This window comes from Tachypleus tridentatus, chromosome 6 (assembly GCF_004210375.1).
Source record: "Tachypleus tridentatus isolate NWPU-2018 chromosome 6, ASM421037v1, whole genome shotgun sequence".
NCBI classification, from domain to species: Eukaryota; Metazoa; Arthropoda; class Merostomata; order Xiphosura; family Limulidae; genus Tachypleus; species Tachypleus tridentatus.
Genome location: NC_134830.1, coordinates 162,437,735 through 162,726,092, shown reverse-complemented (window position 1 = coordinate 162,726,092; position 288,358 = coordinate 162,437,735). Strand labels below are relative to the sequence as shown.

The following is a 288,358-nucleotide window of genomic DNA, read 5'->3' as shown; positions in this document are numbered from 1 at the left end:
AAACGAAAACACGTTTTAGCTCTATCGATAAAGCACCTGAATCAAAAATAAAACGTTTGAAAGGTCTCTGCCCCACCAGGTGGGTTGAGAGGCATGACTCAGTCATTGTCTTGCTATAATTAACGCATGCATTTGCAGATGTCCTGAAGACCATATCAGGTTGGCAAGACAGAGATTCTGCAACGCAAGCCAATCAACTGTTGTGTTCTATAACACAGCCAGAATTCATCATCACTCTACTTACCATTGTTAAATTATTTTCCTTTAGTTTACCTCTGAGTAACTTACTGCAGCAACAGAACATTGATTTAGGTGCTGCGATGCATCACGCAGAAATAGTGGAAGATTTAATCCGTTCACTCAGAAATAATACTGTGAATGAATTTAACAACATTTTCTGTGAGGCTCAAACATCATAATGCCAAGTCAGGCTAAAAGACAGATGTACCGTGCTAACCCACAAACCACTAGCCCTGAGAAGTACTTTCGTGTTGTTGTATTTGCACCATTTGTTGATCACTTTCTTTCACAAATATGTGACCGTCTTTCCAGACACAAAACTCTCCTTACAAACTTCATGTGTCTACTACCATCAGGATCTACCACAGAACGGTCAGAACCTACAGCACAATAATATGACCAAATTAAAGCGTTGGTCAATATATACAAGGCTGACATTGACAGCACTTCACGAGCTGCAATAGGTGAACTTAGGGTTTGGTACAAATCACTTGAGAACAACAGACCAAAAAAATGTCATAGATGCATATGCAATGTGCAATGCAGAAATGTTCCCAGTCATTTCTTGACTGTTGAAAGTATTTGTCACGCTGCCTGTGTCAACGAGCTCAGTGGAGCGTTCGTTTTCAACTCTCAGAAGACTCAAAACGTATTTGAGAAATACCACCACTGAAAATCGATTGAATGGCCTGGTTCATTATACATTCACCGTGATATTAAACTTGAACCAAACTCTGTTGTAGATGTCCTGGCAAGAACGAACAGGCTTTTGAGCCTTTCATAGATATTCGATTGTTTGTCTCCAGTTCTGACAAAACTTGCTATATTAAAAGAGTGTTCAATCAGAAATTTGCATTTGACCATTTGTTGTGTGTGAAATTATCTGCCATGCAATCACGGATCTTTATGAAACTTCACAGGTGGCAACTGAACTTGTCTATAAAGTTTAGGTCCATGGGGGGGTTAACCTCCAAAACCCCTTCCTTGGCTACGCCCCTGTTCAAGATGTTGATATTGTTGGAAATTTCTATCTGTGCACAGGTTAATATAAAATTGTAAACGTTTTGTCTGTATTTTACATGTTACATAACTGACTGTGGACCTGTATCCTTGTCCATTATTAATTTTATAATAAAAATCAAACAAGGAATTGCCATATATTACCTGAGAATTTTCCCACTGCTTATGTGTCAACGTGAGGCTATTTTGAACACTGTTCAAATTAACCCCAGCGTTTCTAAGCCTGTCTGTAAATCTCACATTCTGATAAACGATGACAGTTTGTACAATCTAAAGGGAAAGACAGCACTAGTCAAGGACATTATGTTTTAAAAACGGTCAAATTTTATTGAGATTTTTACACAAGTGAAATGAGTTTCATGCGGAATTCCCATACGATTCCATCAAAATTCCTCTTCCCCACAGTGCCTAATGAGGGATCCATTGCATTAAATCAGTTACTGAAGGACCTGAGTTCGGTAAATGAGATACCAGAAGGAGGTGCAGTGTTTGCAGAAACAGAAGCTGAGCTTTTTGCAAAAACATTGATGCAAACTGTGTTTAAGACATTCAAGTGTACTGGTCAATCCGTTAGGAAAGTTTCTAGTTAATTGAAAGATAAAGGTAACACAGGATCTTTAATTTTTGCTTGCCATGATATACCATTGTTGTAAACTGATTCTATTTGAATAATATATCATAAATGAACCAATCCTACTGTAGTTATTACACCTCAGCATACTGGTATGGTATCGAAATTGCCATGAACAAATTTTATGCCACATTAAAGAAGGTTTAAAAAACCTCCAAAGAAGGATATTGTTTAACAGAAGTGGAAAGGAATGGGTTGTTAAAAGTAGTCCCATGAAGAGCTATTTTGAAAGTATATTATATAAATTTGAAAAAATAAATAAATACATCATAGTTGAAGTATTATCAAAGGTACAGAGAGGACCAATTGATTCCCATATCTGGATACCTTAGTAAAGGCTGTACACCTAAAAATATATTCAGAATCATATGTTGATGACAAAATATATTCCAAGTAGCACATTACGTAGCTTTGAGAGAATATAGATAATAAAACAGGAAAATATATATATATATAGAAAACTATTCACAGTTTACTTTAAAGGTTTGCGAATAGTAACATAGATTCCTGGCCATTCGCGCGTCACCACAGAAAAACAATGTACACCTGAACTGTACGGAATTATACTACACAATCTCTATGGAATATATATATATATAAACTGAATACATAAAAGCTTTTCTGAAGAGAAAACTTCATTGAATTTATTTATGCTATCTTTTAACAAATGACTGAATCTCATACTTAAGTATTAATATGGTAACTCCACAAACAATAAGTTATGGAAAACAACAAAAATATATACGAAGTACAGAATTGTTTCACATTAGTAAGGTGCTGTTGACTAGGTTTCATCCCTCTGGTTTGTATTTGAAAATTAAGGACGGCGACAGAAAGCCTTCTTACATTTGCTATACATATAAAATACAAATACTGGATATATCATAAGAAAATAAATATAATAATTCAAACATCTAATAGCTACAATATTGCCCCCCGTTAGTACAGCGGTATGTCTCCGGATTTACAACGCTAAAATCAGGGGTTCGATTCCCCTCGGTGGATCTGAGCAGATAGCCTTTGTGCTTTGCTAAAAGAAAACACACACAAACACACACGCTACAATATCAATATATATTTACGGCAAATGGAGAAATTATACTATTTTGAGTGGAAATATTTAAACTAGATAACATAATAATAAATAAAATATAAGACATGTTTTGGAGAGACAAAAAGGTTTATACTGTCTTTACGTCTACGTTTCTTTTTTTTCTAATTGGTAGTTTTCTTTTTATTAATCACTGCACTAAAGTAAATAAATTATAAATAAAAAAATAAAATTATCACAAATCTATAGATGGCAGAACGATCCACACATCCTTCTTTCATTTCGTTCTAAACCTCCATTAAGTTTAGGGTTAAGATTTAGCACAACTTACGTATTGTAAAGTTAATATCATTTGACATTGTTATTACCCTTGGAGTTCTCCAGCAGGAAAAGTCTCATAACGTTTTTTTCGCTAATAGATACTAAGATAGTTAAGAGTCACGTCAGTTAAGAATAGTTTCGTTTTGAGTTTCTTACTGATTAAAATATATTTTATTACAAATTACTCTGACTTACACATTACAGTTTTACGGTGGTTTGTAAGAGACTTCGGAATAATATTTTAAAAACCAATACGATATTTTTAAAATATGATTCCTTACTTTAAACTTAGTTTAATTAGTAAAACTAAAACCAATAGCTTGTAATAAGATAAGCCTAAGAGTGTTTGAATTCTCGTTTCTTGTATGATTTAAATTAGTAATATCATAGTTTTCCATGAAATACTTTGTATTATTTTATTCTGTTAATCGTGGAATTGGCATTAGTTATGATTATTGTAGACTTGCAATACTTGATTTCTCTTTTATGAAATACAATGAAATTTGCTAAAGTAGTTATATTTGTTATCATTTAACCTATGGAGAAAAATTAAAGCTTAATGTTAATTTTAACTCGATTGGAATTGTTTCTTTGGTACATCCGGCACATTTTCCCCATGATTTGGCATTTACCTATCATCTTTTAGTGTGCTGTTATTTGTACCTGCCTTTAACATTTAGCATACTTAGTGGATTTTATCCAGGATTTGAAGACTAGGTATTTTCTTATTTACAAAGAATAAAACTTAGGGATGGGTTAATATGATAATAAACCATGTTAAATCTATAAATCAATCAAAATATGTGGTTACTCCCTTAAATGAAATCAACTACCTCATTAAAACAAACTTATGTCCTCTCTCTACACTTTCTTTTTGAAAATGGAGACCTTCCAATCACCAGAAATTTCTCCATTACTCAGCAACTTCTGAGAAAAATAACAAAAGTTTTCCCTAGTTCTGTGCTAAGCATTTTCAAGATTTTAAAATTTATCATATTAGGAGCTTTATTCTTGAGAAATTACTCTTTGTTTTTTGAAAAGCATATATTTATTAAACACGAGTAACATTCGAGGAAACTTCCACGTTTTTAAAGAACTTGTTTGGTTTGGGACTTTTTCATTTACCAGATATATTTTTTAACACATTAGCCTTGAAACTATCTTAAAGTATTATCATTTATCCTCTGTTTTTGTTTTGTTTTCTGCAGTTAACAGATAAACATTCTTCATGTCTACTACTGTACCAAGACCCTAGAACTTTTCACGGTTTCTCTTAGCCTTAAGAACAGATTTTTTGTAAACTTCAACAGCTTCCATTTTCCAGGTGAGTTTCATGTTTATTTAAGCTTTAATTCATTCATATTTTTGCTAAAAAGATGAATGGGCACAGAAGATTCTGGGTGGTAATCAGGGCTGCTCATTTAGAAAGCGAAGGAGCAGCCCCATTTAGTTAAAAGGTTTTATATCACCATTCTAGTTTTTAAAAATACTGTTATTATTTGAGCTTAATTCATTTCTAGTGAACAAATATTTTCATCAGAGCAACTAAGGCACTTGAATAAGAAATTAACTTGTAATTTACACTACAGTATAAATTTTGTGTGTGATAGGTTACTTTTCGAATGAGAAAGCTGAGTGAGAAATAATTTACATAGTGAATATAACTCCTTTTCCATTAAAAGATTAGAGAAAAAAGACTGTTAAACTCCAAAAAAATATAAAAACACTTTATTTAAACCAATATTTTTCCTTTATGACTTTGTCAGTGTTAATATATACAACTGAATGATGTATTCTAATAACTCGAAGTTGTATGTATTAGCCCTGATGAAGCCACAAAGGAAAATATTGGTTTAAATAAAAAGTGCTCTAATAACTATCTGGAGTTTAAAGGTCATTTTTATCTCGCCTTTTAATGAAAATGTGTAAATATCTTCAGTGTGCATTACAAATTTTGAAAGACTGTAATTCCTGTTAAATGAAATAAAAGATCTTATAAGTCTTTACAAATTAACCTAGTTTCAAAGCTTATAAATAATTTGTATATGTTATGCTTAAGAAACATGAAAAACTCGCGTTTGATATGAAAGCATGTTAGATAGTTATCAGTAAAACATAACGTGGCTCATGGAGTTGGTAAAATCATGAGCTTTTGGGAAAACAATTTCCTTTGAACTTAAATGTTGTTTATCAAGAAATCTAACCTTTTACAAATCACTAAATTGTAATACAATGTATAATAAAAGGTGAACTTAATGTCTTATTTTAGTAAAACAAATGTTACATTTCACTGTTTGTAGATCTGTGTATTTCTGAAGAGAGCCTGCTCTTAGTTGCCTGATGGGAGACCTGTTTATCATGTACCATTTCCAGTTTTAATGGAGTGCAAATTAGAGAAAAGTTCTTTAACTTTATTGCCAAATCAGAAGCCGTGAACCTTAATTAAAAACTGATTCTGCATGAAAAGAATTGGAAGAGTGAATACCTCAAGTTCATGTCAAATATTGCTCAGTTATGCAAATTTGTGAAAACAAGTTCTCAATTTTTTTTGACAACACAATAACAGTAACAGAACATTCAAAATATGTGATATAAATAACCAGCTTCAGTTCCCAAGGCTTGTCTTAAATATCTTAAAATAACTACAAAGTTAGAATGTATAAGCTTCTAATATACTACCATGATTTTGTATTGTTTCAGTGAAGTCTAAGGTATCACAAGGAGTCAGCTGTTCATAAGCCAAGTCCCTTGAAATGAAAACATGAGTTATGTTTCTTTGTGCTCAGTACAACCGTATCAAAATACTTAAGTCCAACAAATTGTGTTCTTCATTTTAAAGAAACAAATTATATAATTACTGATGGCAACATTCGGCAATACAAAAAATGAAAAGCCAAACAAACACTATAAGAGGGTTAAAAATAAGTTTCTCTTGAAAGCATGGAGAAAACACTGAACCTGGTGAAAATGAAGGGGCTTCTAGGTCCTGAAGTAATGGCAAACTTTGAACCTGTTATAGTAATTAAACAAGAATCAAATGAAAACCTTGCAAGTTTTTATGATGTAGAAGATTTAATGGAGAGTCCCAGTAATCCAACAGATTTTATTTCTCATGTGGAACCAGAAGTTCATTCCAATTCAGGCATTGGGAATTTGGTTAGTGTAAATAATGTGCCATATGAAAGACCTAAAAACAATTTTGGAAAGTTCACTCAAGTAGAATGCAACATGGACACTTCTGTTAGTGTCACACATTCTGAACAAGTTAATCAAGTTGTATGCAATTCTGCTTGGTATCCCAATCTGGAATTTCAGCTGGATTGTGACTTAGATCCAATATACGATGAGCTCATGAATTCCAAGGTTGCTAAAAGTTCTGTAGATTATGAATCGGTGAAATTGCAATTTTTAAGTGAGCCATCAGATGTAAATAAAATAATCCATGAAGATCTAGTTAAACAAGAACCACTAGAAATTTGTTTTCCTAATTCAGAAACTAATAAAGTAGATTATTGTGCAGTAAAGGGTTCAGATGTTGAAAATGTAAGGACAGAAATATCAGACTGTTGTCTTACAGAAGTTTCAAAAACATGTTATGTGGGAAAGGGTAGACCTTCAAAAACCAACTGCCTGACCATCAAAGTGAACACACGCAGAAACCTGAGTAGAGACAGGTTATATTCTCAAGTTTCAGACTTTGAAAAAAGAGAAGCTATCCAGACGTTGCTTACGAACATATACTAGAAAGAGAAAGGCTGAACCTCAATCCAAAATTTTACCTGCCATTTCAAAAACACACAGTTTAGACATGACAGACCCTTTCCAGTTGCCACATACTGATCTACAAGATACACATAAAATAAAATTACCTTTTGAGGAGGGGGAATTAGATGTCTCTGATACTGAAGAAAATAAACCAATTCAAAGTTGCAACGCTGGATCTCCAGAAAAAGCCCTCATTCGACGTCCGAGGGTGAGACAATGTGAATACTGTGGGAAAGTATTCTCTGCCAGCATGTTCATACAGTTCAAGCGGCACCTTAGTAATCATACTGGAGAGAAACCATTTCAGTGTACAAAGTGTGGGAAAAAATATTGTACTGAAGGAGATTTGAGAAGGCACATAAAGAATGCAACTCATGACAACCCATCTCAGAAAAAGCCCTGTGGTACTTGTGGTAAACTTATTACAAATGTAAACCATCACTACAGAAGAGTTCACTTAGACATCAGAAATTATCCATGCATTATATGTGGGAAAAGGTTCAAAACTGGTACAAAACTTCAAGATCATCTCGGAAGTATACATGATGGTGAGGCTCAGTATTGGTGCCACTTCTGCGGTAAACGATACACCCAAGCTTGTAACCTCCAGTATCACCTACGGACACATTCAAAGAATCAGAAACCCTTTAAATGTACTGAGTGTGAAAAAAATTTCACATCAAAATACACATTGATCAATCATATGAAGATTCATGCAGATTGCATACCAGCTGTATGTAATAAGTGTGGTTGGGGTTTTGTCAGTTCACAAGAGCTAAATAAACACAGTTGCAACTCAACTTTATTGTTGCTGGACAGAGTTATAAAAAAGATGGAACTATGATCATATAAACTTGTGTGTGGACATATAAACACTGTTTGTTTTTCTGTAAAAAGTTAAAAGTAGTTATGAAAAATTATGTGCCATCAAAACTTGAAATAATGGTGGATGATTGTAAACATTTTTTCATTGTACAGGTTTTTAAAGAAACTAACTATAAGTTCTCAGGTGAATTATTTGTTGATTAGAATGGTAGTGAGAGAACTGAAACTAAATATAGTTTTAAGCTCATTACAAGTATTAGTATAATCAAGTGAACATTTCTCAAATTAACACTTCACATATAGATTGAGGTTCAAAGAAACTACAAACTTTCAAAAGACTTTTTTCACATGGTATTCTACTTGATAAAGACTTCTTAAAAGTGCTTGTGGTATTACATTTGATAAAGATTAAAGTTTTAACTAAAAATAAAAGAAGTACTTATGTTCTAACTTACATTCATTGAGCTGTTGAATGACTCCAACATATTTCCATCATCAAAGAATCTTTTCACTTTTCCACTTCTTGTTCAAATTTTCTGAATCATGATATCCATTATAACCAGATTTATGTCCCAAGCTTGGAATGTCCTGTTTCTCATATTTATGATCACAAATGAAGAAATTTCCCTCTTTCCTTCTCTGTTCTCACTTTTTATATTTCTAGTCTTCAAGAGTTTGATTATATTGATAGTGCTTTTACATTTCAATGCAGTCCATCTCATTGTCATCTTTTCTGTTGAAAATGAAGATGATGGAATTTTGTTTGTTTTTTAATTTTTTTGATTGCAGGAAATGAAAATGAATTTCATACCACTGTTTTTTTTGTGAAGATGCACACCTGAGAGCTTACATTCATTGGAATTTTTCCCATGACCCTGTACAGAAATAAGAATCATGAAGGTCCTTTCTAGTAAAATTTAAAATATCTGTTTATTAAATACAGATGTGTGTGAAAATCACAATTAACAAAACAAATATCCCCTCACAGTTATAAATAAAACTTTATAATAATTAGAAAATTAAACCCAACCAGTTTTATTTTACTGTATTATTACTATATAATCCTAGACTTTTAGATCATCCAAGACTAGTTAAAAACAAAGAATACAACAAGAATTTCAGTATTTTTATATCAAACTACACATGATGACTGTGTTATGTTTTATGTTAGAAAACCCTACCAACAAGTGTCTGCAAAATACATTTGAAAGCCTGTTCCTCTATGTTTGAACACATGGCTTAAAATAGTCGTTATTTGAGGGTGGGGTGTTAAAAAGATTGACAGAAAAAATAATATAAATTGAACAAAAATCAAAGAACCTCTATTACAAAAAACCAAAAACTTAGAATTAATCAGTATTCAGAGGTAAAATTATTTCAACTTTTCCTTATTTAACAATTGTGTACAACTTGCTTTAATTTTGTTGCTTAGCAATGTAGTATTACCATTGTGCTGAAACAGAGAACAGTTTTGTACTCTTATTTAAATATATTCACTTGACAGTGTTAAGCAACATTAGCAAAATTTAGCATTTTAAAAATACAAATTTTAAGAATGTAATTACTTATCTATTGGGTTGAGGAATAATTCGTGAGCGTTTTTTCAAGTTAAAAAAATATATTCATAAATGAAACGCTTTCACAAAATATTTCATGTCAATTGGTAGATAATTTTTTGCTCTAATAGAAGGTGTGTTTGATTTTCATATGTCTAATTTTTGCTTTCATTTTCAGCTCATTAAATGGAATGTCAAGTGGACAAAATCGAGCATTTTCGACACCATCTGCTTTTCGCATTTAATTTCTTGCAATTTCGTTTAAAACAATGCATACTATATACCTAGGTATTACATGAAATAAAGTATCATAATAAATGTTTTGGGTGTTATGTGTTCATGCATTGAAGTATTGTATAGTCTTGCATGTAATGCTTGAATGAAAGTATTTAAAAATGCTCACGAATTATTCCTCAACCTAATATAAATAAAGCTTTAATTTTTGTATTACAAGTCACTGCTTTAATTCCATGTGTTTGATAAAGAGCTTTTAAAAGTGACTGAGAGTTTATGGTTTCAAATACACTTTAATGGTGAGTGAAGTATGAATCAGATTTCTTCTTCAGTGTGTTCCTCCCATCGAAATGTGGTTTATATACTTTTGATGCAGCGTTTAAATAAGCTACTTCTGATATTTCATTTCACAGTAGTATTGTACAATTTTTCCTACGAACTGTACAACTTTGTTCAATTCACGTCTTACTTACAAAATTAACTTGTATTTTAACATCATGTTTCATGATATCTGTGTATAAGCTATGAACTAGAAATATCTTCCTATCTCTGATCCTAATTACGCTTGTTTATATCATTAACTGGCAGTTTGCTGCCATTGCACAGATCTGACAGGATTATTTTGTGTGGATTTTATTCGTTACAAGTTTGTAGTACCTACAGGATTATTTTGTGTGGATTTTATTCGTTACAAGTTTGTAGTACCTACAGGATTATTTTGTGTGGATTTTATTCGTTACAAGTTTGTAGTACCTACAGGATTATTTTGTGTGGATTTTATTCGTTACAAGTTTGTAGTACCTACAGGATTATTTTGTGTGGATTTTATTCGTTACAAGTTTGTAGTACCTACAGGATTATTTTGTGTGGATTTTATTCGTTACAAGTTTGTAGTACCTATTATGTTTTTCAGTATTTGCATTCCAATATATATCTTCCCTTTCTCTTATTGCTCATTTAATTGTCCTAATTTGCTTGGAAACTAATGAATTATTTGTTTTTAAGTGGAAACCTGTGCAAAGCTGATCTGCACTGGGGATATTGTACCCTTATCTTAAGCATTATAAGCTGTTAAGCTCACTTACAAACCACCAGGGGGCAAACATCAGATATTCACGTTGAATTATGCCCATGAAAAATAAAAATAGTTTATTTCTTGTCATGTATCTATTTTCCAGAACCAATTATTTATCAAAGTAGTTGAATCTTATAAGAATACAGAGGCTCAAATTAGTTGAACTTGTTCCCTGTTCTTGAAGTTTTAACAATGAAGCTGATTTTGTTTAAGTGAAATAACTATACAGCAACTTCTGAAGCTTTATATAAACCTTTGCCTAATATGAAATAATACTAACAAATTATTATTACCCTCTTTATAGCAACCTGGATAAGAAACATTTTTCTTTTATGATGCCTTACATGTGTGATTCCCAGTTTGAAACCTCCTGAAGAAAGACCTGTATTTTAGGTTATAGGATATCTAACTTTTGTCTTTAATTAATTTTTAAACCTTTGTGTTTTCATAATAAATACATAAAATGTAATCAGGAGACCATTAAATTCGCAAGTTTTTTATATAAAAATATTTCACTATCTTATCATATATACAGGGTAGCCCGTAAGTCCCTACCCATCCATATATCTTATGTATCCAGTGTATCTGTGTGCTGACCCTCATTCTCGCTGCATAATATTATGCAATGCCATGTTCTGTAAGACATTTTCCTCAACATAGCAGGGGTTATTATTCCAAATGCCACGGTAGCAGCTGCCTTCAACTCATCATTAGTATTATAACATTGTTTAGACACAATATATGGATGGGTAGGGACTTACGGGCCACCCTGTACATTACATTAAAAAAATACCAACAACCATGGACTCTTTAAATACAGAAACAGGTGAACTGTAAATAAATCTGAACATTAACATTGTAATAGTAATTTTGTCACATATTGTTTCCTATGTGTATGTATTTTAAAACACTTCTAGAATGTTTCTGGAAACTTCTTTTTTTTAATAAGCTTCTTTATTATGATCTGTTTATCTTGATTGTAAATTTTTTACATACACACACATATATATATAAACATGAATTAGGGTTAAGTATTTGGCAAGAGAAATTGGTGTACTTTTTATGAAATTACAAACCAAATAGTGTTCTAAAAAAATTTAAATGGTTTCAAATAAATTTATCAGTGATAATTAGAGTTATATGAATTTATTTGGAATAAACATTATATTATTTGTTTGAATATTACAAAATATTTCATCCATGTAAATTTCTGTGCCTAACTAAAGAGATTCTAATTCAAACAAAGACATGTATGCTCGAATAGTTGGATGAATTTTGACATGAAATAAACCTTAGTTTCCTGATGTTATAATTAGATGCTTATAAGAAAGGGATGCAGCTGTAAAGTATATTAGATACTGTACATTAGAATTCAAGTAGCAAAGGGTGTGTGTGTATCTGTACATCAATCCCTTGATAAAGGTGTACAACTGAAACATTGGGAAATCAAGCTTCAGTTCTTCTGAAGTTAAAGGTCATTTGCCTACTCAGGTGTGTGAAAAGTATTTCAGTTCATATCACTTCTGCAATACACTGGAGAAAGATGCATGTTTATATCAACGAAAAATGTTTTAGGCCATTTTTAAATTACATCATTGGTCGCAATGCATATTTGTGATAACTCTTTCTAATTATCACATGTGGGCCATCAATGGTCAGTGATGTGTATAGTCATGCAGGTATAGGACCAATATGTACATTATTACCATTAGTAAAATTGAACAGGTACAGTACTTACAACTATAATTACTGTAGGGCTGTATTCTTCTGATTTCTAAGTTTAAAGTTGTATTAATCTTTTAAAAAAGTAGCACTACGTTGAAACCAAGGGTATAATATTTTATTTTTAAGGATGTGTGGTAAATAGATTTTTGGGTAGAGTGGTATAAGTACATATTTGAGCAAAAACTGTTGAACAGTTTGTTACTGAAAGTAAAAGAACAGACAGTTATATTAAGCTTGAGCTTCAGATCAGTTGGGTACAAGTAAGGAACTGTTGTTTTCTAGATAGTAAAAGTTTATCTTCATTATTCAAATAATTATATTTGTTCACACACAACTGCAATATGTTTTTATTTTTGAAAGTGTTAATAATTTCATGACTTTCATAGCCCACGTCAAATGATTAACTTTTGTTTAGAGATACTATATATTCCTTGCAATAGTAGGCTATTTAACTCAATGCCTACATCATTACTGAAATTTTTTCTACTAACTCAAATTTTAACTACAACTGAGTACGAGCATTAATAGTTGTAGTTGCACTGTATTAGTCATAGCAGTAATCAGTTATTCACAAGTTTATTTAACTTAAAGCTTACACCTCTCCTGATTGATTGTATCATGTTATTGTTACTATTAGTTTTCAGTGCATTTACGTTTTAGGTATCGCCTTAACATTTAAGGTAAGTATGTGTTATTCTTGTAATTACAAGCCCAAAAATTCTGCGTTAAGCATACGTGTTTTCAAATCTCATAACTTTGTTTTCAAGTTCAAATGAAGTTTTAACAGATTTATATATTAAATACTTTGTCACTGCATTTATGAAAATCATGTGCAGTTTTGAAATGTATAATCAGTTTAAATGGAATACTAAATATGGAAAACGAAGAACAAGAAAAATAGGTGTATGTTATTAGTAAGTTTTCCCCAATGAAGTAATGCTGCCGTCAACACTGGGATAATGAAAATAATATCACTGTTAATCAGTGAAAGGGTAGTATAGTTTATATTGCATTTTTGGAAACAAAAAATCATAATAATATTATTGTTAATTTACTTTTTTATGCAAGATAAAGCATTCAGTGCAAAGTTTTCTAAATGTGTTTTGTGTTGCTATCATGAGAAGAAAAAGAAACAGTGGATTTCCTTTCCCAATATACACAAAGGTGGAGAGTCATGTACAATGCTACCAGAAGGATGTTCTTTGTATTGACAGACACTCAATCAGTATTGACATGAGTATCAGACATATGAAAGAGCATAAATTTTAAACAACTTCTGTTAATCTGGCAGTAGTTTTGAGTAAGGAAAACATGAAAGTTTATATACTAAATTATTATATAATTAGAATTAAACCCTTCATTTTTTTTTGCCAAGTTACAAGTAATGTATTGTAGAACCCGCAGACCATATAAAAACCCTATTTGTTTTGAACACTTTTTTTTCTGTAAATTTTTTAATGTAATTATACAACTTTTTATTATTATTAGTTAGGCCTAAACACGTCATTCATAAAAGCATTGCAAATGCTTTTGTTGTTTTTTTTAAATTGGATGTTCATTTATCCTGGGTTAAAGCTCAGCAAATTAAAACACAAAAGTTTCTTAAAGAAACTTAAGATTAAGGTTACTTTTTGAAAGGTAAATTATTTTTAAAACATACATCCTAATGTCTGCAATGAAAATGCAGTGCTTTTTTAAAATTATCTTTGGCATTGTTACAGCGCAATACTAAGAGTATAATCATACAGAAACATTAATAAAGATAAATACGACAATATTAATTATTCACTAAATTGTTCATTTAGTATCAAAGATAGATAGTGAATGCTCTTCATTAACTGAAGGTCTTATATATGGCCACAATTTAACTTCATAAAATATCACTCGTCCTCTTCTATCTTCCTTCATAACATTCAAGGCTAACTATTATCTCTAATTTTAAACTTTTCTCATCATATATATTGGGTCATACAAATTTGAATGGTACTTTTGTTGATGATATCATGATGACCATTTTATAGTGATTGGGATTTGAATCCTACAGTGGTACTCTTCTCACATGATGCTTCACAGTGTTCAACTTTTAAGCTTATTACTGTCCTGTTAACGAGGGTATCTCAACCATATTGTTAACACCATCTCTGTTTACTTCATAGTCGTTCCTCTTGATTACCAAATACTACATTTTTATCCAATTCCTTTACTGATATATATATATATATATGTGTGTGTGTGTGTGTGTGTGCCCTGCATGCCTTTAAAGCTAATGTGTGCTTTGTTCTGCTGTTGTCTTCTTCCTTTTTGTCCCTGTGGGAGTCTGGTCTCCAATCCCATGCATGATATGCAACAAGTCTGCTACTGCAACCTAGGACAGAATTCAGAAGTTTGATAGTGATAAAACTTGAGCATGTTCAGTTAGCTTTCAAGTACAAGTCTTACAGTGAGGCAAGAAATGAACACGAAATTTATGTAGAAGGTTTGTTTGTTGTTTAATTTTGTGCAAAGCTATACGAGGGCTATCTGCACTAGCAGTCCCTAATTTAGCAGTGTAAGACTAGAGAGAAGGCAGCTGGTCATCACCATCCACTGTCAACTTTTGGGCTACTCTTTTTACCAATGAATAGTGGGATTGGCTGTAACATTATAATACCCCCACAGCTGAAAGGGCAAGCACCTTTGGTGTAACAGGGATTCAAACCTCCAACCCTCGGATTACGAGTTGAGTGCCTTAACCACCTGGCCATGCCAGACCAACATGTGGGAGGTGTAGGAGGGATTCTCATCAAGCATCTGCATAAAGTTATCTTACAGTTGGAAGCATAGTAAGACTACAACCTGGTTGCCAAGTACTAAAGTAGTGAACACTGTAGAGCATGTTGACAAACTGTTAGTATTAAGGGACATTTTATAGTGAGTATAAAAGAAACAGATGTTGGAAATCTGAAGACTTGCATAACAAATATAGAGAATTCCTTCAGAGATTTAGGGATGAAAAAAGACATGTACACTTTCAAGTGTGTTCCCTGAAACTTAATGAGTATCATGGATATGTTCAGAGTTACAGACAGGGCCATATTTAAGTCTAAATGCCTAGTCAGCTAAAAAAAAGTGGGGCCTAGCAGGCTGTATTCATACTAATATATATATATATAAGGAACCCGGCCTAACAAAGGGCCTGGTAAGCATCACCTGACCATTTAATCCACCCTTGGTTACAGATGGTCTGATTGAACCTGCAGCTGTCTTTGTTAACCTGAAGATGACCTAAGAAGGTGGAAACATTGTTCTGTACTTCAATTAAAGTTTTAATACACATACCAGACCTCTGGAGAATAAAAACATAAAGACTACAAACTGTACAAAGATACATTTAGTAATACTGCCAAGGTTTTATCACAATACTTACAGCCATTTTTGCTGTAAGCACAGAACAAAAATAATAAAGAACAGCAAATGGGCAATGCCAATTATGAATCATTAACATTGTTTGTGATAGATGCATGGATAACACCATTAGAAATGGAAAATAACTGTAGGTGACTTAATTTATGTTTAAACTTACCCAAGGGTTTAGATAACCTGCTAAAGTTGTGGGTTTTCTAGAAATGTGTATCTGCATTATTAGGCCTAATGTTGCCACTTTAAGCCAGCTGTGTACCCAGTAGTAATAAGTTTGGAAATGTAAGAATATGAAATCCTAATTAATCTTGATAAAGAAACTGTGAAATAATTATTCCAGATAAAAAGACAAATAAATAAAATGTTTTCTCCACATCAAATTACATACTTTGTGAATTACTTATGGTACCCTAAGATTAATAGTACTAAAACACATAACAAAAAATGCATACTTATAATATTCCTTTGGTGGAAACTTGCATTTTCAAAATTTACCCATAATGTCATAAAAGCTAAACGCTAAGCCTATGTTCACAAGAATTCTGAGTTTCAGGCCTACTGGGTGGTATTAAAAAGAATATAAGCCTAAAATATTTGAATTTAGAATATGCTCAATTTGGATTAAAACATAATAATAATGAAATAAAATGATCCAAAATTTAACTTAGTTTAGAATATACTGAGACTGAATAGATACCTTGTTTTCTTTTTTTTTCTTTGAAGTTCTGTTTGAGAGATGTGTATTGGCTGAGTTCTCTTATAGCTAATCACCAAATATGTTTACAACTTGTTCATAGTACATCCTTTGCAGTTTGATCTACGTAGAAAATAAAATAACATTTTCGTGTAAGATATCAGCTGTAGTCCAGTTGTTTTGTATCTTATCTTGCAAGGAATTATTTAACCCTAATTAACTGATGATGTTCTACGTTAACTATTAACTTGCATGAGTATTTGTGAATATGTTCATGGAACGTCTCTTATTTCTGGCATAAATGAAAAATTAATAATCACTTGAATCACATATGTGGTACTACAAACTCTACTAAATGTATTTTTAATCTGTATTGTTTGTATTATTTAGTTCACTATTTCCTGTGACTTGAAATATTTAATTTCTATGGTAATTAGTTAATTTGCCCATAAAAAAGATTACAAACTATTTCAGTGACTAATATCATTCTAAATGTGATACTGGCATTATTTGGAAGATATACTGAACAGTTTTATAAAAGATAAGTGATCAAAGCACAGGTTATTTTGTCAGTGTAAAAAGTATTGATACTATATTCTTAGGCCTATCCTACAGGTACAGGGTGGCTTGTAAGTCCCTACCCATCCATATGTTGTGTCTAAACAATGTTATGATGCTAATGATGAGTTGAAGGCAGCTGTTATTGCAGCATTTGGGACAATAACCCCTGCTATGTTGAGGAAAATGTCTCGCAGAATATGGAGTCACATAATATTATGCAGCAAGAATGAGTGACAGCACACAGATACACTGGATACGTAAGATATATGGATGGGTAGGGACTTACGGGTCACCCTGTATGTACTCTTTAAGTCATTATATGATTAGAACCAACTCAGCACAAAAATATATTACGGGTTAAGGTAAGATAAATCAAATTTAATTCATATAAATGACGTTCATAATTCCACTTTCCTTCTCCTTTAAAGAAAAAAAACATATATTACGTGTCATTTAGGGAATGTATCCTTTACACTTTGTGCATGTTTCTTTGGTATAGTGTATGGCGCATGCTTGTTTAATAACGAAGCATGAACTATTGCTGATTTGATATTATTTCACTGGCATTTTTCTTTTTTGTTATGAATAAATAATAAATTTTGGTTAGTCTTTAAAAGTATGACATCTAATATCTTTCCTTTTTGTCCCAAATTCTGTTACTTACAACATTATTCAAAGAGAAATTTGAAATTTTGTTTATGATGTTATGTTAGTATTTAGCAATTTTAAAGTTGTTTAAATAAAGATATATATCTTTGCAGATGCTGTAAGGAAACCATAAGACTACTCATATGATTTATGTGGAAAGGAAAGAATGCTATACACTATCCTGAATCAACTGTTTTAATGTACTGTTTCTCTTTTCACAACTACTAGTTTTGGCAACTCTTAAAATTGAGTAGTTAATATAAAACAGATATAACTGTTGAAACGGTTTTTTTTTGGTTTTTTTTAGTCTTAAAGTTCAGGGTTTAATATTAGCATGACTACAAATTTTTCTACAGCAGAATATTCACAACACTATTAAAAACGTTTATTGTGTATGAATTAACCCAGAAGCCATGATGTGTGCATGTACTAATACAACTGCACTATAGAAAAGATATATACATAACTTGTTATAAGACTTGTGGTGGTGACACTGAAGTACACAATCCTTGTCCTAGTGCATGAGTAGGATATCACATTGGTAAGTATTAAGACATTTACCAACAGGAAGTAAATTAACACATCTGAGTATGGAAGAACGAAAAATAATACCATGGTAAAAGATATCGACCTAACAGAAATTATTTAAAAACTGTGCAAATTTTCAGTGCACGTTACAAGATAATTTTCAGCCTCCTGGAGCAATTAAAAAACAACCTGGAGAAAATTTGGTCAGTTATCAATGTGAGAGTGATATAAATGAAACTCCAAACGAGTCATTAGATTTCATTTCAAACATGGACCCAGATGTTACCTGGTTTTGTGGAATCTCTTTTCTATGCAGACACCAACAAGAATTCTGAAACTGGAAGCATAATATAGAGCAATTGCCACATAATATTCAAATCTGTTAAGAACACAAATGATTGTATATCAGTGAAATCACATGTGATCCAACAAGATTAAATGAAGTTATCCAAGATTCTTTGTGTCTTCTAAAAACTGTAAAAATGAGCATTTTCTCTGAAAGCTCAGAATCACAAAAAGAAAAATCACTTATTTGTTCTTGAACATATACCTGAAAACAAAAGATTGAACCACCAACATGTGTATCTAACTTTCAAACAGCAACTGTTCCTACTTGTTTGGAAGATTATAATTTAAATATGGTAGATCTTTTCAAGCTACCGTCTACAGCTTTGGAAGACGCTCACAAAATAAAATTACATTTCGAAGGTTCGAAGGAGAAGACTTCAGTTTTCCTGCCACAGAAAAAGCGGAGATTTAAACAGAAACACAAAAGTCGATATTCAAAAATGGTTTCTAACTAATCATCAAAGGTTTTGAAATGGTGAAACTGTAAACAAGTATATTTATATCATAATGTTTACAAAACTCAAGTGAAACTTTAGTGTCAATATAGAAAATGGTTTATTTATTGTATTGTTGGAAAAGGTATTCTCATGAATGCAGTTTAAGAAACTGAATGAAAATGATCTATGACATTCAACTTTTTAAGAGATTACTAGTTTTATTCTTCTGGAAATTTTTTTATATGTTGATCAACACCATACATACAGTTTTTACTTGCATGGTAAATGGGAAAAAAAAATTATGAATGTGGTACTAAGATTTCCAAGGTAAAATAACTTTCCATACCGAAAAAAAAAAAAAACATGCCTGTTATTGCATTTTGTATTATCTATTGCTACAACCAAACATATAAAAAAATATGGCTCAAAAGGATTTTATATCAAATTACACAATAAATTAGTATCAGGGATGATACAACTAGATTTTGATGTTTCCTTAGTTATATTGTAATTGTAAATAATTATCAAATACATGCACACAAAAAAACAAACTTTGATCACTTGAGTTTTCATAATTTTTTCTTTATATTGTTTATAGTTTTAAAATTTAAAATCCTAATGAAAGAGATGATTATATCTTTGCATTCATGGGAGGAAGAGTGAACATTTTACTTTATGAAAAAGTAATATTACACCAATAAAACAATCCAATATCACGTAAATAGAAAACCTTAAATGTTATGTACATTTATTATACTTTGTTTGTACTACTCAAAGATAACTTTAAAGAAAATTTTTACAGTATCATTAATTAGGCATTTCACACTATAGTTACCATATTTTGTTTTCCATTAACAATTTCTTCCAAGTGATCTACCAGTTAGTTATTATGTTTCACATTACATAACAGTATGTCAAAATGTTTGAAGCAAGCTACATCATAAGTATTTGTTGAATTTTACTGCCTTATCATAGTAGTAATGTGAATCCGACAAAATATAGTTTGCTGGTTTTATCGCTGTAATGCATGCTTTTAAAGGGTATGGAGTGTGTACTAAAATTCATGCTGAATACACAATGCCATAAAAATCTTACAAAATAGAAAACCCCCATATAAAAATGCTGGTCCTCTGGTGGGATGGCAGTAAGTCTGTAGAATTGCTATGCTAAAATCTGAGAGTCCATTTCCTGTGGTGGACAAGGAGATAGCCCAGTGTGGCCTTGCTCTGAAACAAAATAAGAATGCTGATTAGGGATACACATAATTCTATCAGTAGTGTTTTGGAGCTTTTATATATATATATATATATATACACACTTTCAAGTATTGCCATTGGATGCGAAAGAAGACCATTGTGTGTACAGTTACAGAAGAGGAACGTAAAATATTTATGAAGTGGAAAATGCAGTGTCACAATAAATAATACAACCACAGACGTGAGGAACAAAATATCCTAAATGCTTTCTTACACTGAATAAATTAATGACATTAATTATATATACTTTGTGACAAAGGGTTAAAACAAGCTTAACATAAGTTGGCATAGAGAAATTTCAAGTCTGCAGACTAGCTAAAATTTTAAGTCAGTTGAAAAAGTTTAATATCCCATGGTTTGGCTATGTACATGTGGGTAGAAGAGGTGAAGAGAATTTCTAGAAGAATCCCCTTGTATTAATGGATATTTACCATTAAATGGTTTGATTGGCTCTAAAAGAGGGATTTTTTTTTATAATTCTGATCATGTTTTATTTATTAGCTATCTGTTCTTAAGTTATTGCCCATACCCTCAGCAGCCACACAGTAAGTTATTTTAACAAAGGCACATTGTCTTGAATAAATACTGTATTCATTTGTTATTCTGTGTTTTCTTCACACCTAAATGAAGACAACAAAGAAAAAAGTAGTAACAGTTGAGGAAAAGAGGCAACTCAAAATATTAGAGGAAATAATATATTTTCTTTTCTTCATTTCATGCTAAGCTTTACACTGTGTTCTGTCCACCATGGCGAGTTAAACCCAGATTTTAGCATTGTAAGCCCATAAATGTATTGCTGACTGTCTAGAGAGAGAAAATAATACATAGAGCTAGAATAAAACAAAATGAAACTATGTATCATAATACAGAATTTCAATTTGTAGTTTAAAAAATAATAATAAAATTGTAGCATCTGCTCTGTATTGATAATAACTTATAATACAATTACAAATGGAAAAACCACACAAAACAGTTTAATCATATTTTATTCAAAAGTATAAAATACGTTAAATACAATATATATATACGTGTGTGTATGTGCACGTTATTTACAGTATGTTGATCCTGCAGAAGAAATGGGCATATTCAAGTGTATGGATTGGAAACTCATCAGCTTTCATCTCCTGGGAATCAAACATTGGTTTCTGTTACTCCTCCTGTCTGTTGTAGGTGCATCACAAACCACCTGTTGGTAAGGCAGACAATGAAAATGTGCATCATTAGTTGTTATCTATGATATTGATACATGTCAGCTGAGTGCTCATGATACGTTCAGCTGAAATCTTGAGGGTGTATGGGACAATTCATAGTATACTTTCTTGAACATAATATACTATGGCAGTTCATAAGTCTTATGGCTCTATTAACACATCAAGTTCTATAAATGTTTAGGGTGTTTGGCTGTAGGGAGGTCAAGAGTTCATTGGATTGAAAGAACCACATAGTTGCAGATAGAAATTAAGCACAGATGCAGGCATGCACCTTGCTCAATGGATGCTGACCTGTGGGTGTACAATCCAGCAGGCTTTATAGGTCCAGCACCACAAACTGCTCTGCTCAAAACAATCCCTCCTGCTCTGGCTAGCTGTATCCAAGGAACATAATGCCTCCCATCAGTTCTGTTACCATAGCAGAACCTGGGTCTGCTGGAGAAGTGAAGATTGAACAATGATTCCCTGAAACTACCCCTAATCCAGTGGTCAAACATAAGCTTGATTCCTGATACAAGTTCAACATGATGCAAATAAAGTGGTAAAATCATGTATAACTTTCCAAATAAGTCCAGAATTATATTTGTATTAGCAACATAAAAAGTATGTCGTAAAAATATAAATGGATGTAGTTTTCACAAAATCCACGTATAATGGCAACCTTATTCAGAAACATTATCAAAACAAAGTATTCAGTTTGAAAAGTTAGAAAATTATATCACCATAAAAATCAAACTTTTAAATAGAAATTGCTCAAAAGGATGGACATGCTATGTTTTCTAATGAACAAGAAATTATGATTCAACTTGATAAAGAGTGAGCCATATAACATACAAATATTCCAGTTTCCTCAATTGAAAGTTATTTTGCTACCAATATAAACGATAGTAATGAATCCATCACGTTTAGTATGACATGGTGTAGATACTATATTAACTTCATATTTTTCTCCCAGTCACACTCCAAAATATCTTAATCTAGGACCATAAGCATTACAAAAACAAGGAACACGCAATGCTTATATTTAAAATTGATTTAAGCTAACCACTGCAATATTTACCAAATATCTCAATATTCCAAATGAAAGGTGTTCTCTTATGTATGTCACATTAATGTGCATATATATAAGTATACTGAAACTGATTCCAATATAAAATGGAAAATGCCTTAGAATGCACATATGCTTGTAATAGGTAATGTCATGGTTTAACAGATATCATGGTTCTCATGGCAACGAATACGTTAGATCACTCAAATACAATGTCGCGAAAATGAATGAAATCGCGAATGCAAATAACAAGAAATTGCTGATTTCTGCCAGTACATTTATCAGTGTCACATTTGATAAAGTAGACTACAGAAAATGAAAGGCATGTACACACATCTCTGTACCCCACTGGTACAGCGGTAAGTCTACGGACTTATAACGCTAAAATCAGAGGTTCGGTGGACTCGGCAGATAGCCCCATGTGGCTTCGCTATAAGAAAACAAACAAACACACATCTCAATGTTGTAAAATGACGAGAAATAACAATAAAATTACTTTAGCCATCATAATGTAACAATCAACCTGAATAATTAGGTTTATCCCAGTAGTAATACTGTGTAAGAAGTCACGAAAACACCTCTATTCGTTAAAACTGCCCTTTGCTTTTAGTTTACCTTGTATGCAAACAAACGGGGCCTGGCATGGCTAAGCGCGTAAGGCGTACGACTCATAATTCGCGGGTTCGCGCCAAACATGCTCGCCCTCCCAGCCGTCGGGGCGTTATAATGTTACAGTCAATCCCACTATTCGTTGGTAAAAGAGTAGCCCAAGAGTTGGCGGTGGGTGGTGATGACTAGACTAGCTGCCTTCCTCTAGTCTTACACTGCTAAATTAGAGACGGCTAGCACAGATAGCCCTCGAGTAGCTTTGTGAGAAGTTCCAAAACAAACAAGCAAACAAACCTCTTAAAGTAGTTTCCCTAAATTAAAAAAAATTACCACGTTTTATACATTTATTTATTCTTTTTTGGATTTTCAGCAGTTTCAAGTGTTTTACAACCCGGTAAACAATCTTTGGATTATTTATAATAAACAGCAGCAAATAACTTGATGAATAGGCCTTTACTACGTATTCAGTTTAGCTCTCAAATTCTACTGGACAAGAAACGGGCCAAAAATGTCGATTTTGCAGTTATAAAGTGTAATGAACTGAGACAGTAGAATGTGTGAAGAAATCAACAGCCATGAATGACAAATGTTTCTCATAATTATTTAATTTACTTAATACATTGCATGTTTTGTTCGAATTTCGCGCAAAGCTACTCAAGGGCTACATGCGCTTGCCGTCCCTAATTTAGCAGTGTAAGACTAGATGGAAGGCAGCTAGTCATCACCACCTACCCCCAACTCTTGGGCTACTCTTTTACCAACGAAAAGTGGGATTGACTGTCACAATATAACGCTCCCACGGCTGAAAGGCGAGCATGTTTGGTGCGACCGGGATTCGAACCCGCGACCCTCCAATTACGAGTCGAACGCCTTAACCCACCTAGCCATGCTGGGCCTAAATACATTGTAATTAAGCATTATCTTCGATGTCATCCTAACTGCACTGTGGGTAGAGGGGCGTTTTGCACTTTGTTGCTGATGCGTTTTGTTTGTTTTCATCAGTGTACGTGTTTTAAATATATATAAAGTTACATACAGAGAAACTTTCTGTATTGTATAAACAATATACAATTACATAAACTATATGTACGATACTGTTAAAGAATAGCAAGATAAACCGAATGTAGTTCTGTTACGTATATCTAGGTGAACCTGTTGACCTATTGTATATTGTGTACTTTAGCCACCAAATAACTCTATTATCGTGACAGCTACAAAGTTCGATCACTTGTCAAAGTACAAGACACTTGATGAAACGATTTATTGCTATTGATTTGTGATTAAACAAATTACCAATATTTAAACAGATTAGATTTACAAATTAACACAGCCAATTTAATATAATGGTCTAATTTACTGTACGCCAATCCATAAAACAAAATATTTTACAGACTGCAACTGATTCATCAGTCGGGAAATTTTTATTCAGTGAACAAGGTTAGTAGACACAAATGATTCATTGACCACGTGTGTATGTGTATGTTTCTTATAGCAAAGCCACATCGGGATATTTGCTGAGTCACGCTGATGGGATCATTGACCACGATATGTGGTATTATGTGTGTATGTACGGATAGATGACGTCTTGTTGTTAAACGCTATATTGTAGGGCGTGGTTGAAAATTATTATAATAACGATAATAAAAATGTCCTCGGGCAAATCAGCAGTTAGTTTACGGACTTACAATTCTAAAATCCGAGGTTCAATATCACGCAGTGAACAGTGTTTGTTTGTTTTAATTTCGCGCAAAGCTTCATGAGGGCTATCTGTCTAGCCGTCCCTAATTTTGCGGTGTAAGTCTAAAGGGAAGGCCACCCACCACCAACTCTTGAGCTATTTTTTTACCAGCTAATAGTGGGATTGAACGTTACTTTATAACGCCCCGATAGCTGAAAGAGCGAGCATGTTTGGTGGGAGGGGGATTCGAACCCGCGACCCTCAGATTAGAAGCCAAGTCCCTTAACCACCTGGCCACATGAACAGAGAGTGATAATAATTCATTGTGTGTAGCTTCGAATTACGAAAACATCGACCATACAGTGGAAACTTGTGAATTTATTCAATGGATGTTTTAGGATAAACAAGTCTTGTGGTTCACAGGGTCAGACAGAATATCTGAGTTAAATTTAGCTTGCAGATGTAAGAATAAGAACTGAAATAATTTTAGTCTGTGCACGAAAGCAGTACAAAATGAGTTTTTTTTTCAAGAAAAACAGGTGAGCGTTCTATAAAGCTAACGAAAATTTTGAAACACATCAAAGGTGAATGTTATAGCATGTTTCATAATAAAGTAGAAATAATAGCAAACAGAAACAGTGAGATATTCTGTGTAAAATTTCTATGATGTGTTAAATACAACAGGCTTTAAACGCCTTATTAAGATATAACATAAAAAGTAACAAAAATATCCTCATCGAAACGCCCCTTATACGCCCGCCGTAATAAGGACACCTGTTTCACATAGAATAAAAAGATCAAATATCAATAAGTGTGATAGACCACATAAAAAAAAAAAGAGTAAAAAAACAAACTAAACGAGATTCTTAAATATTCATAGAAGACACAAAGGGAAATATTTAACAAGCGACGGTGGTATAGTGGTTAGCATAGCTGCCTTCCAAGCAGTTGACCCGGGTTCGATTCCCGGCCGTCGCAAATTCTTTGTTTGTCACTTTCATTTTTCTTTCACCACGCAAAGCATGTTAAAATTTATCACGAAATATAAAAAAGAAAATTTTGTTCTTTTCTGAAACCGTGAGATTACACAAACAATTTTCTATTGGTTTATATGAAAGAGTACTTCAGTGTATTCAGTTGTATGGTCTCCATTAAACTGTACCTCGTCAACCAAGTTTTCTTTGTCGTGTTCCATTAGTCGAGACTCATTTCGTGGAATAGCAGTAAGTATACGTATTCCAATGCTAAAATCTGATGTTCAATATCTTGGTGGATAGAGTAAACACCCTAACTTGGCTTTATTCTATGTAAGAACATAAATCAAATTTTGTTTTTTTACTGCTGAGCACAAGTTATGTTTATTTATAAAACTACGTATGAATATTACGTAATATATATACTCAATCGTCCTTCTTGTTACTGCTACGTTCATGACCCTAACTTCATAGATATATTTATGCTTGTTCATCGTGTTTTACTCAAACACTGACTATACTGATGTCTGCCACCACGAAAACGATTTCTTTTTTTTTTGTTCTGAATTTCGTGCAAAGCTACAAGAGGGCTATCTGCGCTAGCCGTCCCTAATTTAGCAGTATAAGACCAGAGGGAAGGCAGCTAGTCATCACCACCCACCGCCAACTGTTGGTAAAAGAGTAACCCAAGAGTTGGCGGTGGGTGGTGATGACTAGCTGCCTTCCCTCTAGTCTTACACTGCTAAATTAGGGACGGATAGCGCAGATGGCGCTCTTGTAGCTTTGCGCGAAATTCAAAACAAACCGTAAGAGCTGAGTAAATCTAACAATTTGAAGAAAACCACTATCGTCAGTCATCAATCTTTACGTTTATTTACTTATCTATGGGTAAGAAAAGGAAACAAAGTGCCAATACCTACTGGCATTATAAACATTAATTAATATATTCTCATCCGTGATGACGAGAAAGCCCACTTGTAGAGAAAAATATATATGTAAAAACGGCTGGTATGGGCTGAGAAAATTCTATGTAAAGGAGCGAACACCTTTTCGACCTACTATTATCTGTCTTTGTATTAAAACACCACCACCAACAACAATAGCTTTGAAAACAAAGTCCTCTCTGTTTGTTTGTTGTTCGCTCCTCTACATAGAATTTTCTCAGCCCATACCAGCCGTTTTTACATATATAATATATTCTCAAGTATAATGTTACTTACCTATTATAAAATATTTTTTATATTAATATCTTCTCTATATTAGTATAATACCTTCTTACTACCATCTCCTCTTCAAGCAACATGATACATCACCTTAATGTCATAATATCCTCAAAAAACCTCCTACAACTGGGATTTCCTAATATAATTTAATACCTTAAGAATTTACCGTACACAGTCGTTTGCTTATTATATAAAAATGTGCAATATTTCTGGCGGTATTAGCATTTGGCATAATAAATATATTCATCCACTATATAATTTGTAAGTTTAACGAAGTGATGATTTGTAAGAGTATCCAAATCATAATATGTATGTGTATCCTAATTATAATATGTACGTGTATCCAAATCACAATCTGTATCGAAATCGAAACAGTCTTACACTGCTAAATTAGGGACGGTTAGCACAGATAGCCCTCGAGTTGCTTTGTGCGAAATTCCAAAAACAACAACAACCGCTGTACCAGCAGGGGACATCATTTCACGAGGTCCTCAACCGGTAGTAACATTTGTTATTATTAACTTTGTTTTACGCAAGCTGGAGTTTATTACGATACAATTTATAAAAATAAATAAAATACCGATCTGTATCTCGAGACTTTTCTTTTAATTCTTGTAGTTCAATAAACTGGTGCATTAACGTGCAAAGTACTTGTTATTTTTTGTTATTTTCATCACAAATTGAAACAATCAACAATGAAGAATACAGAAAATGTCTCTCTAAATCAAAACAGATGTACTGTTTTTTGAATCGGTTATCGCGCAATGCGGTGTCAATTTACTATTATAAATGAAATTGCATAATAGTAAACGAAGTTCTGATTGGCCAAGCTAACATTCTTATAAATAAGAATCTTTGATATTCTGTCTGGCAAAACCAGATGATCAGGGAATTCGACTCGTGATGTGCGGATTCGAATCCCAGTTTTATTAAACACGCTCGCCTTTCTGCTGTGGGAGCGTTATAATGTTACGATCAATCCCACTGTTCGTCAGTAAAAGACTGGCCCAAGATTTGGCGGTCGGTGGTGATGACTAGTTGCCTTCCTTCTTGTATTTCACTGCTAAATTAGGGACGGCTGGCGCAGATAACACTAATGTACCTTTGAGCTAAACTCCACACAAACGAAACCAAATCAGTTTCATTTAAAACACATCATCTTCACGGAACAAATAAAAACAAAAAAAAACTTGGACCATTAGGTAACTGACAACGGTGCCGTTTGAACTACTCAAAGCTATTTTTTGTCTGTTATAAAGCCACACTTTTCAGCTTTCCATGGAATGATTGCTGGAGCAATCACCTTTCAAAATATTGACACCAATTCCTCCATAAGATTCTACCACACTGACATGGAATTCCTAGTTTTCGATCTACAGCACTGTCATATCTCTGGGGGTTTTCCCAGTTGATAGAATGTTGAATTTCAAACCAAGAGTCCGTGATTCCGTTATTACAAAACCGCGCTAAATACACACTTCGGGGCTACGCGTTATAAAAGTGACACCCAAATTCCACGTATCAAAATTATAAACAGGTAGCGCAAATATTTTTTGCGTTTATGTGTGTAGTTTTGAGCAAATATTCCCTCTAAAAAAAAAGACTTTGGCATTGTTATTTTTTAATTCTGTTAGTCTTAGATGATTACTGTGTTTTTGTTCTTCCAAGCTGTTATCCAATGTCAATATTCATATTTCAAATACTTCACAACTGTCAATTTCTTAATTAATGTCTTTATCATAAACACGTATCTTCTCTTTTAGAAAAACAAGAACAAAAAACTAAAAACAAAATCAGATAAAAACGACCACGTTGTTATTGCTCTAATCACATAATAAATTTAGGACGAACTGTTTTGGTTTGGTTTTGCCCCCTGCTGGTACAGCGGTATTTCTTCGGATTTACAACGCAAAATCAGGGGTTCGATTCCCCTCGGTGGGTTCAGCAGATACCCCGACGTGGCTTTGCTATAAGAAAACACATACATAAATTGGTTTGGTTTAAACTTCGCGCAAAGCTGCACGAGGGCTATCTGCACTAGCCGTCCCTAACTTAGCAGTGTAAGACTAGAGGAAAGGCAGCTAATCATCAACAACCACCTCCAACTCCTGGGATACTCTTTAATCAACGAAAAGTGGGATTGACCGTCACATTATAACGCCCCCAAGACTGAAATTTGGTGCGACGAGGATTCGAACCTGCGACCCTTGGATTACGAGTCGAGACGAACAGTTAATCAACATTACTCAGCTTGAAACTAGAATCCTTGATACAATATGAAGAATTTTTTATCACAAGTAATCTATGCAGATTATTTTAAAAGTAAATGATTATGTGTTTGTTTTTTAAGCATACACTTACAAAATGGGCTATCTGTGCTCTGCCCAAAGTGGGAATCAAAACCTGAATTATAGTGTACTCGTAACCTGAGGATCGCGGGTTCGAATCCCCATCACACTAAACATGCTCGCCCTTTCAGCCGTGGGAGCGTTATATGTGTCAGTCAATCCCACTTTTCGTTAGTAAAAGAGTAACCCATGAGTTGGCAGTGGGTGTTTAGGAATAGCTGTCTTCCCTCTAGTCTGCCACCACTAAATTAAATTGAGGGCAGATAACCCTCGTGTAGCTTTGCGAGAAATTCAGAAAATAAAAAACAAATCATTCTTTCCAGATAATGGCCGGCTACTAAAATATTATGTCAACTAATTCTAGTACAGTGTGTCGTTCTCTTTGAAGACATACAGTAATACAACTAATAAACTAGAAAATTGAAAAACTATGTTGTGTTGTTAATAGCAACGTGTAAAATAATATAATAATCGTTTTCGTTTTGCGAATACGGTTTAAAACTTCAACGACTATAGAACTTATTATAGCTATAGAACATATTAAGAAACACTGCCCAATAACAGTCTCTAAACGGCACTTAAATCATACTTTAACAATGTATGTAGTGCATACAAAAAAAAAAAAAATTTCATAAATAGCGTAGTAGAAACTTGCACTCTATTTTCCATTTACCAAGGCAGTTATGATACAATTAAATACCAAAACTGCAACACGTAACGAACGGGTTTTAAGTGTTTTTATAGATATACATATATATATCGCCAGTTGGTCAGTGTCCTCCACCGATAAAACAACGAGTAATCTCCTTCCATATCCACACATGCTGAAAAGAAAAAAAAGCGCTCCCGCGCATTAACGTAGATTACCTCTTATGATATTGGATTAATCTACCTTACCTTGAAGGTCGCCAGCGTTCGTTTGCCCCTGCTCACTCATCTGTCAGTGCAAACGTGGCGTACGATCCGGGTTTTCTTTATCCCTTGTTTGTTATTGCTAGGTTTAGAGGCGTTCAACGACACCAGCGTAGAAAACTGTGGAAATAAACAACAGTGCAAGTTTTATTGTACTCTTAAGTGCTGGAAAGCCATGGAAGTAATATTTAGTAACGCCACCGACTGTCCAAACAACGAAGTAGCAACTACAGTCAAAGGTAAAGTTCGGTCGTTAAAGTTTGTCTTTGCAATTTTGCCTTAATTTCGAAAGTATTTCAATATACTTTAAAACTCATTTCTTTTGCTTTTGTTTAAAATTAATGTCGTATCAACCTTATTTCGATAACTTTTGAAAATAATATGAAAGATTTACCTACTACATTATTAGGTGACAATAAAGTTAAATATTTAAAGGTTTGTTGGGTGTTTTTTTTTTAAGATAGTGCTAAGTACTGCCAAAAGAAAAACTACTGTCCTTATTTGGAAGTAATGAGTACGTTATGTTAAAATTACTGTAGAATGTATAGCTTTAAAAAAAAACAGCATGATGCATTTTACATAGAAGTTAATACTATCAACTAGGACTATTCAAAACTCGTAGTGATGGGAAGACCTAACCTTCCCTATTACCATTATTATTAATTCAAAATAATTGTATATCAGTAATTAACTCAGTAAGTTACTGTTAGGGTTAGTAACAGCTTGTTAGTGCTAGTGTTAAAGTAGTTTTTATTCGAATAATAGTTCAGGAAACACAGCCACAATATCAAACGAAAAAATAATATAATTTTAACAACGAGTGAAAGAAGGAGTTGCAGTAAAATATTTTAAAATATATAATAACGAGGGTTACAAACCTGGAAACTAAATTGTGGTTTAGCCATATATCTCGGTTATTCAAGTTTCTCAGTTTTTAGTCTCGTATACAAGGGAATCGATACTAAATGATGTATTTTATTAGTTTTAAATTACTCAATATTTCTTTGTTCGCATAGAAATACTTTTCGTAAAAAGTATTGGTTAATATACATATTTTGTATAACTACATATATTTGTAAATTGACATTATATTTATTATGTTTTTAATCGAATAGCTATATTCAAAAATTAAAGATTATCACAGATTTGATTATTTATTTGAATGATTAAAATAAAGTCATAGCATATTTTATATGGTTGTCTCACCATATATGTATTAGATCAGTTTAAGTTACTTGTTTGCATAATTTATAAACTTAATAAGAGTTATTTTGCATCTATGTTTAAAATAGTTTTATTTCTAGCGGTGTTTTTTTTTTTTTTTTTCTCTTAAAATTAAGTGTTTTACCGATATCAAAACTCTACTGGATATACTCTTTCGACGGCGGCTTCTTTCATATTATATTTCGAAAATATTTCAATCCAACATTCAGTCGACGTAAATATACTAAATTTACTTATATTTTCTTTTTAACGTTTGAACAAACTTTAACATCTGTGCTACCATAAATTTGCTGTGACGTTACCTGGCGTAAAATGAATGAACTTGAACAAAGTAGCTGCGATAGTTAACACACTGACTGGTAAAACTTTCTATTTCGAATTCATTAACTCTCACTACAAACTTATTTCACTATCTCTTTGATTATCTTTCAGGTCATACTACTTTCGAAACATCCTTCAAACAACTCGCTTTTAATGAACCTGATGACTCTAAATTTGATTTAGATAATCCTAGGACTTGCTTGATATACCATCTCGTTAACGTCTAAATTAAAGAAAATAAATAAAATACTACAAATTTATTACACTGTCTCTTCCGGGATTGTAAAGTCCCTGATGAATCCTAATACAAAAAAATAAAAACCAAAGGAATTACTTCACCAAGTTCTACATTTACTAATCTTTTTGGTGTTCTTTTCTTCCGATGTTTATAGCGTGCAAATGGAATAGCGTTTTGTTCCTTATTTTCACTAACTGTCCTATTTTAGAGTAACTTTTTCTTGGATAGATGGTTAAAAGAAGCCACTAGCTTATTGATCCTCTGGAAGCAATATTGTCAGGAACTCCAGGTTCTTCCGCAGCTTAAGATTCCACTGACATGTTCTTGTCTGGAATCAGTTGGCCATTCTCTGACTGCTTTTCTTCCAAATACGATCGTGATGGATGACATTTAGCTTGGATCACATTTTATCTGAACATCCACTTAACTTTGTAGTGTCTCTTTTGCGATAAAAACTGTTCATCTACACCCTCAGTGGAATTCAGTTTTATTAACATTTCAAATATAGCTACCTGTTGATTAATCACAAGCCAATTTTAATCATTCCTGGCTTTACCCTTTATTTCTTCACATCTATGAGAGCTCGTCCAACCACCAATCCTTCGTGATATTCTGAAGTATCTGGTTTCCGCTACGTCCTAGTGACTAGATGAAGAATTTTTACTGTTGACATTTAATATGATTACATCACTTCTTGGTGGTAGAGTAACTACAATTCCCGTTTCCACCAGACACTAAACCTACAGTGCAGTAATTCACAAATAGTACACAAGGATTTCCTAGTCAAAGATAATGACCACTTTCACGTCTATATGAAATCTGTTCACAGATTTCTTGTTCTTCTTCTTTGTCAATTATCCATACATCATGAAATGCAAAGAAGCTTTCTACACTAGAGATAACTTCAAATTTCCCTTCTGCTGAAACTTTACTTCTACCTGCTGCTGCATCAGTCCCTCTTCCTTCTTCATTTCTGAAATGTTCGCCGGTGGCACAGTGATATGTTTGAGACTTACGCTGCTAGAAATCGGGTTTCAATACCTGTAGTGAGCAGAGTATAGATAACCAATTGTGTAGCTTTGTGCTTAACTACAAACATTAAGATTAATTTTAAAACCTTTTTGAAGGTAATTTCCTATATTTCATTAGCAAATTGGGATAAACAGAATAAACCAAACCTTCGCCTCATAAGTCCAACTAATTCCTGTTTTCTTGAAATATCAGCTGTGTTTTGTTACTTCTGTCTCGTTGGCTTGATAACAGCTGTTGCTTACTTAAGAGTAATGGCTGTAATGACCAATTATAAGTTACCTCCTTTTAGTGTCGTTTGAGAGCTCTTATTCCTTGTAGGCCTTTGCTTATAGCCAGATGGTTAGGACGCTAGACTCGTAACCTGAGAGTCGCGTGTTCGAATCCTCGTCACACCAAACATACTCGCCATTTCAACCGTGGGGGCTTTATAATGTGAGGGCCAATCCCACTGTTTGTTGGTTAAAGAGTAGCTCAAGAGTTGGCGGTGGGTGGTAATGGCTAGTTGCCTTTTCTCTAGTCTTACTCTGCTAAATTAAGGACGGCTAGCGGAGATAGCCCTCGTGTAGCTTTGCACGAAATTCAAAACAAACCAAATATTTGAACGTTTTTTTGTTTATCGTCACACGATGGGACAGCGATGAGTTCACATACTTACAATGCTAAAATTCGGGGTTTGGTTCCCTCTGACGGACACAAATAGCCCACTTTGGCTTTGCCAAAATTAAAAACAGAAAAAAGCTTTGTTCATGCACTTGCATTCTCAGCTCAGTAACGTGGAAGAATCTGAATACATCTACTGGCTATTAAGCAGCAAAAATGGGCGTGGGTTAGCGGCCATAGGTCAAAATGTCTAATTAAGACGTTAATCAAGTATTGATATTATTAGATTTCTTTTGCGTAACTTTTAGGTTTCAAATCATAATTAGAAAAAAAAATTCTGTATTTTTTTGTTCTATTTTACAAAATCTATCATTTTACTGAGGGTTATTGAAATCTGGTTGATGAAAGGAATCTAATAAATTAATCCCTGGTGGTAATAAACACTATAATTCTAACTCCACGTGATGAAGGAGAGTAACTGTTTAATCACAAGTTTTATGTTTAAGCATGTTCGTAGTTTACGTTTGTTTATGTTCTTATAACTGAATATAAGGCGTACAATGGATTATCTGTGCTCCGCCCATCACGGATATCGAAACCCGATTTTATAGCGTTGTAAGTGTGTGTTTTCTTATAGCAAAGCCACAGCGGGCTATCTGCTGAGTCCACCGAGGGGAATCGAACCCCTGATTTTAGCGCTGTAAGACCATAGACTTACCGCTGTACCAGCGAGAGACTAGCGTTGTAAGTCTGCAGACGTTTCACTGTACCATTGAGGAGCTTTTTTGTTTACGTAGACATTTCGAAGTTCTTGGAGAATTTTAAAAATGTCTGAGTCAGAGATTTCTGACCAAATGTTTTTATTAGATTTTCGGAAAGTTTTCAGTTTCTCACAGAAAAACACACACAAAAGAAATCATTATACCAAGGATGATCCGTTTGTAGTTTCCTTCTTATTTCGAAGTACATTACATCTGAATAGTTAATGAATATCTAAGAAAACACGGTATAAAATGTTGGGTCAAAAGTCGTGCAGTTCTTTTGCCTTTGTTCAGTTAAAACATCTTAATGAACAGCAGTAGCTTAACGGAAAAGTAACAGGACTTTAACAGCTATAAAAACCTCTATAAATGTTTACGAACTTTATAACTTATAGTAGGTATATCATATGTATAAAATAAAGAATTTCATAAAGAGGTCAATGCGTGTAACTTGTCATGTTCTAAAGCAGAAGATTGTTTACATCACTTCTGCTTTCAGTTTTCTTTTGTTTTTTTCTTTTAGCTTTAGTTTTTCTGTTGCCCCAAGATCGAATCTGATAGACCACAGGAACACAACGTATAATGGTGATACACGCCTTAACTAATCAATGAATTAACTGTTAATTAATTAAAAAAAGACTTGAATATGTGTTAATCTGTAAAACTGTAAACCAATACCAGTTACAAACTACATTTAGCTAGAGATTTTAAGTTCACTGGTTTGCACAAAGTCAATAAGATTTTATGATATGTAGTTGTACATATCGTGAACGTTAAAGACACTATACTGTATGTATGTCTAATATATAAATATCAACCAGTTGAGTTTTCGTGACACTCCATTCGTCTGAATCGCTTAGCAACAAAACTGTGACCTGATATCTGCTGTTTTACGAAACTAGTTTGAAATACATATTTTACTTCTTATCGTCTTACGTTTCACTTTAAATATATTCATAACTTATGCTGACATTGCGAAGTGTTTGGTCAATTTTAAAAATATCAAAGTGAGAAGTAACCAGATATTTTTCTTAGGTCTTCATGGAGTTTTTCAGTTTTACTGTTATTTTCTTGAATAAAACATTTCTTTGCAATTTAATTTTCATTATGAACCTTAGTGCCTATTGGTTTTGGGTGCTTCAGTTTCTTTCGGGATTAGGACTTGAAGCAGCTAATTAATTATTATGATCACCAGATGGAGATAACTCATCAATACGACTTTCTTTTATAACTTGTGATTTTGTTTGTTTGTTTAGAATTAAGCACAAAACTACACAACAGGCTATCTATACTCTGCTAACCACGGGCATCGAAACCTGATGCGAGTCCGCAGACATCCCGCTGTGCCGCTAGGGGGCTTGCTTATGGTGAAATACTTCTATTCGCTATTAAGCAGCAAAAATGGGCATGGCTTAGTGATCATAAGCCAATATGTTCAACTATGACGTTATTTGGGCAGTGAAATGAAGTTTTCTGTGTCGTAATTTTTAACTTACATGTCGTAATTACAAAAGTAATTTTTTTAAACAAAACTCCAATCTGTCATTTATTAATGGATTAGGCAAGATTAGTTATTACAAAAAACTCTGGCTACCTCTGATTGGTTGCTACAAGACTTAAACTTTATAGTAGTAGTAGTAGTATGTTTAGTCTGTTGTTTTAAACTCTCCTGTCCTGTGATAATGGCTTTTCTCGGCGTACTCTAGTTACCCGTCCCTCACATAATTTGTTTTTGCATAGGATTTCTAGGTCCTCGCCAACCCTAAATTTAACAGGGTCGTTGAAGCTTACACATAGATTTAGGCTCATGTTTGCTTTCTTTTACCTTTCACCAATATCAAAAATATTTGGTGTTATTTATCCTGTTTCTGTGTGCACGTAAGAATGTGTCTTGGTCCACCGCGGGGAATGAAACCCCTGATTTTAGCGTTGTAAATTCATAGACTTACCGCTGTACCAGCGGAGGACAGATGCGTATGTATACGCATTTATAAATGCATATGCGCACTCGCCTAGATGTTTGGCTTTTCGGACACCGAATACTGACTGTAATTTTCCCCTCTTCGCATCATTTTGTCATCTCTTTGCCTCGGGCGCACATTTCTGAAACCGGATGTATAAAAGGAAACCATATATTTAAAAACAGCTCGTTTGGGTTGAGAAATTTTTTTTTTACGTAGAGGAGTGAACAACGTTTCGACCTTCTTCGGTCATCGTCAGGTCACCTCTCTCTCTTTCTTTGTGAACCTAACCATGACCGAAGAAGGTCGAAACGTTGTTCACTCCTCTACGAAAAAATTTTCTCAACCCAAACGAGCCATTTTTACATATATATTTCTCTACAAGTGAGTTTTCTCGACATCACTGAAAAAGAAACCATCTAAACTTGCAGTAAGGAAACAACCCCAGTATTCCATGATAACCTAATACTGATCTTCCCCAGTGGGGCGAAGGATTATGAAACATTGTCGAACACCCAATTGGGTAGGACGACTGTGGCGCCCCTTCTAAACGGAACACCTGCAGCGGTTTTTGTTCTGTTTTGAGCTTTGCGGGTGATTTTCAACAAATTGTATCATCTTTGTATTGTAACTTATAGAACAACTTAAACCCAAAATAAACCAATACAAAGGAACACCTTTATACCTATACTAAAAATAATAAAATAAATAATATAAAATTATATATTCAAGCATCTAACACCGCCCTCTATATTCCGACACTCGGTTACACAACCTCTTTCAAACATGTGGTCAGCTTCCGGTCAGTTACCTCTTTCTTTGTGAACCTGACGATGACCAAAGAAAGTCGAAACGTTGTTCGCTCCTCTACGTAAAATATCTTCTCAACCCAAACGAGCCGTTTTTACATATAAATTGTATCATCTTTTTAAATCACACAAGTTATGTAGCTGTGGTTTTGTCGACTTATGAGTTTGGTTTTATTTTTCTCCTTGCACATTATAAAAGGTTTGAAATGGTATCTCTATTATTTCTGGCTCATGCACATAGTTCTTCTGTATTTTGGTGCATCCAGAAATAGATCCACCTTAAAGTTAGTAAAAGTAACGTTTAAAACACGCATTCATTAGACACAGCTTAAATTTGAAATGTATTTTAAATGGCATTATTATATTATAGTGAAATCAAAACATGGAATATTAAAAAGCTCCTACTGACCACCAATGTTCCCCTCCCTCTAACTACAGCGTATATTTAATCAGTGATGACGAAAAAACCCACGTGTAGAGAAATATATATGTAAAAACGACTGGTTTGGGTTGAGGATTTTTTTTTTTTTTTATGTAAAGGAGCGAACAACATTTTGACCTTCTTTGGTTATCGTCAGATTCACAAAGAAAGAAAGAGGTAACTGACCGATAGCTGACCACATGTTTGAACGGGGTTGTGTAACTGAGTATAGGAATGTAGAGGGCGTGCTTAGATGTTGGATATATATATTTTAGAATGGGTATAAAGGTGTTCCTTTGTATTGGTTTATTTTGGGCTTGAATTATTGCAAAGTAAAGTGTTTGTTTATGTTTATTTCTTTATTTAGTATTTGGGTGTTTTATATAGTTATGTTGTAGTTATTTGACTTGCAGTGTACGAAAACGTGTGAAGGTGACTTTTTATGTTCTTTGAATCTGGTTTCCATTTTTCTACTTGTTTCTCCAGTATAGAAGTCGTGGCAGTTATCACATTGTGTTTTATAAATAATGTTGGTGTGGTGTTTGTCAGTGTAGTTTTTACATAGTATAGACCCCAGTTTTGTGCCTGGTTTTTGAATAAATTTGGTATTAACTGGAATGTCATATTTTGTTACTAGTTTTTGCTGAATGTTGGTTATTTTCTGCTGATGTTGGGAAGTTATGGTATCCAGCAGTAGATGGTTTCGTTACTTTTTAATTCGGGGGATATATTTACTTTTGTTAGTTGATTTTGCTTTATGTCTAGGTGTGTGCGTATAATGTTTTCTACTGTTTGTGGAGGAAACTTATTGATGTTGATGAAGTATTGTTTTATTTTGTCTAATTCATTGTTAATTTTATCTGGTGAGCATAGTTTTATGGCTGTGTTTATTTGGTTTCTTAGTATGTTGAGTTTTTGTTTTGTTTCATGTGCTGAGTTACTAGGAATGTATAGTCCAGTATGGGTGATTTTTCAGTGGATTTCTGTTTTAATTTGTGTATCGGTTCTTGTAATTTTGAGGTTAATAAATGATATTTGATTGCTTTCTTTCTGTTCACATGTGAAGTTAATGTTGGGATTATAGAGTTAATTGAAAAAATTAAGTATGTGTTCTGTAGATTTGAATCTCGCAATCGTGTCGTCCACATATTTGTACCAGTATAGTGGTGGATGTAATGCTGTGTTAATTGCTTGTGTTTCAACTTGTGTCATAAAAATATTGGCTAGAACTGGTGATACTGGGTTGCCCATGCTTAGGCCTTTTGTTTGTATATAGTTGTGGTTGTTGAATATGAAGTTTGTCTTTATCGTGGTGAAATATTATATTAATAAATATATTCAAACATCTAAGCACGCCCTCTATATTCCTATACTCAGTTATACAACCCCCTTCAAACATGTGGTCAGCTATCGGTCAGTTACCTCTTTCTTTCTTTGTGAACCTGACGATGACCAAAGGTCGAAACGTTGTTCCTCCTTTACATGAAAAAAATTCCTCAACCCAAACCAGCCGTTTTTACATATATATAGCGTATATTTTTTTGTTATTTAACTGTTGGTCGTAGTTAAGAGATCTCTTTTCTTATCAAAGAGACGACTAAAACAACACGAGATGTCAAAGCTGTTCTGTATTTATCTATCTATGCAATAGTTTCTTTTACCATCAGTTCTACCAAAGCTGTTCATTTATTTGTATGTAATTTAATGCCATTTTATATTATGAGTTTCTGCTTTGATTTTGATGTATTCGTCATATTTTTCATATCCGTTTCTTGGGGACATATCTGTATTACAGACGTGTCACATTTCTGTGGGTTCCGAGATCCGGAACTGTAGTTTTAAGGGCGAGTTGCCTCTTATCTTTGGGAATTAATATTTGACTTAGTGACTTAATTATATAAGTCCCCTGCAGTCACATTCCAAATAGGATGAGTGTGTGCGCAAGCGCACACATCTCGTTTTATAAATATGAAATTTGAATACCTTAGTGTCATACCCCGGTGGGATAGCGGTAAGTCTTCGGATTTACGGACACGATTCCACGCGGTAGACATAGCAGATAGTCCGATATGGCTTTGCTATACGAAAACACACACTTTGTTGTCAGGAATTTTATTTATTTCACGTGTGCGTGACTATAGGTATTGTATTATCACGTTTGGCGACTTGATAAAGGACACCAGTAACTTCATTTGCTGTCAAGGGTGCTAATCTGTTTGTACACCACCGAACTGTGTTGACTTGATCGAAATGACTGAGAACCTTGTTCATATTCCAAAGTACCTAAGCAAGCTGCCCGTACAACTAAATTAAGGTGGTAACTGAAACTATAATATTAATATCAAGTTATAGCAGAAACTATAAAGTCAATCCTAAGTAACAGTACTTGGATAATATTGCCATTTTTTAATATGAAAAAAGAATTAAAAAGGAAAATAATTTTATAACGGGAGAGTGGAAAGTGTTCCGGTTGTTAGAGAAACTTCTGGCTGTATTCACTGTTAATCATACGCTCTACTTGAAGTTTCTTTGTTTATAAGTACGTGTTCGAATTCTCGATTTGGATTCACTGGATTCCTTGCGATGTTGTTGTTGTTTTTTGAAATGTTGTATTTTGCAAATAACCCTGATTATTAAAATAAATAATATAAATTAATAAAATGTTGGCGTTCTGTCTAGCATAACTTTACAAATGTTTCAGATCAATATAGTTTTTTATTATCTGTTACAAATAAAATTCGTGACCTCAATTCTGGTTTTACATGTAAGTTACTTTTATAAATACTTATTTACCGAGAATAAAACAATATTTTATATTGTAAATTCATTTTATCAGATATACCTTTTAGTTGTCGTGAATAATTGAACTTCTGTATTCATGAGAAAGCTCTTAAAAATACTTGTTGCCTTCCCTGATTTTGAACTATTGACCAGAAGAAGGATAGATAATCTGTTTGTTTGTTTTTTAATTTCGCGCAAAGCTCTTCTAATTTAGCAGTGTAAGGCTAGAGGGAAGGTAGCTAGTCATCACCACTTACCGCCAACTCTTGGGATACTCTTTTACCAACGAATAGTGAAATTGACCGTCACATTATAACGACCCCACAGCTGAAAGGGCGAGCATGTTTAGAGTGACGTGGATTCGAACCCGCGACCCTCGAATTATGAGTCGATCACCTGACCATGCTAGGCCGATAGATAGTCAGTAACACAGTGCCTCTCACCATCTTTTGTAATGGATTAACTCTTATAACACCCTCACTGTTCAAAATATGAGAAATATCTTATGGTATTGTACAGAATTGAACACGCCTCTTTAGCTCATTAATCCAAATCTCAATCATAGGGTCAATCCGCGCCCTTGGCGTTAGGAGTAACCGTATTATTAATTGGTTGAAAATTTTTATTTTAAAAGTAGTTTATTACACCATCATTGGAATGTCTTATTTCTATAGGTGAAATACCGAAGTGGTTGAATGGGCAACTTTATCGGATAGGACCCGGGAAATTCGATCTGGCTGAAGATTTCTGTGTTAACCATTGGTTTGATGGAGCTGGAATCTTGTATCGATACACCATAAAGGACGGAAAGGTTAGAATGGGTATAGTTAAAAGATGGACAAATTCAGAACCAGACAGATTAATGTTCTTTAACAACTTATGGTATGTTTCCAGTCTCGTATTTTAAGCATTAATGAAACTCACGCCATTTTATTACGTAAACTTGGATTTCCGGGTCATCTTCGAAATAATTCACATGGTACTTTTAATAACTGTGAGATAAATAGTTTTCCAGTCTTGAAGTAATAAAATCGAGACCTTGGTTTTTCGATCTCTTAAGTACCATATTTTGGAGAAATAAGAAAGAACACAGTTTGTTACTTTACATTAATATAACTACTATGTTATATTTTTATCCTATCTGTAACTTAGTGTACCAAACAAAAGATGGCGCTAGATGTCATGGCAACACCTTGGGTAATTATATACACCGTTTCTTTACCAACGAAAGACAGTGCCTAACATGTATGACAAAAAGAAATCTAGATTATTTGATGCTATGATTGTAAGAACTGTGATTGGAACTGAAACAACAATCATATTTGTTTGCTTCGTAAATCTTTTCTAGGAACGATTGAAATAATACAGCAGGCCTACTTATTTGAATAACATATGAATGTTTTTCTTCAGTCATCTACCCGTTGACTGAGCGTAAACTTGAGGGTTTATAGCGCTAAAAATTCGGGTTCTATTCTTACAGGAGATACAGAATGCCCAAGATGTGTGCTGTTAAAGTGTTTATAATGCTCCTTTCTCTACAGGTTACATTCAAGTCTAGGTTTCTTGAGACTGAGGCTTATGAGAAGATGTGTATCGTTAAAAGACCTGTGTTTACAGAATTCGGAACCAGGTCATATCCAGATCCTTGCAAAAGCATGTTTTCCAGGTAAACGTTGAAATTTATCATTTTCTTACTATTCTGAAATTAAAATTTGAATCTGAGAAAAATAATCATTAATCGCTGGAAAAACAAAGAAACTTGGCTTAAAATTCATCCTAATTATTTTGACATCAGCAGTTGCATTGCCTGCCACCTTTCGGAGAAGTGTTATAAAAAATAAAATAAAAATGGTATCTGTGTAAGTACAAAATAAAATAAAATGATGACTGTGCAAGTGCAAAATAAAATAAAATAATGACTGTGTAAGTACAAAATAAAATGAAAAGGTCAATTTAAATAAAATAACGGCCTATCCTTCAGAATATTAGCTCAAAATGTAGTTATTAGAGCTTTGTTGGGATATATCTATTTCCCACCAGCCCACTAATCTGGAGATACAGGCATAGGCGGCCGCAAGAAGAAGCAAAAGTGAGCATTTTGCCCTCTTACATTTCACACACAAAAAAATGCACGTATTACGATGTAAGCTTAACATCCTAGTTAAACCAAATATTTTTTGTCATTTTTTATTAAAATTAAATTTGTGTTGCATTTAAGCGCACCTAAGAACATGTTATTTTAATATATTGATTTACACTGTAAATTCTGATTTCCTAAATACGTGTTTCGTACGAAAATGTTTGTGAGGGCGTCCGTAAATATAGGTATTTATTTTTTTTATTAAAAAAATGCCTCGTAATAAATTCCACTTTGCGTTAAACAAAGTTTAGAATAATAAGATCGATTTTATTTTCAAAACTAATAATTTGTAATGCAGACTTAAGAAGACAGTGTTTGTGAAACAGTAACGAACTAAGCTGTTATATATAGAGAGATAATGTATATCAACAATATATCACGATATTTTCTTTCAATGAGCCTCCAGTTCTTGGCATTAACTCTTTAAGTTTTGCGTTACAAAAAGTAACGCGAAACTAGATTCGCGTTAATTATACGTAACGCAGAGTGATACTGTGCTGTGCTTTTTCGGGAAATTTTTGAACAGGTTTTGGTCCAAACTGATCCCTGGAGATATGACGGATAACACTATTGGTAACGTGTTCACAATGTCTGATGAGCTGTACTGTGTGACTGAAACCTGTTACCTGTGGAGAGTGGACCCAGAAACTCTCAAAACCATGGATAAGGTTCGGACATTCAGAATACACGTTTGTAAATTTAAATTTATCAACGTCGAGTTTTATACGTATAAACTAAAGTTAACCGTTTTTCTTAATTTCGCGTAAAACTACACGAAGTCGATTGTGCTAGCCGTCCTTTATGCCATGTGTAAGACTAGAAGGAAGACAGCTAGCCACCACCACCCACTGCCAACTTTTGGGCTACTCTTTTACCAACAAATAAGTGGGATTGACATTATAACGCCCCTGCGACTGAACGTGTTTGATGTAACGGGATTCGAACCCGCGACCCTCAGATTATGAGCCGAACGCCCTAATCACCTTGCCGTCTAGTATTTTTTATTTTGGTGTAGTTGTTCTGAGATAAAATTTCAGAATATTTTTCTAGTAAGGAATCTTCTATAAACGGGAAAGTACTCGACGTGTTGTTGTTGGCTTGCGAAAAGTTTTTCTGTGCTGAGGCCTTTTTTGTTCATAGAATATTTTCAAGATGCCCAACACCTTACATAAACCTACATTGAAGGAAGTTTTGTACTCTTCTCAGGAATAAATGAAACGTTAAGTCAGTTTGTTTGTTTTAGAACAAGACAACCTTGAACTACCTGCTTTGTTCCTCAATGGGAATCGAACACCGGATTTTTGCGTTGTAAGACCATAGGTTTACCTCAGTCCTACCAGTGGGTCATTAAATGACAATGGGAGAATAAAATATAAGGGTTAATGAGTAAAACGGGTGGAATTTACAGAAACAAGTAAAACGTTCCACGAACCAGTCACAAATAACTTTTTTACATGGTTCTAGTGGGCCCAACATGGCCAAATGTGTTCGACTTGTAATCTGAGAGGTCGCGGGTTCGAATCCCCATCACACCAAACATGCTTCCCTTTCAGCCGTGGGGACGTTATAATGTGACGGTCAATCCCACTATTTGTTGGTAAAAGAGTAGCCCAACAGTTGGCGGTGGGTGGTGATGACTAGCTGCCTTCCCTCTAGTCTCACACTGCTAAATTAGGGACGGCTAACGCAGATAGCCCTCGTGTAACTTTGCGCGAAATTGAAAACCAAACAAACATTAAAACTAGTTTACCCGTTCTTCAGTACACCAGACAAGGAGACAGATTGTTTTATACACACATGAAACACGAAATTTGAACTGTAATACTGTATTACATATGAAAGTGTTGTGTTGTTTCTTTATATAGTTAAATGACACCTACTCGTACCAAAAGCCGTCGTTTCTTCTGCATCAAACATGCTCGCCCTTTCAGCCGTAGGGCGTTATAATTTACGGTCAATCCCACTATTCGTCGGTAAAAGAGTAGCCCAAGAGTTAGCTTTGCGCGAAATTCAAAACAAACAAACAAAACATGGTTCTTAACTGATTTTGCACTCAAACTGTTATATATTTAATTGCATCACGTTAACCTATTTTAAAAAGAAAACGGAGTACATAAATTCAAAATTTAATCAATTACAAATCGTGGGATCCATCTGTTACTGAGTATTTTATGGTATTATAATGAATTCGTAATTGGAAACAGAAAATTATATATAAAACATTGTTGTCGTATCGCAAGGTACTCGCACAGCAGTTTGGACTAACGGTCAACAAGGCAGTTTTTTTTTTTATGAAATGGTGACGCAAATTTCGGTAAAAAGTCGCGAATCAGTAAAAAGTCGCGAAGTTCGTCTTACAAGAAATATAGTCCACGCCAAGATAGATATTTTGAAGTGTTAAAGTTCATCCTGCAGTTTAAAAACATGAAGTTCAAACAAGGATATGTTTTCTTTACATTTCGACAGGTGCAATTAACAGAATAAAAAACAAGTGGTCATTATTAAAAATAATTATGATAAAGATGTAAAAAACGAGAAAAATTAACATTTTTACCTTTATTTTTTTAGTTTTATTACAGACGTTTTAAAGCCCTTGTAGAAAGGAAACGTATTTGGAAAAAACAACAACAAACAAACAAGTGTAATTGTTAATTTTTTTGTCCTGCAACTGTTATTGAGGTTAAATCAGTATTATTAATACTTTGTTTCTATGCGCTGTAAGAATACAAAAGATATTACAGAAATCTGATGTTGGAAGCTTTGTTTGATACAGGTTAACTTGGAGAAACTCATCTCGATCAACCTGGCCAGTGCCCACCCACACGTGGATCATGATGGCACGAGCTACAACTTAGCATGCAGTTTTCATAAGGGCCTGAAATACCATATTGTAAAAATCCCCTCCACAACTGCCTCTCAAGGAGGAAGATGAAAATAATGGTACATATTTACTCATTGTCCAGAAACTAGGTTTTGGTTGTTGCAGCTGAAGCTTAAACGTGATAATGGTTAAAGTTTATAATTACAAGAATTCAAATACTTTAGTTATTTTATTTCCTACTCACTTTTATCACAAATGTATTTTGTTATACTTTTACTTACGTATCCCAGGACCCAGGGCTTTTCTGAAGGCGTCCATCATCACCACGATCTCCTCCAGTTGGACAACGTGCTTCAGTTATTATCATAGTTTCGTTATATCAGATAACTTCATCGTATTTCTTGAACAACCTCAGCTGTTAAACACTTTGAAACTTGCTACTTCTGTCGTCAAAGGACTAGCCTTAATCGAGTGCATGGATTGGATGCCTAAAGAAAAGGTTAACAGAATAATACGATTTTTAAAACAAACAATATATTGGACGAATAACTAAATATGTTAAGAACTAAAGAAGGTACAAATTATCTTATTTTGCTGATTATGAATTCCTATAAATAAATTCATAATTTGGTGAAATAAATGGATTCAGTTTTTATTCATTGTGGATTCTAAATGAACTGAATTAATTTAGTTTCGCCCAAAACACGAAGTTTTTGCCCATGTAGTTTTACACTTAAAAATATTTTTAAACTTGTGCCGATTCTTTTGAAATTTCAGGTTTAAAATATTTTCCTCTGTGTATGTGTGTGTAATTGGAAATATAAAACATCTGGATTTACTTTTTACAGACGAGATTTTACGTCATCGAGAAATCAACTGGGAAAGTTTTGAAAACCGTTTACAAATCCGAAGCTTTTTTCGTTTTCCATCACGTTAATGCCTACGAGGAGAATAACCACATAGTAGTTGATTTAATAGGCTACGAAGATCCCAGTTTCCTCCAAAAGTATAAGTTAGAAAAACTTCGAGCTGGTCTCTTCGAAGAAATATGTCCTCCGCAGCTTCGCAGATTCGTGCTTCCTTTAGGCAAGGTCTGTTTCTTAATGAATATTTATGTTTTTAGTTTAAGCAAAAAGGCTATTGTTCTTCAAAACAGGCCCGGCATGGCCAGGTGGTTAAGGCACTCGACTCGTAGTCTGAGGGTCGCGGGTTCGAATTCCCTTCACGCCAAACATGCTCGCCCTTTTAACTGTGGGGGCGTTATAAATTTACGGTCAATCCCGCTACTCGTTGGTAAAAGAGTAGCCCAAGAGTTGGTGGTGGATGGCGATGACTAGCTGCTTTCCCTCTAGTCTTATACTGATAAATTAGGCAAATAGCCCTCGTGTAGCTTTGGGCGAAATTAAAGAAACAAACAAACCTTTAAAACAATTAACTTACGTTATTAAAAATATATATATATTATAAGGCAACAGAAAATGCCACCAGACGTTTTTCAAGCATCTATTGAAAATGTAAAGGTAAGAATATAAATTATTACTTTCACAGCTTAATGGTTTACGTCATTAACTATTCTTTATTATAATAGTTCCAAAACTAAATGTATCGAGATTCCTGGAGAAGAACCCGGAAGAATTTATCATGATAACAATAAAATAATATACGTATTAAACTTTGAATATATCATATTAATAACGAAAACAGAAATAAACAATTTGAATCATAAATAGATACTCAAGAGCTGTCTGAAAAGGCGAGAAACTGCATTGAACTCTTGGATTATTAGTTAAAAACCATAGCAAAGGGGTTCATAATTTAACTTGGGGTTTAACCTGTTCAGTGCCGTATACAAGATAACTCGTCCAAGCCGATCGGTAACACAGTGCCACGGACGAGTTAATTCGTTCGCAATGATACCTAACTTCAACGCTAGATGTCAGCACCATACATGCATTTGACCTACTTACAAATTGTTTCACTTTCAATCCAAAATGGCATCACGAAAAAAGTTACAAAACGAAGAATCATTAGAGTTGTATTGTAGCAGCTGAAATACTTGGTAGTCAACAAGTTAAAAGATATGGTGACCCATTGTCGATTTTATCAGCAAACAAAACAAGCTGTATGTTTTTTTTTCTTCACTTTCTTGGCAGCGATAGTCTGAAATACACAAGTTTAGCATTTTTTATTACTGCTTGATTCTACATTATCCACGATGTATATTAATATTTGGAGCACTTATTCCTGTAGGACTTGAAAAAAGGTGAAAATCTGGTAACCCTTCCTAACACCAAAGCAAGAGCCGTGAAACAAGAAAATGGTGTAATTTGGTTGACAGATGAAAAACTAGCCAAACCAGGTACGAGACAAGTTACTTGGCTTGCAACGCCACTTGAGGGCGCTGCAAGTCTTACATAATTTTACCTGCATCTTTTCTTGTATTTTAATCAGACTTTAAGTTACTTTGAAAGATGCAAATGATGTAAATTTTCTCACCACTGTAACGAAGAAAACGTTAAAGTACGTATTATGTAAAATCATGTCTGTAAACATTCTAGAACAATTGTAACTTTTTTTAGACGTTGTTCAGCCATTAATTTTGTGAATTTTTCAATTTGAGAATCGATGACAAATATGGAATACGTACAGGGTGGCCCGTAAGTCCCTACCCATCCATATGTTGTGTCTAAACAACGTTATAATACTAATGATGAGTTGAAAGCAGATGTTACCGCGGCATTTGGAACAATAACCCATGTTATGTTGAGGAAAATGTCTCACAGAACATGGCGTCGCATAATATTATGCAGCGAGAATGAGGGACAGCACACAGATACACTGGATACATAAGATATATGGATGGGTAGGGACTTACGGGCCACCCTGTATAATATGTAGGAAAATTATAAATTTTTAAGGTGGGTTATGCTTTTGACTTTTGTTATAAAACTACACTACCTAAAGTTTTATTCTGTTTGAGCTTCTATAATGAACACTATTTAAATATCCTTTTGACACTTGTGTACAATTATGGTTTTTGATATCGAAATAAAGTCAAAGTGTATTAATACCATTTTTTCCCCCTAGGTTTTGAAATGCCCACAATAAACTACAAGATGTATAACGGGAAGAAATATCGTTACGTTTACGGATCAGGAGCATTTGAACAAGGTTACTTCAAAAATGCGGTAAAATATAAATCTGTTGTATTTTAGACTTTTATCAAAAAAAAAAAAAACAGCCTACGAAGTGAGATTTTCAGATGTATTATGCATTCGTAAAAAAAGAAGTAAACGCGACAAATTATATAGAGAATTGTGTACCGGTAAGTCATATTCGAACGTATAGAAAACTAGGCTTAGTATAAGTAACTGAACAGTCACCAATTCTTCTGTATTTTTGTGGTATTTATAATTATAAAAAAATAACAAAATATAATTCATTTAAGGTTCTGTAATTTTTCTCCCATCGCCAGGATCACGAGTTTCAAAAACAAAGAAACGTGATACTCAACTTTTTTATTTCTTCAGCCCACAAAAAAAAAATAATAGAAATAAACAATCACTTGAAAACGAATCAAAATGCTGACGATAAATATATCCGTCCCTCTCGCTAGTACAGCGGTATGTCTACGGATTTACAACGCTAAAATAAGGGGTTCGATTCCCCTCAGTGGGCTCAGCAGATAGCCCGATGTGGCTTTGCTATAAGAAAACACACACACACAAATATATCCGAAATACGTAGGTCATACTTGTTTCAGAACGTGGATACGCTTTTTATTATTTGTCCGATAATAGTCGCTATCTGTACATTAAACATCGGTTTGAAAAATTATTCAAGTGATAGTCATATGAGAGCAGTGTTATAACAATCTCAGTTTCAACAGTTATATGGTATTTCATTCCAATTTGTGAATTTTGTGATTATTTGTGTTTGGTTGTTTTTAGTTTGTATGCCCCGGCATGACCAGGTGGTCAAGGCGCTCGACTTGTAATCTAAGGGTCGCGGGTTCGAATCCCCGTTACACCAAACTTGCTTGCCTTTCAGCCGTGGGGCATTATAATGTGACGGTCAATCCCACTATGTGTTAGTAAAAGAGTACACCAAAAGTTGGCGGTGGGTGGTGATGACTAGCTGCTTTCCCACTAGTATTACAGAGGGATAGCTAGCGCAGATAGCCCTCGAGTAGCTTTGCGCGAAATTCAAAACAAACCAAACCCAAGAATTCCAGGTAAGTTATGAAAGATTGCCACAACTAGCCACTTCCTCGCCTACCCCTGAACATCGATTCTGAGGGACTTCTTTCATCATTAAGAATCTGGTTAAAACTCAAACATGATAAGACGTGAACTTCTTATAATGGTGGTCAGTAAGTTCTGTGTATGGTGTTTGAATCCTTTACTCTTCACGTGTTCTTCAAATATATGTATGTGTTCAGTGTTGTGTATAAAAAATAACTCTGATACCAAATGACAACCGTTATTACTGTAAGCCCCGGGATGGTATTGTAATCATTCTGGTACGGTGAAAAGTTACGAATATAATGATAAACTGATTTCTTCGTCACCGAAATTCATCAGTTTGGTGACAAGAGAAAAATTACATAATGTTAAATATTTATTGAACAATTTGAAATAATATGTTTGTATTATTAATGGTAAATATAAATTCATCATTATGGATTAAAGGAAAGGTCTAACCATATACACTAAGCCTAGTTTATATTATTATATATATTAAAGAAAGTTACGGACCATATATTTAAATATTAGTTACGCTTTTAATTCATCATAAGAAACAAAACAGAAAGATGAGGGATGTTTAATAATTTAGTGTGTTGTTTCTTCCTTACCACTTCAGGTTTGTAAATTTGACTTTGAGACCAATGAGCTGAAGCTATGGAGGGAAAATGAGAATGTATACGCAGGAGAACTGACGTTTGTGGCCAGTCCTGATGCAAAGGAAGAAGACGATGGTAAGATGCGCGCATACTGTTTATCATTACAACAAATATCGTTGGCCTTTGTAAAGAAATACTTCTGGTGAAAGTAACAAATAAGATGAAGTTACAAAATGCATGCAAATTAAATGTCTTTCTTCACTCCCTTAAAACCTAAGAGAGTGAATGTTTATATATTTGACATTCAGAAAATAAAAAATATATTTCCTAATTTTGTAACAACTAAATAGTATTGTGTTGGCATGCTTTTTTTTTCTTTTATACTTTGTAGACTTAATGGGTGAACAGTCACTTGCGAATTAGCTCTCTGTTCTAATATTTTTGTTGTTGTTTGTTTGTTTTCTGTAGGTGTCTTGCTGTGCGTTGCAATTGATGTTAGGCCTAATCGGCCAAATATGATGATCGTACTTGATGCCAAAACCTTCACAGAGATTGGACGAGCCGAGATCGACCCAGAAGTGACAATCAGAGCTGGTGTACACAGCCATTTCGTAAAGAGCAAGAACTAAAAACACTTTTTCCCCTTAGTTATTGTGCTTCACCTGGTGTATTTTTACAAAATGGTAAATCGCGATACGAAATGTCAAAACGGTTATTTCTCCGTAGAATATATTTTATACCTTTCATAAAGTCTAATGTTCAGGTAATTTAATTGGAATCCTAATAATATGTTGTAGACTAAATGTGAATTCCATTTCTTCACTGGAAGACGTTACGAATATTTGTTATGGTTTATATTACAACGATAATCTAACTTTTAAGTAATTTAATTCGTCTTCTGATTTTCAAGTATTTCAAATCAATATATAATTTGGGAATATTCGAAATATAGTTTGTAATTATTTATTCGCACTGACGTTTCTTTAAAAGGTGTCTGAAGATTCGATGTGCATTTGTTACATTACAGACCTATTTTAATATTTCGTTTTATATTGCACAAGTTCTCTTTTAAAAGGGCCCTCCTTTTAGGCCCGTGTTTACGAAACTGTACTTCATTCACTCTACCTATGAGATGTAACACATATGGTTTTGTTTCTGGATTACTTCATGCATAACGAAACAGAATTATGTATTAAAAACCGTGTATCTTTTGCATCATGCCCAAAGTGCTTTAGGGCTTTTACGGTAGGTGGCAAAATATCACTGTCAATTGCAACGAGGAATATAATTCAGTGCCCATCTTCTGTGTGAATACAATCCAATAAATTTAACTAAATCATCGTCTTAATTAAAATAGAGACATCTGTTCCGTGATATAATTTATATATATATAAGTGAAATTAAATAATTATATCTAAATTAAGTTAAAAGAATAAACACAATCATGAGGAAGGACTGCGTTAAAAACGGCAAATCCCAACCTCTGATTATTATAACCATAAAATTTTTAAGCCATATATACACACACGTGGAGGTATGTTTGTATCGTGTGTGTGTTTCTTAAAGTTTATTTTGACAGAAATTGAGGTATATATATATTTTAGAATAATCCTCAATAATTATATATTGCTATGTAATAGGTGCCTAAGATTGTACATTAAACAGTTCCATAAACTTTGTATCGCTACTGGTTCCCTATTCGTTTAGAAACGGGCTCGGCATGGCCAAGTGTGTTAAGGCGTTCGACTCGAAATCCGAGGGTCGCTGGTTCGAATCCCCGTCGCACCTTTTAGCCTTGGGGTGTTATAATGTTACGATCAATCCCACTATTCGTTGGTAAAAGAGTAGCCCAAGAGTTGGCGGTGGGTGGTGATGACTAGCTGCATTCCCTCTAGTCTTACACTGCTAACTTAGGGAAAGTGAGCGCAGGTAGGCTTCATATAGCTTTGCGCGAAATTAAAAAACAAACAAACAAGCAATCGTACCGTTTGTGAAATTATTGTCAAAATGGCAACCCTAAACCAAAACATTACATTATGTATGGTCCTTGTATACCTTCTTCAAGCTCAGAAATACAGACTTCTGCCACTGTATTAGCCCGCTTCTTTCTCAGGATCGGGATTTAGGTCATTAACGACCTGGGAAGGCCAGTTTCTTGGTTGACCTATTACTCCTTCCTCCACTGTAGTTACAAATTATTCTGGGCTTTAGAGCAGGTAAGCTGGTTTGGTGAGCGATTATTTATTGCTATTTATATTTTCAGAGCTATATGCATTTCATGTTGTCAGGTTTACACACGTTTTCTTCTGTTTACTAAGTATTTGTATACTGTGTCTTTGGTAACATTTGAGTTAGGTGTTCAATAGCTATTTTGTTTATTAATGCAATTCCTTGCCTGACTGATACATCGTAACAAGCCATATAATCTAATTATCAGTTTTATTTTTTCTTATTCTCATGAAGCTACTTCCAAATAATCGTTTCTTTCGTATGGGGTGAAGAGAAGCGTATTTCTGAGCATCCCCGCTTGCAATTGATCCCGAATTTTGAGGTTAGGATCAAATGATTTAAATCGAATAAGTATCAGGACTTTGCAAGTTTGCTTACAGACATTCAGAGACGTTGTCGCGATGAACCAAAATTTACTATTATTTAGTATATATAACTGCAAGTCTTTTGTATGACTTAAAAGTAACCTTACAAACTCTAAACCCATCAAATCATACTGTGGGAGCTTGCCTATTCTTCTGATTATAATAACAAAAACTTTGAATCGCTCCTTGATTTTTATTTTGCTCTTCCCTGTAAAAAATTTTGTGGATCCCCATGCTTCCAATCTGATAGTTTAGTAGGGTGGATAATACGAAATGTAAGGTACATGTAGTTAAGTTTGTAAATTATTTCTAAACTGACTGGGACGACAATTTTTTCCCGTGTCATGATGTAACTGGATACATTTTTTTTATTTCCTTTTTGTCAGTATTAGTTCTCTTTTTTTCAAAGTTTCTATTTAAATAATTGGGTTTGGCCTGTTTTTAATTTCGTAGTAGTAGTGCAATACTACACGAGGGTCATCTGTACTAGTTGTCCATAATTTAGCAGTGTAAAACTAGAGGGAAGACAGCTAGCCATCACCACCCACCGTCAACTCCTGGGCTACTCTTTTACCAAATAGTGGGGTTGACCATCACATTATTATATTCTCATGGCTGAAAGGCCGAGCATATTTAGTACGACAGGTATACGAACCCGCGATCCTTGGATTTGGAGTCGAGTGCCTTAACCACCTGGCCATGGTGTACTAAGTAATTGGGAATTTTCACTTGCTAAAAACTGTGCGCCATAAACAGCAACATGTCAACTGAAGATTGTGCTGATAGTGTCAAAAATAATTAACAGTTTTCTTAACTTGTAGGTTATGAAGAACATTGTTGAGAAGGAAATGCTTTAAGGAAAGTTTTACTTTGTCTTAATTTTCTAAAATATATTAAGCAAGTTATTCACCTCTTAAAATTTGAGTTTTATATTTAAACATTACATTATTTACACATTATGAATACAAAAGTTTAGCATACTCTAGCATCAGGTGCTGATCTTGGCAGGACAGGTCTTGGATCTTTAGCAGTGAGGGATGATACATATATGATTACACTTTTACAAACAATAACATGCAATAAAAATTGCTGTCAAGATATGTATTATTATACTAAACTATATGAAACACCTCCCTCTACTGGTCATTATCAGTTTCGTTGTTTTCTTTTATAATTGATGACATCATGTAATGCTTTTCTTAAACATACATCTTTCAGTCCAGATCAATGTGCACGAACCTTAGTATATTAACTTTTAAATGTTGTAAAATCAATGAAATTTTTACTATTTCATGTAGTCAATAATCATTTAAAAATAATATTGCACAATTTATGTCAAAGAAATATAAGCTAGTCATACATTGTACAAAATGCATAATTGACAACACGTGTTACAACACAAACTAGTGTAAGAAAAATACCTTAAATTATTCTCGAAATGAAATTCCAGTGTAGAATGCATTAATAACAAATTTTTGTTCAATTTACTTCAAAATTCATTAACAGTAAATACCACTGACTCATAATGTTTGCTATCTAATTTTTGAATTTCAAGAATGTAAAAAAGTTCCAAAGTTGTAGATCTGGTATTGCCATATGTTTCACATGGTTCAATTAGCTTTAAAGACTATCAATCATCATGCAAATTCAACCACATTTTATAGCATCAAAACAATGGACCACAAAATATTGAGTTTCAACCAACTGCTGTTTCAATCTTTAGAATAAACAACAAAGATTCTTCCAAAAAATAACATTTATTATAATGAACGTCGCAGAAATTTGCACAAAAAATATCTATTTTGTTTGATATAAAATAATATCAAAAAGGTTTCAAAAGAGCTGTTTTTTTCTTTATAAAATCTAAACTTTCAAGACTACTTATATTCATAGAAATAAACTTATAAAAGCTTGATTGATGTTTTTCTTGAGTAATACTGCACATTGACCCTTCAGTTTTTCTATAGTCTGATGAATGCAACCCTAATTAAGCACATGGATTAGAACAAAACAAAGTATTCAATAGTAGTGAAAGTTCAACAGGCAAGGTCTCACAGCAACATCATCAGTTTCATCAACCTGTTTACAGGAACATAAGTCGCATATCTTAAAAAAGGTCGAGCCATTTGCCATATACTATAGTTCATGAACTTGAAGACTGAACACGTTCACCATTGCAGTTTTGACACAAGATGCGATCACCCAAAGGATGACAACTATATGTACGATCCTCAAATTCTGATGACAGCAGCAAATTGCAGTCCTTAAAAATATACACGTTTTCAGTTTAGTCTCAATACAGCTGGTAAACTGAAAATCCAAAGTTTTTAATACATAACTTTATTTTTACATTTATTTCCTAGAAAATTATCATTTTTATGTATAAATAAATATTGTGCTTTTATCATATATTCTTCCAAAATAAATACTAATTTCTTAAATGTATGGCTTTAAAGAATAGTATAATATCCAGATAAAATTACAACACAGCTTACCTCACATCTGTAGCAATTTACATGAAAACTTTTATCTAGAGCAACAACTCTAACGATTTCTTGATGGCCTTGTTCAGGCATTATAGGTTGCTTACAAACATAGCATCGAGGAGCAAACTTTCTATAGTAATATAGATAATAAACAAAGTACAAGTATAAACATTAGTAGAAACACAACTATCATATCAGTGAGTTATTAATACAGACAATATGTCTTCCAACAGTACTAAAAAACCATAAAACACATTTTTTTTATTCAGCAACTGTAATTAAAAAGAAAACACAAACTAGTGAATGTCTTTCAAATTGTCAATAAAGTACATAAACCCTTGAACAATACTAGTATCATCCAAAACACCATAGGGTTTAACATAAGATAATGGATATGTGTAATTAATTGTTAATAAAGTACATAAACCCTTGAACAATACTTGTCTCCTCCAAAAAATTGCAGGGTTTAATACAAGATAATTAATATGTATAATGGAATAGCTAAAATATGGGTTTATGTTTGGTTGAAGTACCATTAGAGTTTCAAGAACACAAGCTGAAGATGTTTGTAAACTCAATATTTTCTGAGATTTGTTTTAAGTGTGATGATAACTTTGTAAACAACTATTTGGAGTTAATACATTTAGTGATGCTCACATGTAGCTTCAAGTGTCTCATATGAAGCTAAATTACTAAATAAGTAGTGAATCATTTACATACTTTTGTTTTTCAACTATTTTCCAAAATATTCAGTTTTTGGTTTTTTGATGCTATAACTACAGAAGAAATTTAAACAAACTTTCAGGTATATAAACAGTTTTTACTGTGAACATTTTACTCCATATAATACATCACAAAATTAGTACTTCTTTATTATTCAATAGACTTTATAGTAGTTCTTGAAAATTATCCAAAATATTGCCTAATCATGAATTCATCTAGAAAGTTGTGCATCTTAATAACTCAGTTTTACTGTAGTGTTAACTTTAGAAGTAAAGAAGTAAAAATGAAGACTGTCTTAGGACCTATATATAACAGAACTGACAAAGATAAGGGACAGGCGTAACTGAAAAAAAGATATGGTCTTATTATATAACACAAGAAGTCAAACCCTGCACATTTGAAATATTGATGTTATTACTTATTTATAAAAGTCATGAAATTACTTTATTATGGAGGTCATGCATGACATTATTTATGAATGAAAGTACAATATTCTTTACTCTGAAATTATGAAATTACTTACTTGTAAAAGTCATAAATGCAATGAATTTGATTTGTGGCATCAACTGTGAATGGAATGCCATCTAGACATTTCCAACATACAATACATTTGAAACATCCGGGATGGTAAGGTTTTCCCATAGCTCGTAAGATCTATACAAATTTAATACAAATACGATTAGAAAAGTTCGGATAAATAAACACAGTGCAAGTATATACCTCTCAAATATTTTGTCTGTCGAAGTATAGCTTTACTGGTTGTAGGCTTTACATTCTTTTATAATGCAATTACTCAAAATAGTTTATGAAATTTAGTATAAACAGGAAACTAGTACAACTTTCAGAACTATTAGGAGAAAAGTTTACATTGTCTATATCAGAAAAATTTATGTTTAGTCATTATGACAAATATGAAAACATTACGTTTGAAAAATAATTAATTTAATATTCCAAAAACAAACAAAGATTTGGAAAAATAATATTGCAAAGTACAAAACCAATGTACATCATTAATATTTTAACTTGCATCACAGAAAATGTTTATGGTAGTATTAATTTCCAAATGAAGAGAAAAAGACAACAAACCTTGTGAAGAATATGGTTTTGGCAAACACAACATTTTTCAAGAGAATTCTTCAGAAAAAGAGGAAAATATATTAATGTTCTAACTGAAATATTATTAGAATATAAAATGCTGTTAATTCAGTAAATAATTTTACATGTATAGTAATGTAATTTAAATCGAACTGTAATGCAAATAGCAAGGATTACTTGAATAATAGAATAAAAATGAGCCTGTCAAAAAGTCTTTAATTTTCTACTTAATACAAATCACCTTTTATACATTTAATATCTGGCAGAAAATAAAGAAGATCACACAATATACTGGGCATGGTTCTTAAATTATCTAAACTTACTAAATAGTCTGCTTCACAATACTGTTTATCGTCCATTGCATAAAATGATTTTCCTTGTAATTCTTGACCTGTAAAAGATGCAAATAACTATACTTATAAATGTAAAAATGTTTGATACAATTATAGAAGTTTTGTTAAATAATTCATATTAATTTATTAGAAATAAATTGTCATAAGAATACAATAAATAACACATTGTGTTCATGTTTTAGGGTATTCAGGGCCTAGTTTCCTGAAAAATGACCGAGTACCAAATTGTACTAGAAAGTGTACAAATCATGCATACTCGTATATTACACAAACTAAATATTTTTAACTTGCTCTAATTAACTGGTATCTATACAAAGGAAACTTAGAACTTCACAAATATTGAATGGAATCCAGGACTGTTTGCTTCATAGTAGTATTATAAATATTGCTGTCTCTTTTATATTTATTGTATAGTCTATAAAATACGTAAATTTTTAAAATCTTAAAAGCTTCACTTTGCTTACACTAGACATCGTTAATCATAATAGGAGAGAAAAAAACTTTCTGTTAGAAACAATGAAACAGTGTGTTTATTTTATATTAATTATATATTTTAATATAAAAAGTAAATTTTACAAAATAGATTAACATTCCTTTTATTTTCAAACCAAAACTACTGTTTGCTAAATATTTACACACAAGTTGTTTTTATTTTCAAAATCTATGGTTAAAAGTACAAGTTGCTGTTAGATGGCAAAGTTTAATATAGTGTCCATTGATGCTTATGTGACATCTTTGAAAAAAAATAGTCCAACTTTAAATAAACAAAAAAGTAAGCTCAACTTAGATAGAAGATTAAGCGAATCATATACACTTCATACCTGCATACTGTAAAAGTAATACCTACCACAAACATAACAGGTGAAACAACTTATATGATAAATTTTGTCCATAGCAGTACAACCATTTCCTTCACCCATTACTTTATCACCACATTTGTAACACATACCTAGAAGGAAATAATTAAAATATGTATGCAAAACTCAAAAATCATTAAATACAAATATATACGTTTCCAAAATCAAGTACTTAAAAAATAATGTCAGAAACTGTTGGCATAAATCTAGTTGAAGGTTAATTTTAGGATAAACATGTTCACTTCATCCCTTTAGAGTTACATTGAAAAATATTTTTGTTCTGTCTATATATTTAGCTTCCATTTGATCAGATTTAAAATTAGTTCAATATCAACAACATTATTCAGGAGCTGCCATAAGATAATTACAAGAACTGCAAAAAGAAAGTTATTTACTCTTTTTGGAAATGAGTACTGTAATTATACTACTACTGAAAAACGTATTATTCTATGAAATTAAACTTTATCTGCTTTCCTTGATTCTTAACATGGATCAGAAGTAGCATATCCATGAGATAAGACTTCTTCTGAGAACAGTTAATTCAGTGTTCCACCTTTCTCTTATGCAGCTTTCTCTAAGCAGATGAACGTTTTAGATTTAAGATTTCCATGTGCACACTTAAGTATATCAAAAACATAAAAGGCTATTACGTCCATACAGCCATTAATTCTGAAGTGTAACTGGAAGTTATGAACTTTTGGACTGTATTAACTTTAACTCCTTGTTTATTACTTGTTAACAGTGCAATGACATATGCTAATTTTCAATGCAGTGGCTTTTCTCTTTGAAAGTTTATTTTTTTACTTATAGCCTTCCTTTAATGATGAGGGAGGGCAGTGGTCTTGATTGACTTGAGATGTGATAAAAATGAACACCATGCTGAAAGGTTTTCTTTATTTTTGTCAGAATACATTTCAGTACATGTTCATGGATCTTCTTCAATCCTGTGGATTTGAAAACCTCCTGGATACAGTTACTTTGATTGGGAGTGGTTTCTGATTGGTTTTGTGAAGAACGTTTGTGATTTACTGATTTTTTTTAAAGTTGTAAATAATTCGCACATTGTTTATCGCCCTACCCAAGTTTCTGTTTTGACGTGTAAACTTTTTTCTTTCTTTTTTTTTTGTCGAATATTTTGCTTTTGTGCCATTCTTTGCTATGATCAATCTTCATAACGCATTTAGGGATACCACAAGAATTAGGCTTCGTCAATTTCAGGATGGTTTATGAGCCCATTACTATTTTAAATACTGTTGTGTGAGTTTTTTCTGCTTCTCTTAAGAATAATGAAAGCTTACTTTCCTTTGAAATATTGTATCTGTTGAACCTTCATCATTTAACATTCTGCTTTACGCTCTGATGGTACATACCAAGTCTTGAAGCCATTTTACAACCGTCGTTAAGTAAAGCTTAGTTTTACATGCAGAATACATGAACATAGTTCTTCAATCGTCTCAAAATTTGCAAAGTATTTAATTTATATCTTCTTAAACAATAAAACAGCTAACAATGCATGCACACATAATTTATAAAATACAATGCAACTACTGCCACGATTTCTATATTAGAGAAACAAGCAGAAAAATGGAAACCAGATTCAAAGAACACAAAAAATACCTTCACACGTTTTTTGAACACTGCAAGTCAAATACATACAACAGAACCATAGAAAACACCCAGATATTAAGTAGGGAAACAAATATAAACAAACGCAAAATCAAAGAAGTCCCACTTATACAACAATTAAAACCAAAATTAAACCACTATAAAGGAACACCTTTATACCTAAACTAATTAATAACCTAACATCCCACAGCAAAGTCCCCTACAATCCCGTAACCGTTTATACTCTCGTCCCTAAGACATGCCCGGCAACGGTCAGTTGCAAACTCTCTCTTTGTTAACCTGAAGATGACCTAGGAAGGTTGAACGTTGTTCTCTTCTTATCAATAAAAGTGTTAATACCCATACCAGCCATTTTGAGATACATTTTTTATTTCAAGTGGGTTTCATCAAAAATTATCCATAGACTTCCAAACAACAGGGCCATTCCTTTGTAATCTTATCTACCACTCACGGAAGAGTTCGATTGAATCCTCTATTATTGTAATGCAAAAAATTCTGCTCATTTACTTATAGTATAGCTGCTTATATTAATTAACGTACAATTAGTAGGCTGGATTCTTTATATTTGTGTCTCTGCTTTGTTAGCTATAAATTTCAACAATAAACAACTATCAACACAGTCATTCAGTTTAAAATAGTATATTAAAACAAGTCAAATGTTCGTTACACTGTTGGTTATCACAGTTGTATCCACAACTTTAAATAAGTGTTTATTTTTTACCAAAGTTCACACAGACCGGTTCCATAACTTTGATAAGAATAATTATTCTTCTATGCTCTGTCATTATGATACAGTCTGTGATCGTTTCACTTTAAAAATAGCTTTGCACACTCATTGCTCCTAGCACAATATGTGTCGACTTTTGATTTCATAAATTAGTACCTTCATTTCAATCATTCTGCATACCAGCCTGAATTTATTTTATAACTATATTATGTCATGATATCCAGAATGAACCCTTAGATTTGTAAGGTGGTTTAAAGTTAAGTACGAAGCTTCACAATGAGTTGACCCAGTATAGCCAGGTGGTTAAGGCACTCGACTCATAATCTGAGGATCGCGGGTTCGCATCCCTGTCACACCAAACATGCTTGTCCTTTCAGCCATGAGGGTATCATAATGTAACAGTCAATCTCACTATTCATTGATAAAAAAAGTAGCCCAAGAGTCGACGGTGGGTGGCCATGACTAGTTGCCTTCTCTCTTGTCTTACACTGCTAAATTAGGGAAGGCTAGAGCAGATAGCCCTCGTGTATTTTTGCGCGAAATTCAAACCAAACAAACAAACACAATGAACCATCTGTGATCTGCGCACAACGGCTGTCGAAACCCGATTTCCAGCATTTTAGGTCTACAGACATACGATTGTACTGCTACTTGGAGGCTGATCTGTACGGAATAAACTTATACTGCACAAAGTTTATTAGTTATCACACGAAATAAAGTAAGAAACCTCAAATAATTTTACAAACTGACCAAAAAATTCGGGATCTCCTGAGTTTTCCATACTCTGTACTAAGAGCTCTGTTAAGTGGTCAACTTCAGCCTCTTGTGCAGAAAAAATTCTTCCTCCCACGGGATAAGTCATTATTTTGGAGTTTAACTCATCTAGTATACCTTCAGGATAGTAATTAGAATAAAGCAAAGAGTCTGTATTTGAACCTGATAAAGAAGACATTTGTGTGATTGGTTGAGGATTGGTGGGCTCACAACTTGAGACACTGTTGTAAGTAGCCTGAAAAATGATAAACATGTGATCCTGCATGAATTATTTTGTACACTTTATATGCAGGTGGAACAAATTAATTTTCATATATATTATAAGACAGGTTGGTAAGATACAACAATTAAATAAAGTTAAAACTGTGAGGAATCTCAAAAGAAAAGAAAATAGATACGTAAACACTTCATGTGCAATATATTTTTATTCTGTCATTTCTTTTATTCAAATTAACCCTAAAATATTTAAAATTACACTAAAAAGTAAAAGTTACATCACGATGACATATGGCAAAAAACTTTAATAATTCTTGTATTTTGAAGTCATGTTAAAAATATTATAATATTATTATTATTATTACAGATAATCCGGTGAAAACTGTTCTTGAATTTTTTTTTTTTACGGTTCATTTAATATGCCAAATTGGTACTATATGCACGCGACTAGTTGACTTGCATATAAATGCACACACTGAACTCTGTAAATACATATACATTAGATAAAACCTATACCTTAACTTTGTTTATTTTTGAATTTCGCGCAAAGCTACTCCAGGGCTATTTCGCTAGCTGTCCCTATTTAGCAGTGTAAGACCAAAGGGAAGGCAGCTAGTCATCACGACCCACCGCCAGCTCATGGGCTACTCTTTTACCAACGAACAGTCTCACTAAACATGCTCGCTGAAAGCCGGTGGGGCGTTATAATGTCACGGTCAATCCCACTACTTGTTGGTAAAAGAGTAGCCCAAGAGTTGGCGGTGGGTGGTGATCACTAGCTGCTTTCCCTGTAATCTTACACTGCTAAATTAGGGATGGATAGCACAGATAGCCCTCTCGTAGGTTTGCACGAAATTCTAAACAAACAAACAAACAAATCTTGCATGCCTTCAATAAGCCATCTAATGTACAAAGACGATGGGTTTCAAATGCTCATTTCATGTTATGTAGCTGTAATTACGTGACAACAAAATGAAATATATTTATGTAGATATGAAACGCCAAACACAAGGCAAATAAACTAAACATCATAGTTTCCCAAACGTTTGTTTTCCACATCCCGTTGGGGCCCGGCATGGCCAAGCGTGTTAAGGCGTGCGACTCGTAATCTGAGGATCGCGGGTTCGCATCCCCGTCGCGCCAAACATGCTCGCCCTTTCAGCCGTGGGGGCGTTATTATGTGACGGTCAATCCTACTATTCGTTGGTAAAAGAGTACCCCAAGAGTTGGTGGTGGGTGGTGATGACTAGCTGCCTTCCCTCTAGTCTTACGCTGCTAAATTAGGGACGGCTAGCACAGATAGCCCTCGAGTAGCTTTGTGCGAAATTCATAAAACAAACAAACATCCCGTTGAGAAGTATGGCATTTTTTGTACCCCTTCATTTATTTAAGTGTGTGAACGTGGTGAGTTAAGTGACACGGACACACATTAAAATGTTATATCTCTGGTAGTAATTACTTGCTATTTTCATTAATAAAAATATATTAAAGCGGTTAATTTTGCATTGTTGCACTATTAACTCTACCCTAATCGCTACCCCCTCCTCCTTCAAGAGACCATTTCTCCCCACACTTTGGGAAACGCTACTGTACATAAAACAAAATGTATTCACATTCAATGCGTCTACTATTAAATCTGATTTGAAAATACAGTCCCTTGGATATAATTTATTATGCATTATAGACACGTGTATTCATATACGCCAGAACGTGTGTCAAGAGTTACTTTCATTTTGTAGACACAGAGCGTGGGCAGTTGCTAATCATTCCTAATCAATGTACAGAATTATACAATAGACGCAGGGAACAACTTACAATATATAAACCTCCCACGAATCAGCCCACAATATTTATACAACCTACACAAGAAATTAACAACAAATATTCATCACAAGCCTATACGCTAAACCTGTTTTTCGCTGACGGACTTGTTCTATATTACTGTCTAATTTTATGAGCAGGTAGACATTTCTTTTTTCCCTTCTTTGATTTATATATTCTAAGAGTTAAAACTGATATCATGTATAATAAATAGTTCGAGAAAATTTTCGAGTAAAACTGCTAAGAACGTGTTTCATGCCTCTCTCTCGCTGAACGTAAATTAATTACATAAACCATTGCTCCAGCTTCTTTACTAAATAATTCATTTAAAAAAAAAAAAACACCAATGCTACATTTTCTTCAAATTTTGTACAAGTAAAATTTCACAGTGGTGAGTAAAAACAAACTGAAATTATCATTCACGTAGTCGATCGATATTTTTATTACGTCAGAAAGACACGAAGAACACCGCCCACGTGATAACGTGTGAGAAAATCCTTCGTATAACTTGATGTAATATCCTGTTAAAAACTAACGTGTGTGAAAGTATATACCCGTGGGGACTTACAACTTAGACGACCTTCTCTGTGTTTGAATAGCTTTTGTCTTTCAGAAGCTGTACCATACGTTAAAATTACTTTTAAATGTCTAGGGCTAGTTGTTGTTGGTTTTTTTTCTCAATGGCCTCAAGTCTACCGAATGAATAACAACCATCAACCTGTTCTTTGTAACACTAATGAACTAAACAAAGTGTTTCATTAGTGACCTAGTACAATACCGTTTGGCTCAAAAGAATAATTTGTGTTCTACTTTCAAAAATCACTCGGTTTATCCGATCTCTTTAGTTCTTTTTAACGACTATTTTGTTTTCGTTGAAAGCTCTAAAGACTGAAAAACCAAATAGTTCTATATATTCTTTAAAACTTTTAGCTATCGTGCTCTGAAACACATTTTAACCGGATCTAGAGATATGAGAGACCGGAAATGTCTTTTCATTAAGAAAGCAAAACAATAACAAAATTGTATTTTTTCCTGCAATATATTATTACCGGTACCATTTATTTTTACCACCCTGATCTGTTGCTGCCACCATTTTTACCAGACATATGACAATCAGTTGCCTCCCAGAAGTACAGTGGTAGACTTAATAATGCACAAACAAAGACAATCAGTTTCCTCCTGCTCGGTATTCTCAAGAACTCCAACTAAAGTAGCCTTAAGCACTACACCGTACGTTTAACCACAAACAAACCTAACGAATCGCTCTAATGACTCCCTACCGTTCATGTCCTCTTACCGCTTGCGACCAAGGACGAAAAGTTGTGGAAATTGATTCAGAAGCACATAACGAACCCAGAGACGAAGGAAAAACACGTGGTTCTTCTGAGGGTGGAAGGCAGAAGGTACGGCTGTCGTCGAGTGGACATGACATCTGTGGAAGGTGAAGAGGTGGCAAAGAAAGATAATCTCCAGGTTGGGGAAAGTTAGAACAGCAGGAATAATCTCGTTCGCCTACAATAACATATCAAACATTAATTAGTAACAGATAACAATATCTTTTTATAGGTCTGTATGACGTGATAAAAAAATATCGTTTCTGCGGCTCATAATCACCCAAACTTCTACTTATAGAGGAATAATAAGGTTTTAAAATTTGTATCTGTAGTTTAAGATGTCGCTTGTAACTATTACAGCGGTTACAATCCATCATTGAGATTTCACAGTTACGTAAAAAATAGTCACTAATGTCACATAGGGATATTGATGCTTGATATTATTGAGTTTTATTTAACTACTATAAATAAAGTGTAGAGAGTCCTAGAATAATATTTATGTAAAATGGTGGGGCTGAATACCAGTTGTTATCATGGTTAAGTTAGGTTCAACATACTTTGCCTAACAAAAGTATTCACCACATACCAATGATGTCACATTTTGATGAAATACATATAACGTACACCATATTTAACGAACTCTAATTATAAAACGTAAAGTTGTTATGAGTGAAGGAAGTTGACTGTCACCAAAACCTGCAAAAAAAAAACATAAATAGAAATTTGATGATTATATAAGTATTCAGTCCTATAAGTCAGTACTTGGTGGAAGAACCTTTAGTAGTAATTACTGTTATGAGTTTTTATGTACAGATCTTTACTAGTTTTGCACAATAGTGTGGCAAAGTATTTGTCCGTTCTTCCTGGTAAAATTGTTCCAATTTTGAGAAGTTCATTGGGAACCTTTAAGTCTCACCATACATTTTTCATTGAATTCAGGACTTTGAATGGACCACTCCAGGAAATTCACGCTCTTTTTCTTGAACCACTACAGTGTGCCTTTGGTCTTGTGCTTTGGGTCATTGTTCTCCTGAAATGTGAAATTTCGACCTAGTTTTATATTCTTGGTTGACTCAAGCTGGTTTTCTTCTGGGATTTTTCTGTACTTTATACTATCCATCTTCTCCTTAGTCCTGATGAACTTCCCAGTCCCTCCTGATGAGAATCATCCAGACAACTTGATATTGCGACCTCCATGCTGGACAGTTGGGATGTGTTGTGTTGTGCTTGCGCCAGACCTAATGCTTTGAATTTAGTCCAAAAAGCTCAATTTTTGTGTTGTCTGACCACAAAACCTTCTGTCACGTGTCTGCAGTATTATTTGCATACTTGTCCACAAACTTCATACGAGACCTAAAATTATTTTTTCTCAGTCATGGCTTCTTTCTTGCCACTCGCTGTGTGGATCTACTTTGTGTAAGGGCTGGTTTATTTTTGATGTATGAACACTGACTTACACCTGCAAATCTTTTAAAGTCACTATTGGTTTTATGCGTGTGTTTTCTCATAGCAAAGCCACATCGGACTACCTGCTGAGTCCACCGAGTTAGTTTCATAGTGGCATCCCTAACCAGTATCCCACTTCTGACATAGGAACTAACAAGTTGGCGGTGGGTGGTGATGACTAGCTGCCTTCCCTCTAGTCTTACACCAATAAATTAGGGACGGCTAGCGCAGATAGCCCTCGAGTAGTTTTGTGCGAAATTCAAAAAACAAAAACAACCTAACCAGTTTCCTCCTTGGTTTGGAAGGACGGCCTGATCAAGGTACTGAATATGTGCTATGAAGCACGTTCCACTTCTTTCTAATGGACTTCTCATACTGAGAGGCCTAAGGTTGCCGTAGGAAAGAGGCTGAATACTTATGTAATTGAGAATATTCTAATTCGCTTTGAAAATCTAACTTACATCATATTAGCGTGTTTTTTCGTTTTGTTTTTCTCGCTTTCTCAGTTTGGAGTAGATTTTGTAGATACTAAATTTAAAGTCACATTTGAAAGTTTTATAATTGCAATCTTAGATGGCAACAAAATGTGGAAACTTTCAGGGAAGTAAATACTTTTCCAAGTTACTGTACTTACGATAAGGCTGCGGTGACCAGTTGTTATCATGGTTAGTAAGATCACTCAAATGTGAGCCTTAGTTATGAAGCACACACTCGTACATATATTATATAAATAAATGAACCTTCATTAGCTTTTCAGTTAATACCATTCTCTGTGAAATAGACAGTCTAATTTATCTTCCGTTTGACTAGGTTCTTCGTCCATTAGAACTTACATCAACTAACTTTTTAAGTGCTTTTAAGAGGGGTACCCGGGTTTTGTTGGTTTCTATTCCAGGTTGGGTTTGACACCATCTGGTTGTTAGGGCGCTCAATTCATTATCTGCGAGTCGCAGGTTTGATTCCCAGTCGCAGAACATGGTAGGCTTTTTCAGCCATGGGGGCGTTATGAGTTACGGTGAATCCCACTATTCGTTGATAAAATAGTTGGCACTAGGTGGTGTTGATTAACCACCTACCCTCTACTTTTTACTGCTAAATTAGGAAAGGCTACCTGAATAGGAGACGAACGGCATCAGATAAATCTATCCAAGAATCTTTGATGGTGCATTAGCAACTAAGAAGCCTTAATAATTGTATGTTATCAGTCTTGTACGTATAATATGCACTTGAATATTAATTTCTACTGACCGTTTTCTTTCTTTCTAATGTATCAGATTCCTAATTCAGCTAGTATGTTATAATTGATGTTTTCCTTCTCTAATGTATTTATTGCGATGGTATTGCACTATGACTTCTGAATACTGTTTTGACTGTATTTTGTTTACAGAATCTCTATACCTTTTTAGAAGGACATCTGATATCAGGCATCAGGCCCGGTATGGCCAAGTGGGTTAAGGTGGGTTAAGGTGTGGCCAGGTGGGTTAAGGTGTGTGACTCGTAACCTGAGGGTCGCGGGTTCACATCCCCATCGCGCCAAACATGCTTGCCCTTTCAGCTGTTGGGAGCGTTATAATGTGATGGCTAATCCCACTATTCGTTGGTAAAAGAGTAGCCCAAGAGTTGACGGTGGGTGGTGATGACTAGCTGCCTTCCCTCTAGTCTTACACTGCTAAATTAGGGACGGCTAGCACAGATAGCCCTCGAGTAGCTTTGTGCGAAATTCAAACAAACAAAATCAGGCAGCATGACTGTATGTCAGCATATTTTTCATCATGCTTATTTTTGGCTCTTTCTTTCCCATAATTCACTGTTGAGAACAGTTGCAATGATGTCTTTTTCCTTTTCGTTAGTTTGTTAAATTTTGCGCAAAGCTTCTCGATGGCTTGTTACCGTCCAAGCCGATCGGTAACACAGTGCCACGGACGAGTTAATTCGTTTTCAATAATACCTAACTTCAACGCTAGATATCAGCACCAAAAATGTATTTGACCTACTTACAAATTGTTTCACTTTCGATCCAAAATGACGTCATGAAAAAAGATACAAAATGAAGAAGCATTAGAGTTGTATTGTAGCAGCTGAAATACTTGGCAGTCAATAGGTTAACTTGGTACACTGTGTACAGACTTGGCGTACGTAGCTAAGAATAATATTGACTTACTGGAAACAGTCTGAGACGGAATACCAAGATAATCCTGAGAATGGAAAAATTATCTTAAAGAGGTACGATTAAGATTCTTTGTTCTTTTCTCTCGAGAAAAAAAGATATGAGATGATTTTTACCTATGCTTACAATATTATCTGAATATTGATTAGATCAAGATCTATGATTCCTTTGTTTTGCATTCTGAAGAAATTAACCCGAGAGGACTCAAGTTTAAGGTTTGAAACGGATAGTCTAGACTCCGTTTAAGATGTCTTTGTTTTCTAACAGGGTGGTTAACTTATGGTATAAGTTACTGCAGATACTAGTGACGGCCAGCACTTTAAATATGAATTTAAGATGTTTTTTTTTCTTTCTCTTTTCAACGGTAGGTGCGTTTTGCTTGTTTAGAATTAAGATAAAAAGTACACATTGGGCTGCCTGTTGTTTTCCCACCACGGTTATCGAAACCCGGTTTCTAGCGTCGTAAGTCCGCAAACATACCGCTGTACTACTGGGGAACGATAGGTTTGCAATAACAGCCTTTACAAACCAGGTTGTCCATTGTTGTTCGTATTTTACTTACCAGATAATTTGTGTTGAACTTCAGTTTTCTTCCGTTTCCATCTCTCAATGTTCCCGGACAAGGTTGCCATAGCAATTCTGTTTCAAACGAAGTAGTGTACGCCTACTGTACTTGAGTTGGTCGAAGTTACACACTGGAAACAATATTGAATACACTTGTAATTTACTTCGTTCAGAAGTAAAACACTTAAAAAAAATTCGCGAATAAGAGCATCTGAGCTCCTCAGTTAATAAAAGTACACGCTATAGTCTGGATAAACAAACAGCAGCTGTCACACAGATTCATACACGTGCCAAAATCAATAACAAAACAAACCTAAAATTTAATAGTATCAGCCTCGAAACGTTGTTCTAATATTTAAAACATGTAACAGCTGTAAATCGTTTCGCTATCCAAATAATAAAGTATGTTATGATTTCGCTTCTAGCAACCGCGCTAAAAAGCACGTGTGTCCTCACATAGAACTGGGTGTGGGTTTCGTGTTCCAACCCACGTTTATACCGCTGATTAGGCTTACCTACACACATACAGGAGGGATATCACATCACGCATTCAATGATGCTAGATGCGAACATCTATAGACACCTATATTTTTAATATCTATAGCTATGGGTGCTTTTAATTATGTTTATATAAATTATGCTCAATTTTTCTCGTAAACCACAACGAAAAGGGTATGACGTAACAGAGAAAAATCGAATACTCTTTCGTCTTTTCCCTTTATTTTTCCGTTTGTGTTTAGCGTACAAATATGTACATATTTTCACGAACCGACACAATGTCTGAGTAAATTTTGTACAATAATAAATTTCTTAATGTTTGTGTTTTTTTTTTTTTATTACAGCAAAATCACATCGAACTATCTGCCGTGTCTACCCAGAGGAATCATCCCTAGCTTTTAGCGTTGTAAATCCGTAGCGTTACCGCTGTCCTAGCGGGTTGGAGGAACATTTCTTGATATACAAGCACATCTATTAACCAGCTTTCACAACTCTTTAAAATAACTATCGAGTCCCTATTGCGATAAATCCAGAGTACATAGAAATATGGTTTTGGACATTAATTAAGGTATCCAGTTTACACAATAGCTTTAAGAAGCGACATGATTTCATCTACTTGCTTGTGTCACAAGTCTTAAAAAGCGAAATAGGTTTTAAAACAGAGGGCTAAACAAACAGGTACAGAGAAACATGGTTAACTTCATATTCTAATACGTGAATCACAACGACGTGTTTAATTGCTGGTGTGTTTTGTTTGTTTTGGAATTTCGCGTAAAGTTACACAAAGGCTGTCTGCGCTAGCCGTCCCTAATTTAGTAGTGTAAGATTAGGGAGAAGGCAGCTGGTCATCAATACCCACCGTCAACCCTTGGGCTACTCTTTTACTAACGAATAGTGAGATTGACCGTAACATTATTACGCCCCTATGGCTGAAAGGGCAAGCATGTTTAGTGCGACGGGGATTCGAACCCGCAACCCTCAGATTACGAGTCGAACGCCTTAATTCACCTGGCCATACCGGGCCTGGTGTGTTTTAAATTAAGCACGAAGATACACAGTGGTCTATCTGTGCTCTGTTCCTTACGGGTATCGAAACCCGGGTTTTAGCAGTGTGAGTCCGCAGGCATGTTGCTCTGTCACTGGAGAGCAACACATTTATTTAAGTGATACGTATACTACCTGTTTCTAATAGTGTATATATAACTATATAAACAAGAAGTTCGAAAATGTATTTTTAGAAATGTTTCTATAGTGAGTGCAGTTTTAAATGTTACTACTGGCGACTTATTTTTGAGCTGCCTGATAACTAAATAAACAAAAACGAATTACAATTGAAAGTTCCCCAGTGGAATAATGGTACTTTAAGAGACTTGCATCTTAGAATCAGGGGTTCAGTTCCCCACCGTGTACAATGCGGCTTTGCTTCTAAACAAATAAACACATTGATCTGGCACTTACGATGCGAGAGTTCAGTTTAACTGCTCCAGATATTCCAAAGCCACGTGCTTGTGGGTGATGTGTAATACACACACGGTAAACTGTCTGTGAAAACCTATACACATATAATGAGTTCACTCCAACCGTTTGTTTAATACAGAGGTGTGATATACACACAGTAAACAGTTTGTGAAAACCTAGACCAAAATTGTGAGTTCGGTCCAAGTGCATATTTGGGACTTTTCTGATTTTCAGGCCCGGCATGGCCGAGTGGTTAGGGAGTTCGACTCGTTATTTGAGGGTCGCGGGTTCGAATTCCCGTTCCACCAAACATGCTCGTCCTTTCAACCGCGTGGGCGTTATTATGTTATTCGTTGATAACAGAGTAGCCCAAGAACTTGCGGTTGGTGGCAATGACTAGCTGTCCTTCATCTTGCCTTACACTTCTAAATTAGAAATGGCTAGCGCAGATAGCCCTCGTGTAGCTCTGCGCGAAATTCAAAACAAACAAATTCTCATTCTCAGACCGATGTTTTTACGAACTAGTTTTCTCAGAGGTAGCAAATATATTCAAATAAATAGTAAAAAAAAAAAAAGTATTTCACCATGTTACACGAAAGTTTCAAAGTGACTAATACGTTCGTCTAGGAGAATTCGTGATTAAGATCACATATCGGTCCATTTATGCGTGGGTTAAAAGTGTGTCTAGAATATATTCGTGGGCTGCAAAGTAAGGCTATCAGTTTTTGGTGCGTGAAAGATGCAGTAGCGAATGAGTAGGCAGTTAATATAAATATTGTAGCCACACCTAACAGCTATATAATTATGACAAAGCTGTTATCATAGGCTTCTTATCACTATGTTTCTAAAAGTATTTTGAGTTATGATAGATTCGAAAGTTTGTGCATTTCCTTTTAGCGAGACAAGATTTGTGAACTGATATGCACGAATATATTGTAGGTGCGTTTGTTTAATTTGTTACTTTCATAATATGCGTCCCTTCTTTTTTTATGCAACAGCGTATTTTATTAAATAAAGATATGCCAGTTATAATGATTCAATATGTGGTTGTTTATTTTCGTTCATTTTATACGTGGGTCATGACGTAGTCAGAAAATGTTAATTAATTTAGTACTTGTGATCAGGCAAAGCTACTGAGGCTGTATGCAACCATCCCTACTACTGAGCAGAGCAGTCAGCAATACCCTATTACCCAAGCTAAGGGACTGACTGTCGTTTTTATAACTCACACACAACTAAAGTCCGAATAATATTTTGTGGTGTTGTACGAATTCAAACTCATCTTGCCAGTTCATAGAACTAGGCTACACCACATCTAGGTAGTTGTATCTTATAAATACAGAAACGGTAACATAACGGAAATACTTTAATTCTGTAAAAGGGTAAACACAACGAAGGGTTTAAAGGGAAGGGGGCAAGATGGGGCTGTCGTCCAGGGGCCCCGAAGCAAATGGGGATCTAAAAACTTTGAGACTAGGATAATATATGTAAAAAAATGTAGTTGAAAAATGAAGAATTATTAGAAAGCAAACAGTTTGTAATTTTTTTTTTTTAAATCTGAAATTTTAAATTTTGTACGGATATAAATAAAGACCTTTTGGACCAAGATTCACCTTGTTAAAGTAGGGTTAGTAATTTAAAATATACAATAACTTTAAAGAAAATTGTATAAAAATATACATACATCTACAGACCAAATGACGTTTGTCTTGTTCGAGAAAAATAATATGCATGCAGGGGGCCCATATTATTCACTGTCCCGGGGTGTCTTAATTCGTTACTGGATATACAACACTGTCAAAGTAAAATATTCAGTGACTTACACATACAGTGCAACATTCTGAATGATGTGATAGGGAAAAAAGCCCTTTAATTCATGTCTGACTAATCTTTAACTAGTTCATTACCGAAGCCATTTTGTGTCACAACTACCTATATTTATATTCCTTATTCCAACATCTTTTCAGATGCACAGTGCTTGGGGACAGGTAACCAAATTAGACGTTTTGCAACTAACTCTAAAATCAGAGATGGGAGTCCGTGGGTGTCACTGGTTTTTTAAACTTGCTTTTCTAACTCGCTCGGAGCTCGTGACCAAGGCCCGGCATGGCCAAGCGTGTTAAGGCGTGCGACTCGTAATCTGAGGGTCGCGGGTTCGAATCCCCGTCGCGCCAAACATGCTCGCCCTTTCAGCCGTGGGAGCGTTATAATGTTACGATCAATCCCACTATTCGTTGGTAAAAGAGTAGCCCAAGAGTCGGTGGTGGGTGGTGATGACTAGCTGTCTTCCCTCTAGTCTTACACTGCTAAATTAGGGACGGCTAGCACAGATAGCCCTCGAGTAGCTTTGTGCGAAATTCAAAAACAAACAAAACAAACAAGCTCGTGACTTAGTTGGCTAAGGAATGTATAATAACATACGAATGATAAATGCGAAAACAAAACCAAAACACCGTCAGTATCGTTGTTACTCCTTCTGATTAATGGTGGGGGCTATACTACGTCATTTATATACAAAGCGATTGATTTTTTTTTTGTTAGGGGAGGGGTATTTTCCTCATATACAGAGCGTTGTAACAGACAAAAACATAAACTTATTTAATAAGAAACAATATATATATAATCCACCGCTAGTTAATGTTATATGAAGAGGTCGTTAATTCTAAGTTTAAAAATCAAACAAGCCTCGTCACAAACATTTTGGCCACCTAGTTAAAGCATTCGACTCGTAATCTGAAGGTCGCGGGTTCGAATCCCCGTCCTACCAGCCGTGGGTGCGTTATAAAGTAACGGTCAATCCCACTATTCGTTGGTAAAAGAGTAGCCCAAGAGTTGGCGGTGGGTGGTGGTGACTAGCTGCTTTCCTTCTAGTCTTACAATGATAAATTATTGATGGCTAGCGCAGATAGCTTTGCGCAAAATTCAAGAACAAACTTTTTCTCCGAGGGATTATTTTTTGCTTAATCCACCGTGGGTATCGAAAACCGGTTTTTAGTGAAAGTCAAACTTACCGCTGAGACACCGAGAGGACTTTGAGGGTATAGAAAAGCTCTTGGTAATGAAAGTGAATAAGAGATCAAACTATACTTGATTAGAAACTGTTTTTTTTTTTCCACATATAACACTTCTAATTAAAAACAGGGAAAACATTAAACCTGTTCATAAATATTGTGCAATTTTTGACGCCAGAATTAAGAAGATATGAAACACGTACAATCACTGCTGTTACATTGTAACAAAAAATAGTTAACCCTATTCAACGTATCCATTCGATTAGCATGTTGCTTTTATTTTTTAATAAGTAACTGGCGCCAAGCACGAAAGTATTATTCCTCTTTGCTTGAATAAATTATTTCATTCAGTTAATTATATTATTTGTATGTACTAGCAGTATATTCATTTATTTCTGAACATATATATTTATACTTGGAACTTATAAATTAGATTAGAACGTTCCGTGCTTTCCGTCATATTTTTGTTGAACTGATGTAATACATTTACTGTCTGCCAACTTGTCTGACAGTAAAGTTTTCTTTTTTCGACACCGTTATAATGATATTCTTAAAATAGAGTTCAATGAACCGATGTGGTTCAGTCGTAAGTCTGAGGGTTCACACCTCTAAAATGCCTGATTTCGATACCGGCAGTGGGCATAGCATAGGTAACCCATTGTACAAACTGGCACTTCGCTACAGACAAAGAAACAACGGAATCAATGTCCCATTGTACATTTACAATTCATTCGCTGATGTTAAGAAAAAGAAAAAAATATTTCAAATTATAATTATTAATTACTTGCTTGGATAGATCGAATTATTTTGTGCAGTAATGATATAAAGTAAAAAAAAGGTGAATTAGTTCGGTTATTTGAATAATCAGAAAGCCTAAAATCAAGAGCTAAAATCATATCAATTTTTTTTCCCCATTTCAGATGTTCTACTGTGTCTACCGAGGAGAATCGAAACCTTGATTTTGGCGTTTTAAGTCCGAAAGCTTACCGCTCTCCCACCGGTAGATGACTGTCACTAAAACCTCATCTGAGAAACATTAAGTGTAGCAAGTTGAGCAACTTTTTACTTCATTGTCAAGGTCAGAAAGAGGTCACAGAAAATTTCTGTCAGAAAAACGCTAATTATGTCACAGCTGAGGTTGGGGGGCCTACCAGAAACCAGCTTTCTTTGCCTCTTGAACAAATAACGTTCCTGTCATCTTTCTTCCTCGATAAATGAGACACGTTAGGTTTCATAGGAAGCAGTCAACTTTGGCACTTGTTTGTTTTGAATTTCGCGCAAAGCTACACGAGGGCTATCTGCGTTAGCCGTCCCTAATTTAGCAGTGTAAGCCTAGAGGGAAGGCAGCTAGTCATTACCATTCACCGCCAACTCTTGGGCTACTTTTTATCAACGAATAGTGAGATTGACTGTTACATTATAACGCCCTCATGGCTGAAAGGACGAGCATGTTTGGTGTTACGGGGATTCGAACCCGCAACCCTCGGATTACGAATTGAGTGCCTTAACCACCTGGCCATGCCAGACATGCTTTCTTTTGGAAGTACAACAAATATACAAGAAAGACTGCTGAAATTCTGTGTCGACAACAAATAATAAAAAAAAAATTTCAAAGACTAACCTGCCAGTGGAATGTACAACCAGCACACAGGTAGTAACGCGTAGACACTTTGAAGCTAAGTTAGCCGTGGAGATGCTTGGTGTTTTCACCCAGAATGGCACCATACAAAACACGTGGGCTAGACAGCCTTGTTTGAAACCCCAAGGCTCAAAGCATAACATTTCCTCCAAAATATACGTTTAGTAATTGTACGAATTACTGTTTGATTCTTTATTCAGCGTGAAGAAAGACTGTAACGTGTTCTTGAGCACAGATAGCCCATTGTGTAGCTTTGTGCTTAATTTTGAACAAACAAACAAACAAACAAATCTTACAAATTTAAGGAAGCAAAACAAATCTCTTATAACACTTTTGCCCCCCAGTGGCTCAGCGGTATGTCTGCGGACTATCAACGCTAAAAACCGGGTTTCGATGCCCGTGGTGGGCAGAGCACATATAGCCCATTGTGCAGCTTTGTGCTTAATTCAAAACAACAACATAACACTTTTACTAAATTTATCCTTCAAACTCCATTCCCGGATTTGCCCAGAATTCATAAACAGAATTTCTCATTCATCTCCATCCTTTCTAATATCTTGAGGCCTGAGGCAGAATTCGGTATTGGAGTTTCTTATATCAACCTCAATATGATCAAACCTTTACCTACATAAATATATATTTTACAATTACTGCACAAGGATGACGTCATCATGCCTTGTGTTGACGTTCTGTGGCTTAAAAGGTTAAAAACTTATATTTCCATTAATGTAATACGCTGTTAACGTGCATATCTCTTCAGCTCTGGCCTACATGTACAGAGATATGTTTCGTGTGGCCCCGGATCAAACTGATTTATGTTTGTGATGGTTCCATGTTCTATATGTAAATAAATATATACATATCTGTCAAATGATCTGTTAGATTAAGCGAGTAATATCGCCACCGCTGTTCTTTAATAATTAGTCAAATTAACGAAATACAAAAAAACTGAAAATGAAAGTTTGCACACTATCTTACTTCAACACTTATTGAAAAACAATTATTTACCTTACAAAATCATTGCCTTAAACACTTAATTTTTATTTTTGAATTAGCTTATTTTACTTATCGCCAAGAGGAAAGTTTCATAATTTCTCAGTAGTTTTCAGTGTGGACTTCCTCAAGACTATCATTTAGCACCTATACGAAAGATTTACTCACGCGATGTCCAAGTGGAATTTGTTATTTCTATGCCAACAGCATTATTATTATTGGGCCACATAATCTTACAGAATGTTTTAGAATTGGGAACAAGGTATTGATGCTTTTTAAAGCTTGGTTTATTGACAATTGCCTGGCTTTAAATAATAGTTAATAACAATATATGACCACATCTAACGAACCGATAAACGAGGATGTGATTTTTGATGACTCACTAAAGAACGTTGAGGTGATTGTTCAAAGACACCTTAGATGGAATGAACAAGTTTTAATGATTTCAATGAAACTTGAGAGAACTATTTATATCATACGGAGATGTAAGAAAATATTTCATGAACGGGTGGTTTATGAGATTTGTTACTCCATCTTTAATAGACAAATGACTTACAATGTTTAAGAGTATGGAGTACAAATACTGGATGTTACAAAAACGGATTTTAAGGTTCGTACTGGGACTTCTTTATCGTGCAACTGTTCTAAACAAATTTGGAGAACGTGATATTTTCACCGTTTACCAGGTTTAAGTCTACCATATCCTCTATTGTCAAAGATATCAGTACTATTAACCCTAAACCAAACTATTAATTCCTTCTATAGAAAACCCTTACTCTATATGTCAGAACGACATACTTTTCTGCCTCAAGAAGTGAATGGGGTCTAAGTTCAAAGTACTTTTACTACTTGACTCCTGTTATTTTAAGTCGAATAAACCTAACATTTAGACTAACACTAATTTCAGGTTATTCAAATTAAAGGTTTCAAATTATTTTTCCAAATATTCTTCTACCTTTGGATTAATGATTATCTAAACATTTTTACGTGTGTGTGTGTGTGTATGTTTTTGGCTACTTATCCTACATGGCTGTAACTTTGTAAAATGAATAAAGAATAAAATAATTAATAAATATTGATCAGCTTGTATGCCATACAATAATATTAGAGGATAGATCGATTGCTTTTGAAGCAATGGGTCATAAACTTGGAAAACTCGGATTCACAGTTCGAGCACCAATAATCGAGTACCTCTGGTCCCTAAACACGCGTGTTTAACGAACAGTGCAGCTCTGTACTCCATTATTATTCGTAGTATGTTTGTTGACTAAAAAACTGCTTTACACGGTGATTAATACCTTTTTTTCGTCACTTAACTACGTAGCATCACTTGTCATTTGCGTAAAACTACAGAACGGTTACAACAGGGGTGGCCAAACCGTGGCTCGCGAGCCACATGCAGCTCGCGAAAATATGTTGGCCAAGCTCCTTTTTCCATAACAATTAATATAAAAAGCAAATAAAAATTTTTCAAGCTTTGCAATTATTTACCGGGTGTAGACTGAGAGTCCACTGGATTAAAACGTAAGTTTAATGTTCATGGTGAGTAAATATATTTGAGAATTTATATTCTAATTTTAATGCGAGATTTGATTCAGAGATTAAAGAAATTTCGGATTAACAAGGATTACAGAGGAATTGTGCTGGAGAATCAGTAATCGTACAAGTCGGCGCCGACAATGCTAGTTTTAGTGGGCGTGGCTTGCGATCGCGTGATTGTGGCGCGTGTGGTTGTGTTGCGGGTAGTGAAATTAGCAGAGTGTTAGTGTGATACTGGACGCTGTCGAGTTTGGTTGCGTTGCGTGTATTGGAGCTTACTGTTTCTTTTCACTTTAAATTTTTAGAAGTGTCTATGAAATTTTTGTGAAGGAAGATGGTGCTATCAAATTGTAAGAAGCGAAAGTATGAAGATGAAAACAGAAATTTTAAGCCAGAGTCGGAGGAAAATTTTGCATTCACCATTAAAGGAGGTAAACCTTTGTGTCTTATCTGCAATGTGTTACTCAAGTCATTACAAAACCAGTTGCTTTAAATGCCACTATGAAACAAATCACAAAAAATCTTTTCGTCTGATCGTCCACCTAAATCAGAATTACGGAGAAACAAGTTAACTGTGTTAAAATCATCACTAAATAGCCAGCAGGCACTGTTGACAACGTTCGGACTGAAGCTAGTTTTGTTATATCAAGGAATATTGCTCGTGCCAAACGTCCATATTCTGATGGTGAATTTGTTAAGAAGAATATAGCTGAAGTTGTTGCAGTGTTAGATCCAAATAACACAAAATGCAATAATAGTACAAACACCAGCTTCAACCCATACTACAGAGAGACGTATCTTCCAAGTCAGTGCTAATGTTGCAAACAAAATGCAAAACGATTTAAAGAATTCCCTTGCATTCAGCTTAGCCCTTGACGAATCTACAGATATACAAGACAACCCACAACTTGCAGTAGTTGTTCGCTATGTATCCCCTGATGTAACTGTGAAAGAAGAGGTGGACTAAATGGCACTAAAAGAAACAACTTGTGGTGTTGACATGAAAAATGCGCTTGACAGAGCCTTAACAAATGCTGATATTCCACTGGATAAACCCGTCAGTGTTGCAACAGATGGAGCACCTGCAATGATGGGAAAACAGGGCTGCTTGATAGTTTCCTAGATAGGTTTGAGGACTTGCAGAAGCTGAATCCCTGCTTCACCTTTCTTGTAAATCCATTCATGGTTGATGTGATCAATGATGGTTGTCCAATTCTCGAACCTCTGATTACAGAATCATTTCCTGTGGAAATGGAACTAACAGAACTACAGGAGGGCCTGGGTCTAAAGATGATCCATAAATCCCATCCTACAATTAAGTTCTGGAAGCAAATTCCAGAAATAACATATCCTGTACTGAAAAAAACCAGTGTGCGACTCATCTCAATTTTCAGCACAACATACTGCTGTGAATCACTGCATTCTGTAATAAAGTTTGTGAAATTGAAGCAACATGCAATCCTTACAAATCAACATTTGACGGAGCTAATTCGTTCAGCCTTAGCAACATATCAGCCGAAATTTCAATGACCCACAACCAAAATGGAAACTCGCAAGACTTCTACTAGTAGTAAATAGCCTGATAATAGTATCAATATCTCTAATTTTATTGTTTTACATATTTTCCTCCATGTTTTGACCAGATAGTTACTAAGACAAATAAATATAATTAAAATATCTGTTTTTACCACTTTTATTTTTATTTTCGGTTGTCTCATTTAATGCTAATGAAATGCAAATTTGCATATTTTTCTTGGATGTTTTCGTTGTTCATTACTGTGTTAAATATGCTCAATATAGTTAAAACAATAATCAGTCAGGATTTTGAAAACATTTTATATATATTTGTACTTTATGATTATTGAAATCAATACAAATTAACAGTTTAAAAACTATATACATGAATAAATATTATTACGTACATGTATTTAATATTTATATAAAACTTATGTGACAAAATGTACATATAACAATAAAAATGTGTGTGTAATATTTATTCGTGTCTTGCGGCTCTCAAGTATCTGAAGTTTATCGTATGTGGCTCTTACGTTAGCCCCCCAGTGGCTCAGCGGACTATCAACGCTAAAATTCGGGTTTCTATATCCGTGGTGGGCAGAGCACAGATAGCTCATTGTGTAGCTTTGTACTTAATTCAAAACAAAAACAATAACTCTTACGTTAAGAAAGTTTCGCCAGCCCTAGGCTATAAGCACCCCTAACTTTATACCGATAGATTACGGTGAAGGCAGTTAGTCAACAGTACCTACCACCAACTCTTGGATTATTCCAATCAAAGAGTATGGTTTGAAGTCACTCTTATAACTCGGCTATAGCTTCAAAGTGCGAGGCACGATATGTTTTATTTTCTCTTTTCTTACGGTAACGAGATGTAACATTTGTGGGCTCTTGAAGGCTGCATATTTCAAAAGCCAGCCATCTTGTTTGAAAAGTAATACTGTCTAAACTGCAGACAACCACTATGCTGCCAAAAATAGAATTTATGATCCCTTGTCCTATTGTTTTCACTGATAAATACACAAGAAAATCGATGAATCTATTTTATTAATACCATAAATAACCCCAATAACCTTATAACTCTAAACCTTCTCCTCTCCAGCAAAAACAAGTTTAGAGAATTTAGTTTCTCCATATAGGACAATCTCATCATCCCAGGTATAACCCTAGTGTCTTTTCTTTGAACCCTCTTCAGCAATTCAATGCCTTTCTTGAGGAATGGAGCATAAATTGAACACAATACTTTAATTAAAGCCTTACAAGTTATCTATAAAGAAAACAATAATGCCCATTGTCTTGTATTCAGTTTTTCTATATATGCTACCCAAAATCTTATTAGCCGAATTGTTAGCTACAATAAGCTGTTTGACTTCAATTGATTTTTCTATCACAACACCACGATTTTTTCCTTCAACCACATTTTTTAATGTATTCCTATTCAAATTGTAACAATAATATGAACTATATATACAAAAACGGCTCGTTTGGGTTGAGAAATTTTTTTATGTAAAAGGTCAAAACGTTGTTCGCTCCTCTACGAAAAAATTTTCTCAACCCAAACGAGCCATTTTTACATATATATTTCTCTACAAGTGAGTTTTCTCGACATCACTGAATTATAATATGAACTGTGAAAACCTACAACCATCACCTTACATTTTAGATAATTAAACATCATCTGCTACATATTGGCCCAATGCTTTAAATTATTTATAAGACTGCAGCATCTTTGAGGCATAATACCAGGTATTTTCCTTCATGAGACTGATAACATATAATTTAATAAGTTTGTCATCTCATAATCTTCCGAGGTCAGCTCCCCACTATTAGTTTTACGAGACCCAATCCCCATCCTAACATTTTGCTTACCCATCATATGCCTAAAGAAATACTTAACTTTTTCAGCCAACCCTCTTTCATGCAGTTTATGTCCCTTTAACTTTCTTTTCAAATAGTTCTCTTTATTTCCAATAGTCCTCCAAGCTTTTATTATTTTCAATAATTTAAAATTTTTTGATTTATTATATTTATCCTTAATACGATTTCTTAAACCTTTATTAAAGCAACAAACTTACTTCACTGTGTTACCCCCCTCCTCCCTATGGGGAACATGTATGTTTTACACGTACACAAATTTTTTTCTAAATGCATTACTTGCATACCTTACAAAAGGAAGCACATACATGTGTATAAGTAATAATACACCTTAGGGTCTATTTAGTATCGGTGGAAAGGTTTAGGTTCTCTCCTCTTGGAGTCATGGCAGTCACACATACACTCACAAAAGGGGCCCTTTTATTAGAATAATAATTATTAAAGCACTTGGTGATAAAAAAAGAAACGTTTGTATGATGCATAAAAGTTGAGATATAATCTTGTATATTTATAAGCTCCCTCTATATAGACAAATTCATATTAGATAGTTTGAAATAGAATGTGTTTTGGTTGTAAGGTTTAGTTTTATTCTGCATACAGCTCTCGATTTATTTTTGAAATGCACAGATGATGTATACTCAGTGTTACAGCTCATGCATTTTAGTTTTTTGTAAATGAGATTTTATCCTTGTTTCTTCAACAACTCTCTTTTAATTACGTGTATGAAGTAGAACTGGGTGATTACATTGATTTAGGGCAAAAACTAATAAATTAGTCAAATACGATTGAACTAATTGATCAAAATTAGTGTTTCTACTTAATACTATTTTAGATTAGTCCAACAGTTCATTAATAAAAATTACAATTAAATCACAAAAGTAATCAACTAATCACAGTTAGGGTTTCTGATTACTGCTCTTTTTTATTATTTTAACTATCCAAGTATTCAAATATATTTCCATTATATTTGCTCACCCTATCTTTTTTACGATAATTTGTTTGTTTGTTTTGAATTTTGTACAAAGCTACTCAAGGGCTATCTGTGCTAGCCGTTCCTAATTTCGCAGTGTAAGACTAGAGACAAGGCAGCTAGTCATCACCACCCACCATCAACTCTTGATCTCCCCTTTTACCAATGAATAGTGGGATTGACCATAACATTATAATGCCCCCACGGCTGAAAGGATGAGCATGTTTGGTGCGACTGGGATGCGAACCCATGACCCTCAGATTACGAGTCACACACCTTAACCCACCTGGCCATGCTGGGCTTTTCACGATAAAACAACTCTGTCACTGTTACTAATTTTCAACTGGTGATTAGAAGGAAGGCAAACTACTAGTAGCAACTGCTGTCAATCATTTTTGTTGCTGTTCTTGTTAATAAACTCTTTGCCAGCAAATAGGAAACTAACTAGTAGCACCAGCTGCCAACAAAGTTTGTTGTTCTTGTTTGCCCATCATCAACTGTTTCTGTTGGTGAATTGTTGATAAGATGATGATAAACTAGCTGGTAGAATCTTCCTCCCATCTAAAAAAAAGGCCACTTTCTGACAACATTTGCCACCAATGGTTTATTTTTTATGCTGTTGAATGAATTGCTGGCTAAGAGAGAAGGCAATTGGCTGGCATCACCTGGCACCAACTTTTGTGTTTTTGAACTACTGACCCAAAGAACGAAACTGCATGCATTACGAACTTTAAACTTTTTTTTTAGTCTGTATGTATTATGAATGAAGCACCACCATTATAGTACTCAATTAATGAGAAAATTAATTAACTGGTTATCAAATTACAAATAAATGCCCAGCTTTAATATATTTCTTGTTTATTACCGAAACAATTTACTAAAATATCACTGAGCTGATAATGAAAAGTACAGGTATACATTTATGACAGAAAACTTAAGCATTTTTAAAACTAGTTTATTCTTTTCTATAATGATCCATAAAATAACTAAAAAAATCAATATTTAGTCCTCAAAGGTAAGTTTCAAAAATGTGATACAATTTCATTAAACTTTATGACTAGTTAGGCTTGCATTTCCTGTTACAATGTGCGTAATCAAATAACCAAAAAACTCCTCATAGCCACTTTGGCTTACATAACAAAACCAAAACATTGTTTTTAAAAAGTAATAATGTATATTTTCACTTCAAAAGTGAGAACCTTTCCCACGTTTAAAAAGTTTAACATAAAAACAACATACAATATGTGACAGAAGCACTCATAATTGCAGTTAAATATCTTCAAAAAAGTTGTGAAATTAAAACTTCACATATATTTCAGAACACTATGGAAAAAAAAATGCACAGAAGTGCACTGTATTTAATGTGAATTTAAAACATGCTGAAAGAGCAACAGGCACCTTAACAATACATGTATAACAATATATATTCATATATTATATATAATTAATCTTTTCTTTCATCATAACACATAACTTGGCGCACACAACGACTGAAAGCTTTTGTCATTATCACAAAAACCTGGTAGTGAATTTTAAGAACAATAACTCATATACTGTACCTATATGTATTCATAATTCTACATTAATACTAGAACGTGGACAAATGGGAAAATTCTCCATGGAAGATCAACAAATACACATGTGTACAACTGCAGAATGGATGTCTTTATCAGAACAATTCTATCAACAATGGGTGCTTGATATAACAGTAACAGACTGTGACATAAACATAAATTTAGACAACTTATAATATATGGAGGGTTTCAGGACAGTTATAACAAAAATTAGCAATACATTTCAACAATACATCAAAATACTCTGAAACAAAGTTTATACAGCATAAATATGAAAATTTTAAAAAAATTATAAATACACCAAGAAGCACTGTGCTTTAGGATTCATTCAGACTTTTAACTTGAGCCATTTTTGTTATGAAAATGTACAATGCAATATTATGTGTAACACTTATATAATATTTTAATATATTTTTAATGTAAAAGATATTGGCACTTAAAAATTACAAGTCAATATTTTTCAGTTAAAATTCACATATATGTATAATTTTTTTAGATTAAATTTTAAATGAACTCCCAGGAGCAAATGTTAATGAAAAAAACATTCCAAATTCAGATATGGTATAAAAGATTTACCTTTTATTACTCAGCTGTTTTTTAAGAACAATTTTCATGTTTTTTGCAGTGTTTTTTTTTTACTCAGATTGAAAACTATCACTTAACCTTTTTTGAAGCTTGGATGAAATAAAAAGCAGGTTTTCACTTTTTTTGAGATGAATTATTTGGCCCAAGTTATTTTTGAAATAGAGAAGTTTATTCTCCTAGGAGTAATTATCCAGTGTAAAAATAGTAATTTCAATCCCATGTAAGAAGTAACAATTTTACTTTCTTTAGGAGGGATATTTGGTAAGAAATGAATTTTTTCAAACCTGAAAACAAAAGCTTATTTGAAGATGATTTACTGATATTAAAAGTCACTCTCAATTAGGAATCCGTTCAGTACATTTAAATAAAATCTTTAGAAAACATTACCACAGTTATCATATTTTTAACCACTGATAAGTCCCATACTACCAGTTAATACGTTATTCTCAGTTCTATAAAATGTTTGATTAACAATTTACCTACTGCTAGAATTTCAAATGGTCCAGCTGCACAAGGCCTAAACCACTAGCCTAACTATGATTTCAACATTTTATCATAGATTAAAAATTAACACTAAGGTAGAGAAACACACTGATGGTCCTGATCAAATTGTATCTTTGCTGTTAATCATAATATTTGATCATTTCATTTAATACAACAGTGTTCTCAAAATTGTAGCAGTTTTAACTTGCATTGAAAAAATACATTTTTACAACTTAACATACTATAGCTTTATTACATCACTTAGATAATATAAAAGTTGAACTGCATTTTCTGAAATTATTATTTTGTAGACCACTTAATCATTACATATTATGCACGCACCACATTATAAATATTGCATACAGAATTTGCTTTCTACACTTACTACCTGGTAGGTGTAGTTTTCAAATGTTAACTTACAATATATTCACACTGAGTTCATGTCACCATGTTATATTCATGTTGAGTTGCAAGTTCGTGGCACCATCTTTTGACTATGCAACTTTTTATGGTCAAATTATACGCTTACATTAAAAATTTTCTCAATAACATGTCTTTTTTATGATGAAATATTGTATCCTTGGGTTGAATTTTATAGTTTTTAAACCTCTATTATGCAAAACAATTAATACATTACATCCAAGTGTAAAAGAGAGAGAATTTACAAATCTGTATTTTACTGTGTTAATTCCACACACAAATAACTGTGGCTTTTCTATTTTTACCTCAAAGGCAAAGGAAAGAAATAGTAACATTTTTACCACATTACAGTTTTTTGTTCTTCTTTGCATAAAATGTTTATTATAATATTTTAAGTGTTTTTGATGAACATCAAACTAAGTTTTCTTTGTAGTAATAATAATAAAATCCTCCCAAAGGTTTCTTGGTAGTTGCTATGATTGTTTTTAGTACCATGCTATTTTACTATAATGCCCTTTGAATACCATTATATTAACTGTGTTAGAAAGAGAAATTTTAAGAAATAAAATTAGTTAGATATCTGTACAGTCTGAACTTAAATAAATTTGCATAATGTGGAAGAATAATAATGAAAAAAGTAGAATATTTTTTAAAATTAATTTATAACTAAAAGTGTTATGCTGGCATTAAAATAAGGTATAACAGTAAATGAAAAAAATGGTCACAGTATTTATAGGACAACATTTAAATAACATTAACATATTATATAGAGAAACAAAATAAATCTTTTGTCAGAATTCATGTTGCATATTAATGTGAAACAGCTTTTATAGTGAATACAATATATTCATATAATAAATATATCGATCTATACATCATAAACATGTAACATCAAGTACCAAAACATAACTGAAGGATAACCCAAACCCTTCACCACTTGAATGTACTACAGTATACAATATAAAGTGTGTGTTTGGTTTATAGCAAAGCCACTTTGAGCTATCTGCTGAGTCTATCGAACGGAACTGAACCCCTGATTTTAGTGTTGTAAATCCGTAGACCTACTGCTGTACCAGGGGACATATAATACAAAAAAGACGTTAAAATACCACCAATCCAGGCATATCTGACATCAAAAAATACTTCCTGTGGTTAACAAGATATAACCAAGACATTTTTTAACCTAGTGTGATTACATGAATTCAAATATACATTTGATTTTTTTTTTATACATGTGTACATAAATAAGATACACATTCACTTCTGTGAGCAATTAGATGATTAAAGAAAAACATTTGGAAGTTAAAAATATTTTTTAAAATTCTCTCCCTAATAATTTTTGTTGCAGTATAATTAAAAAAAAAATTAAAACCTGTTTCATTAACATAAGCAAGATTTTTGTTTTTGATTAATTCATTCTTTTAACATTTAAACATCACAACATAAATATACAAATCAAAATAAAACAAGTATTCAAAGATTCAAATATACTTCCATTCAAACTATATACACACACACACACACCTTTAAAACTCATCATAAACGTGTCCAAATACAATTCACTATATGTATAACTAACTCTTCTCTATTTAAAGCCAACAGAAAGTGGTATCTAGTTGTATACATTTAAAATGGGCAACATCCTATTAGTAACCTTTCAATAACGGTCAGAAAAAGGTATTTTTATCTTAAGCTTTCACTAAGTCAGGCCTCGACAAATCTTGAACAGCAAGTTGCCATGACAGTTAGCAATTTCATCATGGTGCCAATTATTTTCTCCTCTTTTAATTGTGAATAGAGCTGTGCTAAATAGAGCCTGAATCTAGAACAGTTCTAGACTTTTGGAAGTCAAGAATAAATTCACATTTCTTGAGTTTTAAGTTGAACTTTGATCCTATGATTTTAATTGTGGATTCAGAACTTCTCCTTCAGGTTTTTCCAGAAATGAAGTGCTGTTGTTGCCCAGAACATTACTAATTTTGAACCATTTTGTTTTTCTTTTTTCCCTCAACTCAACCAATTAGTGAGCATGTTTAGATTTACACAGGATCAAAGGGAGTTAGTTAGTTCAAGGAATACTATGGATATTGTGTGATCATTAGCATGCACTCTTTAATGTGAAACTAAACAAGTGTACGTAGCTCCCATTTTCTGGTCAAACAGTAGTGAATTTAGATTAGGCACGCCTGGGTCTTGGGTTTTTGAGTTGGATCCTAGTTCTGAAAATATTCGTCAAGACCTGCACTAAGCACACTTGGCTGGCAGTAGTATACATCAACTCATTAAGTTTAAATTAAATGGAAAATTTTCAATGTTATTAACTATAATTACCCTTAATTGTTCACTATAATTAATCTGTAAAATTAGGCTATACATCTTGGAAAATTGTAGACATTATATCATCTTAAATACCCTTAAATGCTTAGTTTGTAACAATAATTTATTGAAATATTGCACATTTGTATGCATTGAAGATGGAGGGAAAGAAAAAAGCCAAAAAGCAGGACCAGTACCTGATAAACATATACAGATTAGTTGTGTGTCATTAACAAACAGGTTTATTTCTGGCCCTAAATGTCACCAAGAAAAAAAATAAAACATCCAGGTTTATTTGTTATTTCTTTCCAAAAACCTGAGTTTTTTTTTTTTTATCACCTTTGCATATATTTCTGTTTGTTTTTCATTAGATGTATGTTCACATATTTTTATATCACTTGTAACATCCAGAACTGATGTAGCTTGCACATACACTGTACTTAACATCATCACTGATTGATAATACATGCTACACAGCTCAAAGTTTACTAAACAAATGGTATTCTTAATTAAATGGATTGGACAATACAAGAAACTCATTTATCAAACAAATACTGTTTCAAATTTCACTATATTCCATTTTAAACAGTACACCATCATCACTTTTTTGAAGAATAAATAAGACATACGAGGATAAACTTAACATGCTCAGGACATTCCTTCTGTATTGTTGAATCCTCTCATTCAAGATAGGTGATTAGTGGATTTTAGTAATGTGAGTAATCAAAAATGGTAATACTGGTTAGTTGATAATTTTCATGACATTAATGAACTTAATTGTAACTCCAATTAATTTATTATTTTATGCAATAATAATGGGTTTAATCAAGTGTTCATAGGTAATTGACTAATCGAGTTGACCATCCACCTCTACCTCTTAATGCAAATAAATATTACAGGTTTTAAACTGAGGTATCAGCGTAATGAGATTCTTTTTGTAAAAAGAACAAAAACTAAATACGTTGCCCAAGAGGGTTGAAGAAAAGAAAGGAGACTAAACACATTATGAATATATATTTTCATTCTGTTATGAGAATCATGATTATAAACCGACTTTATTCTGAAAAACATGCAAAAAAAAAGTGTAAATAAAGAAAACAGGCTAAACCTGATCACAAGTGAGCAATTATTACTACACCACTGGCTACACAACAGTGAATGTCAGAGTTACTAGACAGTAGTTCTTTGAGTCACCACATTTTAATAGCTGTGATCAGATTGAGTGGAAGCAGATGTGAAATCAACATTACAACTTCCTAAAAAGTAAAGCAAATGATGCTCTTATAGTCTTAAAACAAAAATAGTACAACAGAGACCTTGTAAAAATACAATATTAAAATAACTGTTCTTAAAGCTAGGAATTCCGTGCGGTACATCTGCATTTCAAGTTTCACGATGTAATCTGTCACAAAACTGTTCTGGGCGAAAAAAAGACTGGTTAGGAACAAAAGCAAAAATAATAATAAACTGGTACTGTCTTTTACACATTGCCAGTTGAAGCACTTTTCAATTTAAAACCAAGTTATCAGTACTGCTGCAACATTGCAAAGAGCATTTTGCACACTGTACATGTTTTGTCTATTTTATATCTAGCTCCAACAGTGATTAATAAGCAAATTATTGAAGTAGAACAAAGAATAAAAGTCTGGTGTAAATACAGTGAAATGAATAAACAAACTGGGTAATCTACTGTTAATTTATTAATTACTAATGAAAGAAAACATTTTAAGGCCTAATGTATGTTTTATTTCTCCCCTATTCCTCCTGGTTAGGGTAATTTTGGTGAATATTATGCTTAGCTCTTGACCAGCAAGTAATGACTGGGCCAAATCAAAGGATTTTTTTTTTTATCAAGATATAAAACTTATATAAAAACCAAGACATATTTATGGTAGATCAGAAATTAATTATATAAACAGGGTGGCCCAAAAATAGGCATACAGTTGATAATTACTTTAAGTACATTATCAGTTAAGTTAAAATTAAGGTATCCTGTTGATAACCGATAATGTATTTAATAGCATTTTACACACGACATCTTGAAAGCATTCAAATTGAAACCCATTGCTGTTCACACAATCCTAGAGTTTGCCTGCCAAACTTCTGCAAACTTTCTGACACAAGACTATCTGTTCATCAAGCTTCTGTGGTTCAGCACGTGCAACTCCAAAGATTCAGTATATGTACGGCATACCTACTTTTGGCCTCCTATGTGTGTGTATGTAAGTGTACATATATACTGTAAAATTTGCAATAAATTACAATATTTTACCATTAATGCTGAAATACTGATACAAGAATTAATAGTTAATGGATTTCATAAAGAAACCTTAAATAAAATTATTAAACTATTCTGTAACAAATATAAGAATGTATTACATCAATATAAAGAAATAAAAATTAGAGAAATGTACTAAAATTTTCTAATAACTATTTTTAGTTATGAATAAGAGCATTTAACAACTTGGCACTACTTTATGCGGATGTATACCTTGCTGCATATAAAGGCTTGTTTAGAGCATGACAGTCACAGTAGACATAATAAATGGGTGGTGGGTGAGTGCTATACTAGTTTAATTTGTTTACTGGGCTACTAATTCATGCCTTTCTTCCATAATGAGGGGTGGAATGTTAACTTCAGGAAGTAAATTTTCAGCTTACTTACCCCAAAGTGGTAGTACCTTAGTTTCTTATTTTTCAATTATTTTTTTTTTCCTTACTTTGGAGAACAGTCACCTTCCCACCACTGTCTGAGGCAGTGAAGGGTGATATAGATGTGGGGTGTTATGGGCTGAGCACCCACATCTTGCTCTCCTAATTTCTATTTCTATATCTATTGCTACTCTTTTATTTCTTATGCAAGACTGATGAATGGAGGTTAAGAATGATAGATGGTGTATCCCCACTGCAATGTGGGTCCTACTTATTCAGTTACATCCAAAACCTAGGGTACCTTTTATAATCCCACATTACAGATTGTACCCTGGGATCTTATCAATTAGTGCAACGTTTTTTGAGTTATAACAAACTAACATACATATGCGTGTGCACGGGTGTGCATAAATTGCATTACTGAAAAGATATTCATCATTCTATAGTTTGGAAACCTTAATATTATAGTGATGGTGTAGCAGTGAAGAAATTTTACCATGCCAGAATTATTCAATAGGAGGAACAAAATATCCATATTTGGCACAGGTTTGAATGTTTGTTTTGAGACCAGAGCAACAATATCAGAAATACAAGGTTCCTTAAAAAATAATTTTAAATACAGGATTGAGAATAAAACTGGATACAATTTTCTTCAACAGGCATAGCTTTGGCACACCAGTACTCCAGTCTTTTCTGTGACAAAAACAAAAGGTAATTGTAACCTATCCACTAGTAACATTACATTTTTTACTTCCTTTTCTTCTGTTACAGATGGTTTATGATTTATTGAGGGAATGTAACTAAAAACGAATGTTTTAAAAGTCACCAAAATGACTAAACATCATTCTGCACAGCAGTAGAAAGCAAAACAATGACATTTTTTTTAGATTAAGTTAGCTATTTTCAGTAAAAATCATAGTAAGATACTTATTAGAAAATACTGTTACTAAAAGGACTTTCTGGTGCCAGAATAGGCTGTTTAGCAAGACATTTAATGGTGCACATATACAGTCTCTAAAAATATGGTTTTTGACAAAAATATATTTTCAGTGCACAAAATTAAATGATCAGCCAATGTTTGAAATAGTTTTACAACAATACTGTCATCTGGAAGATGTATGGTGTAACCTCCTGTGTTATTTCCATTCACATTTATTATAATACCTTGTAATACTTAATACTGATTTAAAAGACATGTACAGTGACTGCACAATTTATATGTTTGACAGAAATGACCATCAAGACTGACTTTCTTGTCAAATAGAGAGATATAACTTGCAATCTGTACATTATCACATACATTTGCTAAATTAGAGATGGCTAGTCTAGATAGCCCTCGTGTAGCTATGTGCGAATTTCAAAAGCCAAACCAGACATTCCTTGTTTGGATGCCAAGCCAGCAAGATATGCTGAGCTTCTTCTGCCATCATGTTGTTCAAGATGCCAGAACCAACCACACCAGTTATTTCACTGGTCTTGCCGGTAATCATCGACAGTTTACCACCATGACTTACTCCGTTACCAGTCACCACACCAGTTATTTCACTGGTCTTGCGGTAATCATCGACAGTTTACCACCATGACTTACTCCGTTACCAGTCACCACACCAGTTATTTCACTGGTCTTGTCGGTAATCATCGACAGTTTACCACCATGACTTACTCCGTTACCAGTCACCACACCAGTTATTTCACTGGTCTTGCGGTAATCATCAACAGTAATTATCGACAGTTTACCACCATGACTTACTCCGTTACCAGTCACCACACCAGTTATTTCACTGGTCTTGGCGGTAATCATCGACAGTTTACCACCATGACTTACTCCGTTACCAGTCACCACACCAGTTATTTCACTGGTCTTGCCACCATGACTAATTATCGACAGTTTACCACCATGACTTACTCCGTTACCAGTCACCACACCAGTTATTTCACTGGTCTTGCCGGTAATTATCGACAGTTTACCACCATGACTTACTCAGTCACCACACCAGTTACACTGGTTTCACCACCATGACTTACTCCGTTACCAGTCACCACACCAGTTATTTCACTGGTCTTGCCGGTAATCATCGACAGTTTACCACCATGACTTACTCCGTTACCAGTCACCACACCAGTTATTTCACTGGTCTTGCCGGTAATCATCGACAGTTTACCACCATGACAGTTATTTCACTGGTACCACCATGACTTACTCACTGGTCTTGGCGGTAATCATCGACACCATGACTTACACACCACACCAGTTATTTCACTGGTCTTGCGGTAATCATCGTTTACCACCATGACACTCGACAGTCACCACACCAGTTATTTCACTGGTCTTGGCGGTAATCATCGACAGTTTACCACCATGACTTACTCCGTTACCAGTCACCACACCAGTTATTTCACTGGTCTTGCCGGTAATCATCGACAGTTTACCACCATGACTTACTCCGTTACCAGTCACCACACCAGTTATTTCACTGGTCTTGGCGGTAATCATCGACAGTTTACCACCATGACTTACTCCGTTACCAGTCACCACACCAGTTATTTCACTGGTCTTGCGGTAATCATCGACAGTTTACCACCATGACTTACTCCGTTACCAGTCACCACACCAGTTATTTCACTGGTCTTGCCGGTAATCATCGACAGTTTACCACCATGACTTACTCCGTTACCAGTCACCACACCAGTTATTTCACTGGTCTTGCCGGTAATCATCGACAGTTTACCACCATGACTTACTCCGTTACCAGTCACCACACCAGTTATTTCACTGGTCTTGCCGGTAATTATCGACAGTTTACCACCATGACTTACTCCGTTACCAGTCAGTTATTTCACTGGTCTTGCCGGTAATTATCGACAGTTTACCACCATGACTTCACCAGTCACCACACCAGTTATTTCACTGGTCTTGGCGGTAATCATCGACAGTTTACCACCATGACTTACTCCGTTACCAGTCACCACACCAGTTATTTCACTGGTCTTGTCGGTAATCATCGACAGTGATGATACAAACTGGAAAAATTTATTTTTGTTATAGTAGCAACATTTTGATCTTAAAGACACGGATATAAACCATTAATGAGCCTGTTTAATGTAGTTGTTAAAACCTGTTTAACCTATTGTTAACATTTAAATTTTGCAATAAAAAAACGTTTTCAATTATTTACCAAATATTTTAAACCTGGCAAATAGAACTTTTATAAATTATTTTCCATTTTTGAACAATAAAAGATGTTCAATCAGGGAAAAAACCCCAAAAAACACAGTAAGTCCTGACATGAAATTGGGTAAGACAAAGGAAACCATTCACAGGAATAGCAATTACGGTTCAAAATAATGAAATGCAAAATATTTCTAAGTTTTATCACAGAAAAAAGCTTATTTTAAAGAAATTTTGATTTCAGAACAGGTGAAAAAAAAAGACAAAAGATCCATTTATGTACTATAAAACCAATAGGCATTGTGTAAGGCAAGTGAAACGAAAAACCTAGGAGGTATGTGCTGATAAAACGCATTTCAAAATTCATGTATGTAAATACTTATTGCAGTTAATTATAAACTGTTAAAAAAATTAACATAAATTTACATAACTGTTGATTCATTTAAACAAATCTACATTTGTGCTGCATATATCAAGTTTCAAGACTGTTAGTTCTATGTTCCTGTATCAACTAATTATGTTTAACACTGATAACTTTTAGTATAATTATATTATTTTTTGATTAACCTGAATGGACGTGCAGTTTTTTTTTTTAAAACAGTAAACTTCAAACATAATACACAATGGACAGGTATAAAAAATATTAAGTGAAAAATTAAATCATATGCAAACCTAGGTCAAAAGTACGATAGTTACTGGCAAGTACCACATTGTGATTTATGTTATAAATCAGTTAAACATTGCTAAAAAGGAACGTACCAAAGTATTCAATTCAAGATCTTTATATTTTACCAGGATAACATCTGGAGACAAAGATATGTCATTCAGTTAGGTTTGGTTTGAATTTCGTGCAAAGCTACACAAAAGCTATCTGCACTAGCCATCTCTAATTTTGCAGTGTAAGACTACAGGAAAGGCAGCTAGTCATCACCACCCACTGCTGACTCTTGGGCTACTCTTTTACCAATGAATAGTAGGATTGCCTATCACCTTATAACTCCCCATGGCTGAAAGAGCAAGCACGATTGTTGTAAAGAGGATTCAAACCCATGACCCTCAGATTACAAGTCGAGTGCCTTAGCCACCTGGCCATGTCAGGCCTATTCAGTTAGGAAGTGACACAAGATAAGTGATTAATTTATACAGTGTTAAGAAGTGTTTCATAATACAGATGCATGAAGGGTATTTTGCCTCAGTAAACGTGTACATGTTTCACTCATTCACTTTTATAATAAAAGGTACTATGCAAAATCTCTCAAATACTCTTTTCAGCAGCTCTATATCACTCGTGTTTGTTAAAAATGGAATACTGTTAGTAGTATTGTATAGCAAAGCCACATTTGATTATCTGCTGAGTCCACCAAGGGGGCACGAACCCCTGATTTTAGCACTGTAAATCCATAGACTTACTGCTGTACCAGAGTGGAACGGTTACTAATTAAGGACTCTTAAGTTCATTTACATTCTTAAAGAGTTGCCTAATAAAAACATACATCAAAATAATGTTATTCCAATTTATTATTGGAATTGAAAGTGGATATGTCATACACAACCTTTAGGAGGATATAATTACCTCATTCAGCCTTATGAAAGCGTAAGAGTATAATGTGATATGTAGTGACTTACAGTGTATGTTTTCTTTTTCCTTTGTTTTTTCTCAACTGTATGTGCATGGTAAAGTGAAATCAAATGATTTTGCTAACAAAAACTGAAGTTTGCTCTTAACACTTAGTGCTGATTTTTATAACAGTATATCTAACACATAACACTATACCTCCCATTTATTTCTGCTCTGCCAATATAAAACTTGCCTTAAAACCTGGCATACCACTACCCAAAAAAACATGCAACTTTTTTTTTTTTTTATAAAAAATAATGGAAGAGAGCTTATTTTTAACAAAATTTCTTAGCCACAGTTTACTTTTATTAATATGTTGGATTTAATATAATTTTAAAAAAATATTCTTATCTAACTAGTTTATACACGTCTTTCGTTACAATTAACCAATAAAATCACAATTATTTATTAATACAAAACAAGGATAAGTTTGAATATTTTTTATCTCATTTCCTTGATAATGACTCAAACAAGTTTGCTGAAAATGTTCTGAGAAAACGTTTGTTTTACAATAATAAATAACTGTGGTTTAAAAGGTGTGCATTTCTATTGAAGTCCTTATGTTTTGCTTTTTGTTAAGTTTTGTAAGATCTCATATATAGGCATCTTACTGGAATTTCTGACTGACAAAAATGCAAGAAAGGTTACTTGGCATATCAGTGCGGGAGGAAATTTCACCATATCTGTAATGCCTACAGCTGCAATTTACACAAAATAAACCAAAGCTTCACATTTACAACCTAGCAGTTGGACAGTCTCAAGGAATTTAGGAAGGTGATATCTTTGCAACTTGCAAAACACTTAACATTTTATATTTTCCAATTACTAGCAACACCATAGTAGAAACAGATAAAGCATGAACAGCTTAAAATGCTACAAAAAAAAACAAACCCTTAAACAACAAAATAATTTGCTTAGCAGTTAGGCAATATGAAGGTTATTTACCACAAATGTTGATAAAAAGACTTTTCTTTCTCATTATTTTCCTAAACTATATTTTATCAGTGTCCTGGCTGTGAGTAAATCTTACAAGTTGAAGTGTGTTGACTTGCATTACAATTTGCTGCTTAACAAAACGAACTTAAGCATACATTAAAAATTAACAACTAAAAATCTAAAGTAATTTACAGGTCTACACTTTATACAACTAATACTGATGTAATATATACACTTAGGTGAAGTCAATATGCACATTGCATATGTAGAGATGGAACAAACTTGCAGTTCTGTCCTACTTTAATCTCAGAATTACCAATGGGGCAGGTGGGGGGATCCTTTGTCCATTTTTTTACCATATTCTTGTGAACTGTATATACATCAAATTTCTTACAACTCCGTGATTTTTTCAGTAACAGGGCCACTTGTAACATTTGAGTCACTTAAAAATGTAAAACATTCACTGTAATAATTATTCCTTCCAAGTTATTGCTTCATGATTATTCCATCTATTTTTTGTTCAATTCCTTATGATGGAGTGTTGCAAAAGGCAAACATATAAAGATGTTGCAATACGAGAACTGTATTGTTAGTGAACTGCATAAAAAAACAAGCAGATAGCTTGGGGGGGTTAAATATATTTGCATATTTTTCTTTGAGACCTTATTAACTGCAACATACACTTGCAAGTAGACAAATCAAATAGTGCAAGTTCTTATTACTGGTAATGTTTTCATCTACTATAACTGTATTTCTCTTCCCATACCAGCAACACTCATTCTGCCACATGAAGTACAAGGATGAACAGCTGTGGGATTATTTGCAATACTGATTGTATTTTTGTTAATTTTTTTTAAGTGTGTGTAACTCATATTAATAGGGACCCTATAGCCAAATAATGCATGGGCCCACAAGCATTTGAGATATAAATAGTTAAAAATTAATGTATTTAAAAAAGTGATGGGTTCCATATGAGCTTCTAAGGCTGAAAAAGATTGCTATTAATCTTATACCTTTCTTATCGCTGTCCCATTTAATGCTGTTTTGTTATAGCTCACATGTGCCAATACTAGGTAATTCCTGAGAGAAGTCGTTACTGCATCATTGCCAACGATCATTTAGTCATCCAGTGCACTTCATACAGAATATATGTGCTCATCTGTTGTGTATGTACATTGTTTGGCAAGTATTTTCTAGTGCTTTCCACAAATCATGTCTGGAAAAAAGCCTGCAAGTGATGTTAGTGCATCTAAGATGAAATGAAAAAGCCTTTGCATGGATTTCAAACTGCAAGTGTTAAAGCAGTCGGAAGCTAGTGAGCATCAAGTTGATGTGGGTGCTTCTTTAAACTTGGCAACATCCACAATAAGAACAACTACAAAAAATTCAGATAAGAGCTTCTGCAACTATGACCTCAAAATTCACAGCAACAAAGGTAACTCTTTCAAGAAGCCACTTGCTTGAAAAAATGGAAAGAAGGCTTAGTATTTGGGTGCATGATCAAATGCACTGGAACATGCCCTTTAGCCAACTGATTATAATGGAAAACTCAAGAAGCATCTTCACATTTATTCAAGAAGAAAAAAAAGATACATCAGAAACATTTACAGCTAGCAGAAGTTGATTTGATAGATTCAAAAAATACATTAAGCTCTATAGTATGCATGTCACTAGTGAAGCAGCTAGTGCAGATACAAAAGCAGCATAGGAATTTCCTGCAACTCTGAAAATCATCAATGAGCGAGGCAAGTATCCACCTGAACTTGTCTTTAAAGTGGATGAAATGGGTCTTTTTTGGAAAAGGATATCTTCTTGTACTTTTATCTCCTGCAAAGAAAAACGTCATTCTGGGTTTAAAGGTGAAAAGGACCAGTTATCTCTCTTGTTATGGGGCAATGTTAAAGGTGAATTTAAGTAAAAGCCGATGCTTGTATATCATTCTTAGACACCATGAGCAATGAAAGGGATTTTCAAATCAACTCTACCAGTGATTTGGGAATCAAACAAGAAGACTTGGGTGACGATTGATATTTTTTAAAATTAGTTTGTTTCACATTTTTGCCCATCTGTGAACTGCTATTGTAAGGAGTGCAACACTGAATCTAAACCATTGTTGTTGCTTGATTATGCTCCAGGCCACCTTGATAATCTAGACACTTCAAATCTGCATTCCTGTAGAAGTGGTTTACATTCCACCTAATACTACTTCATTAAAACATTACTACATTATGAATGTCATAGCTAATATCAGAGGAGCCTGGAATGAAGTGACTCCAAACTGCATGATAGAAACACTACTACATTATGAAGGCCATAGCTGATATCAGAGCAGCCTGGAATGAAGTGACTCCAAACTGCATGATAGAAATACTATTACATTATGAATGCCACAGCTGATATCAGAGCAGCCTAGAATGAAGTGACTCCAAACTGCAAGATGAAATGACTACAACATTATCAATGCCACAGCTGATATTACAGCAGCCTGGAATGAAGTGACTCCAAACTGCATGATAGAAACACTATTACATTATGAATGCCACAGCTGATATCAGAGCAGCCTAGAATGAAGTGACTCCAAACTGTAAGATAGAAACACTACTACATTATGAAGGCCACAGCTGATATCAGAGCAGCCTGGAATGAAGCAACTCCAAACTGCATGATAGAAATACTATTACATTATGAATGCCACAGCTGATATCAGAGCAGCCTAGAATGAAGTGACTCCAAACTGCATGATAGAAACACTACTACATTATGAATGCCACAGCTGATATCAGAGCAGCCTGGAATGAAGTGACTCCAAACTGCATGATAGAAATACTATTACATTATGAATGCCATAGCTGATATCAGAGCAGCCTGGAATAAAGTAACTCCAAACTGCATGAATGGAGTGTGAAAGAAGCAACAGCATAAAGCATGAAACAACTTGGAGAAAGATGAATATGAATTTGTCATCCAAAACACTGTCAAACTGGTCAGTGAAGTGGGACTGGAGGGTGTTAATGAAGACAATGATGAGGAATGGCTGCAGACTCGTGGCAAGAGTCGTAGCAATGACGAACTCAAGAATTAGCCAAGCAACGCATCCAGAGTGAATTTACAGCCTCTGATGCAGAAGAGAAAATACCAGTGAGAAACTTTACTACAAAATTTCTCAGCAACAGCATCACAGCAATCATGCAAATCATGGACTAGTTCATAAATAACAACCCCTACTGTGAGCTGAGCTCTAAGGCAAAGTGAGGTGTTCTTGAAATAATATCCTGCTACTGAAAACTGCTTCATGAAAGAAAACTCAAGAAAAGACAATCAACTCTTAATGCCTACATCAACAAGGTTTGTGGAAGATCCGCAGCCTGGTCCTTCTTCTAAAATATAATTAGTGGCTTTCATTAAAAAAAAAAAGTTTAATAAAAGTCCATTAATGTTCTATTTGTATTTTCACTATCTAAAGTATGCATAATGTTATAATGGCCCTGTTTAGTGCTATTTCAGTTACTGCTCCATGTTCTGGGAATGTATCCTGAGCACTAACTGGGATTACTGTACATGTAAATAAATTCACTTCTATTTTCTAGATTTTGTGGCAGATTTCTTTATACTAGCAAAATATTCTAAGGTTATATAATGAAGACAGAATTAAGAGTTACAAAGCAGTATAAAAACATCCAGTGTCAATTAAGTTCATCTAGAACTTATTCTTTTGACGTACGTCAGTTCTTTACATCCACATGTAAGTTTTGCTACAAAGAGAGGATTGTTACTACTGAAATTATGATCAGTTGTTTTTCAATAGTAAATCAGTCAGTTGCACATTTGGAAGGCTTACTCCAAGTGACTATTTTCCTTCAACAATTGTCAAACAGGGCAAACTAAAGCTTGAAAATGAACAACAATGAATAACAATATTTATAGTATCCTGTGTGTTATTAATTTCTGATTAGAGAAAGTTACCTGCTACTCAGGTCAAAACTAAAGGTTGTATCAGTAATGAGTACAACTAACTGAATATGCTATTCGTACATTTATACCGTAAAAGATAAGAATGTATTGTGTTATCAATCGAGTATCTTGCTGTAAATTATGTTTCTGGCTATAAAGCCAATAATATCTCACCAAGTTCAAATGAAAGCTGCATTCATATCTCAAACTTTAGATGATATATTACAGTATAACTATATCTACTATTTATATGTACTGGAAAAACAAATAGAACCAATATTCCAGTCCTCAAAACACCAACATCAAGTTGCATTATCTCATAAAATCAATTTGTGAAATGTACTCAGTACATGAAATCAATAATGAAAACAGATGAAAAGAAGTTAAAACTGATAATAATTAATTTCCTGAATAACTTGTATTAGATACTTTTATAAAAACTCTTATCAAGAAATAAGCTCAATTACATACATAGAACATTACATGAATGACACACCACAATCTAACTGCACAAGCATTAATCAGACCAATGGACAACATCTAAATATATTCAAGTTTTCAAATACTGCATCATTCTTATATGATTTATTTTTAGTGATAATTCTTAATTAATGGTTCTAAAATCATGAGTTTTTCCTGGGCAGGACAGTCAAGAATATAAGGAAAATAAATATTTACAAGGGAATAGTTGGAGAGGAGGAACTGTGTAACACATTTTAACAATCATAAATTTCTTGATTTTGTACTAAGTACATTTACATTACTTTAAAATGATAAAAACTATAGGATTATAATTCTGATGGAGTGAAAAAGACAAAGCATGGGATTTTTTGTCAATTCAGTAAATGGGATTCAATAGCCCGACTGTAAGACGGACTAAATGCACTCATGATGAATGAAATTGAATTTAAGTCTTACTACAAAGTGTTCTAGAAAAATCATTGTGTATCAGTTACTTTACAATAAATATTCAAGCAGAATATATTAAAAGTTAATTAACTCTAAACTTTCAGCTATGGTGTAGAGACGAATTTCAACTAACACGTGTAATTTTGCAAGTAAATATATGTCAAGTTTCAAGTGCTAAATGTAATGCTATATGTAGGTACAAGTCAAGGTCCAGCTATCAAGTGTAATACTGTCACCAAGTTTAAGTCAAGCTTCAACTGTCAAGTGCAATACTGTCACATAGTTCATGAGGAAGAAAGACCCACTTGAAGCAAAAGTGTATTCTTAATATGGCTGGTATGGGTATTAAAACTTTAATTAAAATAAAGTACAGAACAATATTTCAACCTTCTTGAGTCATCTTAAGGTTAACCTAAATGTTGTTCTGCACTTTATTTAAATAATACTGTCACCAATTACAAGTCACTCTCCAGCTGTCAAGTGTAATACAGTCATCAAGTACAAGTCAAAGTTCAACAGTCAAGTGTTTAACTGCATGTAAGTATACAAGAAGTTCCAACTAAAAATTATGTATGTATTTGGCATATGTAATAATTATTTTATTTATTAGGCCAAAAGAACTTTAATAAATAAAAAAACGTTTTCCACACTTGTTTGATTATGGGGAAAACCCCAAAAAAACAACAAAACTATCAAGGTCTAATAACAATATGGTAAAACTTTAGTCAAGTTGCAATATTTAAACACATAACAAATATTAATGATGAATAATATGACAGTCATATAATTATACAAACTATAGATGCACTTGCATTAATTTCTATATTATATACAATGCACAAATATATTAATTTCCAACAATATCTAGAATATACTACAAAAGGTGTTATTTTTTAATGATGCTACTAACAAAAACATTAAAGCCTTAATACGTATTTGAAAGTTCATGTGAACCAAACAGAATGACTTAATGCTTCTATTGGCAGTAACCCTCCAGTCCTAAGGTTCTTCTCCAAGAATCTGAATTTGACCAAGGCAAGGGAAGACTATAATTAGGATGCCCCAAAGTTCCCCATTAAAATGCATGGATTGTATGTGCGACCTAGCTTTCAACATTCAACATGCTATAAAAAAATAGATAAATAAAAAAATAAGGTGTCATTACAAGTTCGTGCCAATAGTAAAGCCGAGGTCAAAAGCGCAGAAGTATGCCCACAGTTCGAAAAAGTTGGAAATCCCTTTTAACTTCTAAACATCTAATACCATATGCTACTTTAAAGTCATGCCTATAGTATAACTAATATTTTCTTAACTGTAAATTGACACAAATTAGTTTTTTTTGCAGCAAGCCTGAAGCCTACTTTTGTTTCTTTAATTAATGACTCTGGATTTACACATTTTCAAAACTCTCCTTACAAGACATACATCTTCTGCAAGCTGTATTAACCCATTTAAACAACATTATCAAAGCAAAGCATGATGGGAAGGCATGGGGAATCCTCGTGTCATGGCAGTGTTCATATAAAATGTGAATGTGAAATGCACATTTCTGGCTAAAGAATGCCAAGATGTATTTTCGCATTAAGTTGAAAAGTCCCTGAAGTGTTTAAACAAATTCTCTACATACTTTTTTCCAGCATGTCACAGGAACCAACAATCTGATACATTCAAGATTCTCCCAAGCCTTCTTGAACAAGTACATAACTGTGATCCCTAATAAGATATTCCGTGTATCTAGCGTTCTTGTTTTCACACATACTGAAAATAATCTAGATCATTAACGTGCATCTGGCAGTGACTGGCACATTAGTTCAAGGTATTTTCAGGACTGAACTCTTACATTCACCTCACTTGCATGTCCAGTCTGAAATATTGCTTTATTGTAGGTCTTTTTTTTTCATCTTTTACTGATACAGTATCTTTAATCTTAAAACTAAAATTATACGTAAAATATTTGAACTACTGTAAACATAACGGTTGTGGATTAAATTTAAACAACCATGTAATAAAGTACATTTTACTCGACAAACAATACAAAGGGTAAAAAAAATATTCTGTAACACTTGTGATAAATTTTCAGATAACTAAAGACCAGTGAAATGTATACACAAAAAGTCAGATGTCTAAAATGTTAAACCTATAAAAACAAAAACAAATGCATCTCATTATTTAAATTTCTTTTCAAAAACCTTTAAAGTCAGTTGAAGCTTCCAAAAACCTTCTTTCTGTTGATGGTGATTACCAAGCAACAGTCTAATAATTGCTTTAAACACTTCCATAAACTATAGAATAACAAACTATTGTATTATGAGCATCTTCAAAGTTAAGAAATAAGCACCATATTGCACCTCAGGGACAAAACCCATAAAACCTTATTGAAAAAATTTGCTACATCTAAACCTATTAATGATATCCATCAAAAGTACCTTGGATGTTCCATTATCCCATAGTACTGTCCATTGTAAATCACTCCAATCTCCCGAAGCACTTCTCCCCTAATGATGGCCTTGATTGTCCAGTTATGTACTTCAGCACTTTCCTTTTCCCTTTCAAGCTTCTGAACTTCCACTATTTTTGAACTTAAACAATCTAATATCACACCAATGTCTTTTATATTAAGATGCCTATTTTGTTCTAGAGATAACTGATCAGTTAAGAGGAGGTAGTGTTCAGATAACTGTTCATCTTCATTAGCTGTATTCTCAGTATCTGATTCAGACTGATCTTGTCCAGGACTTCTAAACTCTTGGGCTTCATCTAGAAAACGCACATGCCCTTTGACACCACTTTTCTTGAGTATACTTACATTACTTGGACCAGCAGCAGCAGCAGTGACTCCCTCTGACGTTTCCTGAATAGGCGAGGTAGCAATGGACTTATTTAATATAATTTGAGCACCCTCTTCATGAAGGGTAGAACAATGGAAGTCACAAAGTGAATGATCATGATCAGGACTACTTTCATCATCTCCTTCCTGTTTTATCTTTGGCAACACCTGCAAGGCAGAACTCAGCCTTAAGTCTTCTAATGAAAATCTAGCGTAAGGTCCAACTGAACTTGGCATATCTTTAAAATTGGCAGTGCTTTGATCCACAGTCTGAACCTCTTGAGACACGACTTCTACCCTCCATACTGGTTCCCGTGTGCTGTAGTTGCGACCCCTTCTCTTTGGTGGACTGCGGAAGTCTCGCTGATCCCAGTGAAGCACCACAGTGACATGTCCTTTGTTGTCCATGATCTTCCAAGAAGGTTGTTGATCAACCAACTCGAGGCTGTTGATGGCATCACAAACTATCTGAGGAATGGCTCTGATGGCTGGACACGAGATATACAATTAAGAATAATGTGTCATTTAACAAAGAACTATTTCTCTATGTGCAAAATAACTGAACTTCCACAGAATAAGACTTTACAATGCAATTTAATTTCCAATGAATAAACTTTTCTTGGAGAAGTTTAATTGTTAGCTTCTAAGAACAAATGTTTACGTATTTTAACTTGTACAAAGCAAACAAAATCATCACATATGTTATATTCATGAGAACTAAAAATACACTTATACACTTTTACCTGTTAAAAATAAAATTCTTTTTCATATTGTTATATCTCTATAGAACAAGTCCTTATTCATGCAGTTAAGCATCTACAGAACTAGTTCTTCTTAGAGTAAAACCGTTAAAAAAAACACTTCATACAAGTTCATTTGTTTAAATATTTTTAAAACATGTAGTCGAGTGTTTTTTTTATGAGTTTTATACACTCGAAAAAGAAAACCATTGAAGTGTGATTTTAGCAGGTTTATGTGTGAAGAAAAACAGTGTGTATTTGAAGTATAATATTAACAAACCATTCTTTATGCATTTAAAACTCAAAAAAGTTATTCATTCATTTTAACGTGTATACAAATGAAAGTTTTCTACAGTAAAAGATTTATTTTAAGCACGTAGAAACATTTTATCAGAAAAATAATTAGTTTAACTTCCTAACACTGACTGAGGAATGTGTAAACACTCCTACACCCAGGGCAACGAAATCAACTCTCATGACTTTTTGGATGAATATTCTACAGTATTTGTGAGACCAGGTGATCAAATGAGTAAAAAAAAACGATGATTCACCCAAACATAGATACAGACGATGTATGTTCAACAAGAATTTGCTGTGCTGGGTTTTCTGGAGCACTAGGGCTGTCATCAATATTGAAATATGGCAAATGTTGAAAAACACTTGTAAAACCTTCAGGTACTGCTTTGTTAATGTCTAATAGTGATTGTCAAGAAGAAAGAAGGTAAGGCAAGGCTTTGTGTTGAAACCATTCATTCACCTTAAACAGTTGAATGTGTAAATTGGTTGGCAGATTGTCTTGATTCAACACTTTGAATGTGGCATGCACATATTGAGAAGTCAAGCTGAACAACAATAATAAATGTAATACTACTATTATCACACCAGATGGCTTTTATGAATTCAGAGCCATGCAGACACCACATTCAAAAAGCTTACGTAATTCATATTCAAGTGAATGCAGTGGGAGAAATAACTGGTCTACGCTGACAATACATTTTATGTCTGGTTGCAAATACAAGTTTATGGCTGAGAATCAGAGAATGGTATTCTACTGAATAAATAAAGTAAGCAATAAACTAAAGGTACAGTTTCTCAGTCACATTTTAAAAAAAGGTGGAGTCTCTTTGGACCTAGCTAGGGTAGTAGCAGAGAGAGACTGGCTTCAACCACTGATCCAGTCTGAAAGTCTGGCAGATTGGATAATACAGACTACAAATAATACTTACTAAATTTAATATTACTCAAACTGATTGCATTAAACACAGACAATACATTATTATGGCACACAGAACAACTAAGCAGTGACACCTAGAAGCTGTTTGTCCAATACACTCATGTTCAAGCAGAAAAAAAAACAACTTACTGTTGATATAATAATGTCCTCATATGAATCATTTAATTACAATCTTGGTAAATACATAGCATGGACATTCTCCAAATATGTAACATCAGTTAGCTCATTTATCAAAGACTCTTTTAGTTTCAAGTCTAATCTTAATCAACTTAACCATAAAGCCTTAATGGCCAGTTTTGATGTTATATCCCCTTTACAGACGTCCCAACTGCCAAAGCCTGCAAGATAGCCTTAGAACTCTATACCCGAGACCCTAACCCATCGATAGACATTCCCAGCAACCAATTAGCAACCCTCATAGAATTCACCACGATGAAGACAAACTTCATGTTGAACAACCACAAGTATATACAAACAAATGGCCTAAGCATGGGAAACCCAGTATCACCAGTTCTGGCAAATATTTTAATGACACAAGTTGAAACACAAGCAATTAACACAGCATTACATCCACTACTATACTGGTACAGATACGTAGATGACACGGTTGTGGGATTCAGTTCTACAGAACACACAATTTTTTCAATTAACTCTATAATCCCAACATTAACTTCACATGTGAACAGAAAAAAAGCAATCAAATGTCATTTCTTAACCTCAAAATTACAAGAACCAATACACAATTTAAAACAGGAATCCACCAAAAAATCACCCATACTGGACATAAAATTCCTTGGGACTCAGCACATGAAATAAAACAAAAACTCAACATACTAAGAAACCAAATAAACACAGCCATAAAACTATGCTCACCAGATGAAATTAATGACGAATTGGACAAAATAAAACAATACTTCATCAATATCAATAAGTTTCCTCCACAAACCGTAGAAAACATTATACGCACACACCTACACAGAAAGCAAAATCAACCAACAAAAGTAAATATATTACTTGAATTAAAAAATCACAAAACCATATACTGCTGCATACCATATATTCCCGGCATCAGCAGACAAATAACCAACATTCGGCAAAAACTAGTAACAAAATATGACATTCCAGTTAATACCAAATTTATTCAAAAACCAGGCACAAAACTGAGGTCTATACTATGTAAAAACTACACTGACAAACACCACACCAACATTATTTATAAAATACAATGTGATAACTGCCACGACTTCTACACTGGAGAAACAAGTAGAAAAATGGAAACCAGATTCAAAGAACATAAAAAGTCACTTTCATATGTTTTTGAACACTGCAAGTCAAATAAAGACAACATAACCACATAACAACACTCAAATACTAAATAAAGAAACAAACATAAACAAACGCAAAATTAAAGAAGCCTTATTTATAAAACAACTCAAGCCCAGAATAAACCAATACAAAGGAACACTTCTATACCTATATTAATAAATATAATCAAACATCTAAGCACACCCTCTACATTCCCACACTTAATTACATAACCGCTTTCAAACATGTGGTCAGCTGTCGATCAGTTACCTCTTTCTTTCTTTGTGAACCTGACGATGAACGGAAGAAGGTCGAAATGTTGTTTGCTCCTTTACATAGAATTTTCTCAACCCATACCAGCCGTTTTTACATATAAATTTGACTGGAAAGATGTTTTGACCCTCACTTTCCAAACCATCAAGTGGTATAATAGAATATGATGTACATAGTATATTGTGAGATTGTTGCTTGATTTTCACCAGCTATGAAAGTCATATGATCAAAAAGTTAGTGACAGAAAGGGTATTGTGACTTTTAAATGGAAACATAAAATACCACATAAGCACATACTAAATGTTTACTATTCAGTCAGCATATACTAATATATCTCAAGTGGATAGATATACCTTATACCTCAACTGTTTGCATGACTGATGATGATAGCTAGAAGTTTAAAAACACAGTTGAAAAGGCTTTACAACCCTTGATTTCTGAGCTATCAAGCAGTATTTCACAGTAATACCTAAGCATTACATTTGATGATTGCCACTTGATTTACCGTATTTTCCGCCTAAAAAGCCGAATTTCTGGCCCTAAATTTTGGACCTGATTTTTGGGGGTCGGATTATTGGCCGATCACTCCTTTCGGAAATTTCTTATTCTTAGGAAATGTTTTTCTTTTGAAAATTACCATAGGCGGTAATTTTGTCCCATCAGCAAAGCACGTTAAGACTACAGTGAAACGTTGTTTCTGGAATCTCATTGGTTACCTAATTACAGTGAGTGGAGCCAATAACGAATGACATATTGATTCCATCTCTGTCTCAATACGACACGTTCTGCTTTACTACAGAACGTCAATGATCACACACAACATGCATGCTGACACTGAAATGAGACTAAGAAATCATTTTGAAGAAACTTGTCACTTCTTAAAATGGCTTCGCTTATTAACCGAGCAAAACCCTCATTTTCAGAGCTGAAAATTGGCCTCGGCTTATTAACCGGAAAATAGGGTACTTTATAAACTAGAACGGGCAAGAGACCGAAAGAATTCTGTAATCCTTGCTTACTGAGCCACCAAATGAATTTGTAGTTGTGAAATGTCATTTGACATTTCAAGAGAACCATGCCTGTGATCAAGTGGTGAGAAATCTGCAGAATACACCATCCTGTGCTTGTTAGATTCTCAGCTATGTACCTGAGAAGTATACTTTCTCTATACATTCAGCAAAGGAGTTGCGTTTCCTCTGAATATATCAGCAAAAGGATAAATATTGATCCCAATTGATTAGACTTTTAGCTAAAAGACTTGTATATAAATTTTTCCAGGGGTTATTTATTTTATGACGAAAGAAATAAAAGTCAAGTTGAGTTTTACAGCCCCTAAATGGAAATGTTGTTATGCAGATACAGCTTTGAAAGGTAATCCAAAAACGTTTTTGAAGTAATTCACACATAAGCCAAAGGTAGTCTTTTATAAACTACCAAAATATTTAATGTGTAATGGTAATGTATGTATATGAATAAATGTACAGTCTTACATGTATGAACCTCATACAAGGTCATTGATGAGCAATATATAAAACAAATGAACCAATTATACAATGGAACACAACACTTGTTCATCAGGAATAAGAGAGATCAACACAAGTACAAGTGGTTAGTCAATCAGAAACTCAGAGAAGCCTGAGGATCAGGAAGTTCCTAGGTCTGTGGGTTATGTGTTATATGGACAATTTTGTGCATGATTACAAGTAAAGCCCATAGAAATGTCAATTTACCAATACCCAGTGTCATAGTTCATGTTTATAACACAACTTAACGAGGACATTTTCTAATCAATGTTTGTCAAGGAAATTAATATCATAATTTAAATATAATGAAAAGTTTTAATTGATCCACATTTTAAAAAAAGGCACTTTAAAGAAGATTAGTCAATTTCACCTTTACTGTCACGTGACAACACACAGGTTGACAACACCTTAATTTTAATTTCTGTAACTGAATATGTCTTCACAAACACATCTACTCAGGCAGATGTGTTACATCTCACTGGTGCACTATATCCTTAAGTCAAAGAAAATCTTCCCAGAGATTGGATCTATATATCCTATATATACACACACACCAAGCACATGAATGAAGCCAAGAAGCACAGATGTGCTTGATTTAGTATTTCTAACTCACTCATAATGATATCAGTAGTGGTACAGATAAGTCTGCTGCCTTATAGGTCTTTTCCATCACCATCACCACCATGCAAGGAATTCAAAACGAACTAGGAAGCCTCTGGATCAATGATAAGATTACCTATCTTAACAAGGACAGGAACTTACCAAGTGACCCCAGAAGCAGTCCAGACAATGCTGAATATTGTATAAGAATGACCAGACAGATGGTCAGTATTAGATATTATGAGGAAATAATTTTATCATTGAGCACTGATTTTTAATGCGAGTCAGTTAACAGAAAGACATCTCGAAAGACAAAAGCTAATAACCAATTCACTGATGTTGTGAGGAGTGAAAATCCACCATTTACACAAATATACACATTGTGCTCTAGCTCTGAATAAATGATAAAGATTGATTACCATGTGTTTATCTGTTAATTCCTTAGCTTAAAACTCAGTTGTTTTTTTTCCAGCTAAACTTAGTGTTACATTGTAATTATTATGCATAAAAATCCCATTACACAATGGATCTAAATACTCATGCAGTTATCAGTTTGACATGAGAATACCACACTAGATTTTCTGATTAAAACTGTCAAATAAAAAAAAAGACTTAATGACTGATTTTAAATTACACTAAAGTTCTACAAATGAAAATACTTCAAACTAAATTTATTTCAGGAAATGTGACACTAAATGAGCAGAAATATAATAATACAAATACATATATACGTATCAATAAAGATTCAAGTGAATAGTTTGTGTTATTACAGCAATATACAAATGTATTCTTTCCTAACAATTTTTTATACATACACATGTTTAAAAAAAATAATATATCTTACCAACTCTGAGAGTTTCAACACTAGGAGGTAGCCAACGTTCGCTCGGACGGAGCAGTAAAAAGACCGTGTCCTTATCCACCGTCTGGAAATAGCTTTCATCCTCTATTTCAGTACCATCACACTCTAATAACACTCTTATATGTGTATCGGGGGGATATCCAAGTTTATCTCCACCTTAGTAAGAATCAGAGAAAAAAAAGTTACTAAACAGATCACAATTAAATACTTAAAGAATAATAATAATATAACCATGATACGAGCATTTGCTAATTAATTAGATAACTTTGATTTAAATAGTAGCTTAAACGTGATAATTAAATGAAGGCAATTAATTTCTTGTTCAGTTAGTCAAAAATATTGTGGAATCATACACCTAATGATATGTTTGATACGTAAATAGACGTAAATGTATGGTGTTTTTTCAAAGCTTAGCTTGATGGACTGGGATTCTCTCACTTTGATTTTCCTTAAATCATGAACAAGCACAATGCAAAATATAAATGCTCACTAATTTCCACTGCATTATAAATCTTTTACAATATAACATATTTATTAAACAGAATATGACATTCGTGAATCTTAGTATATGGTCTGAATGACTTATTCTGCACTTCTGGCTTAAATATTAATTCATACAATACAAAAACCACCTATCTGACAAAATGTAACAACAAAAAAAAGATATGCTAACAATACTAAAATAAAACTTAATATGAAGCAAGTGAAATGTTATGTTTTATGAAGGTGTTTAGTTAACTAACAAAACACACATAAACTAGGTATTCCAAACACAATCACTGACTACAATACAAGTCAAATTTGTTTCAAATGATGAAAGCTAAAAATCAAGAGTCTGGAGCAAAGAGTCCAAGTTAGATTGGAGTGAAAAGAACTCTAGTTTCTAAAGACAGGAGGAAGGGCAGCTAAACCAAACAGAGGAAGGGCAGCTAAACCAAATAATGATACTTACCCAACATCTCACTCAAGTAAGTACAGACTAGATTACTATACTGACTTAATACAAATTTTAAAGTATTTGAAGGTAAATTGTTATTTATATCATAAAACTGGTAACACACAAATCATATAGGATGAGACCTGCTAGTATATGGATTTCCACATAGGCTCAGTGCTACATATTTTATGATAAGACCAATAGTTTTAATACTTCTCTTTACCTCAGAATACCAACAACACAAATTGATACAACAAAAATCTCAAACAGAAAAACATGTCTACTGGGTAGAGACCAACTTTTGGCAGATCAATGGGGTACCTTGTCTTTCCAATAAAATGTCTAGACAAAAAGTAAGTTAACAGAGTAGATTTATTACAACTACAAATAAGGAGAAACTTAAGACGTTTATGACTATATGATCTAATAAAAGGACAGAGAAAAATATACGTAAATAACTGAGAAAAAGAGTCCAATTTAAGGAAAGTTTAAAATGCAGATATTATCCAATTCAGAGTATTTAGTACTTATTTTGATGTTTATATTGAATAATCGATTCAAATCGATTCTTCCAAATCAGCTTCTGTGGAAAAACGATAACTTTATTACATATTTGTGAACAAAAACATTTCCATGACAAAAGAAACAAATATAAAATCAAGGAAGTTATGAGAACGTACCACAAAATGACTATTGAGTTCTGTTTCTATTATCATTGTTTGTTTTGAATTTCATGTAAAGCTACTCGAGGGCTATCTGCACTAGCTGTCCCTAATTTAGCAATGTAAGACTAGAGGGAAGGCAGCTAGTCATCACTACCCACTGCCAACTCTTGGGCTACTCTTTTACCAACGAATACTGGGATTGACCGATACATTATAATGCCCCCACGGCTGAAAGGGTGAGCATGTTTGGTGCAACCGGGATTCAAACCCGCGACCCTTGGATTACGAGTTGAACACCTTAACACACTTGGCCATGCTGGGCATGTTTCTATTATCAAATAGAAGTACAATGAAAATGTGCGTTATGAATTACAACCTTTGGAACTAGTAAAATAATATAATTCACTTAAAGATTTGTGTATTACAAGGGCTACCTGCAAAATTAATTTTTTGTTTAGAGGTATTTCCGTACAGGAAAATATGTTTTATATCCTAATCAGCTGCTGTGTACAAGCTAAACTAATTTAAATAACATAAATACACTCTTATTATCTGTTTCATCTATCATAAATATTTGTGACTCACCTTTTTCTCGAAGTTCCACTAGTGATGTTGCGACAACAGCTTTTCTTGTTTGTCGGTCACAGCTCCAAATTTTATATGGGCGATGCTTAAAGTCCTAATATGTTTTAAACAAATGTCAGTGGTGAATTTGACATGATACTTAATTTAGTTACATATACACATAATTAGCTTAAACATTCACAAAATATACTATTTACTTATGGATGATAAACATTTTTTGACATTTTCTCTGTTAAGATAACTTATGATGAAAAACAAGAGTAAAACCTCTTGAATATGTTGTGGCTTAAACACATGAAAGATATTCAATCAATCAATGTCCAAAAACTGACAACTACATTCTCCAATCTCCATGGTTGAATATTTCTCTCTGCCTTCACCAACTCCTCTAATTCAAGCTTTTCATTCTCAAAGCAGTTTCTAAAATCAATAAGCCAAGCCAGTCTCTCCTGCCTGTTGTTTTTTATTCCTCAGTTTAACCTATCAAAATCTCTGCCATCCTTCTCTAAGATTTAATTATATGCTTAAGGCAACAAAGCAACACAAGTTTTGTTTCCTACAAACTATCCAGCAGTTGTTTTTTCTTCTTGTTTTTTTCTCATGCAAATACTTTATCTTTTTAACTTTATAATAAGGTATTAAAAGTTAAGAAACTAGAATGATTCATGGTTTGAGTAATTTAAATTAAATATAGAGGCCTATAACATTGGGCTTGCTTTTGTGAAGTGAAGAATAACCATTCAAATGTTCAAAATGGTATATAGACAGTGTTTCACCAGACAGTCTTACTTGGTAATGTCTCACCCAAATATTTTTTTTATATGGTCTAACTTTTGGTTTTTTACTTTTTTTAAGATATTGTAAAAGTTTGTTTGTTTTAAAGTGAGAACATAATTAGTAATTAACATAACTAACATAACAAGTAATTATAGCTTGTATATTTCAAGATGAGAAATTATACATTGTTGCAAAACATTTATCACTTTGTTGCATAAAATTGGCATCTCATTAGAGAAAAATTGTTTTCTTTCAATAAAACAGTCGTCAAACACATTCTTCAGTCGAATACAAGACTAAAAATTTTTGAAAAATGATTTAACAATAAAAAAGAGATACGAAAAAAACAATTTTGTTTTAACACAAAACAAACACTATGATGATTCAATTCGTATAAAGAAAACATAGAACAATTGACAATAATTGAAACATCAATAAAATCTTCTTGAATAATTAGAAAAATTTTGATGGTCGACTTCATTTGATTACCACATCCAAGTGTTATAATTTTCACAAAGTATGCAACGTATGCTTTACCAAAGTAACACCAAAATTTTTTCAAAACTCTGTATTTATGAATAGAAATGCAACATCAAAAGTTAGTTTCTTTTCAAGCGACAATCAGTAATCGTGGAGATGAGACATTGTTTGGTGAGACTTTGCCATGGACCTGTTGAAAACAACCAAGGATTTGGACAATCTTCCTACAGGTTATTTAAATGAGTAAAATGAGAACCTTTTGTTTTCTCTCAATTTTTGTATTTGGTTAAAAAAAAGTTTTTATAATTATCTGTAGTCTAAAGGTCTTTTTTTTTCTCTAACTTTTCCATCAAAAGGTGTGTAATGAAGAGTCTGATAACACAAACTTGAATATTAGCAGTAACAACGACATGCGAAAATGTACCAAATAAATTGCTTAGTTTAAAGATAGGCATGTTCCTAATGAGAGGCAAAGGATAATAGAGAAGATTAAGCCTAATTAGTTTAGAGTTACTGAAAACATAAATGCCAAAATCTGAGACAAAAGCCATGAATTTAAGAATTTTAAATCAATAGAAAGGTAAAAAAAAAATTATAAATTTGGTTCAAAAATAAAAAAAGAGCTAATATGAAACAGATGGTTGATACTGTTAATACTGATAGCAAGGTTTGTTTAATATGTTAAAACTAAGCAGAATGTTAGAAACAGGATTAAACCATTAAAGTATGCTGATGGCAAGATTGTTGTTGAAGGTTAAGATATAGCTGAGGTTTTAACTGTTCTCTTTTCTTCTTTGTCGACAAGAGAAAACATCAAAAATATTCCTTACCCTGAGAATTCTGTGTGAAATACTGGAGTTGACATGAATCATGAAAGTCATGGTGGTAAGTAATATGATTGAGAGATTAATAGCATGTAAAGGAGGCTTACCAGAGGGTTTTAAAGGAGGTTACAAACCAATTATATGAACCTCTCTCATTTATGTTTAGTAAGTCACAGAGAGAGAGAAGGTCAAAGCTTGAACATTGGCAAGTTGCTTACAGTGTAAGTTACACTAAAAGTCAATGGGATGATAAAAGCTGCCCTAGAAATTATAAACCAATTAGACTTATTTCTGAAGGAAAAAATTCTAGGGTCTTATAAAAGAAGCTTTTCAAATTAATATAGTAAATTTCTTTCTTTGTTAACCTGATGATGACCAAAGAAGGTCAAAATGTTGTTTGCCCCTCTACACAGAGTTTTCTCTATCCATACCAGCCGTTTTTATATACGTAGTTAAATATTATATAATGAATGAAAACCAACACAGATTCACCAAAGGGTAACCTTGCTCTGTTCACAGGTAATATCTTTTTCTCAAAGATGGTTTTGTTACCCAGCTGAAGAAAAGGGTGTGGAATTGGTATACTGATCCTAGAATTTTTTAAATAAGCTTTTGATTATGTGCTGTGAAAAAAGGTAAGCTAAATAAATCACATCAGTAGCAGATAAGAAAAGAATGGTTAATTAGATTGTCAGATCGTTTAATGTGAGGAAGCAAAAGGAATTGTTATTTGTGGATTCCACTCAAATTAGTCCATTTACCCTAGTAAAGTGGTGTCAATGCTTGGGACTTGGTTTTACTTATATTAATAATACTGATATAGGCAACACAATTGATAACTCACTTAAGTTTGTTGACAACATGAAAACCTTTGATATTTCTAGTTATATTAAAGATACTGAAGTACTTGTATTAATTTTTAATTTGGAAAAATGTTTAACAAATGATCTGTAGTTAATTGAATTTGTGAGTTAAAGCACTTGAGTAATCATAATTGGAATCAAATTTATATAGAATGGAAGCCATAAAATAACCTAACCAAAGAAAATTAATCTCAGTAGGGTTGTAGATAAATCACTCACACTAACAAAACATTGCTCTTTTGCTACTTGCAAAGCTAATAAAGTTTTAGGGTGCATTTATAGTATTATTAATTATAAATAACAATAGCTAAATATAACTCTTAAACAAATCCCTAGTTATGATGACTAAGGAAGAACAATGTTGTGTAGGAAAAGTCTTATAAGAGCATTATTACGATAAGTCTAGCAATAGAAGGAAAAAATATACAAGTTAAAGATGTCTCAATTTATTTTCTCTTAAGATAATAAAGGGTGATCTAACCAATATAATATTATTTAGTGGACCAACAGGTTTAAAGCCTCTGATTTTTATGTTTTATGTTCTGAAAATAATAGGACGATAGAGTTTAAGATTAAAAAAGAACAGCCTAGTCTCCAGTTAAAACAGTATTATTTTTATAACAAAGTGATTGACTTGATGGAGTTAGTTTTATTGGTAGTATCAACACTTTACAATTTTTAAGAGGAAAATTGCAAACTTCCCAAAGGGTAAAGGGTTATTTTTAAAGGTTTTACTTTTCTTAAGGATAGATGTACAAGGATAATCATGAAAGCCCAAGTACCTTTTTTTTTTAAGTTTCCATACACGTTTTAATCAAACTAAGAATTATTTGCAATTTTTACCACAGTTTAAGGCTTGATAGAAAATTGCCCCATAATTAGTGCTTCTTCCAAACAGTTTTTATCTTCCAAATTTTCATAACCTAAGTGCAAAATTACATGTCTCAATATCAAAATTCATCTTCCACACTGTCATCCATTCAATAAGACTATCAAGCTTGTTTTGGATAAAGTAAGCATTTTCACTAGGACAACTGATAAACAAAAGCCCAACTCATAAGAAACCTATATGATAATTATTCATGATATACAAATTAATAAATTACAATGAAATACCAAAATTATCATAAACATCATAAGCTGTCAGTATACAAGGTTTCAATGAACTATAAACATTAAAAAAATCAGGTGTGAAAGCCCCCTTCCTAATTTTGACTTAGTAGCAAAAGCTCCCCAATAGGGAGTGTGGACTATCATGAAAAGTTACTTCTCTTGTTTTTGAATCCCATGGTTAACAGCTCCAATCATCAGTGCTCACTCAAATTCAAGTATATGTTCTGAACAACTTGATCATTTCTAGAATAGCCACATGTAAATTATTGCAAAATTTATAAATAAAATAATCTAAATCAACATCACTAATTATTTCTTATATAAATTCATTACATTACTTTAGTCAGGTCATGTAATTATATTCATTTTTGTATTTTCTTTAATTATATCAGTAATAGAGAAATTTTATTTTTACAAGAACAACCATTACTACTTCAAATAACACTGTTAACACAACAGTCAGATTGAATGAACGTACGTACACAACCCATGTTTCACTGCCGACACAAGATACACACGTTTACCATAAAGCACAACTTAAAACATTCTCTAACTTGTAACATGCATACAAATATTTTACATCAATGAAAGCGCGCTCTACAACGCATAATTTTGTTTTTACTCGAGTTTCACAGTTGCTATACGTTATTTAATGAATCTTAACTCAAAGATAAATATTAATAATGACATATTTTACTGTATTTTATAGTTCAAGAGGACAAATTGTACAATCAAGTGAAATTAATGTTAATTAGACGTGGTAACACTACTACAACCAGTTCATGTTCCAATATTCGTTTACCACCTACACCTCACTTCAGTTTCCATTGAACGTTTTTCATTTAACTTGCACTAAAGTCGAGCTGCACATAACCTTCCGACACAAAACTATATCACTTTTAAACAGCTAAGCCTAATTCAACATTGAAATATATATAATAAAATAATACCTACGTTTATTTTAGTCTGTCTTACCGCCGTTGACATCATTTCATCTTCATTTTTCTATATTAAACGACTGCAATTTATAAACGACAAAAATCAGATTATTATTCACACATACACCACTCTCCGAGTTAATCCGACCGAGTACAGAATGTTCCTCCCACCCAAATGCCCTCTGTTATACTTCATTGCAGTGTTAATAAAAAATCTTACAACTCCCACGTGCTGCTTCACCAGTTGAAATCTATTGAAGGAACTGGCATGCGTGGTGATTATCAGGATCTCGAATAGTATTTTGTACTTGAAACAAAAACACACGGATCATTTAATAAAGTTTAGTTTCCAAGTGTTTTGATAACTTACGACTGAAACTACAGATTTCAATACTAGCGTATAATGATATTTCAAATTCATTTTCATGTTAAAATTCCTGCTTCATTTACGTAATAATCCTCATCGTTTTTATATGTGATTAAATATGGGATGAACATTTTATCCAATTATATTGGTAATCGTCTTCCTTAAAAACAAAAGCTTGTATTTCGTCGAAGTTTTCATGCAATGTGTATATATTTTTCTTATGAGTGGGTAGGATGTGGAGTAACTACTAGGTTTTAGATATTTAAAATATATTAAGATTACAAAAAGAAATTAATTGAAAATGATAAATTCTGTTTAAAACGTTATTTATATATACGCTTGTTTACGATTCCTTTGTAACCAAAATTTAATTTTAAGTCCAAATGGCTTTTTTATTTTAAATGTACTCCGTATTCTGTCAGATTTTATGTTCACCTATAGTGAATAATGCAGAGGACGATGATTTTTATGTTAAAAGATAGCAATAAAGAGAAGTATAATAATTCGATAAAGCATTATTCAAACTTTAAGTTCTGATTTCATCACATTGGGGAAGGTAACCATGACTTCTGCAGTGTAATAAATACTCTAGAAATAAAAGATCTCGTAACATCTTATATATATATATACATGCGTTTATGTATATAACATTGTAACGCGTTCTTTCTTTCTGTTGATTCTTTTAAACTATTTTATGAAAATAAAGTCATTGTACATTAACTGGAGAACCGAAAGAACTTTATACACAAGGGTAAAAGAGTACCTTTACAAACTACAACATGAGAAAACCACAGTTACAAATCATATTTCAAATAATTGTGGCCAAGTAACGCTTAGCATGAATCCACTTTTCTTTCTATATATTATTACCAAATACATAGGTAGAAAATTAAAAAAAAATCAACAGTTCTTTTCACCTACAGATGAAAAGGGACAAACGATGGCACTTATATTTTTCTATCCTAACTTGTTTTCGAACTACCTTTATTTTCAATAGGTATATTTGTTGCTATGATGAACAAAATAAATTCCCAACAATAAACTATACGTATAAATATAATATCCGATACGTGTTATACTAGTAATAAACGACGATCTAACACCAAATTTGTTATGTTATTTAACTGGATACAACGTTTCGTTTGTGTGTGTTTTCTTATAGCAAAGCCACATCAGTCTATCTGCTGATCCCACCGAGGGGAATCCTACCCCTGGTTTGAGTGTTGTAAATCCGTAGATATGCCGCTGCACTAGCGGAAGGCGTTCCGTTTAACCACGTCTTTAGTAACGTTTCGCCAGTAATAAAGTACCAACCGCAACTGCCAATACAAAGCTTCCACTGATTTCAATGCTAAATAAGAAAGGTTGTTTATTACTAGTATTAATATGTTTTGAGTATACAACAGAAATTAAATAACGAGGTTTCAAAATCTGATGCTATAACGTCATTCATTTCTAAAACTAAGATGTATTTTAAACTGCAGTCTGCCCTACAAAAATTAAATGTGATGAATTCCTTTGTTTCGAGAATATAGATGTATGGTTTGAGATTAAACTTGCAAAATAGCGAAGACTGGTAGTTATGGAGGAAAAAGAGAAGGAAACAGTAAATGTAAGATTTTACTTTGTTAAATATTGGATCCGGTTTTTAATTCTCTCTGTAAATGAGATGTTACTATTTATTCAATTGAAATTTCTTTATTTTCTTCCTGAATAATGCATTTTAATTCATCTTAAACTTTTAAACAAAAAGTAACTAAGATTACTGGAATTGAAAGTTAGAAGTTTGAGGAAAATACTACTAGTAGTGCTAAGGTAGAATGGAATAAGAAAGATAGTTTCGTAGTTTATAGGCTTTATTATATTTATTAGTTATAGAACTTGTACTGATGTTCATGCAGGAGTTGATTGATAATAATAATAATAGTACAGTGGTAAGGCTTAAATTTGTTAAAGTTACTAGTATTTATTGTCTTATTAACATTTCACAACTCGAAACAAAGTTTGCATGATTATATGATTGTTATTGGTTTTCATAAAGTAATTGGATATATTTAATCAAATGTGTATGTTTGTATTGGGAGGATGGTTACGTATTGAATAGTAAAGAACTATATAATACAGTGAGACATAGAACTTGTTTATATGTCAACATCATAGTTGTTAATTCACCCAATATGTTGTGAAAGTAATATTTGTAAACGAATATACAGGTAAGTCAATAAAAGGATAATAGTAAAGGTGTACGAATTTGATTTTAGTTCGAATAAGAATATAAGTGCAAAGAAAATGTGTCTGACTTTAGTTTAAGCCTTATAGTTTAACAAAAACATATATTTCAGGAGACTTTTTTCATTTAATGCTTTGAGAATCTGTTTAGTTTGTTTGCTTTATTTCGAATGGTAAATGAGCAATTTTCACATAAAAAAAGAAGGTAATGACTCGGTAATTTTAAAGATTGGACATTAAAAAGCATCTGTTATTTCACAATTACTTTATTTATTTTTCATGGAATATGAAATGTTATGAATTGAAAAAGGCTTTTTTTAATCAGAAAATTCTGTCTTTCACTTTGGCAATCCATGGAGCCTCACACCTAACTTTATATAAATGTTATACTACAAGTCCCAAAAATTTGTTTCAAAGAAACTATTATTCTTTAAATTGTGATTTGAAAAATACTATCTTCCCTAACTAGTATAATTATCACTCATCTTGAAGTGGGTATATATATTCATATACAGAACTTTATGAATGTCTGTAGCAAATAGTACATTTAATATTCAATTATTTCTAACCTGTGTTTTTCATCATTCAAACAAAACTACTTATAACGGAATTAAACTTTTATATAATGGTACAAACTAATACTTTCAGAAGGTGCTGAAGAGAGCTGCAAAAATAAGTTACAATATGATGCATTCTGTTGAGACATAAAATACTTGTAACTGTGGTTTTGGTCCAGCATAACCAAGTGGGTTAAGGCATTTAACTCATCATCTGAGGATTGCAGGTTTGAATCTTCATCACACCAAACATGCTCCTCCTTTGACCCACGGGACATTGTAATGTGACAATCAATACCACTATTCGTTGGTAAAAGAGTAGCTAAAGAGTTGGCAGTTGGTGGTGATGACTAGTTGCTTTCCCTCTACTCTTACATTGCTAAATTAAGGATGGCTAGTGCAGATAGCCCTTATGTAGCTTTGTGCAAAATTCCAAAACAAACATTGTTTTTCAAACTTGAATAATTATGAGAGAAATTTGATTTAAATGTTAAGATTATTGAGAAAATAAAAAAATATCCTCAGTGATGTCGAGAAACCCACTTGTTGAGAAATTTATATGCAAAAATGGCTCGTTTGGGTTGAGAAAATATTTTACATAGAAGAGCGAACAACGTTTCGACCTTCTTCGGTCATCATCAGGTTCACAAAGGTTCCTTTGTCGAAACATTGTTCGCTCTTCTATGTAAAATATTTTCTCAACCCAAACGAGCCGTTTTTGCATATAAAAAAAAAATATCCTGTTTTATGTCTGGAAAAGTAATATTAAAAACAGAGATTAATATTAATTTCCCACTAGAGTAGGCTGTGAACAGTTTTCCTTTAGAATATTCAAAATCTAAGGTTTATGAAGGCACAAAATAACAAATAAAAAAGTAAAAATAACACCTGACAATCTTTGAAAATATAACAATGGTGAATGTAATACAAAGAAGACAGTATACTATTAAACATTCTGTGTGAAGTGTCTGGTACTATCATTATTACTTCAGCTAATCTTCAATACTTAATAAACATTGGAAGTGGTTATAGGAAGTGTTACCTAATTATAAATCTTTTCTGAAAGCTGAAATGGAAGTTCATAGCTGTTTCTCTTGATGATGAGAAATCCACTTGAAATAAAATGTACCTCAGAATGACTGAAAACTTGAAGATGACCTAGGAAGGTCAAAACGTTGTTCTCTCCTTATTGGTAAAAGTGTTAATACCCATACCAGCCATTCTGACATACATTTTCATTGCTGTTGTAGTATTAGTTGTATAGATGCTGAACTTTTAAAAGTTTTTTTTCCCCCTAAGACAAATGAATTTTGATTTGGTGACCTCACTGGGGTGAGCAGGACCTTCATCATGAACTTTACTTTTTCATTCCTAAACTTAGCATCAGTTTTGTCTGTATTATGAAACATATAGTAAATTTTCTGTTTTGTGTTTCTCAGGAGGTAGTAGATGTCAATGATGCCAAATCCAGTAACCAAAATGAAGAAATTAATAAAGATGGAAGTCAAGAAGCTAAAGCACCACGAGAAAATCTTGTAATAAATTTATTTTCTCCATAGCTAATGATTTATACAAGTGTAATATATATAGTTAATGATTTATACAAGTGTAATATATATATAGTTAATGATTTATACAAGTGTAATATATATATAGTTAATGATTTATACAAGTGTAATATATATACAGTTAATGATTTATACAAGTGTAATACACTATCCAGAATTAAATCTTGACTAAAGAAGATATATTTTTCCCACTCCACATCAATCCAATAACCATCTGTTGTTGTTGTTTTACTCTAGAAATATCTTTACTGAAGGGTTTTTAAAAAAAATTGCAGAATTTTGATGTTCTGAGTGATTCAGCATTCAAAACTTATACATAAATGTGTACTTAGATGTGATGATGTGTAAGTTTTCGAGTTTGAATGCACGTTCTGATTGTGAGATGCACATTATCTAGATACTATTCTGCCTTAATTTACAACTGTTATAATTACTTTTGTTTTCCAAGACATACTTTACACACACCATTTGAATATTTCTTACGTTTAGTAGGGAAGAATTTGAGTAGGACAAAAGCATTTCCACGAGTTATACAGAGTTGGATCAGTTTTAGCATTTACAAAAAGTAACATTTTAGGACAGCTTAACTTTACTGTGGCTGCTGTGTGTGTCACTTAGTAAAAGCTGTTGAGTGACAAAGATGAAAGGACAGAATTTTATTTGGGAAAATACACATACATCACTGATGTATGCTGCCATCTATGTGCAGGCCATGGAACTTCAGTTGTATACTGTTTTAAGTTATTTGAAGGAGCTGGAAAGTGAAATGGCTCCATCACAAAATATTTTAACACAATTTAAGATGGACTGGAGATAAATAAATTTATATTTGCAAGGGCAAAAGTAAATAATTTTTAGAAATAAGCTACATTGTAGTTATCTGTATTAAAACAAAAATGTTTATTAAGGTTCTGACACTGAAGCCATAAATTTTTATTAACATAAAATTAGTTACCCAGGCATGATGATTTTGCAGAGAGTGAATATTATTTAATTCAGTTTTGTTTTTTCCCACTTTCTCTGGAATGTTTACAGTAAACAAATCTCTCATACTAGGTTTATTTTTAGATACACAATGAAAGAACAAAATACATGATTTAAGATTTCAGCATTTATCCAAAACTGGAAACTGATGAACTTGGGAGAATATGAAGAGGGTTATTACTATTTCTTGGTTGAGCAAAATTAAAACTGTCATTAAAATCACTGTTTTCAAGTCCTAAACAAAAGTTATATTAGTGTGTCCACTGTATGTATTTATATGCTTGTGGAACGTGGAAATATGAAATATACGGGTAGTTAGTTTTTTTTTAGCATGAGGTTATTAAAATATTGACATATTACCAGTCCATGCCTGTATGTAAATGGCATTATTAGTTTAGTCATGGTTTTTTTTTCTTTTATTACAATTTGAAATGCCTAAGACATTTACTAATAAAATTATTAATAAATCAGTATCCATTATAGGGTGTCTTTAAGATATTTTTTGTATTGAGTAGGCCAGTCTCTATGGGTGTGGTATATATATCTCCAAACTTCTGTTGTATAACTGTACAAGCATGATATGTTATTTTCTGTGTTTCAGATAGCAACAGCTATTCACTTCCTTCGAAGTCCTAAAGTTAAAGCAAGTCCTTTATCACAGAAAAGAGCTTTTTTGATTAAAAAGGTGTGTGCGTGTGTGTATGAATAATAACCATTTGTATAAATGTTGGAAGATTTAAAACAACAACAAATTGTTTTATACAAGTTATGTAACTTAATTGGAAGTTCTTTTGTGATAACACTATGTAACACAGATTTTGTTCCTGGATAGTATGTGTTATGTCTTAATTGCTTATATTGTAAAAGTACAGAAAATGGCCATTATTCCCTTCAAACTTTGCTTTTGTGACCTGGATGATGAAATTTATAAACCAACCTATTTTCCATGTAAAAATCAGACATATTTGCACATTTTTATTTACACAAGGTCTGACTAAAACAACATATGAATCAGGATTTACATGTATTTATACTGAAGTTATACAAAATGAACAAAAATGTTTAGAAGTGAGTAGTTTTTCGAGATTTGCGACTGTAATGTAAATCTCTTTTACATATCAGCCCCCAAATATATTCTCTATCATGTTTTCATTATACACTCCCAGGTCACAAAAGCAAAGTTTGAAGAGAAAAATAGGTGTTTTTCCATTCACTTTAGGCATAAGGAATTGGGAAATAACACTTTCTGCCCAGGAACAAGAAAAAGTAAAAATGTTGTTACATAGTGTAATTTAATCATATTTTGAACGTGTTTACCATGTGGATGTTTATCTTCAAAAATAATTTTTTTTATAGGTTAATATATTTGGTCTTTTAAGATAACAATCTCTAAAATTCTTCTAGACTGTACTGATTGGAGGTTATTAATGTGATTTTGATTGGCTCTAGGACTTACAGATGAAGAAATTGACTTTGCCATTGAACGAGCTGGTATTGATAGAAATGATGCCTTTGCTTACAATAGACCAGGTGAAGACCCATTGTCACTTCAACCAAAGACTGTTATGCCACTTAAGCAAGGTAAACGAATAATTTTTTTGAAAGTTAATGGTACTTGTAAAGAGATTCGGTTATCTAATTTCTTCTTGGTTGTATCTGGTTGTCTTGGGTGAATAATGCCATATTTTTATAAGACCTAATTTACTTTGTTTGTTCTCTGTTTTTATTTCATTATTTTGAATAATAAACCAAAAACTTATAAGAAGCATAATTACATCATGTTGGTCATACTTTTGGTATCTTATACAAAAATAGATTAATAGGCCTAACAAAAATTGTGATTAAAATCACATTAGCCTTGCATATCTTGTTTTTTTCCCCTACACCTTATAGTTAATCCATTATAGATTATACCCATGTAAAATATTAAATCTCATATTTCTCTGTCAACTGTCAATGCACAAAGGGTTTTTTAGTTAACAAGAACTTACCAACTAGGCTGGACATGTTATTCAAAATGCTATTTTTGTATGATCTTATATTGGTATGATTTTTATCGCTACCCATGTGTGTACAACTGAATATCAAATTTCATATTGTAAGTTAAAAGAAATGATTCTGATGCTGCTTCAACAACTTTTCACTAAATTATTTTCCAACATTTATTTAGCAAAGTCAACAGAATGGTTTACTCTGATCATTCTTCTTTGTAAACGATGGAATTATTTACTTTTTAGAATTTTTCTGATCATTATAAAACACAGGTTTATGTTTGTTAAAAAAACTATAATTCTTTTAGATTCTCATGTGATTTGGTTTTTTTCTTGTCCTTCTTTGGTTTTGTTACCATAGGGTATAGTTTTTTCTGAATGACTTTTAACAAAGTTGTACTTTGAAAGTAGTTAACAGGAAGAGTTTAAATGGAATCGGATACAATATGTCCTGTTCACATCATTGTGGAGTGAAGAATAATTTATGCTTTAAAAGGAAAGTCCAAGCATATGTAGGTATGAAAAACTGACGTTGATGGAAAGTTTTAAAAGAGTAAGGAACAAACCTGGGAATTATTTTATGTTTCATCAGATGGCCTTTTCATTTCTGAAAGTGATTTAAATTATATTTATTTGAAAGCTACAGACTTTCACATCTATGAGGAGACATCAAGTCAACAGGGTTAGGCTTAGTGAGAATGATAGGTGGTGACAAAATATTCAAGTGATTCAAATTTTTATGTACTGAATATTATCAGTAAGATAAAAAAGAAGTAACTATTCACTGATAAACTCATATCTACAAGATAATTTCTTATTTGGACCAACAATATTGTTAGCAAAGGTACTTTTGTCTGATCTTCTGTCATTTTGAAAGGTCAGGTTCCTTGGTCATTGATAATTTTGTATTTTATGACTTATAGTTGGTAGTGGTGACTACTGCAGTCAGCGATATAGAATATTAAAAACATATCTATAAAGTGTAACTTTCTGATCAACAGTTAAAAAATGTTTGGAAAGTTCACAACTTAAAACATGATAGAAATATTAAATCTATTTATATGAATTTCTAAGACAAAATTAGATACTATGTAGTAAGTTCATATACTAGGTTTCATTAAGTTTTTCCACTGTGAGAAAGAAGAAAGCAAGAATCATTAGTGACATCCTTCTGGCATGTAAAAGGTTAAATGTCAAAGTCAATTGAAGCAATAAAATGAATGGGGCCAATAATAATTGTGATAAAATTTACAATAGACTGTAAATATGTTTTAATCCATTAATATTTTGTATTATACAGTAATGTGTAAAAGTGTTAGGATAAGAGAATATTTTGCCATTCTTTCCATTTAATGGTTATTTCTTTCGTGCCGTTACAGAATGTAGTTTAAACACTGTGGTAATACTTCACTGATTCATGTTGACAACTGGATGAGCCTGTATGAGAATACTTACTGTACTTGTATCAAGGCATGCCATAAGGATTATGCTTGAATGAACATACTGATCAAATGTAAGGTTTCAAATAACTGTCATGGCACCTCATGCAGTGTCTTTACTACACAGCAAGAAGCTAGCAAGGATGTAGCATGTGGTACCAGTATATTTTACAAGAAATCAATTTAATATCTCTTCACAAATAAACCTTGATGATAGCTGTTTAATATTATACATTAAGTTTCATTGTCATGCCATGGTTCATAGAGAATTGTCAGTGGAGTAGAGAGTTCATGTTAGGGTTTTACGTGATGCTGACTGGACTGTCTGACAAATTGCTGCGTATATATGCAAAAACGGCTCGTTTGGGTTGAGAAAATATTTTGCGTAGAAGAGCGAACAACATTTTGACCTTCTGACCGAAGAAATATTTTCTCAACCCAAACGAGCCGTTTTTGCATATATATTTCTCTACAAGTGGGGTTTCTCGACATCACAAATTGCTGCATACTTGAAATGCTCCCAAATACAAGTACACCATATATTGTGAAACTGAGAGGTATATATAAAAATAGGAAAGGAAGACAAATCAGCAGTTAGTTCCAAATAAAGTTAGTGTATTATAGATATTTAGAGTAAAATCCCAAAGGACACTTTGATTACATGTGTTGTAACAATGCCTGAATGACTCTCTGTAGTTATTAAAGAACACACTGATGCTAAGCAGTTCCATCTGTGATTTACCACCTGTTGTTCTTTGAAAGTAGCCACAAATCAAAATTTTGATTTTGCCCTAATCTTTCTGTCTGGTACTGTGGGAATGTAAAAATTTTTTAAATATTTTTTTGTTTGATTCTAAACCTAATCAGTTCAGCTTTAAAAAATTCCATTTAAAAGTGTAATATTAAGTTGTTTTTTTTCTGCATTCAAAATTGGTATCTATAAGAGATATTTGCCAGTCTCTAGGAGGCTTTTTCTTAATGCTGAAAGTCATTAGGCTGGCTATACATCAACAAAATCTTGGGTAAGATACTATTTTTTTATTGTAAGACACATTACTACTTTAATGGTTTATTGTGTTAAGGCTTCTTCCTTTTAAGTTTCATAGCAATAAGGCTTTTCAATAAGACTCATTTTTTTAAGTGACTCAGTAGAAGTGGTTTGTAAGAAGAGTTCAAAATAAAACTACAATTGTAGTTTCTTTTTGCATTTTCTTTAATGACTTGTATAACATTTGCTTTTCTGCTAAACATCAGAGTTCATCAGGATAGTATCTTCTTCAAAACCATGATTTCAGCTGCTTGTTTTAATTGCAACGTTAACAGAGGTTTATGTTTTTGTTATTAGTTAAATACCTTTAAATTTATATGTGGTGAAATTCTTTATTCTGTTGTTTTTTTATTCTTCAGGTAATTTTCAACCTGACTTATCAGTGTGGCAGAAGTGGCAAACATTTTATTCAGGTGCAGTTTTAATTGGAATTACATGCTATGGAGTTTATTACATATACAAGGTTGGTTTTAAACACTTTAAAAAAGATTTATAAAACATTTGTTCTATTCATGATATCTTGATTATAACGAGTGATGAGGAACAAAATGTAGAGAAAAGTATAATGATTAAACAAAGTGCAAAATCAGTTTTATTGGTGGGCTAAACTTTTATTGTTATATTAAAGTTATAATAAAGCAAATGGATGGTTTTATGGTACTGGTTGGAACAGAGGATTTTGATTTATGAAACTTTGTAGAATGGACTACAACTGTCTGTTGTGGAGACAGAAGTGTAGGGGACGACATTTCGAAAGTCGTCCTGTGCACTTGTGTCTCTACAACGGGCAGTTGCCGTCCATTCTACAAAGTTTCATTGTGAATACTCTGCCTAAACAATCTATCAAAGATTTTGATGTAATAAAAGTAACAGAAGCTTTGGTTAAATTTCAGCATTTTTGGTGATGGGAATTTTTTGAAATACACAAATTTTTAACAGGAATAGAGTACTAGAAAGAGGGAAGGAATGGTTTTGTATATAAAGTCTGAGTTACATCCTGTTGAAGTTGAGTTGAATCTTGGTTTTTGTTTCTGTTTATGAGGGTGAATGCTTTTAGTTGGAAATTGTTACAGATGAAACTAATGAAGGTAATGATAAACACTGCAATAAGATAAAGAAATTGGCTGTTAATAAGGCAATAATTATGGAAAATATTAATTTTGAGCATATAAATTGAGAAATGTTGGACTATATCATGAGGGAGAAAGTTTTTTATTAGAAAGTGTTCAAGATGATTTGTCTTTGACTGTTTTCAGGGAACCTGCTGGAAGAATGCATTTTAGCTTTACTATTAACCTTTCTCACAGAAATAGTTGACAAGTTGGAGATTGAAGAGTATGTGGGTGTGAGTTATTGTAACTAAACCAAATCTGATATTTTGCATATGGAGATAAGAAATAGTGAGATTTTTAGTTCCAAATTGTAAAAAAAAAAAATTGAAGGCATGAGACAAGAATTATTTGCTGTAAATTGGCTAACTACATTGTTTGGAGATACTGATTAAATGTGGAAGAGATTTCTTAAGATAAATTCTTTAATGTTCAAGATAGGAATGTTTGTTATCATAAAAAGGGGGGGTACCTGCAAGTATAAATCTGATTGGCTCACAAAGGGCATAAAGGATAAAAACATTATGAGTTTAATGTTTAATTTGAATGCAATGATGGGAGATTCAGAGGACTTTAGAAAATAAAGAGAGTTGGTCAAATGGACAATTAGGAAATCAAAAACTGTATGAGAAAAAAGTTTATTGAAAGTATATAAATATGTAATCATAGGCCTATTAATTTTAAAATCTGGTAAAAAATGCTTTATATAGGTTATTGGTTATATATTTACAAACGGCTGGTATGGGTAGAGAAAGCACTAGTAGAACGAACAACATTTCGACCTTCTTTGGTCATAGTCAGGTTCACAAAGAAAGAAAGGGTTACTGACCAGTAGCTGACCACATGTTTGAAGGCAGTTGTATAATTGAGTGTAGGAATGTAGAAGGCGAGCATAGATGTTGGATTATATTTATTAATATTAAGCATGCCCTCTACATTCCTACACTCAATTACACAACTGCCTTCAAACATGTGGTCAGCTACTGGTCAGTAACCCTTTCTTTTTTTGTGAACCTGACGATGACCGAAGAAGGTCGAAACGTTGTTTGCTTCTCTACTGGTGCTTTCTCTATCCATACCAACCATTTGTAAATATATTCTCTACAAGTTGGTTTTCTCGTCATCACAGGCCATTGGCTAGGCCACATTGAGAACATTGTGCTCAGCCGTGGGATCTTTATTTTGAAAAACCATTAAATTGTTGGGAAGAGTTTCAAAGGAGGGTTACTAGTATGATATCTGCAATAGAAGGGCTGTTATTTGAGGATAAATTAAGATTCTGAATTTGTTTGTCCTTGAAAAAAGATGTTAGAGGGGATCTGGCTTAGGTGTTTAAGATTGTAAGAGGAACTTTTGGTGTCGACGCATCATCTATATTCATACTTAATGGCCAGAATGGTAGGACTCTGGGGGGTACAAATATAAATTTCGACAAGATTGGAGTTATCTTATGCTAAAACAGTTTTCTTTTGCTAACAGCAGAAGTTGGTCCTTGAAATGGGTTGCCTTTACTTTGACGGGCAGTAAGTTTAAGTGTATTTAAAGGAAACCTCGATAAATGTTTCAGTGATAAAGCTGGCTTTGAGTGCTTTTGTTTTTTAGTTCATTATGATAGATGGGATGACCTAGATAGACCAATAGGTCCATTGTTGTCTTTAAATTATAAGTGTTAGACTGACATCTAGTTTCTCAGACAAGTGTAGTGGTGGATGCTGTTTTGTCACACCAATTTCCTTTCTTTTAGTTTGTAAATTCAGAATGAGGGTTGAAGGCCATCTGTATGTACGTAACCATTTTGTATCTTCTGTGTGTGAAAAATTTTAAGCCATCAATGACAGCAATTATAATAAAACATTGCAAATAAATCACAGACAAAATTGCAGTCCTGGTTGCTTACATTATGGCCATGTGGAATGAACTAGTCATAAATTTTGTGTAAATTCTGAATTATTCCTTCTTTCTTTCTTTCTTTTTTTAATTACTTTTAAGGGCATGAACACACACACTCGCGTATATATGTGTAGGTTTTCAGGAATTCTCTGCTTTGTAAAACTATATGATACGAACAATGCATTTTATGAATACATTAGCACTGGAAAATGTTTGAAACTTTTCAACTTGGCCTAAAGTTTATTATGATCTGTTATAATTTTAAGTGCCATTTAGTACACTTTTGGGTTATTCATATTCATTCTATTAATATATTATGTGTCTACACGTGAAAAATGTAATTTTTTTTTGAAATAATATAAAACCTTAGATTATGAGAAATCTAGATTTAATGCCCTAGAACAATTATGAGATATAACTGTTTAAAAAACATTTTATTTAGAACATCAGTGGAAACTAATTATGAAATACAAAAACAATTTTGCTTTTATGTCTGTCTTACTGTTGTTTTTGTGTTACATTTGTGAATTCTGGCCTACGTATTTTAATATTTCTTAAAATTCTTTTGTTTAAATAGACATACGTAAGGCCATGGCTCCTTGGAATCAAAGAAGAAGACAGAATTTCCAGAGTTGAGCAACAACTCTGTGATATGAATGACTCTTTGTCACAACTTCGACATTCTTTATTGAGTGTTGAAACGCATCTCTCCCAGCAAGTAAAAAAACTGTCTTCTCTTGAAGAGGTTTGTGAAAGAAGATTACATGTGTACCATTAAAGTTCTTACCACATGTAATTTATTTAGCAATGTGCTACCAAACAAAATTAGTGTTAATATTGAAATATTGAATATTCATTGGAAATATGAAACTATTTTGAAAATTTATTGAAAGGAAAAAATAAAGAAACAGGTATGAACTCGTTACTAATTTTGACTACGTACTTTCCTGGTAAATAAGTGACTTGTAATTTTTAGTTTTAGTTTTAATTTTGAAATAGTCATTTTTTGAATGGTATAGAGATAACTTATTTCCAAAATGATATACAAACAAAAAGGCATTATTTGTAGGCTTTTGTTACTACGTAACATGGTATCAAGAACAAACATTACCTAAAGATGAGCAGTTAACTCATTTACATGATTACCTGTGAGCATGGGTTACAGTGATAAATGTTTTCATGTAAAGTAATCAGTTTTAAAAAAGTGATTTGATTAATTTGATGTATGCTACAAAAATGACATTAATTTGACTTGCTGTTTCCAGTTGTTCCAGTTATCCAAATGACATCAATATTGTCATTATGATTTCATTATTATTTTAAATAATTTCAACATTGTTTAGCTTGGTTCACAAGTGTCACAACTCATGAAAATAGTCAACTAATCAGTTTATCAAATTATCATGTGAGAGTGATTGGTTGAGTGTAATCGAATAATAAAACTATTGATTGATTATCAGGTTCAACTGATTGCCAAGCTTCTAGTGTTAATGTGTGGTAAAAAAACAATAAAAAAAACAATAATTTTATGAAATCCATAAAGGTAGGGTGAAAAATTGTGAAATTTGTAGATTTTCTGCTTTTCATAAAACTGTTGTATTGTCGTAATATGTTTTTGCTTCATCCTCTATAGTTTAACTAATTTTGTACAGTTTTTTCATTCACAAAGATGTTTTTTTGAGATTTATAATAGTTCACACAGTGCTCATTTGTAAACAACTTTATGAGGAAGATATAAATATGTTCTTCTTTTAGTAATGAAGTGTTAGGGACGTGTTTCCAGAATGTTATTCATAACAAGTGTAATACTGGTCTACCAACAAACAATTATTATACATTTTTCTGTTTGCTTTTGTTCTAGTTTTTCAAATACCATGAAGTAGCTTTAATCATTCACATGTTATTTTAATCCTTTATTTTATTTCGTTTTCAACTACTGTGCTTATATAATTTATTTCAAACAGTATAAACTTTGTAAATATAGTGATATATGAAGTGTGTAATTCAATGTTGTTTTTTCTTGTTAGTTTCTGCCTGCTGTAAAAAAAAACAAACATGGAAGATGATACTTTGAAAGTATTCCTTTAACGTTGTGTTTTTCACAACAGGCAATTACTGTCCATTCCATGAATATTGTGTCGAAACAATCAAAGTGTTAGCTTGTTTATTGCATTTGAACTGTCACTTATTGAGCTCAGGTCTGTCTTTCTGATTACAGATTTAAGTTTCAATTAGTTTTGTTCACTGAATATTGACGTTTGTTAAAACATTTCTAAAGTAAACCAAAGCTCAAAGTAAAAGCATGTAACAAGCGTTGTGAACCAGTGATTTTTATTAAGCACGTTAATACCGTTTTTTATCTTATTTTTTAAAATACTATTTTTGTCTTTCCTTTAGCAAAAAGAAGATGCATCAGTTAAAAATATTTTAACCTTGAATGAAATAAAATCGGAAGTAACGTCACTGAAAGCATTATTATTAAGCAGGTAAAAAAAAAAAAATATTGTTTGATATAAGGTATTAGTGATATAAGTTTCATAAAACAGCTCTGTAAAGAACTGGAAAAACCTAACGCCAAAATAGAAACTACCAAAGAACGTATTGGAGAGGGTTATTTTTGTTTACCTCCAGTTCTTGACTTTCATATGAATTTTTTATTTTTCATCACATTAATTCTAAATCTGGTATAACTTACTCAAGCTTTTAGTGTGTAAGATACTCTTGTCTGGCATTGCAAGTAATTATTCCTGTAAGATTTCGTCAAAGTGTGCATGTAACGATCTTATGTAGAGTTACTTCTAAAATTGAGTTAAGAAACTGTTATTGATGTTTGCTAATAAACAATTACAGTTCAAAGTTTTATGTTATCTGAGATTTGATTCGTTAATTTTAAAAGGATTGTTTAAATTTTCTTCCATGTGTCGTGTGACACACTTCCTACTTTCAGTTCTCCCTGTGTTTAATTGGTTATTTTGTATTCCTTTTTATGTTTTGGAGTGTCCAACCAATTACAAAAATAAAAACTATCAAACTACAGGTACTGAGAGGCCAGAATATAAAATTAAAATCTTCAACCTTCTTAATTTTCTGAGGTATTAATAAATTTATCATGCTTTCCATTGAAGCTTTTCTCATCTTTTGATGCACATGAAGTCATTTATTTACTCATGCTAACTTCTCATGTTTATAAGCAGTAGAAAGAGCATTTTGTGAACTACATAAATAATTTGGTTATTTTTCATGGGCAAAGCCAATATTTTACAAGGAAATATTAATGTATATAGACTACAGTTGGTGATCTGAACAACAGTAGAATATTTATAACTTAGTGAAAAAGTTCAGGTAAACTATTGTTATTTTGGGACATTTGATTATTGTACCTAATTATTTTCGTGTTCTAAAGTACATATTTGAAAGCTATGTGAACTGTTTTTTCGATTCAAATGCAACATGTAGCCTTGGGCTATGGTAAGTACTAAATATTTTGTTGTTTTTTTGTGTGTGTAATTTTTAATTATTCAAGAAGTATATGGAATATGTAAAAACTAAAATCTTGTCAGTTTAGGTCAGAGCTCAACTGAATACACAAAAGCGGAGTTTCATATTTGGCCCAAACACTCTGCTCTACTGTTGTGTGACATATTACTTGTCACAGTGTTGAGAAAGCTTGAAGAACAAACAAACAAAACACAACTAAAAAATGTTAGAAATCTAAGTTATTAAAACAAATAATTTTAATTATTTGTTACAAATTGAAATCGTTATGGGAAAAAGTATTCTTAATTTTATTTCATATTTTTCAAGTTTTAATTTCACTTTGTTTCTATAAGTTTGCTAAGCCTAACGTTAGGGTACAGACAAGAAGAGTCAAATAGGTCGTACTGAATGAAAACCTTTTGATATTGATGTAGGAGGCTCAAGAAACTAAACAAATAGAATTTGATATTTTAAGATAAAAAGAAGTTATTTTATTTCAGCAGAAAAGTCGTTAATAGAAATACTTAATAAAAAATTCTGATTTCTGTTGTTTATAATAAACTTATTTACTAAATTTTGTGAAGATGCGTGCATAGACGTAGTAAGTTCAAAAGTATAGCTTCAAAAATACTGAGTCAATCCAATGGATCAATGCACATGAGGTTAAGCAGCTTTTTTTAATATTTTTAATTCAAAAGTGAGACATTTTTATATGAAAAATCAATGTCATGTGAATTCTTTGAAGTTATATTTCGTGTACTGATTTTGATGTTTTCTATTTGTTCATAAGTCAGGATCAGTAATATCATGTTGTATGCTTTGATATACAGGGGTCAGTTTCCTACAGCTCCCGTTACAAAACCTGGCATTCCTTCATGGCAGTTGGACAGGACAAAGGGTGAGGAACTTAACAAAGAAGCTGCTCTGAATGGACCTCCAAAAAATGATAAAGAACTGGAGTCTTCCATGGAAATAGTTAATGGTGGTGTAGTTGAGGTATGTGATATCTTTAGTAATTGGTGGTATCGTAGTTATGGTGTGTAAGATGTAGGTATGCGATATCTTTAGTAATTGGTGGTATAGTAGTTATGGTGTGTAAGATGTAGGTATGGGATATCTTTAGTAATTGGTCGTATCGTAGTTATGGTGTGTAAGATGTAGGTATGTGATATCTTTAGTAATTGGTCGTATTGTAGTTATGGTGTGTAAGATGTGGAATATTTTTGTGTTTGAATCATGTTTCAATGTGCAAAAAACATTGTATTAATAATCCCCCCCTTCATATTGTGACGTTGATGAAATGCACTGCAATTTCAGCAATGAGGTGTTATTAAAGTAAAAGTCAGTCTTACAATTCAGTTTGTCTGTTCAGAAATTTTTTTTTTATGTATCTGTAATTTGAAGTTCTGGTTCACAGTTCAAGTTTAATTTCTATTCTGTATTGCAATTAAAGATTTCTTTCCTAAAAAATTTTTTCACGAAAGCAGAACGAGTCACGAGTCATGTTAAACTTAGTTTGTTGTTCTGAGGTATAAGCTCACTGGTGCAACCTGAGATCAGTTCTGAAAGTGATTGAAATTTATTCCATCTTAGCTTATGACACACCAGTAATTTAACATTTTTATTGTAATTCAACAGCATCATACAAACTACCTGTGGATAAAAGTATTTCTCTTACCTCATGTCTGTGGGTAGGCATGCATTCATAATATACAATGTTTTGTCTTTGCAAGAAATCTGAATAGTTTTTCAAACATTTTTATTTGTTGTGTCATAAGGACTGAAATATTGCACCTTTAATCTAGTTTCTAAACATAAACTAACCCTAACTTCCACAATACTGTTCGTTAGGTAAGTTTTAATGTATTTTTTTCCTGCTCGTCAGAATGTGACAAGTGTCGAGAGTGCCGATTGTTCACCAGACTCAGTTAGCAATAAAATCAGTGGAGACTGTTAATGAGGATAAAGCATCTTGAAAAGGACAAATGAGATATCGTTGTCACCTGATGTAATGTATTGTGCAAGTCTGTCGCTTCCATTTTAATGATAACACCACAGCTTTACGATATATAATTTTTTGTTTGCATATTATATGGGGCAAAAATGTTAGATATACTTGTAACTGATTAATAAGAAAATATATTCGCAATCTTTACCATGGCTGGAGCTGTTTTTCTCAACCCCATCCCCCTTTTTTGCAGTATATTTAGTGAAAAGAACTACTGAAAGTTGCTCTAATATTTTTTTAGACAAGGATCAGTTCTTTTGATCTTGAATAAATATTTTTTTGCCTTTATATATTACATTCAATACCCCCCCACCCAAAAAAAAAACGACTACTTTTCTGGTTCAATTTGATTTTCTAAGAATACAGGTTTTTATGGTCCAGTTAATGCCTTCAGATTTTAATTAATTAACAAAAACATTGTTTCTTATTAAATGAATTGTGATGAAACTAGGAGGATGTACGTTTACAGACAAGACAGTTTCAATTAAATGAGATTAAAAACATGCTTTTGTAAAAAAGTAAAATAATGCTACTGCTCCAATGTTAAAATGATATGGGCTTAGAACTTTGTTTGATTTCAATTAAAGAATTTATGATTGATTGTTTGTATATTTTATAAGAAACATATAGTTTGTAAATAAATATTAGCATTTGTAATTTTGTGTCTTTTGAATTAATAAGCAAAAGAAAGCCACAAAAAACTTGCATTTATTAAATAAAAAAAATTCATCTTATATTTAAAATTTGTTTACTACCAATGTTTTTTTTTTCTGTTGTTGTTGTTGGCAGAAAGTTTAAGAAAAAATAATGTTCCAGTTGAATGCAACTTTCATATCTGATAAAGTTCATTATATATTTTATTGTACATGTTTTCTTGTAGACACTATTATTTGTTCTAAATTTTTTCTAAAGGTGGTATTTGAAGTTTATTGGTACAACAAAAGTATTGGTGTTGTACAAGTAACACATGAATGGTAGTTACATAATCGTACTAAGAATTGATGAAAACAAGTCGTCTGGAATTTGAAATTATTCTAGCTTTGTAAATGTCATTTATGTTCCAATCATCAATATTTGAACTAAAGAATTTGTCTAAGTGAAAAAAAAACAAGTTTATTGAGTAATCATGAAGACCTTTCTGTCATACAGTAACATACATACAATGTTTTAATATTACACTAAAATTTCCTTCCTGTATTTTAATTACCAAATGTTACCTTCATCTAAAACTTTACTAGTGAGAATATTTTTATTCCAAACCTATTTACTGTGGTTGGGATGCACATTTCTTAGGGTTCTCACACAGTGATTTGGACAAATGTTTCCTATTATTGTTGCTGTTCATGATTTTGTTTGCTAGATCTGGGTTTATCATCTTAACTGTCATCACTAGATGACATTCTGTTGCCTCTTCACTGTCATGCATTTTAACACCACCTGACTCATGATGATGATAAACCCACTTGAAGTAAAAATGTATTTTCAAATTAACAGTTTGTTAACCTGAAGATGACCTAAGAAGGTTGAAATATTCTTCTGTACTAATTACTAATTGTTCACAAAAGTTTAATGTGTTTAAATATTATTGTGGAACATTACAACTCAATTTTCATATAAACCTGAAGAGTACACCAGAAAAATTGAAAGGTTTAAGAAATTATGAAAAATGAAAATTTATTTTAGTGCACAATATTCCATTTAACCTTAAAAAAAAAAAAGCCTTGTAATGCGCAGATTAATTAACCTTGTAAAATGATGTAGTTGTGTTTTTTTAAATTAACTGTTGTATTAGTTAAGTGCATCTTGTCAGCATGTATTAGTTATTAACCTGGATGGTTAAACATGGACACATTAAAGTCTTTACAGAAAATTGCATGTTTGAAGCAAACAAGTGCGCTTCTACTGGCAGTGTAACTTATATCAATAACCTCTAAGTTTTTTTTTTTAAGTTATGGCATAGAAATTCTGTTTACAATATTATCATTTGTTTTATGTAAGGGGGGTTTTAAGGGGGAAAAACTGCAATGAAAGTACATTTGTTTTAGTTTCAGAATATTTAAATGGAAAACAAAATGTGTATTGTGATACAGCCATCACGTCTTCCATAAACAAAGTAAAAAAAAAAATTATTGAGAGAAAGATAGACAGCAGCTGGTTCATGATTTTATTAATACTTTCAGAGAATCTGCTGGTGAAACGTGAAAAGGAAGACATTTTACGAATCAGTGTATGCCACTGAGGGGGCATGGTGTGGCCAGGTGGGTTAAAGCGTTATACTTGTAATCCGAGGGTCGCGGTTTGAATCTCCGTCGCACAAAACATGCTCACCCTTTCAGCCGTGGGGGGGGGGTTATAATGTGACGGTCAATTCCACTATTTGTTGATAAAAGAGTAGCCCAAGAATTGACTGTGGGTGGTGATGACTAGCTGCCTTCCCTCTAGTCTTACACTGCTAAATTAGGGATGGTTAGCGCAGATAGCCCTCAAGTTGTTTTGCACAAAATTCAAAAACAAACAAACGAACGTCATCACTGAGGACTTTGTTTATATGGTGATTATAAACCTGTAAACCAAATAAATAAGTAATGACAATAAATACAAGACTGATATTAATGAATTGAACGTTTTTTTTAACATTGTGGAAGTTTGCCTACAGTCTCCTTATTAGAAAAACAACACAGGCATTAGGTACATTCCTTAACATTTTATGCATCCAAAATATCCGTATTTTCTTAAAAATAAAAAGATAAGGAAAGAGTACATTAAAAATGTTTCCACTCGAGCAGTTAATATAATTTACTTAAATGTATAAATAATTTGAAGAGTGAAACAGTTTTGTGTTGTAAGTCACTCTGCTACAATTATTTAAAGCTTTAAAACTCCTGATTGTTTTGAGGAAGTAAAGCTCTTTAAAGATTATTTAGATGAGGTGAAATTTAAAGCTTGCAACTGATTATGCGGATGAGATTGAACCAATGCATGATTTGTAAGTTGTGGATCTGGTCCAGTATTTGAATTTGTGTGTGTATGTACGTGTATATTAACTGTTTTATGATTTGATTTCATTGTCATACTGCAATATTTGCAGTTTTTAAAAGTTTATATAATTCAAACTAACTGATAACTGAGTGTGATGAATTTTCTTGGAAACTAAGCCTTTTTCAGCTGTAAGTTTTTAGTAGTAAATAAACTATCAAGCATCATTTGTCACAAACATACAAGCTGGCAACTTCCTCATTGGTAGAGAAGCAACCAAAATAGTCATCAATTCTGTGTTTTGGCACATTTTGTAACATCAAAATTTCATAACTTACAGTTTTATCTGCTGTGTTTTATCTCGTAAAATACATTTTAAATTAATATAATAATAGTGTATCTGTGTTAGCTGAATAAAGAGAGAAGGCAGCTAGTTATCACCACCAACTACCAACTCATGGACTATTATTTTACCAATGAATAGTGGGATTGATCATTACGTTATCATGCTCCCACAGCAAAAAGGGTGAACAAGTTTGGTGTGATGGGGATTTGAACCTGTGACTCTCAGATTGTGAGACGAGTGCCTTAACCACCTGGTCATGCTGGACCTCCACTGAAGGTTAATAATTACGTACAGTTTTTGAATTTTGTGCAAAGCTACACGAGGGCTATCTTCACTAGCTGTCCCTAATTTAGAAGTGGGCTACCCTTTTACCAACAAATAGTGGGATTGACCATCACATATAACACCTCCACAGCTGCAAGAGCAAGCATATTTGGTGTGACAGGAATTTGAACCCGCATCTCTCAGATTATGAGTATAGTGCCTTAACTACCTTGCCATGCCAAGCTGAACTTAGAATTAAACAGCAGAGTAAAGAAATTCATTTAACTTTTAGCATTTTGTAACCAGCTTTCTCTCCACAAGAAGTTTTAATCTTACAATTTTTTTTTAAAACTGTGTTACTTCCAGGTCTGTATTTAACAGCTTTTCGCTTGAAGCACAACTGTAGGTGACAACGTAAGATTCTGTTTTAATTTGAAAAGTTTTTGATTTTACCTTTATGAATGTCCTGCTGATTATAGTACCCTTTATGTCTAAGTCTGGTGCACAAAGTTTGAAATTTAACTGGATCTTATTAACAGCCATACAGAATATTATGTAGGATTATTTCAGTTAACTGGTTTATAATTATATGATATGCATTCAGTGTGTAAAAATTCACTTGCATTAGAATTCCCCTTTTCTGTGTTTTATGATAGCAGCATCTAACAAGGACAACAATTCTCTGATACCTACAAATCAAACTCTGGTACTATAACAATGTTTTTTTCAAAGAATTTTAATACTAAAATTACATCTTCATGTATGCTGTAAAACTAGAGGTCATTATCTACTGGACACAGAGCAAGGTTCAACTTCTTCCACAGACTATTATATATGGAAGAAAATACTCAACAACAGGAAGTTTATGCTACTAGTTATGAAACAAGCATTTGTTAAAATGTAGGATAACCTAAAACACTGCACATGCAATTTATAAAAGTAGCTATAAATTTGTTGCAAAGAGAGAGAGATATATAAAGTATAGTAAAGATGTTTTCAAACCATGACATACCTGATCCAATTTAAGTATGAATTTGACATTTTGACTCAAACTAACCTAACAAAAAATAGTTACGAAACTGAAGTACTATACAAAATATCTCAAGATGCTTTCTTGCAATTTTGTGTGTACTTTTGGGTAAATGTATTTGAGGTTGGACAAGATTGAACTTGCTGCTGTTGGATGACTACCATGAATTTAATCATTTGTACTGAAATATCCAACCAATGCAAAGAATAAACTTCAATTTCTTTAATACATACAAATCCATGATGATGAGAAAACCCACTTGTAGAGAAAAGTATGTATTTAAAAATGGCGGGTATGAGTAGAGAAAGCACTAGAGGAGCTTCACCTAGGTTCAAAGGGTTACTGACTGGTAGCTGACCACATGCTTCAAGCCTAAAATAAACCAATACAAAGGAACACTTTTATACCTATATTAATAAACACATCCAACATTTAAGCATGCCCTCTACATTCTTACACTCAATTACAGAACAACATGTGGCCAGCTACCAGTTAGTAACCCTTTCTTTCTTTGTGAACCTGATGGTGACTGAAGAAGGTCAAAACGTTGTTTGCTCCTCTATTAGTGTTTTATCTACCCATACCACCTGTTTTTAAATATATAATTTAATACATACTTTTGTTTTTTAATGGAGAAACTAGTGTTTTCAGTTAAACTAGTTTCCTTATCATTGGAGAGAACTTTATCGACAGCTCTGTGATTTATTAAGCAATTTACTATCTGAAACTTAATGTTATATGGCTGTACTTATACTTTAAGAAAAGAAGGTATTTTTTTCAGATATTGGAAACTTAAATTCAAACTTTTAAATATTACCTAAACATTTCATGAACTATATTTTTCTGACAGAATTACACAACAATATATTCTCACATTTAAATTTTTGTCAATGCTACAGCTAAATGTATAAAGTATTTGGCTTTATTGTAAATCAACAATCACTTTCAGGACTAACAGATAATTCTCTCAATGTCCCTCTCATTTTGATATGAAACAAACCTATTGATAAATATTTAGTCTGATAAAATTCAGTTTTATTTTAATGAAACAGAGAAACTTTATGTCTTGCATTGAGAATGATGGTTCTTAATTTTTCTCAAACATTTGCATTTGAAATATTGCATTTTTTGTAAAGTTTATCTCAGTGTTCTTGATTAAAGACAAAGATAAGTAAAAATCAGTCTTTACCTGAAGAATATTTAGTAGTTTTTATCAAGTGCATTACATGCTCATAGCCAAGTAAAATACAAGTTTATGTAAACATTTACAAAATGGAACTTTTTTTTTTTTTAACATTCAGCACAAAGATCTTTCGAGATGTATATATTAAGCAGTCCTTGATAAAATAGAAACATACAGGAAAATGTGGAATACCTGGAAGTTTAAATGGGCTTTATTACAATTCTGACTATTTATAACTTGTTTGACAACATGTCTCTTAATGTTGTGACTACTCGTTTTCACTTGACAATGTTTTATTACTGTCTTAATTTAAACACATACATGCTGAATGATGCGCTATGTATTTGTTTGGTTTTTTCTGTGATTTTAAAACATGGGAAGCTAAAATATAACCTCAAAAGAATTTATGTAGTGAAATAGTAAAAAAAAAACAAAACACTTTCCTTTATACATTAATGGAAGATCTCGATTTTACAACAGTGGCAATATTTTGAACAACACAATAGACTGTTTTGATATTAAGTCAATGTCCTCCTTCAGGAAATAAATCTAATAGTAAGAAGAGGTTTAAAATAGTTGTTGAAATACATACTGACAGTAGATCAATTTTAATCTATAATAATATCTGTAATAATACATTTAATCCTTTTAGAGGTTAAAAATTATATTAACTGGATAGAAAATTCAGCAGTGTTCTACTGTAAGGTAAGAAAAAATCTATTTTAAAAATTGTTACAGTTGAAAAGTTAGGCAATGAGAAACAGTAAGGTTAATATATTAGATTCTGATTACATAATCTGTTTGAAAGAAAAAACACCGATATACTTTTGTAAAACTGTGATAAATATCAATATAACACCACGACCACATTGAATATGAAGATATTATTTCATAATTATTACATGACCTTTCTGAAGTTTTAAAATTTCTTGATATAAATTATCTACACCAAATATTAACACTTAAATAACTAAATAAAATATGTCTCAATATTTCTGTATAATAGGCGCTTCTGAATATTGTTACCGAATGAAGATGAAATAGTTACAGAGAAATGTTTTTACTATGTAAGTAGTTACTTAATATTACTTTTATTGCAAAATAACTACATAGCATAATTAGAGATAAATACAAACACCCATATTTTAAGGGTGAAAAACTACAGAGGTATATTCTCTATTATTATTATAACATTGGTATATAACTCAATCAAAATGGAGTTTCATCTTTTTTATCAGAAGTGGCAGGGGATACTATTTGAACCTTCCTACCCATAGAGCTTTTGGAATTACTACTGCTACCATTTGTGGGTTCTAATTCTGCTTCTTTAATACTTTCAAAAATTGCTTCAAGGTTGTCTTCTGTCATGGTATCTCTGCTGCCTGAAACTGCATGTTGTCGTCGTAGGTGTGGACCGTGGTCTTTTGATGTTGTTGATGGGATACCAGTGGTTGCAGATCTTACAAGCCTATGCCTTGGTTCCCCACTCATGATTGAACGTCGTCTTTTTGCTTGTTCCAGAAATATATTTGTGGCGCTGTCATACAGAAAATCTTCTGGAAGTGATGGAGCACTAAGTGGTCGCTGTTGAGGACTGCTTGAGTGGATGTTTACTGGATCATTGCTGCAATGATAATTTACATCATCCAATGATGAAGCATTACTGTTGTGTCCTCTGCTCATGGCAGATAGAGTGAGACGTCTGGCTCGCAATCGTCGTGCATGAAGGTGAGATGATATCTCCTGCTGATCATCTCCTACTAGGTCAGGATTATACTTTTGGTGATACTGTAACCCAAGTGAAAAATACATGTTTATTTTCAAAAGATAAATTCTTTAATTTATGCTCATTGTTTAAATAAACAACAAACTTGAACAAATAAGAATTTGAGTTATTGAAATATTTTGCCATTTTCTATCACACTTGTTTAAGTTAACTAGGCTTATCTGAGGTCTTGTCATACAAGAACATTTATGTAGCTTTGAAACTTGAAAACATTTTAAGGAATGAAAATAATGTGTAAAGAAACTTTCAACTGGGCTTACCTGAACATTTATGTAGCTATCAAACTTGGAAACATTTTTAAGGAATGAAAATAATGTGTAAAGAAACTTTCAACTAGGCTTACCTGAACATTTATGTAGCTTTCAAACTTGGAAACATTTTAAGGAATGAAAATAATGTGTAAAGAAACTTTCAACTAGGCTTACCTGAACACTTATGTAGCTTTCAAACTTGGAAACATTTTAAGGAATGAAAATAATGTGTAAAGAAACTTTCAACTAGGCTTACCTGAACGTTTATGTAGCTTTCAAACTTGGAAACATTTTGAGGAATGAAAATAATGTGTAAAGAAACTTTCAACTAGGCTTACCTGAACATTTATGTAGCTATCAAACTTGGAAACATTTTTAAGGAATGAAAATAATGTGTAAAGAAACTTTCAACTAGGCTTACCTGAACACTTATGTAGCTTTCAAACATGGAACATTTTAAGGAATGAAAATAATGTGTAAAGAAACTTTCAACTAGGCTTACCTGAACACTTATGTAGCTTTCAAACTTGGAAACATTTTAAGGAATGAAAATAATGTGTAAAGAAACTTTCAACTAGGCTTACCTGAACACTTATGTAGCTTTCAAACTTGGAAACATTTTAAGGAATGAAAATAATGTGTAAAGAAACTTTCAACTAGGCTTACCTGAACGTTTATGTAGCTTTCAAACTTGGAAACATTTTAAGGAATGAAAATAATGTGTAAAGAAACTTTCAACTAGGCTTACCCGAGGTCTTGTCATACAAGAAAATTTCTGTAGTTTTTAAACATGAAAACATTTTAAGGAATGAAAAGAATGTCTGAAGAAACTTCCATATCTTTGTTCACAAGTCTTATTATGTCACTTTATTCACTCTAACTTGATGTTAATAGTTTATAATCAGCTTTAATCAAATAGTATTTAAACAATGCCCTCATCTATTTTTAAAGTAGAACTTCACTAGTAGTTGTTTGTATCATATGTTGTGACATCATAAATGGTTAGAAACAAAGAGGCTGTAATAATAAAACCATTAACAGAGAAGAAACATCCTGTAAGAAATATGACATGGATAATTAGTTTCTTTGCAAACATAAATCTATGTTTTGGGATAGGTAAAATAATTGAAAGGGAAATTCATAAGTGGATTATTTACAGGGAAGACTCAGAGTTACACATAAATGAAAGATTGTACATTTGTTTTCATTTTTCTTTGTGAATTACCAGAAATGTTAAAATGACAGATATCATCTCTTAAGTATTTTTAAAGTTGAAAAATTGCAAAATTGTTATTAAAATTATTTTTATTTAAAGTTTGAAATCTGATATGCAGGTGTTTTTTGATACCTGAAAATTGTTCTGTAATTTAGTTTTAAAAAGTGCTTGCTGACAACAAAAATGGATTGTAAAGGAAACAGACCATTCTTTCTCATCTGGACTGAATTTTTATCAGTAAACTTTCAATTAATTGAGTTATTTTGTTTATTGATGAGTTGTATATTCAAAGTTACTCCACCTTGTAAAATGGATTATTTTGAAATGCTCGCTGTAAAACTTTCGAAGCGTCTTCTTTTTCCGATTCTTCTGTTCCTGGTCTGGATAATACCCGAGGTGAAGGTTGTTGCAAAGTTTGTTCCTCATTTGGAGAGAATCTTGACTTTCCTGTTAAAATACAATAATTCAACAATGTAATTTCACTTTTTCATAGCTCATTTTGGATAGTTGTTTAAACTTTCACATGTTAAACTGTTATTGTAACAAATATATTTTAAAGTATTCATTTTCACACAAAATAATTCAACAGAATGGCCTTTTTTGTGAAAATATGTAATTTGAGAAATGAAATAATATTCTAAACCATAGAAGTATTTAAAGAAATACAGTGGACTACTTAAAAAATAAAAAGATGAAAGTACATGAACTGATGTTTTTGTTTATACAGTAATGTCAAGGAAGTATTGTAATAATTATAAACATGATTCTGGATACTCAAACAGATACAACTGGACTCCTTTCAAGTATCTATAGAGTCATTTATTTAATTGGTGTAATCATTCTTTAGCAATCTAGGGATGAGGCACTGAAGCAGTCTCAGTTTATCTAAATTAACTGTAAATGTAGACCCTCCTTCATTAAAAATAGCAGAAAATTCACAACAAAAATACTGGAGCCAACATTTTCCTATAATGTCACAAATAAAATATCTGATGTTCCTAAAAACTTCATTCTATACCAAATTGAATATTTAATCAAGGATTTAGCTGGAGATGGAGGCTTAAGTGATTCATGTAAACTTTGCCTTTTGGCCTCTAAAACAAACTTTTAGTTGATTATTAATTTAAACCGTTTCATGATAATAAAATAATTTTCTTATTTTTTTAAAAGAAGAAAACTATTTACAGACATTCATTAATTCACTCTCTTTCAGAAAATTAAAAATAAATTTGAAAGAGGACCCCAAGCATCCATTTTTGAATTTAGAAACTACAGTTAAACTCCTTTTTGGAAAAAAACACCTCTCTCTGGTCTTGTTGAATAAGCGAGTAAGCATACATACCATAGAGTTCTCCAAATACTAACTCAAATACTTGTTTATAAAAGTAACAGATTCTGATGGGGTGATCTTTAACGAATCAGAAGATAAGAAAAACAAATTATACTGTAGTGAAATGAAACAGTTTTTTTAATTGTTTGCTTTAAAAAGAAGTATTATTAAAACAGTACTTATACTTTTATAAATTAAAAAGGTTATATTTTACTGAAGTTATTTAAACAAGTATATTTTAGTGGCATGGATAGCTAGTGAAATAATACTGACCCACATAATACAACTCAAGCACTTAGTCATTTCTCAGTAAAAGGGACTTTGAGGATTGACTCACCTAATGAAAAGGCTTGAAAATGTCTCAGAGCTTTAAAAATAAAAGGGTAAAATCATAAGTGAGGAAACAGAAAATTAAGCAAAAGAAGTGGCACCTATATGAATCTGTAATCAAACAAAATGAAAACATTTAAATTATACAACAATAAAATAATCTACATGGCCATATAAGTTAAAAATTTAAAAGCACTGCTTAAAGAAGTCAAACAAATCTTTGATCAGCTAAATAAAACTTATGAGTGCAGAAACTGTTTGTGCACAAAATTAATGCTACATAAAGAAAAACATTGAACTGAAATGTATGTATAATCTTTATCCAAACTGTTTGTTTTAAGACAAAAAAGCAAGAACTATGCTTTATATTTTGCAGTGGCAAAAATTTCTTGATATACTGTCAGTTTTTTGAATAGTTAACAGTGGAATTTTGAGCACTAAAATAGAACATACGGTACAAAAACAGAACAGGGAAAATACTTAAGTGTTTTAATATTTTTTTAGACATAAATACTCAAACTTCTATGATCATTTGAAAAGTGTAATTTTGGCTACACTTTCCAGAAAAGCACATCCCTTTTTGCTCTTTTCTCTCTATTTTTGTTCTTTTGTTTTTTTCTTCTTACTCTTATGAAAATAAGTGCAATAAATGATGATTCCTTTACAATTTCATTGTTTTTTTAAGGTATGAATACTGATGTTGACCTTTCAACAAGAACAAAATTAATAAGGAAACACCTCCTTCAACAGCTTCCCTTTTCTTCTTTTTTTGTTTGATTTGGCCAATCTCGGTTTTTTTCTTCTCATGAGGGAACTCTTCAATGGTGTCATTGGTGCAATGCTTTTATTTACATCAAAAATATCATTGATGATATTTGAAATCACATCTGGAAAACTTAGAGTTGAAAGTCGACCACTTGCTGCTCTGTTTTCTTTTTGCAATGAAGGAAGTGAGTGCCAAATGAAGCTCTCTCACAGATGGTAAATCCAATGCATAGTGGTATTTCACTTCCAATTTCAAGTATGTGATCAGGATCCCCCACCCCTCTTTGTATGTATCACTTACATTTCCATCATCATACATTTACTTCCCATCATCAAAATAATGATGCATACACTTTTTGCCTTCAACAGGCATATTGCCCAACCTTTCTGAAAAGATTTGGTTTTTAGGTTCAAGAACAAAATTACTACTTAAATTATCATCAATACATTGAATAAATTCAATACATCCTCCTTCTAGTAGTATCTTTGCCTCTAACACTGGAAATGATATGGTATCACATTTATCCAGTGGTTCTTTGCATTATGACTTTCCCAAAATGCCATTGAGGAAAATTTCCTGCTGTGAACTGTACAAATGGTATTGTCAGTGGATGCTGCATCATCCATAGAAGACAATGGCACCATACTTCAGTTGATGGAACCTATTGTAATCTTTGTATAAGGAGTAATAACTTCCTGGGGTGACAACATATCCTCTTCATCACTTCCTTTACTAATTTCATTGTCAATGACATCACCTTCATCAAAAACCTCATTGTCAGTATCATCCATAAAACTCATGCCATCAGTAAATTCAATTCAAGGTCTTCATCTTCAATTTTTCCACAGATTCCCTGCATATCAAGAAACAAGTCATCTCCATGGATACATTACCAATTACCAATTGTTATACTGTGAGCTTCAGTTATCTAACTTCAGGTTAAATTTGATCTTGATGTTCATCCACTTTGGTTTCGTGTTGAACTTACATTTTGGATCTGTTTTCTGTTGGACACTTTATGTTTCCACCACATATGGTTACAACTGATGTGAAGCTGGAATATTCTTTGACAAGAGCCTTTCCATCTGCATCAAAAATATCATTATGCCTAGTAAAAGATGTCCTGAAGGACTTGTCACTTCTTTTTTCCTTTCAGCTTTCTTTAAAACTTCTAGCTGTTAACAGTTAAGTGTATACAACACTAGAAACATCATTTCCTAAACCATTTTATTTCTGTACTCATCCCATATATCTGAATCAACTGTATCAATGATATAAACAAAACAATCAAATTAATCATTCACCAAAATTCCAGTTGCATAGTCCAGAGCAGTCAAAGCTTTTATATCATTGAATGTCAAAGCATTTACTAATTTGAAAAAATGTTCTCCTACAAATTATTTCAGTAAAATATTCCACATATGATTTGTGCATCAATTCTGGAATCCTTTTCCTGGCAATTTCTGGCAGAATGATCAATGCATTTCCACTTTCAATATTATGTCCACCCATGAAAGTAATTGTGTATTTGATGAGGACAAGATAAATCTGACTGTAGCTGACATGAAGTATCATATTTCACAAATGAACTTTTTACTTTTTCAAATATTGCCCAGATACCAACTGGTTGCAATGCTTCTGCATAGTTGTATAGATTTTTCTCCCTGGAGGTTTCTCATCTGGCAATGTGTCTTTGAATAAGGCCTCTATTTGTCTTAGTTGGAAATGGTAATATAACAAAGCCATCAACACATTTTTAGAACCTCAACTCAACATCTTTTGTATTTTGCAAATGTCATGACAAAAGTTTAACCGGTCATCAACAGTGCATCTTTTGGTAACTGATCAGCACTATGTCTGTAAGTTGATTTGGATATGCTGGGAAAAAAAAAATGCATTTTTTTTTCAAACACTACTGACACAAAGGAAACCATTTGCATGTAATATGGAATATCTTTTTTGATATTCCGTCACCAGGTGTTTGTTGTCAAACTTCTCTGCTTGGAAAATGGGAATAATATGAAGAATTCATGAAAACGATGTCCATATCTCACTCAATTTTTGAATCTTGTACTTCTGTGGCTTGCATAAGCAAGTCTTGGTTCTCTCAATCACAGAATCTAGAAACTCAACATAATTGTGATGTATTGTTAACCTTCTTTTGTTCTGTACCTTTGAACCAGACTGATGACCCATTTTGTTTCATTTTACCTTCTATGCTTTTGTCACACCTGCAGCATTTTTCACATACTCTACACTAGGCATGTTTATATTTACATTGTGCCATTTTGGCAATCTTTTTCTCTGAAACAAATGAATGGAATATCTAAATTTTTTCAGAATATCGTAGAATTTGATAGAATTTAAGTAGGTTTGGAAAAACTCCAAATTAGCTCTGTTACATTATGAGAAAAGCATTTACCCAATTATCTTTTTTCCCTCTGGCTTAAATAGGCCTGTGGGACTGAGAACAAATTTGTACGTTGGGTACATGCATTATGTGATAATAAAAAATACAATTATTATTGCTTTTTTTTTATAACTTAGATATCAAAATTTATCTTTTAGAATCTTTAAAAACATAAACAAATTTATATTACAGTATTTGATATCAATTAAAGTTATCTCTTATCTTAAATGTTTCATTGGTTAAAATTCGCTAGATGTTAGTTTTAAGAATATAAAAAATATCTGTAAATTGCATGCATGCATGATAATTAAAAGAAACGTGAATAGAGTTTCACATAACAAAAGACAGAATGGTCAATGCAATTAAACCACATGCTAAACTTGATGGTTATCCGTGCCATGCAGTGAAGATCCGATTCATAACTACTGATACAGTTCATTGATATTAGTTAAGACAAGTGTTAAGAAATGTGAAACAGACTAGTGACTGAAGCCTGAAGAAAGATAGAGGAGAACAAAGATTATAAAAGAAAAAACAGACAATGTCCAAGAACAGATGACAATATTTACTGAGAACTTATACTTACCTCCAAGTTTAACTTTTGCTCTTTTCAAGGCTAAAATAAAGGTAAATTGCTTACAGACTTAGGTGATAAACTGGGTTTTAAAGGGTTTTCAAAATGTGTTACCATAATTTTTCTTTTTAATATTTAGATATCTAATGAAGACATATATTATTTTGCAATTAAAAGTAAACTAAGGTTCATATCAGTGTTTGATAGAAAACAAAATGGTTTTACTATTATTAAATTTGATTTACATTGTTACAGTATGTGTATTGAAGTAAGAATTATTTAAAAAATAGTGTAACAAAAAATAACAACTATAAAATGGTATTACTCAAAAATGAACCACGTTCTCTAGTTAGAGCTATAAAGATTTCGATATCCTAATGTTTCAAAATTAATTATATAATTTTAAGATAATCATAAGTTTTATTATGTATTATGATAAAAATGCTGTAACAGTTATATGATACATTATAGCAATTAATATCTGAAGTACCTACAAAATACTCATTGAAACAGCAACAAAAAATATGAAAAAGAGATCCTAAATTATCTCACATTAATTAAACAAAGCACTAGTAAATTCTTCATTAATAACAGTTATTTATGTATACTTATGTATGCTTTTTTAAACTCTACTTTAATAACAAGTAACAGTGTTGTGTCTTTCTCCAAAATGATTTGCTTTGGACAGAGTTAAAACTTCTTTACCATTTAACCAAAATTCAAATAAAATAATATTTATTGAACATTTTTACAAAACTAACAACAGCACAAAAAGTCAAACTATTCCTGATTGGCTGCTGAATACACATCACATGACCATGTTAATTGAGGAACACAGCAAAAATTCACACTCATATTGTAACCAAAACCACTTTCACGCTGTTATGCACATCAACATTTTTTTTCCTGTACATTTGCATTCAATTACTTTAAAACATTTTGTACGTTTAAAACAGCAGTTCCTCCTAACAAAGAACTGGAAAACTCGTAGGTTAATAATTCCTTCGTATTTTAACATGACATCCTGCCTGTAAGATTTTTTTTTGGCACATTATCACATGTTCATGTTTAAATAATTAATAGTTTTGTTATCAAGGGTATTTTCATGTATATTTGTGTCATCCAGGGGTGTAGATTTTTTACACCCGATGGGGGGGGGATGATTTTTGCAACCACTTATGTGGACTGTTCAATTTGCAAATTGGTAATCTCTGATTACGTGAACCTGAAAGCTGTAAACATGCAGTCACAGAGTAATCTTGTTGCCACGATACTTGCATGTATACTTAGGCCTACTGACTGATACTTACGAACTATCACTTAGAATGAAAAGCTTAGAAGCACGGCTATATTAAAGATGTACATTTCGGCTACTGAAAAAGCCTACATCTAGGCCTAATTATGTAATTCGATTGGTAAGAACACAAGAATCACAAGAACAAACACACAATTTGTAGGCCTGTGATGCAATAAAACAATTCAACAGACCAAACTGTAGGGGGGGATGATTGTATGCACCATACCCCCCACAAGAATGAAGGGAGATGTATACCCCCATCCCCCCAGGATCTATGCCCCTGGTGTCACCACAGGATACAATTATTAGAAGTAAAATCATGAACAAATTTAAGAATTATTTGTTTAACATCAGAGAGCAAAAACTAACAAGAACACAAAGAAAAAATTGCATACATAACAAGTCCTGATTAGAAGACTGTTTCACAAATAATCACATGTGAGGTTCAAAATGCCACTCAAAACATCCTGGTCTATATTTATTGCTCTACAAAAATGAAATGCTGGGAATAATCTTATGAGCTTTCTTCAATGGTAAAGTTTGACTGTTTCATACACAGTAGTTAGGTTTATGACACTCACTATTATATAGCTATTGGTTACATTTCTCTCTTTTTGTTACAGAACTTTAGACAATAATTGATTAAAATCTTAGGCTAATGTTTATACTGAAGATGGAATTTGGACAAATTTGAAATGTATGTGTTCTTTATCTTCCTCCAAATGAATTTGAGCTTACTTTATGATGATAATATCATTTTAACAATATAGTTATATGATACGTGGTCAACAAGTTTCCAATTTTATGAGTCACATTTTCTACAAATATATATTTTTTTCAAAACTGAAATAAATATAATGGTACATCTCATCAGCAATGAAAACTCCTGGATGTGGGAGTGACTGGATTTAGCTTGTAAGAACTGTTATAGCATATGCTAATAAAAACCATCGATTTTCAAGCACTTCCAGTAGTGGACTTTGTATTTAAAAAATCATATGACTTTCCAGGATTTTAATGACCTGTGTGAATCCTGTTGATAGTCACTAGACTGGTCCATATCTCATACAGTCATAATTAGACTGTATACGAAAATTGTTTCACACACAACACTCACAACTAGACTGTACATGATAATTGTTTTACACATGACACAGTCACAACCAGACTGTACACGATAGTCACAACTAGACTGTCACAATAATTGTGTACACGATAATTGTGTTGCACACGACACAGTCACAACTAGACTGTACACGATAATTGTGTTGCACACGACACAGTCACAACTAGACTGTACACGATAATTGTGTTGCACACGACACAGTCACAACTAGACTGTACACGATAATTGTGTTGCACAGGACACAGTCACAACTAGACTGTACACGATAATTGTGTTAGACACGACACAGTCACAACTAGACTGTACACGATAATTGGTTTGCACAGGACACAGTGACAACTAGATTTACACAATAATTGTTTTACACATGATGCAGTTCTAGCTAGATTGTACTTGATAATAGTAACTCTTTATATACGATAGTCATAACTAGACTGTACTACACAAGTTAGCTGAAATCTATAACCTTATACTTTCATGTACTGAGTGAAAATCTTCACTGAAAAGCAGTTATTCAAAAGTAATACACTTACCTTCCCTACTTCTGTTTTCTGATGACGTGTCACTTACGCCGATGTTTTCTTTCTCTGTATGTATTATACCATCATCTAATGGCATGTCCATGTCTCCTGCACTCCTGAAATTCAAATATGCCTGTATAAACAAAGCTTTTAATAAAGCAAAACACAATATTTTTTTTCCTATGAAATTCATGCAACCATGACAGATTGTGTTCTAAAGTGAACTTTAACATAATTTACTTTCTTTTGTCATAATCACTTAATATAACCCTTATAAAAAACACAAACAAAATATATTTGTGTCTAAATGAAGGTATTTTAACAGCAGAAAACACATATAGCTCACTTAGGCTTCCTATCTTTGCAAGCCACTGAAAGTGAGTTAACATTTTGCAACATCCTTAATTTTTCAGGACCTGAAGGTTACACAAAGGAAGACTATTGACTGCCAAAATATGCAAGAAGCTATAGAGTAATACCTCAGAACATTTCATGTAATGTCTCAGGTGAGCAATTAATCTATTCATCACTGGATCCATTCCTTCAAAAATCAAGATTGCAGAAGAGTTTTGATTGTCAGAAATGGGGCTGATGTGCCAAAAACACTAAATATAGTTTGTTTGAATTTAAAGTCATTAATGAGGGGTAGTATTCTAATAGCTCTTTGTTAATATTATTTGAATTTAAAAGTGTCTTCAGTTTTTTTTTTATGTATCTTACTGTTTGTGGTGATTGAAACTCGTTACATTTAACGATGTTGATTAGAAAACACCTGTACACTACTGCTCCAATGGTCAAGTCAGTGAATTTAAAAGAAAAGAGTCGTACTCAAGCCCTTTCACAATAACAATAGCTAGACTGGTTATTGTACCATGTTACACTATTTAACATCAAAATATATTAAATAATGATATCCAAATTTCACTGATTTCATATTCATAGCCTTCTGGTGCAACAAGTGGATTTACCCCATGGTGTCACAAAAACGTTTGTCCCTAGTGTGATAATTGTGACACTTATGAGTTACAGTGAAACTCACTACCTTTACTGATGTTGATTAGACAATATCTGTACATTGCTACTCTAACACTTAGGCCAATGAAAAAAGAGGCAAAACTCGAGCATTTTCAAATCTATTACTCTTCTTCTTCATTATTCCCCTGAAGAAGAAAGATCCACCTTTTGAAAGCACTCGGTTTATGTGGGCTTTATTAATTTCTATCAAGACTTCTTGAACGTACGTGTTTTTCTAACATCATGAACTTCTTCATTACTACTGAACATAAGACTAAATATTTTATGACACAAAAAAAATTCCTTATTTTTTTTTTTACAGTGCTCTGCTCTAGTCCTTACGTAAGAGCAAACAAACTTACTGGTTTAACAAAAAAGGTTGGTTGTCTTCTAAGACAGCAGCTGGCCCATACAAGTGTGCATAGTGGTCACTAGAGGGCAGAAAGGTGAAACAAACTGTAAATACGTTCAAAAGTTAGATTCTGAAATAATGCCATAAAATATCAAACCTTTTCTAAATACAAAAAATCCTTTAATGGGTACGTGATCAATCCACTAGAATATATAGTAGTGGGTATGTGATTAATACACTAGAATATATAGTAGTGAGTATGTGATTAATACACTAGAATATATAGCAGTGGGTATGTGATAAATACACTAGAATATATTGTAGTGTATGTGATAAATACACTAGGATATATAGTAGTGAGTATGTGATTAATACACTAGAATATATAGCAGTGGGTACATGATTAATACAATAGAATATATAGTAGTGGGTATGTGATTAATACACTAGAATATATAGTAGTGGGTACATGATTAATACAATAGAATATATAGTAGTGGGTATGTGATTAATACACTAGAATATATAGCAGTGGGTATGTGATTAATACACTAGAATATATAGTAGTGGGTATGTGATTAATACACTAGAATATTTTGCAGTTGGTACGTGATTAATACACTAGAATATATAGTAGTGGGTATGTGATTAATACACTAGAATATATAGTAGTGGGTACGTGATTAATACACTAGAATATATAGTAGTGGGTATGTGATTAATACACTAGAATATATAGTAGTGGGTATGTGATTAATACACTAGAATATATATCAGTGGGTACATGATTAATACACTAGAATATATAGTAGTGGGTATGTGATTAATATACTAGAATACATAGTAGTGGGTATGTGATTAATACACTAGAATACATAGTAGTGGGTATGTGATTAATACACTAGAATATATAGTAGTGGGTATGTGATTAATACACTAGAATACATAGTAGTGGGTATGTGATTAATACACTAGAATACATAGTAGTGGGTATGTGATTAATACACTAGAATATATAGTAGTGGGTATGTGATTAATACACTAGAATACATAGTAGTGGGTATGTGATTAATACACTAGAATACATAGTAGTGGGTATGTGATTAATACACTAGAATACATAGTAGTGGGTATGTGATTAATACACTAGAATACATAGTAGTGGGTATGTGATTAATACACTAGAATACATAGTAGTGTGTATGTGATTAATACACTAGAATACATAGTAGTGGGTATGTGATTAATACACTAGAATATATAGTAGTGGGTATGTGATTAATACACTAGAATATATAGCAGTGGGTACATGATTAATACATTAGAATATATAGTAGTGGGTATATGATTAATACAATAGAATATATAGTAGTGGGTATGTGATTAATACACTAGAATACATAGTAGTGGGTATGTGATTAATACACTAGAATACATAGTAGTGTGTATGTGATTAATACACTAGAATACATAGTAGTGTGTATGTGATTAATACACTAGAATACATAGTAGTGGGTACATGATTAATACACTAGAATATATTAATACATTAGAATATATAGTAGTGGGTACATGATTAATACACTAGAATAGTGGGTATGTGATTATAGTAGTGGGTACATGATTAATATACACTAGAATACATAGTAGTGGGTATGTGATTAATACACTAGAATATATAGTAGTGGGTATGTGATTAATACACTAGAATATATAGTAGTGGGTATGTGATTAATACACTAGAATACATAGTAGTGGGTATGTGATTAATACACTAGAATATATAGTAGTGGGTATGTGATTAATACACTAGAATATATAGTAGTGGGTACATGATTAACACATATTATATTATTATAGAATGTGAATTAAAGATTAATAGCTTATTAAAATGTGTTAATCAGGTATTATTATGATGATATAAATCTATTATCAATCGATTTCAGTAATGTATTCTTACACATGTTATAACTATTCCATAATAGAGACTGGGTAAAATACAATAAGTGTACTTGGAACAGCCTGTACAGTAAAACGATAGCCATATGTGCAGAATATGTCATGGGAAGTGTATTCCACTGGCTTTTTGAAATAAAACTCAAAGATCACCATAGTAATCAACCAATGCTTATACACCACAATGTTTTATTACTGTAGAAATCACAATAAATGTACTGGATACTGTAGTAAAAACAAAACAAAAACTGTCTGAACTGCTATAGTATAAGACATCTTTAGTTTGAACAAAGAATACTGAACTCTGGTAATAAATCTCCATAATCCATAGCCAGCAAGAGTGAGATAAGAAAGTGTGGTGGATAAGCATAATGGAAATTATGGTTAAAAAATTTGGATGCTATCGTCAGATTTCTCCAATTTGACATTTATAGCTGTCTGGTGTGACAAGTGGATCCACCCCATGGTGTCTCAAAGTTTTTTCTCAAAGTGCGATAATTGAGACATTCACTCTTCCTTAAATTTCCTGCCTTAGTATTGTGCATACATAATGAGCAAAAGTGTAACTAATGCATTTTGATATTGAAAATGTTCCTTAAAAGGTCAAATTCTTAATTTGATTTTTAGTGGATGATTAACACTTTTTTGAGAACTGATCCAAAATTTAATTACAGTGGAAACCCTCCAAAGCAGCCACCTTTGGGACTGAGACAAACTGGCCTGATTAGAGGGTTTTCACTGTACATAATTAGGGATTATGTAAACAAAAAAGGAACTGTGATTGAATGACCGCTTTCAAGGGGTGACTGCTTAAATGGGTTCCACTGTATGCACTAAAAGAATTAAAAGTCTGAATGAGCAATGCATTTACCAGACAGTGGATTAGGGGCAGGGCTGCAGGGTACTGTCCTTAGTGTGCATTATACCCCAGACATAATTACAATGTTGGAGTTCTGATATAGCATGTGTAATAATGTTACCAGTCAGATAATATTAATGTCTCTTAGAAGTTACTAACAACTCTACTGACAACAGGCTGTTCATGGCGTGCATCTTGTGTAAGCCCTGTAGCCGAGCGTGCTGCCCCAGTATTAAACCTATTTTGGTGATACAGTTCTACCAACATGGGCTGTGGTTCCAAATATAAAATTGTTGTATGCCAATAACAAAAAAACAGTTATTTATCAGCTTAGTATACATATAACCATATGCAAAATCTTTTGTGCTAATAATAGAACCAGCAAAATAAAAGTTCCACCATTTCTTATGCATGACATCCATATGGTACACAGCTTGCCTCACAGGCAGTTCCAAGTATCCATTATAATCACCCTTATATTCTTAGAATATTCCAGAATATATGTCAGTGTGCGAAAACTATTTTCAGTAATATTGCATTTTCTCACAAAAACAGAAAATTACACATTTGAAACATAAATTTGTATTTCAGCACATCCTATAGGACATTACCAAGTTAATCTATAGTTTGAACAAGTTATTTCCAAAAATTGGTAAAATATTAAGAATACAAATATATGGAATCACACGCAATCATGAGTTCTGTATCTTAAAATGAGAATTTACTTACGCCAGAACCATCTTTGTGTATACTCGTGTTAAATTGTTTTCAGATGTGCTGAGCTGAAGCCATTTCTTAAAGTATTGCTCATCATAATAGTGGAGAAAAAGCTGGAAATTTCCATAATACCTCAGTATTTTTCTTTTTTTTTATCTCTCTATTAGAAAACTAAACACACTTCTCAGCCTACTTTGTCAATTGCAAGCTTCTAAACATTCGATGCTGTTTGAATATAATAACTCTTAAAATATTGTATTGAATAAAGTTTTATGTATCAAACATTTCAAAATTTCAAAAATAATCAAAGATAATTAGGTTTAAGTTAAGGGATCGAACATAATATTTGGAGCTTGTGCTAAATAAAGAAGGTTGTTCACAATCCATAGTAATTATTTGCATGTCCAATCACTTTATCTCATTTTGCATCTAAAATTAGCCACTCCTGGGAGAGTTACATCACAGAACTTTCCAATGCAAAGTTCTCCTGTCCTGATTGTTAAAGCACACAATACACTGAATTTTAGCACTTCCAAAAAAAGAAGAAAGGTTTTGTTTACAGTGTGAAAGAACAATATTGTTAATGGTGAAGGAAAGCATTATTCCATCAAGGAATAAAGGCTACTCCATGTTCAGCTACCAGTTACAACTTCTTACCAGAGGTGAGTCAATAACACTGAAGGATCATTTAACTAATATAAGAATATTATTAAAAATATAAACAAGATAATTCACATGAAGTTAGGTCTACAAGATGAAGGTGTGAGACCTAGACACCCATCCTTGTGCTGTTGTCATAAATTGTGAAAGACCCTCTATGTTACATAAAAAAATTATATAAATGGCTGGAAATTGGATTATAGAAACAGAACAAACTGGTAAACACAATATCTGGAGCTGACCCAGACGTCATTATAAATTATGACCTGATATTTTACTCTTCTTATTAAAAATACAGCCCCCACTAGTACAGCGGTACGTCTATGGATTTACAACGCTAAAATCAGGGGTTCGATTCCCCTCGGTGGGCTAAGCAGATAGCTTACGTGGCTTTGCTATAAGAAAAAAAACACAAACACATAAATTAAAAATACATACTGACCAACTATGTTAAGTTATGTATTTAAGATAATATTTTTACTATCTTCTGCTGGATTTATTTCTTTAAAATGGAGTGTTATTTAAGACTACAATTAATATATATATATATATAAACAAAATAACCTCAGTTATTTCTAGTTAACTTTTGCAATTCTACAAATCTAGAACAAATACTGATGACTTCTAAATTTATTTTAAAAAATGACACATAAAACGTTGAGGAAAGTGAAGTATATTACTCAATTGAAGTATAGAGTTTGATAAAACTTAAGATAATTCATGATGTTAGGAAAACAAATATATTCAAATAATTTAATTACAGACAAACAATCCTATGACCAAAGTGCTTTCAAAAGGTGTTCCTTTCTTCAAACTAATACCATTTACCAATAATTACAACCAGGGGCGTAGATTTTTTACACCCAATGGAGGGGGATGATTTTTTCAACCACTTATGTGGACTGTTCAACTTGCAAATTGGTAATCTCTGATTATCCAAACCTGAAAGTTGTAAACATGCAGTCACAGAGTAATCTTGTTGCCATGATACATACATGTATACTTAGGCCTACTGACTGATACTTACGAACTATCGCTTAGATTGAAGAGCTTAGAAGCACGCCTATATTAAAGATGTGCATTTTGGCTACTGAAAAAGCCTGCATCTAGGCCTAATTATGTAATTCGATTGGTAAGAACATGAGAATGACAAGAACAAACACACAATTTGTAGGTCTGTGATGCAATAAAACAATTCAACAGACCAAACTGAAGGGGGGGATGATTGTATGCACCATACCCCCCACCTAAAATAAAGGGGGGATGTATACCCCATTCCCCCAGGATCTATGCCCCTGTTACAACATATATGAACTAAAATAAATTTATAATAAGAAGTTCACTTTTTTTACTTAAAAAAGAAATGCCACACACACATACATAATTTTAAAAAAAGGGAACAAAGCAAAGATGCCAAGGATGTAAAAGATAAAAGAATAAAAAGTAGAATGAATGCAAGTATTAATAATGTAATATTAAAGAACATTAGAAAAAACAATGGTTACTAAATCACCTTCATTGTTGAGTACAGACATTGTGACACGGACACGTTTAGTATTTATTTACATGCAATCACAAGGCATATTCAAGCTAAAAATACAAATATTTTATGTTTTAGCTTCGTTATTATTGCTGTTGTTTAAACTAAAACCACAAAAATATTGCACTTAAATCCCCATCAGCACTTGCCATAGATGGTGCCAGGCATTGCAGCATTTAACATGTCAAAAAGACAAACCAATTTATTAATACAGACAGGAAAGCCCCAATATTACAGGTCCCTGATGAAATAGGCATCACCTGTGGAAAGTGTTTGGGTTATATATTTTAAATGGAAACCTTAATAAAAAACTGTTGTTCTTATTGTATGAACAAGATGTTGCTCTTGGTGTAATAACAGATCACTTAAAGATGTTACCTTCCAATAGTTTTCACTGTGGTCACCCGTCACCTCTTCTATTCCTGCCATAATACTGTCTACTACCTAAAATGTGGTGATTTACAAGTGTTAATACTTGTTATAACACAAGATCAGGACTTGAATTAACTTATCATACTAAGAAATAAATAAGTGTGGTAGAAATTAACTAAGTATGTACATATATTGTAACAATTAACAAAGAAACAAATATCTTAACAAGGACAAGTTAATTATGAAGAATTTCTGCTAACAACACTGAACTATACTAGTATGCAGTACCTATACCACATGCAGTCAACAACCTTAAGGTCATATAAATTATAAATTATCACATGAATTTTCAAAGCAAGAAAGACTTTTAAACAAGCTGGCAATTTTGAAAAATAATTCTGACCACCAAATAATTTCAAAGAATTCAAAAATGCTTAGTGATGTTAAAGTATTGGTGTACCATTAAATTATACATAGTATTAAATCAGACAACATCACAGAGTGTTGTCAGTATTTTATGTTTCAATTATTATGATGGGTTTGGAAATTTTGGTTCATTATATCATGTAATACACAAACCAGTTTGGGGATATAAGGAACAGTAGTGTGGCAGTGGTTGTTATTGTATTTTAGAATTAGTTATTCACTTCAATGGGTTCCTCATAAGCTTTTGTTGTGAATCCCCACAAGCTTCTAGGGTGTGAAAGGCTTTCCAAATACATATACAAAGGAAAGGATAGGAACGACCATATAACTGTGAAGTAAGATAAAAAGTTCCTAGTGCACTATCACATTATCTTTAAACTACCTAAGCCAATAACTGTTCCAAAGAGATATACAAGAAGGAGAATCCCTAATTTATACCAATTGGACAAGTATCTGTACCATTACTTGCGATAGCTTGCCCTGTCCTAGGGAGCAGGCAGACAGTTTCAAACTGGTGAAAGTTCCTATGTTTGAGCCATTGTAATCTGTAACCTTTCTCTTAGGAAAAATATCAGTTAATGTTTTCAACATTTCAATATTCACTTTACAAAGATGTAATTATGTGCAAACCACCTAAACAGAAATCTACAAAAAAGTTTTTGTTTTGTTTTTGAATATCGCACAAAGCTACTCGAGGGCTATCTGAGCTAGCTGTCCCTAATTTAGTAGTGTAAGACTAGAGGGAAGGCAGCTAGTCATCGCCACCCACCACCAACTCTTGGGCTACTCTTTTACCAATGAATAGTGGGATTGACCGACACATTTTAATGCCCCCACGGCTGAAAGGGCGAGCATGTTTGCGACCCTCAGATTACGAGTCGCATGCCTTACCACGCTTGACCATGCCGGGCTACAAAAAAGTTAGCTGAACATACATTACTAAAAATAGTCATAGCTAGTTATGTATAAGGGGAAATAAATAGTTATTCCAACTACATATGATATAGACAGAGTCAGATATAAAATAAAAACAGATAGAGCTCTTTACTATACAAATATTGTAGCAGTGAGCTCAGAGAATTTATTGTTACAGATTTCTTCTACTCATTAGTTAAGGCTGATTTCCATAGATGGCACCAGCCTCCTCCTAGTAAGGGGGCGAATGTGGACTACACAAAAAACTTGTGAACACACATACTATAGTGCTTGAGAAATGAATCAGCTTTGACAGAAGTCACTTTTTGTTGGTGCAAGGGCTACAGGGATGACTGTGGTACATTTAGGGGTAACTTCAGCCATAGCAAACCTCCCTTACCAATGCCCCTGCTAATTTCACTGAGCATCTAATGTTCTGGAAATTCAGTTACTTTTGGTACAGTTCTACAGATTATAGAAGTATTGATGAGCGGTATATTTTCAATTATCAAAGTAAATATAACAAAAACAGTGTGTGTGTGTATTTGTTTAGAGCAAAGTCACAATGGGCTATCCATTGTGTTCACCATTAGGAATCAAACCCTGTTGTTTGGCATTATTGGTCTGTAAACTTACTGCTCTCCACTAGAGGCCATGGAAACAGCACTTGGAATTCACTTATATAAGTTAACAGCCAAATAATTAAACAAAATTACTACCTTTGGAGAGAAAAATTACAATTAGGACTTGCAATGTAATAATGTTGTTTTAAATTAATTAATTATTAATTCTGATGTTGAGATGATAATTATTTGGTAAAAGAAACATTCCACCATAATAAAATATTAAACAGTTATGAGCTGTATTTATTCTTCTAATAATTCTATGGGCATTTTAATATTTATTTAATATTTACTGTGTGTTTATTGGGAATACTAAAAGAAAATTAGATACCAATGATAATGTTCCATAAAGTGTATGTTAAATGAAAATAAAATTACAGTATTTTTTAATATGCAGCTGGATGTCAGAAATCTATTGATAGATTGTGACAGTGTTAATTAACTTTAGGATAGTGACTCCTGATTTTTGAAACACCAGTTAGTTATTCTGTTAAGTCAAATTTTAAAGACAGCTACAGCCAATATATAAAATCAGTAAATCGAGAAGTAATATTTATAACCTGAATAAAAATAGTTTGGGTATGAAAAGAGATTATGATAAACAGTCCTTGTTTGAGCACAGATCTTTTATATTTTTTCATTTAAATATTTCTCTGAGGTTCAGTTAAGATTCTGAATATCTCAGAAACAAAATATTAAACTGTACCTTGGCATGAACTTCCTCAAACAGACTGTGGTCACTTTTATCTTGTGTTCTAATTTTTAGCAAGTTGACAAGTGGTTTCACAGTGCTACCCTTCAAAAAGAAAAACAGTTTGCCTTGTTAAAAACACAGTAGTACTTATTTAAACTACAGAAATATAGGAAAGAGAATGAGGTAGCAACTGACTGAACAATGAGTGTAGTTAGTTATGACACATATGCTAGGAGATTGTTATAATTCTAGAAAAAATCACATAGATACACAAACTTACTTATCATTATAACATCCTACAATTTTAAACTGACAGACAAAGAGGAAGCTAGCTGGTTAACAGCATCTACTACCAACTCTCAAACTATACTAACCAAATACTCTAATTTCACCATTATTCTTTTAATGTATCAACAGCCTTAAAGTGTAGAATGTAATTTTCCAGCAAAGGGATATAAGCTATGGATCAATGGATATACAGTCCAGCATACTAATATTTAGTTAGACCAATGGAAAATAGAAGGTGTTCTTGTACCACTTGGTGCTTTTAAAAAAAAACTTTCACTCTTACCAATTATTTTTATAAATCATTTTTAGAGTTTCCATGGTAAAAAGTTGTTTTCAAATAGTTTAAAATTTCCAGTTACTGATAAGAACAGTTCATCACACAATTCTGTTTTAGATAAAAGACACAGTTAAGCACAGATTATTCAAAAATATGGTAGAACCAAGAAATAATTTAATGCTAAAATGAACAATACTATAAAGAATCATTAATCTGTACATTTTTATAATGTTAGTACTTACCTGAATAAAAACTGTAAATACAATAATAAAAAGTGTAGTTGTCACAAACATACGCTTGTTAGGGATAGTGTGTGTATGATTAATCTGTACATTTTTCTAATGTTAGTACTTACCTGAATAAAAACTGTAAATAGAATAATAAAAAGTGTAGTCGTCACAAACATACGCTTGTTAGGGATAGTGTGTGTATGATTAATCTGTACATTTTTCTAATGTTAGTACTTACCTGAATAAAAACTGTAAATAGAATAATAAAAAGTGTAGTCGTCACAAACATACGCTTGTTAGGGATAGTGTGTGTATCCAGCATAATCACCAGAGAAAATGCTACAGCCCCACGCAGTCCACCATAAGCCTAATACATTCATGAGATTCTTTATTGTGAGTGAATAATAAAAAAAATAAAAAATAAAAGAAATATGGAGAAAACTGTGTAAAACAGATCAACCAAAACTATTACCACCTGGTATAAATACTTTATGAAACTATACATTAGTAACAGAGTTGTATCAGTTTTTATTTATAAACAAAATTATCACATTTAATAGATTCACTTATAATGTGAAACATCTGAAGGGAAAAGTTAGTACAATAGGAAGTTTATCTTTAATAAGCAAACAAAGTCATTGTACGAATATTACGTGCAAAGGTTCAGTAATAACATCCTTATTGTAAGTGTTGTGAAAACATAATAAAAGGATTATTGTATTTGTCTTCAAAAACAAAAAAAGGTCTAATGTAGAGCATCAAACCAACTACTATTAATTTGCAATAAAACCATATTTACCTCCAAGTTAGTCTCGCAAAGGTCATTGCACAGAAGAAACCGAGAATACATCCAAAATCCTTTAAACAATCTCAATTTATAATCATAAGATTTCAACTATTATGAAGCCCTGAATTGTAATGTAAAACACAAAAATATTAAGGTTTTATCACGTGAGTCAACAAGATGTATGCACGAGATAGTATTCACAAGTTTTTCACAATAAAGTTCTGAGTATTGTATTTATGACTTTCCTTACTAAATCTCTGATGTGTGTTTGTGTATTAATACTAACACTAAAAGCTTCATGGAATTTGGAAATTGATATTCAATGTTGATATACCAAGGAATCTTGATATTTCATACATACAAGTTAGTATCTCATATGTATGAGTTATTTATTACCTCATACACATTAGATAACATCTCATATGTACGACTTATTATCTCATATGTATGAGATAAGACCTTAACATTTCTGTTTTTCATGTTGCATTCGATACAAGTCAAATGTTTAGCCTTAATTTTGATAAAAACTTAACCCATTTGAAACAATAATAAAACATTTGATAAAGTTCATCATAATCACAACTGTACTGTAATTTATTTCAACACAATTAGCCAAAAACGTTTTCTCTTACCATTATAAACTGTTCTGTCATTTGAATGGTATGAAGTCTTTCAAAATAGTTGGCAAGAAATGTTAAGAAATAAACACCTGTAAAAATAAGTGATGAAAGAATTGATATTGAATAAAAAGCACAAATGCACAATGAAAAAAAAAAGACACTATTTTAAATTACCTAAAATCTGATACATAAATATAGTCTTTAGGAGGAATTTTACATCAAATACGATATTTATATAAAACATACACCAGATTGGTTTGTTTGAAAAATATTTACTTTGGTTTCAACAGGATAAATGAACAATAAATGTAAGAAAATATTTCAACTGATATCAGAGCTGACATAAACTAGAAAACCTGCAATTCATCCTACAGTAGTCACGTTTTATAAAGTCTTCATTTTTAACTTTTAGACATTTTCATAAACAAGGTCAAAATATTAAAAGTTAAGATTAGCAATAAAAAATTGTTTATTTTAAATTCTGTTTAACCCACAAATAAACAAGTGATCTCAAGTTTGTGTGATGTATCCTACTTTATATGTAAACTGAGCAATAAATGGAGATTAAACAGAGTACCTGAATAAACAATGAATAAAACACTTACTACAGAATCTGGCAATTAAACACATAGCTGTTGCCCAAAAGACAAATCCTGTCTGCCAGATGTGGTCATCACTAACCAAAACCATTCCCAGAAAGAGAAATATTATTGTATCACAGACGGCACTGCATGGGGGAAGAAAAAAAACAACAGAAATTTGTCACTTCACTTTTCTAAGTGTAAAAGTGAATTTTAGAAGTTTTACTGTTGTAAACACATTTAGCGATGGAAACTTGTAGAATAGCTTTTTTTGTTTTATGATATAGCTTCACTGTGAAATTAGAAAAAATATCAGTTCTGCAAAGGACAGTTCACTTTTAACACCAGAAACTGGAATACTTCTTTGCGACCTTTGATGAGCATAAATACAAGCTAATTAACTGGCTCTAATCACGGTACATGCTACATAGGGCATAGGGTGTTAACATTCTTATTGTTTAATTACTTTTACTTACCGTATTGAAACTAATAAAGTAAATTACAAAAAGTATCAAACATATTCCAAGATTAATTATATACACACACTTGGCACAATGGTTTGACCTTGAAATTGAACCTGACATTTAATCCATAACTTCTTTTTTTAATTGGTAGAATGCATCTGATTAAAATCAAATATATACAGGAAAGAATAAGTGATGAAAAGCTGTTATGATAAACATAAGATCTGTCATAATGTATACTTCAAGCTTCCTAACAGATATAATTAAGAGTCTACTGTGCTCACTCACAGATATTAACAAATGTTTAACTAAACTCAATACAGTCCAGGCACAAGTATACATGCACACATATATATATCATATGTTCTACAAATCAAAAGCAAGATTTAAAATTTCTTTTCGACTTACCTTAGCATTTTAATAAAATATTTAACAGTAATGTAAGATTTCTTAGAAATGTTGAACTGAGCATACTGGGCTTGAACAAGACCACAGGCTATTATACTGAAACAGACAAAAGATAATCTGTAACTAATGTGGATCACATGAATATTCCATAAGAAAAGCAACAATGAGAAACAGTAATACACAAAAGAGATATAGTGTTCCTCAATAATACTAACAAAAAGCAACAGAAGTCTCTGATTATATGTTTAACTGTGAAGAAAATTAATGTTTTTAAATGAGACCCAAAACTCGAGTGTTTTCAAGTAGATGACTGTTCTTCATGAGAACAGTCAACTATTCGAAAGTGCTCAAGTTTTGGGTCTCCTTTTGTAAATATTACAACTTTTGTAAGTGATCCTGTGTGACAACTACATATTGTGAAAGAAATTTTTCAATCTATCTTTAAACTCTTATTACACTTTGTTTTTCATTTAAAGAGGAAAAAAAATTTTTTTTTGATTAACAATAACAGACATACCGATATTTCATACATTCAATGACTTACCTAATAATTCCGGAAAAGTGAACCATCTCAGCTAACAAGTATGACAAATAAGCTATTCCCAACATTGCCAATGGCTCAACAACTAGGAGAAAAATAAATATTAAAAAAATTTGTAAAGAAACACATGTAATTCATCAATAAGTTTAGAAACATATCTGGTCTGTACAGCAGCAGGAAAACAAAATAACTGAACAATACAGGAAGCAGCAACTAATACAGTATGAAAATCATATCCTGATATACAACATGTTTATAATGAAAAACCAATTGTGATGCACTGGTATTTTTTTACTAAAAACCCCACAAAAAACTATAATGTGCTTTAAAACAATGAATTTAGGAACAAAACCCTCTATTAAATAATGTTATTACAAAGTTGGATTTTGCTCTGAAACAAATTAAAAGAAAAATATTCCTACCACAAGAAATAAACACATTATTTATGTATTAATCACTGATTAGTAAACTGGCTATAATAACATGAAACATTTAATAATTCTAACATTGTTAATTTAAGTATAAAATTAATGATGAATTAGACAAAATAAAACAATACTTCATCAACATCAATAAGTTTCCTCCACAAACCGTAGAAAACATTAAATGCACACACCTAGACAGAAAGCAAAATCAACCAACAAATGTAAATATATCTCATGAATCAAAAATCACGAAACCATATACTGCTGCATACCATATATTCCTGACATCAGCAGACAAATAACCAACATTTGCAAAAACTAGCAAAAAAATATGACATTCCAGCTAATACCAAATTTATTCAAAAACCAGGCACAAAACTGAGGTCTATACCATGTAAAAACTACACTGACAAACACCACACCAACATTATTTTTAAAATACAATGTGATAACTGCCACAACTTCTATATTGGAGAAACAAGTAGAAAAATGGAAACTAGATTCAAAGAACACAAATGTCACCTTCACACGTTTTTGAACACTGCAAGTCAAACAACCACAACATAACCACATAAAACACCCAAATACTAAATAAAGAAACAAACATAAACAAACATAAAATTAAAGAAGCCTTATTTATACAACAATTCAAGCCCAAAATAAACTAATACAAAGGAACACCTTTATACCTATATTAATAAATAAATCCAACATCTAACCTGGCAATGACCAAAAAAGGTCAAAACGTTGTTCACTCCTCTACATAAAAAAAAATTTTCTCAACCCAAACCAGCCATTTTTACATATATATATATTCTCTACAAGTGGGTTATCTCATCATCACTGAACTTAGATACGTTCATGCAAAGAAAACAAAATATATATAGTGTACTTTTCCAATTATGCTGGCAGTTGCTTTGGTCCTACTTAGTATGCTATTTACATTTATATCTAAGTTCATTAACTTATAGTAGCTTGATACAAATTAACTATGATTGGTTGGTTGGTTTGGCATTTTATGGAGCAGAGCAACTAGGCTATCTATGCCAAACATCTGGTAAACAGTTAAAATGAAAGTAAAATTCTTGAAAAGAAATTATGGTAAACCAAGTAAAAGTTTAATTTTTGAATTAAAAACTTAAATAGAGTTAAATCCAATTTTTACATCTAGTTTACAGCAATAAGAGAGAAAGTACAGTAATGTAAGTTTTAAAGGGCTTTCTGTAGCATAATTTTAATTATCATAACTTACCAGGAAGACTAACAGGTAAGTTCAAACATCAGCATTAGTCACCTGAAGTTGGTCTTTCCAGTCCTGGTTTTAAGTTATTTGACGTTACAACCATTTTCTTATTTCATATCGAACTAGTTGTACTTTAATTCATAATAAGGAATCATATTGAAAAAATGTCTAATTCACAAATTAAAAACTTAAATAGCATTATAAAGGTCAATGGCCTTTAAAAAACTAAAAAACATTTGTAAGATGGACAGTGCAATCATCGCCAATGACACTGTCCAACGTTATAGATAAACCTTGGGACAAAAAAACTATGTGGAAGAAAGAAAATTACACAACAGTTGATTTGTTTTCTTTAACATTCAAATCTCACCTCTATTCACTGTGGACATTTTTATATATTTTCTGACATGCCAACAACCAAAAACAATATTTACGTGTAAAACGTAAAAGAAAGAAGAGTGCTTCCTCCTTTCTTAATTCGTTATTTGACCACCAAAGGTTTCCAACAATAAGTCTTACCTCTTACATGCTGTGTTTGTTTAGTAACCAAAGCTGTGATGACCCCCATCACTATTCCAATTAATAAACCTCCTAAACTAACACACAAGAATGATGCTCCACCTAAAGCTATCTGAAAATATGCATAAAAAAATATAACAATACAATAATATATATGAACAAAATAGGAAATACGCTATACAACTTATATTCAGTTACCATTGCCATGAGATTTTTTATAATTTCATCAAACATTTGACTCCAATACCATATACTTTATCAAATACATGATGGAACTTGGTTCTAAACTTAAGCCTAGATTTAAATTTGGCATGGAATAACTGTTTAATATTAACTTGGTTTTAAACTTAAGCCTAAATTTAAATTTGGCATGGAATAACTGTTTAATATTAAACCATGAAACCAACCAGCTTATCAATATTTCCTATAAGCATTTTACCCTAATTTATCATTATTTTCTTACAAGTATATCAACCTAATTTATGAGCACTTCCCTACGAATGTTACTCTCTATCACTGTACCAGTAGGTTATTTGATTCAATTTTGTTTACCTATTGAAAACTGTAAACCTTTAAGAAAAAAAAAAATAAAATGACAGTTAATTTTATTCATACTTTGATTTAAATTTTTAGGGTAAATAATCTTTCACTATACCTGTTCTGCTGTTATGTAGGGAGTGGAGGATAGTCCTACCATCAATGTATATAAAACAACAGTCACAGCATCTGAGAAACAACAACAGAAAATTCATTTGATAGATTGTTTAGGCAGAGTATTCACGATGAAACTTTGTAGAATGGACGGTAACTGTTGAAGACGAAAGGCGGAAGACTTTCGAAACGTCGTCCTCTACACTTGTGTCTCCACAACAGACAGTTGCCGTCCATTCTACAAAGTTTCATCAAAAAATTAATTGTTCAAAATAAACTGTAATAATTATTTAAGAGGCAAAATCTATTACAAAAAGTATGGTTTTCACTTAGATAACCCATATCTGCCAACTTAAGGAAACTTCAATGGGGAATTTTTTATGCAGAGTTTTCTAAGTGTACTCAGTGAAACGTTAGCAATGTGAAAATGACCATTATGATGTAGATAAATTTATAAAAAAATTGATTTATGATATTGATAAATTGTTTGTTTTGTTTTCAAATTTCGTCCAAAGCTACTCAAGGGCTATCTGCACTAACTGTCCCTAATTTAGCAGTGTAAGACTAGAGGGAAGGCAGCTAGTTATCACCACCCTCTGCCAACTCTTGGGCTACTCTTTTACTAATGAATAGTGGGATTAACCATCACATTATAATGCTCCCACGGTTGAAAGGGTGAGCATATTTGGTGCAACTGGGAATCAAACCTGTGACCCTCAGATTACAAGTTGAACGCCTTAACCCACCATGCCAGGCCTTACTAATAAATACACTTTAAAAACTACAATCACTGTTATTTCAAATAGTTATAGGAAGTAAATCAAATACTCATTAACAAAAAGGGTAGAAAATAATTGTTTTCATGTTGGAGGAGTATTTTATAAATGTTTGTCATAATAACAAGATGCTTACAAAAATGAGTTAACAGGTAGGAAAAAAGCAGCATTTTGGTTTTCAATCTGAATTGATGTGTTCCTGAAGAAATAATTCTGACAATGTTTAACCTTTTCTAGTGTACATATATTACCATCTAGCACCAACAGTAAGATAATTTATGGAAAGTTACTACATCAAGGTAAACAGTGATGCCAAACATAAACAGTAACAAATATCATCGGAACACTGCAAGAAACATTCATGCATGTTTCTGAAATGTGGAAAACAAATGGTTTACTATATGACGTTTTGCATGTGTTCATGAATACATTTTAAACAGACAAACTTTACGTCACTAACACTACAAGAACTACATGTCACGAAGTCTAACAACTAAAATATTATAAAGGCAAATTTTCTGCATTTAATTTTTTTTTTTTTTAATTTCCTGGCAAGCAGATAAGTATTAAAGTAATATTAATTCCAAATCACTATTTTCACTTGTCTTTAACTGCTATTCTGACCAAGATATTGTAAAGACTAATCTATTATTAATTATTATTACAATTTTAATTATGGGTATGACTGAAATTAAATAGGACAGTAGCATGCATTTAACTTTACTAGCCCTATCTGTGCACTGTTCTCATACTTTTTAAATATTCAAACTAATGAGATTTTAAAAGCAAGGGGTACAGTATTATGGGTAAGAAGTAATGTAACTTGGCTGAAATAATTTATAAAACATTAATGACAAACATCCTATTAATATTAGTGATTTAGAAAGTTTAACACCTGTCCCAAGTCAGCTCAACATCTTGACATGGAAGAAAGAAAGAGAGAAAAGAGTTGTTCAGGAAAGGTTTTGGTTGCTTAAACTAGACAGAAAGAAGGCATTCGGCACTATTTGAGGTTTAGGTCAATGGACAAGATCTGTGACTGGATATGCAACCTAACTCAAGACCATGAGAGCCAGTACGGAGATGTTAATTTGTAAATGTAAAGCAAAACGATGTAAGCGTTGTAACATGCTTGGGATGCCCTAGATTTTGGTTCTGAATATGATGGTTTAAGTGTAGCAATTAAGCTAAAATGGATCCAGGTTGGATGAAGGAAGAACTTATTCAAAGACATCCCAGCAGTCTTGCATTTTAATTGAACTTGAGATTTGCTATCTGATTGCTGCACTGATAGTAAAACATAACAAAAAATGGGCACAATTTTATCATGATCTTCAAGAACGGGGATTAGAATCCTATATAAGAAATCATTAGTTTCAATATTTTGTGAAAACAGTGATAGTTTCTTTTGACATTCTTTTTGCTCCTGAAAAACAATTTTGTGTTAAAATACGTTTGAAAACTATTGAAATATCTTATATGACCCAAAAACACATCAATCAGGTTTAGCAAGTTAGTAAGTGTTGATAAAATATATTCTGATGACACAGATTTGAGTATAGTGTGACAAATTTCAGGTATTTGAGAAAATTATCATTCTTTATATTCCAATAGGCATCCGAGGGTTGTGGGTTAGAATCCCGGTCACACCAAACATGCTCGCCCTTTTAGCCATGGTGGCATTATAATGTGATGGTCAATTCCACTATTTGTTGGTAAAAGAGTAGCCCAAGAGTTGGTGGTGAGTGGTGATGACTAGCTGCCTTCCCCCTAGTCTTACACTGCTAAATTAAGGACGGCTAGCGCAGATAGCCCTCGAGTAGTATTGTGTGAAATTCAAAAACAAACAATCAAACAATACTAAGTCCTTTATAAATATACATGTGCATTTGAGCGATGTGTTCCCACACTTAAAAAATAATAGCTGTTTTTCTAACGTAATGAATCCACATGCTACAATGTGGTGTGAGATAAACAGTTACTTACAGTATAGCACAACATAACGTTTAGGGACAACAAGTGACCTATTAATTCTTCTGGGCTGAAATTGAAAACGAATCAAACCATTCCAATTTAGAATCACAGGAACAAAAAAACAATCTGGAGAAACTGGAAAGCATGCAAACCACTAAATACCACTTTTTTTTTAATACAAAACATGACATATAGGCTTAATTTACATTAGGGCTAATTTACTCTTTCTAATTAAGTAATATAAAAATTTTACAGTCACATTTAACTATATATTTATAATAAAATCACTGTGATGTAATTTAGGAAATTTAACTGACAATTTATTAACTGAATAAACATTACTGTATTAATAATGAGTGTATAATACTAAATACTTGATGAAATGTACAATTGTCTTTGTTGTTTTCTTCAATTCTGTAGTCACAAAGTTTCACCAAGTACAAGTGGTTTGAAGCATCAATTATACATAACTAAATGACTTAAAAATACCAAAGATTAATTAGTTCCAAAGAATCTAAAACTCCTTTCAGTTTTAGGCTTACGTGGATCTTTAAATTCTTTGTAACTAATTAATCTTTGGTATTTTCCATGATTAAAATGAAATTTTGTGTCCTTCCCACGTGAAACAAAGTATTTTATATCACCTGAAACACCTATCAACTGACAGCATACAATATTTCACTTTAATTGTGGAAAACACAAAATTATAAGCCTAGTACTTACCATTTAAAAGAGATTCTCCAAAAACAAGAAAGTACAACACTTTGTTTATACCAATTTCTTGAAATATTGCTAAGACCTGAAAAAAAAGAAAAATATTAACATTACAAATCAAATGCTTTCATACTCAGTTTTATAAATTAACTATCTATTGAACATTTGGTAAATGTGTGCTAGGACACATGAATATTTGTTATATCTGCATAAATGATACTTTAAGTTACATAAAAGTTTTTATTTTGAGCACTTACGGCAACTGGATCCACAGCAGAAATCAATGCACTAAAGACAAGGCACTCTATAATCCCAATGTTAACTGGCCCCATTACTCCAGCCTCAGAAAGACCATAAAGACTTGGTCCTAAATCAAAAATGAACAACTAAATCTAGAGTAAGGGTATGTTTATAACATCATTATGTTATGAACATATACAGAGAGAGAGCTGACAAACAGTAAAAATAAGGAGAGAAAACAGCAGAGAAAGTCAAGAGGCAGAAAGACAACAGACAGAAAGGAAAAAAAAAACAGTACAAAGACAGAGAGAGAGCAGACAAACAGTAAAAATAACAAGAGAAAACAGCAGAGAAAGTCAAGAGGCAGAAAGACAACAGACAGAAAAAAAAAAAACAGTACAAAGAGAGAGAGCGAACACAAGACAGTTAAAAAAAACAGAGAAGAGAGAATGTGCTAAGTAATAGAAAGACAAGGAGAAGGCAGCAGAAAGAATGATAAGAACAGAAATACAGCTAACGAAATGACTGTAAAAATGCAGAATAAACAGAGAATGACAAGAGATAGAACAAACAAACAACAGAAATACACAGAACAGAAAGGGAATTATAAAAAGTGAAAAGACAGATGGATAAATACTTTTTTCTCTATTATAAAAATAAAAGTTCATGTTCCACCACTTAGTTTTATCTTATTTCTAAAATTAAACAATCAGTAGAAAATTTGAATCTGAAACATTAAGATACATCTCTTCCAGCTTTTTGATGTAGAAACATTATATGGTGATAAAGTTCATTGAAAATATTTTTACGAATCAAATACTGTATGACATGACTTTCTTTGGGTGATTAACAATTAATTTAACTTACCTATGGTGAAGCAGTTCAGTAAGGTACCCTGTACAAAAATGAAATAAAATGCAAGTTATATTTACAAAAACACGAACGTCTGTGTAAGCTCTACAAATGCCATTAAATACAAACAGTATGATAAACAGTCCGACCCTGCCATCTGTTGACAGTTAATAAAAGTATAGATGTATCATTCAAAACTAGAAGATTCTTACTACACTAAGATTTAACTTCTCTCTAGAAGGAGGAATAACCGTTTACTAGTTAGACTTTATTGTATGTTTTCGTTGACAAGACTTGTGTTAGTAACAACTAAAACAGGCTTCACAAACATTTATGTATCATTAATAAAACTTAAGTTTGAGGATACTGTGAACGTTATAAACATACGTCTGTTTAATTATTTTCAAATATATCAATTTATTGGTAATTTTTAAAAACTGTTGCACAAAGATTGGTTACTATTCCAATAAAATTTATTTGCATAATTTAAAAATAAAAAGAGGAATTACAGTATTTCTGATCACAATTTGCATGATTATAAAAAGAATACAGCAGAAGGTTCCAAATTCATACCCACCAGCAAAGCATAAAGCAGAATTGTAAACGGAGGCTCTACACTAAAACTCACCAGCAAAGCATAAAGCAGAATTGTATACAGAGTTATAAATTTAAACTTACCACCAAAGCATAAAGCAGAATTGTGCCTAGATTGCTGAAAAAGGCACTATCATGGAGGGAATACGCTGACTCTAGAACAATTCTGCAAAAAAGGAAACCTATTTACCAAAAATCTGTATACTATATACTAAAGTTACACAGAGCAAAAAATACATTATCCATAACGTGTTAAAAAATTTATTATTTGTTAAAAAAAAAAGAAGTCATTGTTTACAAATATTAGGTGCAACACATGAAAAAAAATTGGACATTTTTACTTTAGAGAAGCCATATATACCCTATTAGAAACAATAAACTTCAAAACCAAAACAGTAACTAAAAGTTATTCCAAGAAAGCTGTCGTAGGACGGACACAGGCAATTGTAAGTTATAATTTATAACTGATTAACTTCACATAATTCCCGCTTCCTGTTTATTGTGATTTACATTTACTCAGCAAAAGTTTCAGGATATATCAGGTCCTCATCTTCCCCTATACATTTTGTTGTTGACTAAATATAACTTACTTCCGAGAATAGCCTTGTTTGATTATTTCACTAGACTTTTCTCTTCATGTGCTAAGCCTAATTTAGGTTTATATTTGGAAAGTACAATATCCACATCAAACCTCTAATAGCTCTGAAGTAAAAAGAAAGTCCCAATACGCTGACAAAGTTTATTATCTGCATTCAGCGCATGCGTAATGGAAATGGTAATGTGAATGATAGGTTGATGCTAAATGGCCTACACCAACCGATCCTGGCCTTTACTAGTAAGACAGCTTGGATCATTAACTTGAGAAACGAGTTATTACCGCTCAGCAAGTACCTAGTTTGGCAGCTCACTTAACCACGTGACTCTACCACTCGAGCTAGATGTGAGGTGGGGCTCTCGCGCATCTTACTCTTCTCCAACGCCCTATCTCACCATTAAAATGGAAAGATAAAGCAGCTTTAACACCCAGACTATCAGGAGACAACAGTGTCATAAAGACGTGTCTGTTATAATTCTTCTTTCGACAAGACAATGTTAACGTCACTAAATATGGTTTGCCAGAAACTGGGTTTAAAACCCTACCCGGTACCTTAGAAACATCGAAAATTTCCACATGCTAATGGAGTATAAACTAAACTTTTATTTTTTACAGTCCCCACTTTGCTGGTTTTTATACTTCCTCTAACTTCTGACTATAAATAACAACAGAAATTCAAATATTAAATAGTTTTTAAAAGATGTAACATAATGCGCCCTCTATCTGATGGTGAATCAATAGATTTCGCGTTATTCTCAGTAATTTTCAAGCATATTATTTCTGGTATCACATACTTATTGATTTTGTGGAATATTGTTTGATTGTTGAAGTCCCTACAAAAGCCACCTGAGGACTATCTCAGCTAACCATCTCTAATTTAGAAATTAGAGATTTTTGTTGTCTATTCTATAAAGAAGATAAGTTGGGCTGACCATCATATTACAACGACCCAACAGCTGAAAGGGAAAACGTGTTTGGTAAGGGGATTCAAGCCTGCGACCCGAATTACCGGACTCTGCTAGGCCCACTAATGAAACATTATCCAGGGTTAAAAGATACGTCCAATTTTGGCTTAAGTTTGGACTAACACGTACACAAGTTGTTATACATGAAACAACTATACGAAATAGTAGTTTTCAAAAGTCAGAAAATTCTATTACCATGACGTACCAAAATTAGTGTCGAAGGTAAAAAATGAAAAATCTAAACTTGGTAAGCAATCTACATTTCTTGTAATGTCAACATATCACGCTTAAATTAAAGTAATTTTCTTATTATTTTTAAAACAATTATACATACGGTGGTAGAAGAAATAAGAAAAAAGCCCTAGAGGTAAAGTGAGGAACTAAACTAGTCGATCCAGTGACACTATGAAAAAAGAAAAAAGTTTATTACACATAAGAAGCAAACTAATAAATATCAATTATCCAATAAACTTTCATTATTAGATCAAACAGGATCGTAACATTTGTAAGTAAATATTTCGTTGTAACCCTGGGTTCGTACCTTATGATTTTAACACTACAATAGTTTTGTAATACGACACAGAATTGTTCCTATAATTCTTAAGATTGTGATATCGTAAGTTCAACGTTTTACGTTATTCTTAAAAAATTAATAACTATTAGGTTTTTAACCTTCGAAAATAGACTCATTACAAGGACGTCATGACATACGATACGTAATGATCCCTACGAGATTTTAGTTCTCTGTTAAGGCGTTAGGGTAGACTAAATACCGAGCGATTTAATTATTTTCTTAAAAATCTGATACGAATGTTTTCTTTTTACGATATTTGCATTTCGTTTTATTTTGTATTAGCCACTTTTTGGAATATCCATCTTTCTGGGGGGCTTCATCACTGATTTTAACATATGTTCCAAATGCGAAATATTTTTGAGAGTGATTTTCTCGCACTAGCTAACTTTACAACACAAAACACATAGATTACTGAACACTTCTTTCGAGCAACAGTAAAGTAGTTACCGATTTTAGATCTGCCATGTATTGTTTGTTTGTTTGTTTTTGAATTTCGCGCAGAGCTACACGAGGGCTATCTGCGCTAGCCGTCCCTAACTTAGCAGTGTAAGACTAGAGGGAAGGCACCTAGTCATCACCACCCACCGCCGACTCCTGGGCTACTCTTTTACCTACGAATAGTGGGATTGACCGTCACATTATAACGTCCCCACGGCTGAAAGGGCGAGCATGTTTGGTGCGACGGGAATTCGAACCCGCGACCCTAAGATTACGAGTCGAACGCCTTAACCCACCTAGTCATGCCGGGCCTCATCTACCATGTAAACAGATTTTTCTTCTCTTATTACACGCATTCTTTGTCTCGATAATTAGATTGAGTTAATTACTACAGTTATTAATCTGTTGAATACCAGGTGGAGCCACACAAGACTGCCTGCGTAAATTGCCCCTAATTTCGAAGTGTAAACTAGAGGAAAGGCACTTAGCTAAAACCACCCATAACCAACAGATGGGCTAGTCGTTTAGCAGAGAAGAGTAGGATTGATTGTAACCTTATAATAGCTGAAACAGCGAGTATGTTTCGTGACAGGTTTCGATCCCGCGACCCGCCAATCGAGCGCTCCAGCACCAGGCTATGCCGAAGCCCACCACAGCGTCACCGCGTATCGTAGCTTCGGTTAAAACAGTCTGATATTGCACTGCATATATAATCTCGAATAAGTGAAGTTTGGTCCAATGATGGTAATAACCATTAAAAGCAAATTTGTTATCGTTCTAATAAGATGGTAGAGTAATTTACTAATGATTTATAGCAAGTTACATGACAACTATCGACTGTTTCCATTACCAATATGCAGCGAGTGCAAATTACGTTATAAAATTGAATTCCACATTCGATAACAAAAGAAACATAAAATAACTTTCGGAGAATGAAACAGTACACTTAGATGACGATTTAATCATCATAAAACTTTTAGTAAATACGTTTATTAACGGAAAAATTCTTTAATAACAAAGTTATAAAATGACTTCCAATACTCTTTCTGTTTACATACGGATTATTTACAGGTTTGTGTGTCTACCATTGGGTGTCTCTCTCGGCAAAAAATATCTACTTGTCTCTACATTTTTAACTTTCTATTAATTTATATTATCGAATAATAAGATAGGGTAAAACACCATTGGTTACAATGAATACTTACTAAACTATGGTGCCAACTGCCACGCCAAGAATTATCAGGATGCTGAAAAGATGCAAAATTCATGTTCAAAATCTTACGTATATGAATGCCATCAAATGCTTTTTTGTACCCTTACGACGTCAGAATTCTTAAAGACGTACATTTATTAACACTCAGAATTATAATAACGTTTCTAGGGTTAGCTTTACTTAATTAGTTTATGTTTCATTCGAACCTCTTTTTTCGCGAAAAAATTCCAACTTCACAAAATGTGGACATCACGAGTTAGTTTCAGCATTTCGCGCAAAGTCACACGAGGGACTACCTGCGGACAGCCATTCCTAAAAAAATTTCTAAAATTGCAGAAACATAAATCGACTAATTGAATGGCTCCTTATTAGAAGTTTAAAACATTTGTGAATTTTACCATTTTTTTCTTTACTAAAATTTAAATAAGCGCACACTCGTGCAGTATTGAAAGGTCTCGCAAATTTCGGCTGTTAAAAATTAATTTAATATGGTCACTAAAAGAAGGAAAAAAAAGGTAAACAGAGGCTTTTGTTTGTTGTTTGATTTTACCTGCACGATGGCTACCTGCACGAGCTTCCCCTAAGTCTGAAGTCATAAACTAAAAGGAAAGGAGTTGGTCAATATTATAGACCACCAATTCTTTGGCTACTTTTAGTAAATTGAATATTGGATTTTACTGTCACTGATGGGGTTTTGATACCCATGGAGCGGACAGAGCATAGAAAGCTCACTGCAAAGCTTTCTGCTTAACCACAAAAACAACTAACCATCATTCATAGCGCATCCACAGCCGAAAGAACCGAGCACTTTTTTGTTGTTATAATGTGATGTGAACAAAGACCTTCAGTTAAATAGCGCAGCACATTAACTACTTGGTGTTACTCAGCCCAGAAACTAAAGCAATGCCTTTATATTCGTTTCTACTTCAAATTTATGTTGCTTTGCTAATTAGACGCAAACTAAATATTTAGTACAAACATAAAAGACTAATTTATCTGTCCTGCCCTCCGTTTTTTTTGTTGTTCTTGTTTTCCGTTGGTACACAACAGAACTGAAAAATGCATGAGAAGCTGAATGGATCTATCTAACTCGATTCCAGTTCGTGTCACTTTAGCCAGATTCGGTTAGAACTCAACAACAGCGAGCGAATCTTAAACAAACGAAGACCGACATGATAACAAATTAAACTGCAAAAAAATGAACTTATCATGTGAGTAATTTAATTTGCACTTTGCATTTTCTGTAATACGAGTTTGGAAAGTTATAATGTTCACAATCAAATTATACAATATGCAGCTTGCATTATTTTCTTATATTACTGCAATATTCGTTTTGCCTTTGAGAAATATGAATATATTAGTTTGTTATAATAAAAAACAAGCCAAAACAAAAATAAATTACAAATTAAACTAAAAAGGCTTCACTTATTAATTTATTTATGTTTCGGTTTGTTTTTGTTTATAACAAACTAATATAATTAGTCACAAGTTTCGATTTTTTATTTTTAATGCAGTCCTTCCTATTGGTTTTACGTTAATTTACTTAACTCTATCTGTTTTAACTTTCTTTAAATGTATGTATATTTTACTTTCCCATCAGTACTTAAAGGTTACTGCCACACCCACAACTGTACGTTGATGGCGAATGTTGCAGTTTTAAGCATCTCGGCCTTTCTTTATGTCAAGTCTTCGTAATTACAAACCTTTCTATGCTCTACAGACTGGTTTCGTGACGTAAATTCCACTTTCCAGCAAGTATGTGTGACTCACGATTAACGTGACAATAATTTTGTGACTGTTCGACGAAGACAATAAAATAAAACGAGATCGAGATACGAACGATTTATGGAAGAACAGTGGATGAAGCTTCATGCGTGATTAGTATGAATTAGTCGTGATACAAAAGCACAGGGGTCATCTGAAAACGTACTTTGGAACAAGTTAAGTCGTTAATCAATACGCGAAATCGTTATCACTGTTACTAACTGAGTATTTTATGCCTCTGATGTTCTAAGGTCTTGTTTGTAAAGGAAACGAAACGACAGAGAAGAACCTTCTATTTATTAGCATCAGAATGAAATCAGTTCTGAGTATATTTCTAACATCACTGTATTTGCCATCCAGCGTGCGTTGTTTGTTTGTTTTTGAAATTTTGCACAAAGCTACTCGAGGGCTATCTGTGCTAGCCGTCCCTACTTTAGTAGTGTAAGACTAGAGAGAAGGCAGCTAGTCATCACCCCACACCGCCAACTCTTGGGCTACTCTTTTACCAACGAATAGTAGGATTGACCGTCACGTTATAACGCCCCTACGGCTGAAAGGGTGAGCATGCTTGTTGCGACAGGGATTCGAACCCGCGACAGTCAGATTACGAGTCGAACGCCTTAACCCACCTGGCCATGCTAGGCTGAGAAATAATTAAACAACACAGACAAGCGTGGCCTAACAATGTCTAATAGGTGTAATATATTTGTTGCCTATCCACGAGTGTACTAGTCCCAAATTAGACCATTTACGTGTAGAAAAAATAGACAACAAAAACATTGTATGGCTGTATAATTCAAGGAAGACCCTTATTCAAATTTTGGCTGAAACTGTTAAAACATGGAAATAATGAACCGTAGAAGATAATTTAGTTTATAGGTCTTAGGTAGTTCGTAGATCTTTGAAGTACAATTTTGGTTTGTTTTTAATTTAGATCAAAGTTTCTCGAGGGCTATCTACGCTAGCCGTCCCTAATTTAGCAGTGTAATACTAGAGGGAAGGCAGATAATCATCACCACTCATCGCCAACTCTTGAGCTACTCTTTTACCAACGAATAGTGGGATTGGTCGTAACAATATAACGCTCCCACGGCTGAAAGGGCGAGCATGTTTGGTGTGACGGGGAACCAGCGATCCTCGAATTACGAGTCGAGTGCCTTATCCACCCGGCCATGCCGGGGCCCTAATGAAAGTGAAGTGTAATGTACCACGACTTAGTGATCAATTTGTTAATATAATATAAAATGTTGTTGTAAATGGTATTTTAGTAATGAAAAATGAAAAATATGATGTTTTTAGATTTATCTTTTCTTTACTTGCTATTGCGCTGAATATATCTAAAAGACAAAATTATTTAACGACATCTGATGTGAATCCAAATGAAATATTTACATATCTTAAAAACTGTATGTTAAATCCATTTCACTTAAACAACTATAAACTTGAGAAAACTAACAATCGTATTATATTAAAGTTGGACCATTTAAGCTAACAACACAAGCAGAAATAAACTGCAAATTAATGAATTTCTTCATTGATTGTTTACGGTGGGACGTTGTATGATTTACACAAACGTTCAACCACGTTATCGTCGAGTTATAGAAAAAGGAAACGCGTTCAGCCACGCTACTGGCAAAGTATGGAAAAACAAAATGCATTCAATCATTTTACTAAGTTATGAAACAATCGAAATATGTTTAACCATATTATTCATAAGTGATAGAATAACTAACTTGTTAAGCCTCGTTTAGTACTACCATTTTCTGTAGACACATTTCGTTTAAAGGTATATTAAAGTGTTCATTTCTACAACTGTAAACTCTGTAACACGAATATCGGATGTTCTTTTATTACGTGATTATATAGAACTAAAAAAACTACAAAAAATAAAAAGTTTTCAATCGTTTGACCGATACTTTATGCACGCTCACAGGGTTAAATGGCCAGAATCCAGTATTGGTCGGGTACAGCCAGGCCTACATAGCTTCGAATTTCAGACAAGAGGAAAGACAATCAGTCAACAGTATCATCTCTTAAAGCGCCTATTTCTAACCTATTAGTAGAATTGTCTGTAACATCCTAAAATGCGGAACGTTTGTTTATGACACCAAGTCTCGAACCCGAGATCCTACGATCTACGTTCCGGTACGTTAAATACTTTGGCTCATCTCGGCGTTTACACTAATACAACTTTTACGTATGAATTAACGTAATAAGCCATCAATAATTGGGATTAACTAAGTTCTAAAGCACAATTTGACAAAAGCCTGCGCGTGTCCGTATCCCCATTAGGAACCCTAGTAGAGTGATAAATAGAGTTGCCGCTTGGATCTTACCTCCTTATATTAACTTCCCTGGGTTCCTTTACCTTTCCCTGGAGTAATGTTTACTTATTGTCGAATTTCTGAACCGATTGTCACCAAATCAGATATGTACCCTCAGAAGTGGTAAAGAACAGGTATGTTTGATCTGAAATCTCCCACTTAATGAACAATTACAAACCCATCTACGTCTCTTTCGGTGACCTGTTAAAAAGGGCATTATAATAAAGTAAAGCAACTAAATTAAACTTACCATGACTCAGGTATTATAGTGGAAAGGAAATCGGCGTGGTGGTAACCTGAAAAATCGAATATTTTTTCATTTTTTTCCCCAAACTGTGTGCTTTATCTGAACAAAAAAATTTAAAATGTGAAAAGCAGCCATGTTTTCAATATCAACAAGCAGCCGAGTTTAAGATAAATTCCAAATGATATTTTAAGCCTTTTATATTAGTTTTTTTTTAAATTTTATTTGCTCCAACTCCCTCTGTCGTTAATAAAAGTACCACCAGCATACTGGTGTGTTTATACGACGTAAGAATATAACTATTTACGAAGTCACAAATACCATTAAATAAAACGTAATATTTCAGTACTTAAGTAATTAAAACAGTAATTATACTACAGTAAATACTTAACAAATTATCTTATAAACCAGTATTTAGTCAGTCGTATATAAGCCAGTGCTGAACCAAAGTTATATCATAAACCAATTGTATTATTAACAAGTTGTTAGCAAATCAATAAATAAACCAGGAACAAATGAGTCATCTCAACTGGCCATTACCAGTTATGATATACTCTAGTAAAATTCTTTAAATGAAGAGAGAAAAATAATAAATGAAACTATGTTAGTCCACGTCATAAAGTTCAAGGGTCGCTGGTACATCCTAAGCCACTTTGAAGGTTAAACGCTGAAATTAGTTGATAATAAAATAATAAGTAAACACAAGCAACTTTAATTCATGTTCTAGTCGTTAAAATTAAGCATCAGTTAACATTCAAATTGCCTGGCATGGCCAGGTGGGTTAAGGCGTTCGAATCTCCGTCCTACCAAACATCCTCGCCCTTTCAGTCGTGGGGGTGTTATAATGTAACAGCAAATCCCACTATTCGTTGGTTAAAGAGTAGCCTAAGAGTTGGCGGTGGGTGGTGATGACTAGCTGCCTTCCCTCTAGCCTTACACTGCTAAATAAGGGACGGCTAGCGCAGATAGCCCTCGAGTAGCTTTACGCGAAATTGAAAAATCAAACAAACATTCAAACTGTTAAATTCATGAAATACTGAGAGAACTGTATAAATCAGGTTCCGCAAGGTCAACCCACTGATGAATAATTTAAGTACGTTTTTCTTTTAAGGCAGATATGGAATATATATATATATATGCACATTCATATATTACTTCCTACTCAACTTCCCCTCTCCTTTATTCTAAAGCAACGTGATGCATGTTAACTCTGCATGCATTGTAAAAACCAATTATCCTATAAACTTTGGATAACGCGTTACGATAATGTAATGACAGGCAATACATTAGATCTCTGCTTAAATCAGTGTCATCTATAGAAATAACGTCTGATAGAAGAAAAAACGTTTATTCTAGATGCAAATTATACGCAAATAGGCGAAAAGTGTAAATCGCCGTGGCGGATGGCGAGAGATACAAAGCACACCTCCATCGTCCAGAATTGGACTTAAGAAATTCGTGCGTTTCCAAGGTATTCGGATATTTTCGTCTTAAAACACGTTTTTTGAGTCGTTAGGTGTCAATAAGCTAGCCAATTAAAACGAACCACACGTATCGATCTGAGTTTAGTATAAACACTGAAGAAGGTAAGGCAATCGCTGAAGGACCTGCTAGTACTTTTGCCCACCCCTTAAATCCTTCTAAAGTTTTTCACCGACTTTGAAGTAAGTGGACAGCAAATGCGCAAAATGCTGGAATTTCACCATTTCTCAATCCCTCTAAATGGAACTTTCCTCCTCACAAGAAATTTCAATATTTTAAAAACTAAAAACATTACCCTTGCGTAACAAACAGGAAATGTTGCGTGCCCTGTCATGGTAATATAAAAAAATTTGGCACGTCTTAATCTATGGTTCAAACAATAAAGCCAATGTCAAGAAGGAAAACTGACATCCAAGAAGAGAAGAGTGCAATGATAAAAAATCAATTACAATGACTGATACACAAAAACAGATAAGATAAATGGATGGTTTACAGTCATATGGCAAAACAGACAACAACTATAAGTTAAATACTGCAGAAATTGCAAAACAAAACAAAAAAGGCGTAAAATGAAACCCGGATATCAAAACGAATACATTTCAATGCACTAGAAAATAAACACGTAGAAAATATAATGACAAAATAAGGCTAATATCAAAAAGACAGGAGCAGATAATATACACTTAATAGATCACACATAGATGACAACTCACCCACTTTGCAAAGGCCAGCAATAATGACAAAAGTAGTGTAAATAAACGGTGTCTTTACGTACTCCCATTTCCAGCTGGCAACGTGAATACCATGAACTTCCGAGTCTCCAGTTTCCGAGTCATTACTTTTATTACTCATTTTTTCAGTTGCTTCATGATACGAGTGCAAAGATTTTCCATCTTCTCTGACGGATTCGGACGGAACCGGAAATAGCGCTAATGACTCGGTCGTCACAGCCGATCGGCGAAGAAGATTTACAGACTTGAGGTGTTGGTGACGTAGATGATGTGGTTTTATTACGTTTCCTGTAGGGTAAGTTTGATTAAGATTCGTTTATGGCAACGTATTTTTTCGAACTCTTTTAACGTGGACCTTTATCCACATCTCCATTAATTGAAAAAAACTCCTAATTAATTTTTATCTTAAATAATAATATACATATATTAGTTCTGCTCAAGTATTAATTGTGTACAAAGTATTTATTAGTACACTTCTTGTCTTCGCTGTCAGTCTTAGTAATTACTTTAAAATAAATGGATAAATATAAAATAAAAATTAGGCTTAACTACACGACTTGAACAAAATGGTATTGCCAAAAAATAAAAATTTTATTAAGCCTAAACTTTCGGGCTGATAGCAGCCCCCTTTTCAAGAATGTGTAGAAGGGCTATTATCAGCTAAACAACTTGGCTAAATATTTTATTATTTTGTCATGAGTAATTATTAGTATACTGTACAGTACGCTAGGTTTAAAACGTTATTGTTAGCCCTAAATAACGTCATACAGAACTCCTGAAAGTTTAGTGATAATCTCGAGTGCTTAAAATTACAAAATTATGTGTTTGACCTCTGACGTTGGTACAATGCACAGTTCATTGTCTAGCTTAACGCTGAGCAAAACGCACACATGAGCACATGTTTTCACACACAGCCTCAAAATGCAATATCTCTGTACAAAGTATCCACATAAAGTTATACTTCCCCATTAACTTTTTTTTTTAACTTAATCCATGCAATATGTCCAGTTTTATTAGTTATAACGAAAGGAATATGAATGGATCACGTATTTCCTATCCAGAATTCAATTAAAAAGATTAAATTTCTCGTAAATGTAATACTTTATCCTTATCTATGACACGTGCTTCTATAAGTATAAATTAGTTTTCAAGGAAAAGTTTTATAACTTTAAAATTTTCCCGTTATCACAATTAATTGTACACAATGTAAATAAAAGGTAAACTCACTGTATAAAAAATAATTATATGATAATTATTTCGATCAAATTAAATTAACAGAGGTATAATATTTTATGTTCCAAATTACGTTAACAGAGGTCTAATATTTTATGTTCCAAACTACGTTAACAGAGGTCTAATATTTTATGTTCCAAACTACGTTAACAGAGGTCTAATATTTTATGTTCCAAATTACGTTAACAGAGGTCTAATATTTTATGTTCCAAATTACGTTAACAGAGGTCTAATATTTTATGTTCCAAATTACGTTAACAGAGGTCTAATATTTCATGTTCCAAATTACGTTAACAGAGGTCTAATATTTTATGTTCCAAATTACGTTAACAGAGGTCTAATATTTTATGTTCCAAATTACGTTAACAGAGGTCTAATATTTTATGTTCCAAATTACGTTAACAGAGGTCTAATATTTTATGTTCCAAACTACGTTAACAGAGGTCTAATATTTTATGTTCCAAACTACGTTAACAGAGGTCTAATATTTTATGTTCCAAACTACGTTAACAGAGGTCTAATATTTTATGTTCCAAATTACGTTAACAGAGGTCTAATATTTTATGTTCCAAACTACGTTAACAGAGGTGTTCCAAACTACGTTAACAGAGGTCTAATATTTTATGTTCCAAACTACGTTAACAGAGGTCTAATATTTCATGTTCCAAATTTTCACCGAACTTATTTCATCCTTGTAATAAATGTTAACCCTTTCTTTTTAGTTTCAGTTTAATTGATATAAAGACCACTGAAATCCACCTTTGAGATTTTTCAGTACGATCCAATAATCCAGAGTTAATATTGTCATTTTTCTTCAAAGAAACGAAATCCATTCTTAATCTGCTATGATTGTTAGCTTTTTCTTACCTTCACTTAAATTCATGAAACAAGGTAACAATGAATGACCGCTAGGTGGATTATTTTTCATAACTTTGCAATTAGCATTATGAAAATTCTGAATAGCTTAAATTTTTATCAACGAACAATTACCTTTTAACTTGTTTAATTTAGTAATGTGTTCGCAAAACTCAACTCATTGACATGCATGAAAATTCCACATGTAACTGTAAAACCGCACTGAGCAGTTGGGTGTAGTATATACCATGGTTATCCATTAGGTTTCACCCCAGCGTTGTCGAAGATTTATATTACGTAAAGCAGAGGTCACTTCTAATTAACAGACGTACAATGATAACCCTAAAAACTCCATTGATGATTGGTTTATACCCCTGTACAGCGTACTTTACTGTATAACACAACATAATTGAGCAATCGACTACTTTACTTTTTATATATATATAGTTGTTGATGTAAATAATATTATATAAACACTAATATAACTCTTATTTTTCACTTAAATACAAAGGTTGTGTATAAAATCTGTGAGTAATTTTTGTGTCTACAGAAAAACAACAACAAATAACTCGTACAATAATGTTTTCCCAATACCTTTAAATTATTCAACAATATTGTTTTCAAAGAAGATAATCACTCTAACAGAAACCAGTGTAGAGAAAGGATACGACATATTGCAAAAACAAAAGAAGCTTATCATATGATTAAGCATATAGGAGAACATTACTGAAGAATGGGAGATCCGCTCCTGATCAGCACTTCAGACTTATCAAAGACATCAGATAAATCTCCACAACTACCACGTATCTAAGATGGACCTCTGATTTCCAAACTTACATTATTTATTGATGTTAACTTTCCATAAATTTCCATACAAGTAGCCATGATCGTCCTCACTTTCATTGCCCTCTTCGTTTTGTTCTGGATTCTTTGTTTTGATATAACACGTCTTCTTTGACAATAAACATTTCCAAAAAATAAATTACTTTATTTTTTTTTCTCTGGAGAATAGGAAACTTGTTGAAGCCCTCAATTGTAAACAACACTACTAATTTCTTTTGTCTTTCACTTATGACCTTTATTTGTTTGGGGAACAGTAACACCTTTATCGCCCTCAACAGTAATCAACATTACTTATTTTGTCCTTCACCTATGACCTTTAGTGTCGTGTTAGAGGAAAACGCCTCTCCAGGTCAACTTGCAACATTTCAACAGTTTTTAGTCTTATGTTTTTAGCTGTATTTTCGACACAATTGACGTCACGCTTCCTTGGTCTTTCTCTGTTTCCATTAGTTGTAAGTTCTCTGTTTCCTATTAGTTGTAAGTTCTCTGTTTCCTATTAGTTGTAAGTTATTTATTCTTGCTGGTAGCTGCTCTAACCTTATTCACATCACTTCAGTTTCGACTTTCCTACATATTTCAGTACTGGATTCACAACAAACTGTTGTCGGTTGTTTCGGTTCTTACTTTATCTATTCTGGTTTTATTGACACCTTTATAGAAACACATAATTTCATCTGGTGATGTTCTTCAGCGAGTTCTCTCCCTGACGGCCAAAGTTTGGCATTGATTTGTCAGTGCTGGTGTTAAAGCAATATTGCTCAGTGTTAACTTCATCTCTAAAGGGACATCTTCATTATTTTTGACAGGTTATATTGTTAGCTGTCTGACAACTGGCTAAACGTAAACAACTGTGCATAAGACGTGTTTGATCTATAGATGTGCAGGCCACTACGTGTTGTTTACAGACATACAAAGAATCCAAAGATACAGTTACAAAGACGCCAGTGTTAGTTAAGTAGGTAGAGACGTATGTGTCTATTGTGATTTTAGTGCACTATTCCCAGGTCTATTGTGATTTTAGTGTACTATTCCCAGGTCTATCGTGATTTTAGTGTACTATTCCCAGGTCTATTGTGATTTTAGTGTACTATTCCCAGGTCTATTGTGATTTTAGTGTACTATTCCCAGGTCTATCGTGATTTTAGTGTACTATTCCCAGGTCTATCGTGATTTTAGTGTACTATTCCCAGGTCTATTGTGATTTTAGTGTACTATTCCCAGGTCTATTGTGATTTTAGTGTACTATTCCCAGGTCTATTGTGATTTTAGTGTACTATTCCCAGGTCTATCGTGATTTTAGTGTACTATTCCCAGGTCTATCGTGATTTTAGTGTACTATTCCCAGGTCTATCGTGATTTTAGTGTACTATTCCCAGGTCTATTGTGATTTTAGTGTACTATTCCCAGGTCTATTGTGATTTTAGTGTACTATTCCCAGGTCTATTGTGATTTTAGTGTACTATTCCCAGGTCTATTGTGATTTTAGTGTACTATTCCCAGGTCTATTGTGATTTTAGTGTACTATTCCCAGGTCTATCGTGATTTTAGTGTACTATTCCCAGGTCTATCGTGATTTTAGTGTACTATTCCCAGGTCTATTGTGATTTTAGTGTACTATTCCCAGGTCTATTGTGATTTTAGTGTACTATTCCCAGGTCTATTGTGATTTTAGTGTACTATTCCCAGGTCTATTGTGATTTTAGTGTACTATTCCCAGGTCTATCGTGATTTTAGTGTACTATTCCCAGGTCTATCGTGATTTTAGTGCACTATTCCCAGGTCTATTGTGATTTTAGTGTACTATTCCCAGGTCTATTGTGATTTTAGTGTACTATTCCCAGGTCTATCGTGATTTTAGTGTACTATTCCCAGGTCTATCGTGATTTTAGTGTACTATTCCCAGGTCTATCGTGATTTTAGTGTACTATTCCCAGGTCTATCGTGATTTTAGTGTACTATTCCCAGGTCTATCGTGATTTTAGTGTACTATTCCCAGGTCTATCGTGATTTTAGTGTACTATTCCCAGGTCTATCGTGATTTTAGTGTACTATTCCCAGGTCTATCGTGATTTTAGTGTACTATTCCCAGGTCTATCGTGATTTTAGTGTACTATTCCCAGGTCTATCGTGATTTTAGTGTACTATTCCCAGGTCTATCGTGATTTTAGTGTACTATTCCCAGGTCTATCGTGATTTTAGTGTACTATTCCCAGGTCTATCGTGATTTTAGTGTACTATTCCCAGGTCTATTGTGATTTTAGTGTACTATTCCCAGGTCTATCGTGATTTTAGTGTACTATTCCCAGGTCTATCGTGATTTTAGTGCACTATTCCCAGGTCTATTGTGATTTTAGTGTACAATTCCCAGGTCTATCGTGATTTTAGTGTACTATTCCCAGGTCTATCGTGATTTTAGTGTACTATTCCCAGGTCTATCGTGATTTTAGTGTACTATTCCCAGGTCTATCGTGATTTTAGTGTACTATTCCCAGGTCTATTGTGATTTTAGTGCACTATTCCTAGGTCTATTGTGATTTTAGTGTACAATTCCCAGGTCTATCGTGATTTTAGTGTACTATTCCCAGGTCTATCGTGATTTTAGTGTACAATTCCCAGGTCTATTGTGATTTTAGTGTACTATTCCCAGGTCTATTGTGATTTTAGTGTACTATTCCCAGGTCTATCGTGATTTTAGTGTACTATTCCCAGGTCTATCGTGATTTTAGTGTACTATTCCCAGGTCTATCGTGATTTTAGTGTACTATTCCCAGGTCTATTGTGATTTTAGTGCACTATTCCCAGGTCTATTGTGATTTTAGTGCACTATTCCCAGGTCTATTGTGATTTTAGTGTACAATTCCCAGGTTTATCGTGATTTTAGTGTACTATTCCCAGGTCTATCGTGATTTTAGTGTACTATTCCCAGGTCTATTGTGATTTTAGTGTACTATTCCCAGGTCTATTGTGATTTTAGTGTACTATTCCCAGGCACAGTCAAGAAAAGGGCCAGTCCTTATACACTATATACTGTGACCCTTGTGAATCACATTAGTTTTCTAACAATATTGTCCTTTTGTCTGTTTGATATATAGACGTGCGAGTCGTAATCCGAGGGTCGCGGGTTCGCATCCCCGTCGCGCCAAACATGCTCGCCCTTTCAGCCGTGGGAGCGTTATAATGTGACGGTCAATCCCACTATTCGTTGGTAAAAGAGTAGCGCAAGAGTTGGCGGTGGGTGGTGATGACTAGCTGCCTTCCCTCTAGTCTTACAATGCAAAATTAGGGACGGCTAGCATAGATAGCCCTCGAGTAGCTTTGTGCGAAATTCAAAAACAAACAAACAAACAAACTGTTTGATATACCTTGCTTTCTCGCGAACCAGGTCAAAGATGAATAATTTTTAGTGCTTTTGTCCTGAACATAAGCACTGTTTCCTCGCTGAAACCAGTCGAACAAATGCAGTTTGTAATTCAGCACCATCTACACAAGAAAAATTTATATTTACAGGAATGTCAATTATGGTCACAAAACTGATATTTACGTCATGTTTTTACTCAAGATGATGTGTAAAATTTCTTCACTAAGCCTCAAATCTCATGACATGAAAATATTGTGTTTAATTCTTCTAATAGTCAAATAATTTTAAGTTATATTTAACAAAATCTCATTCAAGGTTCTTTTAATAAATCAGTTAATAATGAAGGAAAACCAGGCACTTCTCGATACATTCTTATTCTTAAATCAATTTATTGGAATTTGATCAGCCTTCAGTATAACTATGTTGTACGGATAAAATCACTCATATTAGATTGTTTGAATTTCGCGCAAAGCTACATGAGGACTATCTGCGCTAGCCGTCCCTAATTTAGCAGTGTAAGACTAGAGGGAAGGCAGCTAGTGATCACCACCCACCACCAACTTTTGGGCTACCCTTTTACCAACGAATTGACCGTAACATTATAACGCCCCCACGGCTGAAAGGGCGAGCATGTTTGGTGCGACCGGGATTCGACGACCCTCGGATTACGAGTCGACTGCCTTAACCACCTGGCCATGCTGGGCCATACATTATTAGAGTTTTCAAACTAACATGTTCTGAAGGAACTATTAATCGAACGCCATATTAAACAAATAAAAAAGTAACACAATACGTTTACTTAGCGAATCTTCTACAGCTTTGTGTTTTCGTGAGAATAACGATTAAAACATGTTCAATGTCTTAGTCCAAGACTCTAGTACGTAAAATTAACTGTTTTTCCCAATACATTTAAAAAATAATCGAAGGAGTGACAAATAAAAAAAATAACGTAATACCTGCACTTCGTCAATCTACAGTTTTGTGTATTCGTGAGAAAAACGATGAACATATCATGAATCTATTTACGGAAGAACCTAAAGTAATGACCTACTTTCAACTTAAATGTCTTTTCCAATACATTACAAAAACAAGTTACACAATTTTGTTCTGAAAAAAACCGGTTTCAACTGGTTACTCTACTAGTCTTAATTTGCTACAAGCAGTTTACACCACTTTTTAGTTTTATTTCCTTGGTACCTTTATTTGTTACTAAGCATGAAACTAAACAATGGGTTATCTGTGATGCGCCCATCAGAGTCGCCGAAACCCAATTTTTAGCGTTATGAGTCCTCACGCACTTACCGCTGATTCATTAGCGTAGGACTTCTGGGCACAACTGATGAACAGAGTCACAGTTAATAAGTGAAACTCCACTTCATTTATTAACAATTCGTTAGATTGTAAAACTCAGTCTTAAATTTGTCACAACGTAACTTTCACATATTTCAAGGGTGTATTTACAGTTAGAGAAACTAACGTATAGGAAAAAAAAAAGTAAAACAGGTGAGTTTCTGTACCTTAATTGGACACCATTTCTCGCCATCTTTTAGTAAAGCTACAACAATGAACTACTGAACTGAATACTAAATATTTCAAATAGTATATCCGATACTCCGTCTTTACCTCAGTGTAGCTTATAAACGTGAACAAGTGTGACCCTTGGTGAGTTGACCTTCCGACGAGTATCATCGAAACAAACATCTTACGGTCCAACTACCTAGAATCAGCATACCAGCCACAACACTACTGTAGTAACCACAGTATCAGCCATAGCACTAATACTATAAAAATCTATCAGTTGCAGCACCAGTATTGTAACCTATCTACCAGACACATGCTAATAATGTAACCGATTTAACAACCAATGATAATATAGTAATTTCCCTTCTAGCTGTAATGAAAATAATAACCACCCAACTAGCTACAATGCTAATACTTCAAAACCTACAGACCTTAACATTGATAATGCTACAACCTACCAGCAACAGCAATAATATTGTAACCAACTTATCAGACAGAGGGATTGATTAGCCTCATTATCATAATGCCCCCCCCTCATCATGTTTCTTCTGCCCAAGATAAAAGTTCCTTTGCAATTCGCGAGAGCTGACTTGTTCCTTTAGAAAGTAATGTGAACATGTGGTGTCGTGTCCTTCTGGTGTAGCGACAATAGAAACGTTTCGACATAAAGTAGAGTATACAACTAAACCTGATGTACTTCCGTAGGGCAATCGAAAGTGTTCTGTTCCAAAAGTAAACAGAAAGCATTAAGAGTGACAAGTATTTTTATTTTGTGTTGTAGCGTACAGAGGGTATATTTCTTCTAGCACTTAATGGCAAGCGCACGTTTTACCGACGTCACAACAATACAAATGGCAAAGTTAAGCGTTCATTATGTGATGTAATTTTTGTGTCTACTGATTGATAGACGATCCCTCCATGGCGGCCTTGGCCTCCCTTTCTGGGAAAGTAGTCAATGTTAGTTAAATGGTAGTAAAGAAACTACATAATTACCTAGTCTTGCCTATCAGAATGAAGCAAGACGTTTCGAGCACCAGTGTTAAACTGTACCTAGCTGTACTCTTCACACCTGAACGTAACAACTCGACAACTTGCATACAAAACAAACACAACAACAAAACATTAGCCTCTAACCACAGAATAAATTATTGGTATGATTAATTAAGTGCTATTTGGGCTACTTATGAAGGCATGTTTGTCTCCTGCCTTAAAATGGGCCATTAGAGCTTTTAACGTTGATGTTATTACATCGTCAGTATAAAATTTGTTGTTAGGGTTGTTTACATCAAGTACACATTTAAGTAATTTTTACTGTCTTCCATGATTAAGGCAAGCAATTTCGAAGGTTTGTCCCTTCTTCATTTAAGGAACTAAAAGAGGAAGGAAAGGATTCTTACCTATGATAAAGAATGGGCCATCTGAAATTCCTGTAATAGAACCATCTTCCACAAAGTGGAATATTTATAAACTTTAAAGACAAAAGACCTACTGGTCCTTCTTTACCATCCCATTAAACTAAACTATAAAATAAATCACTTAAGGCCAGCGCTTCTTTCTTAGATATTTATCAAACTTCCATTAAACTCCTTTGGATTACCAATGTCCACATCATCTGAAGTCAAACTATTCCAACGATCAACCACTCTGGTAGAAAAATGAAACTGTTTCAGCTGAAGATGACTCCTGTCCTAACCAAACATATATTTTTGTCCCTAGTCCTAAAATTTTCACCAACAAATATGATGGATGATACATTTAAACTATTAATTAAAATTAATTAATTAATTCCCTTACAAATCTTAAACGCCTCAATCAGATTCCTTCTAACACTTATTTACTTGACAACACTTACATCCTAGTAGCTCTCTCCTGAATACTTTCCAAAAATTCTGTGCATTTCCTAAGGCAAGAAGCAGAAACTGAACACAATACTCCATATATAAGTCAGAACACTATGATTATTTTTTAAAACAAAAGATACTTCACAAAATACTTTGTTGTAATAAAGTAACCGATAAGCTCAGCCATAGCTCTAAACAAGTTTACAATCTGTCGTCCACTCTACATTTTCACTCCAAGTGGTGCAGCAAAGCGGTCGGGTTACAAACTAAACGATTTCCACTTACATCTATGAGTTAACATCGGAAGGAAGTGTCACCATAACGTTGAACGCGTGACTGTTGTGCCAGTTAAAAATAATTTAATTACAGAAATTCATTTTATTAGGACAAATCGAACTACTGGCTTTAAGTCAAACTGCTATTAAATTTCACGAATGATCAAAAAATGTTGCTAGTTCAATATTTATGTTATGATTTATTTCATACAGAATTTTATCAACTTGAGTTTGAAGAAAGAAAACCCTAACGTATCCATAAGCAGAGATGACGAATAAATTCACCAGGATTCATAGTGTCCAAGAGTGATGTAAAACGACATTACTAATCTATCATCTCACATGTTTTCCAGGAGACGCTTTATCCACTCCCTGAGCAAGAGTTTCAGAAGTTCTGTCACACTGACAAGTAGATCCAAGCAGTTTCAGAAAGTAAACAACATTCTAGTTTCTTATAGTTACCGAAATATTTTTCACTGATTGAATGGATGTATCTTTTTTCCATTCCAAATTTTCATGGAACCTATATTATTTTTTTCATGAAGGAATGCACTGTTATTTTTAAACATTCTTGTGCAAGTTCCTTGTATCAATCAAAACCTATCTAAGCTTTCATCCGTCCTGTATTAATTAAAAAAAACACAAAAACCTTTGCTTCTTGTAGTTGTAGGGCAGCTCGAAACACGTCAAGTTTACCATCTTCCAACTGTTTGTTGGCGAGGTTCGTCTTAGACAGTAAGTCGTGTCATATCACAATGATAATAATCCAACTGAAACTAAACAGCCAAGCAGCGATTAATTCTGCTCTCGTACATAACTCAGTTCCACTGACTCTTGCTGCTATAAAGTCCACAGTGACTTGTACCATTCTCAGATGGCATCTGAATGCATGACACGCATTAGTTCCATGTTCTCAGTGGCTTCACTGAAACATATTACTGTGATACATCCCAACAACGAGATGAAGAAGTAAAAACAGACGTAACTTGCTTTGAACTGGGCACAAAAGTGTCATTACCTGAGAGTAATGACTGGTTGGTTATTAATAAAAATTGGTTAATTTTCAGTCCAGGTTCCACTTGTTCTTCCCACTCCTTCATTGACTCCACGTGCACTGCTGACACCAGTTCTTCATTCTATGTGCTGATGATGAGAAATTAGCTTTGCCGGAAATCTTGTAGTAATTTAGTTATATCAAAGACACGTGTGTTTCGCGTTATGCCAGAAATATTAGTTTTAGCATCTATGTATTGAGGAGGTGGGTATTCTTTTCAATAATTTTAGCATCAGTGGTCTCTTGACTCATTCTAATAGCATCATACTCGCTTTCTTTTAACGTGTCGTGTTGCAAAAATAATGAGAGCCCTCTTAGTCCTTCAACTGTGTTCTTTAAAAAGTAAATTATTATTATTTTTGTAGCTCTTGTTTCTATTAGCCTCAGTATCGCCCACCAGGACTTTACAACATCTCTGTAGTAAAGTACCTAATAGACATGTCTTCAAACATCCACGTTTACCTAAGCTTCACTATTTTACGTCCCGAGCAGCTAGACAAAACGACTGAAAAGCTTCTAACATTACAAACCGAATACTGAAATCATTGATGGGTACACTCCAAATAACACATCATGTAGCTTGGTGCTGAAGACTGGTTTATTTTGAATTTTGCACATGGGTACTCGAAAGCTATTTGCGTTAGCAACCTCTTAACTTAGCAATGAGAGACTAGAGGGAAGTATACAGTGAACCCCACCAACCGCTAACTTTGGAACTACTGTTTTACCAGCGAATAGTGGAATTGACTGTCACATCATAACGACCCCACAGCTGAAACGGCGACCACGTTCGGTGGAGAGAATTATTTTGTTAAAGAATAAACAAACATTGTTTAAAACCAATGTTGCGTCAGTATTTTATTGTTACAAAGTTTCTGTTCATTTTTATCACTTTTACGAATTAAAAAACGTTTATTTCACAACAATACTTTCATTCCGTGAGACTGAAATCGACCAATTAGTTTTATAAAATAGCCTGTAGGAATATCATACTTTGCAACTGGAAAATACATAAATATGTCATAGCAGTTGTCTGTCGCATGGGGAATTTAGGAAGAATATTGGTTCTCCCCTTCTCAAAATGATCCGGGGACATTCCTCGTTACAGTGCTGTGTACAAACAAGGGATAGTACTGATCCATGGACCTGCAACCTGCAGTTTTCAGCTGGTGTTGACAAAAGAATTCCCAATTACGGGGGGCGCTCTCCCAACGGACAGAGATTTGTGTTCAGATAAATACAATACTATAATAGATTCTTATTATATTGAAGTTTGAATGTTATGAACTCTGAAGCATAATTGACATTTGTTTCGAAATTTGTTTCCATTATTTGAAACTAAAACGTCGCGCAGGAAGAATCAGACCGGCCTTCAGGTCTTACAGTCCTTTGTGTTGTTATATTGTGCACTAAACAATGTGGTATATGGTGAGTGGAATAAAAAAAACAAACCATAACCATTAACGTATGTATGGTTGAGTGTGCAATTCTGGAGTGGTTGGGAAGAAGTTACGTAGTTATAATTAAGCGGATCTGAACCCTTAAATAGGTTGATAAACTTTGTTTTGTATATGTTATCGTCTATTGAAGAAAAACATTCGTGGGACTTCTGTACGCGGTGCTCGCTCCAAACCGAAACTTTACATTTATGGGACTACTGTACGCGACGCTCTAGACCGAAACATTACATTCATGGGACTTCTGTACGCGACGCTCCAGATCGAAACATTACATTTATGGGACTTCTGTACGCGTCGCTCCAGATCGAAACATTACATTCATGGGACTTCTGTACGCGACGCTCCAGATCGAAACATTACATTTATGGGACTTCTGTACGCGACGCTCTAGACCGAAACATTACATTCATGGGACTTCTGTACGCGACGCTCCAGACCAAAACATTAATATGGTTGCGGTGGCCTTGTGAACTTCGAAAGTGAAGTAATTGTGGCACACAGCTTTGTACACATAACTGTTGTTGAAACTAAAAGTTACAGCCTACACCAACGGTGGAAAATTACGACCTACCGGCAGACTTTACCAATCTCCACTCTAGCTATAAGTAACCTACCTGTCACCAGATGGCACTACCAAGCCTTTTTGGAAATGTCAAATCGTAAATTGTTCCTGTTCTGTTTGCAAAGTCATGGCCGTGTACGAGAAATTCGAAGGTAGTCAATGCACGACATTTTTTTTTTCTTTTCAACCCAGCTCTCGTGAAATACTCACTTCGTTCTCAAACAAAGAAAATAACCAACTAATATGAATCGAATCTTGGAACTCAAGATGTACAAATCAAGTACGCTCGATAGCATTTGAAAATACAGAAAATTAGATGACTTTACAGTTTAATGATTGAATCTTATTCAGTTAAAATGATGCAAGCAAACAGCCAGACAGACAAGGAAAGGTTAAGTTGGAAGTGGTCAAAATTTCAGTCGCGGTCAATATACTTCTAATACTAACAACAGTTTTACTATCATCTGTAGTAAATCTCTAATACTTGACCTCATTTACCACGAGGGATATCCAAGACACGTTTGTTTGTTTGATTGTAAGCACAAACCTGGTATCGAACCCCAAATTTTAACGTAACGTGTACTCAAGCTTACACTGAGCCACAATGGGAACGCACGTTTGAAGCGGCGACACTCAAAAGGGAGTTATATAAAAGATAGATGGTTCTTATGTGTAAAACAGTTGTTGCGATTTTGTCTCGTTGAATTATTTATTTTATAAACGTACAGGGTGGCACGTAAGTCCCTACCCATCCATATCTATTATGTATCCAGTGTATCTGTGTGCTGTCCCTCATTCTCGCTGCATAATATTATGCGACGCCATGTTCTGTGAGACATTTTCCTCAACAAAGCAGGGGTTATTGTTCCAAATGCCGTGGTAACATCTGCCTTCAACACATCATTAGTATTATTGAATATAACATATGGATGGGTAGGGACTTATGGGCCGTCCTGTATAATTTACTTATATAATAAAGGAATTCATTTAATGAAAATAACTTTTACGATACACTTTATTTGACATATCAACTACTATTGTCGTTTCGAATATTAGGCAGATATACTTGCCAAATGTTGATGCTAATTAAACATAGCATGGCAAGGTAAATATACAGTACTGGTATCGCTACATAACCACCAGTTATACAGTTGACACCTTATTTCGATTTTTTTTTCTTGTTAACTGAGCGTTAGACAATGTGTTGTGCTCACCACTACGGGGATTGAATTCTAAATGTTAACGTTATAAGCTGTGCATCTTACCAGAGAGGACGGTTGTTAAAATAACACACCCTAAAACGGTGTTCGAAAGTATTCGAACTTCTATGATTTGCCCCCTAATGTCTTACCAGTAAGCTTGAGATATTATAATGCTAAGACTCGACGTTAAACTACTCCATTGTGCACCTTACGGTAAATGTGTATGTATGTGTTTTCGTATAGCAAAGCTATCTGCTGAGTCCACCGAGGGTAATCGAACCCCTGTTTTAGCATTTTACGTCCGTAGATTTACCGCTGTACGAGCGGGGGGACCCTTAATATAAACAACAACAAAAAAAAACTCTCTGATTTGCGTCTTTGAAGTACCCTAATGTTATCTTATTAAGGGGATTTTCGTTCAAAATTTAACTTTCAAACTAAATATTTTCGTAGCGAATCATGGTTTGTATTACTTCTTTAAGAATCTTAATACCACTGGTTTAACTATGTCATACTTTAAAAATTCATTGATCGAACTGATGTTTCATATATAAATTCGTTTACTCTAAAAATTGGCAATTTTAATATTTGTTTTTGATCCATAAAAAAGTAAAATAAAATAATGTACGACATACGTGACGTCAGAATACAGTTCGATATTTGAACTGTGGAAAATATACAATCTTCTACGATCTAAAACACTAAAGCAGCAAAAACACTATCATAACAGTGATGAACTAATAAAAATAAATGCTCTTTAAGAAAAATAAAAATTATCTCAAGTGTTAAAATATTTTAGTGACTTTTTCGAAAACAAAACTGTTAAGTGAACTTTAAGTCTTTGTTTGTTTGTTTGTTTATGAATTTCGCACAAAGCTACTCGAGGGCTATCTGTGCTAGCCGTCTCTAATTTAGCAGTGTAAGACTAGAAGGAAGACAGCTAGTTATCACCACCCACCGTCAACTCTTGAGCTACTCTTTTACTAACGAAAAGTGGGATTGACCGTCACTTTATAACGCCCCCACGGCTGAAAGGGCGAGCATGTTTGGCGCGACGGGGATGCGAACCCGCGACCCTCAGATTACGAGTCGCACGCCTTAACACGCTTGGCCATGCCGGGCCTAGACAAGAGGTGTAAGAGTCATCACCAGCAACTTTTAGTCCTACATGAAAGTTTATTTTCCTGGAAGAGTTGGGCGTGACCTAGTATTTAGTGTGCTTGGTACTGCTGCGCATCGGAAAATTCAAGATTCGAGTCGCGATGTTGCTGAATACATGTTACGTACTGTTCGGCCGTGGGTGAATTATAAAAGTGACGATCCAATTTTCCAGTTTTAAGAAAAGGATAAAGCCTTTGTAGCGGCAGGTGTTGTTAACTGGTAGCCCTTCTACTCAGTAGTTCAACATTAAAGATGGCTGCATCCGGACTGTCATGACATCTGAACGTGTGTTCCATTTATATATACATAAGATGCTATATAATGTGAAATTACTAACACTTTTGTCGGTTTCTAAGCACTAGCTCACCAGATTGTTTGTTTAGCTTCTTGTTAACTCTATACTTCTAAACAAAGATGGTTACAAAAACAGTTTTGTTACAACAGGTTTTAAAGTCATAAAAGTGTTAGAATTCATACTATTGGCGGAAATGATTATATTTAAATATTCGTTCGAACTAATTTCCTATTCATAGAATGCCTGAAAACAGTACGTCTTTCTTTTCATGCCCCCCGCTATTACAGCGGTAAGTCTCCGGATTTACAACGCTAAAATCAGGGGTTCGATTCCCCTCGGTGGGCTGAGCAGATAGCCTTTGTGGCTTTGCTAAAAGAAAAACACACACAAATTCTTTTCACTCTTAGTACCTATACGTATTTGACACGTATTACAGCCCTCTGTTTAGATAATGCCCGGGCAACGCCGGATAAGGACATCTAGTGCATATTAAAAACAAAAATACTTGTTTTGAGTCTGAAAAAAAAAAAAAAAGATTCTCTACAATTTCAGTAATTTAAAAAAACAATTTCTGTACCACAGAAATCAGAGAAAGGATTAAAAACACAAAACAACACCCGGTCATTTCCTTACTTTTCAGGTGGCGAGTGTGAGACTCGAAGTTGATCACAGGCTCCGATTTGTCAACTTCAGGGTGGGTGTTACTCGTCATTCCAGAAACCAACACGACCGCCGCCAAAAGAAAACCATTCGAAAAAACCAACGTAGACATGGACGGCAAAGTCATGTGACCAGTGATCTAAGTTGAGCAAGTGGAAAAAAACACTATAAGGAATGTGCTTTCAAAGTATTTATCACAGAAATGGTAAATTTAACATCTGATAAGCTTATAATTACGATATATTACTAACATAACTGTATACATCTGGCCAGTGGTGTAGGGAATTCTTATCTCGAGAAGTGAAGTTTACTGTGATGATACATCGTTCGATACGAGACGATTTGTATATCTTCACGAAATTTGGCAAGCTTTCAATTAGCATTATAAATCTTTTGTATAGAAAAAAAAAAACACCAAATAATTTCTAATAAAGTACTTTTACTAAAACTTAATGACTCAGTGAAGGAAGGTGGTTACTGAGTGGTACATGTCTTCATTTTTTTTATCCAGAACATTACAATCAAAGTAACTTAAATTAACAATAACAAAACATATATTAACTTTTGTATTTTACTTCTCTTGCTAGCCGCCATTTTGTTGATCAAGCCTGAGAATTTGAAAACCATTGTAAAGTATGAAGTACTTACATAAGACAGTGTTAGTAATATTGATAATAAATTACAGACAAGATTGTGGAACTTTGTAACAAACAGTTGGTAACACTTGAACAAATGGATAACGTATCACGGTATCAACTACTGGAATGAGATATGCCTTCCTTGAATCTAGTAACAAACTGGTGACAATGTTTGTATTTTTCATTGTTATTGTTTCCTTGAAGAATGAAAATTTGGAATTATCCAATGGAAATTCTGTTGTTGTTTTTGATTCTCATGAGAATTCCTCTGTTTCAGGGTGACCACTTCACGTAACTTTTGGGTGACCAAACACTGCTTCGGGTCATGCGCCATTTGGCAGGTTATAAAAAAATTGGTAGAATTTGAACAGCAGAACGGCTTTCGAAGAGGTGACAATATTGTGAAATTATGATATGATATTATTCTTTATAAAACATTAACATAATATATTTATAAAACATTAACATAATATATTTATAAAACATCGACATAATATATTTATAAAACATTAACATAATATATTTATAAAACATTAACATAATATATTTATAAAACATTAACATAATATATTTATAATTGTAATAAGCTAGTGAGTGTTAACCCTAACATCTCGAATTCTTCTGCCATGATTCCATTTCAAAGCAAACCTAATACGTAACACAATTACATAACTGAAATAATTACAATCAATTCACAAAAGTCAGCACATAAAGCACTTTTATGAGTAACTTTAGTGTTAAATGGACTACAAAAAAAATGAAAGCTTTTATTACAGTATATCTTGTATTCAAATGTGGGTGTTAGCATAACGGCTCTTCGATCTACAGTTTTAACTTTCCAATAAATACGTAGTGACGTTTTGCAGATATAACCTGGAAATTACTAGAGATATAGTAGTGTCATGAACGAGACACTTTTATTCACAAGTTACATAAATGGAGTTTGTTTGCTAAGATATCCGGAAGAAAGACAAGTGCCGAAGAAGTGAGAGATAATACGACGAACAATTGTTAAACACGAAAAGTAGTTGTGGTGGCAGTACAGGGAGAAATGAACGTTATATTCGTGGGAACTATTCTTCATACTCTGAGTATAAACTGAAATTACACTGAAGTTACACGAGGGATATATGCGCTAGCCGTCCCTAATTTAGCAGTGAAAGACCAGAGGGCTACTCTTTTACAAACAAATAGCGGGATTGACCAACGTTACAACGCCATAACGGCTGGAAGAGCAACCATGTTTAGTGGGATCGAGTTAGATTCATAAGACTTAAAATTTACTGGCATGTTCTGACATCCACGAATGTGATTCTAGACGAGCTGATAGTTTGAAGACGTAATTTTCTTGTGTCTGAGTCAAGTCAGGTAGACATAAGACGGCACTGTAGTCGTTAAGGTAACAAGTCGTGTGGGGGACAATGAAACCAGCTCAGTAAACTTTCGAAAGGTTAAACGTGAAGACGAATTCGGGCAGGTGGTATAAAATAGTAAAACTGAACTCATAAAAGAATAATTCGCTAAAAATTAAAAACTAATTTACATGGCGACATTCTTTACGCAAGAGTTGGTTGATATACTATATTAATTACTTAAATCATATAAGCCAGATGGTGGAACTTATCGAGTTTCCAAGAGATGGCGCTACAAGATAAGTACAATTGCTGATATATTTAATACAACTGTCAATGTTTATTATGTGTATAATAAAAATTACTTTGAAAGTAAATATTTTAAATGCACTAAAACAAGTTTCAGTGTCTAGCTGTAGGTAAGTGTATAGTTTTATCACATAGCAGCAGTATGTATTTTTAGCAAGCGTGCACTAAAAAGTAATTTCCTCTTTCTGACTAAAAAGAAATACAATATAATCACGGAAGTATACTCAAGTTTCGGCGCACTTCATGGTTACTTTAAGACTTCATGTCATATCAACTAATATCCAGAAGTCTCGTTTATGATGTCACAAAACTGTCTGTTTTATTCATGGTCGCCATATTAGATGTCAAACATTCCTTCTGGCGGACAACAGTAATCCATACCAACACAAGACTGGCATTTATTTCCGTTTTGTAACCGGCTGTGAAAATAGTTCTTACACGTCTTTGGAAAGAGAAAAAGTGTGTGCTGTTAGTTGTCACAAGAAACAAGTCCTCACCAAATTTATGTTTTTTATCAGGTAACTTCTAAACCATATAGAACAGCAGGCTGGTTTAGCCGAGATGTGTCGTGACAGTTGCGCTGAGTGAACTCACGCTGAATTTGGTTTATATCCAAAAATAGTACAGATTACTGAACTATAATTTTCCTTGCAGTTCCAATAGATGTCTTTAGTGCATAGTACCAACTAACAACTTAGGTACCTTAAGCTAAACAAGAGTTAAGTTGTTGTTATTGCTTTTAGGGGTGGGTGGGTGATTAAATCAGGTCCTATTATTTTAAGATTTCGACATGCTCTCAAGATATGCCTCTCAAGCCACAGAGAAAGTATGAATTACACCTAAAATAACATTTTTATTTAAATATCAATCACTATCTTTATAATATTAAATGTTGCATTTTGACCCGTGGCCAGGTGGTTAAGACACTCGACTCGTAATCTGAGGGTCGCGGGTTCGAATCCCCATCACACCAAACATGCTCGCCCTTTCAGCGGTGAGGGCGGTATAATGTACGGTCAATCTCACTATTCGTTAGTAAAGGAGTAGCCCAAGAGTTGACGGTGGGTGGTGATGACTGGCTGTCTTTCCTCTAGTCTTACACTGCCACATTAGGGACGGCTAGCGCAGATAGCCCTCGTGTAGCTTCGCGCGAAATTCAAAACAAACCAAACCAAGTACTGAATACCTCTTTGTATAGTTATGCAAACAGCAAGATATGAAAAATTTACTACCTTAATAATTCTGAAATAGGATGCACTTTTTCACGCTAATATTGTATTATTAAGTCTAAAAACATGTTTTATCTTTCATTACATTGAACCGTAAGTCATGGTATTGTTTTATGAGTAAATAGGATGCACTTTTTCACGCTAATATTGTATTATTAAGTCTAAAAACACTAATCTGTTTTATTTTTTATTACACTGAACCCTGAGTGATGGTATTGTTTTATAAGTTTTCTTAGATTAGGATGTTTTGTTTTTCAGTTGAAATTCCCAATTCAAAGTTTAAAGGTCAGATCTTTAAGGCCAAAATTTTCATAAACAAACCAAGTACCCTTCAGATAGCAACAAAATACATATATTTACTCAATAAATTCCTCATCATATTTAACATCTAAGAGTTTGAGAACCTGTAATGTTTACAAACTTGTGAACATTAAAACTCTCACTGGTTCTCAAACTCTTAGATGCTAAATACGACGAAGAATTTATCGAGTAAATATATGTCTAGATTCTAGACACTCGACATCAGGTAAACGTTTGCAAATTGTAATTCTGACGTAACTACTGTTTAGGGAGAAACAGACATGTTCAAAACTAGGGACATTCAGTGTCTCGACATTTCTTTCTTCATAATGGCGTCTGCAGAAGTTATCCATGGGAGGAGCAAAATGGCGCGAATAAAAATAATCATTACACATGTTGGATCAATAAATAATAATTATTTTTCTCATTTTCCAAGAATGTAGGCGCCTCCTTGTACCCCGCTCCTAGCGGTCACCCATGTTTCCTTACAATTGTTGCTACGACAATTTATTAGGTTGTTCATAAATAAATGACGGAATTTTCACGATGATATTTAGAAACTGAATATTGAGTAACTTATCGTTGATTGGTTGGTTTAATCCAACGTTTGTCGTTTACAAGGTGTTATAACTCTCTGCTGGTTCAATTCTATTCAGAGTAACTTTCGCAATCCCCAAGTCAGCATGGGCTAGAAGGACTTTCGTCTGATTTTCCTCTACGACTTCAAACTTGAACGAAAAGCTACCGAAACTACACGGAACGTCAACCAGGCATTCGGCCACGGATCTGTTACTAAACGTACAGTTCAGTGTTGGTTCCAAAGGCTTCGACATGGAGATGAAAGTCTTGAAGACCACGAAGGTCGTGGAAGGAAGCCAACCTTAGATGAAAATACATTAAAGGAAGCAGTTGAGACAGACCCTCACACGACAGCATCTGAGCTTGTAAAAAAAGTTAGGCACAAGCAAACCAAACATTGCCAACTGCCTGAGTGCGATTGGAAAGACAAAAAAATAAGATAAGTGGGTTTCGCCTGAACTGGCTGAAGATCAACAAAATCGGCGTTATAAGACCTGTCAAGAATGACGCTCCAAAAATTGAACGAATTGATAATCAAGGTTCTGCCTCATCCACCTTATTCCCCAGAACTTTCCCCCACACATTTTAATTTTTCAAGCAATTTGACAACTTTTTGAACAACAAACACTTTCAAAACCAGGCAGCTGCAGAAGAAGCTTCCAGGGAGTTCATTGACCATAGAAACTCTGATTTCTACAGCAGGGACATATACAGCATTGTCAAACGTTGGCAAAAGTGTGTTGAAGGAAATGGCGCTTACTTTGATTGAAGCATGTTTTACAACACTGGTTTACACTTTAACAAACTTCGCAGTTCAAAACAACATTTATTTCTGGACAACCTAATACACAATTCCTTACCATCATCATGGCAAAATTATACAGTAGAATGTTACCCTGACGATGGTAACATGCGTACCGAAACTAGTTGGCTGTAAGTGATATTAAATAATTTTACTTATTATTGTACCAAAGAACGTCTTTTTTGTAACTGTTAAACTTAAAGATTATTTACAGCATTACGTAATATGATATTAGAAATAAACCCGTTACTTTTTCGCGAAAGACTAATGTGAATATTTGATGTCCAGTATGGCAGAGTAAATTACAGACCACGTGATAACTTTCTGACATCAGACCTCCATAGTCATCTACTTACTCCCATATAATGATGTTATTTTTAATTCCATCCTAGATGTGAAGCTTGCGAATAAAGGTCACATCATAAAGTGCGTAATCCTACACCTGTGTAACCCCTACACGATATAAGTCCCGTTAAAAACATTTTTATTTATTGCCCACAATTGTAACTTGTGTGTATATATGTGTATGTATAACTGACACTGGTCTCCTCTTGAAAGCTGTAAGAAGCCGGTATGTTAAGTGGATAATTGCTTAATATCGTTATGGTCGCGAATGCAAACAAGCGTTTCTTTGCAAGTTACTTATCTTGTTACCACTTCAGTAGCTTGTTTAAAAACACTTTCTAAAACAACACGTGATAGGATACGTCATCCCCTTACACAATGGCCGTATGGTTCATTAGATTAGCTATTTTACTCTAACAATATCACTTCGAGTACTTTATCACAGAAACCAAGTGAAAGTGAATAAATAATACGGTGTTTGACTCTCTATATTGTATTTGTCACCCCGTAGGTGATTAACAGTATCATCACACCGTTGATAATCTTGTTTGTTTTAAATTTAGCGCAAAGTTACACGAGGGCTATCTGCGCTAGCAGTTCCTAATTTAATAGTTTAAGACTAGAGCGAAGGTAGCTAGTCATCACCATCCACCACCAACTCTTGGGCTACTCTTTTACCAACGTATAGTGGGATTGACCTTGTAAAATTACAAGGCCTCCTACGGTTAAAAGGACAAGTATGTTTGGTGTAAAAAATGATTCGAGCGTCCTAATCTCCTGGCTATGCCGAGCCACCATAGATGTAAACTGTAATTATTATACCATTGATATCTGCCACGCCGTAGATCGTAAACAGTTTTCTTGAATCAAAGTTTTTGAAAGTATGAAATCATAGAGCACTAAATACGAGATGAGTTACATTAGAACTTTCTTTCGTCAAGAGTTGGTCAATTTAACAAAAAATGCTCTGAGAATATATAGGTAGTTTGTCTGAACTCGGATTACGATAAACTGATATCAAATATTAGTTTCATGCGGAACCAATTGCGATAGTAACTGTTTAAGGATAGTTGTGCCAAAGTTTTAAGCTCTTCGACAATAATCACGATTACGGGCCCGGCATGGCCAGGTGGTTAAGGCACTCGACTCGTAATCCGAGAGTTGCAGTTCGATTCCCCCGTCACACCAACAATGCTCGCCCTTTCAGCCGTGGGGGCGTTATAATGTGACGGTCAATCACACTATTCGTTGGTAAAAGAAAGGCCCAAGAGTTGACGGTGGGTGTTGATGACTAGCTGCCTTACTAAATTAGGGATGGCTAGCGGAGATAGCTCTCGTGTAGCTTTTCGCGAAATTCAAAACAAACGAACACACAAGCATCTAAAAAACTCAGTTTGTGCTCCTCACGGCAGTATCTTTGTGGGCTTAGAATGCTAGTAACTAGGTTTCGATACTCTTGTTGGGCAGATCAAAGATAACCAATTTGTGTTTAACTAAAAAAGGTACAAAGTATCAGTTTACAAGAGAATATCGACAGCTTGGTTGATTAATTGATTTGAATATTCGTACAAAGCAACATAATGGTTATCTGTGGTAATCATTTCTTATACTGGTACTTACCTGTACTTGTTTAGCTTCTCTAATCGAATAATGTAAGTTAACTGTTACACCTTAATGTGTATCTATAATCCCAAGTGGCGGGCGCGATTTTACGGTCATGAGATACGATCCATGGACCCTCCAATTTACAGTCCAGCACCACTAGGCTACATCTAGCCCTTCACAGTTTGAAAAAAAACAATTAAGTGTATTATACGAAACTTCACTAAGAATTTAAGGAAGATAGTCCTCGTGTAGCTTTGCGCGAAATTCTAAACAAACCACTACGAATTTGACCACATACGTTCATATCTTTTTGATATCTTTAACTTTCAATGATTATAGATTAAAATTCGCAATTGGAGTTTCTTCTGTAACACATACCGCCAACAGAATCGAACGTCTGCAATGTCCATTTTTCAAAATAGTTTTTTAACGTATGGAAAAATTAACATAACAATAGCCAGAAAAAGAAAATAACAATAATATTCGCGTTAAAGATCGTTTTCACTGTAATTTACTCAGTGCCCGGTATCTTTCCTCTCACAGCTCATCAGATAGGAAATTCAGTTTTACCCCCTCACAACCTCCCTGTCAAACCTCCTGTTATTCTGCAGATCCTACACAACGACTCCAAGGCAAAATCAGAGTACTTGAAAATTCCAAATGCAACATAATAATACATTCTAAATGGTAACTCGTAAAGAGTAAAATGGCTAAAACAGAGGCGAGAATTGTTTGTTTTTGAATTTCGCACAAAGCTACTCGAGGGCTATCTGCGCTAGCTGTCCCTAATTTAGCAGTGTAAGACTGGAGGAAAGGCAGTTAGTCATCACCACCCACCACCAACTCTTGGGCTACTCTTTTACCAACGAATAGTGGGATTGACCGTCACATTATAACGCCCCCCATGGCTGAAAGGGCGAGCATATTTGGTGCGACCGAGATTCGAATCCGCGACCCTCAGATTATGAGTCGAACGCCTTAACCCACCTGGCCATGCCGGGCCTAAGTAGCGTGACAAACAGCATGTAATGAATCTGAACTGTTAACAACAAGCTACAACCACGTCTGATAATTAAACAGCAGTTTATTTTGTATTTTAATCAATTAATTTTATATTTTCAAGTCTAAAACCTCTAGCAGACTACAGAGTTGTCCAACATTATGTTTCCTAGTATAAAATTTAATAACTAAAAAAACACAACCATGTAGGTTTCCACATCTTGTAGCCCAACTAAAACACTTTTTACTTCTATCTCAGCAAGACTTCCACGTGCGTACCATTAGTAGCTCTCAGCATATCTAACAATTTGCAGTCCCTATTACTGCAATACTGTTATTTCCCAATTATTTATGCCTAAAGTAAATGGAAAAGACCTATTTTTCTCTTCAAACTTTGCTTTTGTGGCCTGGGAGCATATAACGAAAACATGGTAAGAGACTATATTTGGGGGCTGATACGTGAAAGTGATTTACATTACAGTCGCAAATCTCGAAAAACTATTCACTTCTAAACATTTTTGTATAACTTTAGTATAAATACATGTAAATCTTGATTCATATGTTGTTTTATTCGGACCTTATGCAAATGAAAATGTGCAAATTTGTCCGGTTTTACATAGAAAATAGGTTAATTTCTAAATTTCATTATCCAGGTCACAAAAGCAAAGTTTGAAGGGAATACTGGCCATTTTCTGTACTTTTATAACATAAGCAATTAAGAAATAACACATACTATCCAGGAACAAAATTTGTGTTACATAGTGTAATTTTACAGCACGTGAGGCGTATTCTATGTCCATTTTAAGGTCCATTATTATCTCTCATGATGTAAAAAATGATCACGAATTGTATAATTAATAACTCTGATATTTGGTTTACGTATTTTACAGCGACAGAATCACACGTTTCAATATTAAAACTTCCTAGATAAGGATTACTTTCACAGTTTAGATACAGGCCCCACTCCCTCTCCAATACGTTGCACACGATGTCTTTTACGAATTCGAAATCCCTAAAAATAAGTGAAGAAAACACTGATGATGAGTGTATTCATCTCTAAAAATAGCACGTATTTCCTACTATGGATACGTTTTCTAAACATATTTCCAACAGCTTTCTTTACTTGAACATTGTATGTTTCCTTATAGGACAACTAAAGTTTCAGCCCTAAATTTTAGTCAAACCTGATGGTGAGATTGTGGATATTTTATTTTACATTATGAGAATGATCCAGCTAGAAACGATCTGGATACACGAAATATGTTACAATTCATAAAATACGCACATAAAACTCTTTAACACATTCAGTATTCTGATTTCTACATAATGGTTCAAGCTACGTACTAGTACAATACAATGTCCTTGGTTCTACAGTCCTTTAGCAGTTCTGAATTAGTGATGAATATGTCCGAACTTTAGGGTCTCTGGCCTGTGCATGTGGCCACACGTGTCACATGAGGTGTTATTCTGGTTGAAAATGTCACACATCAACTACAGGGTGTTCGGAAAGTCACTATGCACTTATATATTTATTAACAGACATGTTTCAATATAGAATACAGGAGGTAAATATGAATGACAATTTTTAACAATGTCGAAAGTGACCTCCGTTGGCATCAATACAGGCTTGAATCCTTCTTATTTTGTTTCTAAACACCGCTATCAGTTGCTGGCTTGAAATAGACTGAATAAAATATAATTTCAAAACTGCACAGTGACTTTCCAAACACCCTGTATATATTAGGGTCACGTATTTCTGTTAAAGGGGTTAACATATTAAACAAGATATCTTCACGTCAAGTATACATAATCTGCTGTATACGTAACGCTTTACCGTTTTTCAAAACTCAACAAAAGACCAAACAAACCAAATATTTGCGCTTTATCTATTCCACACAAACAGTCAACTATCCGAATGTTACGTGACGTGGGGAACCAAAAAACGTTGAAATAAACCTCTGTGCAGTAGAAAGACTGAATACATGTAGCACAGGGTATGTCCTAAAATTTGATTACCAGTGTAACACTGCCTTTCTTGTTTGTTTGATGTTGGTTTTTTTTTTCATGTTTTTGTATAATTAAATGAGCACTGACGAATTTGGAAAGTGGGTTGGATCAAACACGATTAGTACCGAATCGATTTAGAGGTAGATATTTTGAGTCTAATCTGTTTGTGTTAAGTCGCCTCAACCTTAAGTCAATCCGTATCTTACACGACTAGAAACGGAATGTCACGCGCTGTTCAGTCACAGCACAGAGTCAAGAACAGAAAATATCTGTTAAGGAACAAAACAAATAAACGTCACAAATGTATCGTGCTAGAGCAGACTTTGACGTGACGAATGTATTGTTTGTGTGTACAATAAGCATGACTAGACGTGTTGTTTATAAAAGGTCCAAACAAGTACTCATACGACCTTTTGTTTTTTAAATACGTTGTTTTGTTTGGACAGCTACCTATACTAGTGTACTACTTGACTAGTAGATAGATAAAAATATAACTGTAAAAGAAACACCACCAGTACTTCTACGTTACACTTGCACAAAGCATTTGCTAAGCATCACAAAAGGGCATGGCGTGAGTGACTACGTTAAAACGCACGCCGCACTATATACAGAAACACCTGTTGAACAAAGAAAAACACTTGACGGTTGAACAATGTCGCTGTAGAACATATACGGACTTTAAACCCGATTTATAGTTCTTGATACCAACTAATTTTATTTGCAAAGACGGCTCGCGAGTGCAGACCCACGTCTCTAATTTACATTGACCTTTAGAGGTCAAAGGTCAATTGCATAAATAACACACCTCAATGACAATGTCTCATACATACAAAACAAATACGAATCATTTTCAATAAATGCGACTTATTTTGTTTTGGGTTTTCGCGCAAAGCTACAAGAGGGCTGACTGCGCTAGCCGTCCCTAAGTCAACAGTGTACGACTAGAGGGAAGGCAGCTAGTCACCACCACCCACCGCCAACTCTTGGGCTACTCTTTTACAAACGAACAGTGGGATTGAACAAATGTTGTAACGCCCCCACGGCTGAAAGGACGAGCGTGTTTGGTGCGACGGAGATTCGTACCCACGACTTTCGGATTGCGAGTCGAGTACCTTAACCATATGGATGTGACTTTCTACATTAATAGCAACTGATTTGATTGATTTCAAGGCGACGCAACTTTTTCAACGCATTTATTACAGCTTCAATTGCAATTCTGAAATATACACACATAAACTGAATTAATAACAGTTCTTAACAGGTGGTATTTATATAGTCAAAATTTTATATTGAAAAGAACCTGTATGGACTTCTTTTTTGTCCACTCGGCTAAAAACCAGTTATGTCATTTTGATGTTCTAGTTTGTTCATGCCAACATTTGAATTTCAGGTAATACATCAACGTGTCATACACCATAAAATTAGCATCCGGTTTTCTCACGTGGTTATCCTCACCGAGCCAATCAGATATCCTCACGTGACAATCTCCTCTACCTTTGCACCTTCTCACAAGACAGGTCTCGATAAAAGATATATCAGGAAAAAGCCGTCAATTAAAAATATAGAGTTGGTCATAAAATTCAGCCCTCAACCCGATAACTTGACATTTTAATATTAGATGTCATAAGAATTTGGCAGGAGCGTAATGTTTTCGTCAGATGAAATTTGAACAGTGTATAAACTCGAAAATATAGTGAAATAAATGAAATACGTATTGGATGTCTTGGAAGAGCACATAGAAAATCATAACAAAACCATACAATTAATTTACACTACAGATGTATTTCAATGTAAATTGGCCCGGCATGGCCAAGCGTGTTAAGGTGTTCGACTCGTAATCCGAGGGTCGCGGATTCGAATCCCCGTCGCACCAAACATGCTCGCCCTTTCATCCGTGGGGCGTTATAATTGACGGTCAATCCCACTATTCGTTGGTAAAAGAGTAGCCCGAGAATTGGCGGTGGGTGGTGATGACTAGCTGCCTTCCCTCTAGTCTTCCACTGCTAAATTAAGGACGGCTAGCGCAGATAGCCGTCGAGTATAACAAAATACTCAAACAATTTGAAAATTTACAACTGAGACTTTGATTCCGTTTCGTGTTTTTCTAAAACGGATAAAAAAAAACAACAGAAGGAAAGTAATGCCCAAAATCTGAATCATTTACAATTGCAGCAACGGAAAATTTACGGAAGAAAAACTTTCTGTATACATGTGGTTTGTGACGGGTTATTTGCTGCCTGCTAGTCAAGAGTTTTGATGGAGGGATCAGGCATGGGCCTGGTGATTAGCACACCAGGCTAGGTGGGATCAGGCATGGGCCTGGTGATTAGCACACCACACTACGAATCTGGGTTCCCATGGTTGGAATTCCGTTGGATTCATGGACGCACTATACAAGTGTCTATAAAACCCCGCTATTTGATTAGAATGGCTCAAGAGTTGGCGGATTATTTTCACATGCGCTATACCACTCAACAGTTCCACGTTTCTAGGAAATGCAGAGAATTAGTCACTTACCAGCATGCACTAGTAGGCTAGTGCTTAATTAGGACACATAGGAAAAACAAAAACCCAGCATAACTCGCGCAATTATTCTTGAATATCACGTGGCTGCTATAAAGAAATGATTTCGAGGCCGGGGTGTTAACTGATAAATTACGGAATGCAGTACATCATAAGGAAGGGTGTGGAAACCGGAAGACAAACGACTTATCTCTCTATCTCAGAACGGCTGTCATTAACATGTTTATAGAACACCATTTTCCTCTTATAACCCTGGTCCTTGTGGTACACCCCTCACAATAGTTTTCTCAACATTAAAAATACCTTCTATAAACAATTAAATAGTGATTACAATTAAAAATGATTCACTACAAAATAATTGTAGGTAGTTGACTACTTTGTACTGTATATTACAAGGTTCATTGGCCAATCAATATATCTGAAGACGTCACACACCCATGCCAACGTGAGATATTTTGATTCACGTGTGTCACGTAAAACAACACCTATTTTGTTTTATCCTGCACATCTATGTTCTTTGGTGGATACGATATCACAGTATTTATAAATCAACTGCGGATTGGTTAGTTTAATAGAACTCGTATTTCAGTACACTTTAAACAAGCTACATGACACATACATAGATTACTAATAATTACTGAGCAAGTTGATTTGAAATGCCAAGAAATGTTTGGCATAATTCAAACTATCGCTACGTATTCTCAAGACGGCTGGTTTGGGTATTAAAACTTAAATGAAAATAAAGTATAGAACAACATTCTTAGATCATCTTTAGGCTAACAGACAGAATCTGCAAACTGACCGTTGCTAGGCACGTTTTAGGGACGAGACTGTAGGGGTCGCTGCAGTTAGATGTTAGGCTGTTACTTAATATAGGTATAAATGTATTCCTTTATATCGCTGAATAGCCCAGTAAGTGTATGTTGATTGTTTCAACACAGTAGTTTCATTATTGTTTTTAGATGCTGTTACGTTAATAGCATCTTACTTCCAAATTAATGAATGAGTGGATCTATTGAAGTGTTACTAACTACTAAAATACAGCTTTATAATGCAATTATAGAGTTAGTGTGTAATTAGTTTAGCGATTAAGTAATAAACATTAATAGTGTGAAATGAGCGGGGAAAAAAAAAAAGACTAAGGAAATAGAAGAGACTAAAGTCATGGCCCAGGAAAAGTTCGGTTTGAAGTTAACTGTGGTGGAAATGATAGGCCTACGTTTAATATGTTAGAGTAAAACTAACAGTTTTACAAGAAACAAAAAGTAGAGTTCATTCTGTCAAAGCAAATTCTAAAGTAATTGAATCAGCCTAAGTGCATTTTAACAAAACGAACAGACGATTACTGGGAGAGCAATATACAACTTTGGTAAATCAATGGCGGTGTAAGTGAATTATATACTAGTGCGATAGAAATAGGGGAGAGTAGCTTAGCTTGTCATCTGGAATTCCAATGTAACTGTGCAGGCCCATGTGGATTTTTAACAAGAAGAAGAGAATCACATAGTGTTTATGATATCCCAATAATTACTATAGTGTAAAGAGTTTGTTGACATAAGTTAAACTAGTTTCGAATATATGCATTATTTGGAAAACAAGTGGAGTGTGTGCTGTTCATTTATCGTTGAATTTATCGCCAACAAACCACAGACACCAACTGCAGAAGAATCCTAAACCCAAAACCAACAACACATTATATATTTATACTGTTAAGAAATACAAGTAAAAGCCTTTACTTGAAAGTTGATGAATATAAGACTTGACATCTGACACACGTATGAATCATCATTATTGGGTATTTTGCGTACAACTACATAAGGGCTATCATCTGCGCATGGCTGTCAGTAATTTTGAACTGACAAACAAGAGAGAATGTGTGTGTGTTTGTGTTTTCTTATAGCAAAGCTACATCGAGCTATCTGCTGAGTCCACCGAGGGGAATCGAACCCCTGAAAAGAAATATAGCCAGTGAACAACATCTCCCAACACTTGGGCTTGTGGTTTTCTGAATAGTGGAAGTTTACAATTACTATTATACTATAATTGGGTATTTACGACTCCAGAATAGTTCTCTAATGATCTCACGTGACTATATTTCGGGGGAAGAAGTTAGGGGTGTAATGATATAACAAAACTTTTCCAGCCAATAGTGGGTTAATAATAATACAAAATAATTTACCATAGTTAATTAAATAATTATGCATGGATTTTTGCAAAATGTATACAATGCACTGTGGGAACGGGAGCATGCGCACAACCATGCAGCCAAACCTTTTAAATTTAACGGTACCATCATTAAACGGTTAACAAGTTAACTTTACCCCTCCCAGCCGTGGGGGTGTATAATGTGACGGTCAATCCCACTATTCGTTGGTAAAAGAGTAGCCCAAGAGTTGGCGGTGGGTGGTGATTACTAGCTGCCTTCCCTCTAGTCTTACACTGCTAAATTAGGGACGGCTAGCACAGATAGCCCTCGAGTAGCTTTGTGCGAAATTCCCAAACAAACAAACAAAGTTAACTTTACACATCGTTAAAATTAGGAAATGTCCTTCAAATAACAGAGGCATAATTATAGTTAATAGAATTGTCCTTTCAACAATTTATCCAGCATATGTTGACAACGAATTTGATGTCTAATATTCACCGTAAACAGATGCCATAAAATAATTATTTTAACAATTGTGTAAGCTATCTACTACATTACGTTAACAACAAAAAGAGCCTGTCATGCTTTTGTTTCCGCCATTTATTCTCTGGCCAATTTAAACAATAATTACGGGTCTGGCTTCACGATTAGTTTAAAATTAAAACGTAGTATATGCACGTTGATTTATATGCACTATGCTGGAAAATACTTTAAGGTAACAATAAAGTCCTTCCTAATAAAACCTAGCTGTCTTCGTGCACTATGTTTTATATTACAATACATTAGTTTTAACTACAGTGTTAGCTTTGTTCGCAAGTTATTAGTTTTTGGAATAACAAAGAATAAGTCTGTGAAATGTTTGCAGACAAACGTAAAATGAACATAAATAAATTAATATATAAATAAACACACAGACACACACATATATGTATATATTTAGAGAAAGAGAGAGACCGGTATAGTTTGTGAAGAGAAAGCTCCCCACCCAAAAAAAAACCACAAATAAAACATACTTAATTTTCCTGTGTATTAACCCATGGTGGTTGAAAAAAAATGCTTTTTTTTTTTCTGACAAAGGTTTTGTTGATTAATGTCCAATATGTGAATAAATAAACCATAGGGATGATGACTCGGCCATTTCCTTTATTTTTGTCATAGTCAACAAAGCCCAATTTACGTGATCCGATGTAATTTTAAATGTAAATTTATATTCCTTACTAAAATGTGCAACTTCAGCGATGAAAAAAATATATCCATAAATGACGTAGACGCCTAATCTATTGCGTTTCTTCCTGGCGTAACACTTTCGTCAAATTTACAACTCATTGGCTGGAGAGAGGCAAACCAAAGTGCAATAGGCCGGGACCGGCATGGCCAGGTAGGTTAAGGCGCTCGACTCGTAATCTGAGGGTCGCGGGTTCGAATCCCGCTCGCACCAAACATGCTCGCCCTTTCAGCCGGGGGGAGCGATATAATGTTACGATCAATCCCACTATTCGTTGGTAAAAGAGTAGCCCAAGAGTTGGCGGTGGATGGTGCTGACTAGCTGCCTTTCCTCTAGCCTTACACTGCTAAATTAGGGACGGCTAGCGCAGATAGCCCTCGTGTAGCTTTGTGCGAAATTCAAAACAAAAAAAAAACGATAGTCCTCTTTTGTGATAGAAAACAAACCATTTGCAAGGTTTGAAATCTGTTGAACAATCTATTATAATAAAACACAGTTTCGTCTGTTCTGAAAATGCGTGCGCACTTTATTTCAATGGATGTAATTAGACAATCTTTTCGTTTTCGGCTTATGTACATTTGCCCACCACCCCAGGCCAAAGATTCGCAAATTTTTGCGGCGGCGGAGTTTAAAATGCTTGTATCATATAATGTCAACAGCAACTGAAGGGTCAGAATCTTAAAATGTATAAAAAAAAGGCCTAACGTCAAATCGTAGAGTAACACTAATTTTATTTATTGATAATATTAAGTGCTATAAAGTTTAGCCCTAACAAAAGCAAAGGCCCGGCATGGCCAGGTGGTTAAGGCACTCGACTCGTAATCTGAGGGTTGTGGGTTCGAATCTTCGTCACACCAAACATGCTCGCCCTTTCAGCCGTGGGGGCGTTATAGTGTGACGGTTGGTCGGTTAGTTGATTTAGTGTTTCATGGCACAAAGCAGCTAGGCTATCTGCGCCAAACATCCGGTAAGAAGTTAAAATTAAAGTAAAAAAAACAACGTAGCATTAAAACCAATGTTTACATCTAGTCTACGATGTTAAGAGAAAAACTGCAGTGACAGAAGTCGTAAAGGACTTTCTGTAGCATAATGGTAATTATCATAACTCTCCAGGAAGACTAACAGGTAAGTACAAAAACCACTGTCAGTCACCTGAAGTTGACCTTTCCAGTCCTGGTTACGAGTTATTTGACGTTATAGCCATTTTCTAATTTTAAATCGAACTGGATAGACTTTGGATAACATTAAAAAGTCTAATGTATAAATTAAAAAAAAACTTAAATGGCATTAAAGAGATTAATGGCCCTTAAAAAGCTAAAAACTTTACGAAAGTGGACAGCGTCACCATCACCAATAAGTCTAACGTTATGAACAAACCTTGGGACAGAACATGTTAAAAATGGTGCCGTCGTTGAGAGTCATAACGATAACAAGAAAGTAAAATGTGGCTTATTGTGATCTGAGTGTCACACAAACTACACCCTGGTGCATCAGTTCCAGATAAAAGAAAACGATGAGTTAAAAAACTGTGACCAATGCGTAGTCTAGTTAGAACAACTTCCTCCTTCCGAACCTTATCGAAGCAAGACGGCCAAAGTCCAATACAGTGTTTTATTTGGAAAAGCTTGTTTTCGCGTTGCTCACTCCAAGTGCCGAGCCTTGAATACAGGACCATAGTCCATGTATGGAACAAGCACAGCAGTGACAGTGCCAGAGCAGACAGACTTATCTGCGGTGTCGGCGAGCTCGTTCCCGCGAATACCAACGTGACCTGGTATCCAGAAAAACTGGATAGAAGTAGATGTTAAAGATAAATGGACCAGTCGGTTTTGAATATCGGCGAGAACAGGGTGTGAACCAACGTGAAGCGATTCCAGGACCAGCAAAGAACGAAGCAGTCAGTATAAATAGTGCAGTTTGAGTACTGCTTAGCTTCTATGTGATCCAGGACAAGAAAAATGGCGTGCAGTTCAATAGTGAACACAGAAGCTGTAGAGCGGATTCTGCGCGCAACCACCAAACCGCAACAAACCATGGCAGAGCCCACAGAGTTACCTGATTTTGAACCTTTCGTATAAATAGGAATGGAAAGATGGTTCAAAAGGTGTTCAGCAAATAAAAGACGGTACTTCCAGTCGGGAGTATTTGCTTTTCTAAGATGATTTAAAGATAGGTCACAACTGGGGACAGTAAGAAGCCATGGTGAAATGGATTGACCAGTGGATACAGCAGTGTTTTCTGAGAACAGACCAAATTCATCCAACTGCGCCTGGATACGAAGGCCAAAAGGAGTAATGGTAAACTGTCTGTTTTGAAAAAGTATGGCTCACCGAAGAAAGAAAACACAACCAGGTGGGATGCTTTGGTAAGGAATGAAGTTTCGAAGCATATAGTAAAGACAGTTGCAAACAGCAGAGGTGCAAAGAAGGTTCATAAGACTGTATGTATAAGCTCTGAACTGGGGAAGTGAAGAGAGCCCCAGTGCAGAGCCAAAGTCCTTGATAATGAATGGGGTCTAGCATCATTAAGGCCGTGGGTCTGGCAGAGCCATAGACCAATGACCCATAGTCAAGTTTCGATCGAATAAGAGCACGATATATCTTTAGCACAGAACATCGATTCGCTCCCCCAAGTGGTGGTAGAAAGGACCCGGAAGATGTTTAGTGCTCTTGTACATTCGACCCGTAGCTGCTTGATGTGTGGTATAAAGGTAGGCTAACAGTCAAAGATAAGCCCCAAGAATCTAAAGTCGAATCAGGTGGCCCATGGTGAAGCACTGTCGTCGGAACCCACAATGGGTGGGTGAGAGGAGTTTGTTTGATTCGAGGAACCAAACAAAACGAGCATTAACCATCCTCTCTGAGGTCTTACAGAGACAGCTCGTCAAAGCAATTGGACGGTAGTTTGAAGGAATCTTCGGATCCTTCCCAGGCTTAGAGAAAGGTAGGACAATAGCCTGGTGCCAGGCATCAGGAAAAACATTCTCCTGCCAGATCTGGTTAAGAACAATCAGAAGAATAGCAAGAGAAGCAGGAGATAAGTGGCCAGCATGTCATAGTGTACATCATCAGGTCCAACCGATGTACTGTCAGACAGATGAAGAGCCAGTCTGAGTTCTACCAGTGTAAAGGGATGATTATAATCATAGAGACAATCAGCTAGAAAGGAAAGAGGTGATCGCTCTGCCCAAGTCTTGATGGCTAAGAAGGTGGAGGAAGAAGCAGAAGTACTAGATACCTGGCAAAAGCTTTCACCTAGAGTATGCTCCGGGTATCAGCTACTTCCTGGCCATCAGAGAGTAAGATCGAGAGGAGGACAGCATTATATTGCCCACTGACCTGTCGAATCTTGTCCAATATGACTTTGGAACTGGTGGTAGAAGATATGCGTGAACTTAATCCAAGAGTCCTTCTGGCTTTGACGTCTTATCCAACGAGCATGTGCACGGGCCCGCTGGAAAGCAATGCGGTTCGATAGTGTGGGATATCTACGGAAACTATCCCATATCGCAGGCATGATTCCACCACGGTCGAGGATATAGTGGAAAACGTGTCGCGGTTTTAGGAATACCTTGAGCAGCTGCTTATATAATATAGTCAGTTACTGCTGCCACACAGTCGTCTATTGATGGCTTACAGACGATGGCAGGATCAAGTTCTGCAAGAGCAGTGAAAGAGGCCCAGTTTGCCTGATCCAGCTTCCACCGGGGCACATGGGTTGGGTGGCATCGACCACGGCCAGTCTCTCTCAAAAGTATAGGAAAATGATCACTGCCTAGTGGATTATTGTCAACCCTCCATGAAAAATGGGAGAATAATGAAGGGGAGCAAACTGAGAGATCAATAGCAGTAAAGGACTGACTAGGTGCATGAAAATAAGTGGAAGAGCCAGTATTGAAAAGAGAAAGGTTGTGATCAGAGAGCATACACTCTACAGAGCGACCCCTACTGTCAATAACAGCACTTCCCCAGAGGGGATGATGCCCTTTAAAGTCCCCCAGGATTAAAAAGGGAGACGGCAACTGTTCAATGAAAACATCAAGGTCTGATTGATCACATGTCTCTCCAGGCAACAGGTAGAGAGAACAAACAGTAATGGTATGACCTATGCTGATCAACCAACAGTGCCACCCGTCCATGCACTCGTCCATCACACAGCCTGCCATTTCTGTACAAAGAAAGCTGCCGAAAGGTGACTGTATTGGTAGGTTTCAGAAATGTTTCCTATAAGGAAAGACATACAGGATGGTAGGAAGCCATCAGTGTTTTGATGTTATCCAGATTAGAATGAAAACCTCGAAAGTTCCATTGTATCAAGGTGGCCATTTTTAATTACGTGTAGGCGAATTGGGTGGAGAACCTTTCTGTTTACGACCACGTCTTTTTTCCTTACTGTCCTGGGTCGATTGTGCAGGTCTTTGCTGTTGGAAGGAGATTCCAGTGGCTAAGGACGCAAACGAAGGATTGTTTTGCATCTTGGAGTGGGAGAAGAATATGTATCCATAGAAACGCCTGTACCTAAAACTAAAGGTTTGGGGTTTGTTGGAATGTATGTTAGGGACAGAGATGGGTGTTGCAGTTGATTCATCAACTTTTTTAACCATGGAGGTCAAAAGGCTTTTCATTTGTTTTGAGAACGATTCTTTTGGAGGCACACATAGATCTGTCTGCACTCCCACTGTAGTTGTGGAACGAAGTGCAGCAGCATATGTCTGACATGAAGTGGTGGATAGCAATTTTCGAGCCTCAGAATAAGTAATGTTATGAATTGTTTTCAAATGCTGCACCTCTTTTTCTTCCAACCATGTAGGACACGAACGAAAGTAAGACGGGTGAGAGCCATTACAATAGACACAATGAGGGTCCATTTCACACTCATAGGCATCATGGTTCTTGCCACCACAATGAGCACACGTCAAGGAACCACGACATCTTTGAGTGACCGAACCTCTGACACTGGAAACATCAGAGTGGGTTTGGAATGTAGATTCGTACCCTGCAATTAAGATAACCTGTCTTGATGGTGGCAGGTGGACGTGGTGATGTAAATATCAGAATGAGGACATTAGTCGGCAACATAATTCCATCTTTTCGAGTGGAGATACACCTCACTGCAAAAACTCCTTGAGTGGAGAAACCAGCGAGAATCTCTGACTCGGGATGTTCTTCAAATCCCTCTGAGCAATAGCTAATCGTGATGAATTCAGAGTAGCATGAGGTAAAACCTCAATAGGTGTATCACGAATTGCCTTTGAATTCAAGAGGAGTTCACTGTGTTGGGATGTGGAATTTTCCACCAATATGTCACCAGATTAAAGCTTCTTTACAGGATTTGGAGAGCCAGCAAGTCCCTCCAGTCCCTTCTGAATAAAGAAAGGGGGACATTTGCCTTAAAGGTTGGATAAGAAAATGAGACCACTTCAAGACGTGGTTGTTTACCTTTGAACTTGTTTTTCATTATTTTATTTAAATTTTTATTTGGAGGATCCATAGGAAAAAAAGGGAAATTTCGGTGCCCACTGACCCCACCCACCATCGTGTCCTACGAGGGGATGCACTACAATGTCAAACAAGGACACTGCAGCAACACCAGGGTTTCGTGAGCACAATATCCAAACACCAGCATCAGATACAATGTCCATAACACCTGTTGAGAACTTCCAACACTGGTAGTTGGTTGACCCTAGCCCAACTGGACCAGCCGATATTCCCAAGGGGGGCCACCCCAAGGCCGCTCGTCTACAGGAATTCAAGGCCAAAGTGGTGTGTTAGGGTTAAACCCTTCAACCATCAGGATCCTCTCCTCCCCTTCACGGGTCGTCACGCATGGCAAACATGTGGGTGGATGTTTAGATCCCAGAGCAGGTAAACTGAAAGAAGAGAACTTTCCCCTCACCACGTGCAGGAATCCACACCGAGGGGTATAATGTTACGATCAATCCCACCATCCATTGATGAAAGAATAGCCCAAGAGTGGTAGGTGATGACGACTAGCTGCCTTTTTTCTTGCCTCACACTGCTAAATTAGGGACGAATAGCGCAGATACCCATCGTGTAGCTGTGCTTGACCGTCACATGGCATGCTTGGTGTGAGAACGATTCGAACTCACGATCCTCAAATTACGACTCAAGCATCCTTAACCACCTGACCAAGCCGGGCAAGCTACCTTTTATAAATAGAGAAAACCATTTACTATGCCGAGTTCTTTGACTTACAAACACACAGACAAACGTAAAAATACAACATTTTTTTATTACGGATGTAAGCGCCAACGAAAGCATATATAAATGATCGCGCCAATAAAGCTTTAACAAAACAATGCAAAACCATATAAAATTATGAACAGTATCTTTTTAAAGTAAAAATATCTGTTGTCGCAGCCCTCAAAGGCATTGGGGATATTGCATCTATCACACATAATTAAAACAACGTACTCCAAACTGGAAACGAAGCCACATATTCGATACGAGTTAAGATCTAGGTACTGTATTCAACAACTTTCAAGGTTTCACTATCGCTCACCCTTTGTACACGGTTGTGGATATTATAATTACCCCAATTATATACAAATCGGCAATTATAACCATAATAATAATAATCATAATAACCATAATAATAATAATCATAATAACCATAATAATGCCATCACCCAGCTTTCACTGTTCAAAATCAGAAGTATAGAAAACTTATATTATATACTACCCTTTATTTCTAGCAAAGGATATCGCCCAGACACTACCCTTGTCTAATTAATGTCTAATATTAGACGAAACAAAACAATACAACCCACCCTATATAGTTCAAGTAGAAATATGGATAAACCTTTCTTTCTCCCTTAGGCCTATCAATTACGTCACTAATATAGTTCTAGGAATCATAGCTCTAACAAAATATATAATTTTATGATTTTAATGAAATACGAATATATGATTTTCTAAACTATAAACCCATCCATATAATTCTGGCATCCCTACCTCCTCCCTTCACTGAATTCTCAAACAAACCTGAGTAAACTGAGCCAAGTCAAATTCCCTAACGTCGGTTTTTTCGACCCAGACGTACCGTAAGTTTTATTCTAAATATCCTTGGTCTTCATGTTAGGATTCTATATTGTAACACACACTATTTTAGGTGAGAAATAACATCATTCAAATTGTTTGTAAAATATTTAATTTCTAATAAGTTACATGAAGTTACTATAAAGAATCAATACATGAATGGGAAATTTAAAGTCCCTTATTTTACCAAACATATCCAACTGCAATTTTTCATAAAATTAATATCTAAATTTAAAAATAGTGCGCTTTGTAAATCAAAATTATTACTTCACTGCAATTCAAGTTCACAATAAGTTTCAGAAAGGTTAAATTCGGGGCTTTTACTTGATATTATATCATTATTAAATGATAGATTGTTTGTTCGTTTTCGAATTTCCCGCAAAGATACACAAGAGCTGTCTGCTCTAGCCGTCACTAATTTAGCAGCGTAAGACAAGAGGGAAGGCAGCTTGTCATCACTACCCACAGCCAGCTCTTGGACAACTATTTTAACCAATGAATAGTAGGATTGACCATCACATTAGTGATGTCGAGAAAAACCCACTTGTAGAGAAATATATATGCAAAAACGGCTCGTTTGGGTTGAGAAAATATTTTACATAGAAGAGCGAACAACGTTTCGAACTTCACTCCTTGTTCGCTCTTCAATGTAAAATATTTTCTCAACCCAAACGAGCCGTTTGTATTTTCATAAAGATCCTTAATGCTGATATCAGTACTTATGGAAACAGAACAATAATATCCCAAACTGATCCATTTTAAATATCGTTTGTATTTTTTCGTTTTTTTCCCCCTTATTATGGATATCAATAAAAAATTGATATGAAACCATTTTCACTTAAAAGACTGAACTGTTTAACTCAGAATTTTTTGGATTTAAACCACAAGGGTAAAAAACTTTTCTTTTGATATATTATTTTCTTCTTGTAAGTCAATAAACTCCCGCGTATTAAGACGGTCTATTTCAATGGAACACCATAAAACAATTTTTTTTAAACTTAATGAGCTGTGCAAATTAATCCTGAAGTGTAAATGATTTGTAGTTTGCTCAAAATATTTAATACCGCGTACACCACGTGTTAACAGCCTATTATGTATATTACGTTATTTACTTACTGGTATATCATCAAGATAACTGGATAATCTGTTATTGCTGGACAAGTTAATAATCTAACCCTACTACAAAATGTTTTATTTTTTTTGTATTTAAGGTAACTGAAAAGTTTATACCAGTAGGCTTGGTTTATAGATTTTCCTGTGTTATTTGTTTGTTTAGAATTAAACACAAAGCTATGCAACAAACTAGCTGGGCTCTGCCCATCACGGGCATAGAAACCCGTTTTTTAGCGTTGTGAGTCTGCAGACATGCCGCTGTGCCGCTTGGGGGCCGTTTGCGTGTGTTTTGTTTATCTCTGATAGATGGAATATTTTTAATGTTTTTAGATGCTATGACCAACGGATATCTTCATTTTAAAATGATACCATTTATACGAGTGGTATAATTTTACACTGTTTCGTCGCCGTTTTGCTGGCGCGATCATGTATTCGTTAACATGTACATCAATAACGAAAATGTTATATTTTAACTCGTATATAACTCTCTCTCTCCTCAGGGCTCAGCAAAGCTAATTAATCGCCTGTACGCCTTTGATGAAATGTAGATAATAGTATAATGCTTGTTTGTTTTGGTTTTTGTTTTGGAATTTCGCACAAAGCTACTCGAGGGCTATCTGTGCTAGCCGTCCCTAATTTAGCAGTGTAAGACTAGAGGGAAGGCAGCTAGTCATCACCACCCACCGCCAACTCTTGGGCTACTCTTTTACCAACGAATAGTGGGATTGACCGTCACATTATACGCCCCAACGGCTGGGAGGGCGAGCATGTTTAGCGCGACTCGGGCTCGAACCCGCGACCCTCGGATTACGAGTCGCAAGCCTTACGCGCTTGGCCATGCCAGGCCTAGTATAATGCAACCATATAAATACTGAATAATATATACATATATTATAGAAAGACTGTATGTAGTTACGTAGCTCTTACAGTACGTCTGCATGATTCCTGTGCTTATTTTAATATTGATATACGAAACTTGTATTTAGAAGCCGTTACCGAAACATACAATACGAGGTTTGTTTGTTTGTTTTTTTTGAATTTCGTGCAAAGCCACACGAGGGCTATCTGCGCTGCCAGTCCCTTAGTTAGCAGTGTAAGACTAGAGGGAAGGCAGCTAGATATCCCCACTACCGCCAACTTCTGGGCTACTATTTTATCAACGATAGTGGATTGACCGTCACATTATAACGCCCCCACGGCTGAAAGGGCGAGCATGTTTGGTGCGACATGGATTCGAACTCGCGACCCTCAGACACCTCAACCACCTGGCCATGCCGGGTCACTACAATACTAGGAACACACACTATAAAATAATATTCAACGTAGTTCTACTGTTTGTGCACTGATTCCCGTATACTGTCATTTAAATGTGCCTTCTTTCTCTCCATTCAAACTATAAATCCAGCTTTCATGACACCTGGGAGAAGTTTGCTGTTTCTTTCAACATGCGATTATCTCGTGATTGTGTCGCAAAATGACCTTGACTTAGATGAACTTTAAGTTGTTATTTGACTGGAAAGTTAATAATCTGACAGACGTGAAATACAGTGCAGATAAAGGGAGCGTTGACCTGCACAACCCCGTATTTTACATGGAAACATTTTTCGGCCAATTTCAACGGAATTCTTAAATGTCAAGAATCTACAACGATAAAACTGTTATTATTTTTTAAACTGTTTAATCAATGAGCATCAAGGATCTTTTTTAGGTTTAAGAACTATTTTTTACTAAAAGGAAAGAGTAACTAAATTAGAAAAATATACCAACAGAAGATACATCATCACAGATAATTGAGACATGATGCAGCTCCCCCTATATGCATGCATGCAATATACAAATAGTAACGTATTAAACTATAAAGAGTTTACAACGTACCACAATAGATGGCTTTCTATTTATCGAAGAATGCGGGGGCTTCACACCCTTGAAGCTCGGAGGAGGCTAATGGCAGTTTATGTGTAACATTTCGAGCAGGATTGGTTGGTTGGTTTGTTGTTTTATGGATTAACATATGTACATAAATCACACCAACCAAATATTAAATCAGTTCACCGAGAAATGACTGAAAAATGTTTGGAAGACTTGTTTGTTTGAATGCGGCACAAGGCTACGCAAGGAGCTATCTGTGCTCTGCCTACCTCGTGTATCGAAACTTGGTTTCTAGAGTTGCAAGTCCGCAGACATCCCGCTGTGCCACTGGGGGGGGAGAGCTGTTTTGAAGAAGAAAGACAGAAAAACTATGCGTCTCTATGGAGACAAAGGTAAATCAAGAAGCAAAGCACGTTAAGATAATAATAGAAAATTATTTATAAATTAAACTTTGTATGTTCTTATTATTTACTGAAACGCTTTCAGTAAACTTGTGCTAATAAAATAATGCAGCTGGAAACTTCACTTCATCATTTCCCTTCTGACTATAAATTTTCAAAAACTTTTCCTTGATTAGGCATATAATGCATCCCAGGGGAATCTCCAAGTTTTGTTGTGGTTTTGTTACACAATTACCATGAAGCACGTAACCAGGAAGACGTGATTTCATAGACATTTAGGGAGAAATCCTTTGAGGTTCTCCATCTTCCATTCTTTATCTCTGCGGTTGTGTGTACTAACTACTCTTTGACCATAAAGAACACTTAACGGAGTGTGGGTACAGTTGAAAACAGGATTGAATGTGCGTCTTGGAAAAACAGAGCAGTACATGAGAGAAGACCTAAGATTTATTTATTTATTTGTATGTTTGCTTTTTGTTTTTGAATTTCGCACAAAGCTACTCGAGGGCTATCTGTGCTAGCCGTCCCTAGTTTAGCAGTGTAAGACTAGAGGGAAGGCAGCTAGTCATCACCACCCACCGCCAACTCTTGGGCTACTCTTTTACCAACGAACAGTGGGATTGACCGTAACATTATAACACCCCCACGGCTGTGAGGGCGAGCACATTTGGCGCGACGGGGATGCGAAATCGCGATCCTCAGATTACGAGTCGCACGCCTTAACACGCTTGGCCATGCCAGGCCGTATACGTTTGCAGTAATAATTACCTGTAACATTCGCGCTACAGGTACGTGAATCAAGTGCGTAAGTGAAAGTAGAAAGCCTGAAAAACTCACGCAAGCGATTTTTGGATGTAACAAAAAAAAAAAAAAAAAAGAGAGAATAAAACTGACGCCACAAAACAGTGGATTCTTCCGCGTTATGTACAGAAACCTATTTAAGCGGTGTTTGAGCTACGTATGAAAATCTAAAGTTAAAACAAAAAATACCAGAAAGTTCTGCAAGGGAAAATAAACTGTTGCCATAGTGAAAGGGTTATCTAATTAAGAAGATAAACAAATGTCGTATTAAGCTGTCTTTTTAATTAGATGTTAAAACTAGCATAGTCGTTGAGCTTTAATTACAAGTACATAGTTGTTAATGATATACATAGAAAGAAACTTTTATTAACAAGGTATCTTGTGTTAAACACTAAACGTAAATGCCAGTAACAAACATTAAAAAAGAAAACTAATTACAAAATTTCTCTCAAAAATCAACGAATCTAAGTAAGAATTTGATGTTATAGATTCTATAAAAGAAACCTCACTGACATTTACTTTTGGGAACAACGATCAGCAATTTGACATTGAAAAAGGGTTCTTTAGGTTATGGTATAATTCGTAATTACGAAATCCCGTTCAGAGACACCTTACTATTTCCATACTTGTGTTACGAGTTTCAGTTTCCTAAGATTATGAACAAGTTCAAACGTTTGATCTTACATTAATTTTTTTAAAGAGTCTCTGTTCAATTTTGCTCTATATCCTTTCTACCAATTCAATCTTTTATACTTTAAAATGTTCTCATATCTGACTTTCTTGGTCTAAATGAGTACAATACAATAAAACGAGCACTGTTTCAAAAAGTATTTGTTTGTATTTCTTTACACGTTACGCAATGCTCTGGTCAATCCTTCATGTACTGGAGTGAAGCTAAACCAAACATATATTCCATTCCTCTTTCAAAATTGTGTTAGAAATTAGTAATTCACAAAACTAAACAATATATTTCCTTATTGTATGAAGACATTCGAACTAATTAATAGTAGAATATAGTAGTGTGAAATTAAAACAATGAAAGTATCTTATTCGAAAATTGCAAACGAACTGAGGATCAAATTTTTCGTATTTTTCTTTCGGGTCAGGTGGGTTAGGGCGCTCGACTCGTAATCCGAGGGTTGTGAGTTCGATACCCCGTCGCACCACACATGCTCACCCTTTCAGCCGTGGGGGCGTTATAATGTCACAGTCAATCCCACTATTCGTTGGTAAAAGAGTAGCCCAAGAGTTGGCGATGGGTGGTGACGACTATCTGTCTTCCCTCTAGTCTTACACGGCTAAATTAGGGACGGCTAGCGCAGATAGCCCTCGTGTAGCTTTGCATGAAATAAAAAAACAACAACAACAAACTTTCGGTTCATCATCACTGATCAAGAAATTGCGGTGCGGAATCTCTCAGATTATATTTATTTACGCTAATAGTAAAAAAAAAATAATAAACATAAACGGTAACTTACAACGATAATTATCCGGTTTGTACACTAAGCAAATGGCAAAGATATGCAACTCATAAAAAACAAAAGAATTACATTTTGTTTAAGTCATTTTAAATAAGTAAAAGATAGAGCTACAGTCTGAAGGTCCATTGTTTATCGAATGTTGACATTGCGTGCGCAACAAACAGGCACAGCTGTACCTGGTGTGACCCGTGTTTGAACAGAATTCTTTTATCGGATTTGTTTTACCTTACGCTACAATCCTGCAATTTTACGTCAGCCACGTCTTCTGTTACAGTTTACACAATAAGGTATTACTTTCTGATGAGTAATATTTCATAAACTTTGAATGATATAAGATTTCGCTCTTAGAAAGCTGTCCATAATTACAAGTATAAACCACGTAACCATAAGTAAGTATTAGGTGTATTCATAGCTTCACTTTGTCGTATATGTACTGTATATATCAATTTCTTTTACAGAAATGTTCCACGTATTTAAAAAACAAACAGCGAAGGTGTACGCGAAATACATTTCTCATAAAGACTGGTTATAACAGGTCTCACGATATGCAGTTTAATTTGAAAATAAAATATATATGTTCACAACTTACCTTTATGTATAATATTGAAAGTTTGAATGAAATAGTTTTATAATTTTCACAAGTTACTGGCCATCTCAACCTGTACGAAATCTTTCTAAACTGCTAACATGTCAACAAACAACTGGTTAACATCACATTGCTATAGGCTTAACACCAGTACTGTAAAACTACAGTGCCAATGTTCCCTTACCAACCAAACGCTTCGGCCCTGAGTGGACGAAACCACTTTAAAATGGGTAAAAGCGCAGCTTACTGTAAGTTCGTGAAATTATTATTTGTATTATTATTGTCAAAATAATCAAAATTTTTTTTTCTGAAATTGCTATACTTGTGAAGTAATTAATTAATTTGGGATATTTACGATTTTCTGAAAATTGAAATGCATGTTACTTTTAGTTGAATAATCACTGCATGATTTTAATTACTACAGTTGTTTTATTATTTCAACAGCCTGGCATGGCCAAGCGCGTAAGGCGTGCGAGTCGTAATCCGAGGGTCACGGGTTTGCGCCCGCGTCGCGCCAAACATGCTCGTCCTCCCAGCCGTGGAGTCGTATAATGTGACGGTCAATCCCACTATTCGTTGGTAAAAGAGTAGCCCAAGAGTTGGTGGTGGGTGGTGATGACTAGCTGCCTTCCCTCTAGTCTTACACTGCTAAATTAGGGACGGCTAGCACAGATATCCCTCGAGTAGCTTTGTGCGAAATTCCCAAACAAACAAACAAACAAAAAAGACATGAAAAAAAATGTTCTACTTGCATTTTATAGAATGTGGATGATACGTATAGGAATCTTGGGTAGGAAAGGCTTAAAAATTCCAGCGTATTGAAGTAACAAACACAAACAGTACATATCTTTTGTAAACAATTAGTTAGTCTTAAATTTTAAGTCGTTTCTCATTAACGTTCCATATAAAAAGCAAATAATGTGACGATATTTGTTGGTGTAAGATTGATCTCAATATATCTATTTATGTATAAAACGTAATTGTGAATAAACTTATGAACACTTGCAATATGTCTTTTAATCGCATTGAATATGCGGAAGCAAAATATATTATTCATAAATTTGAATATTATTAGATATAAATATTTTCAAAATTTGATAAAATATCTATCTTCAGATATATTACTTTGTCACTTTATGCTCATAATTTAGCGCAGATAGCTCTCGAGTAGCTTTGCGCGAAATTCAAAAGCAAAAAATAAGTAAAAAAATGCTCATAATTTAATATAAAATATTTACCGCCCCCTAGTGGCATGTCTGCGGACTCACACTGCAAGAAACAGGGTGGGAATTTTTTTTTTAGAAGAAATATTAGTAAAATCTGCGATGTTTCTCATACACACCTGCGTCTTAACATAATACATCAAATATAAAGTACAAATAATAAATTATCTTGAAATAACTTCGTTTATCGTAGATCACTTACATAAAACTATTTCAACAACAACTAAGATACCAGCCAAGCGTGGTCAGCTGGGTAAGGCACGCGACTCATGACCTTAAGAGTCGCAGGTTCGAATCCCCGTCACACCAAACATGCTCGCCCTTTCAGCTGTGGGGGAGTTATAGTATCACGATCAATCCCATTATTCGTTGATAAAAGAGTAGCCCAAGAGTTGTCAGTGGGTGGTGATGACTAACTGTTTTCTTTCTGTTGTCTTACACTGTTGAACTGAGGACGCTGAATGGAGTCAGTCCTCGTGTAGCTTTACACGAAATTCAAACCAAAATACTAGTGCCCTCTTTTGGCAGGGATAAAAATTACACCTTGGTACGTATTTAAATATAAAACTAAATATGATTTCATCAAAACACATTTATCAGATAGATAATTCGTCATTCAATCAACGTAATGTGAACTAAAATAGAAGTCAAGGCAAATTTGACTCTACCCTTTGAACACTAATAATACCTAAAAACAAAGAAAAAGATCCAATAAAAATATTAAAAAATTGAGGGTTTGAAACTAGAAATTTTTCTAGACTGCTTGATTTATTTCAGAGCGTTTTAACTACTTTTATTGGCTTTGTAATTTTCACTGATTCTGGTGTATCTTGTTTTTACTTTATTTGTGTACAATTAATCTATTCATATTAAAAACTAGGGCTGAAGGGCGGTCATGAAACTAGCATGGAATTCTTTGTTTGTTTTGAATTTCGCGCAAAGCTACACGAGGGCTGTCTGCGTTAGGCGTCCCTAATTTAGCAGTGTAAGACTAGAGGGAAGGTAGCTCTTACCAACGAATAGTGAGATTGACCGTCACGTTATAACTCCCCTACCGCTAAAAGGGCGAGCATGTTTGGTGCGACCGGGATCCGAACCTGCAAAGCATGGAATTAAGAATGAAATTTGATAAAATGTGGTACGACGACGTCCTTTTGAGTTTATTACATATGAATTATATATATAATTGTTTTGAGAATAGGCTTTGGTGACAGTGTTCTGACTCTGATGGATCGACGCAAAATGTATTTGTAAATATTTATATATATATATACATGTTGATGTTTGAGAGTTCCTAGCACATGGTTTTATCACCTGTTGATATAACTTGCAGTTAATAGTGTGGAGTGTTTGGGGGTTGTATTCCATTTGAAGCCATCCTTAATTTTAAAGTGATACACTCTAAGGAGATCAATTGGTTAGCACCACTCACTGCCAATACTTTGGACATTTTTTACCAAAGCATAATGGGATCCACAATCAAATAAAAACGATCACATAGCTGAAAGATTCAGCACGTTCGGTGACAAGATTCGGTCTTACCACCCATATGTTGCAAGTCGAGTGCTTTAAACCATCAGGTCTCGCCAGGTTGGTTAAGGCGTTCGAATCGTAATCTGAGGGTTGCGGGTTCGATTCCCCCGTCACACCAAACATGCTCGCCCTCTCAGCTGTGGGGGCGTTGTAATGTGACGGTCAATCCCATGATTCGTTGGTAAAAGGATGGCCCAAGAGTTGACGGTGGGTGGTGATGACTAGCTGTATTCCCTTTTAGTCTTACACTACTAAATTAGGGACGGCTAGCGCAGATAGTCCTCGTGTTGCTTTGCGCAAAATTCAAAACAAACCATATCCTGCACGTTGACGTCTCGTATGGTGATATAATGATATAATAAAGGCAGGCTGTATCAATGTAGTATTGTCTCTACAGTCACTGAAATCAGTATAAAAATCGTGATTTGTATTCAATAAGCAGTCATTTAGCTCCATTATAGAAGAATCTCCTTTAGAAATATGAATAATCTTATTTTTTGAGTAGCTGAATCATCTACTTATGATGGGAAACGAACAAACAGTTGCTTTGACCACGCTTAGTTTCAAACCAGTTTACCTGGATATTGTTTTCCATGGTCGTACATCACATTTATATCTGGTTTAACGATCTTACTGTTTAGAAGGCAGTTGAAAAAGAAAACCACATATAATTAGCCTTTTTATGTATTTAGTTTTAACACGCCAGTTAGATCGGACTACTATCCGGGGTTGTCTGATGTCGGATTGAAGGTCAGTTACAGCCTCGAGCTCTAAGAAAGACACTCACATGACGTTTACATGTATGTGTTCATTTCATTTTCTGCTGAAACAAATTCGAGAGTGTTTGTTCAATGGGACAAGATGGTGAAGAAGACGATGAAGGAAAAGGATGGTAGGCAATGAAGGTGTTACAATATTCCTGGTGAGTAGTGTGTGTCTATATACATGAAGGTGTTACAATATTCCTGGTGAGTAATGTGTGTCTATATACATGAAGTTGTTACAATATTCCTGGTGAGTAGTGTGTGTCTATATACATGAAGGTGTTACAATATTCTTGGTGAGTAGTGTGTGTCTATATACATGAAGTTGTTACAATATTCCTGGTGAGTAGTGTGTGTCTATATACGTGAAGGTGTTACAATATTCCTGGTGAGTAGTGTGTGTCTATACACATGAAGGTGTTACAATATTCCTGGTGAGTAGTGTGTGTCTATATACATGAAGGTGTTCCAATATTCTTGGTGAGTAGTGTGTGTCTATGTACATGAAGGTGTTCCAATATTCCTAGTGAGTAGTGTGTGTCTATGTACATGAAGGTGTTCCAATATTCCTGGTGAGTAGTGTGTGTCTATATACATGAAGGTGTTCCAATATTCCTGGTGAGTAGTGTGTGTCTATATACATGAAGGTGTTCCAATATTCCTGGTGAGTAGTGTGTGTCTATGTACATGAAGTTGTTCCAATATTCTTGGTGAGTAGTGTGTGTCTATATACATGAAGGTGTTCCAATATTCCTGGTGAAGTAGTGTGTGTCTATGTACATGAAGTAGTGTGTGTCTATGTACATGAAGGTGTTACAATATTCCTGGTGAGTAGTGTGTGTCTATGTACATGAAGGTGTTACAATATTCCTGGTGAGTAGTGTGTGTCTATATACATGAAGGTGTTACAATATTCCTGGTGAGTAGTGTGTGTCTATGTACATGAAGGTGTTACAATATTCCTGGTGAGTAGTGTGTGTCTATGTACATGAAGGTGTTCCAATATTCCTGGTGAGTAGTGTGTGTCTATATACATGAAGGTGTTCCAATATTCCTGGTGGGTAGTGTGTGTCTATGTACATGAAGGTGTTACAATATTCCTAGTGAGTAGTGTGTGTCTATGTACATGAAGGTGTTACAATATTCCTGGTGAGTAGTGTGTGTCTATATACATGAAGGTGTTACAATATTCTTGGTGAGTAGTGTGTGTCTATGTACATGAAGGTGTTACAATATTCCTAGTGAGTAGTGTGTGTCTATATACATGAAGGTGTTACAATATTCCTGGTGAGTAGTGTGTGTCTATATACATGAAGGTGTTCCAATATTCCTAGTGAGTAGTGTGTGTCTATATACATGAAGGTGTTACAATATTCCTGCTGAGTAGTGTGTGTCTATGTACATGAAGGTGTTACAATATTCCTGCTGAGTAGTGTGTGTCCATATACATGAAGGTGTTACAATATTCCTGGTGAGTAGTGTGTGTCTCTATACATGAAGGTGTTACAATATTCCTGGTGAGTAGTGTGTGTCTATATACATGAAGGTGTTACAATATTCCTGGTGAGTAGTGTGTGTCTATATACATGAAGGTGTTACAATATTCCTGGTGAGTAGTGTGTGTCTATATACATGAAGGTGTTACAATATTCCTAGTGAGTAGTGTGTGTCTATATACATGAAGGTGTTACAATATTCCTGGTGAGTAGTGTGTGTCTCTATACATGAAGGTGTTACAATATTCCTGGTGAGTAGTGTGTGTCTATATACATGAAGGTGTTACAATATTCCTAGTGAGTAGTGTGTGTCTATATACATGAAGGTGTTACAATATTCCTGCTGAGTAGTGTGTGTCTATATACATGAAGGTGTTACAATATTCCTAGTGAGTGGTGTGTGTCTTGGTACATGAAAGTGTTACAATATTCTTGGTGAGTAGTGTGTGTCTATATACATGAAGGTGTTACAATATTCCTGGTGAGTAGTGTGTGTCTATGTACATGAAGGTGTTCCAAGATTCAATAGTAGTGTGTGTCTATGTACATGAAGGTGTTAGAATATTCCTAGTGAGTTGTGTGTGTCTATATACATGAAGTTGTTACAATATTCCTGGTGAGTAGTGTGTGTCTATGTACATGAAGGTGTTACAATATTTCTAGTGAGTAGTGTGTGTCTATATACATGAAGGTGTTACAATATTCCTGGTGAGTAGTGTGTGTCTATATACATGAAGGTGTTCCAAGATTCCTGGTGAGTAGTGTGTGTCTATGTACATGAAGTTGTTCCAATATTCTTGGTGAGTAGTGTGTGTCTATATACATGAAGGTGTTCCAATATTCCTGGTGAGTAGTGTGTGTCTATGTACATGAAGGTGTTCCAATATTCCTAGTGAGTAGTGTGTGTCTATGTACATGAAGGTGTTACAATATTCCTGGTGAGTAGTGTGTGTCTATGTACATGAAGGTGTTACAATATTCCTGGTGAGTAGTGTGTGTCTATATACATGAAGGTGTTACAATATTCTTGGTGAGTAGTGTGTGTCTATGTACATGAAGGTGTTACAATATTCCTAGTGAGTAGTGTGTGTCTATATAAATGAAGGTGTTACAATATTCTTGGTGAGTAGTGTGTGTCTATGTACATGAAGGTGTTACAATATTCCTGGTGAGTAGTGTGTGTCTATATACATGAAGGTGTTACAATATTCCTGGTGAGTAGTGTGTGTCTATATACATGAAGGTGTTCCAATATTCCTAGTGAGTAGTGTGTGTCTATGTACATGAAGGTGTTACAATATTCCTGCTGAGTAGTGTGTGTCCATATACATGAAGTTGTTTCAATATTCCTGGTGAGTAGTTTGCATATGTGTTTATAGGTGTTACTACATTCCTGGTGACTTATGTGCCTATATATATAAAGATGTTGCAATAACCTATATATATATATGCAATAACTGCTCATATATATATATATTCCTGGTGAATAATGTGTGTGTCCATATATATATATATGTAAGTGTTACAATATTTTTGGTGACTTGTGTGTCAATATATATATATAGGTGTTACAATATTTCTGGTGTCTAGTGTGTCTATATATATATATAGGTGTTAGGTGTTGTCAATATTTTTGGTGACTTGTGTGTCTATATATATATGTAGGTGTTGCAATATTCCTGGTGTCTAGTGTGTCTATATATATATATAGGTGTTGCAATATTCCTGGTGAGTAGTGTGTGTATATATATAGGTGTTACAATGTTTCTGGTGAGTAGTGTGTATGTGTACACCCTTGTGCAAATTAATTGAAACAAATGGTCATTTTACAATATTTTAAGCATGGCGGTCGGTGTAGGCTCGCTGGACTCGCTGATTTCCTTTAATAGTCATTTTTTCTCACAGACGGCGTCATTAGCTATGTTTTGCAGTACGGTCGATCTATTTTTGGGATATATGACGACATTTTGAGGAATATTACGTCATTCGAAATTTCGTTAGAAGGGCAAGGAGACCAGTCAAAAAACAAGTTCTTACCAACTCAGTGAAGAAAAAACGGTATCAATGGGGTCTGAAATACAAGAACTGGACGGAAGAACAGTGGGGGAAGGTGTTATTCAGTGACGAGACTCATTTCTTTGTACAGGGTCAAAGAAGTCTGCATGTTCGTAGATCTCCAGGTGAGAAACTTCGAGAATCTCACATCAGTCAGTTCGTAAAACATCCCTTGAAGAAGACGTTTTGGGGCTTTTTTAGCTAATATGGCGTCGGAGGCTTATATATCGTAGAAGGTATGATGCGTGGACCACAGTACATTGAAGTTTTGCAGAGAAGAGTCATTCCAGAATTGAAAAGAGATTTTCAGATGGATCTGGAATTTTTCAGCAAAATCTGGTTCCGTGCCACACATCGACAGAAAGTGTTCGTACCCCTGCGTCCCGAGTGGTTTTTGCTTATAACGTAAAAAGTATCACGATTAGACTAATAGAAGTACAATATATTATAAATATTATACTAACACACATCTACATACATTTTGTTGTAAATTAAACAAAAAATAAACTGTTTATAAACAAATAACCAAAAATAGGAGGAGCAGAAAGTGTTCGTACATTTCAGAACGTGTGAAAAACTGATATTCCCGTAACAATTTTGTTTAGTTTGGTGAATAAACTACATTATACCATTCCAGAACTAGACACTGGATTCATAATTATTGGAATTTAGCCAGAAAAAAATTACTTCCGGCAATTTAGCGCCGTTTTCTTCATTATCTGCTTGGTTATTATGGCGAACAGGAAATAACTATCCAGTGATTTAGAAAACCGAATTATTGTAAAATAAAAGTCTCTTTTCGGTATTGCTACACAACGTAATGTGCCGAAATGTACTGTTCAAAGGATAATTGCCAAGTTTAAGCTTGCAGGATCAACTGCTGACTTCCCTCGTTCCGAACGCCCCACCAAAATTCCAGAGAGAACCAAAGAAAGGTTCTCAGAGAAGTTAGTAGGAACCCTCGTTTAACACCTAATGACATACAGAAACTGGTTAGGGAAACTGGGGTTGAAGTAATCACCTCTACAGTTACGAACATGTAACGCTCTTCTGGGTTCAAAACATGCCGTCCTCGTAGAACTTCATATTTAAAGCATGTTCATTTAGAAGCACAGTTGAGGATTGCAAGAAAGCATGTAGATAAACCCTTTGCCTATTGGAAGAGTATTCTTTGGTCAGACAAGACTGAAATTGAGCTTTTCGGCCACAATGCTAAATGATATATTTTCCGAAAGAAGGGGGAACGAAATCTTCCAAAAAACACCGTCCCTACAGTTAAACACGGAGGTGGTTCGATTATGCTATGGGGTTCCTTCAGCTCTTCTGGTGTTGGCAGCCTTCACCGCGTCAACGGAATCATGAAAAAGAAGAGTACGTTGATATATTAGGCACTTATATCAAGAATGATGCTCGGAACTTGCGACTTGGGCGTCGTTGGATTTTCCAGCACGACAATGACCCTAAGCACCCATCAAAATATGTGCAATCCAGGTTGCAAAGGAACCATATAGGCGTTCTGGAGTGACCATCGCAGTCACCCAATCTCAACCCAATTAAAAACGTTTGGCATGAGTTGAAGACCAGAGTTCATCAGCGTCATCCGAAAATCTTGCAAGAGTTGGAGGCCTTCTGTAAAGAAGTGTTTGTTTGTTTTTGAATTTCGCAAAAGCTACTCGAAGGCTATCTGTACTAGCCGTCCCTAATTTAGCAGTGTAAGACTAGAGGGAAGGCAGCTAGTCATCACCACCCACCGCCGACTCTTGGGCTGCTCTTTTACCAACGAATAGTGGGATTGACCTAACATTATAACGCCCCCACGGCTGAAAGGGCGAGCATGTTTGGCGCGATGGGAATGCGAACCCGCGACCCTCAGACTGTAAAGAAAAATGGAAGAAAATACTAGTCGAGTACTGTCAAACGATTATAGAGGGTCATGAGGAGAGATTGCGCCAAGTAATTTACCTGAAAGGCTACACAACTGACCATTAAAGTAGACGCACGAACATCTTCTGCCCCTCCTATGTTTGGTTATTTGTTTATAAACAGTTTATTTGCCGTTCAATTTACATGAAAAAATATGTAGATGTGTGTTAGTATAATATTTATAATATACTGCACTTCTATTAGCCTAATCGTGATATTTTTTAAGTTATGAGCAAAAACTACTCAGGACGCAGGGGTACGAACACTTTCTGTCGTTACTGTGGGTGTAACAATATTCCTCGTAAGTAGTGTATATTTATATATAGGTGTTGCAATATTCCTCGGTGTTGCAATATTCCTCGTGAGAAGTGTATATATATATAGGTGTTACAATATATTTGGTGACGAGTGTGTCTATATGTATATATAGGTGTTACAATATTCCTTGTGACTAGTGCGTCTATATATATATATATATATATAGTAGGTGTTAAATATTTCTGGTGAGTATTGTGTATGTGTATATATACCGAACGTGCTCACTCTTTCAGCCATAGGAGCAATACAATATGACAGTCGATCACACTATTCGTTGGTAAAAATAGTAGCTCACGAGTTGGCGGTGGGTGGTGTTGACTGGCTGCCTTCCGTCCAGCCTTACACTGTTAAATTAATTACGATTAGCACAGGTAAGGCTCGTATAGCTACTCACCAGTAACACAGCAGTTTGTCTGCAAACTTACAACGTTAGAAAACGGGTTTCGATACTCTTGGTGAGCAAAGCACAGATAGCCCTTCGTGTATCTTTGTGCTTAACTTCCAGCAAACAAAGTCGTTTAGCTTTGTGCGAAATTGAAGCCAAACCAAACCATTGTCAGCAGCGTTCTCTTTGGATATGGTACATAGATGGATACATATATATGTCGAGAGGCCCTATATTGACACAATCGTTTACCACCACAGATATCAGCTTTGGAGCTACAGGTTATAAGAGTGAATGCCAAATGTCATTATTTGTTCAGATAAGTGGTAACTTGAAAGTTAGCGACGGGTGTTGTTAACTCGCCGTCTTGCGTCTAGTTTATCACTTTAAATTTAATCAGCTGATCCTTTTGTAATTCTGCTCAAACACGCTCAAGAAACAAATCTTCAAAAATTGTTCTTTAAAATGTAAATTATTTGCTTGTTATCAAATATTTTTATATTTCTTTTTTCCTAGATGGTTACGAAGCTCCTATTGTCCGGCCTAGTTGTTCGAACGATGGCCGTGGATTATGTGCATCATCCAATCCAATACGAGTCAAAAACGAATCAGAACACGTACAATTTTGGTTACGACACAGGCTTGTTGGGTGCCCACTCTTTCCGTTACGAACATAAAGATGACAATGGAATTGTTCGAGGACGATACGGATACACCGGACCTGACGGAAAGTTGAGGGTGGTGGAATACGAAGCAGGGCCAGGAGGTTACAGAATAACAGGTGGCTACAATCCTGATGAGGACCTTGCTCCTAAGCCCCACAGCGACCTGACTGATGTGGAAAATGCATTAAAAGGCTCCGATCAGGTTTCTGTCGATCTTAAGGCTGCTACTCCATTTGCTATGACGACGGAATCCTTGTTGGAAGTAACGACAATCAAGACGAAATTTGAACCAGTTTCAGAAAATAACAACGACAATCAAGACGAAATTTCAACCAGTTTCAGAAAATAGCAACGACAATCAAGACGAAATTTGAACCAGTTTCAGAAAATAACAACGACAATCAAAACGAAATTTCAACCAGTTTCAGAAAATAGCAACGACAATCAAGACGAAATTTGAACCAGTTTCAGAAAATAGCAACGACAATCAAGACGAAATTTGAACCAGTTTCAGAAAATAGCAATGACGATCAAGACAACATTTCAACCAGTTTCAGAAAATAGCAACGACAATCAAGACGAAATTTGAACCAGTTTCAGAAAAAAGCAACGACAATCAAGACGAAATTTGAACTAGTTTCAGAAAATAGCAACGACAATCAAGACGAAATTTGAACCAGTTTCAGAAAATAGCAAAGACAAGGGAAACCACAACGTGACAACATCTAACACAGTAGTATTGGAGCATTTAGAGGGCGAGAAAAACCGACTCCAAAGTCTAAACAATACCGAACCAACAGTTGACAGAGGAGAGGGCTCAAACCCTGGACTTGTGAGAAAAACAGTCTCTACGAAGCTATTTAGTCGCTTACTACCTATTTTATATACACGTTCTTGCATCACACATCCAACATTACGAGCTTACAACTCACCTGTACATCAAATATGGCCCTTTTACATCCATTTGCTACAAACTTGGCCTTTCGGAGCCCCAAATTACTAAAAGAGACATATTTTCTCACCAAACTAAGAAAAAGATCATTACGTTATTATGAAGCTGTCTTAAGCTGTAATAACTAATGTAACATTTGTTGGGATTTTTATTATTATTTTAATTCATTACACTTTTGCTGTAGAACACATAACACAAATACAGTTTGAAGTTTTTTTGACCAAAAACAAGTCGAATCATAAATTGATAAAAGTAATTATGAAATTTGCTTTCTCAGTTTTTAAATAAAAATATATTATGCCGATCATATTTTTGGGTGGACTTGTTTGTTTTTTGAATTTAGCGCAAAGCTTCACGAGGGCTATCTGCGCTGGCCGTTCCTAATTTAGCAGTGTAAGACTAGAGGAAAGGCATCTAGTCGTCACCACCCATCGCCTACTCTTGGGCTACTCTTTTACCAACGAATAGGGGGATTGAATATTACATTATAACGCCCCCACGGTTGAAAGGGCGAACATGTTTGGTGTGATGTGGAGTCGAACTCCTGAACCCACCTGGCCATGTTGGGCCTTTGGGAGTTGAAACAAGATAGAAGATAGTCATGCACCTTTTGAAAACCAATGCAAACTTAAATTTATATTGCAAGTACTGTGTAAAGTATAATCCGTTTGAATGTTTCGTATGTAAATAAATACAGGGTGTTCGGAAAGTCACTTTGCAGTTTTGTAATCATATTTTATTCAGTCTATTTCAAGCCAGCAACTGATAGCGGTGTTTAGAAACAAAATAAGAAGGATCCAGGCCTGTATTGATGCCAACGGGGGCCACTTTCAACATTGTTTATAATTGTCATTCATATTTATCTCCTGTATTCTATATTGAAACATGTCTGTTAATAAATATATACAGTGACTTTTCGAACACCCTCTATATATATATAATTTAAGCATATTACGAATTTATAGCGTTATCTGTTTTAATCTTTACAAAATTACAATTAGGTTTATTTTATATTTGCAACAGATGGAGCCACTTACTTTTGTTGTTGTTGTTCTAAAGAGATAGGTACGTTCTATATATGAGTAACTGTTTGTTTTTGATTGGTTTGTTTTGAATTTCGCGCAAAGCTACACGAGAGCTATCTGCGCTAGTCGTCCCTAATTTAGTAGTGTAAGACTAGAGGGAAGGCAGTTAGTCGTCACCACCCATCGCCTATTCTTCCGCTACTCTTTTACCAACGAATAGTGGGATTGAGCGTCACATTATAACGCCTCCACGGCTGAAAGGGCGAGCATGTTTGGTGTGATGAGGATTCGAACCCGTGACCCTCTAATTACGAGTCGCGTGCCTTAACCATATAACCGTGTTGGGCCTTATATAAGTGATATTGAAGTGACAGTTACATCCTCATATGTTACTAGACACAACAAAGGAAGATTTGAAAGTTCTGTATATCTTGCTATTTTCCCAGGATTCTGGGGCTTCACTTTCTAAGACGTTGTTCATTTGTACTTTGTAGTTGGAAATGATCTTTAATTTAGAATTTATTTTTTTGATTAATAATGTAACAAGTAACTTTTATTTTTAAACACTATTGTTATTTTCTAATCTGAATAGCATCATATGCAAATACATGGGTTAAACGGTCAGGTTAGAAACTTCTGAGGCTCAAGCATAGCATTCCTAATTTGTAAGCTGACCAGAAGTAGGTCAGCCAGTCAGTAGCACCTGCTATTTATGTGATCACTCAGCAACATATTGTGGGTTAAGCCTTAGAAGTTCTTATCTGCAGTGTGCACTCAGAACCATTAGGCCACGTCAGAGTCATGTCGTAAGCGATTTCTGTTGTCTATGGTGTATTAGAACTTTCAGAGATTACATCAATGATCTCTTTCTAAACTGTTTTGTTGGCACACGAGTAAAAACTGTTAAACTGCTTTTAAAACTAAAAGCGTTAAAAAGCATATCAACTTTGGTGTCGAAGTATTGAAAATCCGCACTTTATTTTAACACGCAATATGCTACCGTGTTTATCCGAAAATAAGACAGGGCTTATATTAATTTTCACTCAAAAATATGACACTAGGGCTTATTTTCGGGGGATGTCTTATTTTGATATATTAAAAAATGAAGTTACAAAGTAAAACTATTAAACTAACCATTTAAACTAAACTATTATTAAACTATTAAACTAACTGATTAATACTTAAACAAACTAATTAACTAACTATTAAACTAATTAATAAATTAATTTTTTTTATTTCTTTCCTCTTCCTGCCACTCTTAACTAGGGCTTATTTTAAGGGTAGGGCTTATATTAAAACTATCCCCAAAAATCACACTAGGTCTTATTATCGGAGAAACACGGTATTTATCTCTAAAATTCGAAACAAATGGTGTTTATAAGCACAATAAATATCCATTGATAAAAACCATGAAAGAGATTTATTAGGACTGTCATTAAGTTAAAAATATAGCATGTCTAGAATTCGTCAAAGTTATGGTAAGGTTTATGTTGATGAACAAAAATGTGTATTGAAAATAAGGTTAAAAGAGTATAGTCATTGATAGGACAGTGGAAAGTCTATGGACTTCCGACGCTAAAATCGGGTACAACATGGACAGGTGATTCAGGCACTCGACTCGTAATCCGAGGGTCAGGGGTTCTAATCATCGTCACACCAAACATGCTCACCCTTTCAGTTGTAGGGACGTTATTACCTGCGGTCAATCCCACTATTCGTTGGTAAAAGAGTAGCCCAAGAGTTGGCAGTGGGTGGTGATGACTAGTTGCCTTCCCTTTAGTCTTACACTGCTAAATTAGGGACCCCTAACGCAGATAGCTCTCGTGTAACTTTGCGCGAAATTTAAAACAAACCAAACGCTAAAACCCGGAGTTCAATTCCTCTCGGTGGACGCAGCTATGAAACAAACACTAAAGGAATATAGAAATTATGTAAACATGATAAAGCTCTGTCGTTAGCTGTGGTTAAACATTTCTGAAATTGTAAGGTGGAATATGGTTGGAATACTGTTAAAATTATAAAAATACCAAACTAAAATTAACAAGTGATTTAACAAAGAGTCTTTGTATTACGCAAAATAAAGATATTTTTATAAGGGCAGACAAGTGTGTGTGTGTTTTTATAACAAAGCCACATTGGGCTATCTGCTGAGTCCAGCGAAAGAAATCGACCCGCTGCTTTTTGCGTTGTAAATCCGTAGACTTACTGCTGCACCAGCGGGGGACGAGGGAAGACGAACGCACAAGAAATTTAAAATTCTGGAATAAATTGTCACCTTTCTAATACTTGGATATTCTGTTCTTCCCGTAAAAAAAATAATTAGGCTAAGCTTTCAATATAATGATAGTTGTAAAGATGGAAACAGTCGTTTCCAAAACTAGTCGACTTATACTTTTCTGTCATATTACGTATTATAATCTATTCAGGTTAAGCTTCCAATTTATTATGCTATGTATTAAAATTTCAAATAGCCTGAAATTGAATACAGTTGTAATTTGGATTTAAAATTTAATTAACTACTGATAAGTATGAAATTTATGATATTTGTCTACAAGATTCACACGCACACGTTTCCTTACACAGATATGTATTTTAATACAAAAACAATAATACAATTTATAATAGCAATTATTACAAATAATGCTTAATATACAAAAGTTTTACAAACTTACAAACCGTATTGAGTCTTCTCTTTGGTCCGGAACTAGATATTTTATCGAAAGTTCACGTTGAACTGATATAGGTATAATTCACTTAATGGGAGCTAGCTAGCTCTTCGCTGATCACACGCGAGGTTTTCATCGCTGAAGTTATATAATGTCTTCGTAAAAATACTAACGTCCAATACTAATCAACTGAACTCAAACGATTTTTTAATGTACGTAATCTATACACGTTTTTGGTCAAATATCTGTAGTTCCTGATTAATAAGTATTAATCACAGTTATGGCTTCCAAGGTTTGTAGTGTACTAACTGTAGCAAACCAATAATATATACTCTATCTCTTAGCACGTCGCGTTAGTTGCAATTTATAGGCGTGAGGAAGGTCTCTAGAAATTTTAACCTTCACAACAATAGTGATGATACACTAGTGTTATATATACCCACATATATTGTTGATTCTTACACTCGAGAACCTTCTACAAATTTAGTGAATAGGCGAGCATTTCGCAATACGCATTTAACAGTATAGGTTATATATACATAAATATATATTAAACTGAAACAAACATTGATATTAAAATAAATATACAATAGAAAATTCGTCACAACTAATAAATACGTCATTATTAATAAAAACGTATTTTTCTTTGGTTTGTAGAGATAAATATGTTTGAATTTTATTGTTTAATGTTTTCAGGGGTAACAGCATTTATAAAATCTATCACCTAAAAAAATAGAATAGTTTCAGTCGAACAGATTTTACCAAATGTAAGCTGAACGTCTCAAAATATTTAGAGTTAACACTAAACTGAAATTAACTGTACAGAAGTTGTTAAGCACATTACTACATGATGGGCTATCTGTTCCATGCCCACCGCGAGTATCGAAACGTGATTTTTAGTGATATTTATCCATCAGGGGACATTATACTCTAGAAGTTAAAAGGCTTATTGCAATGTAAAGTGCAACCAGCAGAAGTATACACTGGATGATACTCGAACGAAGGTTCCCCAGCATGAAAATTTCACTCGTGTTGAACATAGCGGTACATATCGAGCAAATAAACGTTTTGTTAACCTTTATATAAATATTATCCTATTTTACTGTGGAGCGATTGGTTCGATTTAAATACGGATCTGAATGTTTACTCAGTTTCACAGTTGTATGTCTTCGGACAAACAATGCTAGAAACCGCTTTTCGATGTCTGTTATGGGCAGAGCACAAATATCCTATTGTGTAGCATTGTGCTCAACTTCAGAACAACAACAGAACAATTGCGCCACCTGTCGAGTACCATTGTAACTAATACCTGAAACATCGCCAATCTTATACAAGATAAAAGTTATTTTACACTAATTGTAATAAGAAGTTTTGTTTCCGTTTCGTCAGAGAAATATTCGTGATCAAAGAGGATATATAACATTCACAACAAAAATCGATTGTCTTTTCACACTAATGTTGTACATAAGTGGTGATTCACTTTTAATTGGAAATGAGAAAATTGTCCGGGGCTTACAACGCGAAAAAAAAACAACTTTGGTCTAATTTTTGGAAGAAACGGCGTGATATCTGGACGTTTCGGAAAACGTCATCTTTTGCGACATATTAGGTCTCAACTTCCATTTAACCGTATTGTTATTACGTGCACAATAATAATAGTTATATATACTTGTGTGTAGTTAAGCATAAAGCTGTATAATGGGCTGTCTGGGCTCTGCCCACCATGGGTATCAAAACTCGGTTTCTAGCGTTGTAAATCCGTAGACATACCGTTGCGCCAGTTGGGTGGGAAACGTTTACTTTAATGTTATTTTATAATATTCGGACTCTCTTTTGCGTGCTTTTTAAAATAACATTTCTACTCATAAGACTATTAATGTTTTTAAAATAACATTTCTACTCATAAGACTATTAATGTTTTTAAAATAACATTTCTACTCATAAGACTATTAATGTTTTTAAAATAACATTTCTACTCATAAGACTACTAATGTTTTTAAAATAACATTTCTACTCATAAGACTATTAATGTTTTTAAAATAACATTTCTACTCATAAGACTACTAATGTTTTTAAAATAACATTTCTACTCATAAGACTATTAATGTTTTAAAATAACATTTCTACTCATAAGACTACTAATGTTTTTAAAATAACATTTCTACTCATAAGACTATTAATGTATTTAAAATAACATTTCTACTCATAAGACTATTAATGTTTTTAAAATAACATTTCTACTCATAAGACTATTAATGTTTTTAAAATAACATTTCTACTCATAAGACTACTAATGTTTTTAAAATAACATTTCTACTCATAAGACTATAAATGTTTTTAAAATAACATTTCTACTCATAAGACTACTAATGTTTTTAAAATAACATTTCTACTCATAAGACTATTAATGTTTTTAAAATAACATTTCTACTCATAAGACTATTAATGTTTTTAAAATAACATTTCTACTCATAAGACTACTAATGTTTTTAAAATAACATTTCTACTCATAAGACTATTAATGTATTTAAAATAACATTTCTACTCATAAGACTACTAATGTTTTTAAAATAACATTTCTACTCATAAGACTACTAATGTTTTTTAAAATAACATTTCTACTCATAAGACTATTAATGTTTTTAAAATAACATTTCTACTCATAAGACTACTAATGTTTTTAAAATAACATTTCTACTCATAAGACTATTAATGTTTTCAAAATAACATTTCTACTCATAAGACTATTAATGTTTTTAAAATAACATTTCTACTCATAAGACTATTAATGTTTTTAAAATAACATTTCTACTCATAAGACTATTAATGTATTTAAAATAACATTCTACTCATAAGACTATTAATGTATTTAAAATAACATTTCTACTCATAAGACTACTAATGTTTTTAAAATAACATTTCTACTCATAAGACTATTAATGTTTTTAAAATAACATTTCTACTCATAAGACTATTAATGTTTTTAAAATAACATTTCTACTCATAAGACTACTAATGTTTTTAAAATAACATTTCTACTCATAAGACTATTAATGTTTTCAAAATAACATTTCTACTCATAAGACTATTAATGTATTTAAAATAACATTTCTACTCATAAGACTACTAATGTTTTTAAAATAACATTTCTACTCATAAGACTGCTAATGTTTTTAAAATAACATTTCTACTCATAAGACTATTAATGTTTTTAAAATAACATTTCTACTCATAAGACTACTAATGTTTTTAAAATAACATTTCTACTCATAAGACTATAAATGTTTTTAAAATAACATATCTACTCATAAGACTACTAATGTTTTTAAAATAACATTTCTACTCATAAAACTATTAATGTTTTTAAAATCTCTTTCGATCTTCAGTTTTTTCCTTCTCATGAATTTCATAACCTGTCAGAAAGCTTCTTTTAACACTTGAATTCTAAATTTTAACTTACAAATGTATATCAAGTCTAAAGAAAACAAGACATGATCACCATTTCTAAAGTTCTTACCGTGGTCTGGAGAATAAAGTGGCACTGTAGTTCCCTCTTCTTAAGCCTTGGAATCGAAGTAACACGACACAAACAAAGTTGGAGATAACACTACGGCAGTCTCGACGTCATGTTTCAGAGGGAAGCCGACCACGTGGCGCCTTGTCCTGTCCGCTGCAGCTACTGAGAAATCGACCCAATACCTCAACTTCTCGTGAGCACTGGGACAATAAATGACTAGCATTGAAGTACCTGCGACACATAACATGAACAATGCCACAGTCTTAGAGAACACTGTTCTTATATATGTATATATATTATCAGTAAAGCATATTAACTATCAAAAAATCTCTTTTTACAGTTAATGTTATTCATAGTAACCAGAAGAAATCTGATTACTGCTAAAAAAACAAAACGATATATATGTTTATATCAATGTATATAAACGATATAAATTTAGAATTAACCAAACCAATTTTCTATTAATTACACATTTCAAGCGCTCTCTATTGATTCCATGGTGTTATTAGCAAATAAAGGTGTTTCTCAAACAATAATACATAGTTTAATTAGTAGTCATAACAGGCCATCAGCCGTTTTCACCAGGGGAATCGAACCTAGAGTTTTATTGATGTAAATTCGTAAATTTTTCCCTGCCCCATCGCGGGATATTTAATTACTGCTTTAAAAGTGACCAATATACTGAAATAATGAGTTTTAATATTATAGAATATTACTACCAGTATTTGTTTTTCTCTCTTTAATCTCAGTTATAATGTTTTCTTTGAATGCTGGTCTGGCATGGCCAGATGGTTTAGGCACTCGACTCCTAATCTGAGGGTCGCGGGTTCGAATCTTTGTCACACCAAACACGCTCGTCCTTTCAGAGTCTGAATTTGTGACGGTCAATCTCACTATTCGTTAGTAAGAGAGTAAGAGTTGGCGGTGGGTGGTGATGACTATTTGCCTTTCCTCTAGTCTTACACTGCAAAATTAGGGATGGCTGGGGCAGATAGCCGTCGTATAGCTTTGCTCGAAATTCAAAGCAAACCAATTTTCGAATGTTTAAAATATGATTTTTGTGATTGAAATGGAAAACGAAGGCGTTAATTGCAAATATAAATATAATGTTTGCAATAATTAAAATCATTAAATCAAATTTATTAATAGCTGAGAAAATAAAATGAGCCACCAGGTGACGTACTTATTTAGGGACAAGAGGGAGCTCAGCCGCAGGACCCATTGATAACCGTATTCCATGTACAAATTACATGAGATTTAGGGCCGACAAAAGGTATTAGCCCCTCGTTAAAAAACATTTTGTATCTTTCATCTCTATTTGAACCTTCGTGTATCGTTTATGAATATTTTTCTGAAGAAATGTAAAACTGTTTATAAAAGCACAACATAATAAAATAAAACACACATGTATTAAACAATTATATTCACTCTTGTAATTCAAAGTTGTTTGTTTTGTTTGTTTGTTTTGGAATTTCGCACAAAGCTACTCGAGGGCTATCTGTGCTAACCGTCCCTAATTTAGCAGTGTAAGACTAGAGGGAAGGCAGCTAGTCATCACCACCCACCGCCAACTCTTGGGCTACTCTTTTACCAACGAATAGTGGGATTGACCGTTACATTATACGCCCCGAGTGCAGTGCAGGCTGGGAGGGGTCGAGCATGTTTAGATGCGACGTCACATTATACGGGCGCGAACGCGCGACCCTCGGATTACGAGTCGCACTCCTTACGCGCTTGGCCATGCCAGACCAAATTTACTATTACACTTGTTATCCATAGTTACAATTACACTTGTAATAAACAATTATATTCGCTCTTGTAATTCAAAGTTACAATTGCACTTGTTGTCAGCAAATATATTTACTCTTGTAATTCAAAGTTACTATTACATTTGTAATAAAAAGTTATATTTATACTTGTAATTCATAGTTACAATTACACTTGTAATAAACAATTATATTTACTCTTGTAATTGAAAGTTACAACTACACTTATAATTAACATAATTGTTTACTCTTGTAATTCATAGTTACAATTACACTTGTAATAAACAATTATATTTACTCTTGTAATTCAAGGCTACAATTACACTTGTAATAAAAAAAAAAAAAGAATTATATTTACTCTTGCAATAAACTATAATATTTACCCTTACAACAAATTCTTACATTTACTTTACAACAAACAGGTATACTTACTCTTACAACAAACAATAATATTTATTCTTACAATAAATAATTATATCGACTTTTGTAAGAAAAATAAACTGATATATTTACTCTTACGTCAAACATTTATATTTACCTTTACAATAAACCATTATGGTTACTATTAAAACGGTCAGCTTCATTTCTTCTCATAAATACACTTAAGATATTAAGACTATCTCTCGCGACATTAACATGCAAAACCACCTGTCAATACTGATGATTTTTATTAAATAATATTGACAATTTTGTTGAATTCCAAAGCGCGTTATGTGTTAATGTTTGTCTACTTCGTGCCAAACTTTTACACCCACGTAAAGGAGCCAGTGTTTTACCGCTTGCAAAAACACAACTCATTGTTTCCTTGTTAAATACAAAGCTCTCCTAATAAATGAGTTTAGGATTCTTCTACAAATGCTGCAGGAGTACATGACAATATGAGAATTTAGTTACATTAAGTTTATTGTTCCTGTTTTCTATTGTTCAAATGTGTAAAGACGTGGATTTGAAGGATGCAGATACAGAAGCAGACGCTTGAATGTGCGTTTAGTAAACAAGGGACAATCGCGTATGTAAGCGCCATCTTTTGCTAAGTAATGAAAGCTATATAAATGACAAAAAAAATTCTGACATAATTTTGAAAACGATGAAAATGAATTAAGTATACAAAGTTCTAATGTTAATTTAGATTCAACTAATGATTTAAAACTTTGTGTTACAGGTATATTGGGAAACTGCGTTAAAATATATTATTGCTGTCGACGCTGATATGTAGTTATATTTGTCATCAACAGTTCTTTCAAAGTTTCTTATAGATGAATGAATTAATACTTAAACTGAAAGCTATGAGTCATACAACTTTATGTATTAACAATCCTTTAAAAAGTAAAATATCAGTCCTAACGTTACCGTTCTAAAACTTAGAGTTTGAAACGCATAAATTAAGACTACGATTAAAGTTTCAAGGTAATCTATTGTAATAATATTTGTCACTATCAGATAACATTGCATTATAACAACGAACACTTATGAAAATAAATAAATTATTACATTTTATAAACGCTTTGAAACATGAAAACAGTTTAGGATTTGATTACGAATAATGCTAGTTTTCATATAAGAGGCAGCTGAATTTGTTAGATTATTATTAATTTGATCATATTGTTGTTCAGTGGCGACACAAACGTATTCAACAATGAAGGCTGTGTCAACAAAAACAGAATAGTACTAAAAATCAAGACGCGACAAATAATAGTATTTTCTACAGGTGAAGCCATCTTTATAATCAGGTCCAGGTACGGAAGGCCCAATTGTTGGAAGCGAGGGTATTTGTCGAAGCGAAGACTACGACCCTGACGAAAACAGGTCTTCCCTGACAAAACAGCAACAGTCACACCAGTTTATTAACGTTTTAGACTTACGTGTTTTTAAGTATAATGAAAGTTATACAATGGGTAGTTTGTCGTGAGTGTCGAAACCTAATTTTTAACATTAAAAGCCCTTACACTTATCACCCACACCTGAGCCACCAGAAGAGAAAGCATAAAAAAATAAGATTTCATCATCATTCATTAAGAATAAGAGGGAAAAAATTGATAGAAAAAAGATATTGGCTAATATACTTCCTGGCCAATAAAGTCCAAGTTTTGAAGGCTGATCTTCATTCTTTGAAAAAGTTCCCGATGTTTTCTTTTATCATATCAAATGATCTTCATTGAGCATTAAGCCTAAAGTTCGAAGGACATCTAGGTTTGTCTGTAAAGAATAATAAAACAGTTGATATTAATCAATATTTGACTTTACTCTTAATTTCTTTGCGCTAAAAATAAATGAATTTGAGTCACATATCCTATTTAATTAAAATAAGTAATTTAACGAAACCTTTTAAGAATTGGTTAGTTGGTTGCAATTTGTCAAAAAACCACACATTGGACTATTCGTGCTCTACTGACCACGGGTATTGAAGCCCGGTTTCTAGCCTTATAAGGACACAGAAATACTGCTCTGCTACTGGGAACTCATTTCAGAAAGTGAAGTGACAGATTATTGTGTGATTAGTTATCGTTTGTTTTTTTTTTTAATTTCGCGCAAAGCTACTCGAAGGTTATCTGCGCTAGTCGTTCCTACCCACCGCCAACTCTTGAGCTACTCTTTTACCAACGAATAGTGGGATTAACTGTAATATTATAACGCCCCCACGGCTGAAAGAGCGAGCATGTTTGGCGCGACGGGGATGCGAACCCGCGACCCTCAGATTACGAGTCGCAAGCCTTAACACGCTTGGCCATGCCGGGCCCTTTTAAAAATATGAGAGAAAACAAACAATTAAAGTAATACGATAAGTAATTAAGGCCTGGCATGGCCAAGTGCGTTAAGGCTTGCGACTCGTAATCTGAGGGCCGCGGGTTCGCATCCCCGTCGCGCCAAACATGCTCGCCCTTTCAGCCGTGTGAGCAATAAAGTTACGGTCAATCCCGCTATTCGTTGCCTTCTAGCTGCTTCCCTCTAGTCTTACACTGCTAAATTAGGGACGACTAGCACAGATAGCCCTCGAGTAGCTGTGTGCGAAATTCAAAAAACAAACAAATATATTTTTAAAATCGCAAACTTATTATTTTGGAAAAAAGAAACTTGCAAGAGGGCGTGAAAGATGACAGTAGTTTTATTATATATACTTTTGTTTGTTTGACGTCATTAAGCGCAAAACTACAAAGTTGGCAACCCGTACTGTACCCTTTTCGGGGATCAAAACCCCGTTTCTAGCATTATAATCCTTCAGATTTACCGTTGAGCCACGGAATGGGGGTGTGATTATAGAAGACTCATACATAGTATCTCCAACGCAATAAAGTAAAAAGCTACAATCTTAAAAGTGCATAATCTAGTGTTCTAATGAACTGGAAGTAGCCCTAATGCGAAAGCTTTAAATGGAAACTTAACAAGAAAATTCATAACATGTGCGCGAAGCATGTTCCTGATATAGACCTCCTCTCATCAGACAAGGTGTCCTTGAAGAAATGTGTCAATTTTCAACTGATTAATAACCTAAATATATCTGTTAATTGGATAGCTTAAAACTTTTTTTTTTACAAAAGTTCTTCCATTTTGTAAATATTTTTGACTAGTATATATATAAAACATTCTAACGAGTTTAAGTACAAAAACAATAAAATACATAAGTATATTTGTATGTTTATAAGTGACAGTTCAGATGTTTATGAATAAAAATATGTTTAATGTAGAATTGATAAAACTAAAATATCTGGATTTTTTTTTTGCTGTTTGGTTGATTTGATTATTTAGAATTAAACACAAAGCTAAACAATGGGCTGTTTGTGCTCTGCCCACCACGAGTATCAAAACCCGGTTCTATCGGTGTGAGTCCGTAGCCACTGAGCGACTTGTTGTTTTGTCCTTTTTATGTCTTTTATGCATGTATACATTCATAAATATATAAACAACCTATAAAAACATAAAAACTCTAATAAAATAGAAGTTTACACAATACTGTTAAGTCATAACAATTGTTGAAAATAATTCTCACTTGAATATTCAAAACAGAGGCGTAGTGCCCTAGGGCAGAACACAATACGGCGCCCTAATCTCTACGAAAAAAAACAAACAAACCAGCAAGAACAACTCCATCAGCTTTTTTTATTTTTAATTTTCAAACTAAACTTAAATGACAACTACCTACTATGGTACTGTACCTCACAATATTGTTGTGATTATCTCGTCTTTAAAAGACAATTGATAATCGAATAAGTAATGGCAGTACAGGCTGTTGTTGTTCTTTTGAATTAAGCACAAAGCTACACAATGGGCTATCCGTGCTCTGCCCACCACGGGTATCGAAACCAGGATTTTAGCGTTGTAAGTCCACAGACACACCGCTGAGCCACTGAGGGGCCAGTTCAGGTTGATACGTCCACATAGCAACAGGTTTGATAACCCTAGTTAGTAACATGTTTGATAATCTTACACACATAGCAACAGGTATGACAACCCTACATAGTGTCAGGTCTAATAACCCTACTTTGTAACAGGTTTAATAATCTTACATAGCAACAGATCTCACAACGCTACATAGCAACAGGTCTGATAATCCTACACAGCAATGCATCTGGTAACCCTACATAGCAACAGGTCTGAAAATCCTACACAGTAATACGACTGGTAATCCTACATAGCAACAGGTTTCATAACCACCTTATCCGTTTGGTTAACAGAAATAGATGCAAAGATGAAACTGTCGAACGATCTTAATTCTTTGTATTATAAAGAACTATGAATGTCAGAAAGTTACAAATAGCACATTTAGATAAATAAAAATCTTAACTCAAATTAGTATACTTGTTCATAACAAAATCTGGAGAGTTATAACCGTATCTGGATCATATACACGATATGTAGATGGACGACCAGTACTGCTAACGAATAGTACCCCACCCCCACAAAGGAAGGGACTTTATCTGACTTTTTGAACTGAATAATAGAATTGATTGTCACTTCCGTTACCCCCTTCCCCCAAAAACAACAACAAATGAAAGTGCCGAGCATGCTTATTAAGAAAAAAATTCAATTCACAGTTGGGCTTGCTATCTATTAAACGACACCCGACGCTGTAGTGCTGTGTAGAAAAGTGTCTTTCAGACTATGTAAAAACCAATAAAAGACCATCACATCACTGCCTGGCATGTGTAACTGACCATCCTTTCCATATTTTCGATTACTTAATTTTTGTTTGTTTGTTTGTGGATATGCCTAATTGATTGTCAACATTCATATGCGTTTTGAGCGCCTCACGTGGTGCTCGCACAAATTTTTCTTATTATCTCATATGTTGAACCATAACAACCAGTTCCTGTTACCAGGTTCACGAGCATCAGCTGTTTTTAAAATAAACGTAGCTGCGTATCATATAAAACACTCTGGCACTTGAGCATTATGTCACGTGGATCACACGTGATAAAATGTAGAGGGATAGGGTTTGTTTGTTTGTTTCGAATTTCGCGCAAACCTATACGAGGGCTATCTACGGTAGCCGTCCCTAATTTAGCAGTGTAAGACTAGAGGGAAGGCAGCTAGTCATCACCACCCACCGTCAGCTCTTGGGCTACTCTTTTACCAACGTATAGTGGGAGTGATCGTCACATTGTAACGACCACACGGCTGAAAAGGCGAGCATGTTTCGTGTGACCGGGATTCGAACCCGCGACCCTCAGATTACGAGTCGCACGCCTTAACCCACCTGGCCATGCCCGGGCCGAGTTATGTTCGTAAACAATTTGATTTGGATGTACTATTGCAATGAGTATTGCATCCTTCATGGATTATAAGTTTCATTTTGACGCATACAAACAAAACACTTGTATGTGTTACCTAACACTGTCTGGATCAGTGAAAAAAATCGAGCGATAAACTGTATGGGTAAAGCTGATGGGAGATTGACGAGGCGTAGTGAAACACTTTATCAAAGCTAAGAACGTTTCGCGTGATTGGGTCTCCCCACCCGTACCCCGAACTTACACCTTCACTGTATATATTTAACAAGACACTTTTCGAGCAGCACATCAGCCGTTGTTCGTCTTCTATTAAGCTTTATTATTAAAACAAAAGTTACCATAGTTGTCTGTAATCTTCATGTTATGATATTATGGTGTTCAGCAGATAATGTCGTTACTAGCAAACGGAAAGATACGGTTTCTAACTTGCACAGTTTGTTTAATTTATTGACGGTACTCAAGGGCTAATATGCGTTAGACGTCCCTAAATTCTAACTGATAGAATTTATAACTGATTGTCAAATTGTGGTCCAAAATTTAAATCGCTGATGAATGTTTATTTTATTATTTTTTTTTTTTTTTTTTGTGTGGGTAGAGTATAACCGAGAAGTGGTTCGAGGGTATTTTTTGTTTCGTTGAAGTAGTCTACGGACGAAAATGTTTGAGAACCTCTGAACCAGATGAAAGGAAAAGGAAAAGACCACTAAACATGGAACAATTGTGAGAAAAAAGTGTTCGAAATAAGTAAAAACGTGGGTCTATGACAAAAACATTATGTTTGTTTGCAACGTTTTGGGTAAAAACCTTTCGTCAGGCAGTTTTAAACCATGTTACTAAGCCTTTTTTTATTATTTGTAACTCTGTTTAAAACTGTCTGACGAAGGATTTTTTTCCCTAAACGTTGCAAATAAATATAATGTTTATGTCATAGACCTGTGTTTTTAGTTTTTCTTAACACTTTTTTTTTTCATTATTTCAAAATCACACACCGCCAACACTTGAACTAACTGTAGTTGAACGGTATGGTTTTACTGACACTCTTGCAACACATCCACGATCCCAAAGTGCTGGCTCGGCATGATCAGATGGTTAGGTTACTTGACTCGCAATCTGAGGGTCGCGGGTTCGAATCCCCGTCACACCAAACATGCTTACCCTTTCAGCCGTGGGGGCATTATAACGTGACGGTCAATCCTATTATTCATTGGTAAAATAATAGCCGAAGAGTTAACGGTAGGTGGTGATGATTAACTACCTTCCCTTTAGTCTTACACTGCTAAATTAGGGACAGCTAGCGCAAATAACCCTCATATAGCTTTGCGCGGCATTCAAAAACAAACAAACCCAAAGTGTGCTTCGCATTCTATATATCATTTTTCTATTAAAATCTCTGTTGATGAGGGGGAATCTCAGACCCACAGTCCGACACGCTAAACACTGAACTGCACTCGGCCCACCTATGATAGAGTAACTACTGTTCTGATCTTCAGATTCTGACAGCTACTGTTAATTAGCAAATTATTCTTGACTGTTAAAGGGTCCGGCATGGCCAAGCGTGTTAAGGCGTACGACTCGTAATCCGAGGATCGCGGGTTCGCATCCCCGTCGCGCCAAACATGCTCGCTCTTTCAGCCGTGGGGGCGTTATAATGTGACGATCAATTCCACTATTTGTTGATAAAAGAGTAGCCCAAGAGTTGGCTGTGGGTAGTGATGACTAGCTGCCTTCCCTCTAGTCTTACACTACTAAATTAGGGATGGCTAGCACAGATAGCCCGCGAGTAGCTTTGTGAGAAATTCAAAACAAAAAAAAAAGAAAACAAACAAGACTGTTAAAGAATAGCCCTTTGTTCTTGCTGTGTTTTAAATTTTTACTAGAACGTGGCCTTAACTTTTCACGTTTTTTAGGAAGGTCGTTTGACGTCAGTATAGGTCGAAAGAACCAGGAATACACCTCAGAATCGCGATGTCCTTGAATGCGTGTCATTGTATAACGCGCTCTAGTTTTGGTAAGGAAGAAACATTAACACCTGAGCGTTTTTGTCAAGGAATCCACACCTTGTAAAAGAAAAAAAAAGAAATGAATTGGAGCAGCGTTGTTGAGTAACTATTATGGTGACATGTTGGTGTACGCACGTAGGTGAATTTATAGCTGCCCCCTTGTGAATACTCTTTTCGTGTAGAAAAATAAATTATTGGATTAAACACAATATCTTTGTAAATCAGTCCTACTGTAACTAAGGTGTTGGCTACTGAAATTGAGGATTCATTACAGCATTTTGGCCGACTCTGTCATATGTAATAGATCAAACAGATTTAAAACAAGTTTACTTCAGTGTTGCTATTCAACAGGGGGAATACACTACGCAATACTTAAACGGTACATTTAAAGCAGAAAAGTTATTTTAATTTTCGCGTATTAACCCAGACACGAATATTCTGATTTTATACGTTTGTGACCCCAGTGGCACAGTTTGTACGTCTGCGGACTTCAATGTTACACCTAGGTTTTGGTACCCGTGATAGGTAGAGATCAGATAGCCTAGTGTGCAACCTTATTTATGTCTGATTACAAACAAATATAATTAATTTGTCTAAAACTTAAGGTGGCAAAGTAACGACTTGTAATTGCAACTACTAACAACATCTTCGAGAAAGTGTGTGTTTTCTTATAGAAAAGCCACATCGAATCCCAATCACACAATCTCTTGTGTCCACAAAGTGGAATCGAACTCATTATTTTAGCGTTGTGAATCCGTAAAGTTTGAGAAAGATTTTAGAATGTAAACTGATAATAATTTCTTTCAAAAATATGGTTTGTTTTTTTTAATTTTGCGTAAAGCTATACGAGGGATATCTGCGTTAGCCGTCTGTAATTTAGCAGCGTAAGTCTAGAAGGAAGGCAGCTAGTCATTACCATCCACCGCCAACTCTTGGGCTACTCTTTTACTGATGAATAGTGGGATTTACTGTCACATTATAACACTCCTACTGCTGAAAGGGCGAGTATGTTTGGTGTGACTGGATTTCGAACCCGCAACCCTCGGATTACGAGTCGAGTCCCTTAACCACCTGGTTATGCTGGGCCCTAAAATAAGGGCAGTTTTCAATTAGTCTTTAAATTCAGAAAGATAAATTTTATGAAAACGGTAAATACAAACCATGGTTACTGATTTACACTTATTTTTGTTGTTATTGTTCATGAGGTATTCTACTACACAGAGACTAAAGTGTTAGATCAGATACCTCTGAGATCAGTTCCCTGTTGACTGGAAACATTGTAATACAACCCACTCGGAAGCTCATAACACTTTTCTTTATGCGGGAAATTAGAAACTGCATAATATTTAACAGCATTTATTGACAACGAGTTGGTGTTACCAAAACAAAAGAAAATTGTCCAAAGTAAATAACTTGAATATTTCTTGAGCTACTTACATTAAACATAGACCAGCATGGCCAGGTGGCTCGATTCGTATTTTGAGGGTCGCAGGTTCGAATCCCCTTCACAGCAAACATGCTTGCTCTTTCAGCCGTGGGGACATTATAATGTGATAGTCAATCCCACTATTCGTTGGTAAAAGAGTTGCCCAGGAGCTGACAATGGGTGGTAATGATTAAGTATCTTCCCTCTAGTCTTACACTGCTAAATTAGGGACAGTTAGCGCAGATAGCGCTCGTGTAGCTTTGCGCGAAATTCAAAACAAACATACGTTAAACACTCTGCTGTGGTCCCTCTGATAGGCCAACAAAGTTACGGACTTATAAACGCTAAAATTTAGGGTTCTACTCCCTGCAGTTGAAAGAACACAGAGTTTCTGGTGCAGCTTTACGCACTATGTACTACATACGATGTCGAAGAGGCTTTTCGGCTATCACCAAATCTCATCCGGTTGGGATACGGCAGACACAGTAGTGGTCAAGACACTTATTGTGCTACAAGGTGCAGAAGCAACAACCATAACGGTGTAAATGAAGTGTAACTAATATTAATTTTATTTGGTTCATTTACATATCGTAATTACGGTATGAGTTAATAATGCAGTATTATATACTTATTTTTTTAATATTGATATCTATTATTTATTATTTTTGAATCGGAAATGTTAGTGACGACAGTGTATTGTATTTCTAGCTCAGTTCTTACCCCGTCATACACCGTGAAAACAATGTTGTAGGCTATCCTGTATTGTTTCTTAAACTAAACAAAATGGCTGGGCCCGGAATGACCAGGTGGGTTAAGGCGTTCGACTCGTAATCTGAGGGTCGCGGGTTCGAATACCCTTCACAGCAAACATGCTTGCCCTTTCAGCCGTGGGGGCATTATAATGTGATGGTTAATCCCACTATTCGTTAGTTTACACTGCTAAATTAGGGACGCCTAGCGCAGGTAGCCCTCGTGTAGCTTTGCACGAAATTAAAAGAAAAACAGACAAACAAAATGACTGTTCCTGACCAAATTGACATACATTGAACGGATGCATTAGGAGTAAAAACGCAGCCTCTATCTTGATAAGTGAAACGACATTTTAAATCTTTAAACAGGTCAAGGGGATCATCAAGGACCCATGAAATTTATATGAAGTAAACTGAACAATGTTTTTAGATAACATAACGCATTCTTTGTCTGTTTCAGTGACTTAATGCAAGGCTACACTTGCGTTACGCGTATTGAATTTTAAAACGACAGAGCAGAAGAAGGCAGCTAGTCAACATTGCTTACCCTGTCACTCTTATAACGCATTCAAGAGTTCAACATGATTTTGGCATAGCGAGACGCAAAACCAGAATTTTTGATTCACTGTCCAGGTGGTTATTACACAGAAGGTCATGCTTTACACGTTCGGTTTGGGTTTTGCATAAGGTGCCTGTTAAATTTGTGCTTCAAGTCCTGTAATAATGTTTCGAATATTGTGTTTAAAACTTAAGCATATTTGACTTACTGGGTGTTGTCTACACATGAATTAAACGTCTAATAAAAATTCAAATACGATTATCAGAAAAAGAAGAAAGCATACGGTTGTACCAGATAATTTATTTCTTTTAGAGCACAGTACCACTAAGCTATCTGGTGTGTCCACCACAAGGAAATGAGTCTCGAATTTTAGCGTTTTAAGTCCGTAAACTTACCGTTTTTCCTCTAGGGGGTTTAGCTTGTTTGGTTTGGTTTGTTTTGAATTTCGCGCAAAGCTACTCGAGGGCTATCTGCGCTAGCCGTCCCTAATTTAGCAGTGTAAGACTAGAGGGAAGGCAGCTAGTCATCACCACCCACCGCCAACTCTTGGGACACTCTTTTACCAACGAATAGTGGGATTGACTGTCACAATATAACGCTCACACGGCTGAAAGGCGAGCATGTTTGGTGCGACCGGGATTCGAACCCGCGACAGTCAGATTACGAGTCGAACGCCTTAACACGCTTGGCCATGCCGGGCCCGGGGGCTTTGCTAGTAGAGCGGTAAATCTACGGATTTACAACACTAAAATCAGAGGTTTGATTTCTCTAGGTGGACTCAGCAGATAGCCTGATGTGGCTTTTCTATAAGAAACACACACACACACTAGGGAACACTTCAGTGTGAGGATATTGAACAGCAGCTAAAATGCTGAAGTGTGAATCGAAAAGTCTAAGGTCCGATATTTTATGCCGTTGCACGTGCTCTATACTGAGGTCAGTGAGCACCTTATAAAAATGACCATCAAACCCATATGTTCGTAGAAAGCTCTAATGACGAACGGGTGTTGCTTATTGGCTGTCTCCTCTTTGACCAGTTGTTGAAAACGAGAGACTGCTATTACCTAAAACCGAGGAGTTCTCTGACATGGCTACTTAACCCTCGCAGATCTGTGGCCCAGAATCACAATCGAGAAACTCCTCAACTTAATTGTAATTAATTTCATATCTTGAATAATTTTACTCGTAACTTACAGAGTTTTACGTAATCTTAAATTATTCTACTAATTACGTTAGTTGCACTCGAACCAACAAAGTAAAGTTATCGTTTTTTATCTGTTGTAGAGGTTTGCATCGAGAGAACAAACAATTCTGCCCGAGGTGATGAATACATCTGATGCCAAATCTATATCACATCAATCTACCACGCCCTCTAGACAAAGAAAACATTTTTTAAAAAGCAGTAAAGATGATATTGGCCTAATTAATCATTTCTCTCAGATAAGTTTTCATCCTTGAAATATAGCTTTGTTTCTTTAATTTCTCACAAACCTTCGTCATTCCTGACGACCTTGTTACTAGCAAAAAAAGATAATTAAATAAAAAATAAAAACTGACCAGTCAACGAGTATAAAAGAAGCGAATTTCTCTCTTCTGGAACAAGCAGCTTTCTCCACTGTTTTAACAGCAACGAGCCGTCTTTCTTAGAATCGGAGTGGTACACTTTCATTGTACAAGATGAAATTCGTAAGTATATTTTTAATCTCATAAGTCGGGACAACAACAACTATTTATTAAAATGCTGTTTAAACTACATTATCTTAAGTTTTGAAACCCCTACAGGAAACTGTCAGTCTCATTTTTATGTCTTCTTTAGCTAGTACACGTTCGTTTGTTTGTTGTTCGGCTCAAACTTATCTCGGACATCGAAATATTCTAGCAAGCTTGTGGGTAAACTAAAGAGTAAACTTACTTAAATATAGTATGATAATAAATCAAAAGTATTGTAAAAATATGTTTGTTTTCCACTACTATTTAATAAATTTATGTTAGAAAAATTATATGACTCCCTTCTTAAAGAATGACAAGTTTCTTATAAAGATATCGTTGTTTCACAGTTGTTTGTTCTTCCGCTGTGTGTCGCTGCCTGTATGGCCGAGATGCTGTTGAACTTCGACGCTGAAAAGGGCAACTTTATGTACAGCACTGGAGACGAGGGCGCCCACACTCGTGACGAAATGCGCAGCGGTGCTACCGTGAGCGGCAAGTACAGCTACATCGATGCCAACGGTGACCTGCGTGAAGTCCGCTACACTGCTGGTCCCGAAGGCTTCAAACCCGAGGGAGACATCTCCGTGGACAAGAAGACTGCTGCCGAGGCTGAAAAAATCGCTGCTATGGCTCCCAAAGCCCCAGAGGTCGAGCCCGTCAAGGCTACCCTGCCCGTCCATCCTTTCGCCCATGCCCCTTACTACACTGGTTTCCATCCATACTACGCTGGTCATCACTACTACGGCCAATATCCATTTTACAACGCTGCTCACTACCCCTACCACTACTATGGTCCACATGCTCGTACCTACTCCTATTTCCACTAAACTCTTATATTGAAGCATCTGAACAGGGCCTTTATTGTTTCTAAGTTTGTGCACACGTGTGCGAATTCAGTGAGTAACCTTCTTCACCGAATGATCGCAACAAGTCGCTCTCAGAACTCTTTGCTTTGTTGTGTTTTGTCTTCCTTCGTTTGAAACTATATTTATCCTCAGATAAACCGTACAAACACTGGACTACTGGTGTACGTTAATACTTTCTTGAAATTTCACTTCGTTTTTCTGTTTCTATCTTTTACTCGCTTTTACCTTAGAGAATTTACATACTGATACTAATGTTTTATTTTTATATGGCCATTTTAAAGCCACCTAAAATGTCGATATGTAGTTTTGAACCCGACGTAACTGTTATATGAATGTTGCACGATTTGATGCGAAGAAATAAATATTTCTTATATGTTTTAATATTATCGTTTATTGTGTCACTTATCGCAAGAATGCTTTTTTTGTTTTATGAATTTGGCGCAAAGGTGCACGAGGGCTATCTACGCTAGCCGTCCCTAATTTAGCAGTGTAAGACTAGAGAGAAGGAAGCTAGTCATCACCACCCACCGCCAACTCTTGGGCTACTCTTTTTAAGTGGATTGAACGTAACATTATAACGCCCTCACGGTTGAAAGGGCAAACATATTTGGTGCGACCTGGATTCGAACTCGCGACCCTCGGATTATGAGTTGAGCGCCTTATCCCCCTGGGCATGTCGTCCACGAACCTAAGATCACGAGTTGAGCGTCCTAACCCCCTAGGCATGTCGAATTATTTTGAGCTTCATTGAGTTGTGAGGAGAAAAAAGAACAAACCATGACAAAAATTAAAATATGGTGAAAACAATTATTATATTATAACGCCCCTTCCCCCCGCCGAAAGGCCGAGAATTTTTGGTTTGAGGGAGATTCGAACCCGCGAATTACGAGTCGAGTGCCTTAACAACCTGGCTATGCCGGGTCTATCACAAGGAACTAATGCTCTACATAAATCGCAAAATTATTTAAAATTATTGGATCAGATTCTATTTATTTAAACAAATTATTTCTTGAACAATAACAGGACCTGGCATGGCCTAGCGCGTAAGGCGTGCGACTCGTAATCCGAGGGTCGCGGTTCGCGCCCGCGTCGCGCCAAACATGGGGGCGTTATAAAGTGACGGTCAATCCCACTATTCGTTGGTAAAAGAGTAGCCCAAGAGTTGGCGGTGGGTGGTGATGACTAGCTACCTTCCCTCTAGTCTTACACTGCTAAATTAGGGACGGCTAGCATAGATAGCCCTCGAGTATCTTTGTGCGAAATTCAAAAACTATAACAGCAATATTGCTTTCCATTAGTCAAGCGCGCAGTGCTTCAGCGGTAAGACTGTGGGCTTAAATGTTAAATATCAAGTCTCGGTACTTCTAGTGGGCAAGTACAGATAGTCCATTGTGTAATTATCAGAAAATACTTCTTTGTTTTTTTTTAAACTGAGAAAAATTGGGTGATGTTTAGTTGATTTCAAAATGTAGCTGTGACCTTCTCTGGGGAAATTATAATTGACTGCCATAAGAAATTTATTATAAACTTGGATGCAGCTGTTTGTAAACAAAATAAGTAAATAAATAACGGGAAAAATTACGTATTATTGACTTTAAAATCTTGATGTTTATTTCTAAACAACGAATTGTTAAATAGCTAGCCATCAATTAAAACAAGAAGGGAAACTGAAACCCGCCACCTACAGGGTAACTTTTACTGAATAGCAACATTTGAAAATGCAAAACATATTCAACGTCAAATTACGAAGCCGAACCTTGGACCTTTCGATCTACATGGCAGCAGTGTGTCAATCTAGAAGACCAACTCTTATAGCATGTATTTTCTTATAGCAAAGCCACATCGGACTATCTGTTGAGTCCCGAAAGGAATCGAACCTCTGATTTTAGCGTTTTAAATCCGAACACTTACCGCTGTCCCACCAGGTAACAACTGTTAAAAACGTTTTTACAAAATATGGGTGGAAGGTTCAAATCCCCGTCCCACTAGCAATCTCATTTACATATTATAGTTGTGGAAAACGTCGAGGAGAGAGTAGCATAGTTTGGGTTGTTTTCAATTTTGCACAAAGGAACACGAAGGCCATCTGCACGAGCCGTCCCTAACTTAGCAGAGGGAAGACAGTTAGTCATCACCACCTATGGCCAACTCTTGGGCTACTCTTTCATCACCCAATAGTGAGATTGAACGCAACCCACAGTCAAAAGGGCAAGCATGTTTGGTGTGAATGATTTGAATCCGCGATCCTCAGATCGCGAGTCAAGCTCCCTAATCTCTTGACTATGCCATACCCTGCCTGTAATAACCACTGTACAAAATCTGGAAGAAGAATACGGATAACCTTCAAAGACAATTAAAATAACAACAACGCGTAGTAAAAGAAAAAGTAGGCTTACCATACGTTTCTTTCCAAGAATAATAAAAAAGTCAGGTATTTATTTTCAAGTGACATCTAAGCCTAATTTACAACTAATGTGCTAATGTTTTGAAACGACAGTACTTTGCGTTTATCATAGCTCGAAAGCAAATGAACAATTATTATTTATGTATTTTTGCTAAACTTTAGATTCGTTTGTTTGGAATTTCGCCCATGATTGTCCCTAACTGAACAAGGATAGACTAAATGGAAGGCAACTAGTCAACACCAACAACCGCCAACTCTCGAGCTACTTTTTTTTATTAACAAATCATGGAATTGGCCGTTACATTATAATTTTCCCACGGCCGAAAAGGCAAGCATGTTTGATGTGGCGGTAATTCGAACACGCAGATTCCAAAGCCATCACCCTGACTACCAGGCTATGTCAAGTTTAAGCTTTAGATTTAGCGATGCCCCCCAGTGGCACAACGATATTTCTGTGGACTTTCACCACTAGAAACCGGGTTTAGATACCCGTAGTGGGCAGAGCACAGATAGCCCTTTGTGTAGTAGCTTTGTGCATAACTACAATCTACAACAAAATATATCTACTCTCTTTTTAGAATAAGGTGCTACAGAATTTAATTGTTTTTCACAATATACTTTATCCCCACTGGTGTGAATTGTCTTAAATTAATTTTAGCTTGATGCGATTTATATACTACAACTAGTTTCGTAGCTATTCTTACTACAAACCCATACAATGAGGACCCCCAGTGGCGCAGCGGTACGTCTGCGGACTTACAAAGCTAGAATCTGGGTTTCGATAGCCGTGGTGGGCAGAGCACCGGTAGCCTTTTATGTAGCTTTGTGCTTAATTAGAAACAAAAAAAAATTGTTTTGTTTTTCTTATAGCAAAGCCACATCGGGCTATCTGATCAGCCCACCGAGGAGAATCGAACCCCTGATTTTAGCGTTGTAAATCTGGAGACATACCGCTGTACTAGCGGGGGGCAACAACAAAAAAAATATACAATGAGCAATCTGCGCTTTGTCTAGCGGGAGGAATCAAACCTCGGATTGTAGCGGCTGAAATAATCACAACTGACAACAATTTCATTAATACTGCTGTCATTAAGCAGACATTTTGAAGCGTTTTTGGTTGTCTTTCAGTTTCTATGTTGAGAAAGACATTTGTTTTATTTAGAAAAATCTATAATTTTTTCATGAAAAATACTTATCCTACGAAGGATTAATCTGAGAAGGTGTTTTTATTTCTATGCATGAACTGGTACGAATATCAGATACAGTTAAATACCTTAATAAATAACATTCTCTGAATGACGTGACTTCTAAGGAAGTTAACTATTTATTCATTCGCTAACGTTCAACTAACGGGATATTTTAAGTTTTTTTCTTTCTTAACCCGTAAAGTGTGTTTTTCTTATAGCACAGCAACATAGGGCTATCTGCTCAGCCCACCGAGGGGAATCGAACCCCTGATTTTAGCGTTGTAAATCCGGAGACATACTGCTGTACTACTTAACCCGTAAAAATCTGTTTGTTTACTTTTTACGTAAAGCTGATAGACGGCCATTTTGCTCGAGCCGACCATAATTTGTAACTGATAGAACTGTTTGGAATCAAGCACAAGGCTATATAATGGGCTACTTGTGCTCTACTCAGCACGGGTATCGAAATCCGGTTTCTAGCCGTATGAATCTGCAGACGAACCACTGTGTTACTGTGGGGGGACGACTAGAAGAAAGCCAGCTGTTCAGTAGCACCAATCGTCAATTATAGCGTCTCCACGGCTGATGGCTGATTAGGATAAACATGTTCGGTGTCGAGTTTCGATCCCGCAGATTGCGAGTCAAGCACTTTTGCCATCAGGCGGTAGCACAACTGATAAATACATACTCCAAAGATATTAAAGGTTTTGACTTATATATTTATTTACTTGCATTTTACTAATATACATGTGTTGGGCGTGGTTGAATGATTAGCTTGCTCCGACTGTAACTTCGATGGTCCAAAGTTCGCGTTCCATTGCTAAAAAAAAAAAAAAAAAAGAAAAGTGCTCTAAATTTTGAAGTTACGCATTAGCTGTAAGAGCAATAAGTGTTTGTTTTGGAATTTCGCACAAAGCTACACGAGGGCTATCTGCGCTAGCCGTCTCTAATTTAGCAGTGTAAGACTAGAGGGAGGGCAGCTAGTCGTCACCACCCACTGCCAACTCTTGGGCTACTCTTTTACCAACGAATAGTGGGATTGACCGTCACATAATAACGCCCCCACGGCTGAAAGGACGAGCATGGTTGGTGCGACGGGGATTCAAACCCGCGACCGTCAGATTACGAGTCGAACGCCTTAACCCACCTGGCCCTGCTAGGCCGAGAAATAATTAAACAACACAGACAAGCGTAGCCTAATAATGTCTAATAGGTGTAATATATTTGCTGTCTATCCACGAGTGTACTAGTCCCAAATTAGAGCATTTACGTGCAGAAAAAATAGACAACAAAAACGTTGTATAGCTGTATGAAACGAACAAATCAATGTCTTTATGTTAATTCAAATTAGGAAAAACTACAAATATTCAGGTATTTTCCACAATACCATGAAACTGAACATTCTTTGTTGTACACACACTGACCTCTGGAAGGAAAGCCACACTTATCCTCTAGGGCGGCTTCTGTGAACTAACCTTTCCTTCATTCTATTTCTTAAATTCTTCTAGGCTTTTAGGAGGCTTTCGAGGAAGAATGCTTCTTTAAATATAAGTTATTTCAGTTAATAGTTGGCTTATTCAAGAAATTCGATTGATTTCGCTCACGATATTTTTGTTTTCGGATATTCCTGCATCTCACTCCTAGCTCCTAGTTTTTAACTGATTTAACTGATAAAACATGGTGAAGGCTACTGGTCAACAACAACAAATACCAACGTTATTGTAATCAAATACCGGTATCTGACCATTGGCCCTAAAGTGCTAGGTACGATTTCGCGGCAGTGAGACGCGAACATTGGATGCTTGGATTCATAGTCCGACAAGTTAAACAGTGAGCCACACACGGGCACCTTGCCAGTCTCTTTTAAAGTGAAGGTCTAGCAGAATAATAAGAAAGAGCCATCTTTGTATGGATAGTTTCTATTGTTTATAGTTAAGCACGAAGTTACACGATGTATTAGTTGTGCTCTGCCTATCACAGGTATCGAAACCCGGTTTCTAGGGTCGTATGTTCGCAGACATACTGCTGTGCGTATGGCTAGGAAAAATAATAAAGTGTACGTTAAATGCAAAATTTCAATCATTTCAGACATTTCACGTTGTGCATTGGTCCAATTGTGTGAATAGATTAATATTTGTTTCTGTATATAATACACCGGCCCGACATGGCCAAGGGGTCAAGGCACTCGACTCGTAATCCAAAGATCTTAGGTTCAAATCCCTGTCACACTAAACATGCTCGCCGTTTCAGCCGTGGGGAAGCTATAATGTGACGGTCAATTCCACTATTCGATGGTAAACGAGTAGCTAAATTAGGGACGGCTAGTGCAGATAGCCCTCGTGCAGCTTTGTTCAAATTTCAAAAACAAACAAACAAACAGTCTAATGTATCATGACGAGTTTACTAGGGTCTATTGGAAGACAATTACTAATTTTAACAAATTTGTATTTATCCCCTGTGTTCGGTGTTAAATTGTTATTACAATATTTTATATTTATCAGTACAAACATTTTTCAATGATATTTAGTTGTTATTAACACAAAAGGGCACATTTCCTATAATATGGAATTATTATTAAAATAAAGGTATACATTTAAAGACAGTATTACCAATATTGTACAATATTAAATAATTATTAGTGCTCATGTACACAGTTTGATAAAAAGTGTAGGAAAATAATCTTTCTACACCAGATTAAATCGTGTTATTAAACTATTAAACAACATGGTGTTTTGATTAATTTTAGATCTCAAAAGCATAATCGTGTTATTACCTTACTTATGAGGTTTCACCAACTGATCCGGTTTGTGAAAGCTAGACTTTGTTACAAGTTTCACTGTAGAACAACAAGATGCTGAAAGGAAACCATGTTTTCAATGTTCGGACTAATTGTTTATGCGAACAAAAATTCATTTCTGTTCAGGAAACCGTACACACTAATAACATAATAAGGTTAAGTAAGTAACCAACATGACAAAAGCCAAAGATCGTCTTCAAAATATCTTGTAATAAATATCTGTTTGTCAGTGAATTAGTCGGAAAGCTGAAAGTTGTTTAGGCTACAGTCGTACCTGTCCTCGAAGGATTGTGGTTTTACGCTCACAGGATATGATTAGGTTAGAACTTTAGCGTATTACTAAGAGTTGGAGAAATGAGTCAATGGCTGATGAAGAAAACGAATTCTAAAATATGGTTTTAGACTGGTGGAGTAGCATCACAGGGAAAGATCGTAAGTTTAGGAAAGCTCATGGTGAGCAAAAGAAAAATAAACCGAAGAAAAGTTTGTGATTACGTTAAGTTCACGTGCTATATCGATCAGACAAACTTTTAAAAATGTGCATGTTAAGCGCAATTATGGCAAGCACGTGACTTTCGAGTAAATAAATTATTGGTGTAGACGAAAAGATAAATATTTTCTAGAACGAAATAAAGGCATCTCACCGATTCTATAGTGCCTGGCTAAGGTTCTTCTGTCAAGGTGGTTTAATGAATAAAATACTAAAGAATTTTTAATGTTAGATATTATTTTTACGTTTTTTTATGTATAATATGTGTATATATATATATAAAGAAAGTGAGAGAGAGGGTGGGGCGTGGTTTGGTCTTGTGGAAAAGCTTTGGATTTCGGAGCAGGGCGCGGGCTGACCCTGAGAAGAGTTTGAGTGTCATAGCAGGCAAAACGGGCTTAAGTTCCTTTAATAATACAGAATATTTTCCCACTTGGATGTGGCTGCGTAATAAGAGTGAAAATCATTCTCTTAGCGTCGATGGTGCATGGTAGGATGCTACTAATTGGAATGCCCTCCTCTGGTCAGTATAACTCCAAATTAGTGAGTATAGTATGTACATATTTTTTTAAGTCACAGCCAAAATACCAGCTAGGAAAAACATATAATAAAAGCAAAAAAAGTAAACGTGAGCAACTGTTGTCGGTACAGCCATCTTTTTGCTCGACAAAACGTTGTACCAAAACAATGAGCCTCACTTTACGATTGTTTTTTTTTGTTTGGTCTTCACTAAGTTCTGATCATTAAAGTTATTTTGTGTGATCTTCTCCAAGTTCTGATCATTAAAGTTATTTTTGTTTGATCTTCTCCAATTTCTGATCATTAAAGTTATTTTTGTTTGATCTTCTCCAAGTTCTGATCATTAAAGTTATTTTTGTTTGATCTACTCCAAGTTCTGATCATTAAAGTTATTTTTGTTTGATCTTCTCCAAGTTCTGATCATTAAAGTTATTTTTTGTTTTATCTTCTCCAAGTTCTGATCATTAAAGTTATTTTTGTTTGATCTTCTCCAAGTTCTGATCATTAAAGTTATTTTTGTTTGATCTTCTCCAAGTTCTGATCATTAAAGTTATTTTTGTTTGATCTTCTCCAAGTTCTGATCATTAAAGTTATTTTTGTTTGATCTTCTCCAAGTTCTGATCATTAAAGTTATTTTGTTTGAGCTTTTCTGAGTTCCAATAATTAAATTTACTTTGTTTTATCTTCTCTGAGTTCTGATAATTTTTTGAGTCATTACCCATCGAAGTGAATGTTTTCTTTATGTGGTTAAAACACATACATTTATAATATTAAGATAAAAAAGATATAATATCAATATTGTTATATTATAATATTAAAACAAATCTTACTCACCACAATCTAATTATTATAGTAATTTTAAAAATGATATTGGAAGTCAGTTGACGTAATACAGAAACAAACAAATTAGATCACTCGTTTCTTTTGAGTATCTTTTTTATAATGTTATTCAATGTTATTTCACAGCCGATAAAATAGCCCGGCGTAGCTTAGTGATAAGTTTGTTTTGACTGTACGTCAGATGATTCTTGGTTCTCAGCTCCTTAACGTAAAAACAAACAAACAAGTGATATGTACATTAGAGTCTTAACAAATACGCTATTCTGAGATATAAGAACGGTCTAACAGTTAGACCGAGAGGGCGGGCTGCTAAGTAACTGCCATCCCTCTAGCGTTAGTTCAAAATTAAGGAATATCATGAAGGAGCAGCCCTTGGGGAGCTTCGAAGAAAATAAAAGAAATAAAAGAAACTATATAAACAAAGACCTGATTAAGATTTATTTCTTCACTGATGTCACCACATAATTACAATAGAAATAGATAGAAAAAGAACACAAAGAGAGATATCATGTCGTGGTCCAAGACGTCCTAACGGGACAGCATTTTACTCCATCTTTTTTTCTTTGATGGGCATTTCCATATCCTTGATCGTGGTGATGACTCTATCGGGGAACCATAGAGGGTTGTAGGTAAGAGGATGGTGGTAAGTCAGTGGATGGCGGTAAGTCAGTGGATGGTGTAGCATATGTTGAAGAGGAAGTGTGTACTTAAGTTCTTTGCCTTCTTCAGTCTTCAACATCTTCATCCAAGGATATCCATAGTTATAGGTAAGAGGAAGAATATACTGGGCACTGCAGACAGCCAGAAGAAGGGCGAGTACAGCCTATCAAGGAACCAGAATAATATATATATGTATAGAATATTGTACGGCAAATGGAGAGATAACAGAAACACGTCTACGTATACATTCAATCATTTTCTAGCCGCAACATTTCTCTTTAGTAAAGTATATTCAATAAATCAATATGGAAAAAAAAAAAACGCTTTACTTACCAACTTATACATTGTGTTAGTCTGGTTGGGGAGCGCTAAGTTCTCTCTTTAGAAACTGATAGTTGCCGAAATGACACTGTTTGAGAAGGTCTGTCGAGCGCATTTATATACCCCTCTAGATGTTACTCGGGTTGACTCGAGTTAGACGATTTTTCTGGGGTCCCAGGGATGGTAACAGATTTTCACCAATCACATCTCAGTAAAGACTGGTTTATTAAAAAAGTACACTGGGAAGATTGCTTCGAGTGATAATATTTCAAAATCCTAAAATCTATTTGAGGGTCACTAGTCAGAATTGCACTGTGAGTTGCAAAGTCGTTACTGCAATGATAAATGGCAAAAGAATTCTCAATGTTTAGAAAACTCTAAACATGTTATTCTAATTTATAGACTAAAATGTGTTTATTAGGTCATACCGGACCACAGCTAGGAGACAAGGTTTCACAGTCTATATAACATTTATTGTGAAAAACAAACAAACAAGTTTCTCTAGAAAAACAAAGTAAATCGAAAAATTCTTATATCTTTGACACTGTTATGAAATCGATTTTTAAAAATATAAATTATTACTCATTTGTTGATGTTATAATGACTGATACATACCTTTTGTATAACATAAGAGTGTATAGGGTAATGTATCAAGAAATTAGTGGATTGTATATTATCTATTCGACTTCTCCAAATAAACTTTTTAACCTTTGAACCTCTGATGGGGAAAATTTTCATAGAGGTCAATTTATTCTGTTTTCGTACTTAGACACAAAGCTACACAACGAGCTACGTGTTGAGCTACAATGAGCTACAAACATAGAAGTCTGTAGACCATCAGGGAGCCGTGATCACGTTAACATGGCTCAATCATGAATTTTGAAACTATTTTCATGAGCTGGATTTGTTTGTTGTAAACACAAAACTGTAATGAGGATCAAACACAGAACGTTTGAAATTAGCGACTGAGCCATCTAAAGGACAATAGTTTTTTTTTAAAAAATCATTATTTATTGACCAATACACGAACAATTTTCAGTTGCTAAGCAAACAGGAACCATTATTCGAGGTAAAAGAAAGGTTATTTCTCGGCGGGGAAGTGGTAAGTTTATGGTCTTACGACGCTAAAATCCAAAGTTTGTTTGTTTGTTTGTTTTTGAATTTCGCACAAAGCTACTCGAGGGCTATCTGTGCTAGCCGTCCCTAAGTTAATAGTGTAAGACTAGAGGGAAGGCAGCTAGTCATCACCACCCACCGCCAACTCTTGGGCTACCCTTTTACCAACGAATAGTGGGATTGACCGTCACTTTATAACGCTCACACGGCTGAAAGAGCGAGCATGTTTGGCGCGACGGGGATGCGAATCCGCGATCCTCAGATTACAAGTCGCACGCCTTAACACGCTTGGCCATGCCGAGCCCCGCTAAAATCAAAAGTTCGATTCCTCGAGATAGACTCATCAATATGTCTTTTCTCTAGAACAAACAGACATAAAAGGTTATTTACTCTCCAGAGATAATTGATCTGGATCAGAATAACCAGTTTACCTCAGCTTCAGATGTCATTTTGTAATTCATTAATCCACCCAAATCCCTATTTTTAAAATATTTGTTTATGGAGAAATATCACCCCTTTCCAGTGGCTCAAAAGTATGTTTGTGGACTTAGAACACTAAAAGCCGGGTTTTCAGAGCTGTAATAGGCACTTCGCTGATAGTTCAACTGTGTAGCTGTGTGATTAATAACAACCACCCAAATCTTTTTATAATTGAATATAAAATGTGGAAATATTTAACTTTTGTTTTCAAAGTTGCTTGTTTACTTGCTGTCGTAGTTACCTTACTTTGCATTATTATTTCTATTATTTAGAGTATTTGCTATCGATAATATTTTATATATAATAAAACAGAGGACTGGAGTAATAGTGCTGCCATCTAGTGAAGTTAATCTCGCTGGTTTTTTAAAAATAAATAACGCGCGGTTTTATGTTGTGTTTGTTTGTTGAATTTCGCACAAAACTACACGAGGGCTGTCTGCGCTAGCCGTCCCTAATTTTGCACTGTAAGACGAGAGGGAAGGCAGCCAGTTATCACCACCCATCGCCAATTCTTGGGCTACTCTTTTAACAACGAATAGTGGAGTTGACCGTACGTTATAACGCCCCCACGGCTGAAAGGGCGATCATGTTTGCTGCAACGGGGATTCGAACCCGCGACCCTCGAGCCTTAACCACCTAGCCATGCCTGACCCTTTTTGTTGTGTTGTTGGTTTCAACGTACTTAACTTTCTTTTATGTTTCTATTACGCGATAAAACATCAAGAGATATTCAGCAAAACCTAATAAACTGATTTGTTAGGAGCAATTTTTCAAATCGCTTCTCTTTTCAAATACTTCTGACAACGTTAAACACCGCCTTAGATTTAAGTTAATTCATCAGTGTAAGTTTCTTGTATTTAATAATGTACTTAAGTATAAATTTAGCATCTACAGTCGTTTTGGTGTAGAATAATAATAATAATAATAATAATAATAATAATATTTCGTTTGCGCAATGCTAGCGAAAATATTACGGAAGAGCTGACACGCCTCATTATCAAGGTCCAATCAAAACAATGATCCTATAAAAAAAGATTAATCACCTAAGATATATCGAGGGTGGGGTGACAGACGTGCCTACCAGCAAGGAAGGTCGACCATCACCCCCTCTAGCTGGAGAAGTAAGCGACAGTTGGCAACACATCTCGTGGCCTTTGTCTTTCTTCTTCCACGTGGCTAAGCCTATTAATGTCATAACCTCTACTTATCTTATGTGCATTCAAAACCTTGCCCTTGGCAGTTTCCTACACGTTGGTTCTTTTTCAAGCAGGAAGATAGAAATAGTGATATAGAAATAAGCACTAAGCTTAAAAGTTTCAAAAGCTACCTGTATTTCAATCCAATCCTCTTTCTGCGTGTATATTTTCACGTGTTTTAGGTAAATTCGTCGTTACGTACTGCTTTCCGCAGTGCTTCTTCAAATAAAAGTGTTCTGAAAATATTACGTCTCCGTGGAATGAGTTGTTCTGTATACGATTCCCAAATTTCCAACACTGTGAACGTATGTTGTTACCTCCTGTGGCTAGGGCGCTCAACTCGTAATGCTGGGGGCCACGGGTTCGAATCCCCGTCGCATCAAACATGCTCGCCCTTTCAGCTGTGGGGGCGTTACAGTGTTACGATCAATTCCACTATTTGTTGGTAAAAGAGTAACCCAAGAGTTGGCAGTGGGTGGTGATGACTAGCTGCCTTCCCTCTAGTCTTACACTGCTAAATTAGGGAGAGTTAGCGCAGATAGCCCTCGTGTAGCTTTGCGCGAAATTTAAAAACAAACTAACAAACGTTATCTCCTGGTGTCAAAATTTGAAATAGGGGAACCAGATGTCTTTTGACACGGTGAAATGCAAAGTATCTATTGCAAATTATAATGAAATGCAAGCAGAAAAGCAGATGACCAATCCTGATGACGAATGAAACTGAATAATGATTTTTGTCCATCCTATTTCCCGATGTTTTCTTTTAAAACGAATATTAGCTTTTGTAGTTTCCTTCTAGTTGAGCATTTTCTGTTATTAATTATAGAGTTTTTGTGTTTAGCATTTAAACAACAAAATGTTATGTTTTGAAGTTATTTAAAGCATAATTTAACATTGAAATACATGTATAAGTTTCCCTGGCGGTAGACTAGCAAACTTCAGAACACCTTATTCTCAAAGCACCTCAGTGGCACAGCGGTATGTGTGCGGACTTACACTCCTAGAAACCTAGTTTCGATACCTGTGGTAGGCAGAGCACAGACACCTCATTGTGTATCTTTGCACGTAATTACAAAGAAACAAAATTTATTCTAAAAAATTTTCAAATTTATATCATAATAAAGAGTAAAATAAAAACAATAAAAATGCATTAAACCAGATGACACGAGAAATAAATTTTCTTAAAAATTGTTAAATTCCTTAATTAAGGTTATTATATATATGCGAACATATGTATTATGTTACTAAAGCATGAACACAGAAATCTAAGTATGTAGCTTTAGAATCGGAACATAAGTGCATTTCCAATTTGATTTCTTTATGAAGTGACCAACTCCATCATTCCCATCACATTTTAGCATCATGAGAGAAAGAGTAAGACATGACTTAGGAGTCAGCTTTTCGAGTTACAGGTCCGAGAGTCCAAGGTTCGAACCACACTGAGCGGCTGAATACGATCCATACATTCCATTTTGAGGTAATATGACCTTGACAGTCAATCTGTCTGTGGTGTAGGCTAGTGAGGACTGCCATTTTTGTGGTCAGCAATTGTCTATGTCCCTTGGGGGACTGTGACCTAGTCCTTTGGTCCATGCACCTATAAGGTGAATTTTAGGTTTAGAATACAAAAAAACCACTGAAGAACATCCAAGCACATCCAGAACAGAAAATACTACAACTTATTCCAAAACAGGCATTTTTTTTGCTTTTACCACGAATATAATTCGGTACTAGTCTGCTATAAACAGGCCCGTCATGGCAGGTGGTTAGGGAGCTCGACTCGTAATCTGAGGGTCACGGATTCGAATCCTCATCGTACCAAACATGCTCACTCTTTCATCTCTGGGGGAATTATGATGTTACGGTCAATACCACTATCCGTTGGTAAAACGTAGTCCAATAGTTGGCACTGGTCATTGGTGACTAATCTTTCACTGCTAACTTAGGGACAGCTTTTAGCCATTTTTCAATACATTTATTTGTTTATAACAGTTTGTTTGTTTTTAATTCCGCTCAAAGCTAGGGTTTGTACTCAAAAATATAACCAAAAGACATCGCGTAAAATATAAAGAAAGTGGAAAAAGATTGTCAGAAGTTGACAAACAAATCATATTTATTTATTTCCTTGGGTTGATACGTGCATCTGGAAGGTTGGACAACAGATAAAAAATGCAGGGTTAATATAACTTTATAACAACGACTTACATAGAACTAAAGCAACAGTGGTATTATTCTGCACGTGTAATCAAAACCAAATTAAATTGCTGCCTCGGGCAATAGTGGGTGATGATAGTCATTGGAACAAGTTCGATCGACGAAGGACTAAGTATGTCCAACTAGAGAAAGTTCTTGTGAAGTTCGAAGTAAAACATTTTTGAGACGTGTCAACACCCATTTTCAAGATCAACAGGCGTGCATATTCACAATCAAACCTAACTGATAAGTGTGGCAGAAACGGTTTTATAATTAATAATTCTCAAACTTAATGTAATAGCTTGTTTGTAATTAAGCACAAAAATACACAATGAGTTGTCTGTGTTCTTTGCACATCACGGGTTTCGAAACACGGTTTCTAGCGGTGTATGCCAACAGACATAATACTGCTGTGCCACTGGTGGATCCTCATTGTAATACTTGAATAATACATTTTTTACCTTATTCAGGTCAGTAGGAGACATAAACACAATGTTATATTTGAATGAATCTTCTTTCACCTTGTACAGGTCAGTAAAAAACGTAAGCCCATTACTGTATTTAAGTAACTCTTTTTTTACCTTATACAAAGGTTCCGGTATGGCCAAGTGTGTTAAGGCGTTCGACTCCTAATCCGAGGGTCGCGTGTTCGAATCCCCGGTCGCACCAAACATGCTCGCCCTTTTAGCCGTGGAGCGTTATAATGTTACGGTCAATCCCGCTATTCGTTGGTAAAAGAGTAGCCCAAGAGTTGGCGGTGGGTTGTGATAACTAGCTGCCTTCCCTCTAGTCTTACACTGCTAAATTACGGACGGCTAGCGCGGATAGCCCTCGTGTAGCTTTGTGCGAAATTAAAAAACAAACGAACATTATTGTTATTTTTCTTACGAGAAGTGTTAAAGAATGTTCATAATATCAAAACAATGATTACATCCAGTATTTGATCAAAATAAACTACAAAAGTTTAATTACTCTTTTTTTTTTAATGTAATAAAAATATGAAAATCTGAAATAAGATATTTAGATAAATAAATTGTTTAGATAAATAAATGAATTGAACAAACGGTCCCATCTATTTTTAACACTAGCAAGGTAATCGAAGTTTCCAGTTAACTTCTTCTAAACCTGGACCGAAATATCCAGTGTTTTGTTTCTTTTTACTATCGAGTTGGAAATGTATTTTCAGCATATAAGATCGCTTATTGGTCTGTATACCTTTATTACGTCGAGCGCATCCTCAGAGGGAACATAAGAGATTGCCTATTACTTTGTGGAAGGCCTTAAAATAGAAGAACATTGGCTACAATGGTATTATAAAATAATCCATTGGAAGGAGATGATGTTTGTTATTGACTTTAAGTTGCAACAAAAGATCTGAATTTATTTATTGAATCATTATGTCTTGTTTATTTGAAATTTAATGAAGTCACATTAGGCCTGATATATATATTTAAGATAATATATAATGTTATACTGCGACTTTTTTCTTGGTCTCTAATTAAATAATTACACTTCCACTTATATTTTGTAGACAACTTGGTTTAGTTCTTAAGTTACAAAGTGTGTCTAATTATTTTTGCCCTGGTGAGCATCTTTTTTTGATCTAGTTAAACCGTGAGGTACAATCCACCAAGGATGCTACTAACTGTGATAAATCTGATTTAGGCTTATGAATAATACTTTGATTTAGACTTTTCAAGAATATTCTAATTTAGACCTTTGAGGGATATCTTGTAATTTTTCCGTCATTCGACGAATAAACCCATCTATTGAATATCAACATAATTCAAAGCAGGTAAGAACGACTTCGTTTAAACTTGTAATTTCTTTTTAATTTTGAAGAAACTCGTTTAAAGTGATAGAACAATGAATACATTGTGAGACATTTTACGTTATTGTGGCTAGGTGAACATTTTAGTCAAACATGGCTTTCTGTGAAACATTGTTTAATGCATAACGAAGTGTATAGTTTTACAATGTCTCTTTTATACATAAAATTGTTGTTATAAATTTGAGAAAAACACACCACACATTTTAGATCAAGCAGAGGCTTATAGTATATAGGCAAGGACATTTATAAACAAAACCAATTGATACTCTATACGAAATTAGCCCCCATGTGGCTTAGCAACAAGTCCGAAGGGTTATAACATTAAAAATTAAACTTCGATACCCATGGTAGACAGAACAAAGATTGTTGTATAGCTTTATGTTTAACAACAAACAAGATGCTAGAAGAGTATAGGTATTGACATTTGTTTACAGTCGGTATGCGAGAATTCACGTGTTTTATTGAACGAGCGTCAGATGTGTATCTCTGATCCTTTTTTTGTACGTTTCTTACTAGATGTATGTGTGTGTTTTACTTATAACAAAGTCACATGGGGCTATCTGCTGAGCGAACCGAGGGAGGGATCGAACCCCTCATTTTAGGGTTGTAAATCCGTAGACTTACCGCTGAACTAAGGGGAGGTTACTAGGTGAAAGGCCCCCCAGTGGCTCAGCGGTACGTCTGCGGACTTACAACGCTAAAAACCGGGTTTCGATACCCGTGGTAAGCAGAGCACAGATAGCCCATTGTGTATCTTTGTGCTTAATTCAAAACAACAACAACAACAACAACAACAACTAGATGAAAGGTTATTTCTTTACAATATAAACTGTAACTGTCTGTCTATATAAGATATTCAAGCTGGAAAGATCACTACTTTCATTGTTCAGATAAAACAACCACCGAGGACTTTCTGACTAGAGGGAAAATGTGCCCCCAAACTATTTTGTTTCATTTTCAGTGACATTTAATTTCTTGTTCAACATTTCCCGGTCCTTAATAGTTCATGACCGTTTGTTTTTTATTTGTTTAAAAATTAATATTTAATAAAACAAAAAGTTTTATCATATTTGTGGATTGATTTGTGTTTATAGGATCTTCTGATATTATATATTTCACCAATATATTATTTTTCGTACTTTTTTTATTTCAGGCGTGATTCTTTAAACACAACTTACTTATAACTGAATTACAATAACAACAAAAACAATTAGTTATCGCCATTTACCAAAGGTGGCAAGACGTGCGCAATTCTTTTAATATAACGTTTCATGTTAAAATGAAGTGATAGGGTGAATTTTTAGTGTATGATTTTAAAATTAAATACGCTAATGGTGTAACGTTCGGCGTTTCATGTTAAAATGAAGTGATAGGGTGAATTTTTAGAGTACGATTTTAAAATTAAATACGCTAATGGTGTTAATAACCTATTAACGAAAATCAATATAAATGTTATATATTTAGAAATTAATATTATTACCATTTAAACTTGAAATTCAATATTTGCCCCAAAACGTTTCTTAAAACATAGTATTAAATGATGCGGTTAGTTTTGTTTGTTTGATTGTTGTTCAGAATAACGTAACAAAATGGTTTACCTGTGCTTTGCCAACTTTGGGTATTAAACTCCGATTTTTACTGTTATAATCTCTCAGATAAAACAACCATCGAGGACTATTTGACGAGAGGGAAAATGTGCCCCCAAACTATTTTGTTTAATTCTTTATTACAATAAAAATAAATACAGTACACCATTTTTCTCCGAATTTCCTTTTGTCATATTACGACAATATATATTGAAATAATCACTGTCACTAAACACACGGTACCCATGTGGCACAGCGGAATGTCTGTGGACTTTGGGCTTATATACAAGCATAGAAAAAACAACAACACATAAGAACTAAGATTAATTACTTTTAATCGTGAAGCCATTTTCAAACAGGTCGTTAAATGAGATAATGACATTTAAGCAGTTAGCCGTGAAATTGATTAACAACGTGTAATTATTCTTAACATGTATTTTTAAGGCTATATCTAACAAATAAAGATATGTCAACAATTGTTCTTTTTGGTATTCTATTCTGCCTTGAAATACGAGAACCAGGCATATGTCTCTCAAACTTTCACACAAACGAAAAGTAAAGCTTCGGATTAAATATTCCAAAAAATGCACTATCTTGAATCTATATAACTGAAACCAAAACCAAATCAACAACAACAGCAAAATAATGGCTTTCCGTACTTGAAAAATATGAATAAATGTGGTAATGCGGCTTATAATGATAATAAAAACAGAACTATAGACACGAAAATCTAAGTAGGAACGTGTTTTAAAGATCTTGTTTAGTTCACGACGTGAACTTAGTTTTAAAGAGACAGCTTACTAAACCGGACAAACGAGAAAACTTGGGACGAATGTAACTAGGCCAATGCCAAAAAAGTGTAACAGTTTTACAGCCCACTGATGTTACGTGAAGTTGTAAGAAGAGCAACCTCGTAAGTTATAAAAGATTTTACCTCCTTTACACATTCGAAGTCAAACAAAGGGCTCGAGATGTAGTATCGTAAGTTAAACGTCAAACACGTCCAAACTTCGTCCATAATAACACGATCATACGGTTAATAATTATTTACAAACCTTTTAGCGACACAAACGCCCCCTCAGATATCTTATAATTACAATAATAAAACTAAACAGTCCATAATTATTTTCAAATGCTTTATCGAGATGAAACGTCACATAATAATTTATAAACATTTTAAGTACACGACAAAGTCCATAATATTTTGTAAATAGTTCAAAGATACGGTCGAAAGTCTTCCACAATTCCTTGTAAATATTTGAACAACGCGACATGATTCAAGATCATTTGTAAGTATTTTAACGACACGAAACAGTTCATAAGCTTTGTTTGTTTGTTTGGAAATTTCGCACAAAGCTACTCGAGGGCTATCTGTGCTAGCCGTCCCTAATTTAGCAGTGTAAGACTAGAGGGAAGGCAGCTAGTCATCACTACCCACCGCCAACTCTTGGGCTACTCTTTACCAACGAATAGTGGGATTGACCGTAACATTATACACCCCCACGGCTGGGAGGGCGAGCATGTTTAGCGCGACGCGGGCGCAAACCCGCGACCCTCGAATTACGAGTCGCACGCCTTACGCGCTAGGCCATGCCGGGCCTATCAGTTCATAAGCAATTGTAAACGTCTTAATTTAACGAAACAGCTTGTAATCTATTAGAAATATTTAACTGCATGTCAAAATCAACAATAACTTGTAATCATTTCAAGGACAAACCGAGAAACATTTCGTAATCACAAACGTTTTGACGACAAGAAACAGTCCACAATAAATCATAAAAATTGTTTTGTTTTTTTTTGGAATTTCGCACAAAGCTACTCGAGGGCTATCTGGGCTAGCCGTCCCTAATTTAGCAGTGTAAGACTAGAGGAAAGGCAGCTAGTCATCACTACCCACCGCCAACTCTTGGGCTACTCTTTTACCAACGAATAGTGGGATTGACCGTCACATTATACGCCCCCACGGCTGGGAGGGCGAGCATGTTTAGCGCGACGCGGGCGTGAACCCGCGACCCTCGGATTACGAGTCGCACGGCTTACGCGCTTGGCCATGCCAGGCCCCATAAAATTTGTAACGACTAGTAACAGTCCATGTTCCATTACAAACATATTTTAACGTCACAAAACAGTCCGTAATTCATTTTAAAAATTATAACGACTCGGAAAGTCCACAATTTATTATAAACATTATAACAAAAAGAAAAGTTCATAACCCATTTTAAACGCTTTAATGACGCAAAACAGTCTTGATGAGATATGTATTATACTCATGAGGCTATACGTGTTTTTTAAGGACGACATGAAATAAATTATATGAATTTTGTCTGCGGCTAAATATGCACAGTTTTTGATCAGTTCTCTTGATTTATATAGCACTGAATGATAAATAAATTCTTCAGTATGTTATACTATATAACTTACACTGGGACTTATTTTCACTTCGTTATTACAAAAAAAAAAACAACAGCAAAATATTGTAATTTGGACTTGACATTTGAAATATTTCAGTTGCCATATTGTTGAAATAGAAATTATCCAGTAGAGGGCAGTAAGCTCGCTTTATAGCAAAACAGCACAATGGAATATTTGCGTTGTGTTTTTGTTTTGTTTCACGCAGAGCTACACGAGTGCTATCTTTTTATTTACAAAAATCACAAATTTTTGATTTTATTTGAGCTCAGGGCAACAAGCTCTTAACAAAAATTATGTTCAAAAATTATTAATTACATTCACGATCTTTGCATGGCAACTGGCAGACTTAGTTAAAAAATTATGTTGAGGTAAAGAGAGAAAACAACAACCTTAATTTTAAAACGTGTATTATTTATAAAAACGAATGACAAGTTTCTCAAACACAGTTTCCACTTAAGTCCGTAAAGGAGCTTTAAATTTTATCTAAATAGTCATTTTTCTTTTCACTTCTGTGCGTCGCTTGAGTCAGGACTCTGATCTATCTTGCGATGTACCATGCACAGTGAGTTAAATCATCATTCCAACTATTTCATACAAACTTTATTCTGATAAGTGGTTACCAACTAGATGAGTGGAAACACATTAACGCGACTCCATTTTGGTGCTTTCGTCTACTGATGTTATTGTTTTTGAATTAAGCACAAAGCTACACAATAGGCTATCTGTGCTCTGCCCACCACGGGTATCGAAACCCGGTTTTTAGCGTAGTAAGTCCGAAGACATACCGCTGAGCCACTTGGGGGGGGGGCTTGCCTACCGAACAAATTAACTATTTTCGACCATGTATTCAAACGTTGGGACCTTTGGGAACAAACGACAACGGAAATTATCAACTTGTGTAACAGTTCTGTGGATAAACATTCATTTCCAGTCAGTATTGGTTCCAAGAAGTAGTGGATTGCATGAGTGATTGTTGAGGATGGATTCCTGGTACCTTCAAATCCATGAATAGTGTTCCAATGTGTATTGTGGACTCAGTTAAGATCATTATTATTATCTGATAGAATTACCAGACGAAACGAACCAATTTGTGCCCGAAAAGCAGGCTGTACTTTCTCACAAAATCATATCTGGAATACTTGAATACCTTTGATGATTTACTGTAATTATGGACATTTAATTACTCGGGTTCCTCCTGCAACGGTATTGAGAATGGTGTGTAAAGTGGAAGTAACTGGAACTAGTTGTTTAAGTAGGATTTATATGGTTCTATATAACAACGAATATCCCTGGACAAAGCTAGTATTCTTCTGAAGAATTAACAAGGTAATTGTCATGCACTTAATGAACTAAACTAATTTATTATTTGACACAATGTGACACTAATTTGGTGTTTTGACTATGAATAATGTGATTTGGAGCATTTGAAGAAATTCGTACAGACAAATGACTTATATTAGACAATCGTTTAGTTGTTGAATTGTATAAAATATTGTTTTGATGAAGATACTGATAATTGTACCTTATCATCAACTGTCTGGCCAGTTTGGCAGAATGGGTAATGGATAAGCTCGAGACGGATACTTGCTAACCACAACCAAACCAATTAAGACGTACACCTGCAATATGTCATGATTGTGAATCGATTAGTTTTTTTTTTTTATCGAAGTTGTTACTATTTATCCAAATAACTACACCTTCTTGTGGTATGATGTCCTAATTCTGGTATACACGTGTTGAAATGACCACAGGAATATTTGGAGTGGTTTTGGTCAGCATTGTTTGACGTCAGCAGCTGGGTAAGGTCACTATGTAAAAAATAGATGTTATGACACGCAACTTAGTTCAGAATAAACCAGTCTTGTTCTCAAATAGCTTAGTCCATGGAACAATGAAATAAGATAAATCATTATATCACTGATAAGCTTCCCGTACACTGTTTGAGCCAGAAATCAGAGATGGGGTTAATGAGAGTATCTTATCGTTTGATATCAACCTCAACTAATGAAAATCAACTATTAGTTATCTGGCAACCAGTGAAGAGTCACAAGACAAAATGGCAGCATTTAAACAATAGATTAATAGCTGAAGGGAAGTGACATTATTTTATTTCTGAGCTATCAGCCAATGTCTCACTATAAGATGTCTACAGGACATCGTGTAGCAGCTGTTTGGTTATAATATATTAGAATAGCTGATTTGGTAAATTGAATGCTTAGGATATCGACTGTTAACACGACTGGAGAGGATTGTTAGGAGTTCCAGAAAATTTTGTAAGCTGATAGGATGTTACGACTCTTGTTTTTTGAGGAATAAAATGGTTTATTATTCATGACTGCATTTACATCTACGTTTATGCCCGTACTGAGAAATAACAAGTCGAATATATACTGTCTTCTGCTTGGTGAGTGTCAAGAGGTTTTTCATAATATGATGTACTCACTGAATCATTGCTTGATTACAGCGTAACGGGGACAGTTGATGTTATTAGATATAAAACCCAGTAAATCTACAAATGAGATGACTGAAAATGATCACAAGGATCTCTGATACATCCAGATGCTATAAAAAGACTGAAAATGATCACAAGGATTTCTGATACATCCAGATGCTATAAAAAGACTGAAAATGAGTTCAAGGATTTCTGATACATCCAGATACTATAAAAAGACTGAAAATGATTCCAAGGATTTCTGATACATCCAGATGCTATAAAAAGACTGAAAATGATTCCAAGGATTTCTGATACATCCAGATGCTATAAAAAGACTGAAAATGATTCCAAGGATTTCTGATACATCCAGATGCTATAAAAGACTGAAAATGATTCCAAGGATTTCTGATACATCCAGATGCTATAAAAAGACTGAAAATGATTTCAAGGATTTCT

At 34.3% G+C, this 288,358-nt stretch overlaps 7 protein-coding genes, 1 long non-coding RNA gene and 1 other non-coding gene across 18 annotated transcripts; 6 read left to right on the top strand and 3 right to left on the bottom strand.

Moving 5' to 3' along the window:
• The first annotated feature begins 3,199 nt into the window (after positions 1–3,199).
• LOC143254326 (uncharacterized) lies at positions 3,200–11,908 on the top strand. Of its 3 annotated transcripts, none has more exons than XM_076509311.1 (3): positions 3,200–3,334; positions 4,472–4,587; positions 5,564–11,908. In XM_076509311.1, the coding sequence occupies exon 3, from the start codon at positions 6,204–6,206 to the stop codon at positions 7,005–7,007; it is 804 nt and encodes a 267-aa protein (XP_076365426.1). In that variant the 5' UTR covers positions 3,200–3,334; positions 4,472–4,587; positions 5,564–6,203; the 3' UTR covers positions 7,008–11,908. The 3 variants fall into 3 exon arrangements, with proteins under 3 accessions (XP_076365426.1, XP_076365427.1, XP_076365428.1); XM_076509312.1 differs by having other exon boundaries at positions 3,213–3,481; XM_076509313.1 differs by lacking the exon at positions 3,200–3,334 and adding an exon at positions 3,491–3,980.
• Positions 11,909–25,766: 13,858 nt separating this feature from the next.
• TRNAG-UCC (transfer RNA glycine (anticodon UCC)) lies at positions 25,767–25,838 on the top strand. Its single transcript has one exon. It is a non-coding gene; the product is annotated as a tRNA-Gly (tRNA).
• Positions 25,839–30,325: 4,487 nt separating this feature from the next.
• LOC143251801 (carotenoid-cleaving dioxygenase, mitochondrial-like) lies at positions 30,326–51,944 on the top strand. Its single transcript, XM_076503043.1, has 11 exons — positions 30,326–30,556; positions 41,140–41,276; positions 42,007–42,131; positions 43,132–43,273; positions 45,379–45,532; positions 45,717–45,925; positions 46,275–46,517; positions 47,677–47,785; positions 48,514–48,614; positions 50,290–50,404; positions 50,738–51,944. Exons 1-11 carry the CDS (start codon positions 30,493–30,495, stop codon positions 50,896–50,898), a joined length of 1,560 nt encoding a protein of 519 aa, XP_076359158.1. The 5' UTR covers positions 30,326–30,492; the 3' UTR covers positions 50,899–51,944.
• A 2,660-nt stretch (positions 51,945–54,604) lies between these two features.
• On the bottom strand, positions 54,605–117,991 carry LOC143254324 (lipoma-preferred partner homolog). Of its 4 annotated transcripts, none has more exons than XM_076509308.1 (10): positions 110,510–110,653; positions 69,051–69,183; positions 64,839–65,053; positions 61,481–61,739; positions 58,368–58,469; positions 57,491–57,558; positions 57,159–57,206; positions 56,596–56,726; positions 55,359–55,479; positions 54,605–55,126 (listed from the first exon to the last, which is right to left on the bottom strand). In XM_076509308.1, exons 2-10 carry the CDS (start codon positions 69,118–69,120, stop codon positions 55,007–55,009), a joined length of 1,134 nt encoding a protein of 377 aa, XP_076365423.1. In that variant the 5' UTR covers positions 69,121–69,183; positions 110,510–110,653; the 3' UTR covers positions 54,605–55,006. The 4 variants fall into 4 exon arrangements, with proteins under 4 accessions (XP_076365423.1, XP_076365422.1, XP_076365420.1 ...); XM_076509307.1 differs by lacking the exon at positions 110,510–110,653 and adding an exon at positions 103,590–103,726; XM_076509305.1 differs by lacking the exons at positions 54,605–55,126; positions 55,359–55,479; positions 56,596–56,726; ... (3 more) ...; positions 61,481–61,739; positions 64,839–65,053 and adding exons at positions 103,590–104,478; positions 112,715–112,808; positions 117,726–117,913 and having other exon boundaries at positions 69,050–69,183; positions 110,510–110,683.
• Positions 117,992–119,278: 1,287 nt separating this feature from the next.
• On the top strand, positions 119,279–137,239 carry Pex14 (peroxisomal biogenesis factor 14). Its single transcript, XM_076509310.1, has 9 exons — positions 119,279–119,688; positions 122,302–122,397; positions 124,016–124,098; positions 124,862–124,995; positions 128,252–128,355; positions 131,469–131,636; positions 133,289–133,377; positions 135,199–135,364; positions 136,254–137,239. Exons 1-9 carry the CDS (start codon positions 119,659–119,661, stop codon positions 136,323–136,325), a joined length of 942 nt encoding a protein of 313 aa, XP_076365425.1. The 5' UTR covers positions 119,279–119,658; the 3' UTR covers positions 136,326–137,239.
• Positions 137,240–143,247: 6,008 nt separating this feature from the next.
• LOC143254323 (Na(+)/H(+) exchanger beta-like) lies at positions 143,248–250,758 on the bottom strand. Of its 4 annotated transcripts, none has more exons than XM_076509301.1 (26): positions 250,635–250,758; positions 202,718–202,883; positions 186,407–186,712; positions 184,218–184,263; positions 179,872–179,913; positions 177,989–178,057; positions 176,179–176,260; positions 175,516–175,543; positions 174,666–174,775; positions 174,418–174,493; positions 170,949–171,019; positions 170,294–170,405; positions 168,110–168,191; positions 167,566–167,661; positions 166,718–166,839; positions 166,125–166,201; positions 164,944–165,072; positions 163,923–164,012; positions 161,259–161,324; positions 158,693–158,793; positions 155,159–155,227; positions 153,795–153,898; positions 150,851–150,880; positions 147,096–147,125; positions 145,730–145,875; positions 143,248–143,963 (listed from the first exon to the last, which is right to left on the bottom strand). In XM_076509301.1, the coding sequence occupies exons 2-26, from the start codon at positions 202,869–202,871 to the stop codon at positions 143,385–143,387; spliced, it is 2,817 nt and encodes a 938-aa protein (XP_076365416.1). In that variant the 5' UTR covers positions 202,872–202,883; positions 250,635–250,758; the 3' UTR covers positions 143,248–143,384. The 4 variants fall into 4 exon arrangements, with proteins under 4 accessions (XP_076365416.1, XP_076365419.1, XP_076365417.1 ...); XM_076509304.1 differs by lacking the exon at positions 250,635–250,758 and adding an exon at positions 232,116–232,298; XM_076509302.1 differs by lacking the exons at positions 147,096–147,125; positions 250,635–250,758 and adding an exon at positions 232,116–232,286.
• On the top strand, positions 235,631–246,542 carry LOC143254322 (uncharacterized). 2 transcript variants are annotated; one of them, XM_076509300.1, is made up of 3 exons: positions 235,631–235,773; positions 237,728–237,744; positions 242,326–246,542. In XM_076509300.1, exons 1-3 carry the CDS (start codon positions 235,758–235,760, stop codon positions 242,821–242,823), a joined length of 531 nt encoding a protein of 176 aa, XP_076365415.1. In that variant the 5' UTR covers positions 235,631–235,757; the 3' UTR covers positions 242,824–246,542. The 2 variants fall into 2 exon arrangements, with proteins under 2 accessions (XP_076365415.1, XP_076365413.1); XM_076509298.1 differs by lacking the exon at positions 237,728–237,744 and having other exon boundaries at positions 235,638–235,790.
• Positions 250,759–264,408: 13,650 nt separating the features above from the next.
• On the top strand, positions 264,409–265,817 carry LOC143254321 (uncharacterized). Its single transcript, XM_076509297.1, has 2 exons — positions 264,409–264,546; positions 264,918–265,817. Exons 1-2 carry the CDS (start codon positions 264,538–264,540, stop codon positions 265,395–265,397), a joined length of 489 nt encoding a protein of 162 aa, XP_076365412.1. The 5' UTR covers positions 264,409–264,537; the 3' UTR covers positions 265,398–265,817.
• An 8,271-nt stretch (positions 265,818–274,088) lies between these two features.
• Positions 274,089–274,821, bottom strand: LOC143254320 (uncharacterized). The gene is made up of 2 exons (XR_013030137.1): positions 274,667–274,821; positions 274,089–274,496 (listed from the first exon to the last, which is right to left on the bottom strand). It is a non-coding gene; the product is annotated as an uncharacterized LOC143254320 (long non-coding RNA).
• Positions 274,822–288,358: the final 13,537 nt, after the last annotated feature.

Bases quoted from the DNA above. Each gene is read 5' to 3' on its own strand.
- LOC143254326 (XM_076509311.1), top strand. From the start codon at position 6,204: ATGGAGAAAACACTGAACCTGGTGAAAATGAAGGGGCTTCTAGGTCCT.
- LOC143251801 (XM_076503043.1), top strand. From the start codon at position 30,493: ATGGAAGTAATATTTAGTAACGCCACCGACTGTCCAAACAACGAAGTA. The intron at 43,274-45,378 runs GTTCGGACATTC...TGTTTGATACAG, and splicing joins CTCTCAAAACCATGGATAAG to GTTAACTTGGAGAAACTCAT. The intron at 47,786-48,513 runs GTACGAGACAAG...TTTTCCCCCTAG, and splicing joins TGAAAAACTAGCCAAACCAG to GTTTTGAAATGCCCACAATA.
- LOC143254324 (XM_076509306.1), bottom strand. From the start codon at position 117,761: ATGATGTCAACGGCGGTAAGACAGACTAAAATAAAC. The intron at 112,809-117,725 runs GTAGGTATTATT...AAAACATATTAG, and splicing joins TAAGACAGACTAAAATAAAC to GACTTTAAGCATCGCCCATA. The intron at 110,684-112,714 runs GTGAGTCACAAA...ATTCTTACTAAG, and splicing joins AGTGGAACTTCGAGAAAAAG to GTGGAGATAAACTTGGATAT.
- Pex14 (XM_076509310.1), top strand. From the start codon at position 119,659: ATGGAGGAAAAAGAGAAGGAAACAGTAAAT. The intron at 119,689-122,301 runs GTAAGATTTTAC...TGTGTTTCTCAG, and splicing joins AAGAGAAGGAAACAGTAAAT to GAGGTAGTAGATGTCAATGA. The intron at 124,099-124,861 runs GGTGTGTGCGTG...TTGATTGGCTCT, and splicing joins AGAGCTTTTTTGATTAAAAA to AGGACTTACAGATGAAGAAA.
- LOC143254323 (XM_076509301.1), bottom strand. From the start codon at position 202,871: ATGACTTTGCCGTCCATGTCTACGTTGGTTTTTTCGAATGGTTTTCTT. The intron at 145,876-147,095 runs GTGAGTCAATCC...GTATTTTAACAG, and splicing joins TTTTCAAGCCTTTTCATTAG to GAAAGTCAAGATTCTCTCCA. The intron at 143,964-145,729 runs GTGGAGTAACTT...CTTGGGTTACAG, and splicing joins AAAATAATCCATTTTACAAG to TATCACCAAAAGTATAATCC.